The sequence below is a fragment of the Eschrichtius robustus genome, chromosome 14, assembly GCF_028021215.1.
Source record: "Eschrichtius robustus isolate mEscRob2 chromosome 14, mEscRob2.pri, whole genome shotgun sequence".
Classification (NCBI taxonomy): domain Eukaryota; kingdom Metazoa; phylum Chordata; class Mammalia; order Artiodactyla; family Eschrichtiidae; genus Eschrichtius; species Eschrichtius robustus.
The window spans coordinates 54,361,200-54,649,557 of NC_090837.1; positions in this window are offsets into that span (position 1 = coordinate 54,361,200).

Below are 288,358 nucleotides of genomic sequence, written 5' to 3' on the forward strand. Positions count from 1 at the left end.
AGTTTGAGAAGGATAGGTGTCAGCTCTTCTCTAAATGTTTGAAAGAATTTGCCTGTGGAGCCATCTGGTCCTGGACTTTTGTTTGTTGAAAGATTTTTAACCACAGTTTCAATTTCAGTGCTTGTGATTCATCTGTTCATATTTTCTGTTTCTTCCTAGTTTAGTCTCGGAAGGTTGTGCATTTCTATGAATTTGTCCATTTCTTCCAGGTTATCCATTTTATTGGCATAGAGTTACTTGTAGTCATCTCTCGTGGTCCTTTGTATTTCTTCAGTGTCAGTTGTTACTTATCTGTTTTCATTTCTAATTCTATTGATTTGAGCCTTCTCCCTTTTTTTCTTGTTGAGTCTGGTTAAAGGTTTATCAATGTTTTTTATCTTCTCAAAGAACCAGCTTTTACTTTTTTTTATCTTTGCTATCATTTCCTTCATTTCTTTTTCATTTATTTCTGATTTGATCTTTATGATTTCTTTCCTTCTGATAACTTTGGGGTTTTTTTGTTCTTCTTTCTCTAATTGCTTTAGGTGTGAGGTTAGGTTGTTTATTCGAGATGTTTCTTATTTCTTAAAGTAGGATTACTATAAACTTCCCTCTTTGAACTGCTTTTGTTGTATCCCATAGCTTTGGGGTCGTCGTGTTTTCATTGCCATTTGTTTCTAGGTATTTTTTGATTTCCTCTATGATTTCTTCAGTTATCTCTTGGTTATTAAGTGGTGTATTCTTTAGCCTCTATGTATTTGTATTTTTTACAGATATTTTCCTGTAATTGATATCTAGTCTTATAGCATTGTGGTCAGAAAAGATACTTGATACCATTTCAATTTTCATAAATTTATCAAGGCTTGATTTGTGACCCAAGATATGATCTATCCTGGAGTATGGCCCATGAGACTTGAGAAGAAAGTGTATTCTGTTGTTTTTGGATGGAATGTCCTATAAGTATCAATTAAGTCCATCTTGTTTAATGTATCATTTAAAGCTTGTGTTTCCTTACTTATTTTCATTTTGGATGATCTGTCCAATTTTGAAAGTGGAGTGTTAAAGTCCCCTACTATGATTTTCTTACTGTCGATTTCCGGTTTAATGGCTGTTAGTATCTTCCTTATGTTTTGAGGTGCTCCTATGTTGGGTGCATAAATATTTACAATTGTTATATCTTCTTCTTCGATCGATCCCTTGACCATTATGTAGTGTCCTTCTTTGTCTCCTGTAATAGTCTTTATTTTAAGGTCTATTTTGTCTGATATGAGAATTGTTACTCCAGCTTTCTTTTGATTTCCATTTGCATGGAATATCTTTTTCCATCCCTTCACTTTCAGTCTGTATGTGTCCTTAGGTCTGATGTGGGTCTCTTGTAGACAGCATATATATGGATCTTGTTTTTGTATCCATTCAGCCAGTCTATATCTTGTGGTTGGAGCATTTAATCCATTTATATTTAAGGTAATTATCAATAAGTATGTTCCTAATAGCATTTTCTTAATTGTTTTGAGTTTCTGATTGTAGGTCTTTTCCTTCTCTTGTGTTTCCTGCCTAGAGAAGTTCCTGTAGCCTTTGTTGTAAAGCTGGTTTTGTGGTGCTGAATTCTCTTAGCTTTTGCTTGTCTGTTAACGTTTTAAGTTCTCCATCAAATCTGAATGAGATCCTTGCTGGGTAGAGTAATCTTGGTTGTAGGTTTTTCTCCTTCATCTCTTTAAATATGTCCTGCCACTCTATTCTGGCTTGCAGAGTTTCTGCTGAAAAATCAGCTATTACCCTTATGGGGATTCCCTTGTGTGTTTTTTGTTGTTTTTCCCTTGCTGTTTTTAATATTTTTCTATGTTTTTAATTTTTGATAGTTTGATTAATATATGTCTTGGCATGTTTCTCCTTGGATTTATCCTCTATGGGACTCTCTGTGCTTCCTGGACTTGATTAAGTATTTCCTTTCCCATATTTGGGAATTTTTCAAATATAATTGCTTCAAATATTCTCAGTCCCTTTCTTTCTCTCTTCTTTTTCTGGGACCTCTATAATTTGAATGTTGGTGCATTTAATGTTGTCCCAGATGTCTCTGAGGCTGTCCTCAGTTCTTTTCATTCTTTTTTCTTTATTCTGCTCTGCAGTAGTTATTTCCACTATTCTACCTTTCAGGTCACTTATCCGTTCTTCTGCCTCAGTTATTCTCCTATTGATCCCATCTAGAGAATTTTTAATTTCATTTATTGTGTTCTTCATTGCTGTTTGTTTGTTCTTTAGTTCTTCTAGGTCCTTGTTAAATGGTTCTTTTATTTTCCCTATTATATTTCCAAAACTTTGGATCACCTTTACTATCATTATTCTGAATTCTTTTTCAGTTAGACTGCCTATTTCCTCTTCATTTGTTAGGTCTGGTGGGTTTTTGCCTTGCTCCTTCATCTGCAATGTGTTTTTCTGTCTTCTTATTTTGCTTATCTTACTGTGTTTGGGGTCTCCTTTTCGCAGGCTGCAAGTTCCTAGTTCCTATTGTTTTTGGTGTCTGTCCGCAGTGGCTAAGGTTGGTTCAGTTAGTTGTGTAGGCTTCTTGTTGGAGGGGGCTAGTGCCTGTGGTCTGGTTGATGAGGCTGGGTCTTGTTTTTCTGGTGGGCAGGTCCAGGTCTGGTGGTGTGTTTTGGGGTGTCTGTGGCCTTATGATTTTAGGCAGCCTCTCTGTTAATGGGTGGGTTAGTGTTCCTGTCTTGCTAGTTGTTTGCCATAGGGTGTCCAGCACTGTGGCTCGCTGGTCATTGAGTGAAGCTGGATCTTGGCGTTGAGATGGAGATCTCTGGGTGATTTTTGCCGTTTGATATTATGTGGAGCTGGGAGGTCTCTTGTGGACCAGTGTCCTGAAGTTAGCTCTCCCACCTCAGAGGCACAGCCCTGACGCCTCCCTGGAGTGCCAAGAGCCTTTCATCCACATGGGTCAGAATAAAAAGGAGAAAAAATAGAAAGAAAGAAGATAAAATAAAATAAAGTAAAATAAAGTTATTAAAATAAAAAAATAATTATTAAGAAAAACAATTTTTAATTAGAAAAAAAAACGGACAGACAGAACCCTAGGACAAATGGTAAAAGCAAAGCTGTACAGACAAAATCACACACAGAAGCATACACATACACACTCACAAAAAGAGAAAAAGTGAAAAATATATATATATCTTTGCTCCCAAAGTCCACCTCCTCAATTTGGGATGATTTGTTGTCTATTCAGGTATTCCACAGATGCAGGATACATTAAGTAGGCTGTGGAGATTTAATCCACTGCTCCTGAGGCCACTGGGAGTAATTTCCCTTTCTCTTTTTTTTCTCACAACTCCCAGGCTTCAGCTTTGGATTTGGACCTGCCTCTGCATTGTAGGTCGCCTGAAGGCGTCTGTTATTATCTCAGTCAGGACGGGGTTAAAGAAACAGCTGTTTCAGGGGCTCTGGCTCACTCAGGCCATGGGGAGAGAGGGGTACGGATGCAGGGCAAGTCTGTGGCGGCAGAGGCTGACATGACGTTGCACCAGCCTGAGGCGCATCATGTGTTCTCCCGGCGAAGTTGTCCCTGGATCATGGGACCCTGGCAGTGGCGGGATGCATAGGCTCCCCTGAGGGGAGGTGTTGATAGTGACCTGTGCTTGCACACAGGTTTCTTGGTGGCTGCAGCAGCAGCCTTAGAGTCCCACGCCCGTCTCTGTGGTCCACGCTGATAGACGTGGCTTGCGCCCGTCTCTGTAGCTCCTTAAGAGGTGCTCTTAATCCCCTCTTGTCGTGCACCAGGAAACAAAGAGGCAAGAAAAAGTCTCTTGCCTCTTTGGCAACTCCAGACCTTTTCCTGGACTCCCTCCTGGCTAGCTGTGGTGCACTAGCCCCCTTCAGGTTATGTTCATGCAGCCAACCCTAGTCCTCTCCCTGGGATCTGACCTCCGAAGCCTGAGCCTCAACTCCCAACCCCCACCTGTCCCGGCAGGTGAGCAGACAAGCCTCTCGGGCTGGTGAGTGCTGGTCAGCACTGATCCTCTGTGGGGGAATCTCTCCACTTTGCCCTCTGCACCCCTGTGGTTGTGCTCTCCTCCATGGCTCTGAAGCTCCTCCCCTTTGCCACCTGCAGTCTCCGCCTGCGAAGGGGCTTCCTAGTGTGTGGAAACCTTTCCTCCTTCACAGCTCCCTCCCACTGGTGCAGGTCTCTTCCTTATTCTTTTGTCTCTGTTTTTTTCTTTTTTTTTTTTTTGCCCTACCCAGGTACGTGGGGAGTTTCTTGCCTTTTGGGAGGTCTGAGGTCTTCTGTCAGCATTCAGTGGGTGTTCTATAAGAGCAGTTCCACGTGTAGATGTATTTCTGATGTATTTGTGGAGAGGAAGGTGATCTCTGCATCTTACTCTTCCGCCATCTTGAAGCTCCTCCCCAGATTTAAGTTTTTAAACCATTTTGTGTTTATTTTTGTATATGGTGTGAGACAGTAGTCTCCTTTGATTAATTTGCATGTAGCTGTCCAGTTTTCCCAACATAATTTATTGAAGCGGTGGTCTTTCTCCCATTGTAGAGTCTTGACTCTTTTGTTGTAGATTAATTGACCATATAAGTGTGAGTTTATTTCTGGGCTCTCTAATCTGTTCCATTCATCTATGTGTCTGTTTTTGTGACAGTTCCATACTGTTTTGATTACTGTAGCTTTGTGTTGTAATTTGTAATCAGAAAGCATGATATATCTGGCTCTGTTCTTCTTTCTCAAGGTTTCTTTGACAATTTGGGGTCTTTTTTGGTTCCATACATATTTTAGGATGATTTGTTCTAGTCCTGTGAGAAATGCCATTGGTAGTTTGATAGAGATTGCATTGAATGTGAATATTCCCTTGGGGAGCATGGTCATTTTAACAACATTAATCTTCCTACCAATAAATATGGTATATATTTCCGTTTGTTTCTGTTGTCTTCAGTGTCTTTCATCAGTGTCAGTTTTCTGAGTATAACTCTTCTTGTACTCCTTGGTTACATTTTTTTCTAGATATTGTATTCTTTTTGATGCAATGGTAAATGGAGTTGTTTCATTAATTTATCTTTCTGATAGTTTCTTATTATTATATGGAAATAAGACAGATTCCTGTATATGAATGTTATATCCTGCAACTTTACAAAAATTAATTTATTCTAAAAATTTTTGTTGGCATCTTTAAGATTTTCTATATATATAGTATCATGTCATCTGCAAACAGTGACACTTTTACATCTTTCTTTCCAGCTTACTCCTTATATAACTGTTTCTTGTCTGATTGCTGTGGCTAGGACTTTTAATACTATGTTGAATAAAAGTGTCAAGAATGGGCAACATTGTCTTGTTCCTGATCTTAGAGAAAAACTTTCAGGTTTTCACTGTTGAGTACAATGTTTGCTATAGGTTTCTCATACATGGTCTTTATTAAATTGAGGTATGTTCCCTCTATACCCACTTTGTTGACAGTTTTATCATAAATGAATGTAGAATTTTGTCAAAAGCTTCTCCTGCACCTATTGAGACATTTGTAAATTTTTATTTTTCAATTTGTTAATGTGGTGTATCACATTGGCTGATTTATAGATATTAAAACATCTCTGCAGCCCTAGGATAAATCCTATTTGATCATGGTGTATATTCCTTTTATTGTATTGTTGGATTCGGTTTGCTAGTATTTTGTTGAGGATTTTTGCAAATATGTTCATCAGTGATATTGGACATTTTCCTTTTTTGTGATATCTTTGTCTGGTTTTGGTATCAAGCTAATCCTAGCTTCATATAATGAGGTTGGAAATGTCCCTTCCTCTCAATTTTTTGGAATAGTTTGGAAAAACATGTGTGAAACCTTCTTTAAATGTTTGGCAGCAAAGGATTAATCTCCAAGATTTACAAGCAGCTCATGCAGCTCAATAACAGAAAAACAAACAACCCAATCCAAAAGTGGGCAGAAGACCTAAATAGACATTTCTCCAAAGAAGATATACAGATTGCCAACAGACACATGAAAGAATGCTCAACATCATTAATCATTAGAGAAATGCAAATCAAAACTACAATGAGATATAATCTCACACCGGTCAGAATGGCCATCATCAAAAAATCTAGAAACAATAAATGCTGGAGAGGGTGTGGAGAAAAGGGAACCCTCTTGCACTGTTGGTGGGAATGTAAATTGATATAGCCACTCTGGAAAACAGTATGGAGGTTCCTTAAAAAACTAAAAATAGAACTACCATACAACCCAGCAATCCCACTACTGGGCATATACCCTGAGAAAACCATAATTCAAAAAGAGTCATGTACCAAAATGTTCATTGCAGCTCTATTTACAATAGCCAGGACATGGAAGCAACATAAGTGTCCATCATCGGATGAATGGATAAAGAAGATGTGGCACATATATACAATGGAATATTACTCAGCCATAAAAATAAATGAAATGGAGGTATTTGTAGTGAGGTGGATGGAGTTAGAGTCTGTCATACAGAGTGAAGTAAGTCAGAAAGAGAAAAACAAATACAGTATGCTAACACATATATATGGAATCTAAGAGAAAATAAAGCTCATGAAGAACCTAGTGGCAAGACGGGAATAAAGACACAGACCTACTAGAGAATGGACTTGAGGATACGGGGAGGGGGAGGGGTAAGATGTGACAGGGTGAGAGAGTGGCATAGACATATATACACTATCAAATGTAAAATAGATAGCTAGTGGGAAGCAACCGCATAGCACAGGGAGATCAGCTCGGTGCTTTGTGACCACCTAGAAGGGTGAGATAGGGAGTGTGGGAGGGAGATGCAAGAGGGAAGATATATGGGAACATATATATATGTATAATTGATTCACTTTGTTATAAAGCAGAAACTAACACACCATTGTAAAGCAATTATACTCCAATAAAGATGTTTAAAAAAAAAAAATGTTTGGCAGAATTCACCTGTGAAACCATCTGATCCTGGACTTTGGAATGCTGGGAGTTTTTTTGTTTTATTTTTCCATTACTGGTAATTGGTCTGTTCTTATTTCCTATGTCTTCCTTGTTCAGCTTTGGGAGATTGCACATCTCTTGGAATTTGTCCATTTCTTCTAGATTGTCCATTTTATTAGCATATAGTTATTCATAGTAATCTCTTATGATCCTTTGTATTTCTGTGGTGTCAGTTATAACTTCTCCTTTTTCATTTCTGATATGGGCCCTCTCTCTTTTTTTCTTGATGAGTCTGGCTAAAGGCTTATCAATTTTGCTTATCATTTCAAAGAATCATCCTTTAGTTTCATTGATCTTTTCTTTCTTTTTTTTTTTTTTCTATTTCATGTATTTCTGCTCTGACTTTATTATTTATTTCCTTCTACTAACTTTGGGTTTTTTTTCTTCTTTCTCTAGTTCCTTTAGGTGTAAGATTAGATTATTTGAGATTTTTCTTGTGTTCTGAGATAGGTTTGTACAGCTATAAACTCTGTTCTTACAACTAACTACTTTTGGTAAGTCCCATAGATTGTGAGCCATTGTGTTTCCATTTTCATTTGTCTCCAGATATTATTTATTTCCCTTTGATTTCTTCAGTGGCCCATTGGTTGTTGAGTAGAATATTGTTTAGCCCCCACATGACTGTAAATTTTCCAGGGTTTTGTTCTTAATACTTGATTGCTACTCACATACCTTTGTGGTCAGAAAAGATGGTTGGTTATAACTTTACTTTTTTAAAAGTTTATTGAGACTTATTTTGTAGCCCAGCATGTGATCTATCCTGGAGAATGTTCTATGTGCTTTTGAAAAGAACGTGTATACTGCTGCTTTTTGTTGGAATGCTCTCTCTATAGATAGATAGATAAGTAGATAGATAGATAGATAGATAGATAGATAAATAGATAGATAGATAGATAGATGATAGACAGATAGATTCCATCTCATTTAATGCATCATTTAAGGCCAGTATTTCCTTACTGACTTTCTGTCTGGATGATTTGTCTATTTATCTAAGTGGATGTTAAAGTCCCTTACTATTATTGAGTAACAGTCAATTTTTCCCTTTATGCTTGCTTTATGCATTTAGGTGATCCTATATTGGGTACATATATATTTACAATGGTTGTATCTTCTTGCTGGATTGATCTCTTTATTACTGTATAGTGTCATTCTTTGTCCCTTGTTACAGTCTTTGTTTTAAAGTCAAATTTCTCTGATGTAAGTTTTGCTACCACAGCTTTTTTTCATTTCCATTTGCATGAAATACCCTTTTTCCCCCCAGTTCCTCACTTTTAGTCTATGGGTGTCTTTAGATGTGAACTGAGTCTTTTTATAGGTGGCACATATATGGGTTTTGTTTTGCTTTATCCATTCAGCCATCTATGTATGTCTTTTGATTGAAGTATTTAGCTCATTTACATTTAATTATTGATAGGTATGCACTTATTATCATTTTGTTAATTGTTTCCTGTTTGTTTTGTAGTTCTTTTTTGTTCTTGCTCTCTTCTTTTCTTATGTGATGACTGTCTTTAGTGTTATGTTTGGATTTCTTTCTATTTTGTGTGTGTGTGTATCCATTATAGGTTTTTGGTTTATGGTTAATATGATGTTCATACATATTTTATTTATGATTATTTTAAGCTGATGATATCTTAAATTTGAACACATTCTAACAACTCTGCATGTTTACTCTCCTCCTCCTACGTTTAATGTTTTTGACACCATATTTTACATCTTTTTTTGTTTTGCATATCCCTTAAATTCTTATTGCGGATATAGATGATTTACTCCTTTTGTTTTAATCTTCCTACTAGTTTTATATGTGGTTACTCTTCTACCTTTACTGTATATTTTTCTTTACCAATGAGATTTTCCTTTTGTCATTTTATTTATTTTTTTAATATTTCTAGTTGTGGTCTTTTCTTTTCCACCTAGAGAAGTCCTTTTAACATTTCTTATAATGTTAGTTTAGTGGTGCTGAACTCTTTTAGCTTTTGCTTGTCTATAAGACTATTTATCTCTACTTCAAATCTGAATGAAAGCCTTGCCAAGTAGATTATTCATAGTTAGGTTTTTTTCTTTCATCACTTTGAATATATTGTGTCACTCCCATCTGACCTGCAGTTTTTGATAAAAAGTCAGCTGATGGTCCAATGGCAGTTCCCTTGTATGTAGCTAGTTGTTTTTTTTCTCTTGCTGCTTTTAAGGTTATCTCTTTATCTTGAATTTTTTCCATTTTAATTATAATTTGTCTTGGTGTGGACCTCCTTGGGTTTATCTTGTTTGGGAATCTCTGTGTTCCCTGGACCTGGATGTCTGTTTCCTTCCCCAGGTTAGAGAAGTTCTTCACTACTATTTCTTCAAATACATTTTCTGTGTCTTTCTCTCTTCTCCCTTCTGGAAACCCTATAATATAAATATTAGTATGCTTGATGCTGCCCCAGTGATTTCTTAAACTATCCTCATTTTTAAAAAAAAAAATAGTCTTCCTTTTTTCTGTTCAATTTAGGTGATTTTCACTACTCTGCTTGTCCTCCAGTTTGCTGATCCATTCTTCTGTATCATCTAATCTACTGTTGATTCCTTCTAGTGTGTGTGTGTGTGTGTTTTAATTTCAGTTATTTTATTCTTCAGCTCTGTTTGGTTCTTCCTTCTATTTTCTAACCCTTTTTAAACTTCTCACTGCGCCCAGCCATTCTTCTCCTGAGTTTGTTAAGCATCTTTATAATCATTACCTTGAACTATTTTTTGAGTAGATTGCTTATCTCCACTTTGTTTAGTTCTTATAGTAGGGTTCTGTCTTACTCTTTCATTAGGAACATACTCCTCTGTTTCCTCATTTTGCCTAATTCTCTGTGTATTTCTATGTATTAGATAGGTCAATTACATTTCATGATCTTAGAGAAGTGGCCTTATACTGCAGATGTCCTGTGGTGCACAGAAGTTCATTCCCCTTTGGTCATCAGAGCTATATGCTCTGGGGGTACTCCAGTGGGCTGCATGGACCCTTATGTTGTGGTGGGTTTGACTACTTTGTGTGTGCAGGAAGGAAGGTCTGGCCACTGACCTCATTGGCTGCCAAGTCATGCCTCGTGTGTTGACTGCTGGCACACTGGTGGCTGGGCTGGGTCCATTGTGTCCGACAGCAGGGCTCAGGGGTTCCTGGGGCTGATGCTAGCCCACTGGTGGGCAGAGAAGCCCCCAATACTAATTAGCTAGAGAAAGCACTCCAAAATGGTTCTTGCCAGGAGGACACCAGTGCCCTCGTGGTAGAATGAGCTCCTAAATCGCTGCCACCAACATTTATGTCCCCAGGGGAGTCCCAGTGACCTTTTGCTTCTTCAGGAGGCTCTCCAAGATCAGCAAGTTGGTCTTACTCAGGCTCCTTTCAAATTATTGCCTTTGTGCTAGGACTTGGAGTGTTTGAGAGTTTGTGCACACCCTTTAAAATTAGTCTTTCTTTCCTACAACCCTCCAGCTTTCCCATATGCAAGCCCCACTGGCCTTCAAAGCCAAGTATTCTGGTAGCTTCTCTTCCCGTTGCAGGACCCCAGGGTGATGCTCAGACCTTTCACTCCTCAGGGAGAACCTCTACTATTATGATTATTCTCCCATTTTTAGGTCACCTACATAGGAGTGTGGATCTTGACTATACTGTGTCTCAACCTCCAACATATTTCGTTGTGGTTCCTTCTTTATATCTTTTGTTGTGGGTAATATTTTCTACCAGTCTTCAGGTCATCCTCATAAATAGTAATTCTGTGAATAGTTATAATTTTGCTGTGCCCATGGAAAGAGGTAAGCTCAGGGTTTTCCTACTCTGCTGTCTTGGCCACACCTCTCTATCACCGCCATTTTACTGTACTTTGTTTAATTTCCTCTACGTTGCTGAGAATATTGAGAGTTTGTTTATTTTAATGCAAACTTATAATTCTTGTGACTGAACACACAGCTTCAACTTTCATTATGTGCATTTGTTTCTCAGCTGTTTAAATCCATTGATTTCAGTTCAATCTTTTTATTCAACACCACTGAATGTTTAATATTGTGGTAAGCTGTGATAGTGATGCTGAAGTAAAATGGATGATTTCTATTCAGTGGATGCTTACAATCTAGTTGCCTTGAAAAAGTCTGTCTCTATTAGTGTTTGCTTGGAGAGCTGCCCTCAGACACACAAGTCAGGATAGCAGAGTCAGTAATCAACTTGTGATCTCCAGAAGGTATTTCACCTGTTTTGTGGAGGATCATGAAATTAATATTTCTTGTTAGTTCTATCATTAATAATAACAATGCTCCTTTAGTGCCTGTAGGGATTTATGGATAAGAAAACATTTTCACATATTTCACTTTGTTTGTGCCTACTTGGGTGGCCTTGTGGATAGAGGGTCACTGGACATTTCTAGGCCTTGTTCTTGTCCCTACCTGCATCTTGGGACACATGCATGTGTCTGTATGACTCATGGGTGTGGAAAAGGGTGTTTCAGTAGTTTACAGGGGGGCTTCCCTGGTAGAGCGGAGGTTGAGAGTCCGCCTGCCAATTCAGGGGACACAGGCTCTAGCCCTGGTCTGGGAGGATCCCACATGCCGTGGAGCAGCTAAGCCCATGTGCCACAACTGCTGAGCCTACACTCTAGGGCCCATGAGCCACAACTACTTAGCCTGTGAGCCACAATTACTGAGCCTGCATGCCACAACTACTGAAGTCCGTGTGCCTAGAGCCCATGCTCCACAACAAGAGAAGACACTGCAATGAGAGGCCTGCACACTGCAAAGAGGGGTGGCCCCCGTTCACCACAACTGGAGAGGGCCCACGCGCAGCAGCAAAGACCCAATGCAGCTAAAAATAAAATAAATAAATAAATAAATTTATTTTTAAAAATAGTTTACAGGAAAGAGTCTAGGGTTTCAGATCACAGTACATCCCCTTTTTAAATGATGCATTTAACTTATTCAGCATACTTCCACATCTTTTCTCCCATTTGATCCTCATAAATTTATTTTGTCATAAAATATATTTACATTTTATTCATATTTACAGTTCCTCTCTCATCAAAGGAAACCAACAAAACGTCCACAGGCATTGCATATCAATTTCTCATAACGCAATACTGTCAAAATCATTTCTTCCCCTCACTTACCTCACCTACAGTTCTGTAACAATAGTTCACCATTCCAGATCCTTCCTCTGACTCTTACTCATGTATATGCATCAGTGATTCTCAGATAATCTGTCCAAAGATGGTGCTTTTTCCTTTTCTGTTTTAGTGAGAAATGTAAAGCTTTTCATCCTACTTGTAACTAGAAAACTTTCTATTTTTTAAAAATAATTTTTGCTAGTTAATTGTAAGCTTAAAAAAAAGTGCTATGTGGAGACTAAGTATGGATTTATTTTCCAATGGACAGGCACAGTCTTTCCTGACATGGAACTTTCTTTAGCTAGATACAGTCTCTGCTGTGTTTAATTTCTTTTGCTTCTATCAACCTTAAAGAACTTTGTTTTACAATATCTTTTCTCCTGGTGAGAACATAACCATTCTATCAGGGATAGAGTGACTCCTAGGTATTATCCTTTTCCATCTTCAGTTAAAACACAAAATGTTAAATATTAAATAACCCTGAATCTTATGCTTTGTCCTTTTTTCCTGTAGGTGATCCATATGTTGTTTTCTAAATGTATCCCAGTGTTCCATGGAGCCATACATATTAGATGTACCTTTTATGAACTACACTAAAACTAATGGAGTCATGATATGCATTTTTAAAATGGCAAATTCCATTGACACCACATACAATATTATTACATAATATCTCTATATGGTTTTCTATTTATGCTTTATTCTTTAAGCTTAATTTCTCAATTTTTCTTTACAATTTTATATTTGAAAATATATCCAAGAAGTTCTGATTCACCATACATACACTATTTTGCCTTAAGTCCTATGCATATATTCTATTCTCTCCTTTCTTCTCTTCTTTCTTCTTCCTACTCTTTTTCCTTCTTCTTTTCATTTTCCCCTCTTTTCTGTTATTTTTTTCTATTATGAGATTCTGCCTTTATTCCCCCTGCTCTTTACTTTCTTTATCACTTTATCATTGTTACATGGTGTTTTCTTTTCCTCTACACCAGTGATTCTCAACTGGGAACAGTTTTGCCCTCAATGACATTTGATGATGTCTAGTGACACTTTTGGTTGTCACAACTAGAAGAGGGGTGCCACTGGAATCTAATGTATAAGACAAGGGAGTGCCCACAACAAAGAATTACCCAGTTCAAAATGGCAGTAATGCCAAAATTGAGAGATACATCTTTACTCTTATCACCGTTTTAGTGCCCTATCCATAAACTGCAGCTGTTTCTACCTATACCACACTGTTTCTTTTTAAACATTTTCACTGTAGTTTTCTCAAATGTAACATTTATTTGCTGAGTGTTTCTACAGACAGCACATAAAATAAAAGCTTCCATAAAACATTCAGGTTGGTATAGTGGTTTTATATTTAAATATCATATCTGTTGTCCTGAACCTATTCAGATACTGATTTCTAATGGTGATCAAGCTACTGATAGTTGGTTTGAGACATAAAAGAGGCCTGTCACACGATAAAATAAATGTACAAAAGTAAAATGAAGAGTTTAGAAAATTCATTCTTAGACTCTGATGCACTGCCTTTGCCCCTGAGTTATGGAAGCTCACATGCTGGTATTTTGGGGGGATAAACCTGTCTGTCTCCCTAACTGTAAGATGGATTTGAGCCCTAGATCTCATTTATCCTTTCATCCTCTGACTGAGTAAGACTTTACAGTAATAAATCTGAATAAATATGTTTTAAAATAACATACCATGATCATCTCTCATTCCTCTTGTGACTTAATCTCTTTCCCAGTAAACTACTGATTATGGTGTGGGACATTTTACATGAGCTCACCTGACACACCATATATTTACAAGGTTTTAATGGGAAAATTATATAGCCAAATAAAATCTTGTCTTTTTTCAAATAAATATCCACATTCCTTCCCTCTTTTACAGTCCCCCATGATTTATCTTGGGACCAATAGAAATTTTCCACTTCTTTTTGACTTTCCATTGGGTCTTCTCAGCATTTCCAGAATTTTTATTAGTGTTTGTGGTCTCCAATCTCTAACACTTTCTTCACTGTAAAATATAATTGTTAATCTATTTATTTTAATGTCCTGGTCATTTCATTTTTTCCCATGTACAGCTGCAAAGAAGAATTCAAAATTTTTCTCGATGTTCTTTCAAAAATTTTAAAAATGTCATCAAATCAGCAGCACTTTCCCTTGACCAACAACATAATATTTGATTTTCAGTGATGATTTTTAAAATTTCTCAGATAGATTTTCTAGTATGAATCCCTAATTTTATCATTTTCCATAAAGAATTTTCTTCCTTCTATAAATACACCCTTTCCACAATATCTTAACCTAAGAATATCTTATCTCAAAACCAACTATCCTCTGTTCTATTATGATTGCATTCTCTGAGCCTTTAGTGGTTTTGCTTTTTCTTTTCTTGCTTTTTCCTTCTTTTTTAATCTTGACCCTATCTACATAAATTTCCCTCATTCTTTCTTGTTTTTGCCCCTCATCTATGTTTTATTTGTACTTTCTGTGTAATAGTTCTATATTTTGGAATATTTACTTTGTTCAGTAAAACCTCTGTTTTAATCCCGCACCTTTGCACGTTTCTTCTACATTCAACACAAACTTATTTAAGTATCTTCTGAATTCCTAAAAAAAAAAAAAAAAAAAAGCTATTATAAAATACCATAGCTTTTGTTTTAAATTATAAAATATTATAGGCGTTGTTTCTTGTCAACTCAAAAATCATTCCCATCTTTTGCCCCCTTAATGACAGAATCTGTCTTCCAAAATAGTACAGAAAATGCCAAATGCTTGCTGTCCCAATCTTCAGATCTTCATTACAGCTACGGATGTTTCATAAGTCATTTCTAGCCAGAAATGGATATGAAGGAGTCAGCTTAGAAGATTCTGGAAAAGACCATCTTTTATAAAAACAAGAGAGAGATTTTGAGGAACCCCTTCTCACAGTCACTCTTGTCTTAATCTTGGGCATTGTCTTATGAAAAAATGATGCTTGGGACTAGTGCTTCCTTGGCCACAGGGAGATTTTGTACTCCAGACCAGCAGGATACAGTGGTGTGAAAAAAAACTTGGTTCTTAGTGACATTGTTATATCTCAGAACAAATACTTTATGATGATACTTATGATGTTGGTAATAATGGCTGATGATTTTTGGAGGGTTTACTAAATGCCAAGCATTTTATACTCTTTACACATATTATCTAATTCTATACATAACCCTAAGTGCTTTTAAGATCTATTTTCCAAATTTTACATCAGAGGAAAGTAAAGAACAAAGGGGTTAAGTAGCTTGCCCATGGTCACAGAGCTAGTCAGTGGCACAGCTGGAATTTGAGCACTGACAGGTTGGCTCCATCATTTATATGCGTACCATTAAATTATACTTTCTCATCAATCCAGGAGTCATCTGCTCCAGACTTTGTAGTATGTGAGATAATTGTGCCTGAGCTGTTTAAAATACTGTCGCCTAACATTCTTCTTCTAAGTGAAAGCTCCTTAACACAATGGTTCTTCAGTCTGTTGCAGACATCAGTTGTCCTAATCTACACCCCTTAACTAACTAATTTGTCTATTGGAAATTATATTCCCTAATGTAGCTTGTATAAGTGAGTCATCTTAAATTCTGTATTCCTACCTCTTTCTGTTATGTGCACTGTCTTCTACTCACCCATTCCTCTACTAATCCTCCTGTTACACAGTTCCATCTACTTCTGTACAATTGTTTTTATTTTCTTTGTCACTGCTATACGTTAATATCTATGAATATTTCCCTTACTTCCTTATTCTTAAAGTTCAGGCCAACTATCTCTTTGGGAGGAAAATTGGAGGGGTTTCTCTCTCCATTGCCAGCTCTTTCCAGATTCTTACATTTGTTTGTCTCTGACTACTCTGCCTTTTCTCCAATCTTTCACTTTACAACTTCATCCTCATTACCCCTGCTTCTATTTTCTGAAACTCTCATCAACTATTTTTAATAGCATGTTAGAGGAGGTGGGAAGATGGCGGAAGAGTAAGACGTGGAGATCACCTTGCTTCCCACAGATACAGTAGAAATACATCTACACTTGGAAATTCTCCTACAGAACACCCACTGAACGCTGGCAGAAAACGTCAGACCTCCCAAAAGGCAAGAAACTCCCCCCGTACTTGGGTAGGGCAAAAGAAAAAAGAAATAACAGAGACAAAAGAATAGGGACGGCACCGGCACCAGTGGGAGGGAGCTGTGAAGGAGGAAAGATTTCCACGCACTAGGAAGCCCCTTCGTGGGCGGAGACTGTGGGTGGCGAGGGGGAAGCTTCGGAGCCACGGAGGAGAGCGCAGCCACAGGGGTGCGGAGGGCAAAGCGGAGAGATTCCCGCATGGAGGATCAGTGCCGACTAGCACTCACCAGCCCGAGAGGCTTGTCTGCTCACCTGCCGGGGCGGGCGGGGCTGGGAGCTGAGGCTTGGGCTTTGGTCGGATCGCAGGGAGAGGACTGGGGTTGGCGGCTTGAACACAGCCTGAAGGGGTTAGTGCACCACAGCTAGCCGGTAGGGAGTCCAGGAAAAAGTCTGCAGCTGCCGAAGAGGCAAGAGACTTTTTCTTCCCTCTTTGTTTCCTGCTGCGCAAGGAGAGGGGATTCAGAGCGCCGCCTAAACGAACTTCAGAGATGGGCGCGAGCCGCGGCTATCAGCGCGGATCCCACAGCAACAGGGGCGCAGAGGAAAAAACCGAGAGATTCCACACGGAGGCTCGGTGCCGAGCAGCGCTCACCAGCCTGAGAGGTTTGTCTGCTCCCCCGCCGGGGCAGGCGGGGCTGGGAGCTGAGGCTCAGCTTTGGTAGGATCGCAGGGAGAGGACTGGGGTTGGTGGTGTGAACACAGCCTGAAGGGGTTAGTGCACCACAGCTAGCCAGTAGGGAGTCCGGGAAAAAGTCTGCAGCTGCCGAAGAGGCAAGAGACTTTTTCTTCCCTCTTTGTTTCCTGGTGCGCAAGGAGAGGGGATTCAGAGCGCCGCCTAAATGAACTCCAGAGAAGGGCGCGAGCCGCGGCTATCAGCGCGGACCGCAGAGACGGGCGTGAGACGCTGGGGCTGCTGCAGCCGCCTCCAAAAATCCTGTGTGCGAGCACAGGTCACTCTCCACACCGCCCCTCCCGGGAACCTGTGCAGCCCACCACTGCCAGGGTCCCGTGATCCAGGGACAACTTCCCCGGGAGAACGCACTGCGCGCCTAAGGCTGGTGCAACATCACGCCAGCCTCTGCTGCCGCAGGCTTGCCCTGCCTCCTCCGTACCCCTCCCTCCCCATGGCCTGGGTGAGCCAGAGCACCCGAAGCAGCTGCTTCTTTAACCCTGTACTGTCTGGGCGGGGAACAGACGCCCTCAGGCGACCTACACGCAGAGGCGGGTCCAAATCCAAAGCTGATCCTCAGGAGCTGTGCGAACAGAGAAGAGAAGGGGAAATCTCTCCCAGCAGCCTCAGAAGCAGAGGATTAAAACTCCACAAACAACTTGATGTGATGGATCTGTTGAATACCTGAATAGACAACGAATCATCCCATATTCAGGAGGTAGACTTTGGGAGCAGGATATATTAAATTTTCCCCTTTTCCTTTTTTTTGTGAGTGTATATGTATATGCTTCTGGGTGAGATTTTGTCTGTATAGCTTTGCTTTACAATAGCTTTATTTTACTTCACTATATTATAGCCTCTTTCTTTCTTTCTTTCTATTTTTTCTCCCTTTTACTCTGAGCAGTGTGGATGAAAGGCTCTTGGTGCTCCAGCCAGGCATCAGGGCCGTACCTCTGAGGTGGGAGAGCCAACTTCAGGACACTGGTCCACAAGAGACCTCCCAGCTCCACGTAATACCAAACGGCAAAAATCTCTCAGAGATCTCCATCTCAACATCAAGACCCAGCTTCACTCAATGTCCAGCAAGCTACAGTGCTGAACACCCTATGCCAAACAACTAGTAAGACAGGAACACAGCCCCATCCATTAGCAGAGAGGCTGCCTAAAATCATAATAAGGCCACAGACACCCCAAAATACACCACCAGACGTGGACGTGCCCACCAGAAAGACAAAATCCAGCCTCATCCACCAGAACTCAGGCACTAGTTCCCTCCACCAGGAAGCCTACACAACCCACTGAACCAACCTTAGCCACTGGGGACAGATACCAAAAACAACGGGAACTATGAACCTGCAGCCTGTGAAAAGGAGATCCCAAACACAGTAAGATAAGCAAAATGAGACGACAGAAAAACAAACAGCATATGAAGGAGCAGGGTCAAAACACACCAGACTTAAAAAAATGAAGAGGAAATAGGTAGTCTACCTGAAAAAGAATTCAGAATAATGATAATAAGGATGATCCAAAATCTTGGAAACAGAATAGACAAAATGCAAGAAACATTTAACAAGCACGTAGAAGAACTAAAGAGGAACCAAGCAATGATGAAAAACACAATAAATGAAATTAAAAATACTCTAGATGGGATCAATAGCAGAATAACTGAGGCAGAAGAAAGGATAAGTGACCTGGAAGATAAAATGGTGGAAATAACTACTGCAGAGCAGGATAAAGAAAAAAGAATGAAAAGAACTGAGGACAGTCTCAGAGACCTCTGGGACAACATTAAACACATCAACATTCGAATTATAGGGGTCCCAGAAGAAGAAGAGAAAAAGAAAGGGACTGAGAAAATATTTGAAGAGATTATAGTTGAAAACTTCCCTAATATGGGAAAGGAAATAGTTAATCAAGTCCTGGAAGCACAGAGAGTCCCATACAGGATAAACCCAAGGAGAAACACGCCAGGACACATATTAATCAAACTGTCAAAAATTAAATATAAGGAAAACATATTAAAGGCAGCAAGGGAAAAACAACAAATAACATACAAGGGAATCCCCATAAGGTTAACATCTGATCTTTCAGCAGAAACTCTGCAAGCCAGAAGGGAGTGGCAGGATATACTTAAAGTGATGAAGGAGAAAAACCTACAATCAAGATTACTCTACCCAGCAAGGATCTCATTCAGATGTGATGGAGAAATTAAAACCTTTACAGACAAGCAAAAGCTGAGAGAGTTCAGCACCACCAAACCAGCTTTACAACAAATGCTAAAGGAACTTCTCTAGGCAAGAAACACAAGAGAAGGAAAACACCTACAATAACAAACCCAAAACATTTAAGAAAATGGGAATAGGAACTTACATATCGATAATTACCTTGAATGTAAATGGATTAAATGCTCCCACCAAAAGACACAGGCCGGCTGAATAGATACAAAAACAAGACCCATATATATGCTGTCTACAAGAGACCCACTTCAGACCTAGAGACACATACAGACTGAAAGTGAGGGGATGGAAAAAGATATTCCATGCAAATGGAAATCAAAAGAAAGCTGGAGTAGCAATTCTCATATCAGACAAAATAGACTTTAAAATAAAGACTATTACAAGAGACAAAGAAGGACACTATATAATGATCAAGGGATCGATCCAAGAGGAAGGTATAACAATTGTAAATATTTATGCACCCAGCATAGGAGCACCTCAATACATAAGGCAAATACTAACAGCCATAAAAGGGGAAATCGACAGCAACACAATCATAGTAGGGGACTTTAACACCCCACTTTCACCAATGGACAGATCATACAAAATGAAAATAAATAAGGAAACACAAGCTTTAAATGATACATCAAACAAGATGGACTTAATTGATATTTATAGGACATTCCACCCAAAAACAACAGAATACACATTTTTCTCAAGTGCTCATGGAACATTCTCCAGGATAGATCATATCTTGGGTCACAAATCAAGCCTTGGTAAATTTAAGAAAATTGAAATCGTATCAAGTATCTTTTCCGACCACAACGCTATGAGACTAGATATCAATTACAGGAAAAGATCTGTAAAAAATACAAACACATGGAGGCTACACAATACACTACTTAATAACGAAGTGATCACTGAAGAAATCAAAGGGGAAATCAAAAAATACCTAGAAACAAATGACAATGGAGACATGACAACCCAAAACCAACGGGATGCAGCAAAAGCAATGCTAAGAGGGAAGTCTATAGCAATACAAGCCTACCTCAAGAAACAGGAAACATCTCGAATAAACAACCTAACCTTGCACCTAAAGCAATTAGAGAAAAAAGAACAAAAAAATCTCAAAGCCAGCAGAAGGAAAGAAATCATAAAGATTAGGTCAGAAATAAATGAAAAAGAAATGAAGGAAACAATAGCAAACATCAATGAAACTAAAAGCTGGTTCTTTGAGAAGATAAACAAAATTGATAAACCATTAGCCAGACTCATCAAGAGAAAAAGGGAGAAGGCTCAAATCAATAGAATTAGAAATGAAAAAGGAGAAGTAACCACTGGCACTGCAGAAATACAAAAGATCATGAGAGATTACTACAAGCAACTCTATGCCAATAAAATGGACAAACTGGAAGAAATGGACAGATTCTTAGAAATGCACAAACTGCCGAGACTGAACCAGGAAGAAATAGAAAATATGAACAGACCAATCACAAGCACTGAAATTGAAACTGTGATTAAAAACCTTCCAACAAACAGAAGCCCAGGACAAGATGGCTTCACAGGCGAATTCTATCAAACATTTAGAGAAGAGATAACACCTATCCTTCTCAAACTCTTCCAAAATATTGCAGAGGGAGGAACACTCTCAAACTCATTCTACGAGGCCACCATCACCCTGATACCAAAACCAGACAAAGATGTCAGAAAGAAAGAAAATTACAGGCCAATATCACTGATGAACATAGATGCAAAAATCCTCAACAAAATACTAGCAAACAGAATCCAACAGCACATTAAAAGGATCATACACCATGATCAAGTGGGGTTCATCCCAGGAATGCAAGGATTCTTCAACATATGCAAATCAATCATGTGATACACCATATTAACAAATTGAAGGAGAAAAACCAAATGATCATCTCAATAGATGCAGAGAAAGCTTTCGACAAAATTCAACACCCATTTATGATAAAAGCCCTGCAGAAAGTAGGCATAGAGGGAACTTTCCTCAACATAATAAAGGCCATATATGACAAACCCACAGCCAACATTGTTCTCAATGGTGAAAAACTGAAACCATTTCCACTAAGATCAGGAACAAGACAAGGTTGCCCACTCTCACCACTATTAATCAACATAGTTTTGGAAGAGTTAGCCACAACAATCAGAGAAGACAAAGAAATAAAAGGAATCCAAATCGGAAAAGAAGAAGTAAAGCTGTCACTATTTGCAGATGACATGATACTATACCTAGAGAATCCTAAAGATGCTACCAGAAAACTCCTAGAGCTAATCAATGAATTTGGTAAAGTAGCAGGATACAAAATTAATGCACAGAAATCTCTTGCATTTCTATACACTAATGACGAAAAATCTGAAAGTGAAATTAAGAAAACACTCCCGTTTACCATTGCAACAAAAAGAATTAAATATCTAGGAATAAACCTACCTAAGGGGACAAAAGACCTGTATGCAGAAAATTATAAGACACTGATGAAAGAAATTAAAGATGATACAAATAGATGGAGAGATATACCATGTTCCTGGATTGGAAGAATCAACATTGTGAAAATGACTCTACCACCCAAAGCAATCTACAGATTCAATGCAATCCCTATCAAACTACCACTGGCATTTTTCACAGAACTAGAACAAAAAATTTCACAATTTGTATGGAAACACCAAAGACCCCGAATAGCCAAAGCAATCTTGAGAACGAAAAATGGAGCTGGGGGAATCAGGCTCCCTGACTTCAGACTATATTACAAAGCTTCAGTAATCAAGACAGTTTGGTACTGGCACAAAAACAGAAATATAGATCAATGGAACAGGATAGAAAGCCCAGAGATAAACCCACGCACATATGGTCACCTTATCTTTGATAAAGGAGGCAAGCATATACAGTGGAGAAAAGACAGCCTCTTCAATAAGTGGTGCTGGGAAAATTGGACAGGTACATGTAAAAGTATGAAATTAGAAAACTCCCTGACACCATGCACAAAAATAAACTCAAAATGGATTAAAGACCTAAGTGTAAGGGCAGACACTATCAAACTCTTAGAGGAAAACATAGGCAGAACACTCTATGACATACATCACAGCAAGATTCTTTTTGACCCAGCTCCCAGAGAAATGGAAATAAGAACACCAATAAACAAATGGGACCTAATGAAACTTAAAAGCTTTTGCACAGCAAAGGAAACCATAAACAAGACCAAAAGACAACCATCAGAATGGGAGAAAATATTTGCAAATGAAGCAACTGACAAAGGATTAATCTCCAAGATTTACAAGCAGCTCATGCAGCTCAATAACAAAAAAACGAACAACCCAATCCAAAAATGGGCAGAAGACCTAAATAGACATTTCTCCAAAGAAGATATACAGATGGCCTACAGACACATGAAAGAATGCTCAACATCATTAATCATTAGAGAAATGCAAATCAAAACTACAATGAGATATCATCTCACACCGATCAGAATGGCCATCATCAAAACATCTAGAAACAATAAATGCTGGAGAGGGTGTGGGGGAAAGGGAACCCTCTTGCACTGTTGGTGGGAATGTAAATTGATACAGCCACTATGGAGAACAGTATGGAGGTTCCTTAAAAAACTACAAATAGAACTACCATACGACCCAGCAATCCCACTACTGGGCATATACACTGAGAAAACCATAGGTCAAAAAGAGTCATGTACCAAAATGTTCATTGCAGCTCTATTTACAATAGCCAGGACATGGAAGCAACTTAAATGTCCATCGACAGATGAATGGATAAAGAAGATGTGGCACATATATACAATGGAAAATTACTCAGCCATAAAAAGAAATGAAATGGAGGTATTTGTAATGAGGTGGATGGAGTTAGAGTCTGTCATACAGAATGAAGTAAGTCAGAAAGAGAAAAACAAATACAGTATGCTAACACATATATACGGAATCTAAGCAAAAAAAAAAAAAATGGCCATGAAGAACCTAGTGGCAAGATGGGAATAAAGACACAGACCTACTAGAGAATGGACTTGAGGATATGGGGAGGGGGTGGGGTGAGATGTGACAGGGTAAGAGAGTGTCATGGACATATATACACTACCAAATGTAAAATAGATAACTAGTGGGAAGCAGCCGCATAGTACAAGGAGATCAGCTCGGTGCTTTGTGACCACCTAGAGGGGTGGGATGGGGAGGGTGGGAGGGAGGGAGATGCAAGAGGGAAGAGAAATTGGCACATATTGTATATGTATAACTGATTCACTTTGTTATAAAGCAGAAGCTAACACACCATTGTAAGGCAATTATACTTCAATAAAGATGTTTAAAAAAAAATAGCATGTTGTTACTAAACGGTGAGGTCCTTAAATGCAGGGACTATCTTATGTACATACTTCTTTGTTATTTAGGGGAGAAAGTTTGCATCCTTAGAGAACCCAACACCTGCTAGGAGCTCAGTGGCACCCATTAAAAGGAAAAACAAATGAGTGACTGTGTTAACAAGACTTTGAGAAATTTTCTTTCATTAATTTCCACAGATACTACCAACACCAAGACTCTTTTTCTCCTATAAAGAGTCCTAGAGTCTATCTGTCATCCTTGGTTCTTTCTTATTATTTCACTTTCTTGTGCAGTTTGGATAGATATGTCATTTTTGTCCCCAGAAGCTATCCAGAGTTACCTTTAAAAATGGTACTTATTCTCTGGACCTAAAATATTTTACCTGATTGTACCTTTTACTTAAATGGTTTCCTGAGCTTCATCGATAGCTGAAATTTAGATGTGCTCTGTGCAGCTATAATTCATCTCAGTTCTTAAACGAAAAGTTCCCATAGGCACTGCTTCATCCTCAAGCGAGTGAACAGGGTCTTTAACCTTAGCCTATTAGTAGAATCATCACAAAGTTCTCTGAACAGTATTGGTCCTTTTTACTTCTGGTGCCATCTCTATAATAAATTCAAGTTATCTTCTCATCTAATGCTCATATCAAATTTCTTGTGTCCTAGATTTTGAATTACAGCAAGTATGTCCCTTGGTATATCCAATAGAATTAATAATCAAGGTCTCCACCATGTGATCTCTTGCCAGGCCTCTGCCCTCATCTCTGGTGTTACTGTTTTCCACAAATCTTCCCACAAAATGATTCCTCCCCCTGTCAGAGATATTTATAATGCATATGCTGATCTTCTCTTCTTCCTCTTCCTCTTTTAAAGAACACTTGTAAAGTCTGCTTTCTTTCTCTTTCTACACTGTCATCTTTTCATCTTTTTACTTCCTCTCTCATCCCAATTATTTGGCTTTTCTCTGTATTTTCTCTAGTATTATCAATATTTTTACTATGTAATAATGATGATTAATGTTGTTACTGCTATGCATGAAAAACCTATGATAAGCCAGGAACTCTTCCTGGTATGTATATATTTGTGTGTTTGTGTATTTTAAAACTCATAATAGTTAAATAACTTTTTGAAATGAGAAAACTGAGACAATTTTTAAGTAAGTGGCTCTGGATCACATCTGATGATAGATACGTGTGAATGTATGTATTTCATTTAACTCTCATATGTATGTACCTCATAACTCACCAATGAGATATGTTATTCTTATTAGTTTTTTAATGAGGTAACTGAGATTAGGTGAGATTGAGAATGCTGACCTGTAGACAGCATACTGAACACTGGATAAATGCAAACATATGGCCACATGGAGTACAGGAAATTTAGTTTGCAGCCAAAGCTTGAAGCTACAGACAATAGACATCCACTCTTGTCTCTGGTCTTCCTCTACCCAGTATGAATCTGAGAGTCATATATGTAAACTTTCTGTTTGCTCTTGCCTGCAATTCTGAAAAGTGAAGAAATCCTACTCAGCTGTCTAGGTGAACTTTGAACTGATAGGGTATGAGAGGCAACATAATTACACAACAGTGTCTGTTCTCTTAGAAGAAACTCCGAGCGTGTCTTGTCTCAAGGGTGTCACTTGCTCTGGGGTTTGTGGCAGGGGTTGTCAGATGGTATTTTAGGGGATTTAGGTGCTTCTGAAATTCCAAATAGTGACTTACCAAAGAGGCCATAGTACAATAATAAAATTGGACATGCTCAATAGTTAAAACAGTGCAGAAAACAAAGCTGATAGAAACAAAAGATTACAAAAAGGAAAATAGGTCTGAAAGTCAGCATGGAAGTTTCTGTATGGTTTACATTCTCATTAATAGGAGAGATGAGTGTCTGGGGTTGTGAACTTATTTATAATCTATATGGAATCTGACTTCCACTTAACACAAACTAGCACTCTATTAGCCCTTCATAACCATTTCTGAGATGATTTTAACCCTATATTATAAATAATTAAAAACTGTTGCTAACTGACATCATGTTAGTATATTTCTGAGACAGGAAAAATCTTGTTGTGGAATACATACTCCAAATAAAATTTTGAGTCTAGCATTTCATCTGAAACAACATCCACTGTGACTCCTTTCATGTGAACATTTGGCATACCATGGCCCCAGTGCCTTTTGTACCATAACTTGTTTCTACTTGATTTAGAAATATCTGGTTGCAATGCTGATCCTGGGGCAGAGTCTGGAACACATGGCCTGGTATCTCAAAATTAGGCCAGTAGTTAGTGGATGAACATCAGTATTACCCTTTCACATTGGCTGCTCTGAAGGTGTCCTCTCAACTTAAGTTTCTTCATGTGGTCTTTTCAATAGAAGAGTATCTACTAAGTGGGGTTGAGTGTGTGATATTTCTCTAAAGACTTTATCTTAATAATTAGGATTCACAAATTGCAAAGTATGGTGAAGCCTTTATGATTTTTAGCCCTTTTCCATTATAATATAGATAGGAAATTAAAAATTCAAGAAGGAGAATTTATGTATTAAAAGACACATAAAATGTTGGTGGAAGTCTGCTCAACAAGGTTGAAGGAGCTCTTTCAGTCTTCAGGTGGTAAAACTTAGCTTCATTTCTTGAACAGTTGGATAAGTTAAGTTTTTCTTCTTAAAGAAATTATTTTTGATTTCTCCAGAGTCTTCTGAATTGATTCCTGTCAGAGAGATCTGAGGAAAAGGTGAAAAAAATTAACAGAGTCAAAAATGATCATCACAGCCATCACAGTCATCTGTCAACTAGGAATTCCTGGTTATAACATGGAATGGCAATGGTGACAATATTCAGCTTGGACATAGAATATGATAGCTTCAAAGTTTATAGTAATAAGGTAGCTAGCCAAAACAACTAGAACTTTTGGGGTTGATCTACATATCTATCTATCTATCTATCTATCTATCTATCTATCTATCTATCTATCTATCCATCATCTACCTATCCATCTATGCATGTATCTATCGAACTACCTGTCTATATCCTTAATGCATTTATGAGTCAACAAGCAAGGGATTCTTAGGAATGATGAAAGATAACAATCCACAAATTCAAAAAACCAAAAGAACATCAAGCACAACGTATAAGAAATCCCCTCCTAGACACTGCCTCATTAAACTACAGAACACAAAGATGAAGAGAAGATCAGAGAGTGAGAGTGAGGGAGAGAGAGAATATGACTATTTTCAGAGAAGCAAGAGTGGTAGGTGACTTCCTATCACCGCCAAAGAAAAGCAAGAAAACAGGAGAATGAGGTACTGGGGGAATATAACTCTCAAACATCTGATAAATGCAATGATTTGAATAGAAGAAGTCTGAGTTCAAAGTCCTTGCTTAAAACCTCAGTGCTATTATGTCTTTATTTCAGCCAAAGGCAAACAAACATGGAACATACTGATGAAGGAAAGAAAGATGATGACTAACATCATTGGCTGTAAGACTTTAACACTGCATTTATCCTCTTTACTCCAGAATTAACACTTCTCCCACCTTCATCATCTTTCTCTGTGCCACTTTTCTTCTCCATTTCCCTTAGTTTGGATTTTGAGTAATCATTTATTTCTATTCTTCACCATCTTCTTCATTTGCTTCAATAACTTATTAGCAATGCTTTCTCATAATGTCAATCAGAGGTGACCTCTGTTCTTCAAGTCAACAATTACATACCAGTCTCTATGATCATCTTATTGCTAGAAAAATAAATCCCACGTAACATATTTTATATTTCTTATGGTCCCCACTACACATTCTTCTTCTAAAAACTGAACTTATTCTTTTAAACTGCAAAAATAAAATATAAATACATTAATTAATTAATTAATTAAACTTTTTTTTTTTTCTTTTTTTTTTCTTTTTTTCCTCCCCACAAAATGCTTTCAGGGGCAATACCTAACATGATCCTCATAATTATCTTGTGAACTAGATGTTGCCTTTATTCTCATTTTATAGGTGAAAACATTGGTTTTATAGAGTTACATGATTATCCAATTCACACAATCATTGAATTAAAGCTAAAACCTAAGCCATTTGAGTAAAAATTCCATGTACATTTTAATTTACCAGTGAAACTCCTCCAATCATACCTGATTTATGTTCAAGGAGTTGGTTTTCTAAGGGACAATCAATATAGAAAGCCTGAGAATTATCCCAGGGAAACACTGCAAGTTTCAGTAGCTTCTTCAGAAACTTAGAAATGGAACTAGTAAAGATATTACTACTATTGATCTCCCCATCCTGAATTATCAATGCAACAAGCTGATTATTATGATGATACTTCATTCTAACAAGAACTGAAATAAGACAATGAAATCATGATACTTAGCACTTATATAGCACTATTCATCTTCTGAGTTCTTTACAAAACAGTAATTAATTAAAGGAGGGCAACAGAGAGTTCGCTGATCAGGTGTTGCACACATAAAAACAACTCTTTCAGAATTAAGATGCGGAAGGAAAGTGCCTACTTGAGATCCAGACTGAAACTGCAGGAGGTGTGGTAGTGAGGGGTGAGAGAACATTTTAGGAAACCAAAACCTCTCCTCCTCCTGAGTTGTCAACATAATCAGCCTTTGAAACCAGTCTGCTGCCACATGAATTATAAGAGAATTTCAAATAGGGCAGGAAATGGAAGCTAGTGGAGTGAAAGGAAAGATGAGATAAGAAAATGAAACTCTATGTTAAATTCCACTGTAAGCAGATAGTCCTTAAGATGACAAAAATAATGATTTGATTATCAAAGAAGGAAAATGTGCAGCTCATCTGGCTTCGTGTTACCTAAAGTTTCTCCCTTGAATCTATTGTTCAGCAAAATGTGTCCTGGTGGCTGAATAGGGCTGCTGATTACTCTCATCTTAGGAAGACGTATAGGAAGATGTGGGGACAAAGAAATAGAAAAAAAAAAAAAAAATCAACCTCAGCCTCATAAGATTTTTCCCTTTCCTTTGATTCAGATTATTCCAAAAAGTAGTTGTGAGGTCAGGTTACTGGTCCTGTGTCTACAGAATTACTAAACGACACTCATTCCTCATCACACTCTTAACAAAATAGAAGGCTCCTGATATTTGGCATTTATAAAAAGATATACCTTCCTTTTTTTTTTTTTTTTTTCTCTTCTCAACCAATTGAATTTGGTTTTATGTATTTATCTTCTTGGTTCAATTGCAGAGGCATCATAAAAATACTAAAACACAATCAAAATTCTCACCTCTGTTCCACAACTTGCTGGTCATTAGTAGGAATTCTGGTAGTGAGTGACAGTCCCTTTGCTTCCACAACTGTTATGGAAAAATGGGATTTTGGTACTGCAACTTTTGGCTCTCTGTACAGGTCTGAGCAACTAAGACCCACAATCTAGTTCAAATCCTAACTCTGTAATTTACTAACTGTATGATGATAGTAGACAAATATCCTGATTTTCTGATATTCAATTTCTCCACTTGCAAACTGGAAGCAAGGTTTCATTTGATCATGACATTTATTTAAAGCTCTGCCTTAGATGTGACAGTACAAAAATGGAAGACACAATTTCTCCTTTTTAGGGGCTCACAATTTGGTGGAAATTACAAATAAATAAACACATCAAAATATGGTTCAGTAAACTGCTGGGTTCTACAGAATCTCAGAGGAGGGAACTCCGAACTCAAGTAGGATGTGAGGGAATGACATGACAATAGATATTTAACAATTAACCATGTGGGCAAGTAGTGCATACATTTATATACAAACATGCATTTATTATGAATCTCCCTGATACAAAATTATACAGCAAAACCGTAAGAAAATAAAGAAATATACAATATTTAACAACATTCCATAGAATCCATTGATTCTAAGGGGAGCAGAACTTGCCCCGCCCTCCCCAAAATATACCTCTTTGTCATAAGGATTACCTTGAGATGTCTATTAAGAAACTGCAGGTTTGGAACAAGAGGGTGGAGTACAAGAACGTGGAACTCTCCCCTCCATGAAGACATCAAAAGTACATATAAAGGTGGAATAATTCTTCACAGAAAACTAACTGGAAACTGGCAAAAGGAATCCTGTACAATCAAGATTCTAAGAAAGATACACAAGTAATCAGGTAGGAAGGGAAGAAAAGTAATAGGGTAAGGACATGTGCCTGTGGGAGGGAACCCAGAGAAGAAGGGAGATTACATGGGAAGACATCTGCTCTGGGGAGTAAACAGTGAGAGACATAAATAGGATGCTTCAGTCCTGGGGTCTTATGTGGGGGAGACAAGAACCCTCAGCTCATTAGAGGACTGTTTGGACAGTTTGAACGGCTGTGGGAAGCCTGAATTCCACTCATGAGGAACTCATGCACAGTCTTGGCCTTAAGGCAAGGTAGAAAGAGGTCTGCTCTAGCAGCTGCCAGGTGAACATAAACAGACCCACACTAAGACATATCATAATTAAAATGGCAAAAGTTGAAGATAAAGAGAGAATTCTAAAAGCAGAAAGATAAAAATAAAGTCATATACAAGTGGATCACTAGGAGGCTATCAACTGATTTCTCTGGGGAAACTTTGCAGGTCAGAAAAGAATGGCATGATATATGCAAAGTTCTGAAAGGGAAAACCCTGCAACCTAGGATACTCTACCCAGAACAATTATCCTTTAAAATAGAAGGAGGGACAAAGAATTTCTCAGACAAGCAAAAACTAAAAGACTTCATCAATAATAAACCTACCCTAAAATACATGTTAAAAGGTCTTCTCTAAGTGGAAAAGAAGTAAGAATCTATAAGAAAGGGAAACTCACATTAGGAAAGGTAAATGTATGGTGAGGACTGAAGATCAACCACTTAAATAAGCCATTACAAAGATTAAAAGACAAAACAATTGTAAAAGCAACTATAACTACAATGAATATTTAAAGGACAATTGAGAAGAAATGGACAAATTTCTAGAAACATACATGCCAAGACCTAAGAAGAAACAGACAATTTTACTACAAGTGAAGTTGAATTTGTAATAAAAGAAACTCACAGATACAAAAGTCTAGGACTGGATGGCTTTGCAGGGAATTCTACCAAACATTTAAAGAAAAACTAATAACTAGCCTTCTCAAACTGTTCCAAAATATTTAATTCAATGGAACATTCCCAAATTCATTCTATGAAGCCACCATTATCTTGATACCAAAACCAGAAAAATACACTCCCCCCAAAAAAAAAAAGAAAGAAAAGGAAAGAAAATTCCAAGCCAATATCTCTGATGAAAATAGATGCAAAAATCCTCAACAAAATATTAGCAAGTTATATCCAACAATATATAAGAAGGATCATACAAAATAAGTTGGATTTATTCCAAGGGACACAAAGATAGTTCAAAATTTACAAATCAATCAGTGTGGTACACCACATTAACAAAAGGAAGGATAAAAATCACATGATTATCTCAATAGATTCAGAAATAGCTTTTGAAAAATTCAACATCCATTTATGATAAAAACTCTCATCAAATTTGGTACAGAGAAAACGTACATCAACATAATGAAGGCCATTTATGACAAACCCACACCTAACATCATACTCAATGGTGAAAATCTGGAAGCCTTTCCTCTAAATTCAGGAACAACACAAGGATGCCCACTCTAAATACTTCTATTTAACATAGTATTGGAAGTTGTAGCCTTAGCAGTTGGGCAAGAAAAAGAAATAAAAAGAATACAAATTAGAAGGGAAGAATGAAAACTGTCATTATTTGCAGATGACCTGATACTTTATATAGAAAACCCTAAGGTTTCCACACCAAAAGTACTAGAACTAATAATGAATTCATCAAAGTTATAGGATACCAGATTAATATAGAGAAATTAGGTGCTTTTCTATACATTAATAATGAAATATCAGAAAGAGAAGTAAAAACAAAACAAAACAATCTTGTTTAGAATTGCATCAAAAAGGATAAAATACCTAGAAATAAACATAACCAAGGTAGCAAAAGGCCTATACTCTGAAAACTATAAACCATTGATGGAGGAAATTGATAAATAAATGGAAAACTATCCCATGTTCATGGATTGGAAGAATTAATATTTTTAAAGCATGCATACTACCCTAAGAATATACAGATTTAATGCAATATCTATCAAAATACCTGTGCCATTTTTCACAGAACTAGAACAAATAATCCTAAAATTCATATGGAACCACAAAATACCCCCAAATTGTCAAAGCAATCTAGAGAAAACATTGCAAAGCTGGAAGTATCACTCTCCCAGGCTTCAGAATATACTGCAAAGCTACAGTAATCAAAACAGCATGGTACTGGCACAAAAACAGGCAAATAGATCAATGAAACAAAAGAGAGAGCCCAGAAATAAACCCTCACATCTATGGCCAGTTAATATACAACACAGGAGGTAAGAATATACAATAGAGAGGAGATAGTCTGCTTAATAAGTGGTGTTAAGAATACTGGACAGCTACAGGTACAGCAATAGATGAGAATATTTTCTCACACAGTATACAAAATAAACTCAAAGTGGATTAAGGACTTAAATGTAGGACCTGAAACCCTAAAATTCCTAGAAGAGAACATAGGCAGAACACTCTGTGGCATAAATTATATCCATATATATATAAACTCAGATTGACACTGGAGAAATTTGGGATATCTTATGTATAGAAGTAGTTAAATGTGAATGTGTACGGGCAAAACGAATTGCTCAGTAAGCTGACCAATTTCAAAGACAGTTATGACCCTATAAATAAATATTTCAAAATTTTGACTCAGTGAAAAGTATAAGTCTCAGTACAGGTATTAGAGCACTGTCAAAGAATTTAGGTCTCAGTTCTGACTGAATTGGAGTAATAAACTAAAAATTAGATGTCTTTATTTTTCTTTTTTTTGTTCTAATCAGAACAGTCTGTCTTTGTAACCTTTCAAAAATAATGCTAATTTATAAATTTCTGCCTGTAACAAAATGGACATATGGATTAGGTTTTCTCTCTCCTGAGCTGCAGAAAGAAATGAGTGGGCTGCTGCACTGCTCATTCTAGGGTACTATCCTCTCAGAAAGGACAGAGCCACACATGATGTGCAGTGAGCACAGTGGACACAGTACCAGAGATGAGGGAGCATTCAAACACCTCAGATCAGCATCTATGCATGGCAAACATTTGTACTTTATCTTTACTGTGAATAAACTAGTAAACACAAAAAAGGGCAAAATAAAAAATAAATAGGATCTAATTAAATCTAGAAGGTTTTGCACAGAAAAGGCAACCATAGGCAAAATGAAAAGATGGCCTATGGAATGGGAGAAAATATTTGCAAATGATATGACTAACAAGGAGCTGAAATTTGAAATATATAAACCGATCACACAACTCAATATTAAAAAAAACCCAAAAACAAACAACCCAATCAAAAAATTGGCTAAAGACATGAATAGACATTTTTCCAAAGAAGATATACAGATGGCTAACAGGCACATGAAAAGATGCTCAGCATCACTAATCAACAGAGGAATGCAAATCAAAGCAACATTGAGATATCACCTCACACCTGTTGTAATAACTATCATCAAAAAGACCACAAATAACAATTGTTGGTGAGAAATTTGAGAAAAGGGAACACTTGTACACTGTTGGTGGGAAGGTAAATTGGTGCAGACACAATGGAAAACAGTATGGAGATTCCTCAAAAAATTAAAAATAGAACACCATATGATCCAGCAATTCCACTCTGGGTATATATCCAGAAAAAATGAAAATACTAATTCAAAAAGATACACGCACAAAAATGTTCATAATAGCACTGATTACAATAGCCAAAACATGGAAGCAACCCAAGTATCCATCAATAGATGAATGATTTAAAAAGATGTGGTATATATATACAAAGAAATATTATTCAGCCATAAAAAGAATAAAATTCTGCCATTTGCAGGAATGTGGCTGGACCTAGAGAATATTATGCTTAGTGAAATATCAGAGAAAGACAAATACTGTATGATATCACTTATATGTGGAATCTAAAAAATAATGCAAATGAATGTATACAGCAAAACAAAAACAGACTCACAGATATTGAAAACAAAGTAGTGTTTACCAGTGGGTAGAAGGGAGGGGCAAGAGGCACACTGGCGGTATGGCATTAAGAGATACAAACTGCTATGTATAAAATTATGTATAAACAACAAGGATATATTGTATAGCACAGAGAATTACAGCCATTATCTTATAAGGACTTTTAATGGATTATAAATTGTAACAATACTGAATCACTCTGCTGTATCCCTGAAACTAATATAATGTAAATCAACTATACTTTAATTAAAAAAAAAAAAAAAAAATCTCCAGACATGGGAGAAGCTCTGAAAACCACCAAGCAGCTCTTCCCTTTTGTAAGAGATATTTACATTTCTAAGGGAAATCTTCATTTGTAAGGATGTCTCCCTCTCTGTACTAAGAGAAGGATGTCTAAATCAAAAGAATCTCTCATCAATGGAGAAGTCAAGGACTTAAATCTGCATAACAACCTTACCCTTGTTTACTGTACTTTTCCTTGTTACCTTTTCCTTGCTACCTCCAATAACTGGCCTCCAACCACACCCCTCCCGTAACCGTAAGAACATAGATAGTAAAATAATGTAAAATATTTAGAAAGTTATGAGTCTATATATTTATTAAGGTGGCTTAAATATAGTTTTAATTTCAAGCTTTTTTTTGTTTTGTTTTGTTTTTAACAATAGCTGTGCTTAACAACGGTTTAATAGGCTCATAGATTTCTAAAGATGTAACAACTGGCTATAATGAACTAGTGTGGATTGACTTTATTACACCATTGGGGATGAGGAAAATCTTTGAATCCATGGAGGTAACCACTGAGTAGTCCATATGAAGGTGATGGCAAGGACTGTTTCTCCAATAGAGAAAATATGTGCAAAGAATGTGAGGTGAAAGATAGTATGAAACCTATGGGCAACAACAAAAAGATAGAACTTACTATGATATTTGCCTGTCCTGAGATGGTTCAGTGATATGAAGTATGTGAAAGTTACTCTTCCACAACAAGTACTTGGAGTTTAAGGATAATAATATTTTTAATTACACCTGTAATACACAAAAGACTTCATCACAAATAACATTATGATACAAGATTCAACATATTTACTTTCTGAGCAGAAAAAGAGCAAGCCCACTTCATCTACATGACTCATTTTAACATAATCTGAAATGGAGACTAACTTCTATTTATGTCTGCAAATGGTACAGGTTTGGGTGTGTTGATGTTGCTGTTTTCAACTCTAATGAGAGTGAAAGAAAGAGAGAGATTGAGAGATTGAGATTGAGAGTGAGAGAGAATCACACATGATGCAGTTACATGGCGGAATCACTGGCACCCTATGTCTGACTGAGAGTCAATAGTGCTCTTCAGGGAAGGACTCAAGGTGGAAATCAAAAAATAAAACAAAGAAAAAAATTCTCCCGAGATAAATGGTGATTCCAGAGAGCAGTAGAGACCATAGGGTGGGGAAAGGGAGGGAAGAAATGATGTTTCATTCCAGAAATTTGGTCCTTTGTGATCTCAATAAGTGTTGGAAATTTTTGGTAATTGAAATTTTTGCAATAATTGGGAACACACAAAACACACACACAACACATGTTTAAATATTTATGTTATTTATATGTCCACAGTGCAGTAAAATTTATATTAAGAAAATACTATTGATTAGCCACCTAAAACCTATTTCCAATATTGTTCTCCTTTGTTTTCCTCCCACTATAAACATTAGAATGTTTTTCCAGACTCTTCTGAAGATAGCAGTGACTCTGTGACCCAGTCTGTCCCATAAGGCATAGCAGATATCTGTTAGAGAGGGGGAGAGACATCTGGAAAGGGTTTGTTTTCCTGATAAAAAGGGAACAGCTGGAGCTTGTATGGATTTTCTTATTTACTCTCCATCTCCCTTAAATACAAACATGATGTCTGATATGGAGGGCAATCATGTTGCAACGATGAGGTAGTAGATATAAGAGAAATGCCAAAGCAAACCTACCTTGACCATGAGCTACCAAACCAGAACCAGTAGCCACCTCCCTCTCAACTTGCTATAATGTGAGATAAACAAATCTCGATAATTTAAAACACTCTAAATAGTGATGTATGTACCTTGAGGATAATCCAGAGATCAATAGAGCACTATGCCTTCAACTAACAATTAGGATTTAGTGTTAAACCATATTGCAGGGTGCAGATTAAACAGGTACTGAAGGTTCATGGCACATATCAATGTTAACTTCTTTGCCACCTCTACCCTCAATAGATTTCTTAGCCCAGATTATTGGTTATAAGTACAAAACCCAAAATACTTAAATTAGCTTTCTTGAGAAGAAGATTTTCTGAGTCTACCAGTGATCTGTAATTGGAACCCAGGATAAGGAAGTTTGACTTGAATTCAATAAGATATGGAACAAAGGAGCTTTTTTTCACATGCCACATGGCATGTTCTCCCATTTCTGCTTCTTCCTAAATACCTACTTCACTTCTCTCTCCTCTCTCTCTCTTCCCAAACTTTATTTTCATCTACTTCTTGATTCTTATCTTTTCAAACACGATAAACCAAACAGATGACAAGGGTTGCCCTTGGATAATTTATGTGTCACTTTAGTATCAAAGCGAAAGATTATCACTTTATCTTAGAAAATAGATACTCTAATGCCTTAGTTTGCTATGGCTGCCATAAAAAAAATACCACACACTATATGGCTTAACCAACAGAAATTAGTTATCTTACAGTTCTGAAGGTCCATGATCAAAGTGTTGGCAGAATTGGTTTCTTCTGAAGCCTCTCTCCTTAGCTTGTAAATGGCTGCTTTCTCGTTGTGTCCTCACATGGTCTTTCCTCTGTGCACACCTATCCCTGGTGTCTCTTTTTATGTCTAAATTTCCTCTTCTTATAAGAACATCAGTCAGTTTGTCTTAGGATCCACCCTAAAAGTCTCATTAATTTAGTCACCACTTTGAATACCTTATCTCCAAATACAGTCACATTCTGAGGCACTGTGATTAGGGTTTCAACATATGGATTCTGGGGAACACAATTCAACTTATAAAAACCAATATTAACTATGTCCCCTTTTGGTTAAAAGCCCCATCCTATGACTTAAGTTGAGAGGAATGTGGCATATAGGCAGCAAAGATGGTAAGGCAAAAAAGGCATTTGTGACACAAGGAATGAAAGAATCAGCAATTACTTCACTCATACTTCCTTCCGTGTAAAAATTGCTACCTTAGGCAGAGAGATAAATCAAATTATTAATTAGTTGATTATATGGATAAGATGGATGAATTCAACCTTAGGAATATCTTATAGAGAAAGATGTTAGGCTGAGGTTGACCTGGAAAGAATTATTATTAACTCAGCAAGTGGTTAGGAAGGAGAGGGTCCTTCAGTGGTCTGGAACAGCATCAGTGAAGGCAAGAGGCAGAAAGAAAGGATGACTTTTTCCAAGAAAAGTGAGTATATTAATTTGACACAAGAGAATTTGTGCAGAGAGGAATGAAAAGCAAGGTTGGAAAGATAGCTTGGGATAGGATTGTCAAGACTTTAGATATCACTGTAATGTGTGTTTGCTCACGCAGTCTTGCAAGAGTTAAATTGAACACTTTTCTGTTGGAATTTTCTGATGTCTCTGAGTTGTCCATCTAAGCTCTCCTCCTGAATTAATACAGGGTTTGGGGTGACTTGGAATGTCAACGCTTAAGATAATTAGTACCAAAGAGCTGCACTCTTGCCATGCTGCCATTTCAGCCTTCTCACAATCTAGCAATTTTTCATGATAAATTGAATCTAATAACATAGTTTTGCAGCCAAGATACATGGTGGATCATTGTCTTGTCACTTTGATAAAATGTTTGTGGTTTTTTTTTTCCTCTGGTCCAGACTTCATGATAGAGTAGGTGAAAAATCTACAGTTATGTCAAACCAAACACAAATTTAACGATTTCCTGAAATCACAGACTTAAAAAAAGTCATTAATTTTCTGAGAAAAATAATCCATGGATATTACCTGTGCTTCATGATTTAAAATTCATTTTGTTTGTGTATTTCAGTTTGTAAGGTTCTTTTAGAGATAAACAGCTATGGCCATGAAGATATGTAAATGAGAAACAACACTGACTATGGAGGGTACCAAAAACGTATTCAAGTGTGTTGAAAGTATGCTTCTGGTATTCTTAACCCGAATCGACACCCTATTTAAGTATAGGTCTTCTGTGATTCCAGAAAGAGATTTGGCTCTGTCAATGAACTCATGTGCAGGGTTCAGTCAGGTAGCCTCTCTACATCCAGTTTCTGTCTCTATATGTGTAAAATATTGCTGAGACTAGAAGTGAACATAATACATTAAAAAAAGAGCTTAGCACAGTACTTGGCACATAGCAAGTGCTCACAAATTTATATATTTATAAAATGTCTTTGTCTCTACATTCAAGATATTCAGTTTAAAATGGACAATAACTTTAGTTTTTTGTTTTTTTTTAATACACAGAATGAGATTTTTTTTCCCCTTTGAAGATAAATACTACTTTGAAATCATTAAAAAAAAAAATACTTAGTCACAGCCACTTCCAGTGTCAAATTTAGGTATGTAGAAGAGCTAGTAGGAGCTGGCAGCAGTTAGTTGAGATGTGCCTTGAGGCCTTGAGCATCTCTGCTGTCATTCTTGAGCCTGCTGTCCTTGCAGCTCGCACTCCAACTGGAGCGGTTGTAGTGTGTTGAGATGCCTTCTCCCATTAATAAGGCCACTGTGCTTGCTACTGTGCTGTTTTTGATTGGCACCTTTCTCATTAAGGCTCCCTCCTGTTGGTGGACTATGTTAGCAAAAGAGAGACAGACAGGGCTGGGCTGTTCCTGTCCTGACCTTTGACATCCTGGTGTTTCTGTGGGGATTTTCCCCCATATATGTTGTCTATTACGTGTCCAAAGGCTACTGGGGTTACTCTTACGGTGAAATTCCAGATTTGATGCTTAGCTCCCAGCTCAACCCTGAGGAGAAGAGTCACAGCTAGGACTGAGTCTGGCTTTAAGACATAGAGCAGATACTATATCTAAGGACTAAGGAATTCTGCAGTTTGCATATGTTTAACAGAACAATGGACAGCAATGTTAATTGTATGGGAAAGTGAGAGGTCATTCTCTAATGGAAAATGCTGCTGCTATCACCCTTTTTAGAGTTGAGTGTTTCTTTTATATAGTCATCCATGTAAATTTGTTCTCATGGCAAATAGAAAAACTCAGTATTGTTCCCAGTGAATTTAAGGTTCTTGCTTCCTCACGAAAGAATTCGGAGACAAAGTGATAGGTAAGAAGTGGATTTATTTAGAGAGAAACACACTCCACAGACAGAGTGTGGACCATCTCAAAAGGCAAGAGAGCCCTGAAATATGGTGTGGTTAATTTTTATGGACTGGGTAATTTCATAGGCTAACGAGTGGAAGGATTATTCCAAATACTTCAGGGAAGGAGTGGAGATTTCCAGGAATTGGGCCACTGCACGCATTTTGGCCTTTTATAGGTAGCCTCAGAACTGTCAAGGCCCTGGTGGGTGTATCATTTAGCATACTAATGTGTTACAATGAGCGTATAATGAGACTCAAGGTCTACTGGAAGGCGAATCTTCTGCCATCTTGGACCTAGTTAGTTCTAACCAGTTTTTGTCATGTCCTATGGCTCTGTCATTCTTTTAAAGGTTGTGCCCTGCCTCCTTCCCTTCTGCTTCAGTATGTCAAATTTCTCATTACTAAGTAATTTATTTTGAAAATAACTTATCTCTAACTTTGTATTCTTATGGAAGACCTTGGCAAAATGAAGTATCAGTTTGTGTACATCTGTACTATTTTTTGTTTCCTTTCTTATTAACAGATTAGAAAATCTAAATTACTTGTAATTCTAAACTATGAAATCAGCTTTTTAAATAAATATAGGACTATTTAGGTAATCTTGGATGATTATTGGTAGTTTGTGTCTCTTAAGAGATTCATCCATTTTATGTAAATTGTCAAATTTATGGGCAAGTTTTTTATAGTGTTTCCTATTATCTCTTAAATATATGTGAGTTATGTGATGACATTCTCTCGTTTATTTATGATATTGGTAAATGTCATGGGTAATATGATAGGGATCACCTTAAATCCCTATCAGATTGTTTGTTAAAATCGTCATTTATAAATATTAATTCTTCCAATCCAAGAGCATGTGATATCTTTCTATTTCTTTGAATTATCTTCAATTTCCTTTTTCAGTGTTTTATAGTTCTCAGTGTGTAAGTCTTTTACCTGCTTGGTTAGGTTTATTCCTAGGTTTTTTTGATGTGATTTTAAATTTTATTTTTATTTTCCATTTCTGATATTTCATTGTTAGTGTAAAGAAATACAACAGATTTCTGTTTATTAATCTTGCATCCTGCTACCTTGCTGAATTCATTTATTAGTTCTTGTGTGGCGTCCTTAGGGTTTTCCACACAGAGTATCATGTTATCTGAATATAATGACAATTTTACCACTTCCTTTCTGATTTGGATACCTTTTATTTCTTTTTACTCTCTGATTGCTGTGGCTAGGACTTCCAATACTATGATGAATAGAAGTGGTGAGACTGGGCGTTCTTGTCTTGTTCCAGAATTTAATGGGAAGGCTTTCAACTTTTCACCATTTAGTATTATGTTGGCTGTGGGTTTGTCATAAATAGCTTTTATTATGTTGAGATATGTTCCTTCTATACCTAATTTGGTGAGAATTTTTATCATGAGTGAATGTTGAATTTTATCAAATGTTTTTTTGCCTTTATTGAGATGATCATGTGGTTTTTGTCTTTTCTTTTGCTGATGTGGTATATCAATAACATTGATTGATTTATATATGTTGATCCATCCTTGTGACCCTGGAATTAATCCAACTTGATAGCAAATTTGAAATAACTATGATTAATATAGTAAGATCGCTAATGGATAAAGTAGACAAAATGCAAGAATAGATGAGTTATATAAGCAGAGATAGAAACTCTAAGATTAGAGAATGAAAAACAAATACAAGAAATCAAAAAAGAATGTAAACATAAATGAAGCATGACTTCATGGTCTCAAAAGTAAAATGAATATAGCTGAAGAAAGAATCAAGGAGCTTGAAATTACACCAATAGAAACTTGCCAAATTGAAACACAAAGGGCAAAAAAATAATGACAATGACAGAACAGAGCATTCAAGACTTGGTGAGGGCAGCAATTTCAAAAAGTGCAACATAAGAATAATTAAAATGCCAGAAAAATAAAAACAATAGAGCAGAAGAAATGTTTGAACAGTCAAAAATGTCCCTAAATTAATGACAAAAATTAAAGACAAAACATCAAGTTATGAATCCAGGAATTTCAGAGAACATCAGGGAGAATTAATATAAAAAATCTACACCTGAGCACGTCATATCAAACCGCAGAAAAACAAAGACAAAAATCTTGAAAAATTTGGGGAAATGGAGGCCATCTTTTCTATAGAGGAGGAAGGATAAAATTATAAAACATTTCTCATCAGAAACTATGCAAGCAAGAAGACAATAAAATGGAATATTGAAGTTTTATAAAACAAACAAATAAAAAATACCACGAGTGTAGACTATTTTATCCAGCAAAATTAACACTTAAGATAGAAGGAGAAATAAAGACCTTCTTGGGCAAACAAAAATTGAGGGAACACATTGACAGCAGACCTGCTCTGCAAGAAATGTCAAAAAAGTTTTATAAGGAGAGGAAAATTATATAGATCAGAAACCTGTATTTATATAAAAAAGGAGGAGCATCAGAGAAGTAATTTTAAAAGTTATAATCTTTTATTTTTCTTATTCTTAATTTACGGAAATGATAAACGTTTGCTTAAATTAACAATAGTAAAAATATGTTGAGTGATTGTAGCATATGGGTAAGTGAAATTGGTAACAGAAATGTCATTAGGGGTGGGGGAAAAAAAGGACTTGGGAATGTGAAATACTCTGTTCAAAAATATCTGCACTCCACATGAAGCAGTAGTTATTTGAAGCAAACGTGGATTAGTTAAAAATATATATTACAAACTCTAGGGAAAAGACAAAAGAATTTAAAAAAATAAATATATTGATATCTTAGAGAGGATATAATCTGGAATCATATTTAATACTCTGTTAAACCAGAGAAGGAAGAAAAAGGGAAGAAAGTAGAAAGAACAAGTCCAAGAAATTAAAAAAAAAAATCAGTTACAAATACGGTAGATATTAATCCAGCTATATCAATAATCATTTTCCATGTGAGTGGTCTAAATAACCACCCCCCGCCCAAAAAAAATAAAACAGAGATTATCAAAAAGGATAAAAAAAATAAAAAATAAAAACAGCTGACTATATGTTATCTACAGAAAAGATAAAACAGCTCTTTAAAGACTCAGATAAGTTAAAAGAAAGAATGCAGAAAGATACACCCTGCTAAAACTAATCAAAATAAAACTGGTATAGTTATATTAATTTCAGACAAAGCAAACTTCAGAACAAGGAAATTTATTAGAGATAAAGACATCCATTGCATAATGAAAAAGTCAGCTTACTGAGAAAATATAAACATTCTTAATGTGTATGCACCCAACAACAGTGTTGAAATAACATGAGACAAGAAATGATATCATTGTAAAGGAAAAAAATTTTAAAGTGCACCTATAAAGGTAAAAACTTCAACATCCCTCTTCCAGTTTTTGATTGATCAAACAGACAATGTCTATCCTTAGTTAGTCTATAACTAAGAGTATTGTTAACTCAAACTGCATCATCGATCAACTTGATGAGATTATCATTTATAGAATACAGTATTCCTATTTGAAACAGCAAAATAAAAATTCTTCTTAAGCTGATATGGAATATTCACTCATAAAATACACTTAACAAATTTGAAATAAGAGAAAGAATGCAAAGTATGTTGCCAGGCCACAACAGAATTAAACTATTACATTAATTTAATAGAAATTAATCTATTTCTATTAAAATAATAGAAAGATAGCTGGAAAATTCCCAAATATTTAGAGATTAAACATACATTTCTAAATAATACATGAGTCAAAGAAGAAGACAACAGAATTTTTAAAATAGTTGAACTAAATAAAAATACAACTTATCAAAGTTTGGGGGTATAGTGAAATAGCATTTAAAGGAAAATTTATGACATTAGAAGCACATATTAGAAGATAAGAAAGATCTAAAATCAGTAGTATAAGATTCCACCATAGGTAAATAGAGAAAGAAGAACAATTTAGGCATAAAGTAAGCAGAAGAAAAGAAATAAAAATTAGAGGAGAAATCAAGGACATTTAAAAGGGGGAAACCATAGATAAAAACAACAATGCTCAAAACTAGGTCATTGTAAACCTCTATCCTGGCTAAAAAGGGCAAAATATGAGAGAAGATATAAATTATCAGAATCAGAAATTAAAGAGGGAACATCACTCCTGATCTCTTGAATATTAAAAGAAAAATAAGGAATGTTATGAAAAACTATTTATGTTCACATATTTGATGACTTAGAGGAAATGGATCAATTACTTGAAAGCAAAAATTATCAAAACTTACACAAGGATGAAGAGATCATTTGTATAGATCTATATCTGTCAAAGAAACTGAATCAATTACTTAGTAAATGTCCAAAAGGAAAGCTCCAGGCCCAGATGGTTTTGTGGAAGAATTATATCAATGTTCAAGGAAGAAATGATACCAATTTTCAACTTCTTATTCACCAAAGAAATGTGCACAACCTAAAAGTTCAGAATTATGTTTATTTGGTGGGAATTTTAGGACTTCAAGCCTGGGAGACAGCATCTCAAGTAACACTGAGAGAACTGCTCCAAGGAGGCGAGGGGATAGCTAGGGTTTATAGGAGTTTTGAGACAAAGTGCAGGTAGTTGAGAACATCAAAATATTATTGTTAAAGAAAATCAGAAATCCCAAGTTAAGGAATTTAGTGTTTTTCTATGTATAGGAAGATGCAAGAGTCTGAGCTCACTGAAATCATTCCTTTGATATGAACATCAGCTATCTGGGGCCAGTATCCTGTGTTTTCACATCCTGAGTTTCCTCAGGGCTCACCATAGGGAGTGGCTGCACTCTGATGGCTGCTAGATGGCAGGTATTCTTTCCTTCCTGAATTTCCTCAGGGCTCACCAGCTCACTGTTGACAGTGGCTGCAATCGCTGACGACTGACATACTTTGTTTACTGATCTGTCAGGAAATATTCCATTTCTCATTTTAAAAAATAAAATCAGAGGAACACTTCCTAACTCATTCTATGAGGTCATTAATACTCTAGTACCTAAACTAGATAAATATAGTAGAAGAAAGGAAAACTACAGACCAATTTTTCTCATGAACATAGACACAAAAGTCCTCAACAAAATACTAGCAAATCACATGCAACAACGAGTAAAAAGAATTTATATTCCACGACCATGGTATATTTTCCCCAAGTATGCAAATGTGGTTCAACATTTAAAAATCAGTGTAGTTCACCACATCAACATACTACAGTAGAAAGCTCATATAATCATATCAACAGAGGTAGAAACAGCATTTGACAAAATTCAACACCCATTCATGATAAAAAACAGAATAAAACATTATTCATATGTAGAACCCCAAAGTTTAAGACTAAATCGGGTAGGAAGTGAGGGAATGGCACTGGATGATTTTCCTAGATGTCTCAGGAACTTGATAGCACATTCATCAATAGGTGAACAAATGATGGTGAAAGATAGGATTGTGAGGCATTTGGGGAATAAGCACCAAGTGAAATCTACCCCTTCCTTGGAATTCTTTAGATTAAGTGCCAAATCAGTCAAGGCTATTAAAAGTTAGGATACAAAACAAATGACAAAGATAACTGTAGAATTGATGATGGTTGAACAGAATCACCCATTTTACTAATATGGAAGAGTAAAGATAGGAGGATTAACTAAGAGCAAGTTTAATCAAGACTGCATTGGCCAAGGCTGAATTAAACTCTCCTAGACTTACTTCTCCAAGTGTCCACTTCCTTAGATCACTGCATCATGATTCTTTAGTCATCTCCTTGGTTGAATGCAACTTACAGGATAATTTAAATTATCAGGAGCAATACAACAAACATTAAGTATAAACCCAAACAAACTTTCGTATTTCTTATTTTCTTCATGTGTTACAAGAATGTTTCAAGAGATAGTGTGATGAAACCGTTGAGAGGCCCCAGAAGTGTGCTGTGCATCATGCTAATTATGGAGCTTATTATACTCTCCAATAGATGTGTGATTGTAACAATCATTTTTTATTAAAATACTCTTCTCTCTCTTTTTTCTGTTATAGCTAGAGATTTTGGAAAGAGTAAACAGTTAATCATAATTCTTTGTAGAGCAAAAACAAGAGACCCTGGATTCTTGGAATGCTTCAGTGTTTTTGAGCTGAGACTGAACATGACACAGGAAAAAATGGTCAATAGAATAGGGTTTCATTCTTGTCTCTGATTAATTTTGTCACTCGGATGAAGTCATTTCATTTGACCCTCAGTTTCATTTTCTGTCAAGTAGAGATGATAATCTATGCCAAAGTCTACCTTGTAGCATAAAATGATGAATATAATTAACTATTTGGACAAGTATCAAAGTTGCATGGAATTTACATGGAAATGATTAAGGATTAAGTTACAATAATTATTAACAATATCACAGCCAAAAAAGGAACTTCAGTTCCACTGCTTTATGTTTGTCTGGACTCTCAAGATCAGTGTCCTATAATTTATAGTATTATTTACTAGTTTGAACTTGTCTTTCATTCTTTATATGCTACCCATATTGAAAACACCTAGCATTCTCATATCTCAGTGATTTTACACAAGTCCCTCTGCCTGGTTTGAAATGCTCTCCATCTATCTGACCACTTGGAAATTTTCTATTTATTTTAAGTCTTAGTTCTGTGAATCCTCCCCAGACTCATCCAAGCCAAATGTGTGACTTTGTCCTCCTGCCATTAGCAATATTCCTCAACTGTATGATCCTTTAGCACAGGAAATATGTCTTTTCATCATTATATGCTTGCAAAGCTCATTGTAAAGTTCATGCCACATAGCAGGTGATCAATACATATATTTAACTGTTTTATTGAGGAATAATTGATACATGATGAATTGCACAGAAAGTGTACACTTCAATGAGTTCTGATGTATATGTATGCACCTGTGAAGCCATCACCACAATTATAATTGTGATCATATTTATTAACTAAACCAAATTCTGAAATAAATACGTTGAGTATGTACTCCATGCCAGTCACAGCAGAGATTGTGGGTGTGCAAAGATGAATAGGGAACTAATCTTGCTCTTAAGAGGCTTGTTTATGGTCCTGATTCTAGAATAGAAATGACATTTTATACTCACCAAGTATTGTCTATTGCATGTCAAATCCTGTCTGTGTATGTATTTCAGAAAGGATGGAAGGCTATCCTCAGAAGCAGCTCACAGAATGAGGGGCTGGAGATCCCAGAGACCAAGAAGTGTCAACTTGAAGACTTCCCTGAGGTGTGTACATAAAGGTATCCAGTCATCAGGTGACAGAAATGAGGCCAGGATTATCAAGGTTATATCTAGAATCAGGATGAAGTAGTAAGTGGAAATGGAGAAATTAGGTTATTATTCAGAATGAAAATAATAAAGAAAGTTTTAAAGAATGGAATTGATTGAAACACTCATGAAATTAATTCTACAAATACTGGTAAAGAGATAGCACTTATTTTTTAAATTTTTAAATTTTTTTTTTAATGTTTTTGAATTTTATTTTTTAAGCTTATTAAGTTTATTTCTGAAAAATAGAAATTAAAAAGCATCTTTTGACGTGATCAAACTTTTTAAGTGATTTTATGCTAATACATTGTTGATAAATTTTCTTTCTGAATTTTATTTTATTATTATTTTTTTATATACAGCAGATTCTTTTTTTTTTTTTAATTAATTTATTTATTTATGGCTGTGTTGGGTCTTCGTTTCTGTGCGAGGGCTTTCTCTAGTTGAGGCGAGCAGGGGCCACTCTTCATCGCAGTGTGCAGGCCTCTCACTATCGTGGCCTCTCTTGTTGTGGACCACAGGCTCCAGACACGCAGGCTCAGTAGTTGTGGCTCATGGGCCCAGTTGCTCCACGGCATGTGGGATCTTCCCAGACCAGGGCTTGAACCCGTGTCCCCTGCATTGGCAGGTGTATTCTCAACCACTGTACCACCAGGGAAGCCCACAGATTCTTATTAGTTATCTATTTTATACATATTGGTATATATATGTCAATCCCAATCTCCCAATTCATCCCACTACCCACCACCCATTTTCCCCCCTTGGTGTACATACATTTTTTCTCTATATCTGTGTCTCTATTTCTGCCTTACAAAGTGGTTCACCTGTACCATTTTTCTAGATTCCACATATATGTGTTAATATACAATATTTGTTTTTCTCTTTCTGACTTACTTCCCACTCTGTATGACAGTCTCTAGGTCCATCCATGTCTAAAAATGACCTAGTTTTGCTCCTCTTTATGGCTGAGTAATATTCCATTGTATACACGTATCACATCTTCTTTATCCATTTGTCTGTCAATGGGCATTTAAGTGGTTTCCATGACCTGACTATTGTAAATAGTGCTGCAATAAATATTGGGGTGCATGTTTATTTTTGAATTATGATTTTGTCTGGGTATATGCCCAGTAGTGGGATTGCTGGGTCATATGGTAATTCTATTTTTAATTTTAAGGAACCTCCATACTGTTCTCCAGAGTGGCTGTATCAATTTACATTCCCACCAACAGTGCAAGAGCATTCCCTTTTCTCCACACCCTCTCCAGGATTTGTTGTTTATAGATTTTCTGATGATGCCTATTCTAACCAGTGTGAAGTGATAACTCATTGTAATTTTGATTTGCATTTCTTTAATAATTAGTGATGTTGAGCAGCTTTCCATGTACCTCTTGGCCATCTGTATGTCTTCTTAGTGGGCACTTTTTATATATAGACTTCCATAAACTTCTGGATCAAGCCTTGGATAGAGAAGATTCCCTGGGGCTTCATAATAGTATCTGAATGATTTGGATGTGCAATATCTATGTCTAACTGATTTTGACTTCAACCTACAATTCTCCCTGTCCTGTTAGAATATATTCACACTCTCAACTTGAAATTCAGTGCAACTGAAAAACATATGTAACTTTTACTCTATGCCTCCATTCAACTGGTTATCTTCTTCCATTTTCTTTATCAAACCAAGCTCATGATATTTTAATTATATTCTCAAATTGCTCTCTTATAATGTTCTCCCCATCCTGATTACATTCATCACTGTTTGTTTCTTTTCAGTATCCTAGCCATTATTCAAAGCATACACTGGTCTGAACTCTCTGTTGATGCCTTCTACTAACTCTATAACCACCATGTCCCTCTGTTCTCTTTCTTTCCACACACAGCACTGAGTATTTGGACCACCCATTTTGTCTCTTTGTTATTGTCAGTTTATTCCAAAGGCTGTTCATTTCAAACCATCTTGCTTTGGTTTCAATTGGATGTAGGTATATTAGTTTTCCTCTACAACACGATTTATGAGCATTAAAGTACAAAAAAAAAATCTCAAGTGTCTTACAGAATGGTAAAGTTAGATGATTACAGTGTCCTTGTTGATTACAGATATTTACAATCTCATATCTTTTCTTGGATGTGTTGAAAATAATTTAGTGATGGACCTTAAGATTCCTCATGGCTTCCAAACAAGGAGTTGTCTCCCTCCTGAGAGAGGTGAATCATTGAAAGCAGTGAGCAAGGAATACAAGTTAAAGCAGTGTGGATGGACCTTGAGTGAAAACAGGACGATTTAGGATACCTGTAGAAAGACAAGTCAGCATTATATAGAGACAAATTAATACTTTGGGATTAAACTGTCTGTGAAGGATAGAAGCATGGCAGACTAAAAATAGGCATGGAGTAATTCAGAGGCTGATCAGGCTCTGTCACAGATAATAAGTAAAAAAATTTAACAAAACATTAGCCACTTGAGCAGCCCAGAAGACCTGGGGAGGTAGATGAGAGTATTACAGCTTCAGTATTAACATCACTGTTATTAGATTGGTGATGATTAACAGGATGTGGCCCCAAAAGGACAAGGTGAGCTTTCATAGGACAGCACTATGTCAGAAGATGATGGTCTCAAATTGGATAACAAAGGTGAACTGTCTTTCAGGAGAGACATCAATCCCAAGGACACAAAAATGAAACTGGACCAGCCTGAGCAGGAATTGGAGTTATACCAAGCAAAAATACATGTGATATAAAATTAAAGTGAGACATAAATTTGTGACAAACAGTCACACCTGTTAGTCTTTGCTTTCTATTCCATTCATATTTTGGGAATATTGGGCCAATGTTTCTTTTGGGTCCACTCCATTCAGACTTTATGATAATGAGTGAATTGAATCTATGAAGCAGAAAACCAAAGAACTTCATAATTGATTCACCTAGGTAACTAGAGGAATGTTTTATATCATCTATCATCAGGAGAAATTGATTAAAAACCCCTTGCACTTAGATTCTGGTGCTAGATGCCATGGGAAATGAAAAGGAAACCTCAAGCCTAACTTTTCACTGGAGCTTACAATGTAGTGGAAGAGGAAACACCAAAACTGATTAAAAACACTGATAAATAAATACATAACTGCTGACAGCTATATGTAATTGTGAAAGTACTGTCTTTTGAATATGAGTATATTCTGGTATTTTTAGAATATCCAAAGTGGGATTAATACATTGGTGTGGAAATTTTCCCCATAAATGAAGAATTTTAAGTATCAAGGGCAATGGATATGATTTGGTGGGAAGGAAATAATAAACTGTAAAAGGCTGGTAAAAGACTGAAGGTTCAGAGAAATTATGTTGGTTGATAAAATGTGTTTGCATTTAATCAAACATCCCTTTGTGCTCTGTAAAGTTGGAGATAAACTCTTAGAAACAAACTACTGTATTATTATATCAGGTTCTGTAACTTGTATTAAAAAATCTTTCTGATATAATATACAATTTATCAACCAGCATAATTTCTCCGAACCTCCAGAAAGATTTTTAAATACAAGTTATAGAAACCTATTTAAAATAGGCTTAAGGTGTGAGGAATAGTACATAATTATGTACCACATCTAGAAGTGGAGAATCTTCAGACCTCATACAGTCAGGACTCTAACTCTGTTTCTCTGTGAATTTGTCTCAGCAATGCCTCATTCTGTGTATTCACTTAGTCTTCAATCACTTTCAAGGTAGCCACCAAAAGCACATATTGTAAGAGAGAGAGAACCTTACTTCCCAGACATTTCTCCTAAGAGAAAGAAAATACAGTTGACTTCTGAGCATCATGGTTTTGAACTGCACAAGTCCACTTATATGTAAATTTTTCTTTTCAATATAAATACTACTGGAAGTAGTGGAGGAGTTGTGATATAGTCAAGTTCCATACACCCAAGTGGGGGACTCAAAAACAGGAGAATAATTATAATTGTAGAGGTTCTGCCAAAGAAGTGAAGAGTCTGAGACACACATCAGGCTCCACAGTCCAGGGTTCCTGCAACAGGAGGATGAGCCCCCAGAATGTTTGACTTTGAAAGCCAGTGGGGCTTACTTTCAGGAGTACCAGAGGGCTGGGGAAAACAGAGATTCCGATCTTAAAGGATACATACAAAATCTCACATGCTCCAGGAACCAGGGCAGAATCAGCAATTTGAAGGGAACTTGGGTTGGACCTACCTGCTCATCTGGAGAGGCAGGAGGCAACTGCAGCTCACCCTGGAGATATAGACACTGGCAGAAGTCACTTGGGAGCTCATTCTAACACGTGGACACTGCTGCTGACAAGTACCATTTTGAAATGCTCCCTATGACTTGTTAGCCACAGGACCCAGCTTTGCCCCTACCCAATAAACTTTAGGCACCAGTACTGGGACGTCTCAGGCCAAGCAACCAACTTGGAGAGGAAACAGCCCCACTCACAAGCAAACAGACTGCCTTAAGAACCCCTTGAGTTCACAGCTTCCCCTGGACATGACCCTGCCCACGAGAGGGCACAGAACTTGATCCCACCCACTAGTGCACAGACACTAGACTCAGGACCCCTATGTCCCTGTAGTCAGAGATCCCAGGACCCAGCTCCACCCACTAGTGGGAAGATACCAGCCCCAGAATCCCTGGCCCTGTTCAACAGTGGGCCTGCTCTAGCCTGGGGACCAGCCTGACCCACCAGCAAATGGACACCAATCACAGGACAACCACAGCCCCATAGCCTGTGGAACCAGCCCACCCATCAGCAGGTCAGCATCTGCCCTGGCACCTGCTGGACCCTGGCCCCGCTTACCAGACAGTCTGATCTAGCCTTAGGACCAGGCTCATCCAGCATCAGGTAGACACCAGCTGCAGTACAAACATAGTCCCACAGCCAGTGGACCCAACCCACCTACCAGCAGGCCAATAATTTCTCTGGGACTGGCTGGCACTGGCCCTACCCAATAGCAAGCCCACAAAATCTTCAGGACACCCTCGACACTTCAGCCAGCTGTGTCTGGAAGCAGCCCCATTCATCAGTGGTCTGACACAGCTCTGGGACCCCTGAATCCTGCAGCCAGACCCTAGGACCCAAAAGCTAAAAGGGTTCAGTACCAGCAAACAACATTATAAGAAATGCAAAAAGGACTTATCAAAGCAAAAAATAAAAGGCCACAGCTAAAAATATGAAAGTTATGAAAGGAAGAATCTCATTAGTAAAGAAAAATATATAGTAAACGTAGTAAATTATCCATGCTACAAAGCTAATAGAAAGGTTAAAAGACAAAAGCAGTAAAATTATCTTTATCAATAATAAGCAGTTAAGGGATACATAAAATATTTAGATATATAATATGATTGTGAAAAGAGTAGTCATGAGGGGAGGAGAGTACAAATGCAAGATTGTTAAAATTCATTTGAAATTAAGAGATCAGCAACTTAAAGCAATGATGTATATATATAGATATAGATATAAATATATCGATATAGATAATATAGATATATATAAACCTCATGGTAACCACAAACCAAAAATCTGTAATATTTACACACACAAAAAAGAGAAGGGGGTCTAGATATAACACTAAAGACAGTCATCAAATCACAAGGAAAGATAACAAAAGAAGAAGAAAGGAATAAAAAAGAAATACAAAAGGAACCAAAAACAATTTACAAAATGGCAACAAGAACTTAGATATCAACAATTCCTTTTCATGTAAATGGACTAATGAGCCAAAGAAAAGACAGAGAGTGGCTGAATGGATACAAAAACAAGACCTGTTTATATGCTGCCTATAATAGTGTTACTTCAGACCTAAAGACACACACAGGCTGAAAGGGAGGAGATGGAGAAAGGTATTCTATGCAGATGGAAATCAAAGGAAAACTGGCATAAAAATACTTATATCAGACAAAATAGACTTAAAAAAAAAAAAGACTGTTATAAGAGACAAAGAAGGACATTACATAATGATTAAGGGATCAATCCAAGAAGAAGATATAACAATTGTAAATATATATGTACCCAACATAGGAACACCTAAATACATAAAGCAAATATTAGCAGACATAAAGGGTGAAACTCACAGTAACACAATAATAGTAGGAGACTGCAACACCCCACTTACATCAATGGACATATCTTCCATACAGAAAATCAATAAGGAAACACTGGCCTTAAATGACACATTAAACAAGATGGAGAATATATATATATGGTCAATTGATGTGATATACCACATTAAAAAATTGAAGAATAGAAAACATATGATCATCTCAATAGATGCAGAAAAAACTTGTGACAAAATTCAACATATATTTATGACAAAAACACTCTAGAAAATTGATATAGAGGGAAGATTCCTCAAAATAATAAAGGTCATATATAATAAGTCCACAGCTAACATCATTCTCAATGGTGAAAAGTTGAAAACATTTCCTCTAAAATCAGGAACAAGACAAGGATTCCCATTCTTGCCATTTTTATTCAATACAGTGTTAGAAGTCCTAGCCACAGCAATCAGACAAGAAAAATGAAATAAAAGGAATCCAAGTTGGAAAGGAAAATGTTAAGTGGTCACTATTTGCAAACGACATGATACTCTACAGAGAAAATCTGAAAGATGCCATCAAAAAACTACTAGAGCTCATCAATGAACTTGGTAAAGTTGAAGGATACTAAATTACTCTACAGAAATATGTTGCATTTCTATACACTAAGAATAAATTATCAGAAAGAGAAATTAAGGAAAAAATTCCATTTAAAATTGCATCAAAAAGAATAAAATACCTAGAAATAACCTACTTAATGATGCAAAAGATCTGTAGTCAGAAAACTATGACACTGATGAAAGCAATTGAAGATGACACAAACTGATGGAAAAATATAACATTCCTGAATTGTAAGAATTAATATTGTTAAAATGACTATATAACCCAAGGCAATCTTCATATTCAGTGCAATACCTCCAAAACAACAATGACATCTTTCAAAGAACTAGAACAAATAATTTCAAAATTTATGGAAACACAAAAGACCCAAAATAGCCTAAATAATCTTGAGAAAGAACAGAGCTGGAGGTATCAGGGTCCCTGACTTCAGACTATACTACAAAGCTACAGTAATCAAATCAGTGCAGTGTGTAGTGCTGGCACAAATACAGACACATAGATCAATGGAACAAAATAGAGAGCCCAGAAATAAGCCCATGATCTTATGGTCAATTAATCAACAGCAAAGGAGGCAAGACTGTACAAAAGAGAAAAGGCAGTCTCTTCAGTAAGTGGTGCTGGGAAAGCTGGACAACTACATATGTAAAAAATGAAAATGAAATTAGAACACTTTCTAAAAAAATGTAATTAGAACATTTTCTCACACCATATAAAAAATAAACTCAAAATGTATTAAAAACCTAAATGTAAGACCAGATACCATAAAACTTGAATTGAAAAAAAATGAAATTAAAATGTAAAACTGTAAAAAAAGAAATTAGAACATTTTCTCACACCATATAAAAAATAAACTCAAAATGTATTAAAAACCTAAATGTAAGACCAGATACCATAAAACTTGAATTGAAAAAAATGAAATTAAAATGTAAAACTGTAAAAAAAGAAATTAGAACATTTTCTCACACCATATAAAAAATAAACTCAAAATGTATTAAAAACCTAAATGTAAGACCAGATACCATAAAACCTCTTGAAGAAAACATAGGCAGAACACTCTTTGATGTAAATTGTGGAAATATTTATTTTTGATCTCTCTCAAAGCAAAGAATATAAAAGCAAATATAAGCACATGGGACCTAATATAACTTCAATCTTTTGCACAGCAAAGGACACCATTGGCAAAATGAAAAGAAAAACTACTGAATGGGATAAAATATTTACAAATGATATGACTGATAAGGTTTTTAAAAATTTTTGATTGGGGTATAGTTGTTTTACAATGTTGTGTTTGTTTCTGCTTTACAATAAAGTGAATCAGCTATATGTATACATATATCCCATCCCTCTTGGACCTCCCTCCCACACCCCCATCCCACCCATCTAGGTCACCATATAGAACTGAGCTGAGTTCCTTGCGCTATACAGCAGGTTCTCACTAGCTATCTGTTTTACACATGGTAGTGTAAATATGTCAGTCCCAATCTCCCAATTCATCCGACCCCCTCTTGCCCACCCTGTGTCCACATGTTCATTCTCTATGTCTGCATCTCTATTCATGCCCTGCAGAAAGATTCATCTGTAACATTTTTCTTGATTCCACATATATGCGTTAATATACGATATTTGTTTTTCTCTTTCTGACTTCACTCTGTATGCCAGGCTGTAGGTCTATCTATGTATCTATAAATGACCAAATTTTGTTCCTTTTTATGGCTGAGTAATATTCCACTGTATATATGTACCACATCTTCTTTATCCATTCATCTGTTGATAGACACTTAGGTTGCTTCCTTGTCCTGGCTATTGTAAATAGTGCTGCAATGAACATTGGAGTGCATGTGTGTGTGTTTTTTTAAAATATTTATTTATTTGGCTGCATTGGGTCTTAGCTCTGGCACATGGGATCTTCATTGTGGCACGTGGGAATTTTAGTTGCTGCGACTGGACCACCAGGGTTTTCTCAGGGTATATGCCCAGGTGTGGGATTGCTGGGTCATACGGTAGTTCTATTTTTAGTTTTTTAAGGAAACTCCATACTGTTTTCCATAGTGACTGTATCAGTTTGCATTCCCACCAACAGTGCAAGAGGGTTCCCTTTTCTTCACACACTGTCCAACATTTATGTGCTTAATATCCAAAATATATAAACAGCTCACACAACTCAACATCAAAAAAACAAACAATATGATTTAAAAAATCAGCAGGAGACCTGAATAAACATTTTTTCAAAGAAGACATACAGATGGTCAACAGACACATGAAAAGATGCTCACCATTGCTAATCATCAGAGAAATGCAAATAAAAACCACAATGACATATCACCTCACACCAGTCAGAATAGCTATCATCAAAAACACCAAAAATAACAAATGTTGGCAAGAATGCAGAGAAAATTGAACCTTACTACACTCTTGGTGGGGATGTTAATTGGTGCAGCCACCACTGGAATCATTATGGAGGTTCCTCAAAAAACTAAAAATAGAACTACCATATGATCCAGCAGTTCCACTCCTGGTGATATACCCAAGGAAAACAAAAACATTAATTCAAAAAGATATATGTACCTCAATGTTCATAGCAACATTATTTACTATAGCCAAGATATGGAAACAATCTAAGTGTCCATCAATAGAAGAATAGGTAAAGAAGATGTGCTTTATATACACATAAAATGAAATACTACTCAGCCTTAAAAAAGAATGGAATTTTGCCATTTGCACCAGTGGTGGTTGGACTTGAAGGGTAGTATGCTTAGTGAAATAATTCAGACAGAGGAAGACAAGTACTATTTGATATCACTTATATGTGGATATGTGTTTATCACTTATATGTGTTTATCTAAAACATAAAAAAAATACTAGTGAATATGACAAGAAAGAAACAGACTCACAGATACAGAGAACAAAATAATGGTTACCAGTGTGGAGAGGAAAGGGGGCAAAATGCAAGATAAGGATAGGGGATTAAGCGGTACAAACTACTATGTATAAAATAAATAAACTAAACCCATATATTGTACAGCACAGGGAATATAGCCAATATTTTTTAATAATTTTAAATATAGTATAATTTATAAAAATATTGATTCATTTTGTTGTACACATGAAGTTAATATAATATTGTAAATAATTTATATCTGAATTAAAAATAAACAAAGATATATATGCAAAGATGCTCATTACAACAGCGTAAGAATGACTCTAGTCTCCATGCATAAGGATGGTCTACTGAATTATGATACAATCAGTCTATGGATTACTGTGCAGTTATTATATATGATATACTGATATTGAAATAGCTATAAGATATTGTCAGAGATAGTAACATGGTAAGTCCCCTACATACGAATGAGTTCCATTCCAAGACCATGTTCTTAAGTCCAATTTGTTCATAAGTCCAACAAAGTTAGCTTAGTTATCCAACTAACACAATCGGCTATATAGTACTGTACTGTAATAAGTTTATAATACTTTTCACACAAATAATACATAAAAACTAACACAGAAAATAAAGAAAACATTTTTAATCTTACAGTACAGTACCTTGAAAAGTACAGTAGTATGGTACAACAGCTGGTAAACAGGGGCTGGCATCGAGTGAACAGGCAAGAAGAGTTACTGACTGGAAAAGGGAGAGGAGGTGGGAGATGGTAGAGCAGAAGGATCCTCAGCAATAGGAGATGGAGGGCAAGCTGCATTTTCACTCACGCCTGACATTGATGTCACAGGTTCCAGTTCCTTGCTGGATTTTATTCTATCTACACTCTTGAAAAAATGATCCAGAGATGTCTGGGTAGTAGCTCTTCTTTTCTTGTCATAGATGACATGGTTGCACTGGATTGTATTTGGAACAGCTATTGCAACCTTCGCTATATGTTTGGGTCCTGTGCCTCAAAAACTAACAGTGCCTCCTCAAATAAAGAAAATCCCCTTGCCATTTCCTGCATTGTGAATCTCTTTGGTTATTCAGTTACTTCTTCTTCATCTTGTCTCTCTTTGTCCTTTCTCTGGGCCTCGAATTCCATCAGGTTTTCATTAGTTAACTCCTCGTGTTGCACAGCAAGGAGTTCAATGAAGTCATCCTCTTGCAGACCTAGCTGCAGCTTCTTGCTGAGGGTCACTAAGTTGCTTAAGACCTCTTTGGACTCCTCACCCACCTTCTCAAATCCACGGAAATCATGAACAAACTGTGGGCAAAGATCTTTCCAAATCCAATTCATGGTAATGGCCATAGCCTCACGTTAAGCAAAGTCAATGTATTTTATGGCCTTGTAGATGTTATAGTCCTTCCAAAATTTTTGCAAGGTTGTTCTTGATTCATCACTTGCCTTTACTGTCTGACAAAAAGTATGATGTGAATAATATTTCTTGAAAGTTGCTATAACTCCCTGGTCCATAGGTTGGATGAGCTACATAGTATTCGGTGGTAGATGCACTATTTTGAAGTGGGGATGAAAGTCATCCATGAATGGAGGGTGGCCTGGGGCACTGTTGAGCAGCAGAAGAATATTGAATGTGACGTCCTTCTCCAAGCAATATTTCTCTACCTCCAGGATAAAGTGGTGGAAAAACCAGTCCTGGAAAATGGCCTGTGTAACCAAGACTTTGGGGTTACTCTTCCATACAACAGGAAGAGAGCCCTTGGCTATGTTTTTAAGGACTCTTGGGTTCTCTGAATGATAAACTAAGAGGCTTCATATCGCTGGAAGCATTGTCACCAAACAATAGAGTTAGCCTATCCTTTGCTGCTTTATAGCCTGGCATCAACTTTTCCCTCTTACTGATGTAAGTTCAGTCTGGCATCCTCTTCCAGTACAGTTCTGTCTCATCCATATTAAAAACCTACTCTTGTAAATAAGTGCCTTCATCAATAATTTCTCAAAATGTTTCAGGAAATTCCTAGCCAGCTACCGTATCTGTACTTGCCACTTAATTTTACGTTGTGAAGTGTGGCTCTAGTCTTCAACTGATGAAACCAGCCATAGCTGGCACAAAAAGATGTGTCCTCTGATTCTTCGCCATGTTTCTTCAAGTCTTCATAAAGGCTTTTAGCTTTCTCTTGAATCAGCATTATGCTGAATGGGACCTAACGCTGATGCTGATTCTGCATCCACACACAGAGAAGTTTCTCCATCTCTTCCATCAGTTTTCCACACTTCTTCAATATTATTGTCGATACCATTGGGACAGCAGACTTCACATGTTCCATGATCTTGTTCTTTAGAATCATGCCAGTGGTTGAACGATTCACGTTTTACGAATGAGCAATGGCTACAATCTTTTTGCCTCGCTCCACTCTCTCAATTATTTTCACTTTTGTTTCCATTATCACTTGGCGCTTCTTAGCTGTATCAGCTACATAATGGCTGCTTTTATACTTGCTTCTGGAAATCGTGGGCTTGAAATAAAGATACTTTACTACTGTACTCTACACAGTACTGAACAGTAAAGTACACAAAAGCACAACCACTGGTAGAGGTTGCATACACGTGACAATGTATACCGGACATGTGAACTAACATAAATGGACATGTGAATGCACGTTCGCATCTTTGAAAGTTCACAACTTGAAGGTTCATATGTAGGGGACTTACTGTACTCCCCAAATATTACATTTACTCCTGTTTCTAATACCCTTTGCAGTTAGGTGAGTCCACATGATTTATTCTGGCCAGTGAGCTTAAAGGAAAAGTGACATGTCACTTCTGGGCTGAGACAGTATAAAGCCCATTTCTAGATCTCCAGTTGCATTTCTATGATAGTAACTAAGGGTGATGAAGTAAGAGGAAAAGTCCCTGAGTAACTCTGGAGCAGAGATGGCCCCCTCTACGAATCTCTGAAATATAAATGAAAAATAGATTTTTATTTGGTTAAGCCCCTTAATTTGTTACTGCAGTACAACTTAGTCAATTCTAATCAATATTTACTGTTAAGAGAAAAAAAGAAAAGACAAATCTCAAGACAAAACTGAAAGAGTATTTTTCTAAATATGTTTATTAAATTATAGATGTGTGTAATTATTTAAACATAAATTTAAATCTATCAAGGGTTAACAGTTTTTATCTCTGATGAGAATTTCAGGAAGAGAAGATAGAAGATAACAAGAGATTCTATGTCTCTACATTTCTTGAATTTTTCAAAAGCGTATATTCAGGTATTGCTTGTGTAAAAATTTTCTTGAAAAATAAAATCAAATTGTTCACAAAATATTAAAAAAAATTGCATTATATCTGTGCCTAATACTTCTCATCATTTAAACAAAAATAATTCCAAGTCATTGGTAGATATGAGGCTAAAAGTGGGTAAGTGTGAGGAACATGTTAAAGTTTATTCAGTCTGTGAGGCTCTATTCTCCCTATCTCTTTGTGCTCCTTCACTCCTGTGTGATTTCAGGATGCCTAGATGGCCTTCTAGATATTGGGGAGTTGAATGCAATTACCTGAATTTGTCCTTCACTTGTCATCTTTTTACATAAAATTTAGGTGCCCAAATCACTCCATCGTCATTGGGTGATTGTTTCAGGCCAAATCTATATTTTTTCTGGAAAACTGCAATATGTGTAACATACAACATTGCTATTGTATCTGTATAACACCTTGTACATATGACATTTGCAGCTGTTTACATGTGTTACTCTGTCAAAGCAACCAAAGTAGATATTGATGATGAAAGAAATAGACACCAAGAACTCTCATAATTTACTTGAATCTTGGGAAATTCACCATTAAAATTTTGCTACTAGAGGACCATCAATGTGCTTCTAAAGGGTCTGATTTTCTAAACCTTGATAGAAGAAAAACTAGTCAACTCAGCAACTTCAGACAAGAAAAATGACTTATTTAGATATTTAGAGGAGTGACAGAGGTATACCATGCTGAGTAGAGCAGGTACATGTCCTACAGGATGATGTTTGTATACTGGGTTTTAGATTTTCTGCTTAAAATTTGAGCGTAATTATGTAATTTAAAAATTTAGTTTAGCAGTCCCTCCCATCAGGAAACTTGCACAAGCCACTTAGATAGCCTCATCCACCAGAGGGCAGACAGCAGAAGCAAGAAGAACCTCAATCCTGCAGCCTGTGGAACAAAAACCACATTCACAGAAAGATAGACAAGATGAAAAGGCAGAGGGCTATGTACCAGATGAAGGAACAAGATAAAACCCCAGAAAAACAATGAAATGAAGTGGGTATAGGCAACCTTCCAGAAAAAAAAAAAAAAAAAAACATTCAGAATAATGATAGTGAAAATGATCCAGGACCTTGGAAAAAGAATGGAGGCAAAGATTGAGAAGACATAAAAAATGTTGAAAAAAGACCTAGAAGAATTAAAGACCAAACAAACAGAGATGACCAATACAATAACTGAAAGGAAAAATACACTAGAAGGAATCAAGAGCAGAACAACTGAGGCAGAAGAACGGATAAGTGACCTGGAAGACAGAATGTTGGAATTCACTGCTGCTGAACAGAATAAAGAAAAAAGAATGAAAAGAAATGAAGACAGCCTAAGAGACCTCTGGGACAACATTAAACACAACAACATTTGCATTATAGGGGTCCCAAAGGAAAAGAGAGAGAGAAAGGATCCAAGAAAATATTTGCAGAAATTATAGATGAAAACTGCCCTAACGAGGGAAAGGAAATAGTCACCCAAGTCCAGGAAGCGTAGAGAGTCCCATAAAGGATAAACCCATGGAGAAACATGCCAAGACACACAATAATCAAATTGGCAAAAATTAAAGACAAAGAAAAATTATTGAGAGCACTAAGGGAAAAATGACAAATAACATACCAGGGAACTCCCGTAGGTTAACAGCTGATTTCTCAGCAGAAACTCTACAAGCCAGAAGGGAGTGGCATGATATACTTAAAGTGATGAAAGGGAAGAACCTACAACCAAGATTACTCTACCCGGCAAAGATCTCATTCAGATTCGATGGAGAAATCAAAAGCTTTACAGACAAGCAAAAGCTAAGAGAATTCAGCATCGCCAAACCACCTCTACAACAAATGATAAAGGAACTTCTCGAAGTAGAAAACACAAGAGAAGAAAAGGACCTACAAAAACAAACCCAAAACAATTAAGAAAATGGTCATAGGAAGATACATATTGAAATTACCTTAAAGGTGAATGGATTAAATGCTCTAAACAAAAGACACAGGCTTGCTGAATGGATACAGAAACAAGACCCATATATATAGTGTTTACCAGAGACCCACTTCAGACCTATGGACACATACAACTGAAAGTGAGGGGATGGAAGAAGATATTCCATGCAAATGGAAATCAAAAGAAAGCTGGAGTAACAATACTCATATCAGATAAAATAGACTTTAAAATAAAGAATGCTACAAGAAACAAGGAAGGACACTACGTAATGATCAAGGGACCAATCCAAGAAGAAGATATAACAATTATAAATATATATGCACCCTACATAAGAGCACCTCAATACATAATGCAACTGCTAACAGATATAAAAGAGGAAATCAACAGTAACACAAAAATAGTGGGGGAGTTTAACACCTCACTTACACTAATGGACAGATCATCCAAAGAGAAAATTAATAAGGAAACACAAGCTTTAAATGATACAACAGAACAGATAGATTTAATTGATATTTATTGGGCATTCCATCGAAAAACAGCAGATTACACTTTCTTCTCAAGTGTGCATGGAGCATTCTCCAGGAGGATCACATCTTGGTTCACAAATCAAGCCTCAGTAAATTTAAGAAAATTGAAATCATATCCAGCATCTTTTCTGACCACAATGCTATGAGATTAGAAATCAATTACAGGGAAAAAAACGTGAAGAGCACAAACACATGGAGGCTAAACAATATGTTACTAAAGAACCAAGACATCACTGAAGAAATCAGAGAGGAAATTAAAAAAAATACCTAGAGACAAGGACAATGAAAACACGATGAACCAAAACCTATGGGATGCAGCAAAAGCAGTTCTAAGAGGGAAGTTTATAGCTATAAAAGCCTACCTCAAGAAACAAGAAAAATCTCAAATAAACAATCTAAACTTACACCTAAAGGAACTAGAGAAAGAAGAACAAACAAAACCCAAAGTTAGCAGAAGGAAAGAAATCATAAATATCACAGCAGAAATAAATGAAATAGAAACAAAGAAAACAATAGTAAAGATCAAAAAACTAAAAGGTGGTTCTTGAGAAGATAAACAAAATTGATAAACCATTAGCCAGACTCATCAAGAGAAAGAGGGAGAGGACTCAAATCAATAAAATTAGAAATGAAAAAAGAGAAGTTACAACAGACACTGAAGAAATACAGAGGAACCTAAGAGAGTACTACAAACAACTCTATGCCAAAAAAATGGACAACCTGGAAGAAATGGACAAATTCTTAGAAACGTATAACCTTCTAAGACTGAACCAGGTAGAAATAGAAAATATGAACAGACCAATCACAAGTAAAGAAGTCGAAACTGTGATTTAAAATCTTCCAATAAACAAAAGTCCAGGACCAGATGGCTTCACAGGTGAATTCTATCAAACATTTAGAGAAGAGCTAACACCTATCCTTCTCAAACTCTCCCAAAAAATTGCAAGGAAAGGGTGCTCCTAAACTCATTCTATGAGGCCACCATCACCCTGATACCAAAACCAAATATACTAGAGAAAAAGAAAATTACAGACCAATGTCACTGATGAATATAGATGCAAAAATCCTCAACAAAATACTAGCAAACAGAATCCAACAACACATTAAAAGGATCACACACCATGATCAAGTGAGATTTATACCAGGGATGCAAGGATTCTTCAATATATGCAAATCAATCAATGTGATAAGCCATATTAACAAATTGAAGAATAAAAACCATATGATCATCTCAATAGAGGCAGAAAAAGCTTTTGACAAAATTCAACACCTATTTATGATAAAAACTCTACAGAAAGTGGGCACAGAGGGAACCTACCTCAACATAATAAAGGCCATATACAACAAACCCACAGCAAACATCATTCTCAATGGTGAAAAACTGAAAGCATTTCCTCTAAGATCAGGAACAAGACAAGGATGTCCACTCTCACCACTATTACTCAACACAGTTTGGAAGTCCTAGCCATGGCAATCAGAGAAGAAAAAGAAATAAAATGAATCCATATTGGAAAAGAAGAAGTAAAACTGTCACTGTTTGCTGATGACATGATACTATACATAGAGAATCCTAAAGATGCCACCAGAAAACTACTAGAGCTAATCAATGAATTTAGTAAAGTTGCAGGATATGAAATTAATGCACAGAAATCTCTTGCATTCCTATATACTAATGATGAAATATCTGAAAGAGAAATTAAGGAAACACTCCCATTTACCATTGCAACAAAAAGAATAAAATACCTAGGTATAAACCTACCTAAGGAGACAAAAGACCTGTATGCAGAAATTTATAAGACAGTGATGAAAGAAATTAAAGATGATACCAAAAGATGGAGAGATATGCCATGTTCTTGGATTGGAAGAATCAATATTGTGAAAATGACTCTACTACCCAAAGCAATCTTCAGATTCAGTGCAATCCCTACCAAATTACCAATAGCATTTTTTACAGAACTAGAACAAAAAATGTTAAAATTTGTATGGAGACACAAAAGACCCCAAATAACCAAAGCAGTCTTGAGGGAAAAAAGTGGAGCTGGAAGAATCACACTCCCTGACTTCAGACTAGACTACAAAGCTACAGTAATCTAGACAATATGGTACTGGCTCAAAAACAGAAATATAGATCAATGGAACAAGATAGAAAGCCCAGAGATAAACCTACGAATCTATGGTCAACTAATCTATGACAAAGGAAGCAAGTATATACAATGGAGAAAAGACAGCCTCTTCAATAAGTAGTGCTGGGAAAACTGGGCAGCTACATGTAAAAGAATAAAATTAGAACACTTCTGAACACCATACACAAAAATAAACTCAAAATGGATTCAACACCTAAATATAAGACCGGACACTATAAAACTCTTAGAGGAAAACATAGGAAGAACACTCTTTGACATAAATCACAGCAAGATCTTTTTTGATACACCTCCTAGAGTAATGGCAATAAAAACAAAAATAAACAAATGGGATCTAATGAAACTTCAAAGCTTTTGCACAGTAAAGGAAACCATAAACAAGATGAAAAGACAACCCTCAGAATGGGAGAAAATATTTGCAAATGAATCAATGGACAAAGGATTAATCTCCAAAATATATAAACAGCTCATGCATCTCAATATAAAAGAAACAAACAACCCAATCCAAAAATGGACAGAAGACCTAAATAGACATTTCTCCAAAGAAGACATACAGGTGTCCATGAAGCACATGAAAAGCTGCTCAACATCACTAATTATTAGAGAAATGCAAATCAAAGCTACAATGAGTTATCACCTCACACCAGTTAGAATGGGCATCATCAGAAAATCTAGAAACAAAAAATGCTGGAGAGGGTGTGGAGAAAAGGGAACCCTCTTGCACTGTTGGTGGGAATATAAATTGATACAGCCACTCTGGAGAACAGTATGGAGGTTCCTTAAAAAACTAAAAATAGAATTACCATATGACCCAACAATCCCATTACTGGACATATACCCAGAGAAAACCATAATTCAAAAAGACCCATGCACCCCCATATTCATTGCAGCACTATTTACAATAGCCAGGTCATGGAAGCAACCTAAATGCCCAACGACAGATGAATGGATAAAGAAGATGTGGTACATATATACAATGGAATATTACTCAGCCATAAAAAGGAACGAAATTGTGTCATTTGTTGAGACGTGGATGGATCTAGAGACTGTCATACAGAGTGAAGTAAGTCAGAAAGAGAAAAACAAATATGGTATATTAACACATATATTTGGAACCTAGAAAAATGGTACAGATGAACCGGTTTGCAGGGCAGAAATTGAGACACAGATGTAGAGAACAAACTTATGGGCACCAAAGGGGGAAAGCAGCTGGGGGGTGAGGGTGGTGGTGTGATGTATTCGGTGATTGGGAATGACATGTATACACTGATGTGTATAAAATCTATGACTAATAAGAACCTGCTGTATAAAACAAAATTAGTTTAATGCTGTCTTTTGTGAGTATACCTATAGAAATATATTTAATCTCTATTAATAAAATCAAGCTCAGATACTCCAAAATATAAGTAAAGGATCAAATTTTCCACATGAAGGAGAAAGTAAATTGGGTTATGTGACCTTCCCTTGACAATTCTCCCTACTATTGGGTTTGATTGTTTTGAGTTTTCTTGTAGCTAGTTTAGAAAAATTTGGTGTTCCTAAGAGAGTATTTTGGAAGAATTTCACTTATTTTATTCTTATTTCAGTGTGTCAGACTCAATTTTCAAGAAAGATGATATTATCCTCTATAAAATATACCCACAGAGATAGGGTGCAAGACTGGACTTTGCACAGATTTTGGGATGATATCATGCAAAGGGGGAGTATATAATGAATTGCTGTAACTTCTGATCTTTGATGAAAGATCAGAACACAGATAGTTTGTGTCTTTTAGGGTAGGGGTAGGTTTTTTGCATCAGTGTATTTGTTGAATAATTGAGGTGATTGATGACAGGAAGCAATCATTAAATTTAGGCTTAGTTCTATTGTAGAAGAAAATTTTAAAATGGCACCCAAGTAATTGTTGTTTTAAACAGCACTGCTGGTGCCTAAAGAAAAAAAAAAAAAATAGTAAAATTAATAATTAAAAAAGCTACTTGGGACTAAATGAAAACTGACAAGGAGTAAATCAGGCTTTTTACTTCTCAGTTGATTTTGTTTTTATACCATGAACAGAGGAAGCTTTATGTATAAAGGAAACCTCTCTATTCAAGTAAGCAGATCAGTCTCTCTGGGAATTTAATATTTATTCCAAAGATTCTAGATCATCAAGAGATTTCTAGAGCTTGTGCATTTCTACTATAGCCAATTTATAAACTAGAAAGAAATCAATGCATATGTGGTTATCATTAAATTATAGCCACCCTTCCCGTATGTATTTTGTCCAGTATTTGAGATTTTTTAAATCTTTACCTGAAGTTTTATACCAGATTTAGAGTAGACTTAACTCCAAAAGAGTCTTCCATAAAATTACAAGTGTCCTAAATTTAAAGATTATCCTTAACCTCAATTTGGTTGAGGCTCAGAGAAAAATATTCATACAAAATTTCTACCCATACTGAATTCTAATATGATAAAAATCAGTAATGACATTAAACCAACTAGTTGTATGTCTATATCTGTTTTATTTTCTTAAGAATCATGGTTAATTTGGAATATTTGTTTAGTCCACGTTATTTGTGAAGCAAACCTTTTGGTCTAAAATCATATTCTGCTAAGAGGCAAGTTTGAAACTCTGTGTATTATTTCAGCTCTGACACAAAAAGAGTTTGGAAGTAACCCTTACCACAAAAAAAACAAAAAAAAAAACAGCTGAATTAACCAAAAACCAATGACTTTCTTGGATCCATCAGAGAATTGAGGTTCCAAGGCAAATTGCCACACCAAAACACAAAGAGACAGGTGAATACAGAGAAGTAGTTGAAATCAACTTACCTGAATGCAGAAACCACTGAAACAAACTAGTAGAAACACTTGAAAGGTAATATTGAGGAACTGTTGAAGGCTAAGTGTATACAAGTTTAAGAGTGAAAAAGTCCTGGGAACTGCAGATACAGAAGGGTCCCACACTTTTGTGGATTTTACTTCTAAGTGTCTCACAAGGTTACCATGGTGAAGAATTAAAAAAAAAACACCTATTTTTTAGGGGGAGGTAAGGGAAGAGAAAAAGTAATCATTTTGAAATAAACCCAATATATTCTCCATAACAAACACATACTTTTTAGTGAGAAATACTTTACCGGAAACTTATCTCACATAGGTGGAAAGTCCAATTACCCAACTAGAGCCCCATATAGCCTTCCTGTCTCACCTAAGAAAGGGAAAAAAAAAAAAAAATCAATTGTTGTGGAAATTGCATCCAAAGAATGCAGGTTCACTAGAGATTAACCATAAGATTATAGAATTCCTCCCTCCCGCATTCCTTATTACCATATTAACATGACTTCAGTAAGAGTGAATTACTGCTAATATGGCTGTAAGGCTCAGACTCAACAAAAATAGAGTTCTTATGAATATATAAAGACAAGGGAGACAAAATCAAGAATTCTAAAGGGATTTAAGATCCCTGACATATACAACTATAGTTAACATTAAACACAGCTTAATTTCTAGCCAGATTAACATAAAAGTTCACACTAAAGACCTATTTTACTTAGCTTCTGCTAACCAATATATCTTGTCTATCTTCCAACAAAAAATTAGAAGGCATGCTATAGGTAGTAAAGAAATACCATCTGAAGGGACAAAGATTAGAACAAATCTCAGATATGGTGGAGATGTTGGAATTATCAGACAGATAATTTTAAATGGCTCTGATTGATTGGTTAAGAGTTCTAATTGGAAAAGTAAATAACCTGGGGAAAATGGGTACTATAAGCAGAAAGGTGGAAATTCTAAAAAGGAATATTAAAAAATTCTAAAAATCAAAAACACTACCACAGAAATAAATAATACTGTTGATGGGCTTATCAATAGCCTTAGTATGGCTAAGTAAAGAATCAAAGAACTTGAAGATATGTCAATACAAACTTCCCAAATTGAAATAAATTTTTTTAAAAAGAATGAAAAAACATAATAGAACATATAAGAACTGTGAGACAATTTCAAAAAGCATAACATAACTTTAATTGGTATATTAAAAAGAGAATAAAGAAGGAATAAAGCAGGAAAGCTAATTGCTGAGAACTTTCTGAAGTTAAGAATAAAAACCTAAACATAGATTCAGGATATGCACAGAACATCAAGCAAAATAAATAGCAAAAAAAAAAAAAAAAAAAGACTCCTAGGCATATTATACTTATAAAAAACTGCAAACCGAAGACAAAAGGAAAATATTGAAGGAGGTCAGAGGGAAAAATCTCCTAACCTACAGAGGAAAATGGATAAATTTTACAGAGTGCTTTTCTCAGAAATCATGCAAACAAGAAGGGAGTCAAGTGAAATATTTAAAGTGTTAAAAATGCCAATCTAGAATTTTATATCCATAAAAGTATCCTTCAAAAATGAAGAAGAAATAAAGATTTTTTGCAGACAAACAAAAGCTGAGGGGATTAATTGCCAGCAGATATGCCCTGTAAGAAGTATTAAAAAGAAGATCTTCAGAGATACGGAAAATTCTGTAGATTAGACACTTGGATTTACATAAAAAAGAAAAGCATTGGAAAAGGAATAAATGAAGGCAAAATTAAAAAACAAAGTATTGCTTCTATTCTTAAATGATCTAATAGGAAAAAAATGTTGGGTTATTAATTAACACATCCATCACCTCACATATTTATATTTTTGTGTATGTGAGAAAATTTGAGTTCTACTCTCTACCAAAAAATCCTTGTTTAAAGTAATAATAGTATTAATGTATTCTATTACTATAGCATAAAGATAAGTGAAATGAATGACAACAACTTTATACGGGATAAGAATTCTCTATTCTAAAGTACCAGCACTACCCATGATCAGTGTAGTATTATTTGAGAGTACATTTAGATTGGTTACAAATGTATATTTCAAACTCCAGGGAATCCACTAAAAAAGTTGTATAAAATCAGCACAACAGATATGCTAGAGGGGAGAGAAAATGAAAAATATATATAAATTTCTCAGTTAAAACCAGAAAAGAGAAAAAAAGGAAAATGAAAATAAAAGAACAAGTGCAATGAAGAAAAACAGTTACAAATATGGTAGATTTAAATCCAACTATATCAATAACCACTTTCATTGTGAGTGGTCTAAATCCACCAATTAAAAAAATGGAAACTATCAGAGTGGACTAAAAAAACAAGACTCAACTACATATTGTCTATAAGAGACTCACTTTAAATATAAAGACACAGATTACTATCTAAGAAAAAGAAAGCTAGAATGGTACAGAAGAGAAGTCAGACAAAGCAAACTTCAGAACAAGGGGAACTATCAGGGATAAGGATGGGCATTGCAAATTGATAAAGGAGTCAGGTGCCTAGGAAGATATAACAATCCTTACTGTTTATGCATGTAACAAAATATCTTCAAAATACTTGAGGTAAAAATTTATATTGCTGAAAAGAAAAATAAATAAACCCACCACTTTAGCTGGATATATCTATACTTCTGTTTCAGTAATTGATAAATCAAGTAGGAAGAAAATCAGTAAGGATATAGTTTATCTAAAGAGCTTAATTGATGTATCTAATTGACACTTATAGAATACTCCATATGCCAACAGTGAAACATTCTTTTTAAACTCACATAGAACATTCACCAATGGAGAGCACCTCCTGTTCTGTAAAACACACTTTAATCTTAAAAAGAATAGATTATACAAAGTATGTTCTCATACCATGATGGAAATAGAAGTCAATAACAGAAAGATAGCTGGGAAATCTCCAAATATTTGAAGATTGACCAACACTCTTCTAAATAACACACATGGATAAAGGACTCTCTAGAAAAATTAGAAGATATTTTTAACTAAATGAAATGAAGATACAACTTACTAAAATTTATGGAATTCAGAGAGAGTAGTGCTTAGAGGGAAATTTACAATAAATGCACATATCAGAAAAGAAGAAAGACTTCAATTCACTAATCTTTTTTATTTTATTTATTTTTTAAAATAAAGTTATTTATTTATTATTATTTTTTGGCTGCACTGGGTCTTCATTGTGGTGCCCGGGCTTCTCATTGCAGTGGCTTCTCTTGCTGCAGAGCATGGGTTCTAGGTGTGCAGGCTTCCATAGTTGTGGCACATGGGCTCAGTAGTTGTGGCACACGGGCTTAGTTGCTCTGTGGCATGTGGGATCTTCCCAGACCAGAGTTCGAACCCTTGTCCCCTGCATTGGCAGGCAGATTCTTAACCACTGTGCCACCAGGGAAGTCCCTCTTTTTTTTTTTTTTTCTTTGGAAGTTAAAGCATTTATTGATGTGTTTAAACTCTGTACATTCTCCACAGATCAGATTAAGGAGTTTGTAGGTGAAGTTTATCTGTGCATAGTGGGAAGAGTCATGGATGGGGTAAAGGGGATGAAGAAGAACAAAAAAGTCACAGGGAAATAGAAAAAAAAAAATACATCACAGGTTACCAGAACCTTCAGAGTTTAAAAAAAAAAAAAAGGAAAATAAGCAGCTGTGAGCATCAATATCAACTATACAAGCATCACAAAGACTCATGTGAAGGAAACAAAATCTTCAAAGATTTCCACGTGGTCTACAGATCATTTTGTGTACAGCTTGGAGCATCCACCTTCCAGAGAAAAGCAAACCTCCCTCATCCTCCCCAGGATGTTGGCCACCTCCTCCTGCTTTCTTCTCTCAGTGAATGGCAGGGACGGTGGAGACCAGTGCCTTTGGAGGAGGTGGGAGATGCCCAAAGAGGAAAACAGCACATCTGGACATTACTCGGGAGAGAAGTGAGCGGTCAAAAGCTACGGTAAGTCAACGCCGGGCAGTGGAAGAACATCATGTACAAATTACAGGCTAGTTTCTGTGGAAGAACTGGATTCAGAAGGAACGCAGTAGTGTCCCTAATCTGTACACACAAGGCTCGCTGAAAGATGCTAGAACTCAAATGCTTGCTTTGAGCGTCTCCTTGGTGACAGGACTTGTGTAGAGACACCCAGGTACCCAGTCGTGGGAGCACCAGACTTCCAAGAAACTGGTCCTTCAAAGGAATCTTGAGAGGGGGATCATGATGTATTTTAAGGATCAACTGTGACTCCTATTTCAGTTAGTTTCTCAGCAACTTTCTGAAAGCTCATTTAAAGTGAATACTGCCTTTTCTTTTTTAAAAACAAAAATCAGGACAGTGAGCCGTAAAGAGCTGATTTACACAATGCAGCTGGAACAAACGGCCTGCGTGTAGCATATACAGTCTATCATTGAAAATCAACATTTTCCATTTCTACAGAGAGCATGTGTGAGACAATACAATAGAAGTGGGATTCCTGATTAATTTTAAAAAGAAAACTACATAAGTCAAATATCTGTAATAGACATTTTTTTCACTTCATTTAAGGTTTATATATCATATATTGTTATATTAACATTTTTTCACCCATTTAAAAAGAATGGAAATTGTGATTCTACAGTAGTACTTTTTAGTCTTAATGATCCAGGAGGTCTGAGTGTAGGATGAAATCCTCTGGAAGTAACTGTCTGTCAGTCGTCGATCCAAACCTCTGGACGTCTGCTGCCCGCCTCACCCCCCACTCCAGCCGGGTGTCGCGCTTCGCATGTTTAAATCTGCATCTGCTCCAGGTATTTGTAGATCAGGGTTTTGTAACCATGATTCTGCATCTTGTTCAGGTGACGGTCTCCTGAGGTGAGCATTGGGTTGACCTCCACGATCCAATGGCTGATGGTACCGTACTGCCTGTCCCTCAGCCTCACGAGGCTGATGACGATGACCGTGGCAATGGCTACCGCAATGGCCAGCAGACCCATGAGGGCACTGCTGTTCAGACTGAAGTCCTCCTGCAGGGGCCCCATGGATTCCAGCCCCTCCTAGAGGTCTCCGACTCTCTTGGCATTGAGAATCATTTTCTTCACGTCCAGGGTCTCGTCAATGACCATATTTTCATCCACTTTCTTCTTACTTAATAACTCTCTCCTCGGCCCCAGATTCCACCTTAGGAATCTGGAGAAAGAAGAATGATTTAAGAAGCATAAGAAAAGAAATAATACAAAGTAGAGCAGAAAGCAATGTAATTGAAATCAGGAAAACAATACTGGAAATTAATGAAACCAAACCTGATTCTTTGGAAAGATAAAATATTTAGTAAAGGGCTTCCCTGGTGGCGCAGTGGTTGAGAGTCTGCCTGACAATGCAGGGGACGCGGGTTCGAGCCCTGGTCTGGGAGGATCCCGCATGCCGCAGAGCAACTGGGCCCGTGAGCCACAACTGCTGAGCCTGCGCGTCTGGAGCCTGTGCTCTGCAATGGGAGAGGCCGCGATGGTGAGAGGCCCACGCACCGCGATGAAGAGTGGCCCCTGCTCCGCGATGAAGAGTGGCCCCCGCTCGCCACAACTGGAGACAGCCCTCACACAGAAGCGAAGACCCAACACAGCCAGGAATGAATAAATAAATAAATTAATTAAAAAATAAATATTTAGTAAATCTCTAGCCAAGCTAACAAAATTAGACAGAAAAATCACAGATTTGTAATGGAAGAAATGAAAGAGGTATTGTCACTACTGATGCCATGGGCAAAAAGGATAATAAAGTAATATTTGGAACAACTCTAGGCCCACAAATTTGATAATATATATGAAATGGACCAATTCTTTGTAAGGCATAGCTACCAAAACTCAAACAAGGAGAGATAATTTTAGTAGTCCCATGCTTATATTAAAGATATTGAATCAGTAATCAGTAACCATCCGAATAAGAAAGCACCATGCCCAGATTGTTTCACTAGTTAATTCTAACAAATATTTAGGGAAAAAATAATACCAATTATTAATAATATTTCCCAGAAACTAGGAGCAGAGGGAATGCTTCTTAAGTCATTTTATGAGGTCAGCATTACCTTAACACCAAAACCAGACAAAGATATTACAAGACAAAGAAATTATAGACCATTATCTCTCAAGAATCTAAATGAAAAAAAAAATCCTCAAAAATATTGCAAATTGAATTTAATAATTCATTTAAAATTATATAACACAACAAAGTTGGATTTATTCTAGGCATGGACACCATTTGAATATGAAATAGTATTATACACCATATCAACAGGCAAAAGCAGAAAAATCATATGATCATATAGATTAATACCAAAAACGCCTCTGGTAATGGATTAGACTTGGCGATATCAGTATGTATCTATATGTATCTATATGTAACCACCTGTATAAATACTCCTATCTATAAATACAGGTGGTTACATATAGATACATTTATAGAAATGTTTATAAACATAGGTATGTATACACATGTATATTTTCTTCCTCTGTCAGATGAAAGGTCCTCGATGCAACAGCACTCTGGTATCAATCAGCACACCTAGGGTCCAGATCTTGGTTTCTAATACCATTTTCCAATAAAAGGAACCAGGGCTCCTTAGAGAAATGGTTTATTCTAGGAATAGGGCAATAAATGTACTATAACATCTTGTAGTACTAGGAAGTAAGGAAGTGCTATTAAAAAAAAAAAAAAAGATAACATTATATCTAAGGGATACAGGGCCAAATTGAAAGAGCTCCCAATAGGCACAGCTGGAAAAATTTGAGAAACAAATAAAATGGTAGTATTTGATTATAACTCAAAGTAAAAAATAAAACCCACAATCCATAGTTATAACATAAATGACTGAATGAATAAAGTATTAATAGGAAAGAAGATATAAATCTCCCTTGCAGAAGAATTCCAAATAATTTATGTAGATACTATGCCCTTAATGAAGGGAACATAAATCCTCACTCCTTAAGTGTGGGCTCTGCATAGTGACTTCTTTCCAAATATAAAGGTATGGAAAGGTTAAAAAAAAAAAAAAGAGTTTACAGTGGAAAAATCTGATAAACACTACACCAGCTATGTGATTAAGATCAATATCGACAGTGATAACTAATGTTGATAGTATGTACTTTGCTATTATGTGATGAAAATGGCACTTGACATCTATGTCCTTTCTTTGAAAAAAACACATAATCTCAGTCTAGTTATGAGAAAAACAGAAAAATTTTAAATGAATGGCATCCTAAGAAATACCTGGCCAATATGTTTCAAAACTATCAAAATCTTGAAAATGTAGAAATTCTGAGAAATTGTCCACGGTCAAGAGGATCTTAAGAAGCCATGAAAGTAAATGGAATGTGGTATCCTGGATGGGATCCTGGGAAAGGAAAAGATATTAGGTAAAAACTAAGAAACTCTGAAAAGAAGTATGGACTTTAGATAATAATATTTCAATCTTGGCTGATTAATTGTAACAAATATATTTTACCAGTGTATTATATCTATAATTCTTCCTGCTGTTACAGTTGTTTCACCCCTTTGTTTCTGTAGGGATTTTCTGGCCCTAAGGAAGTTGTCATACTTGTTTGTTGTTTTATTAGCTATTATAAAGTGACATCTATTGTTCGTCAGGCCCTAGATAGGAGGACACACAAGATTATCCACCTATTACAGTTTATGATTATGTTCAGCATACGACATAAGGAGAGAGGCAATGTGCTATTATTCATTACTTCTTTCAAGCTTACCTACATTACAGTAAACGGCCCACATACAAGGACAAACTCAGCTTGGCACTTTTAAGATAACTTCATATATCTTTGCTCCTGCCTTTACGTGTCTGTAAACAGTCTGTTCCTGATTACTATATCTTACCTACAGATGTGTCTCAAGAGTCTCCCGACATAATGTGATCGAAGTTTTCTCATGTCACAGACTGCTATTGTCATCTTTCTAAATTAGTTCAAATCTCCCTAGAAATGGAACCATTCACCAGAAGCCATGCTAGCAATGAATTAATGAAATTGCCTGTCTCCTTCTCAGCTGGCCTTTCTCCAGTGCCCAGTCTCCCCAGCCACAAGCCTTTTTTCAGAATACCTTCCTGTGTATGCTCGATTTTGCACTCAATAGTTTCACTGCTGGAACTTGAGTCTGTGACCTTAATACACTCAGATATTCAAAACAGTGAAATTGTTGTAGCAACACCAGTCAGAGACATATTATAGTTAGTGCATAGTTCACAAATCTTGCATCACTGCTCCATCACCTTCCTACTGAAGGTTGAAAGTTCACCTTATAGTGTCACTTTGCGTGAAGAAGCAAAGATCCTCTGTCTTCTAAATATGGGCCTTTATGTTGTAGGAAGGTCAGAGATTTATCTCAAGCTTATGAGATTTGGAGGACTTTAGTGGAATAGGAAACTACCCAATTCCTCTTATTTATGAGTGTCTTTGAACCTAAGAAATGTCTCGTTTGTATACATCTAGATAATCTATCTATATATTTAAGGAGTTTCCAAAGTAAGGCAGGGGAATGTAACCTTGAAAATAATATAAAATAGCTGTATTGCAAAATGTTGTAAATATTAGTTGAACACAATGAGACATTTGCTAGGGGCCGAGGAACCAGAAAATTGCAAGCATTTAAGAGAAATATCTCTTACTTTAAATTCATTTGCAGTTCCTGGTGACTGAAAGCTGCTAAAGGAAAAGAGAAAAGAGTAACAGCAGCAACAAAATCCCTCATAAGTTTAATAGCCACCCACTGATTGTAAATGTGAAGAGGACCTCTCCAAACACAAAGCTGAAATGTAGACAAATCCACCTTTATTAAAACCCCTGACCTCCGGCCCATTAATGGATAGGCTCTGAATACCACATACAGCAACACTTTGCAATGTTGTTTTGTAGAACTTGATTTTCACTTCCTGGAATCAAATATTTGTCCTAGCCCCCAAAATGTTTTCATCGTATTATTCCTAATCTTGATTTCCTTCAGTCAGAATTATGTTATTATTCAAAAAAACAAAAAATAAATTGTAAATTTTTGACAAAAGATTGAGTATCCTGGCCAATCTGGCCCCAGAAATACTTGTTACCCATTTCCCTTCCTTCCTGGAGGAGCCTGATTTTTCAGGTGTTAAAAAAGAAAGTATTTTACAATGACATGAAGCAGAAGTCAGAGTTTGTTTTTGAGATTACATTACAACTGCAGTTGCATTCATAAAGGAACCTAGTAGAGTGTGCAGAAAAGATGGAGGAGCATGTCCTGCAATAAATTTGAAAGTTAAGTACTCTTGACACCTATTTCCAGAGACATACATTTGAAGTTAATGTTTACTCTTGTGCATATATAGGCTATGTTTTGCTAAGACATAGTATATATGTTGAGGAGGAAAACAGCAGAACTGAGCTGGTTTCTCAGGAGAAACGAAACCTGCTGACACCTTGATCTTGCACTTCTAGCCTCCAGAACTGTGGGAAGATAAATCTCTGCTGTGTAAGCCATCCAACCTGTGGTATTTTGTTATGGAATCATTAACAAACTAATACAATACCTAAATTAGAGTTACCAGAAAAAATACAGAATGCCCAATTAAATTTGCATATTACACAATGCTTTTTGTTTGTTTGTTTCTTTGTTTTAAGTATGAGACTGTCCCATGCAATATTTAGGACAATCTTATACAACAACAACAACAAAAAAAAAAAAAAAACAACAACAACAACAACAAAAACCTGTTTATATTAAATTAAAATTTAAATGGGTATCCTATATTTTATTTGTTAAATCTGGCAACCAAAATCTATGGAAAAGGCTTCACAGAGGAGGTATCATTTGAACTAGAAAACAAAAGATAAAAAAATTATTTTGGTGGGAGTAGAAGTGCATTGAGGCCAGAGAAATCAATGTGAGAAGACCCCAATGGAATTTTCAACAATTTTCCCCACTGTGTTTATACTGTAGCAAATGTTTCAGCCCATAATCATTTTAAGTATATAGAAATGACAATTTAATTAGATGTGGAAGATCTAACTGCCATCTATCACTCAATGGCTTCTAAACCTGGGAGCTTTAAAAAACACATCAGTTTGGGGGGACTTACCCAGAGTGATGGATCACTAATTTAATGTGACTAAAAACAGCTAATTAGCTCAATTTAAACACATTCCACACCCATAAACCAAACTGAACAGTCTGAGATCTGTTCCCTGAACAGTTTCTCTACAATTGAACCTGAAACCTTAATAAATCCTCTGCTGAAGAGAAGGCCATGTTATAATGGCCCTCTAAGAACCATCTCTACATCTCTATTTTTTATAAAACTGCACCAGAAATTCTTTAACATTTTCTTAACAGTCTGAATTTACATGTGTGTGTGTATAAATATAATCACATGTGTTTTCCCTTAAACAAATTTTAGAATGATCTCATAATGCCATATCCATTTTGTTAGAGAGGTAAAAATCAATAAACAAAGCATGAGTTTTTACTTACAAATTTAAAACTATTGTTCCTTGATAGTGGAGGAACCCTTTAATCTTGATAATTAAAACCACATGCTATGGACACAGGATACTATTCAAAATAAATGTTATGCAATTCTGGGTCTGTTTGACTACTGCTTGCAGAATTTACTGAGTCTGAAAGACTATTTTATAACTTATATATTAAAATTCAGGGGAGGTCAGTTGGTAGAATGGAAAATGTAACTAACTGGTCCTGTTGAAAGATAAAGAAATTGGCCAACAGTAATGAACATCTATGTCTATTTTTCAAAGACACTGGGCTGATAGAGGGGAACATTACAGTTCAAAATCATGGAAGATAGGTAACAGCAGGAGTGACAAGATGAGACCAGGAAGAAAGGAATTAGGAGATAATTCAAGTTGAGTATGAGTTAAAGGAATCTACATAATCAGACATGTACATAAAGACTGGACACATCAAGGCCATTCACAGTGGCCTGGTGCTATCACTTAGAAGTCTCCCTTTCTTCAGCGATTAACTAAATTTATTATCTTTGAAAGAGACCTCTTGACCCAAATGTGGCTGCTGGGGCTTCCATTCTCAGTGGCATTCTCCTTTGGCCATAAGAATGAGTTTGAGAAACAGGCAAGGCAATCAGAATAGCCCATCTTTGTGGCCACACAGTTTGGCTCAGGGAGGGCAAAGGATATATGCCAGGTCAGTTAAACATCTCCTGGGAATTTTTAATATGGTCCCTCCGAGAGAGAGAAGGTATTTTTACCTTGAATAGCAAGCTGTGAACTCAGAGCTGTCAGTGACTATGTTCCCAGCCATGTGCAGAGCCCCGAAAAACTGAGGTCAACATACAATCAGAATATAGGAAGACAAGGGCATATAGTCTATATCATGTATCTCCCTCTCCCTCTCTCTTTCTCTTCTTGCATGCATATGCACACACATACACACCACACACACATGCACACACACACAATTGGTGAATCTTATTTGGTTGTTCTTGTTGTGGGCTCTCCCATTCTGTGTGTGTGCGTGTGTGTTTGTGTGTGTGTGCATATGTGGTTTGGTTAAATGGGCCAACTAATTTTCCCTTTTGCTTGAATGGGTTTGTGTTTGATTCTCTCACTGACAACCAAGAAAAGTCTTGACTGATTCTGAGCACTAGCTTTACTTTTATATGGCCATGAATTATTTGAACTTTGCCACATGCCTATCTAGTTGATCTGCAGTTATTACAAGGAAGAAGTTTAACTTGATAGCTATCCTTCTGTATTTGGAATCATTTTCCCTTGTGCTTCTACCTTTAGCTCCAGTAAAACAGAACATCAGGTTGCAGGGTTCAAAAGAGGAATGGGTATTCAATGAACTGCAGATTGTTCTTTTTAAAACATTACCATGCACCACTGGGCCTATCTGTTTGTGGTCTCTTAAGGATGCTTGGAAGGTTACCATATTTGGACCATTGCTCAGGCTTCAGTTACTACCCTGAAATTTACCCTTTCTTCTTCTCCTTGTGACTGAATTCTTTCTAGCTTTCAATACTTTTCCTAAGGCTTCCCAGAACAAGGAATTCTTTTCACTCAAGCCATATCCAGCTGCTTACCTTTGAAGGATATTGTATAAGGACATATAAAGATGTGTAAGGATACATCTTATTCAGTTAAGTTAAATATGCACCATTTTTCATAAACCAGGGAAAGGATAAATTGTCTTTTAGAACTAGCCTATAGATTTGTTTTGTTTTGTTTTATTTTGGTTTTGTTTTTTTGTTTTTTTCCCATGGAGATTATTGTACATCTGAAATTTAAGTGAAGATTTCATGGAGGAGGAATATTCACATAGATCATAAAAGGTAGCAGTACAACAGGATTAGAAGCTCTAACATCCTAATTTTCTTTTGGAAAGACAGAAGCCACTGAAGTAGAAGGTGAGATGGAATAGAGAAAACTATACATTTATTTATAACCATTCCCTAGGTTCTACTTGGCTTAGAGAATCCCATACCTCTTTTGGTCTTCACTCTTTAGGAGCTTGACCCTTGACTGAAACATTGCCTTTTTATTTTTAATTTAATTTAATTTTTTAAAGGGTTTCTGCCTTTTGGGAATGCAATTAGACTTTCCAGGACATCTGTAAGTCAAGAAGGATAATAGCATTTCCAGTGCACATTCACTGAACAGGAATCTTAATCTAAGGCAGGACTTTAAGTGTTCCATGGAAACAACAGAAAGTCATGCTCGTCTCGGCCTGGTCATTTAAGAGAACTGGACATCCAGCTGTAGTTAGAAGCAGCTTCTCACATGGAAGTCAGCAATTATCCTCTCAGCCTGAGTGACAGATCATGGGCCTAGGCATTCTCCTAGGCCCAGGATCTTGGCTTCCACATCTGTGAAGATATTTCTCATCAGGCTTCCTTGTATATTCATGGTACGACAGGCTTCAATGATATCGAGAGGATCAGACCCCTTTTGCCTCTGTCAGGACTTGCTCCTCTCTTATTCTATGCATCTTTAATCTCTTTCCACCAAGCTCCAGTTAAGTCGAACAAGTAGAATAGAGTCAAACAAATAGAATACACATATTCTACTGTTTGAGATACACACACACACACACACACACACACACACACACACACACAGTTTTAGACTCTCACTTAACTCTGGGGGAATAATGTAGTGCAGAAAATACTGTAAACTTAAGAAAACCAAAAGAAACAAACATTGCTTATAATTAAGCAATCAAAACCCATTCTCACCTGACTGGCTTCTGGAGTAATATTTTCACATGGGCCTTTCTCATTAAACTCTAAGTTCCTTGAGGCCAGGGACTTTGTTTTATTTACATGGTCATTCTAAACAGCCTTGTAATATATGCTTGTTAACTGAATGAATAAATTAACCAATTATTGGATTAATTGGCTGAGAAAATATTACTGACATAGTCCAAAGCTACGGAGTCTCATGGTTGAAAGAAGAGGGAAGATTTTAATTGATGAGGACCCCCTGGATTCTTGAAGGCATAAATCAGCATTGAGGGAAATTTTGTGCTATTTCAATGGAAAGAATTCATTAGAGCCACAGCTGCCAAACCAGCCCAAAAGCTTCCCTGGATCTCGGGCTCTGTTGTGATCCAAGGCCTGAAGGATATTTTCCCACATGGTCTCCACAAGCACCTATCTCCATGTACCCCTTTGCAGACCCCTAATCCCAGAGCATTTTTCATCTTGGCAGTTCTTGTGCTAAGTCTTAACTTCAAGGCTTTTGCTGCTGCGTTGGAGCTTTGTTGACATTATCCAGACCGCCCCCATAGGAAGGAGACACTCTTATCTTGCTTGTATCACAAGCCTGACCATACACTGCTAAGACCTTAGCTTTAAGTTTGACCCCCACAATTTGTGACAATTATATAAAACATAACAGGAAGTCCTACAAACACACACACACACACACTATATTTCATCAACATTACGAATTTATATTTTTATGGGTTGCATGAAAGCTAAATAAATTTAAGTTTTAAATATTTTTTCCATACTTTTAAAGAAGCTCCAGTACAAATTTATCCATAAAATAGCATATGAGTTCCATGTGATAGTCTAAGTTTTAGTAGAAGCCTCTTGACATCCAAAGACTAAAGTGTCTTGGGAAGTTGATATTTATGGGCAACATCACAAGAACACACAGCTTCTTATAACCCACAAGATTCGTGTTTGACAGCTTTATGATGGACGTAATTTTGAGGCACATTGAACACTGGTGCTTTATTTCCATTTCTGTTTTTTGGTTAAACTTATAGTCTAGTCTTTTTTTTTTTTCCCCCCAATAACTGAAATCCTACCAATGGAAGTAAAAATAAATATATCTGAAACATTAACCAAAACCTCATGATATGTTTGGTGTCTAAGTGATACCCCTCCATGAAGTATTGATTAGGCATACCATCCCCTCTAGCCTAATGGAAACATGATACATTCCTAAGATTTGTCAGTTTCTACCCCCTGAATTGTTTTGCCTGCTGTATGAGAGATTATGTTCTGTTCTGTTACATACTAACATAATAAAATTTTGTTTAAAAGCTACATCCACTATGTGTCTTCTGAAGACAATAGAGATTTAAGCATTTAACTTGAAATAGCTACCTTTAAGTAGCAACCTTGCAATAGATGGGTGAATTAGATTAAGTAAAGCTAAATTGGTAAATTCCCAGGCAATGATAAATTTATCTGAACTTGTTCCCCATCCAGCAGCTGGCATGTGTGTTGTGATATGGATTGTAAGAAGCACACTGATTTTTTAAAAACAGTTACAATATAAAAAAAGCAGAAATGTGTGCCATAGAATCAAAGAAATGATAGATCAAAGAAATGTTCACGTTATTAATATTAACCTAAGTATCCCCAAATCCTCCTAGTCTGTAACTATCAATTGTAGAATTTTAGCATGTATAACTAGGGAATATCTATGGGATTAATTTGGTCAGCAAAAGCAAAGGCATAGGTGAGAAAGTGACCTCCATGCAGAGATTCATGAGCTGAGTAGGAGCCAAACAGGGTATATTCTAGGCAGAGGATCATCAGGGATAAATGCTGTGGGCTGGAAATGAGTGTGGTATTTTCCAGAAGTGAAAGAAAGACACTGTGGCTAAGATTTCCTGGAGCAAAGATGAGAGTAACAGTAATTTAGATTATAAAGAAGGAATTGTGGCCTTGAAGGCCATATTCTACATATTCTAATTTCCATAAGGAATCATTGGACATATTCAACTTGATCAGATTTATTAAAAGGAATAATTATCCTCCAAGAAAGTTGTTAAGGCCAATGTCAAGATTGTGTGTGTGTGTGTGTGTGTTTTCTCTTCTCTGCTTCAGTACTCAAGTCCCAGGAAGGTTACTTTTGTGAATGAGACCTGGAAGACATAAAAGGATGATCTAGAATAAGCTTACCTTGTGAACCCAGGTTAATCCATGTAATCTTTGACAAGAAGCTTCTTATGTGAATGCATACTCATGTTTCATTTGGTTTCAGACCTTTCCTTTGAAATCATGATTATGTTATTGCTAAGTCTGAGCAGGCTTTGAATATTCTAAAGGAAAGCAACATGGAGAAAAACAATACCTTATCTTGTGTGTCATCTGTACTTGAGGAGTAAGGAACTAGTATAAATACTGGATGAATTATTTCAGGAGGGCCTCAAATGATACAATCTAGAATAACATGACTTGTTTTGGGGGACACTGCACAGCTTAATCAATCAATCCCTGTGTCAAAATTCAGCTGAACTGCCAACTTTTGGGATTCACATTGCCAACTGCTGGGAGAATACATGAGGACTTACTGGCTTTGGTATGTCAAGGCTAATTGTGCACTTACTCTGGAAAAACATGTGCTATGGTGGCCTTTATGCCTCCAAGCATCTGATGGCCAAGATGAGGTGTCAACGCTGCAGTGCTCAGCCCCCAGGGATGTACCTGTGAACTCAGTGCCTTAGTTTTTCTGGTCCTATAAAATTTCAAGCCAAGGACCCCATCCATACCTTGAAACCTAAGTTTTTATTAAAATTTACTTCTTCCCTAACATTATGGCATAAATCTGACTACTTAGTAGTTATTAGCCTTTACTAACATTGTTTTTAAAGAAAGCTCATCTTGAGTGAAGAGGTAAGGAAATATAAATACCTAAATACAATTTAGTGTTTTCTCATTAAACTTAAATGGTTTTTTATACATTTTCAACTTAACCTTGATTTTCTTTCCAATGTTAAAGAGAAAAACACCTTCAACTACTTTTCATGAGGACAATCATTCAGGATCTCTTGGTATATGCTGCTGTAAGAAGAACATGAAGAGAGTTAAATAGGCACTCACACTGACCTTGAGTAGTTTATGATCTAAGTAGAACATTATGATGCAGAAATATATCTTCTGGGATTGCATTAGAGACCTTACACTACTTATGTGTTTAAATTATGTGCAAGTAAAAAGGTAAGGGAATTTAATTCAGTGATGAAGAAGAGAACTTCAGTTTGAGGGAAAGTATCAAAGATTAGCAATGAATCTGGGAAGACTATTTGAAGGATAATCTGTTTTAGATGTGTCTTTCTAGAAAGAAAATAGTTTCAGCGAATTGAGTCTAGAAATTTCAAGCATGAGGATTTATCTTAGGAGAAGTCTTGGTGGCAGACAGCAGATATGTGAATGATGTTGTCCATGAATATATTTGTCTAGAAAACATGTTACGTTGGATGATACAATATAAATGTTTTAGTTGTTAATAAAAATAAATAATGGGTTGGAACTGTATGTGTTTGTGTCATCTATGGACATGTTTGGAAGGCTAGACTTGGACTACATATTAAAGGATATACAGAAAATGGATCAATGTTGAAGGTAGGGAGGGGTCATTAAATAAGATAATAAAAGAGCAGATATATTTAGGGAGATTTAGTGAAATGTGTAAATTTGGACCAGGTGATGGAGATCCATAAATGCTACAGAGTAGATCTGCATAACTGTCCCATTTTAAAGTAAAAGATCTGGAAAGGGGTGTATAAGTATGCCATTAGAGACATTTCCTTTTTCTGGCTGAGGATCCAATTTGCCTGTAAGCTCTTTATATCTTCAACTTCCTTTCTGTCCCCAGAGTTCCCTCTTCCCCTCCTCCATATAGTGTGTCTTCTTCAAGATGGAAGTAACACTCCCATGTTCAGAATTACAGAATATGCTCTATTTTGTATCTTGTTTCCATTACACTGTCATACACAGACTCAACTATTGACAGTAATCAACTAATACCCTACAGATTCACCCAAATAAGGCTGGGTGAAAGGACTGAGGCCAAACCTCTGTTTTCACAATGATTGGTTTAGTTCTATCCAAAGAAAAATGTCTTATAATTTGTAGCTGGAATTCTTACAGCCTACTCAGATCATCTAAACCTAAAGAACAAACAGACATTCAAATGCAGTTTCCAAACCTTCACAATTATGAAATTATCTTTCTCTTTTAAAGCTCAACTCAACCCTTCCTCTTGTACAGAGCATCCACTGAATATTTTATCCTACAATTATAAATCCCTCCTCTAAAAACGCCTCCTCTGAATTCCTGAGTCTATTCTGCTCAAAATTTTGAATTATATTCTGCTCAATAAATGGTTCCCATGGGCCTTTAAGGAGGTACCTGAGCCTTAATCTTTTCTATCTCTTCTTTAACTGAAGTCTGCACATAGCAAAGCTATTTTTCATGTTAATAATCAGTTATACTCATTCAGATATATGAACTGTCTTTCCAGCTTTTAGGTATTGAAATCATCTTGACATGATCCCTGAGACACACAAGTCCATGCATAAATTGCAGTGAACATCTTCCTCCAACCCACTGCCATTGGGAAAATGGCACCAAGTTTTCTGCCTTATGAATAAGGATGACAATTTCTGCTCTTTTTCTCTTTCACTCATTTCAGGAAAAATACAGAAATAAAACTCTTTGAACTACCAGGAATCTTACTTAAATCCTCCAAATTATTAACCAAACATGAAAGGTTTAGTTTTGCTTTGAAACTTCAAATCTACCACATTGATGAGTAGTTTGAGCTTGACAAATCATATCCTCCTCCTTCTCTCATTCTCAGTAGCTCCTGATCCTGCTGAGGTTGTGGGGAGTATCACAGGAACAGGATTGAGGGAGGAGATGGGATGAGTGCTATGGCGGAGATTCAAATTCCTCAAATATTCTAGAACATCAGTTTTATCTTAGAAAATAAATGAACAGTTGAACAGGGAAAATGGTTGGTGTACTCCACCAAGAATAAAACTCTTAATAATATCTTATCAACTTGCCCTCAATTGGGGCTATTTTATACCTTTGTGGAACATCTTCAGAAAACGAGTCCCAAAGCATTTCCACCTCTAACTGTTGTATGTTAGGCTCCTTTCCCTAAACCTGGCATTCAATGTGTCTTTTCTAATGCAGGCTAATAGTACATTTATACTATTCAAACTTAATGAAAGAGTTAAATGAATGTGTAAGTAGAAATGAAAAAAAATTGGAGAAAATAAAAGTAGAGAAGGGGAGAGGCAGCACTTTGAAAGGAGGGTCTTGGAGTGTGGAGTTCCAGAGATTGGAAGTTCTGTCCTTTGAAAAGACAACTCCATATACTGAAAGAGGACTTTTGGGGCCACCAGGACACAAGCCTTCATCTGGTGTCAGGTTCACAGAAGAGTGAGGCATTATTGAATATTTAAAAGATCAGAGACCTTCAAGATAGTGGAGGAGAAAGATGTGGCGATCACCTTCCTCCCTACAGATGCATCAGAAATACATCTACAATTTGGAACAACTCCTACAGAACACCTACTGAACGCTGGTAGAAGACCTCAGACTTCCCAAAAGGCAGGAAACTCCCCACTTACCTGGGTAGGGCAAAAGAAAAAAGGAAAAACAGAGACAAAAAAATAGGGACAGAACCTGCACCTCTGGGAGGGAGTTGTGAAGGAGGAAAAGTTTCCACACACTAGGAAGCCCCTTCACTGGTGGAGACGGGGGGTGGCTGGGGGGAAGCTTCAGAGCGATGGAGGAGAGTGCAGCAACAGAGGTGCAGAGGGCAAAGAGGAGAGATTCCCACACAGAGGATAGGTGCTGACCACCACCCACAGGTCTGAGAGGCTTATCTGCTCACCCGCTGGGTTGGGTGGGGGCTGGGAGCTGAGGCTCCGGCTTCGGAGGTCAGATCCCATGGAGAGGATGGGGGTTATCTGTGTGAACACAGCCTGAAGGGGTCTAGTGTGTCACAGCTATATGGGAGGGAGTCCGGGAAAAAGTCTGGAACTGCCTAAGAGGCAAGAGACCATTGTTTTGGTGTGCATGAGGAGAGGGGACTTAGAGCACCACTTAAACGAGCTCCAGAGAGGGGCACTAGCCCCGGCCATCAGTGCAGACACCAGAGACAGGCATGAAATGCTAAGGCTGATGCTGCAGCCACCAAGAAGCTTGTGTGCAAGCACAGGTCACTATCCACACTTCCCCTCCCAAGAGCCTGTGCAGTTCACCACTGCCAGGGTCCTGTGATCCAGGGACAGCTTCCCCAGGAGAACACACAGAACACCTTAGGCTGTTGCAACCCCATGCTGGCCTCTGTTGCAGCAGGATCGCCCCACATCCCATATCCCCCCCTTACACCAGCCTGAGTGAGCCAGAGACCACTAATCAGCTGCTGCTTTAACCCCGTCCTGTCTGAGTGAAGAACAGATGCCCTCAGGTGACCTACATGCAGAGGCAAGGCCAAATCCAAAGCTGAAGCCCAGGAGCTGTGCGAACAAAGAAGAGAAAGGGAAATTACTTCCAGCAGCCTCAGGAGCAGCGGATTAAATATCCACAATCAACTTGATGTACCCTACATCACTGGAATACCTGAAAAGACAATGAATCATCCCAAAATTGAGGCAGTGGACTTCTTTGGGAGCAGCTGTAGACTTAGGGTTTGCTTTCTGCATCTAATTTGTTTCCGGTTTTATGTTTATTTAGTTTAGTATTTAGAGTTTATTATCATTGGTAGATTTGTTTATTGATTTGGTTGCTCTCTTACTTTTTTTATATATATATAGATATATATATATATGTTTCCTTTTTCTCTTTTTGTGAGTGTGGATGTGTATGCTTCTTTGGGTGATTTTACCTGTATACCTTTGCTTTTACCATTTGTCCTAGGGTCCTGTCTGTCCTTTTTTTTTTTTTTTTTTTAGTATAGTTTTAGCACTTGTTATCTTTGGTGGATTTGTTTTTTGGTTTGGTTGTTCTCTTCTTTCTTTCTTTCATTCCTTTTTTATTGTCTTTTTATTACTTTTTAATTTTTTATTTTAAATAATATTTTTAATTTTTTTTTTTAATAGCTTTATTTTATTTTATTTTATTTATTTTTTCTTTTCTTCTTTTTTTCCCCCCTATTCTTCTGAGCCATGTGGCTGACAGTGGCTTGGTGCACTAGCCGGCTGTCAAGCCTGTGCCTCTGAGGTGGGAGAGCTGAGTTCAGAACATTGGTCCACAAGAGACCTCCTGGCTCCACATAACATCAAATGGCAAAAGCTCTCCCAGAGATCTCAATCTCAACGCTAAGAACCAGCTCCACTCAATGACCAGCAAGATATAGTGATGGACACCCTACACCAAACAACTAGCAAGAGAGGAACACAAACCTACCCATTAGCAGAGATGCTGCATAAAATCATAATAAGGTCACAGGCACCCCCAAACACACTACTGGACATGGTCCTGCCCACCAGAAAGACAAGATCCAGCCTCATCCACCAGAACACAGGCACGAGTCCCCTCCACCAGGAAGCCTACAAAACCCACTGAACCAAGCTTAGCCCTGGGGGCAGACACCAAAAACAATGGGAACTATGAATCAGCAGCATGTGAACAGGAGACTCCAGACACAGTGAGTTAAGCAAAATGAGAAGACAAAGAAACACACAACAGATGAAGGAGCAAGGTAAAAACTCATCAGACCAAACGAATGAAGAAGAAATACGCAGTCTACCAGAAAAAAAAATTGAGAGTAATTATAGTAAAGATGATCCAAAATCTTAGAAATAGAATGGAGAAAATACAAGAAACGTTTAAAAAGGACCTAGAAGAACTAAAGAGCACACAAACAATGATGAACAACACAATGAATGAAATTAAAAATTCTCTAGAAGGAAACAATAGCAGAATAACTGAGGCAGAAGAACGGATAAGTGACCTGAGAGAGAAAATAGTGAAAATAACTAACACACAACAGAATAAAGAAAAAAGAATGAAAAGAATTGAGGACAGTCTCAGAGACCTCTGGGACAAAATTAAACACAGCAACATTCAAATTATAGGCATCCCAAAAGAAGAAGGGAAAAAGAAAGGGACTGAGTAAATATTTGAAGAGATTATAGTTGAAAACTTCCCTAATATGGGAAAGGAAATAGTCAATCAAGCCCAGGAAGTGCAGAGTCCCCTACAGGATAAATCCAGGAAGAAACAAACCAATACAAATATTAATCAAACCATCAAAAATTAAATACAAAGAAAAAAATATTAAAAGCAGCAAGGGAAAAGCAACAAATAACATACAAGGGAATCCCCATAAAGTTAACAGCTGACTTTCAGCAGAAACGCTGCAAGGCAGAAGGGAGAGGAAGGAAATATTTAAAGTGATGAAAGGGAAAAACCTACAACCAAGATTACTCTACCCACCAAGGATCCCATTCAGATTTGACGGAGAAATAAATCCTTTACAGACAAGAAAAAGCTAAGAGAATTCAGCACCACCAAACCAGTTTTACAACACTGCTAAAGGAACTTCTGTAGTCAGGAAAAACAAGAGAAGGAAAAGACCTACAATAACAAACCCATAACAATTAAGAAAATGGTAATAGGAACATACATATCGATAATTTCCTTAAATGTAAATGGATTAATTGCTCCCACCAAAAGACACAGACTGGCTGAATGGATACAAAAACAAGACCTGTACATATGCTGTCTGAAAGAGACTCACTTCAGACCTAGGGACATACACTGCCTGAAAGTTCAGGGATAGAAAAAGATACTCCATTCAAATGGAAATCAAAAGAAAGCTGGAGTAGCGATTCTCATATCAGACAAAATAGATTTAAAAATAAAGACTATTACAAGAGACAAAGAAGGACACTACATAATCATCAAGGGATCAATCGAGGAAGAAGATATAAGAACAGTAAATATTTATGCACCCAACATAAGACCACCTCAATACATAAGGCAAATGCTAGCCATTAAATGGAACATCGAGAGTAACACAATCATGGTAGGGAACTTTAACACCCCACTTTCTCCAATGGACAGATCATCCAAAATGAAAATAAATAAGGAAAAATTAGCTTTAAATGATACGTTTAACAAGATGGACTTAATTCAAATTTATAGGACATTCGATCCAAAAAAAGCAGAATACACTTTCTTCTCAAGTGCTGATGGAACATTCTCCAGGATAGATCATATCTTGGGTCACAAATCAAGCTTTCATAAATTTAAGAAAATTGAAATTGTACCAAGTATCTTTTCCAACCACAGTGCTATAAGACTAGATATAAATTATAAGAAAAAAATCTGTAAAAAATACAAACACATGGAGGCTAAGCAATAAGCTACTAAACAACAAAGAGATCACTGAAGAAATCAAAGAGGAAAGCAAAAAATACCTAGAAACAAATGACAATGAAAACACCATGACCCAAAACTTATGGGATGCAGCAAAAGCAGCTTTAAGAGGGAAGTTTATAGCAATTCAATCCCACCTCAAGGAAGAAGAAAAATCTCAAATAAACAACCTAACCTTACACCTAACACAATTAGAGAAAGAAGAACAAAAAATAACCCAAAGTTAGCAGAAGGAAATAAATCATAAAGATCAGATCAGAAATAAATGAAAAAGAAATGAAGAAAACAATAGCAAAGAGCAATAAAATTAAAAACTGGTTCTTTGAGAAGGTAAACAATATTGATAAAACATTTGCCATATTCATCAAGAAAAAAAGGGAGAAGACTCAAAACAATAGAATTAGAAATGAAAAAGAAGTAACAACTGACACTACAGGAATACAAATGATCATGAGACATTACTGCAAGCAACTATATGACAATAGAATGGACTACCTGGAAGAAATGGACAAATTCTTAGGAAAGCACAACCTTCTGAGCCTGAACCAGGAAGAAATAGAAAATATAAACAGACCAGTCACAAGCACTGAAACTGAGACTGTGATTTAAAATCTTCCAACAAAGAAAAGCCCAGGACCAGATGGCTTCACAAGTGAAATCTACCAAACATTAGAGAAGAGCTAACACCTATCTTTCTCAAATTCTTCCAAAACACAGCAGAGAGAGGAACCCTCCCAAACTCATTCTATGAGGCCACCATCACCCTGATACCAAAACCAGACAAAGATGTCACAAAGAAAGAAAACTACAGGCCAATATCACTGATGAACATTGATGTAAAAATCCTCAACAAAATACTAGCAAACAGAATTCAACACTACATTAAAAGGATCGTATACCATGATCAAGTGGGCTTTATCCCAGTAATGCGAGGATTCTTCAATATAAGCAAATCAATCAATGTGATAAGCCATATTAACAAATTGAAGGAGAAAAATCATATGATCATCTCAATAGATGCAGAAAAAGCTTTGGACAAAATTCAACACCAATTTATAATAAAAACCCTCCAGAAAGTAGGCATAGAGGGAACTTACTTGAACATAATAAAAGCCATATATGACAAACCCACAGCCAGCATCGTTTTCAATGGTGAAAAACTGAAACCATTTCCTCTATGATCCGGAACAAGACAAGGTTGTCCACTCATACCACTATTATTTAACATAGTTTTAGAAGGTTTAGTGACAACAATCAGAGAAGAAAAAGAAATAAAAGGAATACAAATCAGAAAAGAAGATGTAAATCTGTCACTGTTTGCAGATGACATTATATTATACATAGAGAATCCTAAAGATGCTACCAGAAAACAACTAGAGCTAATCAATGAATTTGGTAGAGTAGCAAGATACAAAATTAATGCACAGAAATCTCTTGCATTCCTATACACTACTGTTGAAAAATTTGAAAGAGAGATTAAAGAAACACTGCCATTTACCATTGCAACAAAAGAATAAAATACCTAGGAATAAACCTACCTAAGGAGACAAAAGACCTGTATGCAGAAAACTATAAAACAGTGATGAAAGAAATTAAAGATGATACAAACAGATGGAGAGATAGACCATGTTCTTGGATTGGAAGAATCAACAACAAAAAAATAAACAACCTAATACAAAAATGTGCAGAAGTCCTAAATAGACATTTCTCCAAAGAAGATATACAGATTGCCAACAAACACATGAAAGGATGCTCAATGTCACTAATCATTAGAGAAATGCAAATCAAAACTACAATGAGGTATCACCTCACACCAGTCAGGATGGCCATCATCAAAAAATCTACAAACAATAAATGCTGGAGAGAGTGTCGAGAAAAGGGAATCCTCTTGCACTGTTGGTGGGAATGTAAATTGATACAGCCACTATGGAGAACAGTATAGAGTTTCCTCAAAAAACTAAAAATAGAACTACCATATGATCCAGCAATCCCACTACTGGGCATATACCCTGAGAAAACCATAATTCAAAAAGTCATGTACCACAGTGTTCATTGCAGCTCTATTTACAAAAGCCAGGACATGGAAGCAACCTCAGTGTCCACTGACAGATGAATGATCAAAGATGATGTGGCACATAAACACGATGGAATACTACTCAGCCATAATAAGAAATGAACGTGAGTTTTTTTGTAGTAAGGTGGATGGACCTAGAGTCTGTCATACAGAGTGAAGTAAGTCAGAAAGAGAAAAACAAATGCATGCTAACCTATATATTTGGAATCTAAAAAAGGGAAAAAAAAAAGGTTCTGAAGAACCTATGGGCAGGACAGGAATAAAGACGCAGATATAAAGAATGGACTTGAGGACAGGGGGAGTGGGAAGTGTAAGCTGGGATGAAGTGAGAGAGTGGCATGGACATATATACACTTCCAAATGTAAAATAAATAGCTAGTGGCAACCAGCCACATAGCACAGGGATGTCAGCTAGGTGCTTTTTGACCACCTAGAGGGGTGTGATAGGGAAGGTGGGAGGGAGATTCAAGAGGGAGGATAAATGGTTATATATGTATATGTATAGCTGATTCACTTGTTATAAATCAGAAACTAACACACCATTGTAAAGCAATTATACTCCAATAAAGATGTTATAAAAAATTAAATAAAAAAACAAAAAAGAAAAAAAAAATCAATGTTTTCAAGGATGTTGTATGTATTATTTTCCAGGTTCAAAGTTCTTGTTAAGTCCTTTTGCTAAGCATCCATATCTTAAGCATTTGATGTATAAATTCTTTATTGCCCTGTAAACTAACCACTGTGATAGCAGCCAACAGGTTCACAAGGGCTTGGGATTTTATGTGTGATATGGACTACATGAAACTCGTTTAATGTAATGTCTTAAAATCTGTTCAAATAGTAAAACCTGATCCAGAATAGCCACTCAGAATTCATAATGAATCATTGGTAAAAATGTTCAATGTATAGAAAGCTCCTAACAGAAGCTAATTTGTACTGACTGAAAAAGAAATAGATGGCCAAAGTCATTAATTATTTTAATAAATAATTTTCAACATTTATGTGTTACACTGAAGCAGATATAAAGAAGCAAGACTTTGTAACAAAAAAGGAGCTTATGATCTAGTCATATATACCTACCTGCTAAACATTAAAAAAATATTCAGTAACCCTCAATTGATGCTTATCCTTTATTGACAAATGGCTGAATGGCTTGGGGAAAATTGTTCCAGCCAGTGACAAGGAGCCCTGGGGAGTCTCTCTACATTTTTTTTTTTAAATTGTGGTAAAATATGAGTAACTTAAAATTTACCAGTTTAACCATTTTAAGTTTGCAAAACTGTTGCTTTAAATACATTTACAGAGTTGTGCAACCATCTCCACTATCCATTTTTATAACTTTTTATCCTCCCAAACAGAAACTTTGTATTCATTAAACAACAACTTCCCATTCAAAAAAAAGAAAAAAAAAGTAAAGCAAACTTGTATTATTTTTTCTGTTAAATGATCTATGCTGCTGATCCCAACAATTAAACATAAATTCTACTATTTTAACGTGTTGGCTTGTGCTACAATATTAACTTCCTACCTTTACCATCTCCTTTCAGAGTTTTGAAGAAGAGTGAAGGTGCCATTTACAAAAATGACAGGGAGCATTATGTCCATCTTCCCCTTCAGCTTACACATGGAGAAATAGGCAGAATCACCCTGAAGATTTACTCATGACAGGGGAAGAGACATAAAAGTTTGATGACAAAGTAATTTTAAGAAATTAACGTTGGTTAATTTATCTGACCTTGCTTTAAGAGGTGCAACTGTGCTGAGTCCACAGAGAGCTGCAGCCAAGCAGTGCCTTGACTAAGTGGCTCTTCAGCAAATACAGTGGTTTGCTATGATTGTTCTTTCTTTCCTCTACGTAGGATGATACTTCCCCTTTTCTTACCTTTCCTTTCTCACAGTATAAGTCTGCTGTTTGCCTGGGAATACCAATGTTTATCTATCTCTCTTGCTAACGGGAAGACTGAGAGGATAAGAATCAATTCAACCACGGATTTCTCCACCCACTGATCTCATAACATTTTACCAATCCAGGTATCATGTATAGGTGTGAATACTTTAAGGAATAAATATTGAAATTTTAAAAGTGGAATGATCTTCTACTATATAACATTGTCCTCTGGTAAGAGTTGCTACATCATGCTGTTGAACAAGGCCTTTCCCTATTCTACAATGCTCTATGGAAATAATTTTTTAATCCAACTGTAGTCACTTTAGGAAGTTCCCAATCACCTGTATTTCCATTACTATTCCATATCCCTCCTGTTGATATTTTATATTACTAACATTTAATTGTTCATTCAACAGTCTTCACTGACTGCTGACTCTATGCTAAGCACTGGGAAAGACACTAGAGATATAGTGGTGGGCAAAAAAGGAATCATATCCCTACCCTCACAGTACTTACAGTTAAGTGTGCAAGAGAGAACAAATATCACATATTATATCTTTTTATATATTTTTTTAAAAATACATCTTTATTGGAGTATAATTGCTTCCCAACACTGTGTTAGTTTCTGTTGTACAGCAAAGTGAATCAGCCATATGCATACATATATCCCTATATCCCCTCCCTTTTGAGCCTCCCTCCCACCTTCCCTATCCCACACCTCTAGGTTGTCACAAAGCATCGAGCTGATCTCCCTGTGCTATGCTGCTGCTTCCCACTAGCTTTGCCTCAGTTTCCCCCTCTCCACCCCCCTGTCCTCAAGTCAATTCTCTATGTCTAGGTCTTTATTCCTGACCTGTCATTTTTTTTTTTTTTTTTTTGGATTCAATATATAGGCATTAGCATACGGTATTTGTTTTTCTCTTTCTGACTTACTTCACTCTGTATGATAGACTCTAGGTCTACCTTCCTCATTATAAATAACTCAATTACTTTTCTTTTTATGGCTGAGTAATATTGCACTGTACATATGTGCCACATCTTCTTTATCCATTTATCTGTCCATGGACACTTAGGTTGCTTCCATGTCCTGGCTATTGTAAATAGAGCTGCAATGAATATTGTGATACATGACTCCTTTTGAATTATGGTTTTCTCAGGGTATATGCCCAGTAGTGGGATTGCTGGGTCATATGGTAGTTCTATTTTTAGTTTTTATGGAACCTCCATACTGCTCTCCATAGTGGTGGTATCAATTTACATTCCCACCAACAGTACAGGAGTGTTCCCTTTTCACCACATCCACAGCATTTATTGTTTCTAGATATTTTGATAATGGCCATTCTGACCTGTGTCAGGTGATACCTCATTGTCATTTTGATTTGCATTTCTTTAATAATTAGTGACATTGAACATCTTTTCATGTGCCTCTTGGCCATTTGTAGGTCTTCTTTGGTGAAGTGTCTATTAAGGTGTTCTACCCATTTTTTAATTAGGTTGTTTGTTTTTTGATATTGAGCTGCATGAGCTGCTTGTAAATTTTGGATATTAATCCCTTGTCAGTTGCTTATTTGCAAATACTTTCTCCCATTCTGAGGGTTGTCTTTTCATCTTGTTTATGGTTTCCTTTGCTGTGCAAAAGCTTTGAAGTTTCATTAGGTCCCATTTGTTTATTTTTGTTTTTATTTCCATTACTCTAGGATGTGGTCAAAAAAGATCTTGCTGTGATTTATGTCAAAGAGTGTTTTTCCTTTGTTTTCACCTAAAATTTTTATAGTGTCTGGTCTTACATCTAGGTTTTTAATCCATTTTGAGTTTGTTTTTGTGTTAAGTGTTAAGTAGTGTTCTAATTTCATTCTTTTACATGTAGCTGTGCAGTTTTCACAGCACCACTTATTGAAGAGGCTGTCTTTTCTCCATTGTATGTTCTTGCCTGCTTTGTCAAAAATTAGGTGACTATGTGTGCATGGGTTTATCTCTGGTTTTTCTATCCTGTACCATTGAGCTATAGTTCAGTTTTTGTACCAGTACCATCCTGTCTTAATTACTGTAGCTTTGTAGTATAGTTTGAAGTCAGGCAGCCTGATTCCTCCAACTCCATTTTTCTTTCTCAAGATTGCTTTGGCTATTTGGGGTCTTTTGTGTTTCCATACAAATTGTAAATTTTTTTGTTCTAAATCTGTGAAGAATGCCATTGGTAGTTTGGTATGTATTGCACTGAATCTGTAGATTGCTTTGGGTAATATAATCATTTTCACAATATTGATTTTTCTAATACAAGAACTTGGTATATTTCTCCATCTTTTTATGTCCTCTTTGATTTCTTTCATCAGTGTTTTATAGTTTTCTGAGTACAAGTGTTTTGCCTCCTTAGGTAGGTTTATTCCTAGGTATTTTATTCTTTTTGTTGCGATAGTAAATGGGATTGTATGCGATGTGTAAATGTGATAGTAAATTTCTCTCTCTGATTTTTCGTTGTTATTATATAGGAATGCCAGAGATTTCTGTGCATTAATTTTGTAACCTGCAACCTTACCAAATTCATTGTTTAGTTCTAGTAATTTTCTGGTGTCATCTTTAGGATTTTCTATGTATATTATCATGTCATCTGCAAACAGTGACAGTTTTACTTCTTCTTTTCCAGTTTGTGTTCCTTTTATTTCTTTTTCTTCTCTGATGGCCATGGCTAGGACTTCCAAAACAATGTTGAATAATAGTGGTGAGAGTGGACAACATTGTTTTGTTCCTGATCTTAGTGGAAATGTTTTCAGTTTTTCACCATTGAGTATGATGTTTGATGTGGGTTTGTTCTGTATGACCTTTATTATGTTGATGTAGGTGCCCTCTATGCCCACTTTCTGGAGTGTTTTTATCATAAATGGGTATTGAAATTTGTCAAAAGCTTTTTCTGCCTCTGTTGAGATGATCATATGGTTTTTATTCTTCAATTCGTTAATATGGTGTATCACATTGTTTGATTTGCATATACTGAAGAATCATTGCATCCCTGGGATAAATCCCACTTGATCATGGTACATGATCCTTTTAATATGTTGTTGGGTTCTATTTGCTAGTATTTTGTTCAGGGTTTTTGCATCTATGTTAATCAGTGATATTGGTCCATAGTTTTCTTTTTTTGTGATGTCTTTTTCTGATTTTGGTTTCAGGGTGATGGTGGCTTCACAGAATGAATTTGGGAGTGTTCCTCCCTCTGAAATATTTTGGAAGAGTTTCAGAAGGATCAGTGTTAGATCTTCTCTACATGTTTGATAGAATTTGCCTGTGAAGCCATCTGGTCCTGGATTTTTGTTTGATGGAAGATTTTTAATTACAGTTTCAATTTCATTACTTGTGATAGGTCTGTTTATATTTTCTAATTCTTCCTGGTTCAGTCTTGGAAAATTGTACCTTTCCAAGAATGTGTTAATTTCTTCATGGTTGTCCATTCTATTGGCATATAGTTGTTTGTAGTAGTCTCTTAAAATCCTTTGAATTTCTGCAGTGTCAGTTGTGCTTTCTCTTTTTTCATTTCTAATATTATTGATTTGTGTCCTCTCATTTTTTTTTTTTTTTTTGATGAGTCTGGCTAAGAGTATATCAATTTTATTTATCTTTTTAAAGAACCACCTTTTAGTTTTACTGACCTTTGCTATTGCTTTTTCATTTCTATTTCATTTATTTCTGCTCTGATCTTTATGATTTCTTTCCTTCTACTGAGTTTGGGTTTTCTTTGTTCTTCTTTTTCTAGGTGCGTTAGGTGTAAGGTTAGATTGTTTATTTGAGACTTTTCTTGCCTCTTGAGGTGAGCTTGAATGGCTATAAACTTCCCTCATAGAACTGCTTTTGCTGCATCCCACAGGTTTTGGGTGGTTTTGTTTTCATTGTCATTTGTTTATATGTAATTTTAAATTTCTTCTTTGATTTCTTCCATGGTCTCTTGGTTATTTAGGAACACATTGTTTAGCCTCCATGTATTTGTGGGCTTTACAGTTTTTTTCCTGTAACTGATTTCCAATCTCATAGTGTTGCGGTCAGAAAAGATGCTTGATACGATTTCAATTTTCTTAAATTTTCCAAGCCTTGATTTGTGACCCAAGGTGTATCTATCCTGGAGAATGTTCTCTGTGCACTTGGGAAGAAAATGTATTCTGCCACTTTCAGGTAGAATGTTCTATAAATACCAATTAAATCTACCTAGTCTATTGTGTCATTTAAAGCTTGTGTTTCTTTATTTATTTTCTGTCTGGATGATCTGTCTATTGGTGTAAGTAGGGTGTTAAATTTCCCTACTATTATTGTGTGACTGTTGATTTCTCCTTTCATGGTTGTTAGCATTTGCCTTATGTATTGAGGTGCTCCTATGTTGGGTGCATAAACATTTATTATTGTTATATCTTCTTCTTGGATTGATCCCTTTATCATTATGTAGTGTCTTTCCCTATCCTTGTAACAGTATTTATAGTAAAGTCTATTTTATCTCATATGAGTAATGTTACTCCAGCTTTCTTTTGATTTCCATTTGCATGGAATATCTTTTTCCATCCCTTCACTTTCAGTCTGTATGTGTCCCTAGGTCTTAAGTGGGTCTCTTGTAGACAGCATATATATAGGTCTTGTTTTTGTATCCATTCAGCCAGTCTGTGTCTTTTGGTTGGAGCCTTTAATCCATTTATATTCAAAGTGATTATCAATATGTATGTTCTTATTACCATTTTCTTAACTGTTTTGGGTTTGTTTTTGTGGGTCTTTTTATTTTCTTGTTTTTCCTCCCAGAGAAATTTCTTTAACATTTGTTATAAAGCTGGTTTTGTGGTGCTGAATTCTCTTAGTTTTTGCTTGTCTTTAAATCTTTTAATTTCTCTGTTGAATCTGAATGAGATCCTTGCTAGGTAGAATAATGTTGGTTGTAGGTTTTTCTCTTTCATCACTTTAAGTATATCCTGCCTCTCTCTTCTGGCCTGCAGATTTTCTGCCAAAAAATCAGCTGATCACCTTATGGGGATTCCTTTGTATATTATTTTTTGTTTCTCCCTTGCTGCTTTTAATAATTTTTTTTGTATTTATTTTTTGTTAGTTTGATTAATATGTGTCTTGGTGTGTTTCTCCTAGCGTTTATCCTATAAGGACTCTCTGTGTTTCCTGGACTTGGGTGACTATTTCCTTTCCCCTGTTAGGGAAGTTTTCCACTATAATCTCTTCAAATATTTTCTCAGACTGTTTCGTTTTCTCTTTTTCTTCTTGGACCCCTATAATTTGAATGTTAGTACATTTAGTGTTGTCCCCAAGGTCTTTGAGATTGTCTTTAATTCTTTTAATCTTTTTTCTTTATTCTGCTCCTCTGCAGTTATTTCCACCTTTTTGTCTTCCAGCTCCCTTATTCGTTCTTCTACCTCAGTTATTCTGTTATTGATTACTTCTAGTGTATTTTTCATTTCAGTTATTGTGCTGTTCATCTCTGTTTGTTCTTTAGTTCTTCTAGATCTTTGTTACAAATTTCTTGTATTTTCTCAATCCATGCCTCCATTCTATTTCTGTGATTCTGAATCATCTTTACTATCTTTACCCTGAATTCTTTTTCAGGTAGATTACCAATTTCCTTTTCATTTATTTGGGTTTATAGGATTTTACCTTCTTCCTTCATCTGTGACATATTTTTTTGCCATCTCATTTTTTTTTTTTTTTTTTTTGATGGGTGGGATTGTGTTCCTGTCTTACTGGTTGTTTGGCTTGAGGCTCCCATAACTGGGGTTCATCAGCTATTGGATAGAGCTGGGTCCTGGTGCTGAGATGAGGACCTCCAGGAGACCTCACTCTGATTAATATTCTCTGGGGTCTGAAGTTCTCTGTTAGTCCAGTGGTTTGGACTCAGAACTCCCACTACAGGAGCTTCACCCAACCCCTGGCTTGTGAAAAAAGATCCCACAAGCCATGTGTGGTGGAAAAAAAAAAGGAGAACAGTAACAATGAGTAAAATATAAAATTAGACTAGGAAACTTCCAGATATGTTAAAAATAATATAAAAATAAAACTGTAGATGAAACAACTGGAAGGTAAAACAGAATCACAATAGTAAAAAAAGAGAAGAAAAAATAAAAGGTGGAAGTGGCCTTGGTTGTGGAGGGTGGGGCCTAGGCATGGGTGGGGCATATTCTTAGGACTCACAGGGCTGGAAAAAGCCCTGGGGTGTGTGCAAGGTGGGGCTTAGGCTCAACAGAACAGAAGGGACCCAGGCGTTCCTCGTGACTCTTGTGTCAGAGGACAGGGTCCCCCACCTGGGAGCCCAGCAGGTTTACTGGGCCCGAGTGGGTGAGGCAAACACCCTCTGCTCCTCTCCCACTCCTCCAGTCCTGGACGACTCCTCCCACCTGCCTCTCCTGTTCTCTGCCAGCCTCCCTCTTATGCCCCCAGGACCAACACAGCCCAGAGGGGGCCTCTGAGGGCATAGGACCCAGCCTGAGAGATGGGCAGACTTCCCTGGCAGATTGGGCATGGAAAACGCTGGGTGCACTCCCCTCTGATCCAAGCTCCTGAGGGTCTCTCCAGGTGTGGGAACCCCTCCCCCCACTCAGCCACCCATCAGGGTCACTAATCCTGTCCAGCCTCCACTTCTCCTCCCCCCTCAGTCACCCCACATCTTACCATTCGCTTGGGAGTTCCTCCCATCTCCTTGGGCATCGAGGTCCCCTACCAGTGCCTGGCAGGTGCCCTAGTTGTGGGGAGATGCAAACTCTGTGTCTTCTCACACCACCATCTTGACTCTGACTCTCACATATCGTATCTTTAGTGCTTCAAAAATGCATTGTACAAAGCATTACATTTCACCAATGTGCAGTATGCTTTACATGAGGAAGTAATTAAACTGAGAACTAATAAGAAGAGTAAATGATACTTATGAAATCCAGGTGAGGGTGATAGAGAAGAAGAAAATGTTTCAGGAAGAGTAGCGTAGCCAGATTTATCAAATAAAAATGCAGGATATACTTCTGCATCTGGAAAAATGGAAAAGACATACTTTTCCCTATTCTTTCTGCTAAATACAACTAAAAACCTTGGTTATTACATATAATATGAATATCAGAAGACTGAAAGGTAGAGAGAAGTCAGAATGGATAGGGACCACAGAACCCAAAGACTAACATGGTGCTGAGTTCCCTGAGTTTACTTTTTATCTCAGGCATCCTGTATTTGGAGCTGAAGAGCCCAGAAACCTGGAAATGTCAATGGCCCAAACAGAAGCCTGCTCTCTCTAACCAAAAGACCAAGAAAGGTGCTGACTAGGAAGAGATAAACCTTTAGAAAATAACTACTCTACTGCTCCCAAATACCACAGAAAAATGTGTGGCCCCATCCCCACTCATTCTAGTCAGAGAAGGCTCATCAAGGAGTCTAGATGTCTACTTCTTCTTTTTTAATTTTAGCATTCTTTTTTTTTTTTAAATGTTATGGAGTATAGTTGACTGACAATGTCGTGTTAGTTTCAGGTGTACAGCACTGTAAGTCACTTATACATATACAAATATCCACTCTTTTTTAGATTCTTTTCCCATATAGGCCATTACAGAGTATTTAGTAGAGTTCCCTGTGCTATATAGTAGGTCCTTATTAGTTATTTATTTTATATATAATAGTGTGTATATGTCAATCCCAATCTTCCAATTTATCCCTCCTCCCCCCTTACACCCTGGTAACCATAAGTTTATTTTCTACCTCTGTAACTGTGTTTCTGTCTTGTAGATAAGTTTATTTGTAACCTTTTTTAGATTCCACAAATAAGCAATATCATATGATATTTGTCTTTCTCTGTCTGACTGTCTGACTTACTTCACTCAGTATGACGATATCTAGATCTATCCATGTTGCTGCAAATGGCATTATTTCATTCTTTTTTATGGCTGAGTAATATTCCATTGTATAATATATATGGTACTGCATCTTTTTTATCCATTCCTCTGTTGATAGACATTTAGGTTGCTTTCATGTTCTGGCTATTGTAAATAGTGTTGCAATAAAGATTGGGATGAAGGTATCTTTTTGAATTATGGTTTTCTCCAGAAATATGCCCAGGAGTGGGATTGCTGGATCATATGGTAGCTCTATTTTTAGTTTTTTAAGGAACCTCCATACTGTTCTCCATAGTGGCTGTACCAATTTGCATTCCCACCAACAGTGTAGGAGGGTTCTGTTTTCTCCAGGGTCCCCCACAATTATTGTGTTATTGTCAATTTCCCCTTTTATGGCTGTTAGCATTTGCCTTTTATAATGAGGTGCTCCTATGTTGGGTGCATAAATATTTACAGTTGTTATATCTTCTTCTTGGATTGATACCTTGATCATTATGTAGTGTCCTCCCTTGTCTCTTGTAACATTATTTTAAAGTCTATTTTTTCTGATATGAATATTACTACGCCAGCTTTCTTTTGATTTCCATTTGCATGGAATATCTTTTTCCATCCCCTCACTTTCAGTCTGTATGTGTCCCTAGGTCTAAAGTGGGTCTCTTGTAGACAGCATATATATGGGTCTTGTGTTTGTACCCATTCAATCAGCCAGGTCTTTTGGTGGGAGCATTTAATCCATTTACATTTAAGGTAATTATTTATATGTGTGTTCCTATTGCCATTTTCTTAATTGTTTTGAGTTTGTTTTTGTAGGTCCTTTTTCTTCCTTTCCTCTTTTGTTCTCTTCTCTTGTGTTTCCTGCCTAGCAAGTTCCATTAGCATTTGTTGTAAAGCTGGTTTGGTGGTGCTGAATTCTCTTAGCTTTTTCTTGTCTGTAAAGTTTTTCATTTCTCTGTCGAATCTGAATGAGATTCTTGCTGGGTAGAGTAATCTTAGTTATAGGTTTTTCCCTTTCATCACTTTAAATATCCTGCCATGCCCTTCTGGCCTGCAGAGATTCTGCTGAAAAATCAGCTGATAAACTTATGGGGATTCCCTTGTATGTTATTTGTTGCTTTTCCCTTGTTTCTTTTAATATTTTTTCTTTGTATTTAATTTTTGTTAGGTTGATTAATATGTGTCTCCACGTATTCCTCCTTGGGTTTATCTTGTATGAGACTCTTTGCCCTTCCTGGACTTGGGTGATTATTTCCTTTCCCATGTTAGAAAAGTTTTCAACTATAATCTCTTCAAATATTTTCTCAGGCCCTTTCTCTTCTTCTATAGGGAAATTATAGGGAACCCTATAATTTGAATGTTGTTGTGTTTGATGTTGTTCCAGAAGTCTCTGAGACTGTCCTCATTTCTTTTCATTCTTTTTTCTGTATTCTGCTCCACAGCAGAGATTTCCACTATTCTGTCTCTCAGATCACTTATTCATTCTTCTGCCTCAGTTATTCTACTATTGATTCCTTCCAGTGTATATTTCATTTCAGTTATTGTATTGTTCATTTCTCTTTGTTTGTTCTTTAGTTCTTCTAGGTCTTAATTATACACTTCTTGTATCTTTTTATATCCATGCCTCCATTCTTTTTCTGAGATCTTGGATCATCTTTATTATCATTACTGTCAATTATTTTTCAAGTAGATTGCTTATCTCCTCTTCATTTAGTTTTTCTTGTAAGTTTTTATCTTGCTGTTTCATCTGCAAGATATTTCTTTGTCTTCTCATTTTGTCAAACTTACCGTGTTTGTGGTCTTCTTTCTGCAGGCTGCAGGATTGTAGCTCCTCTTGCTTCTGGTGTCTGCCCCCTGTTGGGTGAGGTTGGTCCAGAGGCTTGTACTGTTATCCCCTTGATAGGGGCTTTGATTGCTGTTGTTATGACCAGAGCCTGACTTGGATATTGAGCAGAGCCTCCCCTTTTCTGGGGTTGTCACTGCCCTGTCAGGGGCAGGGTCTGCTCCCTAGTTGTTGGAGTAGTGGCCCCCAGATCTAATTCTTACCTTTTTTTCTGATATGTAGTGTGAGGTAGGTGGGATTGGAACACTCCCACTGGGAAAGAAGCCACTGAGTATTCCTCCTCTGGAGCTGTTCATCTATGAATGTGCTCTGCTGTGTCCACTTTCACCACTTTTGTGTGGGCTCACAAAGTACACTCTTTTTGGCACTGTTCTTGGTCCCACCTTAACTGTGGGTGTGCTGGCAATTGGCCCTAGTGACCCTCAGACCTGTTGTTTTCACCAGGCAATGGGCACAGATCCACTGAAGTCAGATCCCAAGACTGCAATAGTCATGCACCTGGACCCACTATGTGAGCTATGGAGGCAGCTCAGACTCTGGCCTGGCCAAACCCCCACATGTACATGTCCACAAAGCCCACAGCTGCTAAAGCCAGATCCATCACAGCTGCAGGAGCACTTGTCTTTTCAGATGTTTCACAGGTGCTGAATTTAAGAAGCCATCAGCAGAGGTGTAACTCCATGGTTTGTGCAGCCATGAGGAGTGATTTCAGCTCTTCTTCCTTAGTCACATGGCCCCTGGGGCTCAAGTGTTGTTTCAGCCCCTCCTCTGCATGTGTTCCTCCCACTGGAGTCTGCTCCAAAGGTTGCCAAAGCACACAAGCCCATCAGGCAGGAAGGAGCAGAGGTTGCAATCAGGATGTGCAGGCTGCCCAGGCAGGAGTGTGCTGGGGGTAGAGATTGGAATTCACGAGCCCATCAGGCAGCAATAAGGACGAGCATGTAGCCCAAGCTTGGTGCAGGAGAAGGCAATGGCAGTGAGCCATTAGCTGGCTCCAGCAGGAGCCCTTAGTGCCCATGGAGGCAGGGCCTGGTACATGAGGAGAGAGGCTGCAGTGGTGGTCCCACCCTTTGTGCATCACTCAACAATGGCTCTTCAATTCTTGTTAGTCTGAGTTTACTCCACGAGCATTCCCAGTTGTGGAGCTCCTCACTCGCATCCCCTCAGGCTGTCTCCTCACAGCCACAGCAGTTCCTTCCCTGGGTCTGCTCTCTAAATCCCATGTTCCAGCACCCAGCCCCCATGTGCACTGGCAGACACCCTTTCAGGCTGGGGTGCACAAGGCTGTGGCACATACCATCAGTGTAGGTCTCACTCTGTCCTGCTGCCACAGACTGGTTGCTGGGCTCTCCTCTGAGCCCCACAAGACTCCTGTTCTCTCCCAGCTGATATCCCCACCAGTGAGGGGGCATCCCCAGATGCGGGAACCTCCTCTCACCTTCAGCTGCCTGCCAGGGGTGCAGGTCCTATCTTGCCTCCTCTCCTCTTCCTTTTCCCTTCTTCTTTCTTTTGTCCTACCTGGTTTTGTGGGGATCTTTCTTTTTAGGTGTCCAAGGTCCTCTGCTAGTGTTCAGCAGTTGCTCTGTGAGAATTGCAGATGTATTTGTAGATGTATTCTTAATGCATTTGTGGGGAGAGATGAATTCCATGTCCTCTTATTCCTCTGACATCTTGGTTGCACCTCCACTTGAGTTGTAATTGCATGAGGCTATAATGAGATACCTTCTCATTTCTGCCAAGGTAGTTACAGGGATGGTCAAATAGGGTTTCAGACTTCCATCCCTGATGTCTGGTAATGAGATGATGTGAGAAGCCTAGACATTCATCCTGACACACAGATAACAAAACACCACTCCACATCTCCACTGAGGTAGTGTCAGATGTGGTCTAGTGGAAAGTCAGGACTTTCACCATCACTCAGCAGTATCAAGGCCACTGTTTACTGTGGGGTCAGTAGAAATCATGTGGGGAACAATAATTGCCTTTCCCACTCAGCATTAATAAGGAGACACCTTTTCCTTCATCCATCCATCCTGAATGGCAATGAAGAGAGTGTGGGAAATTGTGACTTTTACCTGTATTGGCAGCAATTAGATCTCAACTCTCCTTCCTTTGTTAATGCAGTGTCACAGGAAGTCAGCTAAAACAAAAGGCTTAAATAAGATCTTGAGTCTCATTTAAAAAACAAAACAAAACAAAACAAATGTTCAAGATGCATTTGAAAATCACTTTTCATACTATGAACCAGAAAGATCTCAAAGTGAAAAAAAAAAAAAAAATCAATAGATGCAAACATCTAGAAGATAAAGTTATAGTTACCTAACAAAGATTTTAGAAATACTATGATAAAAATGTTTTAATGATTAATTATGAACACACACACGAGGCAAATGGAAAAATAGAACTCCTCAATAAAAAATTATTCATCAAAAACATTGAATATATAAGAATGAACCAAATGGAAATTTTAGAAATGAATACAATAACTGACCTATAATGCTCAATGGGTGGACTCAACAGCAGAATGGAGGAGACAGAGGGGAAAAAATAGTAAACTGGAATATAAAACAATAAAAATTACCCAATGTGAACAACAAAGAAACTCATGCCAAGACACATTAAAATTAAAATGAAAACTAAAGGAAAAAATATCTTGGAAGCACCCTGATAAAAATGCTACCTGACTTATTGGGTAAGAATAATTGGAACGACTCTATCTCTCATCAGAAAAGAAAGAACTGTCAACCAAGGATATTATACCCAGAAAAATATCCTTTGGAAGTTATGGGAAATTCAAGATGTTCTCAGTTGAAGGAAAACTAAGAGAAGTGATTGCCAGCAGACATAATCTAGGGAATGTATAAAGGAAGTTTTCTAAAGAGAAAAGAAACAGTACAGGAAGTATAACTTGAATATCTGGAAAAAAAGATTATGGTAAGGAAAAATATGGACAAATACAATAGGCTTTCTTTCTTCTCTTGAGTTTTCTAAACTATGTTTGATGATTGAAACAAAATATATAACATTGTGTGATGTTCTAAATATGTGTAGAGAAAATATTTAAGGCGATTTTAACATGAAAAGTGAAGGGAAAGGAGCAAAAATGGAGGTAAGATTTTTATACTTCATCAAACTGGGAAAATAACAACATCAAAAGACTATCATTCGTTGTATTTTTATAATTTAATAATTATAGAAAACACTAAAAGAGTGATGTAAATAGATACACTTAAAAACACTTCAGATAAAGTGGAATTCAAAAAGTGTTCACTTAACCCTCAAAAACGGCAGAAAAAAAGAAAGCAAAGAAACAAGAAACAGAAAGAACAAAGGAAACAACAGCAAAAATAGACTGTCAGACTTCAGTCTTATCACAGCAAAATTATATTAACTATAAATGGACTAAAAATACCTCAAATAAAAGGTAAAGATTGGCAGTCAATTAAAAAATATGAAAACAGCATTCTTATGGAATGCTAATTATATGGAATCATCTGTGTGAAATTTTTGAAAATTATAAAGTACTATAGAATTTAAAGAATCTTTCATTCAATAAAAAAATATGATCCAACTATATGTTGTCCACACAAACATTACTTGTAACATAATGATACAGGCAGATTGAATGTAAAAGGATGGACAAATATATGTCCTGAAAAGTTTAATCAAAAAAGTGGGAGTGGCTATTTTCATAACAGATAAAGTAAAATTCAGAGCTAAGAAAATTATCTAGAGGCAGAAGAACATCATATAATGATGAAAAGATCAATCTACCATAAAGTATAGCAATTCTAAATTTGTATACACCAAACAACAGTGATGCCAAATATGAAAAATAAAAACTAATTAAACTGAAAGAAGAAATAGACAAATCCATAATATACTTGGGGACTTCAACAAAACCTCACTGAACAATTGATAGAACAACTGGACCAAAAAATTAGCAAGGACGTAGAAAACTCAAAAATAACATCAATCACAGGGCATTTATTGAACACTCAACAACAGCAGAATATATATTCTTTTCAAGTGTCCACAGAGCATATATCAAGTTAGACTATATCTTGGTTCATAAAACAAACCTTGATATATGTAAAATAATAAAAAAGTGATTCTTTGACTACAATGGAATCAAAAGAGAAATCAATAAGTAAAGATAACTGTAAAAATCTCTGAACACTTGGAAAATGAATAGCTTGTGGATCAAAGAATCCTAAAAGGAAATGAAATAATATTGAAATAAATGAAAATGAAAACACTACATCAAAATTTGTAGAATACAGCTAAAACAGCCTTTCAAGGAAAATGTATAGCACTAAATGTATACATTAGGAAAGAGGAAAAATATCATACCAATAATTTAAGATCCTGCTTCAAGAACTTAGAAGATCAGAATAAACAAAATCAAGGAAAATAAGTAGATAAACAATAAATATAAGAGCAAAAATAAATGAAATCAATAAAGGAAAATAGTAGAGAAAATCAGTGAAACAAAGAGTCAGTTGTTTAAAAAAAGTAACAAATTTTTAGTCAAACTGATAAAAAAGAGAGGACAAAATTACCAATGCCATGAGTGAACTGGTATATCATTGCAGATAATGCAGACATCAAACAAATAATAAGGATAGCTACAAACAATTCTATACACATACATTTTGAAACTTAAACAAATAGAACTTTAATTTGAAAAACAGAAACTACGACAACTCACTCAATATGAAATAGATCATTTGAATAGTCCTACTAATGAAATTGACTTCATAACTTTGCAATTCCCCAAAGAGAACTCTCCTGACCTACATGGTTTCACTGGAGTATTCTACCAAATGTTTAAGGATGAAATGATATGAACATTCTACTATCTCTTACAGAAAATAGAAGTTGAAGGAATACTTCTAACTCAGTTTATAAGGCCAGCATTACTCTGACACAAAAAGCAGTTAATGTCATTAGAGGAAGGGAGAACTACAGATTAATATCTCCCATGAACACTGATGCAAAAATCATCAAAAATTTAGCAAATTAAACAATGTATCAAATCTTTAGTGTGATGAAGTAAAGTTTATTCCATAGATACAAGGCTGATTCAATGTTCAAAAATAAATAAATGTAATCCACCACAGTGGTAGGCTGAAGAAGAAATATTTATGATCATATCAATTGATTCATGAGAAGCATTTGACAAAATTCAACATCCATTTATGACAAAAACTCACAGAAAAGTAGGAATTAGGGGAAGTGTTCATAACTTGGTAAAGAACACCTACAAAATGGCTGTAGCTAACATTATACTTATAGTAAAAGACTGAATACTTTCTCCCTAAGATCATGAATGAGACAGGGATATTTGGTGTCACCACTCTTACTCAACATAATGCTGGAAGTTCTAGGGAGTGCAATGAGGCAAATATACAAATATATAAATAAAAGATAAGAAAGAAGACAAAAAACTGTCCATATTTCCAGAGAACACGATCATTTATGTAGAAAATGCCAAGAAAACAAAAAAAAAAAGAGAAAGAAAAATGAGAAAAAGAAAAGAAAAGAATTCTAGAAAATTAAGTGGGTGCAGCAAAGTCACAAGATGTATCAATAAGATAAATATATTGAAATTAATTAAATTTTTATATACTAGCAATAATCATGCAACCACAAAAATTAAATATTCAATGCTATTTACAATTGTTGAAAAGATGAAGTTTTAAAGTATCAGTCTAACAAAATGTGTACAGGACTTGTATGCTGAGAACCATACAATGTTAAAAAAATGAATCAAAGACCTAAACAAACAGGAAGACGTACTGTGTTTATGGATTGGAAGACTCAATGTAGTAAAGATTGCAATTCTTCTTTAATTGATATATAGGTTTAACAAAATTTTTACCAAATTACAGCAGATTTTTGTAGATATGCAAAAGATTATTCTAAAATTTCTATGGAAAGATAAACTAGAATAGCTAAAAAGTTTTGAAAAAGAAGAAAAAAGTAGGAAGAATCCATCTACCCAACTACAAGACTTACATAGCTACAGTAATCAATATTGTGTGGTATTGGTGGAGAGATAAACACATAGATCAATGGGACAGAATACAGAACCCGGAAATAGACACAAACATATATGTCCAACTGACATACATCAAAAATATGTAATATATGGTATATATCATATATATATACAATTAAATAAAGGAAAATAGTCATACCAGCAAATAATGCTGGAGAAATTAGGCAACCATAGGCAAAAAAACAAACAAACAAAAAAACAAAAAAACACCTTGATCTAGTCTCATACTTTATACAAAAACTAACTGAAAATAGATCACAGACTTAAACGCAAATCGTAGAAACTTAAAACTTTTAGAAACAAAATAGGAATAAAAATAATCTTCAGTATATAGAGCTGGATAAAGAGTTCTCAGATTTTAAACTAAAAGCATGATTTATCAAAGAAAACATTGATAAATTTGACTTCATCAAAATTAAAATCCTTAATTCTGTGAAATGTCCTGTTAAGAGGATAAAAAGACAATCTGTAGAGTGGGAGAAAGTAGGTGCAAACCAAATATCTGACAAAGGACTACTGTCTAGACTATATAAAGAACCCTCAAAATTCAAAGTAAATAAACAATCTCATCAGAAAATGGGTAAAGAAACAGATATTTTATCAAAGAGGTCATGAAAATGGCAAATAAACACATGAAAAGTTCAATCACATTGAAACCACAGTGAGATATCACTACACACCTATCAGAATGGCAAATAAATATATAAATAAATTAAGTGACAACACCAAATGCTGGAGAGTAGCGGAGACACTGGGCCATTTGTACATACCTGGTGGGAATGTAAAATGGTGCAGCTACTCTTTAAAACAATTTGGCAGTTTCTTAAAAAACTGACAAGCAACTACCATAAGACTCAGCAATTACAATTACATTCTTAGTCATTTATCTCAGAAATGAAGACCTATATGCACACAAAACTCCATACACGAATGTTTGTTTTATTCTTATTTGTAATGGCTTCACACTGGAAACAACCCAGATGTCCTGCAAAGCATGAATAATTAAAATGTGATATATCCATATTTTGGAACACTCTTCAGCAATAGAAAGGGATGAACTATTCATACACACATACAATGAACTGTTCATTCATGAACAGCCTGGATGAATCTCCAGAAGATTATACTGTGTGAAAAAAAATCTAGTTACAAAAAGCTACATGCTGTATGATTCAATATATATAACATTCATGAAATTACAAAATTATGGAAATAGAGAACAGATGATTGGCTGCTTGGAGTTAAGGAGGGGGTGGAGTAAGAAGAAAGTAATTGTGGCTATAAAAGAGCACCATAATGGATCCTTGTGGTGATGGAAATATTCTATACTTTGACTGTATTGTCAATATTCTGGTTGTGATATTATAATTTTGAAAGATAAGATCATTGGAGGAAACTGAGTAAAGAGTTCAAGGAACCTTGCTGTTTTATTTCTTACACTTTCCAATATAACTAAAATTATCTCAAAATAAAATGTTTAATTAAAAGCATAGGAGTTTGGGATTAACATATGTACACTATTATATATAAAATAGATAATCAACAATGACCTACTATATAGCACAGGGAACTCTCCTCAATATTCTGTGATAACCTATATAGGAAAAGAATTTGAAAAAGAATGGATATATGTATATGTATAACTGAATCACTTGGCTATACACCTGAAACTAACACAACATTGTAAATCAACTATACTCCAAAATAAAATAAAATTAAATTAAAAAATAAAATAAAAATATAGGATGTCCAATTTAATTCGAATATTTCATGGGACATACAATAAAAAAACATTTATTACTTGTCTGAAATTAAAATTTGACTAGGTCTTCTGTATTTTATCTGGCATTCCTGGGGCAGAAGACATCTCCTATGCAATGTTTCTGTGTCATGGAGACCGTGGTATATTGAGAAGTAAAAATATGTGCATGTTCAGGGCACAGCAAACAAAATAAGGTGTGTTTAGCCAAGTTGTTTAGTCTCCTAAACACAACCTCTGTTTTGAGGCTGGAGCATGTGAGTCCATGTACAAAATCAGTGTTGTTTCCATGATAGTTCTTCACAGAGAAGGGAGAGATACCTGTGTGTTTATGCGAAAGCAGCATTTCTTTCAATAAATTATTTGATGTACAGACTTCTTTGCCTTCCTTTTCTCTTTCTCTCTCTCCCTAATTTTTGCTCTTACTCTCTCTTTTACTAATTCTATAAAGTAATATTCTATGTGCTAGCAGAACTTAGAATTGAAGCAAAAGCTGGATTTTAAAAGTAATATTTTTTATTTTATTCCAGCTTATGCCTTATAAATTATTTATTCCTGCTATAATATTCCAAGAGTTCTCTCTTCCCCCAGTTGTTCATAAACACCATTTCAGAGCTTTAGCTTGACCCAAAGCATCCTGGAAGATGAGTCATTTAAACTCACTCTCTCTAGCTTCTTTGCACAGAGGTCTCCTGTTCACAACTCCATCCCTCCAGTCTGGGAATTCTAGAGCAGATATACTCGAGGCTTGCTAGTCCTTGAAAACCCTACAGAAAACAAAAGATTATTTAGTGTTTTTGCTCTTAGAAATGGAGCAGACTTTGCTTACCAGAGAACACTGTAAGGCACATGCCAGAATCTGCAGATGCATCTTCAGCTGCTGGTCACGTTGGAGGCGGCGGGACTGTTCCTGCCCTCCAAGCAGTACAACACACAGATGCCATGTAGACATCTTCAAGAATGAGACTTTGGCTTATCAGTCATCTCTGCCACTCTTGAGTCTGCTCTGGGTATAGTGTGCATCAGGTATCTCTCCTATCAATTCATCTGAGCTTTTCTTTTGTTAAGAGCAACTTTCTTTTCTCTGAGCTATTGCTTGCCTAGAATTTTCATAATAAACTTGAATCAACGTGAACAATTTGCAAAGAATATAGAACGACAATGCATTGTACCTTCTCATCTTCGAGTCACACAAATAATGAAGAGTGAGTGATAACATAGTCTGTGCAGTGCTATGGCACTGCATTGTTACAGAGTAATACAAAGGAGCCCCACAGAACTTGAGAAGCAGGGGGCCAGTGGGAGCTGTGAACAGTTCGTTCTGTTTGGTACTATAGCTATTCGGCAAAGTTTAGAGCAGGGTGACCCGAAGTCTATGCCTATAGCACATGACCACAAATAAACAGAGAAGGTAAATAGAAACATCTTCCTCCCTTCACCTTGCCAGCTGATGGCAAGGAGCAAATCTTCTATCCTCATTACTTCTTGGTATGGACCTTATGGAGTATATTTTTAACCAGAGTGGAAGGGGCTTTACCTGAGAATAGCAATTTTTATCAAACTAAAACCTCTGCATGAATTTTTGATCTAGGAGTCAGTAGGCATTGATCATAAGGAACTTGATGAAAGAAAGATGGGTACAATTTTGAAGCTTGGTCAAGAGAGCCATTGCATTGCCAAAAATAATGAGGGTGGTGCCTGATACTGGGATTGGCACATGGTATGGTCACTCAATAAACTTTTGTTAAGTGAATGAACCAGAAGGAAAAGAAGAAAGCTCTGAAGACAAGCTTCTCCCACTTTATGATTTTGCCAACACCAAGCATACATGAAATCATAAATGCTTTCAGCTGAAGATGATGTCTTACAGTATCTATAAGTTCTCCTTTATTGACATCTGTGTTCCCCTATTCCTTTCCAGTGCTCTAAGCTATGCACAACATTTCATTATTTCATATCTGGATGTCTTGATAATTTGTTAGAAATTTTCCCTACTCGATTTCTTCCTCATTTCAAACTATCCACTCAAGCTGATCTTCACAAAGCCCAACATTTTACTTCTCCTCTAATTTCCCATAAACATCAATGATTCCTTATTGCCTACAGAATATAGTCCAATCTCTTTAGGATAGTTTATGACTCAAACTACAATATTAACGATACAATTTGTCCACACAGTGCTTCTAATGCAATATTACTAGTCTTTTCTTTGTGCTCAAATGTGCCCTTTCCCATTCTTGTTAAAATCCTAAACTTTCTTTAAATTTCATTTTTAACTCATCGCTCTTCTCCATTAGATCTTCCCTACTTCCAATTTCCAGCACTTTGTGATCACTTTCCCTTAGAACTCCTTTAGGATTTATATTTGCACAGCTGATGTGGCACATTTCACACACTTTATCTTTCACTGCCATGTATCTTTAAAATTCTGAATTATGGTGCCCCAACTAGACTGTAAGCACCTGCCTTGGGAACTCTGCTTCACAACTTTTCTTTTTTTTTAACTTCAACTCTCAGCAAAATTTTGTTCATTTAACAGGGTCTCAAGAAAATATTTGCTTTTCACTCTCCAATCCCACACTCTTACATCTCATGATTCAGTGAGACATATTCCCAAAACATCATTGCAAATGTGTGGCCCACTGGTGGCAGGGAAATGATTGCATCTTTGGATGTGCTGACAGGTGGTCAGCTCTCAGGACCTGCCACGTCTGTTACCAACTGATAGTCAAGAATCTTATTTCTTGTGCTTGCCTATGCTTTAGGTACATGGAAGAAGAGGTACCAGCTCAGAGACGCCTAAGTCTCCATGTGCCAAATCATATCTTAAGTTTTGCAATAAGCAACAGGGGTCAGCAGGGGGATTTTGCTCCCAACGGAAAGCTTGGCAGAAAAGAAACCCATCATGCTTTTGCATGCGATGCAAACCAGTGAAGCGTCAGCTAAGGTATTTATTTTCCCCTTGGAAGTCACTGTGATTAGATTGAATAATGTAGGAGTGTCTTAGTGGTCTCCATACTGATAGGAAAATATGCTGTTGTTTGTATTCTGTAACAGAATATAAGAAAAGAGTGGAGAAAAGACATGGCTATAAACGTTGATTTTTTTTTTTTTCTTTTGTTTAGTATATTTTTAAACTTTTACATGAATTACCTAATTTTTTATTATGCTGTTGATATATTCAGTAGATCAACGTATGTCGCGGATACTATATATGTAGAGTTATATGCTAGACAGTAAGGATGGCAGAAGATTCAGAGGGAAAAAAAATGTTTCCTATGTTAAAAAAAAAAAAACCTGTCAATAGAAATACAGAAGTATGAGACAAATTTTACAGGTAACTGGGTTGGGAACTCAGATATCTATGCTCTAGGATCAAGAGTCTAAATCACGTTCTGATTTGAACTTACTGGGAGGCATTGGGAAAACCATTTACCTTCTCTGAGTCTCAGTTTCCTCAGTTTTAAAACAGACATGATATGAGCCTTTTTGACAAACACATAGGATTGATATATATTATTTGATAGATGAATACTTTATGAATTATTAATATAATATGAAAATAAGATGCCTTATTTGTGGCTATTATAATAAATACTGGGGGCCTAAGCTGAGGATTGCCCAATCTGAGAAGTGTTAGTAATAAAGGATTTTTAGAAACAACATTGTTTAGGAAGAATTACCGAAGATGCAAATGGTTACTGCTGCAATAAAGTGGAGGAAGAAAGATATTTTAAATTGTAATGTATATCACAAAATTGTCTCAAAATGATATATTTAACCAAGATGATGGTGATGAATCTTAAATATCAGAAAAAGTCACCAAATATCTTTATCTGATTCAGTTTAGTGTTATGTGCTAAGGATATGCTAATGATGAACCAAGCATCATTTGGCCTCCAGTTTTCAAAGACAGGGAAATAATTACATTAAATAAGACAGTTGATCTAAGATTGACCAGAGGGGTGAAAACTATAAGACGTGCACATTTTAACTTCTTTTTTCCCCCTGCCTCTAATCAGATATCTCTACTTTTCTTGTAATTTCACTTAGCATTTACTTAAATTCCAACTATATTTTTCTCAGTCTCCTTCCTTCTTTTTTTTTACCAGGAGTCTTTGCACTGACAATTATCCAGTCAATGTGAATTATTCTAATAATAAATGAACATTATAAGAACCCTTCTTTAAAACCTAAAATCTTTAATAAAGTTTTGAGTTTTATAAAATATGCTAACAAATATTACTGTCAGACTTTGGATCATGCCATAGAATGAACTCCAGCATTATGGGGTAGACAGGGAAAGATCAAGATCTGAACTAAATGTGCCCCAGAGGTTAAGGAGACTTTGCTAAAATAGGATGTTCTATAGTCAGCATCTGCAAGGTCAGTTAGAGGAGGTGAGCATGTCAAAATAGGTCAGCAGGGCACCATAGTGGACAATCTGGCAGATTTATCTCAATATTTAGAGTCAAATAGGATAGTAGGCTGGTACAGTGGGTATAGCACGTGCCTATCATTAGGAAGCTCCATCAGGCAAGGCAGAGCCTAAATGCTAGAAGGACCAAGGTGTCAGGCCGTTTGTCTTGACCCATGTCAAGGCACAAGGTGTAGTGAATTACTTGACACTTAGGTTCAAGTCTCATTCTGTGCCTTTTCTGATGCTATTTTCTCTGTCTACCACACTGTTACTCACCTCCCACTGCTACCCTGCCCAACTCATTTTTCAAGAAGCCTCTCAGAGCAACTGTCAGGCTGATTCAATGCTTCTATTCTGTGACCTCATAGCATCTTTTAAACATACGATTTTTATATTGCCTTTCTTACTAGCCTGTGTCTCCCTCCTCTGTATCTCAGGACTTGGCACAGTGCCTTGCACACAATATTACTCAATGTTTGAAGAATAAGATGCATGGATATATGGATGGAAGGAAGAATGGATCGATGGATGGATAGAGACAGTTCTAACTTAAGAGAACTGGAAAAAAACCTGGACATAAAGATGAAATTAGAATTGGAATTAAGGTTAATCCCAGGAATCATCAAGAATGGTGTTATGATGACTTTCAAAATTTTGTAGCAAGTGTCAGTAAATTTGTTGTCCCCAGATCAAGATCGGTTCAAAGTCACAGCTGAGAAGGTAAAGTGAGTTTTCAAAGTGCCAGAGCTAGTAGGTGACAGAGAAGAATTGAAATACAAGTCAATCTGACTGTACATATCCATTACTTTTATTTATCATGCCATGTAATTTCCCTAAGAAAGAAGTAGTATAGCACATTCATAATTAAGATCAAAAACCTCAAAGTGTACAAACTTGAAATTGATGATGCCAAGAAATCATAATTTTAAGAAATGCTCCTTTCTGAAAATATTAAACAGGGCATAATATTAAACATAAATTAAACAACCAAAATTTCCTTCAGTAGATGAATGAATAAATAAACTGTAGTACATCCAGAAAATGGAATATTGTGGGAATGGAAGTTGGTTTGGTCAAATAAATATAATGGAACAAATGGAAGCCAAGTTTCTTATTGTTGAAGTTATAATTATGGAAATGGAAAAAAAAAAACTTGTATGTACTCTAGTTATTAGACTTGGAGGTATCAGTGCAAATTAATGGAGGATGGATAGACCGATGATAGATAGATAGATAGATAGATAGAGAGAGAGAGACATAATGTGTGTGTGTGTGTAAATTCTCTAGCTCTGTCCACTGAAAATGTCTGGGAAAAGCAATAATGCAGTAGCGTTGAGAACACCTAGAGCCAATATCTTGGATTCTAACTACTACTCGCCTACTAGAAGAACCAGGAATGTTTATAGAAATGCCTGATTCTAGGATTGGGGTAAAGGCAGTATAGAAGGAGGCTTCTGTCACAATGCAAAGACATGCTCAAAGTAGGCTGGGAGCAGGTCATAAAGATACAGAAGTTAAATCCAGTGAGCCACCTATGGGCAATCTGGGACAATCTGAGTATCAAAGTAAGTGATAGTAAGAAATTAACTCTTAAAGAGGTAAACATGAGTCTATAGTAATATAAACAAATTAATTAATCAATAGAAAGTTTGCTGTGAGAAAGAATATTAACACCTTTTGAAATAACATCTCCTCAAAATCATTTTATTTACAAAGGGAAAATAATATACTTATAGAGGAGAAGCTTGGCAGACACTCTAATTAATGGGTCAATATGAATATCATCATTAATGGTGCAAATTGAAATGGTGTGCTATACCTGATATGATGAAGTGAAAGCACAGCATCACTGTGATATCCAGTCAATGATGGATAACCTGATCTGATCATAACAAACTTAAGATATACTCTGAAGAATATTCTGCAAAATATCTACCTTGTAGTCTTAAAAGTGTTGAGTTTATGAATGTCAAAGTCAGAGGAAGAAACTATTTTAGATACAAGTAGACTAAGTGGACATTAAAATTAATGCAATGTATGATTCTGAACTGGATATTTTTGCTATAAAAGACATTATTAATACAACTGATGAAAGTTGAATGAGGTCTGAGTATGAGAAGCATTATACCAATGTTAATTCTCTGATTTTATTATAATTACTGTATTTGGGTTATATAGGCAAATTTCCTTGTAGGAAATAAATAGTAATATATCCAGGGCCAAAGTAGCGTCTGTTTGGAAACTCATTTTGAAACAGTTCAAGAAAAAACTTCTCAATACTCCACTTGCAAATTTCTGTAAGTTTGAAATTATTATATATATATATTTTTGGAAAAACAAATTTCCTTCAGTCTCCAAACCCAGACACATTTAAAACCTTGACAGGTGTGAGAAGTTTATGATCCATCTAACTGGCTCTGGTCTACATTTGTAAAAGTTTATATTTTGATCTGGAACTTCTCTTTAGTACCTGATATTTTAAGATCTTGGAAGGAATTACATTTTATCATGCATTTTTATACTTTAATAATGAATCCAAAATTTAATAAATCCAGACATAAATTAAAATCATTAAGCATCTTAAAAGATCTTTTTAGACTCAATCAGTCACTTGCTGGGTTTCTGCCTGGCAACTATGTGTTCAGTTGTGAATCACTGGTACAAAGCAAAGAATGTGTGCACAGTACTTGGAATATAGCATTGAATGACTAGATCTAACCAACAAAATGATCTCAAAATTTTATGGTAGTTTTCAACTTTCTCTGCAAACAGAGCCCCTTAATTATATAGAATTTTTTAACTTGTAGTTATTCAATTTTTCTGTACTTTTTCACATAAATATGATAAAAAAACTGAAAATGAAACATTATTTCTAGGAAGAATGGAATTCCATTTACATAGAAATATGTATATTTCAGTGATTTGAATAGTAAGACCAAAGAAAAACTGTTCCACTTGCTTTCGGCTATTTTTATGTTACAGAATTTTAAATCTTGTTCATATAAAGAAACCATGTTTAGTACAACATATCTCCTTGATGTTTTTCTCCTAAGGATACATCAATTATTTTTTTGAACTAAGACTATAAATGTGATAAAGTTAAAAAAATTTTCCCACTGACTCTTGCTCTTTAGTGCTATAAGTTCCAGGTCTCAGTATAAAATTGTCAGTTCTCTCAATAAATGGCCATAGACTCTGCCTGCACAAAATAGAAAGAAAATAAAGGAATGAAATAGGTAAGAAAATACTAATAAAAAGTATTAAGGAATTACATATTCTGTAAGATGGCAATAATTTTATAAATATCACAAGTTCATAAATATCAAACAAGCTTGGATAACTGAATCTTAGCCATTTCATCAAATTTCCAAAAGTCAAAATTAAATTGATTGTCTATTAATAGCCAGAAAAATCTCTATATCCAGATGCAACTTTTCCCCTGAACTTCAGTCCTACATTCCATGTTAACTGCCACACACTTCTATTCAGATGATGCACAGAAAACTCAAGGTTGTCATAGCTAGGGGAATATAAATTAAAACCACAAAGAGATAACACTACACACCCATCACATAAAATTAAAACAACATCAAAAACTGACAGCAAAGCCTATATCAACTATTGTCATATTGACAACTATGTGGAGGTACTGGAACTTTCATACACTGCTGGCAGGAATGTTAAATAGTACAATAATTTTTTCCTAAGAGAAAACAAAGCATAAGTCCACACAAAGATTTCTACATATATGTCCATAGCAGCCATATTTCTTAATAGCCACAACTGGAGACAACTCATTGTCCATCAGCAGGTAAATGGATAGACAATTTATGCCATATGCATGCAATGGAATACTACTCAACAATGAAAATTAATCAACTATTGATACATACAATGACGTGGCTGAATCTCAAAATAATTATGCTGAGTGAAAGAAACTAGATAAATGTATATGTATTTTATGATTCCATTTATATAAAGTTCTAGAAGATGCAAAATATATCAGTGGCTGCCTGTGAAAGGGGGAGCAGGCTGAGAGTGGGGAGGGGTATGAGGAAAGGATTGCAAAGAGGGATGATAGATGTGTTTATTATCTTGATTGTGATGATAGTTTCATAGATGTAAACATACGTCAAAACTCAACAGATTGTGCATTCTAAATAAGTAAAATTAATTTTAGGTAAATCAAGTAAAATAACTACATAATACTGCAAAAACAAGATGAACAAAGCTAAAACTCAGCTTCTCCCCTCCATGTTTCATAAATTGGTATTCATCTCTTGTACTTGTATCTCATTTACTGTTACTATCTACCAGTCACCTAATGAAGAATTTGACATCATCTTGGACACGCTTTTAGTATAATCCCCATTCAAATGTTCACTGAATCTGCCAAGCCTACCTTCCAAAATCAGTCTAAACTCTCTTATCCTCTTTATCCCTATACATACTAATTTGGTGGAGATCTCCAAGAGGTGAGAAAATGTCACTTCCTGGGCCAAATCTGCCAGCCAACCATTCTTGTACAGCCCATGAGCTAAAACTAGTTTTAATATTTTAAATGGTAGAAAAAAACTAAAAGGATAATATTTCATGTCACATGAAAATGTCATAAAGTTCAAATTTCGGTGTTCATATAGTTTCGTTAAAACATAGTCATGATGATTCATTACATATTGCATATCACTATTTTTTGTGCTACCCCAAAAGCAGAGTTGAGTAAAGACAGTCAAAAATATTTATTATCTGGTTCTTTACATAAAAAAAGCTTGCTGACCCCTGTCTGAGACCATCTTTGCTGTTGGTTACTGTAATGATCTCATGTTAGCCTTGTATGCAATTTCTTCTCAACTTAATCCTCTCCGTGGTTTCTAGAGGAATAATTTTAAAATACAGACTTGTTAAATATCACTCTCATTCTGCTAAATATTAACATAATAAAGTTTAGGTTTCTCATCATAGTATACAGGACTTTCACAAACTTTTCCACTTCAAAAGCAGCTATCTTGTACCAACACTCTTTGTACTACCTTCACACTAAAATTTTCAGAATTCTCCATACACCCATTGCTCTAGTATAACTCTTTGCCTTTGTGGGTTCATCTCATATGTCATCTGACAAACAGCTATTCATGACTCATACTTAATATCACACATGTGGAGGCTAACATAACACTTAGCCCCATTCTAACTAGTAATATATTTTTCCTCATTTTTTGGCCTATACTGTTTTGCACATATTTTAATGTAGAAATTACTGCATTGAATTAAGTATTTATATGCTAGAGTCTTCTTAAAGTAGTAACTGTGTTTTAAATAGCTTTCTGTTACCTAAATAATGTCAATATGTGCTTACTAAATTCTCATAGAAATAAAGGAAAGATAAAAAGAAAGATGGTAGAAAAGACAGTAATGTGAGAAGGAAGAGAAATAGGATGGCTAACAGGAAAGAAAGTAAAGAAGTTAGGAATGAAAAAAGGACGAGAACAAAAAGAAAAAAGATATAAAGGAATAAAAAGGAAACAAAAGTACAGAAAGGAGGATGAAAAAAAGGGAAGGAAGAGTGGAAAAAAAATATTAGGTAGGAAGAAACAAAGAAAAAGAAGGAAGAAAGGGAGGTGAGAGGAACAGAAGAGAAAAGAAGGAAGAAAGGAAGAAAAAAGTGTTAAAAACAAGAGGAAAGAAAAAAGCAAACAAAAAGAGGAAGAAAATAAACGTGAGAAGAGAAGAGATATAGAAGGGATAAAGGGAGAAAAGAAGAAAAGACAAGAGGGATGAAAGAAGGAAGATAAAAGCAGGAAATAATCGAGGGAAATGTAGAAAGACATGACAAGAAAACGGTAGGAAGGAAGGAAGGAAGGAAGGAAGGAAGGAAGGAAGGAAGGAAGGAAGGAAGGAAGGAAGGAAGGAAAGAAGGAAGGAGACGATGAGAGTTAGGAAAGGAAAGGAATTCGTTCAAATTCAGGACACCAATAATGAAGTTCTACTTAACAGAAACCATGGGATGGGTTTAATAATATGTATACTTTTACAAGTTTAAATGTCCTGAAAGCCTTCTAAGAGGGATGCCCTAGTCTACTTATGGGGTTATATCAGAGAAGACTTCAATATCTTCTTTCACAAATACCTATAGATGGAAATTGGAAGTGGAATTCTAGGATATAGTAACCTTGACTTGACTCTTTGTCGCAGTCTCCCTGCTCCAATGAGGAACTTTATTAGCATATGTCATGAAGAACATCATTGATTCTTCCTTAGAGTCTTTAGTTAATATGTCTGACATTAAAGATCACATATAGAAATCTGTCACTTTTCAGAGTTCTCTACAGACACAGAAGCAGATGTAGGTCTCAGTCACCACAGTACAGAGAGAGGATCTTAAAAAAAAAAAAAAAAAAGGAGAATAACTTATTAAACTAAACTCAAATAGTAAGGATATACTGTATGGGGAAGACATTTAAGCAAGTTCTCACCATGCCAAGTTCTGCTCTCTCCCAGAAGAGAGGGAGTTTCTAATAAGATTAAGTGACAGGTACTTCTGACAGGGAGTCTTTCTGCCTTAACAGGTGGAGACTTAATTCTTTCTCTGCCTCTCTTTCTCTCTCTCTCTCTTCTTTGATATCAAATGGAAAATTGAGCTGCTGAATTTAGAACACTTCTTGGGGTCTGGCCACTTTTTTTTCTTTTCCTGATCACAGGGGTTTGGGTCAGTTTGTCAATTAGGATCAGGGTCACTAATTAAAGTGAGTAATAAAGATTCCAAATAAGAGTGAGTTTAAACAAGATATAAGTTTATTTTTTCTCTCACATAAAATTTAAAAAGTTTGCACTTCAAGGAAGGTACAGTATCTCTGTTCCACAACATCCTCAAGGGTCCAAGTTCTTCCAGTTTGCTGTTTGACCTCCCTACCATGTGGCCTCATGGTTCAAGATGGCAACTTGATCTCCTAGAATCATCCTCATTTCATTCAGCAGCATGAAGGCAGTAAACATAGAAGGAGCAATAGGCATGCACAACCGTTTCTTCATTTCAGTTGTCAGAAGTTTAACAAGGCAAATATGCTTATATCTCCTTAGTACATGATTATATATAGCTGCAAGGTTGCAAAACATAGTCTTTATTTAGGTGGCCATGACCTGACTACAAAAATAGGGACTGTATAACTATAGAAGAATTGAGGGGGAAAGTTTGGGGAATAATTAACAGTTAGTGGGCATAAACAACAGTATTATTCTTGGCTAGTATTCTTGAGTGTACTGATCTCAAATTAATTTTGCCTCAGTTTTGGGGGGTGTAAGAAATGTGAGGTGGAAAAGATCTACCTTAGTCCTTAAATCTAAATCTCGAGTTCCAGACCAGCCTTCTTCCATAGAGACCAGTGCTTGGGACAGTAATCTTATTCCCTTTCTTCTGAGCCTCAGATGTTCAGCTCCTACCTCAGGAAATCCTACTGGAGGAATGATGATTGAAAAATCAGGATATAGGCATTTCTGGGCCTCAAATAATAATATCATCAGAAAAACCATAAAACTTACACTTTAATTCCTAGTATGTGCTACACAGCTGGAGACCTAACTGATTAATAAATCAGAGTTCACTGCTTTGGCTTTCAAGTTTTCATTTAGGATCATAAGTCTTCTATACATTCAACATCAATCAGCTGATAAACTATAAAACAGTTACTTACTTACAACACATATTATTATAGATTTAAAATTTTTCTTTTGGACAAAAGGATGTCTGGTATCATTGAATAAAATGATGCTCCTTGTGCATGAAAATAATAGAATGTATGGGTTCGAAGAGGTACTTGCTGAAGGAGGAGACATCTTTAAATCATATAAACACATGTCATTATATGCTGAGATGTCTGGAAGGAAACAACCTGAAAGTCACTTTGCTCAGAAATTTGGTGTGGAGTTTGAACATGTGGAATTGACATTGAAGTCTCACAACTGCCTTCATGCTTGAAATGGTTCATGTTCTGATATCTTTCTGGTATAGTCCAGCACAGATGGGGAACTGTGGAAACCCAGAATACCATAACAGATACCACAATGCCAAACTAATATATTATGATATTTGCAGAAGAGTTTATGAATTATTTTGTTCCTTACTCCCACCTAGTTAAATTTAAGTATATGTCACACATTGTACTCCCCTTCTCCCAATTCTTATCAAGATTGCTTTGTCTGGGAAAACTATCAATATTTTAGACTCATGGTTTACCATCAGATGAAACCTTAGCAGCTATCAAGCCCCAATTATTTTTATTTCTAGCTGTTATTTGCCTTGCATTTTGTAAATGTAATTAGCTCACGTGTTTGTCCCCTCCTAATTCCAAGATAACAAGTTTATAAAGGAAGCAGCTAGAAGAGAGCTTGAAATTTTGCAGTGCTCCATAAATGTATCCCATAGAAAATTGAAAGAATGACCTAAATAAGTCTCAGCAATATGTCCAAGAAGGTTGCAGAAAGGATTCATGGTAAAATTCAGCTTATATTTGGTTTTAACTGCTTTGCTTCCACCTCTTCCCATCCTTGGGTTAATGCAGTTCCAAGTCCTTTCACAGTCTCTACCACTCAATTTTGAAGGGACTTTAATCCCTGTTTATCTTTCAAAATATTATGTCCAGGACTGAACATAGTATACTGGGCATAGCTGGACCTAAAAGGAAGTGATTGGCCCTGTGCTTGTCTCCGAAAAGAAAATATAAAGCCACTATTTTGTCCCCTGCCTCAGAATCATTATATTGCCTGAGTGATCTTGACTCATCTCGAATGAATAAACAACTCAGCACAGACTCACATCTGCCTGAAAAGGACATCTTATGTATGGTGTGACTCCTAAGGTCCATAGTGATGGTATTTGGAGGATTTAAAAGTGAATGTTTAACCTCAAAGAGCTTGGGGAATGCCATAGAGGTTGCATTTTTCAAGAATGCATGTTTCCTAGCTGATCTGTTTTGCCTGTTCCATGGATTTGTTTCAGCAGTGTAAGAGGGGCTTGTCAACTCTGATAAAAATTTTAACAATATAAGACAAAGCCTTCCAGAGTCATTCTCATGTTCAGTCTAGCCCAGAACTTGTTTATAAATGGATGCAATCGGCTTTTGCAACTTTGTCTTCCCAGATATCAGCATAAACTGATTAGGGCCAGAACCTCTGAAGGAGCATCTTCCATTATCAACGTAGAGTGGCCAACATGACTGAATTTGTGTAAATCTTTCTAGGAACTAAATGTATTTTTCTTTGCTTCCCCATCCCCAGGGTAGGAGTTTAGTGTATGCTGAGTTTTTAACATAGGTCTTCCCGTGATTTAACCAAAAAAAACTACCTCTTTCACATTTCAACAGGTTCCTCTAAGACCCAGTATGGGAGATATTTTGAGCAAGCCTGTACTTAATCTTCTGTCCCTTTCCAGATATTTTAGATTTTAATTTTAGATTCTATTCCTTTTCCACTTTTGATTCCCACCCTTTATCTTTTTTTTTTTTTTTTTTTTTGTCCCTCTCTGTCTCTATTTCATTCTATCCAAAGGGCACTGCACATAATATTACAGGAGCAAACATACAAGTTTTAATCCAGGTGCATACACCTGCCCATTTGCAGATTAAAGAAGTTCCCTGTATCTCAGTGGCATCAAACTTCGCAGGCTCCCCCAGGATGTGAGAAGTGAAACATTTGCTTTACGGCTCCCTGACTCAGGACCATGGAGAGCTCCCAACTGCTCTAAGCCTCCTGTCCTGGTTAAATGAAATTGGAGTTGGACTCACTTCAAGACTTGACAACTTCCTCACCTATGACCAAATATAATCTGTGATATTAAAAAGCATGCTCTATGGAACCCTGATAACGATAATTTGAAAAATAAAAATCTTTGACAGTTTTCTCTTTTGTCCTTGTGGTTATTTGCAACCTCTAAGACTTGTGAATGTATCAGATGGATCTATTTTCTTATTTTTTAATAAGTGTACTCTGAGTTCTTCCCCTCTCTCATACTTTTTTATCAGACTTTACTCCTCAAGGGTGTTTAATTCACTCTCCTAGGGAACATTGCCTGTCTTTCTCTGTATCATCACACCAAGGTAGAGGGCATGTTTCAGAGTTTCAGAGGGGATGCATTTTAAAAGATATTTTCCCCCAACCTCTAACACCAAAGCTTCTGATATTCCCATGAGTACACGCCCATGTTCATCTTGAAACTTCATTGGTTTTAGTTAAGAATTAATGCTACTTAAAAACCACAAAATACTAAGATATTAGGGAGTAATAGAGAACCTCTATTTTTTGATTCTTTTTCTTTCTATACATTGCTGTGATGAAATAAGAAGTGGCTTTAAATTTTGTAGTTTACAAACCCTTAATTATTTTTAAGATCCACTTATGAATTAGAGGCTCTGTTATAAGTGGACCCTTTCCATTAGTGTACAAGTTTAGAAAGACTTTCAAGAGTCCAAGAAAAAAAAAATCCTCATTTCTATTAAGCAGTGATAAACAAGGACTCAGGATTGATTTGATCATAATTTGGGAGGTGTTTCTGAGGAATGTATGTTTCTGTATTTATTTGTGTACTTTTGTTCTGGCCTCAGCTAAAAGGCAAATTTTCATATTTAATTCCTAGAAGGAAAGGATTGTCACACTAGAAGGAACCTTAGAGTTAATTTTACCAGTGATGAGGTTGAGACCCCAAAGATCTTCCCCAAGTCACATGATATTATAACCTGGTCTCCTTCCTCCAGACTCCTGGGCCTCCATTCTGCACCATCACCTTCCTGCCCTGGAGAAAGTGACCTGCAGAGGAAGAGGAGTGTCACTTTCATTGTGAATTCAGCTAATTCCCTGCTTTTAGGCTACCTTCATTTTGTTAAGAAGGTAGAGCAAGTAAGCAAAGAGTTATCTCAGTATTTCAGAAGCTTATACAAAATTTAGGGTCAAGTATAGTTATAAAAATGGATTAACATTTGAGAGCTTTCTTATGCAAACCTTTCCTGTTTTTGCAGCACTTGCTTGCTGACAGTGGCAGAAAAAATGAGTTTTGCTTTGTGGTGGTGTTGTTCCAGCCTAGCAAAAGGTCTTATGCCTCAAAAGTGCACAAACTAGATCTGTACTTGGCATTTTTCACTGCCAGCAAAACCAGCAAAACAGCAGATTGTGCTTGGGAGATGTCACTTGAAAGAGAAAAGGCACAATGGGTTTCATTTTTTTCCATCAAAATTTCCTTGGAAATGAAAGACGACTTTTCAGAGGCAGAGACTTTTTGTTTGTGTAGCTGTGAGACTGCTTAATGTAAAGTCACCAAAGTGTATGGCTTGGTACTTATTGGGCATTTGGTCATTTCTCCCTAAATCCCTTTGCTCTGTAATCATCTCTCCCCAACCCTAACCTAACACATTCCACTCTGAACAGGTTCACAGCAGATTGAGGGGCTGAAGAAGGAGGGCAGGCAGGCAGGATGGAGAATGTGGTTTCAGCGAATGGGGCAGAAAGAAGGAAGAATCTGAGTACTGAGGCAGGGACCAGGAGGTCCCACACGCCTCTGGTCAGAGCAGGCAAATAAGGTGTCAGCCAACAGCAGCACCCCAGTACCTTGTTGGAGATGAAGTTGATTGGGGGTTCTACTTATCTACTTTACACCAGAGAACAGACAGTGCTGCTTGACTGATGCAGGCAGGGGTGGGCCTGTGTGTGGTACAAAATTAAATGGTGCAGAGTTGATTCAAATGTTTACATCTATGTGAGTTTTCACCTAGAGTACAAGGTGCTTTCTTCATGAACTTGTTTTTATACATTTAAATGCCATTCAATACATAAGAAAACACCTTTGCTAAAGAAAAAGTTTCAAAGTATTTTCCTTAGTATATTACATGAAGTATGTTGTATTATGCAATGAGATGGACACATGGTTTTAATCTCTATGTAGGCACAATTGGATAGAAACAAACAAAAACTTGATTAACAAATACATGTCTAAGCAATTTTTATTTAAAAGAAAAACACTATTTATTTTGGATTATTTCACAATTAAAAATAATTAAAGGATCTTGTTATAAACTGAGAATAGAATAATAAGGGAGACACAGCCAAGGAAAATTGAAATAAATAGAAGTTTATAGAACTTATGGGTCATGGGCCAACAACACTGACATCATTTGGGAACTTGTTAGAATCTTTGGCCCCACCTCAGACTCACTGAATAGGAATCTGCATTTTAATAAGCTCCCAGATGATTCACACACATATTAAAACTTGAAACATACTTGTTTAAATGACCAAATGAATCAAAGAAAAGCTGAAATGATAAAGTCACCTTATCTTTTTAATAAGATGGTTTTATCATGACTCAGTTCTAACTGGATCATGTCCCTGACGTCAGAGAGCTGTGTACAGCTCCCCATTGGATACCATGTAAAGAACAGGCAATCTCACTGGGAATTGAGGTAGTGATCACTTTGGGGAGGAATTGTTTGAAAGGCTGTCTACAACAACATGATAAACAATCACAGTATCAAAAAAAAAAAAAAAAAAAAAAGGATTCTAGACAGGTGACCAGTAGTACTAAGCAAGCCGCAGGCTCAGATGGAGGGCCCAAAACTGAAGTAAGTGTAATTGTTGAAGAGGTAATAATTCAGGGGCATCATAGAATTGGCATGAAGTCAAGTCTAATTCATTATCCACAGCTTTGAAACCCAGACACATGATGAGATATTCACTGGGAAAGTAGTGGCCCTAGAACAAGACCAAGAAGAACCAAAATCACCAGACAGTTGCCTTAATCTCAACTATGAAAACTATGCTGTAGTTCATAGGATAATAAGCAATATTTGTGATTTGGGTCAACAAATAGTATTGTCCCGTTTTGAGAATAGGGTTGACTCTAAAGACTATGCTGCAAATTCTGTGGTAGAAAATTAGTATGGAGATCAAATTGTTTATTCCAGGATGAGAATTTTGAGGTAGAATTCATTACAATAAAAGTTTACATAGTAAACCATGGGTACATCTCAGAGTCTATACCAAAAACAGCAACAGGAACACAAACAAACAAAGCAGTATGTCAAGGTTGTGGGGAACAGAAGAGTAGAAAGGAGTTGAGAACTCTTTCTGGATGGGGAAGTAGAAGTTGATGAGGCCAAGAGTGAGCTGAGAGAGGAAAGTTTATAGGACTATAGGAAGGCAACTGGGCCATTCTAAGGAGAGAAAGAGGGAGAGAGAGAGAGATTTATTATAGGATTTGGCTCATGTGGTTATGGAGGTCTAGAAATTCCACAATCTGCAATCTGGAGTACCAGGAAATCCAATGGTATAATTCAGTCTGTGTCCAAAAGCCCAAGAACCAAGAGCTCCAAGGTCTCGGGGCAGGAAAAATTGTCATCCCAGCTCCAGAAAAGGGATAGAATTAACCCTTCATCTGCCTTTTTTTCCATTTGGGTTCTCGACAGATTGGATGATGCACCTCCACTTTGATGAAGGCAGATCTCTTTACTCAGTCTACTGAATCAAATGCTAATCTCTTCCTTCACAGACACACCCAGAAAATGTTTTGTCAGCTATCTGGGCATCCTTTAGTCCAATCAAGTTGACATATAAAATTAACCATCACAGACCCCTTGAACACAATGTACAACTTTGATTTTTCAGACTGTATTCATGGACATCTAGAATTCCATGGGATAATCATCATGACCAGATGGGTAAGCCAAGCAGGTGGGTTGCTGCTTAATCTTCCTTCCTCATGATCTTACAACAATTCCTGTTTCTAGTGCTAGAAAACCTCTAATCTTCTCTAATTGCCACCTTGTTTGAAGATAAGGGTCTGTGGCTCATGTCTGACAGCTCCTTAGTGTCAGAGGTAAGCCTGATAGTTGTGTTTCTTCCCTTTATCCAGTGTTCTCTACACTTCGCTCTACCATCTGCTGGAGTTGGCACCTATTGGGAATGCCTAGGACAGCACCACTGATGACACTTACTTTTGAGAGTCGTACATCCTCATGCAGACAACTCCAGTGTCGCAAACTGACTGTTTCTTATGCTGACCCAGTCCTCTGACCCATGCCACTCTAGGGGCATGGCTTCTGGGTCGGCCTCCTCAGGCCAGTATCTAAATACCAGCTCTCTCTGGGATATAGGCTGACTTGGAAATTAACTTATTCTGTACTTTTCAGGATCTCTACCCATCAAAAAACACCCAGTGACAAGTCAAAATAGAGTCTGGTGGCATTGAAGGGAATGTGTCCACAGAATTTAAAATTCTGTCATTGAGGCATCTATTTTGCTTCTTAAGACCTTAGGTCTCTATGGGGTCTTCAAAGACAATAGCTCTGTATTCCATGGTGACTAGAATGACTTAGAGGCTAAAACACAGTTGTAAAGGAAAGAAGGGGTATGTGCAGGGAATGAGTAAAAGAAAGAGCAAGATGAAATTGAAGTCATGGGAATTAATTTCACAGGAAGGTTGTTATTGCCCCCTTTAGCAGCTAAAATTCACATACAGGCACACCTTTAGTAATGTGTCGAGCTGTCCGGAAGATAATTTGAATCCTGTCAAGGCAAACAAGAATATGCTCACAAATTCAAGAGCAATATATGTGCAATTTGCACAACATCAATTTCTTTGGTTGTTTTTGGATGGAGCCATCACCATCAATTAAGTTAGTGACTCTTTGATTCAAATTACTTTTTGACATGTAGTCAACTAAATGGCTCACACAGCATTATTTTCTGCAGGGTTCCCTAGGCAGCCATATAGTAAATGTAAACAGGTGGGAAGGCAGAACAGCACTGCTGTAGAAGCAGCCTCCTCCCCACTGCAGCAGAGAGAGTAATAACATGAAGAAATATGGAGGCATTATTAGATGGCCTGGAATAAATATTCTGAAAAGAGAGATTTGTATATTTATTACAACTTGCTACTGATTCAATATTTCTCTACTTGAGGTTGTCTCTTAACCCCACATTGGGCTGTGATAACAGGTATCAGAGGTGAAGCAAATGTAAGGCTCTCTCTCAGATCATAGAAGGAGGGTATGCCATGGTATGAGCTTGACTTGGTAGGAGAGTTGATGGAGAGGAGTGATATTACTGACACTATCACTGAAACAATGCTTCAGGGAGTCAACATGTATTTAAAGTCCTGGAGATTAGAGAGGATTATTTCAGAGGATAAAGATAATGTTCAATAAAGAAATGCACTAAATGAGAGATTGGCCTCTATCATGACTTTCATTATCAGTATCAACATTGACATCACAATCAAGACCAATGCCATCCATATTCAGGATAGGTCTGGCCAAGGACTCCAAAATACTGAACAAATTCTCAGGTATTCGGAATTACTCGGTCCCATGCTTAGATGTCTCCACATTGAGACTAAGGGCAGGGACTCCATGTATTTTGTTCATAGCACATTCCCAGAGCCTATAACATATCTGACACATGGTAAGTAAAAAAGTATAAAACAAAACAAAACACTGTTGGATAATGTATGATAGAATCAAAGAATGAATCAACTTTATATCTGATGATCACCCAAAGGAAACCTAAATTTTGGTCATTGTGGTTTTACATTAACAAGCTGTATGACCTTCAGCATCACTTCATTTCTGTGAGGCTCTCTTGTACCTCTCTATAAAATGGCATTATAACACAAACATTGACCACCTTGGGCCACTGGGAAGATAACTTCACAAGAATCCATGTGAAAATAGCTTGACAATCTGGGAACACTGAACAAAGTAAATCGCTGTTTTTGTTTTATAATCACTTTCCACAGACATTTGTTCTTAAATAAGAACATTTCTAATGGGAGAAAGCAGCACAAACCCCTTAGCTGCCTACACCACAGTCCAATTTGATATTTCTTATGCAAAAGATAAAATGTTTCATGCTAAGATATACAATTCCAATACCTTTGTGTTTACTGGTTTATAAAACTCAGGAGCATAGAATCCCAAGTTTCCCTGGGTTTTTGCCAAGTACAGACTACAGATGGAAAGCTGAACATTAAGCCTGTTATGCCAAGCTTAAATCTGGCCATAAATTGCCAGATAGTTTCAGTTCAAAGAAACATAGCAGTATTATCTTTAAAGCAAATTACAGCTGAAAACCAGAAACCAGGGCAGGAAAAAACTGACAGGGAGGAAAGTGTTTTCACAGGAAACAAGTACAAGGCAGTGTCCATTTTCAGCTCAATCTGAATGCTCATTTATGTTTTCTCATCTTTCCTCTTATACTAAAATAACTTTTATTTACTCACTTATTAAATAAACATTTACACAATGCCCCATAGGTCCAAGGCCTGTGAAAGTCATAATTAAAAAGGCAGACTTATTGCTCTGTATCAGTTAGAGTTCTTTGGTCACAAGCAAACAGAGAGAATAAGAAAGAAAGCCATTTAGCTAACTTACACAGAAAGAGAACTTGCTGTTAGGCTATAGGAAAGCTCTGGAATTTTCTAAAAGGCTATAAGGAAGCTCAAGACTTTAGAGAAGATACAGCATGTACTCAGAACACATGGGATTCTGGAAGCCTGGCATTAGAAATTCTCTCCATTTGCACCCAGATCCAACTGTTGGATTGAACACATCACAACCATGGCCTCCATTTTTGTGACATGATATTTAAAAGGTAAGATAATGAGAAAGAGAGACTGACTGAAAACTTCAATGTCTTCACCCCTTATCTGAACTTGGGCAGTGAGCAGAGGAGTCTGGTGGAAGGGGTCAGTAAGAATCCAGACTTTACAGCAGAAAATCAGCTATTGGATGAACAGATGTGCTGAGCCCTCATGCAAAAGCAGGAGGGTAATTCCTAAGGAGATGAATGTGCTGTCAGGACCAGGGAGGTGTCCAAGCAGTGAATGCACTGCTCACTTTCACAGTTCCTGTGCCTAACTCAAACAGACGAGTCTCACCACACAAGCAGGGATAGGCATGAGCAAAGCAGTACCAGAAACTTAAAATTTAGAGAGAGAATGGAATGCCAGAGTTCAGAGAGAAGAGCAATTAAGGAAAGCTTTACTGTGAAGGGTGATAGTTAACATCAGAAAAATTTAGTCTCGGCATTGAAAATCATCCTTGTTTATTGTTCTCATTTTGCTGGTTTTGTGTTGTGACAATCTGTGAATATCATTTTACTCACAGTCAGGAGCAACTCATTCCTAACCAGTCAGATGTAAAACAGGACCATGTCCTAGACAGTTCTCCCCTTACTCATTCCCTTTGGTAGAGTCTAACATGCAACCAGGTGGTCTTAGAACAGAGGCACATGGGATGATGAGGAACATTCATTTCAGTTTAATTTTGCTTTATTTTTCCCTAAACTTTAGGTTGAATGTTACATACTTTCAGAGAATTTTAAAATTCAGAATGTTCATGTTGTACCAATAAAATTTGACATGTGAAGTAGAACTAGACTGGAAATTATGCCCTTTAAAGCCAGTGAAGTCAAATAATGCAGCTAAGGAGTCAAGAAGAGTCCCTAAAAAAATTTCTGATACCATCCAAGATAAATCCAAAGTTTCTGAATGTGAAGACCCATTTACTTAACAAATGTGTGGAGACAACCTGCTAAGTGCAAAGCCCCATGGGAGAAAAATGAAGAGAGGTACCATTGATACCATCTAGGGCCTCTCAACCTATGGGTAATGAATCATGTGCTAAAGGTATTAATGAAAGTAGTAGTGTCTTCTGAAGGTTACTGGCCATCAACACAGACCACTAGGAATGGGAGAAAACCTAAAGTAAGTTCTTGAGTTTTGAATTTTTTTTCAGTCTCACTTCAGAGTACATGATAAGCTGATTGAACCATCTCTGTTTGAGGAAATGAGGCAAAGAGCAGTGTCAATTATATAATGGTTCAGAGAAGTGGCATTATCAGTAGTCAGCCAGGTTTCACATGTAGCAAGGAGGTAGAAAGAGAATCTGCATGAAGAAATTGTAAACGAGTGGGTAAGGCATAGGTGTGGGAGATAGAAGAGGTGGGGAGAGGTAGAGAAAACAGTGCACCTGAGAAGAGGCAGCTGGGAGAGGGTGAGTGCTAGATACTGTACATCCATTGTATCATTTAGTTCTCACAACAAGCATATAAGGTAAAACATGTTATTTTTACATTTTACAAATGAGAAAACTGAGACTCATATGTTTATTAATAAGTCCAAGCACTCAGACTGAATAAATAGTAGTACTTCCTCATTTGGGGCTACCTGGCATCCTTTTTCATTCCACTATCACATTGCATTAAAGTTATTGATTCATTTTTCTCTCCTAATACATGTGATCTCCTGGAGGAAACTGTTTATGTTTTACTGTTATTCATTTATTTAGAATATAGTATAACATTTTGTTTTTTCCAAAAAACTTGTTTTAGTAGTGCTCTAGGAGACCTCTGAGTTTCCTTCCAAACTTGTCCTTATTGTAAAACTTCTGCCCTGCAATGTCTGTTTAACCATTTATAGTTGTCCTTACTCTCCTCAGTCTTACACACCACAACCAATCCATTATGGCCACTGGGACCTTCCAGTGCAAGTTACCACCATCCTTCTTCTGATTACTGGCCAAAGCTTCCAAACTGTTCTCCCTTTTTCTCTGAGTCAAGTCTCAAGTCAATACCAAGAATTATCCAAATGAAATATAGCAGATCATGGCACCCCTCTGCTCAAAACCCTTCAGTGGCTCCTCAAGGCACTCAAGGTGAAAGTCTGTACAATGGCTTAGAAGGCCTGACACCATTTGCCCCCTTCCCAGCCTCTCTTTCTACTCATCTTCTCACTTAGTCCACTCCAGGCACACCAGCTGTTCCTAAACACGCTAGGCACAGCCCTGCTTCATGGCATTGAACTGCTTCTTTCCTCTGCCTGGACTTCTCATCCCCAGGTATCCAGGTATCTAACTCCTTACTTCCTTTGGACTTTGTTCACACCTCACCTTCTCAATGAAGCCTATCCTGAAGACTCTATTTAAAATTGTATCACATGTCCTAGCCCTCCAAGAATCCTGTATCCTCTTTCCCTGGCTTTGAATCTTCTTTTTTTTTTTTTTTTTTTGCATTTGCCACTTTCTCAAATACTACATAATTTACTTATTCAACATGTTTATTGTCATTAGATATTTCCCTTATGCTAAAAGGTGAGTGCCACCTAGGCAGGGATTTTCTTTCTTCTTTCTTCTTTTTTTTTTCCTGATACAATCCAAGTGCTTAGATCATTTCTTGCTGCATATTAGGTAATCATAAATTTCAGATGAATGAATGAATAAGCTATTGGGTTCTTTCTCTGAAATAAATCTACAGCCTTGTAGATTCTGAAGAAGACTTCATAGACTCCTCATTCTCTACCTAAATCCTCCATCATAACCATTCTTCATATGATGTGGTTTTCAGGGCCTCTTATCTGAAGAGTCACTCTAGATTTCCATAACCTTCTCAGAATGTGTTTCTTCACCCTGAATACTCCATGTGTAACATAACCATTCCAGAACTCATCAGATCTTGGCTGACTGCCTTAAATCAATCACAGGCTACACTAAGAACACTAAGATTAGAAATTGAAATTGTTAATACATTTTTGAATCTACTGTGTATTAATTCCACAAAATTACTACTATTATTTTCAGAAGTAGTTTAATTGCCATTCAGATGCTGACTGGAGCCTATTTGCTATAAATATTTTACCTCCGACTTTATGGGGAGGAAGACCTTGCTATATAAATACCAATTCATGTATGGATACCAGTTCTCTCTGCTCCTCATTGTAATGTGCTATGCTCATGTCTAGCATGCTTCAACAAAGCAGTATCTATCTGAGGTTACAGGACAGCCTGGTGGGGTCAGTGTAGATATTTTAAGACTTATGAGGAGTGAAGGCCCTCAGGGAAATCCAGATACTGTCAAAGGAGCCTCTCATCATCCAGACCTTTGGAGGTTGATGACCAGTTTGCTTATGACAAGTGACTGACAGTCTGTGAAACTACAGGGAAGATATATACAGGACACATGGACACTGATTGATTAAATCAAATGGATGAGAAAGGGCATGATGTCTGAAAAAGCAAGGGTATGCAGTTCTACCCCCTCCACAAAGATGGCCTAGATTAAAATAAATGATAGATGTGGAAATGATAAGTGATCTCACATTACTGGCATGAGGCTATGTGTCCGAGATGTAGATGAGATGAAAAGGTTTTTAATTTTTTCCCCAGCTATGATGAACTAATCAAAGGAGAGACAATTAATTAAAAAAGAAATGTAAATTGTCTTTATAAGGACAGGGAACCAAATCTGGAGTCACTGAATCACAGTACACATGTGTTGTGAGAGAACAGTTTCCTTTACATCTTGCTCTTAGTAAGCAAGGAAGACATAAGTTATTCCAGACCTGTTGAGGATGGAGGTAAATCTTACCTATAAGAAAGAAACCAACAAACATCCAGAGTTGATTGATCATAATGTATTCAGATAAGAAATGTCCCTCAGGGTATATGTGGGGAAATAGCATCTCAAGAAGCTAACATGCTTCTTAAAAATCTGTGCAATAAAATGAGGCTCGTAAAATGTTTTCAGCAATAGTCATAAAAACCTACTACTATGAAAAACCAGAAACTATTGTATTTAATTTGAAGTTGTAAGGAATGATTGCTAACTATAGTCATCCTAATAGAATCCCGTGATTCAAAACCAGACAAAGACTGGAGGTGATGGACCGCAAATACTAAGGTGCACTCTCAAGTATTTGAAAAGTTCAAAAGACATGTTAACTGGGTAACTAGCAATAGAAGAAGGAGAACTAACACTTGCAGAAATAAACTGAAGGAAATTCCATCAAAAAATTCTTCCATCCATCACGCTTCTTGATGTCTTAACACAATTGAAAATCATGTGATGATGAAGAAGTTGACAATGAAGAGGATGGTTTCAATGGTAACACAGGGAGATTATGGTTATTAACTAAATATGTTTCCCTTTGATAGAAATTTGGTCACTTCTGGAGGAATCACAGCATGAAAGCATGGAATGACTAAATCTCTGTGGAAAAGAAAGAAAAGGACGTTAAAGCTCATGTTTAACTGGGAATCCATTATCTTGCTCTATGTATCTCTTTATCCAAATTATAATTCAAGATACACACTCAAAGCCCTACCTCTTCTGAAAAGCCTTTTCAATATTAACTATTATGGTGCATGTTCATAAGATAAGCTCACTTACACACATGCACACACACAACACATGCACACATATTAATGAGCATGCATATGCCTACTCCTTATATCTTTTCATCCACATCATTCTATTTCCATTCATTTTTCATGCCCCATGTTGTGTATTTTTATGAGAGTTTCTGTTGACACTATTAAAACATAATTCTTTCTGCAAAAACCCTCCAGTGGTTTCTCATTTCACTCAGAGGAAGGCTCTTCCAGTAACTCATAAGACTCAATTCAATCTCTGCATTTACCACTCTGCACCCCCCTTATCTTCCTGATCTCTTCCTGTCTTCTACTCTGTCCTTATTTTTATTCTCAAACACCCCATACATGTCTTGTCTCAGGGCCTCTGCCTGGAACACTCCTCTCCCAGATATTTACAAGTGTTCTTCTCTTCTTTAGGTATTTGCTGAAATGTCACCCTCTTGGTGAAAGTATCCCTGACAAACTAATTTAACATAATCTTACTCCCAACACTCCAGACCCTTCTTTCTTGCTTCATCTCTCTCTGCAGCACTTACCTAACATTCCATATGCTTTATTTATATATAATCATATTTTATTTTCTGTTTATTCTCTTTTCTTATATTTTCCTACCTGTTCCCTCTCCTTTGTGCTACTAGAATTCAGCTTCATATTGACAGACACTTATCTACTATGTTGACTGCTATATCCCGAATGCCTAGATCAATGCATATTTATTGAGTTGGTTAAGCCTAGCCCCACTCACACACATACACATACACAAACACAGACACTCAACATTATGAGAAGGTGGTATAGCCTGTTTTCTACGGATTAGGAAAGATGGCCTAGAAGATAAGTAACTGGCCTCAGCTCACAAAAGGAAAATTGAGATTGAATCCAGGGAAGTACAACTTAGAACTTGTACTTATAGGTTTGCCAGCATACATGTTCTAGAATGTTCATAGTGACAGTATTTGTAAGAACACTAAGCTGGTGACTCAAATATCTATCAACAGTAGAGTGGAAATATTCACACAATGGAATACTCTACAGTAATGAGCTTATTTTGAGGCAAAGAAGCCCGAAACCAAAAGTTCGTATTATGTAATTCAATTTATCATATATGTACATGTGTAAACTAACAAACAAAGACAAAGGTAAAGCTGATTCATTTTGTTAGGGACAGAATGGCACTTACTTTCCCTGGGGATGGTGGTAATGATAGAGAGAAAAAGGAACAGAGATGAGTTTCTGGGGCGCTGTTAATATTCTCTTTTTAGATCTGGGTAGAAGTACATATATATGCTTAGTCTGTAAACATTTATTAATTTGTGCCCTTATGATATATACAAAATACCATGTGTGTGTTTGTGACAAAAATAATTCTAAGATGTTCCCCAAGATTCCAGGCTCCCGTTACACGTGCTGTGTATAATTCTTTCCCTATAAATGCAGGTGGGACCTGTGAATAAGATGACACTCTTGTCAGCCCTCCCAATTATTCGATTGGGTTCAGTTACCTGACAAAGGTGATAGGGCAGTTACGCCTAAGATTATGTTTCTTTATATAAGACTGTGTTATAGCAGATTTGAGAGAGATTCTCCTGCTGACTTTGAAGAAGTAGCTGTCATCCTGTGAGAGAGCCGTATGCCTAGTTCTGAGGATGGTTTCTAGGAGCTGAGAGTGAGCCTTAGCCAAGAGCCAGTGTGAAAACAGAGACCTCAGTCCTACAGCTATTAGAAATTTAATCCTGCGACTACCTGAATGAGTGAAAATACTAGGAGCTCAAGCCTACAAACATCAGGTAACACTGGGAAAGAAACATCACTGGTCTTGTCTCTCCTGTATTGGAATTATTTGCATAAGATACTTGCAATTTGGATAGAATGAGTCACTTGAATATAAGAAGACAAATGAAGCTGGCTTGGGGGAGAAAAAGATAGGTATTTTTTTAATAAGCAAAATTAGTATTTGATTTTATAATTTAAGACTTACTAAAAATGTGACTTTCTTTTGTACTCCAAATTACTGAATGTTAAGACAGTAGTTATATATATGTGTGTATATATACATATATATGTGTGTGTGTATATATATATATATTTTTTTTCATGAATATAATACCTCCATGACTCAATAAAATACTTTGGGAATTCTATGTAGTTAATGAGAGTCAGAATTAAATTTTGTATTAAGACAGATGTTGTTGTCCATTACAAACTTTATGAACCTAGTGAAAAATAAACTAGACCATTAATGTGAGCAAGCTGGACTTTATCCCTTTGTTCAGAATCACAAAAACTTGGACTAGACCTGATAAGAGCCCTGAACAGAGCATGTGCCTGGTTAAAGAGAGAGATGATCCTGTACATTTCTCACCTCTCAAGCTTTAGTTTTGGGTCTTTCTATTGCCTGTTGCCCTATATTAATTCTCCGCCTATAAATTAACTTTGCCAGAAGATTATCTATGCATCTTCCCTTCTCTTCCCTGTCTTTTTCTTTGTTTCTTTTTCTCTCCCTTGCTCGTTCCTGCTCTCTTTTTCTCTTTCTTGTCATCCCTAGTAGAATGGGGGTGCTTCAGGGGAAGCTTCAAAACGTGGGGCCCTTTTCTGTGTCATCCTCTATGGAAAGAAAAGTACTGACAGGACCTGACAAATTACTATCTGTGGAATGGACAAAGGAAGGGATGAATAAACAAATGAGTGAATGACCTATATCCCCTGCTAACAAGACTTGGGTCTGTTTTGAGGGGCAGCAGCTCCATCTAATGTTGCCCATTTGTTCGGATTCTGGGTAGCCGATGGGTCTTCTCTCCTTGTTGCTTTACCTCAGCCCCCCGGTGACAGTGAAGGAGTTGACAAGATGTCAACCGACCCTTATTGATTATGCATGATCTCATTAGTAAAACCTCGGCCCAGTGTGACCTAATCCTTGCTGGGAAAGACTGTGATATATGAGGACCAGCACTTTGTCACTTGAGTTTAGGCAAATGGGAAGATCGCTTAGTACTTGTGGTGTCCAAACCACACAACCCCTCGTGCTATGGGAAGGCGGCTAGAAGTGCAAAGCACACAGAAGCTATGTGGGTCAGACAAGTCACTGAGAGCGCAACCTGGCTGCGAAGCTAGTTATTTATTTATGCTTTGTTTGCTAAAAATGCATCTGCTCTGGCAACCCTGGGACACTTGTCCCAGTAAATAGCTAAATCAGAAATGGGGTAGAGAGAAGCATGATTGGACCAAAGCTGCTGAGATCCTTGAGGTATGAGACTTTTATTCCCTTTGGTAGAAGGAACATGATCAAACATGCCCTTCACCCACCCCTGCTCTCTGCCCCTAAGAAAGTCAGGCTTGCCACAAAGGGCTGGAGAGATAAAACACTTCACACAGGAGAATGCTAAGTCCGAAGGAACAGGAGCAGAATAGAGCTCTGTGACTGACCAGATCAGGGCCACTGCCAGCACCAATGGCACCATTGTGTGAATTACAAAAAGAAAACCCTCTTCCTGCATGTGGAGGATCTGTCAAAAGTTACCACTTTTGTGCATTGCACAAACTGTGCAAACTTGTTCCTGAGTTCTGAGCACAGTGTGACTGACCCAGTCTTATCCTGGGGAACTTGAGTCATGGACAGGCCATCCAAATGAACAGGCTGGCTTCCTGAACCACCGGGGACCGTGACTATGGAAGCACAGTATCTTGAAACTGTGAGGCATTTCATCTGGAAGCAAACACTTGGTGCCATGCCTGCAGAGTGAGGGACAGAGTCTTCGAGAAAGCAAGTGCTATAATCACCCCATTTAAGTTACTGAAAGAGGAGTAGGGTGACCTGAACAAATTCACTCCCAAAATGTTTGGCTAGACAAAAGAAAAAACATAATTTGTGTCTAGAAACTGGTGGCTCTCCCACTTCAAGCACGATCACTAACTGGTAGTAGCAAAAAACATTCCCCCCCGTTTCAGTCATCCTCTTTATTAGTCCTCTCTCTTGACTGAGCCAGTCAGGGAAGAATCATCAGTAAATATTGCTTATTAAATGCTTGGGTCAGGTTATCTGCCTGTCAAGCAGAGGGAGTGGGTGTGCACTGGGGCCACGGCTGCTGAGCGAGTGTTCTTGGCCTCCCTGCACACACCTCAGCAGCACCCAGCCTTTAATAAGCATTGTGTGCATTGCCCTTTTTAAAATGATTGAATTATGGCTTTTTATGGCTCTATAAAAGCCTTTATTAATTTTGGGAAGCTGCTGCAACTTCTGATTCTGTCCAGTCTCTGCTGGGAGGTTAAATTATTCATACAACTTCCAATTGACTATGTTGATTGTGTTCTGAAAAGAACAACAAGAGGACTCTTTGTTTTCCAAGCAGTCTGTCAGGTGAGTTTGTAGGGGGAGGCAAGAAGGGTATGGGTATCCTGAAGGGCATCACCCTGAGGGCCTCATAGGTAGACAAGGGAGGAGACCTCACAGTGGTCAGTGGAATTGTTGGAACAACGTAGCTCAAGGGAAAGGCACAATGGACTTTAACAGTGTCCTCTGGAGACGTGTCCACGTGTGTGTTCATGAACACGTGTGTGTTCATGAACACGTGTGTGTCTTAGTTCTTCCACTGTGGTTTTCTGCTAATGATTCTGAATATAAGAATAAAATATTGCTTTTATAGAACTCTTTCTAGCTTATGGTGTTCTTTCAAACGTACTATCTCATTTTTACTTTGAACCCCCTATAATTGTACCGGCTGCTGAAACAGCTATTTTAACACGTTCATTTCATGGTCGTGAGGTTGTGTGTCTGGAAGGCAGTGTTACCAAGTACTGTGCCTCTCCCACATGGCCTCTCTGAAAAGCAACTGGATCATTTGGTCCCAAGGCTGTCACTGTTCCCGTGATAGGTCTGCTCTCCTATTTGTTGCCATATGAAGAGTTTGTGGAAGGAATGCTGTTCTGAGACCCTTCCCACTGCCATCACTCACCAAATTCTCCCCCATCTTGCACACATGAGCACACACACACACTCAGGCACACAAAAACTTATAAGTTAAATTTATCCACGCTCCTCTCTTACCACTTACCCAAGAATCCCAAATTCCCAAACGCTGTCCCTTCCCCACACCTGTTGTTCTCAGACCAGGCAGCCTGCTGGTAATTCCCTTTCCTTAGTCTATGCAGTCCTTCACCCAGGCTGATCTACTGATTCCTTCAAGGCCTGGATGGAAAGTCACCTCTTCCAGACTCCTTCCCTAGACAACCCCATCTCATGCTGCAACCCTTCCTGAATCAGAAGGGCTAGAGTAGAGGAGAATGTGGGTGGCACCTAGGGTCAGAAAACCCACCTGCTAAAGCTGATCAAATCACTTCCCCCCCAGGAAGCTCTAATCTATGAATGGGAACACCAGCCCTGCCCAGCCAGTTTCACAAGGCTGTTATTAGCGACAAATGAGACCATACATCAAGAAAAGACTATACGACCAGCACACCGTTATGTACATTTTATACAATTGTGACCCTTGCTGTGAGAAATAGAAAGTAAATAACAGAGAGATCAAGTACAGTTGATTTTGTCAGAGAAGGCTCTAATACTCCTGTTGGCTTTGGACTGGTGAAGGGCTGTGGGAGGGATTCCAGGAGGGAGGAGGCCATGAGTGAGGGACCAGAGGCAGAAGGGAGCATGGCTTTTTATCTAAAGACTGGCTGTAACAGGAGGCAGCTGATGAGAGTCAAGGATGTTGGGAAGCTGCAGCTGACACTTAGGAGAAACTTCTGAGGGCAAGATTTGAGTGATAAACTATGAAACAGGGGACTAGGACTAGGTAGGATAAACCCAGAGAGCTCTTAGACTGGGGACTAGGAGAGATCTCATTACTAAGATTGTCAGCATAAAGAAGGCAAGGCTGACTTTATGCTGAATATTTAGATGCTTTATATTAGAATTTTTAGGGCTCCCTGAATATTGTGCCAACCCAGGAGGTGGCTTGGTTATAGATGGGAGCAAACCTGTAGAGATGGGGCAAATTTATAGTGCATGGGCTGAAGAGCTGAAGAATGACCATAGGGGCAGAACCAAGCCCTCCATCACTGCCGTTCTATAATGATCAGGCACAAGAGAGACACTTTACTTGAGTGTGTTCTCCCTAACCTTCCTGAGACACACACACACACACACACACACACACACACACTCATCAGGGTCAGCTCCACAGAGTCAAAGAAAACTTGGAGATATGAGGGCTTTGGAGAACGGAGTCAGTTTAAAAATACAAGATATTTTCAATGCTCACTAAAGTGATAATTTTAGACATTTTCAACCTTCTTAAATTCCCTTGAAACTGCACATGTTGTCATCTGGCTCTTCTATAGAGCAACCACTCAGAGGGACTAGTTTCTACCAACACTGCCAAGTCCTGTATTTTCTCCTTTTGTTTCCATTTGATTCCTCTCTTTCTTCCCCACCTTAGTTCATGGTTATACTTTCTCTGTTATTTCCCCTGTATAGCATTTCAATTTGGCAACCAGCTTTTTAACCCCTACCCTTTCAGTGACTTGACTACTGCACTCTGCCACTTGTGTGTGACCTATAATACTTTCCCAATGTCCCACTACATCCTGTGGCAGCAGCCCAGGTCTCACCTGCAGACATGAAAGGAATGGAACCAACCTCTTCACATTAAAGTATTTGATACAAAGAAGTGTTATTCAGGGATAATTATCATATTACAAAACTTAATTTTTCCCGCCAATATTTATTGAAGCCTAAATTATGACAGGCACCAGAGACACAGAAATGGCACCAAGCTCACATTGTCATGGTGTTTAGATTCTAGTGAGGGAAGACAGACACTAAAATGACACATCCATCAAATCTTAAGTGATGGTATTTCTGATGTCAGGGTGGAAATCAAGCATTTTTAGCTTGGATAGAAGTTTTTTTTTTTTTTTTTTTTTTTTTTTTTTGGTGGTGGCATTCTTCATATTGTCAAAGTTGAGTGAGGAAGTGAAAGGATTATTGATTATTGGGCCAGAAATTTTTCTAAGATCGAGAACTTAAGCTACCCCATCATCTTCCTGTTCATCAGACAGTTCTGCTGGTTCCTCGTTCATAGATGTATTTTATGTCAAATTGAGCCCTGAGGAGAAGGCAAAAGCTTCAGCTTAAAATGTATATGTAGAACACAGTAATAATGTTTGAAGATAGTGAATTCCAGAATGACTGTATGTAGAACAGGTAAATGGTAAAGCTGATCTATCCATGACCACTTAGAGATTTCTCTTTATGTCCTTCTCATGTTTCTGAAATTTGGAGGATAACAGGATGCTTGGCATATCAAACATTTTGAGTCTGTTTACCAAAATCTTGTTCTAGGTCCTTTTGTGAAGCAGTCATGCAGGGAAACGTGTAGCTATAAAGGTCAGGTTAGGACCTGAGGGACAAGGGGTCTGGACTGGCTTTACATGAACACCAAACAGCTACTAACTGAAAGAAAAAAAAATTCTTTCTAAAATGATTTTAGTCCTTGGGGAAAATGGGATTCATTTAGGAGTCATTTCATTCAAAAACTCAATTTTAAAATTAATAGACACTATAAGATAAGACTCCTCAGATAGTTACTCTCTCTGTCCTCCAGAAAGTCTCCCTATAAACACAAAAAAGCCCATGAGAGCTAGTCTGTGAAGGAAGAGTCCAGAGACAGACAAGGTCTGTTGGTAACACAGTTCAGAGGAGACACCGTAAGAAAAAGCACATTGAGAAAAGGCAAGGACACAATGCCTTCCTCTTTACGCATGGCAAATCAATTCAGTGTCTTTCATTACCACCTGAAAACCGAATGCACGTGTGAACAATAAACTTTAATCTGGTTGACAACAGTTTTTTTTTAAAATGCACTGAAAGCAAGTTTCAGCAGCCTGACACACTTTATGACACTTATTAAAAAGACACACTTGTAAGTCAATTAACCTGGCCATTGGTAGCTTTTAACTTGTTTTCTAAGAGGAAAGGCAGCAGTGAAGGGGCAAAGTTTCCATCTAGAATGTTCTAAGTTGATTTCTTTTACCCTAGAATAAAGGCCGCTGACCTGAGTTCCAACTAATATATATAAGCCTGCAGTTCACCTGCTTCCAACACCTGAAAAGTTAAAAAAAAGAGCTTGTGGGTGTCCTTTCTTGGTTTTCACATTTTATTCAAAGAAGAATTGAGGCCATGCCTATAAAGAAATCAATGTACAGCAAAATTGGTACAATATGGGAGTTAAAACAGAAGCACAATGCACAATATTTAGTTAGCAAACATTTTGTGAGTTTATCCTAGAAATGTTTGTATTGAGGGAAAAAAATCTATGTACTTAAAAAAAGAATTGTTTCTAAGGACATGATACCCCAATTCCAGCCAGAGAACTCCAAAACACCAATAAATAAGTACACTAGTAATTCAATAAATAAGATATTTTTTGATTTCTTGTATTTTTTGTTTTGCTTTTCATTTCCTAAAATTTTGTAATGCATAAAATATTACAAATTTACTACCTAGTTTTACCTTCTGAAAATTGGATTATAAGTGTAACTATCTTGGAGATCAATTCATTATAATTATTTAAATTCCATAGATATAGCACAACAAAAATAGTAGTTGCCCAAAAAGGCTTGCTGAGAGTATTTTAGTCGCATACAATTCTTTAACACAAAATCAGGTATATTTTGGCCTTCAGGGAGAACTATAATTTTTTTCTTTTTTTTGTACAAAAATGAGAACAAGCGTTTCAGTACTTTCCTTGCTAGTGAGCTTCCTGTTCTTGACTTTTGATATACTCTTCTCCTTCTAACTAAGCTTTAAGGACTTGGAATTGGAAAGGCTCTGGCAAGGAAAACAGCTTATTCCAAGAGAGATTAAAAACAAGTTGGAGGGAAGGTACTTCAAGATAGTGGAGGAGTAAGACATGGAGATCACCTTCCTCCCCACAAGTACATAAAAAATACATCTACATGTGGAACAACTCCTACAGAACACCTACTGAACACAGGCCGAAGACCGCAGACTTCCCAAAAGGCAAGAAACTCCCCAAATACCTGGGAGAGAAAAGAAAAAAGGAAAAACAGAGACAAAAGAATAGGGATGGGACCTGCACCTTTGGGAGAGAGCTGTGAAGGAGGAAAACTTTCCACATACTAGGAAACCTCTTAACTGGTGGATACGGGGTATGGGTGGGGGGAAACCTTGGAGCCATGGAGGAGAGCTCAGAAACAGGGGTGCAGAGGGCAAAGCAGAGAGATTCCTGCACAGAGGATCAGTGCTGAACAGCACTCACCAGTCTGAGAAGCTTGTCTGCTCACACACCGGGACAGGTGAGGGCTGGGAGCTGAGGCTCAGACTTCAGAGGTCAGATCCCAGAAAGAGGACTGGGGTTGGCTGTGTGAACACAGCCTGAAGGGGGTTAGCGCACCACAGCTAGCCAGGAGAGAGTCTGGGAAAATGTCTGGACCTGCCTAAGAGGCAAGAGACCATTGTTTCAGGGTGCGTGAGGAGAGAGGATTCAGAGCACGGCCTAAACGAGCTTCAGAGACGGGCACAAGCCACAGATATCAGTGCAGACACCAGAGACTGGCATGAAATGCTAACTCTGCTGCTGCAGCCACCAAGAATCCTGTGTGCAAGCACAGGTCACTATCCACAGCTCTTCCACACCGGGAGCCTGTGCAGCACGCCACTGACAGGGTCCTGTGATCCAGGGACAACTTCCCAGGGAGAACACATGGCACACCTCAGGCTGTTGCAACATCATGCTGGACTCTGCCACTGCAGGCTCACCCTGCATTCCATACCCCTCCCTCCCAGCCCACTAATAGGCCACGACTTTAACCCCCTCATGTCTGGGTGGGTAATAGACACCCTCAGGTGACCTACATGCAGAGGCAAGGCCAAAACCAAAGCTGAACCACAGGAGCTGGGGTCACAAAGAAGAGAAAGGGAAAATTCTCTTTGTAGCCTCAGAAGCAGTGTACTAAATCCCCACAGTCAGCTTGATGCACCCTGCAGCTGTGGAATACCTGAATAGACAACAAATCATCCCAAAATTGGGGCAGTGGACTCTGGGACCAAGTGTAGACTTGGGGTTTGCTGTATGCAACTGCCTTATTTCTGATTTTTATGTTTATATTAGTATAGTTTTAGCATTTGATATCATTGGTGGATTTGTTTATTGGTTTGGTGGCACTCTTATTTTTTATAACACCTTTAAAATTTTTTTTATTTTAATAATTTTTTTGTTTTAATTATTTCATTTTATTTTATATTTTTATTTATTGATTCATTTAGATTTCTTTATGTTTTGCTCCTTCTTCTTTTGAGCTGTGTGGCTGACAGGGTCTTGGTGCTCCAGCCTGGTGTCAGGCCTGAGCCTCTGAGATGGGAGAGTCAAGTTCAGGACACTGGACCACCAGAGATCTCCCAGCCACACATGATGTCAACTGGTGAGAGCTCTTCCTGAGATCTCCGTCTCAATGCTAAGACCCAGCTCCACTAAACGGCCAGCAAGCTCCAGTGCTGGATACCCCATGCCAAACAACTAGCAAGACAGGGACAAAACCCCACCCATTAGCAGAGAGACTGCTAAAATCATACGAAGTTCACAAACACCTCAAAACACACCACGAGATGCAGCCCTGCCCATCAGAAAGACAAGATATAGCCCAACACACCAGAACACAGGCACCAGTACCCTCTACCAGGAAACATACACAAGCCCCTGGACCAACCGTCCCCACTGGGGGAGACACCAAAAACAATGGGAACTACGATCTTGTAGGCTGTGAAAAGGAGACCACAAACACAGTAAGTTAAACAAAATTAGAAGACAGAGATATATAGAGCAGATAAAGTACCAAGATAAAAACCCACTAGACCAAACAAATGAAGAGGAAATAAGCAGTCCACTTGAAAAATAATTCAGAGTAATGATAGTAAAGATGATCCAATCTTGGAAACAGAATGGAGAAAATAAAAGAAAAGTTTAACAAGGACCTAGAAGAACGGAAGAGCAAACAAAAAATGATGAACAAAACAATAAATGAAATTAAAAATTCTCTAGAAGGAATCAATAGCAGAATAACAGAAGCAGAAGAATGGATAATTGATATGGAAGATAAAATAGTGGAAATAACTACCACAGAGCAGAATAAAGGAAAAAGAATGAAAAGAACTGAGGACAGTCTCAGAGAATTCTGGGACAACATTAAATGTACCAACATTTGAATTACAGGGGTCCCAGAAGAAGAAAAAAAGAAAGGGACTGAGAAAATACTTGAAGAGGCTATAGTTGAAAACTTCCCTAACATGGGGAAGGAAATAGTCAAAAAGGTCGAGGAAGTGCAGAGTCCCATACAGCATAAATCCAAGGAGAAACATGCCAAGACACATATCAAAATACCAAAAATTAAATTTAAAAAAATTAAAAGCAGCAAGGGAAAAGCAACAAAAAATATACAAGGGAATCCACATAAAGTTAACAGCCAATCTCTCAGCAGACACTATACAAGCCAGAAGGGAGTGGCAAGACATATTTAAAGTGATGAAAGGGAAAAATCTACAAAGAAGATTACTCTATTCAGCAAGGATCTCATTCAGATTCGACAGAGAAATTAAAAATTTTACAGACCAGTGAAAGCTAAGAGAAATCAGCACCACCTAACCAGCTTTACAACAAATACTAAAGGAACTTCTCTAGGCAAGAAACATGAGGGAAGGAAAAGACCTACAAAAACAAACACAAAACAATTAAGAAAATGGTAATAGGAACATACATATCGATATTTACCTTAAATGTAAATGGATTAAATGCTCCAGGCAAAAGACATAGACTAGCTGAATGGATACAAAAACAAGACCCATATATATGCTGTCTACAAGAGACCTGCTTCAGACCTAGAGACACATACAGACTGAAAGTGAGGGGATGGAAAAAGATATTCCATGCAAATGGAACTCAAAAGAAAGCTGGAGTAACAATACTCATATGAGATAAAATAGACTTTAAAATAAAGATTATTATAAGAGACAAAGAAGGACACTACATATTGATCAAGGGATCAATCCAAGAAGAAGACACAACAATTATAAATATTTATGCACCCAACATAGGAGTACCTCAATACATAAGGCAAATGCTAACAGCCACAAAACGGAAATAGACAGTAACATAGTAATAGTAGGGGACCTTAACACCCCACTTTCACCAATGGACAGATCATCCAAAATGAAAATAAATAAGGTAAAACAAGCCTTAAATGACACATTGAACATGATGGACTTAATTGACATTTATATGACATTCCATCCAAAAACAACAGAATACACTTTCTTCTCAAGTGCTCATGGAACATTCTCCAGGAAAAATCATTTGTTGGGTCACAAATCAAGCCTTGGTAAACTTAAGAAAATTGAAATCGTATCAAGTATCTGTTCCGACCACAATGCTATGAGACTAGATATCAATTACAGGAAAAAAACTGTAAAAAATACAAACACATGAAGCCTAAACTATATGCTACTAAATAACCAAGAGATCACTGAAGAAATCAAAGAGGAAATCAAAAAATAGAAACAAATGACAATGAAAACACGATGACTCAATACCTACGGGATACAGCAAAAGCAGTTCTAAGAGGGAAGTTTATAGCAATTCAATCTCACCTCAAGGAACAAAAAAAATCTCAAATACACAAGCTAAGCTTACACCTAAAGCAATTAGAAAAAGAAGAACGAAATAACCCCAAAGTTAGTGGAAGGAAAGAAATCATAAAAATCAGATCAGAAATAAATGAAAAAGAAATGAAGGAAACAATAGCAAAGATCAAAAACATTAAAAACTGTTTCTTTAAGAAGATAAAATAAATTGATAAACCATTAGCCAGACTCATCAAAAAGAAAGGGAGAAGTCTCAAATCAACAGGATTAGAAATAAAAAAGAAGTAACTACTGACACTGCAGAATTACAAAGAATCAGGAGAGATTACTACAAGCAACTATATGCCAATAACATGGACAACCTGGAAGAAATGGACAAATTCTTAGAAAAGCACAACCTTCTGAGACTGAACCAGGAAGAAATAGAAAAAATCAACAGACGAATCACAAGCATCGAAATTGAAACTGTGATTAAAAAACTTCCAATAAACAAAACCTCAGGACCAGATGGCTTCACAGGCGAATTCTATCAAACATTTAGAGAAGAGAAAACACCTATCCTTCTCAAACTTTTGCAAAATATAGCAAAGGGAGAAACATTTCCAAACTCATTCTATGAGTCCACCATCACCCTGATACCAAATCGAGACAAAGATGTCACAAAAAAAGAAAACTACAGGCCAATATCTCTGAGGAACATAGATGCAAATATCCTCAACAAAATACTAGCAAGCAGAATCCAACAGCACATTAAAGGGATGATACACCATGATCAAGTGGGGTTTAACCCACGAATGCAAGGATTCTTGATATATGCAAATCAATCAATGTGATACACCATATTAACAAATTGAAGGCGAAAAACCATATGATCATGTCAATAGATGCAGAAAAATCTTTCGACAAAATTCAACACCCATTTATGATAAAAACTCTCCAGAAACTAAGCATAGAGGGAAGTTAACTCAACATAATAAAGGCAATATATGACAAACCAACAGCAAACATCATTCTCAATGGGGAAAAACTGAAACCGTTTCCTTTACAATCAGAAGCAAGACAAGGTTATCCACTCTCACCACTATAATTCAACATAGTTTTGGAAGTTTTAGCCACAGCCATCAGAGAAGAAAAATAAATAAAAGGAATCCAAATTGGAAAAGAAGAAGTAAAACTGTCATGGTTTGCAGGTGACATGATACTATACATAGAGAATCCTAAAGATGATACCAGAAAACTACTAGATCTAATCAATGAATTTGGTAAAGTAGCAGTATATAAAATTAATGCACAGAAATCTATTGCATTCCTATACACTAATGATGAAAAATTGAAAGTGATATTAAGGAAACCCTCCCATTACCATTGCAACAAAAAGAATAAAATACCTAAGAATAAACCTACCTAAGGAGACAAAAGACCTTATGCAGAAAACTATAAGACACTGATGAAAGAAACTAAAGATCATACAAACATTTGGAGAGATATACCATGTTATTGGATTGGAAGAATCAACATTGTGAAAACGACTATACTATCCAAAACAATCTACAGATTCAATGCAATCCCCATCAAACTACCAAGGACATTTTTCTCAGAATTAGAACAAACAATTTCACAATTTGTATGGAAACACAAAAGACCCCGAATAGCCCAAGCAATCTTGAGAAAGAAAAACGGAGCTGGAGGAATCAGGCTCCCAGACTTCAGACTCTACTGCATAGCTACAGTAATCAAGACAGTATGGTACTGGCACAAAAACAGAAATATAGATCAATGGAACAGGATAGAAAGCCCAGAGATAAACCCATGCACATATGGTCACCTTTTCTTTGCTAAAGGAGGCAAGAATATGCAATGGAGAAAAGACAGCCTCTTCAATAAGTGCTGCTGGGAAAACTGCACAGCTACCTGTAAAAGAATGAAATTAGAACACCTCCTAACACCATACACAAAAATAAACTCAAAATGGATTAACGACCTAAATATAAGACCGGACACTATAAAATTCTTGGAGGAAAACATAGGGAGAACACTCTATGACATAAATCACAGCAAGATCCTTTTCGACCCACCTCCTTGAGAAATGGAAATGAAAGCAAAAATAAACTAATGGGACCTGGGTTTCCCTGGTGGTGCAGGGGTTGAGAATCTGTCTGCCAAGGCAGGGGACACGGGTTCGAGCCCTGGTCCGGGAAGATCCCACATGCCGCGGAGCAGCTTGGCCCATGAACCACAATTACTGAACCTGCGCATCTGGAGCCTGTGCTCCGCAACAAGAGAGGCTGTGATAGTGAGAGGCCCATGCACTGCGATGAAAGGGGCCCCCGCTTGCCACAACTAGAGAAATCCCTCGCAGAGAAATGAAGACCCAACACAGCCATAAATAAATAAATTAATTAAATTAAAAAAATAAATAAAATAAACTAATGGGACCTAATGAAACGTAAAAGCTTTTGCACAGCAAAGGAAACCATAAACAAGACAAAAAGACGCCCCTCAGAATGGGAGAAAATATTTGCAAACGAAGCAACTGACAAAGGATTAATCTCCAAAATATACAAGCAGCTCATGCAGGTCAATAACCAAAAAACAAACAACCCAATCCAAAAATGGGCAGAAGACCTAAAAAGACATTTTTCCCATAAGATATACAGATTGCCATCAAACACATGAAAGAATGCTCAACAACACTAAACATTAGATAATGCAAATCAAAACTACCATGAGGTATCACCTCACGCCAGTCAGAATGGCCATCATCAAAAATCTACAGACAATAAGTGCTGGAGAGGGTGTGGAGAAAATGGAACACTCTTGCACTGTTGGTGGGAACATAATTTGATACAGCCACCATGGAGGACAGTATGGAGGTTCCTTATAAAACTAAAAATATAACTACCATATGATCCAGCAATCCCACTACTGGGCATATTCCCTGAGAAAACCATAACTCAAAAAGAGAACTGTACTACAATGTTTATTTCAGCACTCTTTACAGTAGCCAGGACATGGAAGCAACCTAAGTGTGCTTCGACAGATGAATGGATAAAGAAGATGTGTCATATATATACAACGGAATATTACTCAGCCATAAAAAGAAACAAAATTAAGTTTTTTTGTAGTGAGGTGGATGGATTTAGAGTCTGTCACACAGAGTGAAGTAAGTTAGAAAAAGAAAAACAAATATCATATGCTAACACATATATATGGAATCTAAAAAAAAAAAGAAATGGTTCTGATGAACATAGGGCAAGACAGGAATAAAGACACAGACATAGAGAATGGACTTGAGGACACTGAGAGGGGTAAGTGCAAGATTGGACGAAGTGAGAGAGTTACATTGACATATATACACTACCAAATGTAAAATAGATAGCTATTGGGAATAAGCCGCATAGCACAGGGAGATCATGTATGTGCTTTCTGACCACCTAGAGGTGTGGGATATGGAGAGTGGGAGGGAGACACAAGAGGGAAGGTATATGGGGATACATGTATATGTATAGCTGAGTTACTTTGTTATACAGCAGAAACTATCACAACATTGTAAAGCAATTATACTCCAATAAAGATGTTAAGAAAAAAAAAAAAAAAAGACCACCCATAGAACCGGGAAAGAACAAAAAAGAAATAAAACAAGAAGGAGTATTGACCTACTTACCTAATAATTGAGGCCTAAAAATGAATAAGCAGAAGTCTCAACAATTCAGAATTTGAAGAGCAATTGGGTCCCACCTCCTCATGGCCCTGTGACTTTGAGATTCACAAATAAATGTCAAAATGCACACTTCTTGGTTTTAAGGTCATTGGGCCCCTTGCTACATTTACATTTATCTGAATTGAGGATATAAAACAATTTAGCTGCATTCACGTTTTTTTCATATAAACTTTGTGAACTATAATTGAATTCCTACTCATGTAAGATTTTGTGACAAAATCAGTTGCCTGCCTGGATGCAGTGTTGCGCACAGTTAACCCTGAGGGGAGGACATCACTATACGCCTTTATCCTGTTGCCTAATATTTATATTCAAGTCAGTCACTAAATGATATTTCTCTCCCCCTGCCCCACCTCCTGTCAGCAAAATAGAGAACTTGTTGCTGGGTCAAGCAAGGTTTCAGTTACAAACTTTTTTCAATTTTTAGTGAATAAAAATACGTTCTTATAGACTTCAAGTTATTGTGAAAGAAAAAAAAAAAGCAGTTTTCATAATTCTGTATGTTAAAATATATATTTTAATCTATTACTAAGATTACTTCAAAGTTCAAGGACAAATTTCGAGGAAATGCAAACAATAGTTTTAATAGGCAAACAATAATTATCCATAATAAGCAAAGAGCTTACACAAATAACTTACAGAGAGAAAAGCTCAAGGAATAACAACAAATAATATAAAGCAGGTATTTCAAAGAAAAAATAAATACAAATGTGCATTAAATATATGTCTAAGATACAAAACAAACATTATAACACTTTAAATCTATAGGCTGCCAAAAATTAAAAGAACAACAATATTGAAATTTATCAAATACACATCTTCTACATTATTGGCAGGACAGTAAATTAGCAAGTCTTTTTTTGAAAATGATTGGTAGTGTCTATAGAAATCTTAAATTTATAGGTGAAAATTGGTCATATAATGCTACTTTTAGATATCTACCTTATATAAATATCTACACAAATGGGCAGGAGTGTTCAATTCTGCACTCTTTGAAAAAGCACAATTGGAGACAACCTATGTGGCCATGGATATTGGAAAGGAAAGCTGCATTATAGCACATCACCACTGGGGATGGTCTGGAGCCATTTACCAAAAGGAGAGTTCTGTGTGTGGTAGTGAAAGATTTTCATTACATTCTGACAATTCTGAAAATTGAAAAGACAATTTTCTCAACAGTATGAATAATATGAACTATTCATTTTAGAAAAACATGAGTGAATAAACATACCTGAAAAACCATAGAAGGTACTCCTAGTACCTGTCCCTTCAAATAAAGTGTCAATGGAGATTTCTATGTTTCTCTATTCTTTGACTGCTTTATTGAGCCCATCTTGTATTTATAATTTAAAAAAAAAAAACTACATGTACATTAAAGTTTTCTTTTTTCAGGGATGCACAAACTACTGTGAAAAACATCCAAGTAACTAACTCTACTGTTCTTAGATCCAAATGCCTCCTCCTAGACCTGCTTTTGTAAGTGTAGGAGTCCAAATATCCATCTCATTAAACTCTTCAATTCTCACATATTATCCAGTCTGCTGTTGGAGGATCGCTCATTATTTTTGCATGTGGAAAATATGACACCTGAAGATGAAAAGGAAAAAAACTCATCTAGCTCTTGCAGCATTATAGGTTTGGGAATGCCATTATCAATAACTGAAATATAAACTAAACAGATGTTTCTACAACTCTGCAAACGTTCTTATCATTTTCCAGCAGGCATTCTGTAGGTCATGCTCTTTTAGATACAAAATATGAATCAATAAAGGAATCTTGGGAAAGAAACTCAGTGAAGTGCTATGTCCTACAGTCTTTAAAGATGGATGGACAAATGTGCAGAAAAAATAAATAAAAACTGGGATAAACACCCCACAAAATTGTAACAGAAAAATTGGCTCAGGAGAGGATGAACATTCCATATTTTTTTAAATTAATTTTTATTTGCATATACTTGTTTTACCATGTGTTAGTTTCTGCTGTACAGCAAAATAAATCATTTATACATAATGTTTTAATAAAATTTCATTCAAATATCTGATGTATTTTTGCAAAAATATCAGGTGTTTTATTGACTAGTGATGGTGATAAAGCATTTGTTTTTTTGACTAACTCAGTGAAAGAAGCATGAGAGAAATCTTCTAGACAGTATTAGATAAATATCTTTGTGTTATTCCAAAAAAAATGTTTACATATACTTCCTCATGATATCATTAGATGCCTTTTCAAAGAATTGCAGAAAAGTTAAAAAGCAAAGTACCCAGACTGAAGCTGCTGCTTTAAAGAAGAAGACAGAAGATAAAAACATAGTACAGGATAGTGAAGTTGAAACTACAGAAATATTGTATAAGATGGAGTGATGTCTTTTGAACATTTTTTTTTTTTTAATATACAGAATTGATTGTTAACAGAAGTATGAAGAAATGAAGTGTCCAGAGTGGTAGATAACATTGTACGTACCCTCCAGAAATCCCTGAATAATAAAAAGCCAAGTTCTGAATCAGACAACGTATAAAATCTTTTTACCACTCAGAATGTTTACTTATAACTACAGAAGAAAATAAATTGGAAATCTTTACTTTCAAATGGAAAGAATTTTGTTGTCAGTCAGTTCATGCTGCTGCACATATCCAGATCAGGAGGCAAAAAATGTCTACAAGCTGGGAACACTATTACAGTATTTGACTAAACTGAAAAATAAAGTGCTCAATTAGAATTTGATGTAAGGACAGATTTCAGAAATGCTACAGCATACAGACCGTTATTAGTACTTGGTCCAGGCTGTCACTATTTTAAGGCTCCCTGTGCAGCTCCAATAAGAATGAATATTTACTGACACACTTTCTGTTTCTTATTACAGAGTTTTGGTTCTTCTAAATTCCATGGCCTATAAAATAAATTTTGGGCTATTTTGAAATATATACAAATCATACACACACACACACACACACACACACACACATACACATCCTTATAAATAGAAATATATATATATATATATATATGTATATATATATATATATATATATATATATATGCCTATATATACCCTTTTTATTTTTCTTAAATAGGACTTTCTACATCTCCTTGGCAGTATGATATATCAGAAGTCCCTAAAATGTGGATGATATGTTTTTTATTATGTTGATGAGAGTTGAATCAGAAGCACTTTCCTGATTCTGAGGATTTTGTTGTCCCACCATGCCTGGATGCTGTCACTGACCACTCTCTGATGCTGACGGGTCATGTCTTCCTGCCGAAGACGCTGAAACAGCATGTTTTGTGAGATCATCTAATGAGCCAGAGCCATCTGTGGGCTCTGAATCACTTTGAAAGGGGAAAGGTTAGGGGTGATTCTCTGGGACAGTCTCTCCATGAGTAGCCTTGGAAAATGCATAAAGAAATGTATTTGAACACATATTTAAATACTTTTCTGCAATTCTTAACACTAGCAAGTTGCCAGATACTCAATAAGCCTGCAGTGATCTAAACCTCTGAACCTTGGGAACAGGTAAACTGGAGTCAAGTAAATTTATTGCTGGAAAAAATAAGTGATGATGTTATTCAGAACCAAACAGAACCCCTGAAGAAGAATGGTTGGATCAGGCCTGGAGCAGGTGTGAAGAAAAATGACAGGCCTGATTTCTAACTTCTCTTAAGCTTAGAGAGCCTTTCTTCCCTTTGAAAGAAGAAACAGCTCACCAGGTGGATTTGCTAAGCCCTAGTTTAAGAGGGAAATAACCAAAAACAAATAACACCAAACATTTCTGACAAATGGATGGCTCCGGCACCTGAGGTGTATAAAAAAGGAAAGGGAGAATAAAAATGGACAGAAAAGTAGAAAGGACCCAAAATGAATAATGAAGAATGAAAGCAATCTGAAAAGAACACCTGCTAGACTGACAACAGAAGAAGGACAGGAGAGCAAAGTAAGATAAATGCTCATCTTGGAGATATGCAAGATCGAAGGAAGGGAAGAAAAGGCAGGTATGAGCCAGTGATATAAATGAATTACACAGGAGCGGTCTTGTTTCAACACACGCTTGAATCAATGCTATGCAAAGATCTATGATAGCAGCCACACCATTTTGTCGATGCTCAAAATAAGCACGAGTAATCAGGAGTGATGGTAAGACCTAGGAGTTGAGTCCATCTGTCTTTTCCTTTGCCTGTGCTGTGGTTATTATTATTACAGTAAAGTTGTCACTATTCAGAGTCCAAAGATGTAAGTCATTCTGTATAGCTGAGTTCCCCGATTAATGAAGGTTTGCCAATCTAAGGACTGAGACTTTATATTAGATCTTTAAACTAATCTTTTAATAGACTGTAAGACTACTTCATTGGTATTTATGTTAATCACTTTTCTTTGGGCCCTGGACAAATTAGACCCCAATGGCTGATATGTAGCTTTGTTTTAGGCATTTACTAAATCACTGCAAGTTTTGTCCCTTTCTATTTTAGCTTTCATTCAAGGCTGACTCAAGACTCATCTGTCCTAATTTTTATTTTTCTAATAACTCCACTTATCTTAGATTTCTTTGTAGGTTATTTTATGAGCTGTTATCAGCCCTTAATTATATGATATACTGTTATTGTTTTTTTGCTAAGCCTTACCTCTCTCAGTACATCATTACATCTTTGAGGACAGAGATCATTAATTCATGGGATTTTACAAAATAATAAAGGGAATTCAGCAATCATATAATAGAAACAGAGTGTTTTACAAATGAGGAACACAGGATCACTGAAGTGTTTTCTTTGCTGAATGCCACAGAGCTAGTTAGGGGCAGATAGAAAACTAATACACAGGTACCCCAAAACCTTCCCTAGTGGGTACTTTCTACTGCAAAATATTCACTCGTATCCTGAACCTTTTCTGTTTAACTTTAGAAGGAAGGCAGTATGAAGTATATGAATGATCTTAAGGTATGGAGCTATGTTCAGAGCCTTCATTATCCCTGTCTGTGAGAAGCAGACTATAGTACATGGTTCATAAGATTTGTAATGTATATACCACAAGCTTAGTTTGAGATAATCTATGTTCATCCTTAGATTTTTGTAGAGGATTAGAGAGGGACATAGCTGCTTAAAAAGGAGTCAGAATTTATTTCCATTTGACACCTGATATCATCCTAGTAAAGACTCACTTTAAGAAAACAAACATGGGGGCTTCAAGAGAGGTACAAGGATCACCAAGAGGAGAAACAATATGTAAATTAATTATTTTACATCTGCCACTCTGATGTTCTCTATTCCAGGTCCCATTGGCTTATGTCTGAGTTATACAGAGATAGGCAAACTGGGGGATAAAACTTAAAAGTTCTGTTTAACTAAAGTCTTCTGAAGAGGGTCTTGTGTGTACCAGACAACATGAGCAGATTCCCAGCTCAGCATCCACTGCAATTGTTAGGGGCACCAGCTGCTCTGCATGTGTTTCACATTCAGCCCTAGGCATCTGTGACCCCAGTGCTGACATCGGTGACATCATCATCCTCCAGGGAGCATCACTGACATTGGTAGAGGTATTGGCAGCCTGAGCAGCAGATGCCATCACTTTCCATTGCTCACTTATTCTTCTGATATCAACTAAGCATCCTTCCTAGTCCAGGTATTTGAAAGATATTGTTGATAACCCCTGCCTCATTATTTTATGGTATTGGGGTAGTGGAGGCAAGAGCCAAATAAACAGTTGAGAATAGTGCCATGTAGATAATAGTAATGGATGTACAAGAATATATAGGAAGCACATCTAAAGCAGGTTTGGGGGTGAGCAGTGAGGGTGGGACACTTTCCTGAGTAACTTAGTTTAAGCTGAAACCTAAGGATGGTAGGAGACTATCTACAGGGAAGGGTATTCTAGAAGGAGAAAGAAAATGTACACTGGTACAAAATGAAGAGAGAACATAGTATCTGTAGGCAACATAAGAAAGTTTAGTATGGTTAATGAGTGATCTGTGTGATGAGGGCGTGATGAGAGATAAGGCTGGAAGGAAAGAAAGGGGCAAAACATTTGAACTCTGTCCTCAGTAAAACAAGGCATCACCAAAAGGCTTGAAGAGAAAGCATGGCATAATCATATTTGCATTTAAAAAAATAGCATCAATGCTATGTAGGTAAAATAGATTGCGAAACTATCCATTGGGGACTGTTTCAGTCATCAAATTGAGAGATGTCCATTTAGGAGGCTATTGTAGTGGTTGGAAACAGAAAATGGTAACTTAGGTTAGAATCGTGGTGAAGATGCTTTGGGGGAATAATTGTAATGTGGATGTATTTAAAGTCACCGTTGGTAAGATTGGCTGATTAGTTGGATGTAGGGTATGAGGGAAAGCTAGAAGTCAAAGAAGAGGCTGAAAATTGGAATCAACCTCTTAGATAAGGATATTGAGAAAATAAGAGGTGGGATGATGGAATAACCAGATCAGGAGGGAAAGTAATGATAAAAGGGAGATTGTAGGCCTGGTGGAGATAAAGGACTTAAAATAATCAGAAGTCTTGTTGTGAAGAGGTTGTCAGAAGAAGAGGAGGAAATTGAGAAGACAGAAGCTGTGACCTTCTCCAGCAGAGCCTGAGGATGCAAAGTGGGATGATGGGCGAAGGTCAAAATTTTCGCCCAGAAGACAGGGCAGGCCAGCACATGTTGGTCACTCATCAGGAATTCACAAAAACAACTGGTGTGGATTTAAGGGAGGAGATTTGAAGTTCTTCTAATTGTGAATTGAGGCAGAGCCATAGAAAATTGATTCTTGCTGTCATGGCCTTATCTTAACCCTCTTCTAGAATGACCCATGGAGCACAGTGATCCATAAGTCACTTTTCTGGCACAGATAATCAATAATGGTTAGCTTCTTTCCTCCCACTCTTCACCTCACAAAGCAAAGTTCCAGCTTAATAATCTAATACTCAGTCAATAGAACATTTTGACATATGATTGATTGGTTGATTTAGAGACAGAAATGAATCTGTATTTCTATGGACTGAAAAAATGATAATTTTTCTCAACCTGCTATTTTCATTGGTTATTTAGTATCAAAGCAGTTTGATGATTTCTTTTAGTACTTTTAGTAAACTGCACTTTTAGGATGGGTAAAAAAATTATAGTCTTGGTAAATAAGGAAGGCTGAATAGATCTTGATTTTCATTTGGAGATTTCCACAACAAACATGTCTCTGTCTGCAGATTGAATGACAAGGCCACTGAAACAGAAGCCAACTCAGACTTCCTCCCATTGCATATTGAGTAGCACAGAATGATTCAAAAACAATTCAAAACAAATAAAACAAAAAGGGAGAAAACACTCTAAACATTTTTTTAAGATTTTAGGAAGGAAAAGGAATGTTAAATACACACAAATACATACACACGTATATACACATACATATCCTTTCTAAAACTCATACAAAAAACTTTAAAATGCACTCCAATATCAAATGCTTTGGGGAAGTTCAACAAAAGGGAAGATCCATTTTCATCTCCAGTCTTTACGTCAGATTCACTAAGAGTGGGAACTGACCCCAGGCATACGTTCTGAGGTGTAGTTCAGCACTGTTTTGTAAATGCTGTTTTGTTTTCTGTCTGGCAGTTTCACTCCTGGGCTCTTCATCAAATGCTGCCTTGCCACTTCAGGACATTTCTTTTATATAAAACACTAAGTGAGGAATAGATGATGACTGACTATTAAATTCATCCATTGCAGAAATTACGTGAATGTCTCCAAAGTCCAGGGAATAATGATGATGGTTATTATTTTGATCACTTACTTGTCAGGCACAGTTCTAGCTGCCTGACATAGATTTTCTCATTTAATCCTCACAACGATATAAACAACTGGTAGGTATTATTATCGCCTTCATTATACAGATGAAAACCTAAGACATGGAGCATGTAAATCCCTTTCCAAAGTCTCATAACAAAGATAGGTTAGAACCTGGGTCAGGACTCAGGTTGTCAGTTTCTAGAGCCAGAAAACTCTAATTCATTCTTCTAAAAGAACATCTTTAATTTGAGAAGCCACTAACCAAACTCAGATATGTTTGAAGTGTGGTTTCTTAAAGTCCCAATTATTTCTGGGTGGACTAATGATAGAGTTACTCAGTATAAGACTCAACTGTCAGATTCAAACTCAGTCACTCTGATGCTTACCAGGACACAAGAGGTATTGCCTCTACCATCACAGAATTCATATCTAGCTCTGGAACTCCAGAGCTCGGTAGTTAAGAGCACGGACTTTGACATAACACATGCATGCTTTGAGCTCATGGATCTATTACCAGCAAGCTATGTTGACACCATTTCTTTTCGTATTAAGTCAAAATTCCTTACTTAAACAGGATTTAGCAATACTAACCCCAAATTGTTGACACAAAAATTAAATGAGATGATACATATAGAACCCTTTTTGCATAACATTTGGCTTTTGAAAACTGTAGCTATTATTATTGACATTGCTGTATTATCTATACTTCTAAAAATATAAGCAGTAATACAAGACATTCTATGATAAATTTCAAGCTAGTGGTATGTACAGTACTTGTTCCAGTAAGCTGGGCACTAATCCTCTCTCTTCCACAAAGTTCTCCTCGAGGGAGTATGTGGTACAATTTTAAGAGACACTTGTAAAGGGCGGATGAATTGAACACTCTCCATCGGAAATGATTTTTCCCACTTCTGAACTTGTATGAATTTAATGCCCATAGTGTCTTGCTCTTTAAGCCTTAGAGTCAAATGGTGCTTTATAATATTTCTTTTATAAGTATTTTAATCTCTTAGTACTCTTAACTGTTCACCTATTTAGGTCTTGTCTCCTAAATGATTTAGTCTTTCCCAAGGGAAGGGACTGTGCTATATTCATATTTTACAGTGCATAATGCTGCACATTGTAGGCACTAAAATATGTATTTGTTACTTTTGATTCTATTTAATTAATTTACCTAGACTTGATTTTATAATAGGTCTTGGAGGATTTTCATCGGCAGGTAATGCCTTCCATTCTTCTGTGAGTAAAATTACACAATTCCATCATATTTTTCCCACTGGAGATTTATAGGGAGAGAATTGTTGTAGAATCAAACTAGTTGACTTTTAGAAGAGGAATGCATTATTTAATATAGATAAATTATTACTAAAAGAAAAAAAATACCCTCAGAAAAATCTAACGTTTAAGTATCTTTAATTTTTTTTAACCTAAAATAGTCTAAGATAATGTTAAGAACAGTAATTTTGAAACCTTTTAGAAACTTATAAAAAGTTGTTGGTAGAAAGAAGCACATCGCTGTGTTCATGTATTGAATGGTTAAGTCTTGAGGCTTTGTCTATATAAAGAAGAAAAACAGAGAAAGAAATTATCCAGCAAAATAACAGGGTAGACTGCTTATTTCTATCAGTTAAGCTCAAATAAGCTTACTTTTATTTCATTATTTTTATTACTGGTATTGTTTGGCATTAGTAATCATTTAACAAATATTTCCCTTTGTCGATATCTATAATAATCCTATTATAGACAGTGAGGTGAAGCAGGGCAGAGAGTGGATGTAAGAGGCATGGAACCTGGAGCTGACCTCCGAGTTTACAGACAAACTGAGGATGGGACTTTGGAGACAGAGCCACGTATGCTTTTGATTGACGAGGAGACAGTGCTGGTGAGGATTATGCGGGAGGTGATTTGTTGGGAATATCTACTTGAAACAGCTAGGGCATGAACTGAGTTTCATTTAAATAATTCATCAATTTGTTTGACTAATTATCTTATTGATTTGTCAAAAGACACTAAAATCAAACATACCAGACCAAAAAGTTTGCTACATCTCCTATATGGTCTATGAACACAGCTTTTACCATTTCTTTGTCATTAAAACCATCTACAACAACTTGGTTAGAAGGGGAATTTTAACTCTTTACCCAATTTATCTAAGCTACATAGACACTAAGCTTTTCAGAGTAATAGTTTCTTAGTCTATTTCATCAATTCCAAAGGTTACTGAACTTTTTCAGGATGAACCTGGGGAGAAGTTGTGCTGCTTATGGGGATTTTCTGTTGTTCTTGTAAACAAGGTGCACAAGAAGGGCCAAACCGCACTGGTGATAGGTGACATTACAGATATCCACACGTCCATGCAATCCAAGGTGCTTAGTGGCAAGGGCTCTAGTGTCTTTGTTACATGTAGTCATACTAAGAAGGTTTTAGATATTCCTTTAGTATGGAAAGTTTTCCAAGAATTAGAGTTTTGAAATAAAACAAAGTAATCAGTGTAGGACACACACACACACATATAAAAAAAAGATACTTTATTTGAAATGACTCTACATGCTTTTAAAGGAGTTGGCAAAAGAGATCTAAGTTTTAATGAGCACTTACCCTGTCTTGATCCCAAAATACTAACTTGTTTTAGAGACTGAGTCAGGGAAGGTAGCAACTTGCATGAGGCTCCTTTCCTAGTTAGTATTGGAGCTGAAGTTTGGACCCACCTGACCCATACCCTTCCTATGTTTCTCAGCTTCCTTACAATTAATGTAAGGAGGTTAAAAAGCAACCAAAATACAAATAACACTAGCTCATGGAACTGCTTATAGTCTTTTAAAGAGCAAGAGGAAGGTATGTGATTTGATGCTGAAGAGCTTGAGAAAGTGTGAGTTGAAGGCTTAGATTTTGAAACCCAGATCTTATAACAGATCAGAATGCCAGAAAATATAATTATTTCACTCCTTTTTCTCACTTTTTTGGGGGCACTATTAGCAAATCACTACAAGTGATTTGCCATCAAGTGGTTTACTCATGGGAAAGATGAATGTGAGTATAAATTAGAATGAGAGAAGTTGATGGGAATTTGGACACTGGACTCAGTATTTTAACCTTTCTCCACTGCAGTCACATAAAAATGAGTAAGCACATCCTGCTTTCCCCTTTCTCTGCATCCTGTCTTAGCAACGTATATACCAATTGGTTGCTATGGTGATCTCAAGCTTGTAACTAAAACTGAGGTTTCTAGGTAACAGTGTCTGAAGGTGAGAATAATAAATGCTTCAACTCTGGAGTTTTGTAGGGAGATGGTGCTGACGTATAAAAACTGGCAAATGTAGCCTCAGCTCCAAAAGATTGGTAAATTTGTTAGTTTTACCCTCATCCTTTCTGACTACATCAATTCATCTACCTACACAGGCTGGATTGCCTTCATATGAGTTGGTCTTTGAAGTTGACAACTTCCATAAACTTGCAGTCAATGAGAAATACCAGTTCTGGGCAGAATTTAGCACTTAATACACTTTTTATTTTATTGCTGAAAAGGGTTCAGTGGCACTAAGATGATTTACGCCATCAATGAGATGCAGTGAAAACAGCCTAGTAAAATAATAGTCAGTCTGAGCCTTCTCTCACAGGTTTATTAAGAAATCTTATTCTTTAGGGCCCAAAGGATGAACAACATCCCTTCAAGTCAAGACCCTTGTGCTTTAATTGGTGGCAGCCACTAATCAGCTGCATAATGTGTCATGCAACCTTTCCAGGTCTCTGTTTCCTCATTTATGAAGGGAATGATAACTGGGCCTTCCTCCCAGGGCTGTTATGGGAATTAAGGATTGAATTATTCTAAAGTACTTTGCAAATACAAGTGTTATATAAATGTTAAATACTAACCTATGCTTTTGATTTTCTTCACTCTTCACATTTGAAAAGTATAAGGAGAGCTCAACAGTTATAAGGGTTCAAAAGAGAACTCTCCTCTGTAAAAAATAAATGTATATATATACACATAGGTATAAGTGTACTTATATATGTCTATTGCTATATAGAATGTTATGTCTGCTTGTTTATTTAGTTAGTTATCATCAGCATGTTGAGTGGGACTTTCTTTCATTGTCCTAGTGGCTTTAAAAGGACTGACAGAATTATCATGTAACAATTAGGAAATTGGAAACTTCCCTAGGTCTTATTTAGATATGAAACCAGGTCAACTAACCCCATCACACTTCCTCCAGCCTATGAGCAAAGGAAGACATGTGGATTGTCTACCATGTGAGTAAGGAAGAGAGTACAGTGAACTTTCTGTCTCTATCTTAGGTCAAGAGAAAGGGGACAGCATGCATCTACTCCACTGAAACTAATATGGTGCTCAAAGGGTCAAAGGAAATTGCTTATAACAGCACATAAACAAGATGAGGATACTTTTTTTTTCTTTTTACATTGTTAGACATAAGTGTGAGCTGCGTCTTCTTTCACTATTTATACAGGGAAAAATAAAATTGGAGAGGACAGAATGGAGAGAATGGGCCTCAGTGAACAGCTGCTAGTCTTACTGTTTGGCTTGGCAAAAATGTATGAGTCTCCCTTGGCTAAAGTGGATGTATAGAAGGTAATCATTTTTAAGCCATCTTGCCAGTACATGACCCAAAACAGCAGACCATTGGCCAAGGGGATTCCAACAGCAAAATGCTGTCAGCAGACCCACAGGGCCTGGGGAAAAGGAAGTCTTGTGGGGTTACATCACACTGGTTCATCTGTATCAGGGATCTACACAGTGAGGAGTTCCAGTAGGATACCCCAAAAGTATAAGGAGAAAACTCCAAATAAAAGTTTAGTCCCATTTTTCAAATCAAAACACACATTACAAAACACAAGAAACAAAATGCATATGTACTCTAAAAACTAACTGGGGTATATTAGGCAGCTGGGCTTATTAGTTAAAGTAAGAGATGGTCAAAGTGATGTCACTATACAGTTAGAGTGAAATATGAAATGGAAACTTAAAAGACTGACTGAACTGAGTCCAGCAAGAAAACAAATGCTACAAATCAGTACATCAGATATTTAATCTTTTTATTCCTACTACAATGAAATGAGTATTTTGAACATGGTTCTGACCAATTATTTAGACTGACACTTTCATCTCTTAGTATTTAACTAGTTTTATAATCTTCATCCTATCACTGATATATAAAATGACCAGTGATCTGTATATAAATATTTTAATGTGACAGATACTGCATTATGTCCTTGTCATAGATTATATTATCTAATACTCACAAAAATTATATGGGATGGGAATTATTATTCCCATATCATAGACGAGGAAACTGAGGTCCTGAAACTTTTAGTGACTCATCAAGATCACAGCCATAGTATGTATAATAGGTTTACTCATTTTGTTGTCTAATTGAATAGACCTTTTTGAATTCCATTGTTTAAGAGCAGATCATTAGATGGAAATGTTATTTTGCTTTTTCCTAAGGTTATGTCTTTGGACCTTGCTCACGATGGATGCCTCGTTTCTCTTCCTTAATCCTGAGGCAGCTGATGCTGTTGAGTAAAATCATCACACATCAAAGCAGTTTGAGAACACTACAAATGTGTGGTTACAGAACTTCATCTAGGCCATCAAGGCTGCCAAGAGACCTATTAAGACATTTTAAAATTATTTAAATCCTTTTTAAAGGTAACACTTTTTAAAATAGACACATGATTTTTAAAGTTCTTCAAAAAGTTTTCCCCCAGAACTTGAGAAGCTCCAACCAGTTTTTTCCTGAAGGAGCAATCAGTTTGAAAATGTGCTGGTTTCTCTTTATATTAGTGTTAGGGTTTTTGAGCAGGGTTATTCAGGAGGATAAATGGAAAGAGCAGAAAAAAAATATGAAGCACCCTCCTTCTAGGATGAGGTCATTCTGCCCTCTTTGTTCCTGTATAATGTGTGTGGGTGTGGACAACCCTAAATCTACAGCTTTAATTTGTTATATAGATAAAGATATAAAATATTCATTTATTTTTTAATGATTTAAAACAATGAATGCTAACTGTGGAGCACAGAGCAAAAACATGTAAAAGAAAATAAACTTCCTCCATAAACCAGATGTGCGGAGATAATCTGTATTAGGAGTTATAGGCAGCAAGGATGGATAAGGTGACTGCTTTCAAAAAGAGACACCTGGGTCTGATACAAGAGCTACATGAATAAACACCTATGAGTAGAATAGACACTTTGACTTTATGGTTGATACAAACATTGTGTTTCAAGTGATTGTAAAGAAAGGTAAGTGAGTTTCTTTTTTGTCTTTGTGTGTGCGTCCATGCACGCGTGCGTGTGTGCACGTGCACGCAAAGACAATTTCAAACTTTGAAAACCTGTCCCCCAGGTATACCCTTTTCTAGGAACAAGGCTGTACCAAGCACTGTTCTAGTGTCAATAGAAGGAAGAAGTCATATGAGTAGTGAAGGCAATATCTAAAGCACTTGGAAAAGTCCTAATTTTGTAGCACCAGCAACCAGATGACTGGTGATATCCTAAACATACCAGTTTTGACTGTAATTTCTCTCATTGGAGAAAAAAAATATATATATATATGTATATATTTCCAACTGATTATAACACATTTCTTTAAAATAATAATATATCACAATTGGAAAAATAGTCTCAAGGGTATTTACCAGCATGCTTCCCTGAAGTGCAACCAATAAACAGCAGGAAAAAAATCACTTGGTGATATCAAGTTTAGACAAACTAAACAGGCTTCTTACTGCAGCCCTTCTCAGGGCATTTAAAAGGCTAATGTGATTTCATGTTTGTTAGATGGGATACAACTCTTCCCAATGTGCTTCTTGTTCATTTATTATTCATTCAGCAAATATTGTTGTGTGCCTATTACATGTTAGGTGCCACTCCATGCTTTGGAGTACAGCAGGAAACAGGACAGACAGACGGCCTCACAAACCCCACTCTAGTGGTAAGAAAGATGCTCGGCCAACAGGGAAGGGAACGGGACAGCTGCTTATCTTTCTGTATTGTTTCAAGCCAAGGAAAATGTTAACTAGAGAAACATTTGTGAGATGAAGAGCAGGATTATCGTCAGGAAGCCAGGCATCTGCCTACCTTTCTCTTTTCTGATAATTAACCATCATCTCCGTACTTTCTCATCTTCTTTGTATTGATCTTTCATCGTATAATGACCACAAATAACAAAAGGAAGGCTTAATAACAAATATTAAAATGAATAAATAATTATTTTATTATTATTTAGGGACATGTAGGGACATATTTAGGCATATGTAGGGACAGAGGCAATGCTTTTATACAGATAGAGGAGTAATTTAAACCCAAAATACACATCGACTTGGAATTTCAGATACAATTTTTACTTTACATTCCAATGTTTTAATCTATTTTATAATGAGTGTGATATTTCCTCCTTAACAAGTCTGATCTTATCACAAAATACACCATTTATGTCTTCATTTGATGCTATTTTATAATCTATCTTTAGTCACCATATGAATATTTTTGATAGTCATTGCCTATATATACAATTCATTTTTAGTCTATTTTTTTGTATTGTGAGAATACATTTTTTATTATGTTCTTGCAGTATACTTTAAAAAATAATTTCTAATGACTGGCATTCAAGAATTGTTTGTGTGTTCCCTGAAGTAGGGCCTGGGTGGACAGAAACACAGCCCTTCAGCTACCACACTCAGCTTGATCCTGGCCATCAGGATCAGGAAGAAATCTTGTTAATCCAGAGAACGCCTTTAGAAATACTTAGTAAAGCAAAATAGTAATCACAGTTTTGAAAGAGCTGTCTTAGGATCCAGTATACATAAAATACACTGAGAAAAAGGAATAAACTGACATTTCCTATGTTTTTAAAGGGTTTTTTTTTTTAATTATGTGTAACACAGACAAAATTATTTAAGTCAATATATTTTTAAGGAATTTCACATGTTCTGATTCTTTCCACTGCCAATCACCTTAGTTCCTCCACACTCATAATCTCCAAGATAAAATAGCCCTTTCAAAAAGAAGTTATCATGTGAGTCAGCCCACAATTCTTTTAGTTAGGCTTCTTTGATCTCCAATGAAATATGGACGCACTTCAAAGTTCCCCACCTGTAATCTTTGAGATCCAATTTCCTCAAGTGATTTACTTTAGGACCATGTTTAGGGTCAGGAGATGGATCTGCCTGGTTCTGAATTTGACATCCTCTAAAAATGTATTAGGTTCAAATTATATTCACTCCTGCAGATAAAATATCAAATAAAAGATGGATACCGTACTCATGTGATTAAAAATTAAAACCTCAATACATAACTTAAAATATTTAGAAATATTTAGTAAAGCAAAGTAGGAATCACAGTTTTGAAAGAGCTGTCTTAGGATCCAGTATAAATAAAATGCACTGTGAAAAAGGAATAAACAACTGTCATTTACTCTTAAAAATCAAAATATTTATTGAGTACCTACTATGTGCCAGGCAATTTCTCTATCTCTTATGTTTCTTTCCCTGTGCACTAGCTCTGCCATTTCTCTTTCTTTATCTTCTGACCTGTCATCATTAATTTTTTGAAGCCTGCAATTTCACATAGCTCTAGTATGAACAGGAGCAGTCTATCTTGGATCTCCTAGTCCCAGATTTACATAACGTTTCAGCTGCATCTCAGAAATAAGCATGCTGATTTTCCCAATTCTAAATTCCTGCCAGGGCATTTGATTGGAAAAGTGCATTTTTTTTTTTTTTTATTCTGTTCATGGGCCCCAAGTATGGTGATATACATATATAAATATAGATATTGACACTGATATATATATATATATATATATATATATATATATATATATATATATATATATGAACATATATGAACATATATATAGACCACAGATCATGATGGCAGGAGAACTCTGGACAGGAATTCTCCCTGAAAAGAGTGGAAGAATTAACACCAATAAATTAAGGTGCTTGGACTGAAAGTTACAGAAAGACTAGTGGCAGATTACCTGTGCCTTCAGGCAAGTAGCAAAATGACTTAATCTATTCCAAGCTTTACATCTAAAACCAACAACCAGAAAGTGAGAGATCATCTCATTTGTGTAACATTTTTAGGGACAAGGACAGCTTTGCCAAAAACAGCCCACCAGATTTCTTCTCATGTCTCATTGACCAGAGGTGGGTCCGAAGCACGTTTTTAACACAACTACGGATATGAAAATACCAGTTACTATGCCATATACCATGACTGGGGGACAAGTCAGAATATGTTCCTGGAAGGAGAATGAGGTTTCATTCCCCTTCATCATTTGAGGAAATGGTGGGTAAAAATAGCATTAGAATTCTTTTAGAACAGGCAGCTTAAAATCTAATACTCCTTACCATGTTATTCTGCCATTAACTTTTCTCTTGCTTGGACTTAACACCAAAGTAATACTTGGTGAATTCCTTAGGTGGACTGAGAGTCATGGAAAGCTAGCCAGGTATGTGATCAGCCCAAGATTCATAATGTTATACTGGGTGTCTGGGTTTCATTGTAAACACTTACTGTGAGTGTGTGTAAATTTGCATATGCATAAATGTATGTGCAAATATAGGGCATTTCCAAGCCCCTTTCTCATGAACACTCTAAAATCCCTCATGCAGCTACAAAATGTCCACAGGAAAAACTATTTTCATATAAATAAATAAAAATATGTAAAATGATGGTTTGAATAAAATCTCCTCCATGGCTTGAGATTTGGTCTTATTTTGAAATGAGGTCAGCCTGGTTGGGTTTTGCATTTCAATAGAGATATTTTGCATGGATCTCTGAGTTTCACAAAGATATTGTAAATGTTGGGAAGAAGAAGGCCCCTCACAGATGGCAGCAGGAATCACATTGGCAGAGTTGAAGGAAGTCAAGAAACAAATGCAAAATGAGGAGAACAAATACATATTTTCTTTCAGGGTGTTCAGAGAGCAAGAGAATAAAAGAAACACAGGGAGATGGTCACAGAAGGCAGCTAACACTGCACCTCCAGAGCCAGCGGAACTCCTGGTGAAACCTGAGAGAAAGGCCCTGGGTATAGGAAGGGTGCTCTGGTGCTCATAGGCACAGTGTGGAGCAGTGACAAGGATGCTGTGCTGAGAATTTGATTTTCTGGGGTTTCATCCTGTCTTTGCTACTATTGAATCTTTTGCCTTTGGCTATGTCATGGCCTATCTAGGAGCCAAGTTTTCTCAATTGTGAAATGAGGGTTGAGTGTGAGGATAGGATGCTTCTCAGAGCAAACACACTTCATGACAGAGATTGGGTGAGGGATCATGTATGCCTCCCTCTCCACACATACCATCGTTGCCACATTAAGAGAGGGCCACTGAGGCTGCGGTATACATATAATGGGGTCATGCACGCCAAGTTGTTGTTTTGAAACGGGTGCCCACAAAATTGTTGGAGACCAAGGCCTTTGATAAATAAATAGAATATCATATACCTTAACATAAATGTGATGGGTCTTTTATATGTTCAAACTCTAAGGCAGCTGGAGAGAAATATGTCCTTTTATAACTACCCTATTGGAGAGGGGATCTTCAAAAGCCTCCAGAAAGATATTTGAAATTGCTTACACATGACCTTCCTGAAGGTTGTGATTCAGTAAGGTCTAAATTAGAGCCTGAAATCTGTTTATAAAGATCTCCCTATGCAATTCTTTTGAGCTCCCCAGATGAGAATCCAAACCCTAAAGAAAAGATGATTTTTTAACGAAAAAAATCTGTTGTATTTCTTTTTTTTTTTTTTTTAACACATATATACACTATTTTTTTATATTCTTTTCCATTATGGTTTATCACAAGATATTGAATATAGTTCCCTGTGTTATACATTAGGACCTTGTTGTTTATCCATTCTAAAAGTAGTAGTTTGCATCTACAAACCCCAAACTCCCAGTTCATCCCCTTCCTTCTGCTCCTCCCCCTTGGCAACCACAAGTCTGTTCTCTATGTCTAGGAGTCTGTTTCTGTTTTGTAGATAGGTTCATTTGGGTCATATTTTAGATTCCACATATAAGTGATTTTATATGGTATTTGTCTTCTCTTTCTGACTTACTTCACTTAGTATGATAATTTCTAGTTGCACCCATGTTGCTGTAAATGACATTATTTCATTCTTTTTTATGGCTGAGTAGTATTCCATTGTATATATGTACCACATCTTCTTTATCCATTCATCTGTCAATGGACATTTAGGTTGTTTCCATGTTTTGGCTATTGTGAACCGTGCTGCTTTGAACATAGGGGTGCATGTACCTTTTTGAATTACAGTTTTGTCTGGATATATGCCCAGGAGTTGGATTGCTGGATAATATGGTAATTCTATTTTTAGTTTTCTGAGGAACCTCCATACTATTTTCAATAGTGGCTGTACCAACTTACCTTCCCACCAACAGTGTAGGAGTATTCCCTTTACTACACACCCTCTCCAGCATTTGTTATTTGTAGACTTTTTAATGATGGCCATTCTGACCAGTGTGAGGTGTTACCTCAATGTAGTTAAGATTTACATTTCTCTAATAATTAGTGACGTTGAGCATCTTTTCATGTGTCTACTGGCCATTCATATGTCTTCTTTGGTGAAATGTCTATTAAGGTCTTCTACCCATTTTTCAATTGGGTTGTTTGTTTTTTTGTTGTTGAGTTGTATGAGCTGTTTGTATATTTTGGAGATTAAGCCCTTGTCTGTTGCTTCATTTGCAAATATTTTCTCCCATTGCATAGGCTGTCTTTTTGGTTTTTGTTTTTGTTTTTGGTTTCCTTTGTTGTGCAAAAGCTTGTAAGTTTGATTAGGTCTCATTTGTTTATTTTTATTTTTATTTCTATTGCCTTGGGAGACTGACCTAAGAAAACATTGGTACAATTTTTGTCAGAGAATGTTTTGCCTATGATCTCTTCTAGGAGTTTTATGGTGTCATGTCTTATGCTTAAGTCTTTAAGCTATTTTGAATTTACTTTTGTGCATGATGTGAGGGTGTGTTCTAACTTCATTGATTTACATACAGCTGTCTAACTTTCCCAGCATCATTTGCTGAAGAGACTGTCTTTTTCCCATTTTATATTCTTGCCTCCTTTGTCAAAGATTAATTGACTATAGGTGTGTGGGTTTCTTTCTGGGCTCTCTATTCTGTTCCATTGATCTGTATACCTGTTTTTGTACCAATACCACACTGTTTGATTACTGTAGCTTTGTAATATTATCTGAAGTCTGGGGGAGTTAAGCCTCCTGTTTTTGTTTTTGTTTTTTCCCCTCAGAATTTCTCTAGCAATTCTGGGTCTTTTATTGTTCCATAAAGAAAAGATGATTAACATGACTCAATTCTTCAAAAATTTGCTGCCATTGACATTATCTGTCACTTCACTCCATAAAGCCACAGTGAAAATTCTTTAAAATTCAAGTCTAGGTTACAAAACATTATGTATAGCTTTAGCTATTATACTGTCTACTATACATAGTTAAGTAATATATACTTGAAAAACATATACTGATATATTTAAATGTGTTTCATTGGGTTAAGATGATGAGCAAATTAAAAAAAAAAATTATATTTACCTTAGTTCTAAGATATCTCAAAGTCAAATTTGACCTTGGTGATGTCCATTATATAGATAAGTTTCGTTTCATATCTTGTCTTTTCTCTTTCCCGGAGGCTGATTTTTTTTTTTTATTAGTAATATAGTGTATTACTATTTCAAGTGTACATTTTACAATATATTTCTTTATTGTCTTAGTGGAAAACATAGGAGAGAAAAGGAAAAAGAGAATGGTGTAAGGGCAATGAATGAAGGGGAGAAAAGGTGTATTAAAATGGGGAGAAAGGAGGAGAGAGAAAAGGAAGATAGGAAATCTAGAAGGCAAGAAGTCAAGAAGAAATAGATAGGCAGACTCATTCGAAGAGGAACTCTTCTGATCCTGGTGCTACAATGCATTTGGAAACACATCTGTTTGGGAAAGGAAAGGAACAAGTCATTTTTGGCAAAAGTGAGGGGAGCTTCATGGATGAGAATCAGAATATGGAGTCAGAACACTCTTCATGTTCTAAGTTGTGAAGTTGTCAACACAGTTTTTCATAATTTTTATTGAATAAGCATGCTAAGATGTCTCCATAAGAACCACTCCAATCAAGAAATACAATATCTTCTAATTCTAGACAAGGTAAAGTTTAAGAAACACCAAAGATTTTGTGACTGGAACGATTGTTTCCTAGAAACATACCTTCCATTTACTGAAATGATTTTGAATTAGGCCTGGTAGCTGCTTATCAACTAAATTTCCTGAAGCTTAACAGCAATATAGTTTTATTATAAAAAGAAATATTGGAGAGAGAAAAGTTGAAAATCAGATTCTCTAATATCATGTAAGTAATGACCCCAAAATGGCTTGATTTAAAGGAGACCAGACTGTAGAAACTTTCATAACACCTCCTGGTCATGTAGTTTCCCCAAATTAGTTTTACATAAATATAAAAGTGTGCAATCTGCCAGTTAATATTAATGTGCTCCTTTGCGGATGAGTTTGAAATTACATGGCACATCTGGGACTGGCCTCATGACCTCTTTGGTTGTGGTGATTCATTAAGTGGTCACTCCTTAAGATAGCAATATCTGCTTGAAGAGCTATTAATATTTTGAGACCTTACCTAGGTGTTTATTGCTTTTGAGTAGAAATCTGCATCATGGTTAGGTAAAGACAGGTTGTTCCTGTGTGTCTGTCTGTGTCTGTGTCTTTGTCTGAGTGTAAAGTAGACATGGGGTGACTTGAGCTAAATTAAATAAATCTGGAATAATCCATCTGATGTAATAATGTAGGAGAGTTTGAATTGAGAGTAAGATGGGTTTTCAAATGAATCGTTAATAGGGCTCTTGTGCAGAACTTGAAGTCCACTCCGTATTCATCCATTCAACACATTTTGGGGGACATTCAGCACATTCTGGTTATTATTTTAGGCATCGGCACAATCATGCATAGGACAAAAGAGAAAAAAAAAAAATCCCCGATGTCTTAGAGGCAGAAAAAAAACAGTTGAGCAAATAAATGCAGAAAGTGGTTGGTGGTTAGAACGTGTTGGGACAAGGGAGAGAGGGTGAGGCAAAGGTGACTCAGGTACTTTAGACAGGGTTGTCAGGATAATCATCTCAGATAGGGGAAAATTTGACCAGAGACCTAAGAAAGTGAGGGGACATGTGATACAGATATTGGGGGAACAAAATCCAGGAGGGAAAGCAGTAAATGAGAAGGACCTAGGGGAAGAGCGGGTTAGGCTCTTCAAGGAAGAGCAAAAAGGCCCAGCCTGTGGTAAAGAAAGACGGGGGGCTGAAAGGCTGTGGGAGGGATCACCCAGGCCCTTGTAGGCCTCTGGAAGGACCTTGGCATTGTCCCTATAGACAGTTTTAAGAGGAGAATGGACACTGTTCTGAGTTTTATTTTTGAAGGGTCACTTTGCCTATTGTGTAAAGATTGGACTGTAGGAGCAAAAGGAAAAACATACAGAGAGCAATTACAGAAAGGATTAAAATAAAATATTGGTATTGGGGGAGGGTGGAGGTAGGGAGAATGGTTGAATCCTCAATATATTTTAAAGGTAATGCCAAAGGATTTTCTGATAGATTGGATGTGGGATGTGAGATAAAGAATGAAGACAAGGGTAATTGGATAAATCCAAATTTTTGCCTTTTTTTTTTTTTTTTTTTGATGACCCAATTGCTAAATAATAAAGAATTTGCACCAAAGCTTTGTCCTTTTAGGCAGTTGTATTAGAACGGACATGAAGATAACTGTTCATGTTCCATGCGAGCATTAGTTTCCTTGTGAAATATTTTGATAATCTTTTGGATATATTTCTACCCAACACCAGAATTCTCACTCACAAACTCTTGAGAGATGTTCATCCAAGCATATGCTTGACTGAATTAACCAGATTTTAAAACTGAACAGAAAAATCCTAGGTCTTATCTACCTTTTATCATGTAACCTAACTCACTTCTTCTCCCCTTTGATTTTCACAAATATGAAGAATTCTTCACTTTTATGAAGACCTACTTTTATAATCATTTGAGTGTTTGGTCTGTGTCAGGTAGTTATCTCATGTACATGTCCTAGAAGCCTTTAGTGGTAGACCTTATTATCACCCTATTATATAGAAAGAATTCAAGGCTTATAGAGCCGTCCACCATATAGAGCTTTTTAAAAAATATTTGCTTTAAACGTTGTGTGTGTATGTGTGAATTATAATGCATGCAGAAAGTCATTACAAAACGTGGATAATTTTATCACAACTTGATAGATGTATCACAGTGTAAACACCTATGTAATCACTACAAAGATCAAGTCAAGAAATAGAACAGTACTCATACCCTAAAAGCCCTCATATCCCTTTCAGTTACTGCACTTTTCCTCTTCCAAGGTTGTCATTAGCCAAATGTTACAAAGTTACTTTATTTTTCTTTATCATTTTATCATGTAAGCATAGATCAGTAAACACTACAGTTAAGAGCTATATGCTTTGACATTTACATGGATCATATCTTGCAACATGAACTATTTTGTGTCTGGCATCTTTGCCTTAACATTATGTTTGTGAGGTTCATCCATGTTCTTAGACATAACTGTAGTTCATTTATTTTCTGTGCTTCCTGTTACTCCATTGTGTGACTTTATCACAAGGTATTATTCCATTCTACAATTAAAGGATGTTTGGATTTTTTCCTGTTTTCAACTATGGTGAAAATGCTGCTCCAAACATTTTCGGTACATGTGTTTTGATGCAAATATGCAGTGATTTCTGCTGGATGTATGCTTAGCAGTGGAGTTGGCAAGATAAAGGGAATATGTATTTCCAATTTTACTAGATGATGCCAAACAGTTTGACAAAAGATTTGCACTAATTTACACTCCCGCTAGCACTGTAGGAGAGTTCCTAATGCAACAGATCCTTGTTAATATTTTCATTGTTATTATTTTCAATTTTAGGTATTACATAAGAGCATAGCAATACCTTATTTTGATTTTAACTCTCAACCTTCCCTGACAGTAGTGAGGTTGAACACTTTTTTTTCCTACGTTATCTTTTCTGAAATACCAATTTAAATCCTTAGCTAACCTTTCTTTTTGATGGTTAGTATTGTTCTTATTGATTTGTAGAATATACTCTGGATTTTTAAATATATTCTAAAATCAAGATCTTCTTCAAGTGTCATCTTCCGTGCAGTGACTTGCTTTTTTAAATCTTCTAATAATGTTATTTGATCAAATTTATCAATTTTGTCCTCTAGGGTAGTGTTTTTTGACTCCCATTAAGAATTCAGACATTATTTCTTCGTTAAGTGTTTGTTAGAATTAAGTCATGAAACCATCTGGGTTTTGAGGTTTCTTAAAATACTTCTTGTGCCCATTTGGATGAGTTGTGTTTTTCAATGATTTTTTCCATTTTATCTAAATTTTAAAATGTATTGGCGTAAATGTACTTGGAATATTTTCATATGATTATTTTAATGTTTCTGGAATTTGTATTGATGTTCTCTTATCCCTGATATTGATTATTGGTGTCTTCTGTCTTTTTGTTTTGATCAGATTCTCAAGGTATTTATTGATTGCTCTGTTAGCTTTGTCTCTAACACACACACACACACACACACACACACACACACACACTGCTTTTTGCTGTCCTGAGGGGCTGTCAAATTTTAGCTCCACCTCCAAACATTTTAGTTATTCCTTCGGGACCTGGTAAATGCCTTTAATGGAAGAGGGACTCTAAATGCCAGATTCAGGCCTCCCCTAGATTCTGACTGGTAATTCTGCAATTTCTTATTAGCACCCCTGTACTTTTGAGTGCACTAAAAAAATGTTGTTAAGGCAATCTAGTGTTCTCAATGGAAGAATAGTTTTTAAGAACTAATATTTAATTCTAAGTCAGTTCATTCCAAAACTTGTTCACTTTCTACCCTATAACAACACAAAGATAAAATCAATACCAAAATCAAATGTCTATCATATTCTGGTTGGTATTTTTTCTCATTATTTTATATCTATTTATCTTATCTTCCAATATATTCCTTGTGCTTCTATGGGTGATGTAAGCCTTATTCTCTTGGACCACACCCAAACTCCTCCCCACAGTCCCAAAGACACAAACAGAGCACCAAGCTGTGCATGGACTATCAATAATCCTCATTGAATAAAAATGGGTCAAACTTAATAAAGAGGGGAATATTTTTTAAGGTTATTTCTGGTTATTCAAGCCAATCAACTGCTTCACAACTTAATTCTCCAATAGTCAACTGATTTTTGTATTGTGTGAACACTGCTTGAAAATCCAGAGTCTGAGGAAACCGTCCAACTGGTGATTTGAAAATTTCTTCCAACCTAAATCCGTAGGCATCCCTCAAAACTATCAGTCTGAACAAACCCAAATGAATGGAGAATGTGGGTTGAGCCAGAGAGTGCTATTCTTCTCTGTGATGTTCTTTGCAGAACTTGTGTGAATATTATCAGTAAAGAGCAGTCCTAAATGTCCTCCTTTTAATAGCCAGCTCCTTCTTTTTTCAGTATTACATCCTTTCTGACTGGGTTTCTAAGCTACAGCCTTGGATTCTGATGATTATTCATATCATCATTATTCCAGACTAAAAGCCTTTAAGTAAATAACCAAGACTTGAAACATTGTGGAGGATAATTCTTACATAACACAAACTTCATTATATGGATCTGTCATCCTCCCCTCCCTTCTCCAATCCCTTTCACTCTAATTTTTTTGTCTACTTAGTAACATTATTTCTTGTGTACTTTTACACCATGTTCAGTAAAAATGGTATAATTATCAGTGGAAAATATTTTGTTGTCTTCCTGTATTTATTTATGTTCAAAGGATCATGTAAAGTTCTGCTACATTAAAATTTAATTCAAAAGAAAACGAGTTTTGTTCAGTTCTCAATGTAATGCCCATTTCTGTTCAGCTTGTATGAATGATAAAATATTATCAGCCCATGTTTTTTCTATTTGGTTTCTAAGCATTTGTGTAAACTAGTTAGGAAAAGCAAGTGTCGCTTTGTTAGGCATGTGTTCAAAGAAGAATTGTAGAGGCACATTTTATTCTGGGCACCCTAGCACCGTGTCAACAGGGCCCAATCCATTATTTAGCAGTTAATTTGTTAATCAATTGACCAATTGGTTCAGGGATTTTTTTTTTACTCTTAGATTACCAAAAAGAAAACAAAGGAAAGAGAGAAAACAACGACATCAAAAAAAAAAAAAAAAATACCTCCTCTTTAGGGTAAATTTAAGGAAATTGCATCAGAATCGAAAATGTCCTGGTGTTTACAGACCTAGATTAAATCTGACATAGATTGGCAAACAATGAAAAAGGTTATCTCGCTTGGAGCATAAACATTTTGAACCTCACCAGACGTTGTTAAATCTCAGAAAGTAAGTAAACTGAATTGCCCTTCTGGGGTGGATGCGGGGTAACAAGGAGGGAGGAGGGAGTAACCCTAAGTTTGCTATAAATCCAGATTTTCTCTCCAAGTTCAGGGAAAGAGCAGGATAGTTTCTATTCTTCCAGGACCTCTTACAGATCCCACTGTCCCCTTCTTTCTTTCAATCTTTAGGTGGAAGTGGATAAGAGTGGAGAAATGCACTGTGAGTACATACACGCTGATACCATGGGTGCCCCCAGTATCTTAAAAAGGGGAGGATTGTGAAATTCACAATTAAAATTAATTTATATGGGTGATCAGATGATTGTGTATGCAAAGCAATAAATCAATTGATTGCAATTGCTATTAATGAATATTTTAATAGAGAAATACAAGTTGAGTCAATTACTTTTATGTAGGAAGTTCATTTTTCTCTCTAGGTTAACTTGCATGTATTTATTTATTTATTTTTAAAATTTATTTATTTTATTTATTTATTTTTGGCTACACTGGGCCTTCATTGTTATGTGTGGGCTTTCTCTAGTTGCAGGGAGTGGGGGCTTCTCTTGTTAAAGAGCACGGGCTCTAGGTGCAGGGACTTCAGTAGTTGTGGCACGTGGGCTCAGTAGTTGTGGCTCGCAGGCTCTAGAGCACAGACTCGGTAGTTGTGGTGCACGGACTTAGTTGCTCCATGGCATGTGGGATCTTCCTGGACCAGGGCTCGAACTAGTATCTCCTGCACTGGCAGGCGGATTCTTAACCACTGTGCCACCAGGGAAGTCCTGAATTTATTTTTAACTATATACTTTCAAGTATGTATAAGGTGTGTTTGTGTGAGAGAGAGAGAAAAAGAGAGCAATGTTCTCTCTTTTCTCCATTCATTTTTTCCCCATCAATTATTTTTGATACTATGTATCATTTTCATGTCATTTCTTCTTTGTCTGCTTTGGTAGTTTGAGGGAATCTAATTTGTGAAATATTCTGTTACCTTTCCTCAAGGTTGTGATTTGTTATTATGCCAAAGGTAAAATTGGAAAGCTAGCTACCTGAAGGAAAACACACACATACACACACACACACACACACACACACACATTCTATTAGCCCATGGTGACGGTTCAGATTTTTAACCCTATGTGTATCTGTTCTTCACTCATCTCTCTCTGTAAAGACAAGGTTAAGGTTGCCTTGAGTTCACCTCCACTTTCAGACTCCATCCACAATACTGCCTTTAGGGGATCCCTATAGAAAGTGTTTCCAAAAATATGGAAAATAGAGTTAAGCCCTTGCTTAGTGTCTCTTAAATCAAGATTAATCCAAAGGAACAGAAGTTACTGAGCTGATGCTAAGTAGAAGCACTCATTCACTCTGCAGCTTCATTGAGTTCTAAAGACCCTAAAGACCCTCAGGGCCAAGAACAGCCCCTACACCTACAGCTGTACAACTAATCTCTGATAAGGGTAGTTTTGAGTATTAGGAAGTATAACCAGGATAAGAGTGTGGACAGCAGGGCATCCTGTTGAAAACTAAAAAGTGTATTTAGCAGAATATTCTAAGAAAGATGGGCAAGGCCTTTGTCATTTGAGCCCATGAATGTTAGCAACTTCCTCTCTAGAAACATTACCCTAGCTCTCATATGCCATTTAAAAATTGTATTCTTCTACTCACCCTGTTCCTGCTTCCTGAAATGAAGCCCTCCCCCTGAATCAGTTTGACCTCTACTCACTGTTCTCTGCTGCACAGATGCCAACATGTCTGGGAAGCCTCTTTGAACTGTTCCACACAGTCCTGTATACACATTTCTATTATTGATGGCATTATGCTGTAATTTAATAATTATTCTATATGTTTGTTACCTCCTTTCTTCAGTATTTTGTCTCACAACACCAAGCTAAGAGCTATTTGAGGCTAGGGCTCAACATTTCATCTCTGTAGCTTCAGCCACTCTGAGCTCCTGGTGTGCAGTAGAGCCAAAATTTTCAGAAAGAAATGATGAAGTTCAGTATTATTTGAAAAAATTTCTTACATCAGTAAAGAGTTATACATTTGCAAATGTACTGTGATGAAAGTTACCTTCTTTCAACAATTTCAGGACGTCCACTTAATCCTGTTATTTTCTTGATAATATTAAAATTTCTTTAGTTGACTTGCATTTCAGGACCAAACAGCAGTCTAGATTCTAGAGTCTAGGATAGGGGTGAACAAAGTTTGGCACACATTAGAATCTCCTGAGGTCTTGTTAAAGTACAGGTTGCTGGGCCAAGACCCAGAAGTTCTCATTCAGTAACTTGAGGTTAGGGTCTGAGAATTTACGTTGTAGATGATGCAAGATGCTGCTGCCTGTCCTGGAACTCAAGTTCAGAATCACTGTTCTAGAATGCAGTTAGCTGCAGCTTCTAGTTATAGGTAGGTGTAAGAGTTAACCTCATTCCTAGGCAGAGTCTGGAGGTTCCAATTCACTCCTCACACTCTGGCTTCACGACGTTCCTAATTATTGTCTTATTTTGCTAGAACACAGAAGGGATGAGGTAGGTAAACAGATAATACAGTAGGGAAGGGTCTGTATTTTGTTAGCCTTGTGTAAGTTAAGTTCACAAGAGAATATTTGTTTTCACAGGCTTTCTTTTCTTGGGACTTCATTTATCAACCCCAATCCACATAGTTACAGCAGAAGGACTCTTTGTTGCTCTTTTTATAACATATGACATGATTCCCATGGATATGATTGATTGGTTCAGGAATGAACATCTGGCTACAGCTAATGTAATCACTCTCTTCTAAAAGAATTTGAAATTGGCCTGTGAGACTCATCTTCATGTGACTCTATTTTGAACAGAGAAGATAAAACTGTAGAGCTTTTACCAGCCTTTTTCTATTTGGTGAACTGAGATACAATCCAGACCTACTAGAGGGAGAAAGGTGAGGAAGGCTAATTAGAGCAGAGTGGATATGAGAGGGAGCCAGAGGGTCATGATGAAATCTCAGAACCAAATCTATGCCTGCTCTTGTGCGCCGTGGCACATTCTGTTCAATTATGATGAACTCTGCTTTTTGCTTAATCGACCTTAATTTAGTTTTCAATGAACAAACTAAATAATATACCATCCCAGGATGTCCTTAACACATAAACCAGAATATACAAGAAAAGCTTTTGTTAATTTTCATATTTAGTAATATATGGACAAAGTACCCATTGATTTTATTTTTTTATATTCGGTTATTTTGTGACAGGAGAGCTCTGTGATATTTGTGAACTTTCTTCAGAATTCCTTAGGTCATTCTCATGATTCTATTCTGTTAGAAATTTTACTGCATAACAATAGATGACATGGATATGTCCAACTAAACAAATAATGTCTTATTCTTTACATTTTACTCTAAGAAGTATTTTGACATAAAGTCTAGATCTAACTACAGGAACAAAAAAACATGAATGGATCACACACAATGTAATTCATTTAGAGTAAGAAGGAGAAAGAGCATAAAAGGTTGAGGAGACTGAAGAAGTTATCCGATGGCATTTGAGGAAAGTGGGAGCATAGGCTTACTGGAGAAGTGTGTGGATACCAACCTGAGTCAGCAGCTCAATGATGAGTAGGTGATATAGTCCATCTCTCAAAATTGCACTGGAATGGATTTCATAACTAAGAGACACTGTAGGCCTGTCTTCTGCCCAGGCCCATTCATTCCATTTGATCTCCAAGACCAAGCTCCCATCTCACATCCTCTGAGAAGTACTCCCTCATTTCCCCAGTTCAGTCTGATTACTATCCCAGATATCCACAGTAGTTATTGCACATAATTACCGTTATGCTGGGAGTTCTAGGCATCTCATAACATTTCCACCCTTGTTGTCTGCTGGCATTTTGTGTTTTGTTTTAGATTCTCTTGTTTTTGTCTGCTCAATAAGTTAGCAAATAGGTAAAAGTCAAAGTCTCAGTATTTTACTATAATACTTCTATCATTGCAAACTTCACAGATATCCCTGACACAGAGGTGTAAATACTTGAATTATGGAAGATATTTTCTTGAAAATATTTTCTTGAAATATTTTCAAGAAAATGATGGAATCTTAGAAATTAGTGTTGAAAGGTAGAGGTTATCTACTATAACATCTCATCTCCAAATTCTTTATTGAATATTTATGTAATCTTTACTATATCTAGTTTGGCTGAATTGATTAAGGGACTTAGTTCCAAAATGTGTTGGGATAGTTTTACTGTTGAAAATATGCTAACATTCTTAAAATACCCAGACTAGTAACCAGTAGTTCTCTTGGGCATTATGAATTTAACTCATGTTGAGTGTGTGTGTATATATATATATATATATATATATATATATATATATATATATATATATATATATATATATATGTATATATATATGTATATATATACTTATAATATATATATAAAAGGACATAGTCCTGTCCATATAGATATGAACACAAACACACCCCTTCTGTGAAGGAATATATAAGAAGGGGGCAAATATATAACATGACAAATTTAGAGCATTATTTTCACATTAAATATATATATAGATGTTTGTACATATGAGTATACATATGCATATATATACATATATTCATACACATATTTATGGAGAGAGAGAAAGATGTATCACTTGAAGGAATTTAAGACAGATATGCACACAATATCATACATACACCCACACAGATGCTTCTTTCACTCATTATTTTCAAGATCTTGTATCACGTAGTTTCACCTTTCCTCTGTATATAGATAATGCACATAACAAAAACAATTATAATTATCTACAATGAATACAATCAATTCCAAATGATGACTAGAATCTATGGAAAATGGTTATTTAAGAAACTCCCACAAATCACAATTACAGAGACATAAAATCCTCCAGGAAAGAAACATTTGTCTCAGCAACCTGTTTATTACCATAGAGGAAACCTGAAGTGAGTTTCATGAACTTCGAAGTTGAGTCTCTTTTCTAAAGTGTATGGAAAACAGTAGTTAATCCTTATCTATCCTCAGCTCCTGGTAAGTCAGAAATTACAATATCCATTTTCAGCAGGGCAAACTGAGTGCACCCATGACCCGAATGTCATGTTAAGCCAAGAATTGACCTCTTTCTTGACCTGGGCCTTTGCGTTTTCCTTCATGGCAAAAGGAGAATCTGCCAGACATCATTAAATATGATTTCTTCCTCCAACAGTTTTTCAATCTAAGCTATATTTTACTTAGAATCCACATGCAGGGGAAAGCAGAAGCTCAGTGTCTCACTAGAAATGAGCAATAATATTCAAATGAAAATTGGAAGCTGAAGATCTAATGATTAACAACAGATGGTTCAACTTGAATCCGATAAACAAGTTTTGTTGTTTGCTTTCCTTTCCCTCCTTATCCACTTGAACTTCATGTGAGCGTGCTTGCATGTAAGTGCTGGGCCCTACGTCAGCAGCATGGATGGCTCACCTGATTGAAAGAAAGCTTTTATGACCCAGCTGGAATCTTTTCAACTTGAAACACACTTGATAGGCTGATGTAGAAAGCAAGTCCAAGTCCTGTAGCATGCCTGCTCTATTTGTTTTCTTTATGAGAGTTTAGTGACTATAATGTCCCTTAATGCTCTCTGACAAAGCCTCTTTATCTGCTCATATTGTTGCTCTTTTTTGATCTCCAGCCAGAGCATTTGCCTTCCTAAAAATCACAAACCCAAAGGGCATTTGTCATGCCTGCCTTGAATCTGCCCTTTTCTTCTTTGTATTCTATTTTAAAGAAGAACTTGAGGATGGTATATGAAGAATACCACACTAGAGAATATGATGAGCATTGGAATTCTATATCACAAAACACCATAGGCATAATAGACAGGTACATGTGGTCCCCAAAGTGTAGCTCCTGGGAAGCAGATAATTTTTAGACTTTTTGTCACTATGTATGGTGAGAACTTTTATACTTGCATAATGACTTATCTCTCAAAGCATGTATATAAAATATTTCTGATGTTATTTTATGTGTCATCCATTACTATATCCTTAATCTCCAAATGAGTGGGAGCAAGGAGGTTGCAGAAAGTGCAGTTAATCTAAAAAAAAAAAAAAGTCTTATTATTAGTTAATCAGTTACACAAAAGTCCAGAAGACCATGAAGAACAATTCTTTACCAAACTTTATTATTACACTCCATAACTCCCTTAGGTGAGAAATCTGCAGAGGGACCTTTTGCTTTAGTTAGATGAACCCATGTCTTAGTCTATTTAGTTTAAAAAGGGTGACATGAACCTCATTCCAAACCTTCGAATTGCCCACTGGTCATACATGTAGAGCCCCTCAGGGTCATTATGGAGGCTTCCTCAATTCATTACTTATCCACAGGACAAGGGGGATTTTCAAACTCCTCTTTTGGCTCTTTCTTTTTGCTTCCATGGATTTCAGCCCTGACTGTCAGGCATTTATTCACAAAAGGATTTTCTCCTTATAAACCATGAAGGTGCGTGAGTCCAAAGAAAGATGAGAACTGAAGCTTGCTCTGTCTAGACTCATATCATAACAAGTATGAAATAATAAATATTTTTCATTGTCAGATTTAGTTAATCTTTTTTAAATGTTTATGCTGTATTATTCAGAAAGATGTATTGTCTCATTTTATTTAGCTTAAGCCATATTGTAAAAGTTAAATTCTGCAAGCCACAGACTAATAGGAAATCCTCAAAATACATACACCCAATAAAAGACCTATATTCATAATATATGTAGAAATCTTCAAATTAGTACGAAAAAGTAAACCCAATTTTAAAAAGGCGCAAGAGGAAGGGGATATGGGGATATATGTATATATACCGCTGATTTACTTTGTTATAAGACAGAAGCTAACACAACATTGTAAAGCTCTTATACTCCAGTAAAGATGTTTTTAAAAAGTGAAAAAGAAAATAAAGAAGACAAAAGACATGAACAATCATTTGACCAAAATAAATAAATAAATAAACAAAAAAAAAATAAATAAAAGTAAATGCATACATACATACATAATCCAACAAGTATGTGACAAAGGTCATCAGGGAAATCCATTTTAAATTTCAAATTCATCAAAGGTTAAAATGAAAAGACTGACAACACCAAGGATCGGCAAGAATGTGAAGCAAGTGGAAATCATTCACATTGCTAGTATGAGTGTCAAACATGTCAAAAGACTGGTGATTATCTACCATAGTTAAATGCATGCCTCCTTTATCACTGAGCAATTCCACTTCTAGGTGTATTTTGAGAAATTATAATTTATGATACCTTCCTTCCAGTCCTCTCACTTATTGAACTGTTTTCATGAAAGTTGAGTTTCAGTGACTGCACAGTCCTGGATTGAGATATTCTTGGAGCTCTGGTTGTAAAGAAGGAGTAATGTATGGTCATTGAGGTAAAAGGGGAAAAGGAAGAAGATAATTGATTTGGACAGAGGTCCCTTCCAACCCAAATAATTAATTAGGGCTTAGGGTTTGATTGGGGGAGGTAGAAAATAGGAGTCATTCTGGTCTTGTGTCAAAAGTCAAGGGCACCAGTGCTTGGAGAAAGTGGGAAGCATGGCCCTAGAATTTCTGGGCAGTTATCAGTATCAAAAATAACTTCTTAGTCCTGTTTCAGGGAAGTATACCAAAGTCAACATCCAGCCCCAAAGAGAAGAAAGTAAAAGAAATAACACTGGTTATTTCAAGATCCAGGACATGCTATCTTGGCTTCATGGTCAGGCTCTGACTTTAGTGGATTGCTAGCTAATATGCGTACGAGAGTCACATGTAGAAGATCCTGAGAAGGCAGAATGTACAGTCAAATGAAAACTTGGGCATCCATTGGAGTTTACCCCAGACTCTCCAGAACCTAGGAATGGAAATACCAGACTATCATTTCTTGTCACTAATGGGTAAGAGTTTATGACATATAGTTAGGCCGAGTTCTTCTAATTAAGTTTGAGATTGGTTAAAGCTGGGGCAGCAAATGATAGGTTTTCAGAAGGCAGACTTGGCAGGGAAAGCAGGGACAGTCAGGTGCTGTCCTGATAGAGAAAAGTATTTTCTCTATCTACATGAAGAGAGTTAATACAATAGATTAAAAGTATAGCCCAAGAGCTAGTCTGCTTTTTTTGTTTACTGGGTGCATGCAACTCCAGTTGATTGATCTGAATGCACTGAGCCTTGTAGGATTAAGTTATCAACCAGTAGGGCTGAACCATCTCATAAGTCTCAGATGATGTCTATGTATGTCACCGATACCACTGATTAAATTTAACTCAATTTCAGAAGACAAATTAGAATACCTTCTGTGGCAGACGGACTCAATGAATGGAATTGTTTACATTCTATATATATTTCTGTTGATTATTAAGCTCAGGGTAAACTTCGTTCCTAAGGATACCTAAGGTTAACTACCATATATTAAAAAACATATATTTTTGAAAAAGCTCTACCTTGCTGAGGTTTAGATACTTGTCAATCACTTGTTGAGCTACTAGGCATCAATGATTAAAAAAGAGGGGTACTTGACTGGGAGAGAGCCCAGAGGGTTTTTTGTTGTTGTTGTTGTTGTTGTTGTTGTTTTCCACTTTATTTCTACATAATAGCAATCAAGGTCTCAAACTTCAATTTTCAATAATGATACACTTTTGAGCAATAATCAACAATTGCAGGTCTACCATATTGCTGGCTAATGTCCAATGGCTCATTAAAATCAATATATTTTTTTTTCCTGTAGATGCTTGGATAATCATAATGCTAATGTTGAGCCCCTTGAGGAAAGGAGGCAAGTGTTTTTTATTTTTTAATTTTTTGGTTGATCGACTTTATTTTAACATCTTTATTGGAGTATAGTTGCTTTACAACGTTGTGCTAGCTTCTGCTGTATAACATAGTGAATCAGCTATATGTATACATATATCCCCATATCTCCTCTGTCCTGTGTCTCCCTCTCACCCTCCCTATCCCACCCCTCTAAGTGGTCACAAAGCACCGAGCTGAGCTGATCTCCCTGGGCTATGCAGCTGTTTCCCACTACCTACCTATTTTACATTTGGTAGTGTACATATGTCAATGCTACGCTCTCACTCCCTCCAAGCTTACCCTTACCTCTCCACGTGTCCTCAAGTCCATTCTCTATGTCTGCGTCTTTTTTCTTGTCCTGCCCCGAGGTTCTTCAGAACTTTTTTTTTTTTTTTTTTATTCCATATATATGTGTTAGCATATGGTATTTGATTTGTTTTTCACTTTCTGACTTACATCATTCTGTATGACAGACTCTAGGTCCATCCACCTCACTACAAATAACTCAGTTTCATTTCTTTTAATGGCCGAGTAGTATTCCATTGTATATATGTGCCACATCTTCTTTATCCATTCATCTGTCAATGGACACCTAGGTTGCTTCCATGTCCTGGCTATTGTAAATAGTGCTGCAATGAACATGGTGGTACATGAGTCTTCTTGAATTATGGATTTCTCAGCCTATATTTTTGGCCCATTTTTGGATTGGGTTGTTTGTTTTTTTGATATTGAGCTACATGAGCAGTTTGTATATTTTGGAAATTAATCCTTTGTCAGTTTCTTCATATGCAAATATTTTCTCCCATTCTGCGGGTTGTCTTTTCATCTTGTTTATGGTTTCCTTTGCTGTGCAAAAGCTTTTAAGTTTCATTAGGTTCCATTTGTTTACTTTTGTTTTAATTTCCATTTCTCTAGGAGGTGGGTCAAAAAGGATCTTGCTGTGATTTATGTAATGGAGTTTTCTGCCTATGTTTTCCTCTAAGAGTTATATAGTGTCTGGCCTTACATTTAGGTCTTTAATCCATTCTGAGTTTATTTTTTGTGTATGCTGTTAGGAAGTGTTCTAATTTCATTCTTCTACATGTAGCTGTCCAGTTTTCCCAGCACCATTTATTGAAGAGGTTGCCTTTTCTCCATTGTATATTCTTGCCTCCTTCATCAGAGATAAGGTGACCATATGTGCATGGGTTTATCTCTGGGTTTTCCATCCTGAACCACTGATCTTTGTTTCTTTTTTTGTGCCAGTACCATATTGTCTTGATTACTGCAGCTTTGTAGTATAGTCTGAAGTCGGGGAGTCTGATTCCTCTGGCTCCATTTTTTTCTTTTTCAAGATTACTTTGGCTATTCGGGGTCTTCTGTGTTTCCATACAAATTGTGCAATTTTTTGTTCTAGTTCTGTGAAAAATGCCATTGGTAATTTGATAGGGATTGCATTGAATCTGTAGATTGCTTTGGGTAGTATAGTCATTTTCACAATATTGATTCTTCCAATCCAAGAACATGGTATATTTCTCCATTTGATTGTATCATCTTTAATTTCTTTCATCAGTGTCTTATAGTTTTCTACATACAGGTCTTTTGTCTCCTTAGATAGATCTGTTCCTAGGTATTTTATTCTTTTTGTTGCAGTGGTAAATGGGAGTGTTTCCTTAATTTCTCTTTCAGATTTTTCATCATTAGTGTATAGGAATGCAAAAGATTTTTGTGCACTAATTTTGTATCCTGCATTTAATGTTGTCCCAGACGTCTCTGAGACTGTCCTCAATTATTTTTATTCCTTTTTTCTTTATTCTGCTCTGTGGCAGCTATTTCCACTATTTTATCCTCCAGGTCACTTATCCATTATTCTGCTATTGATTCCTTATGGACAAATTTTAATTTCATTTATTGTGTTGTTCACAATCATTTGTTTGCTCTTTAGTTCTTCTAGGTCCTCTTTAAACTTTTCTTGTATTGTCTCCATTCTATTTCCAAGATTTTGGATAATCTTTACTATCATTACTCTGAATTCTTTTTCAGGTAGACTGCTTATTTCCTCTTCATTTGTTTGGTCTGGTGGGCTTTTACCTTGCTCCTTCATCTGCTGCATACGTATCTGTCTTCTCATTTTGTTTAACTTACTGTGTTTAGGATCTCCTTTTTGCAGGCTGCAGGTTCATAGTTCCCATTGTTTTTGGTGTCTGGCCCCAGCAGGTGAGGTTGGTTCCATGGGTTGTGTAGGCTTCCTGGGGGAGGGGACTGGTACTTGTGTTCTGGTGGGTGGGGCTGGATCTTGTCATTCTGGTGGGCAGAGACACGTCTGGTGTTGTGTTTTAGGGTGTCTGTGACCTTATTATGATTTTAGGTAGCCTCTCTGCTAATGGGTGAGGTTGTGTTTCTGTCTTGCTAGTTGTTTGGCATCCAGCGTCCAGCACTGGAGTTTGCTGGCCGTTGGGTGGAACTGGGTCTTAGCGTTCAGATGGAGATCTCTGGGAGAGTTCTCGCTGATTGATATTACATGGGGCTGGGAAGTCTCTGATGGTCCAATGTCCTGAACTCAGATCTCCCTCCTCTGAGTCTCAGGCCTGACACCAGGGCAGAACAAGAAGACCCAGTCAGCCACACAGCTCAGAATAAAATGGAGAAAAAAAAAGAAAGAAAATAAATAAATAAATAAATAAATATTAAAAATAATAATAATAATAAAGAAGAGAGCAGCCAATCCAATAAACAAATCCACCATTGATAACAAACATTATAAACTAAACTAAGATAAACATAAAAATCAGAAAGAAGTCAGTCACAGAGAGCAAACTGCAAGTCTACAGTTGTTCCCAAAGTCTACCGCCTCAATTTTGTGACAATTCATTGTATATTCAGGTGTTCCACAGATGCAGGGTACATCAAGTTGATTGTAGGGATTTAATCTGCCGCTTCTGAGGCTGCACAGAGAAATTTCCCTTTCTCTTCTCTTTTCACACAGCTCCTGGGTTTCAGCTTTGATTTTGGCCCCACGTCTGCATGTAGGTCACCCTGAGGCATCTGTTTCCCTCTCAGACTGGAGGGGGTTAAAGCCGTGGCTGATTAGTGGGCTCTTGCTCCTTCAGGCCAGGGAGAGGGAGGGGTACCATTGTTATAACTTGAATGCGGGGCAAGCCTGCAACGGCAGAGCCTGGCATGACTTTACAACAGCTTGAGGTGTGCTGAAGTGTTCTCCTGGGAAATTGTCCCTGGATCACGGGATCCTGGCAGTGGTGGGCTGCACAGCCTCCTGGGGTGGGGGGTGTGGATAGCGACCTGTGTTTGCACACAGGAATCTTGGCGGCTGCAGCAGCAGTGTTAGTGTTTCATGCCCGTCTCTGAGGTCCGAGCTGGTAGCCGTTGCTCACGTCCATTTATGGAGCTCATTTAGGTGGTGCTCTGTCTTCTGTGAGCAGAAAGGGAAAGAATCCCCTCTCCTCACACACCCTAAAACAATGGTCTCTTACCTCTTAGGCAGGTACGGACTTTTCCCGGACTCCCTCCCAGCTAGCTGTGGTGCACTAGCCCCCTTCAGGCTGTGTTCATGCAGCCAATCCCAGTCCTCTCCCTGGGGTCTGACCTCCGAAGGCCAAGCCTCAGCTCCCAGCCCCCATCCGCCCTGGCAGGTGAGCAGACAAGCCCCTCAGGCTGGTGAGTGCTGTTTGGCACCAATCCTCTGTGCAGGAATCTCTCTGCTTTGCCCCCTGCACCCCTGTTGCTGCACTCTCCTCCATGGCTTTGAAGCTTCCCCCCCACCCCAGTCTCCATCAGTGAAGGGGCTTCCTAGTGTGTGGAAACTTTTCCTCCTTCACGGCTCCTTCCCAGAGGTGCAGGACCCATTTCTATTCTTTTGTCTCTGTTTTTTCTTTTTTCTTTTTCCCTACCCAGGTACGTGGGGATTTTCTTACCTTTTGGGAAGTCTGAGATCTTCTGCCAGCATTCAGCAGGTGTTCTGTAGGAGTTGTTCAACATGTAGATATAATTTTTGCTGTATTTGTGGGGAGGAAGGTGATCTCCACGTCTTACTCCTCCGCCATCTTGAAGGTCCCTGGGAGGCAAGTCTTTCACAGAGATTTATTCCCAACTCCAACATCATAGGCTCTCAATTATAGTGAAAACAATAAATGACTACTTAAAGCTGACTGTGTTATTGTTTCTGACTCTTCCTGTTTCCTTAAAGCAAGAAGATTATGCATTCCTGCTTTCAGTACTTTGACTGAACTTGTAATGCTGGTATTGGACATAAATCTAGATTTGACCCACAAAATGTAGACAGACATTATGTATATTTCTACCGAGCAGATCTCTGCAAGACACTGTGGGGTTCACCAACTCTCTTGATCCTGGAAAGGAAGCACTCAAAGCTCAACATGATCTCAAGCAACCTGTAGCAAGATATCTGCTGCTGGTATGTAACTTGAGCAGCAACTAGACCTTCACTTTTAAAGCCACTAGGATTCTATAGAGCTTATGTATGTACTCCAATCATCAACTGAATAGGCAGGGAAAGCGTGCCACCCGTAGAATGCCTAGCTTAACCCAAAGCTGTGTTTATCTGTGGTAGATTTTATGAAACTCTCTAAGCTCTTCAGTAGCCTTCTCCCACTTATAGCAAATTCAGGACAGTGAGACAAAAAATATAACCCAACATCAAGACTCAGATCAATTGCCAAGGCTTAAAATATCAGTAGAATAGATTCTCACACAGAAGGTAAGCAAAAGCATCAGACCTAACTCAATTGTGCCAACCAGGAAGTCTGCTTAGGGTTTAGTTATTATAGGGTAAGGAGACTATGTAATATGCTATGAAAATTTGTCAGTTTGTACTTCTTATTTCCTAGTTGATTTCCTTTGGACTTAATTTGTGGTTTTTCATAGCTTCTTAACAAAGTTGCTCTAGGAAAACATTGCCCACTCTTCTGTAATTTTGATTAAACTAGAAGCTTTTCATTTTGACCTAATTTGCTGCTGACAGTGGTAGTTCCAATAAAATTGCTGAAGAAATTTGGGGCTTTGTAGATGTCATGGTTTAGTCTGCAAATAACAAAAAGCTCAACTCAATACAGCATAATGTGGTATATAAGCTTATGTGACTGAAAAACTAAACAACTAGGGTCCATATTCCTTTTTTCTTTGATGCCTTGAGTTCTGCTACATTTTATGTGTATTTTTGGGCTGAAACTTTCATCATATTTATTTTAAAAAATAGTGGCACAAAACAAGGACTAGAACAATATCCTTTGTATTAAATTGAAAAGAAAAAAAAAAAATTCTACCCTTAAATTTTGGAATAGAATCTCTCCCTTAGTCTGATTGGTATAACTTTGGTCAACTATCTCCTCTTAGGGTCACCATGCATGGAAACACCATGCACTAATTGGCTCAATCCTGGATGCCTGAGTCTATTGCTGACAAGAGGGAGAGGACTGTGGTCAGCTTTCTCTGAACTGCTGAACTGTGTGGGCGATCAAGTTTTACTGGGAGTTTATTGGTCTAGGAGAAGGGACCATGTATGCTGAGGAGGTAACCAATAAGGTCCATTTTACTGGAATGGAGCTTAAATGCTGAGGAATAGAAAATCAAATGGGTATGGTAATAACGTTTACTATCTTCTTCCGAAGTTCTTCTACTTGTTTTCAGAATAAATTACACATTCACTAAACACTCAACTCATCTCTTTACTGTCTCTAGAGTATGTCTACTTCTTCATACCTACATGCTTTTCCCTCTGCCAGAGATGATTTTCTATAACAGATCTGCTTATTAAGGTTCTACATATCCTTCAAGACCTGGTTAAATTATCTCCTCCTTGGAATCTGTCCTGATCATTTCAGCCCACAGTGATCTCATCTTCCTATGATCATACAGTATTTGTTGTCAGAGCTACTAATTTATTAATTAATTATATACTGTCTTATGACATAATCAGTACCTGACATTGTTATGGCTTACCATTTCATTAACTTTTGTGTGTGTTGTAGCCTTGCATTCTATATTTCATTACAAAATTTGACTTCCAAGGGAAGAGACTATATCTTTTGATTTAAGATCATTTTGTGATACTTCACTAAACACAGGCTGAATATTACTATGGTAGGAATATATATAATTTGTTTTTTCAGTAAATATTGAGTTATAGAATTATTAACTTTTTTAAGAGGTAACAAATATTCAAAATTCTATTAATACTATATCCTATACAAGTGCAAATTATATATATATATATATGCAAACCTTTTATATGCCAGCCTCGACAAATAAAATTTGAAAATGAAATGATTATCCTTCATCCTCTAAGATGATTTGAACCAGCAATGCCCATTTATAGAAAGGCTCTATCCTTGTACCAAAGGGTTCATTTTAAGACTCACTCAGGTCTGTTTATTTCTACAACTCAAGTTCATTTGAATCAAGCATAATAGACTAGGTTTTGGGGACTTTTAAAGAACATTAGGGGTCCCTTTATTGAGATTTTTCCTCTGGGCCTGATCCGTTGGATCACAACTGAGTCATAGAAATGCTTACTATAGTAGAGTGACTAAAACAAAGAAAGAGATTGCATTTGTTTTCCATACATGAAGCAGAAATAAACAACTTGAACTTCATTAATTCATTCATCAAATATTTATTGAGCACCTACCATTTTCTGATTTGAAAATTAGGTAAGCAATATTCTAAATCTAAGTTTATAATTATCTCTAAATTAACTTATTTCCCAAGATTATACAAAGAAACAATATCAAGAACAAAGCCTGAATTTTACGTTTTATAGTCAATGTCTTTATGCACACTGCCTCCATGGAGCACCTTTTGTCCCTCACACGTTTTCCCATATTTCCTGATGACCTGGATTTGAATGTTCTTGATGGCTGGTGGGGAAATTTGTCTGTGCTCATGAACTTCAGCAAGGGTAGCTGCTCCACCTGCCTTTTCTACCTACTGTATACATTCATGGATGGAAATGCTTACCTGACTTCATTAACTGAGGTGCCCCAGTCAAAGCTCATCCCAATGACTGATATAACTTCCCTGACCTGCCTGTTAGTATAACCCTCCCCCCATCCAAAATTTATTCTAGGTGCTGTTTGAATCCAGTGACACAGTCTGGGAGGGCTCTGTAGTTTGTTTCCAGTCTGTTTCCAGTATTAATTTAATATAGTTGATCTTAGAAAATGTAATTAGGCACTATAAATTATTCTTTTTCAATTAAATATTTAACCACAACAGAAACAATGAATATCCTAAGTGCATTAATTTAAAATCTTTCGCTAAGAAATGCAAGATTATTTTTCCTAGAGGTGAAAAATTATCTGTAAAGAATGCAATAAAAATGAGAAATATTTTAACTTAATTTGTGAACAAAATAAAAGATATGGCTGTATTAGTGTGTTAAAAATCAATTATAATAATAATGAAACTTTATACATGTTTACTTTTATTTAATTAGTTGCATCAATATGTGCTGTAATTGTTAATGCATCAAACTATAAATGATGAAATAATGTTAAACGGCAGTTCCCAAAGCATGCATATTTTACAATGTGGGGAAAAAAATCACAGCAAAATATCATGAATAATGAAAAAGATAATCTAAAATGTTAGGTTTGTTAGATGAGGAGGGTGAAAAAAAAAATAATTTCCAGAAAGAGTTTCTCCCCTTCCTCCCAGTTAACAGACATTTATATCATAGATGATTAGAACTGAACGTTCCCATGCAATAACTAATTTACCTCCCTTCCATTATTTTCAATAAGAAAATAAGGATTCTGATACCTTCAAGGAGTGAAGAGATTTGTTCAAGGACAACCTAGTACCTAGTCTATTAGAGAACTAGAATTAGAACCCAGATTTTATGAACTCTCAGACAAGGCAGGGCTCTTCAACGTCATAATGCTTTCTTTCATTCTCCAGTAATGATTATGAAACATACACTTCTCTTTGATTCTCAGAAATTTCCCCCTATGGCTAACACAATTTACTTGAAATATGAGAACATAGCACAAAATAAAAGTTGCATTGAGTCACAGGGAAATAAAAATCTTACCCTATTTTCTGCTACTAAGTACAGCTGATACTTTGGATGCTGAAGGGTGATAATTTAAACAAAATTGACACTGTGCTGGTTTTATGGATTTCTAATGCATTTCATCTTGGGTACATTGGACATATTGCTACCTTGGCTTCTGCTGCATCTAATACTGAGGTATGGAAATTTATACAAATCAAAACTGCAGCCTTCCTTCTTCAAAAGGCAGGCAGCACAAATACAGTTTTTTTCCTCCCATATTCAGTTTCCTTGTTTACTAAAAACTACATATTTAAGGAAACAAAGAGCAATGTTTGATTAAAATTGATTTAATAACTGTTTAGTCTTTATTTTATAGATCGTTTACTGGGTGATATCTTTTCTTAATTTTTTGACGTTTTGATTAAATTGTTATCTCTATGTTTGTAAACCTTATGAAATAGGCCTGTCTTCTAGTGTAACATAAGACCAAGTTCTACGGAAAATCACATCTGGAAAACACACACACACACAAAATCAAAGAACAACAAAACAACAGCTGTAATGGCTAAAACAAAACAAAAAGAATAAAAACTCCACAAGCACAATATAAATAAAATTGAAGGGTAATATAGGGATTTATTCAAGATTTCTTGGATCACTTGAATATCTTGCCCACTGGATATTGCCCTCATATTGTCTTTTAAGTAGAAAACAAGAAAATGACCCTATTTTTCCCTTGGCAGGTTGGTGTAGAGAAGAAGGTAAGTGTATGTGTATCTTTCCATTTCTGTCCCCATCTCTGTTTTATCTCTCTTGCTGTTATAGTTTTTGTCTTCTAGAAAACTTTATATTTTCTCCAGAATACGCAGTGTAAAAATGTGTCTAGCTTTGGGATTTTATGAACAAAGAAATTGACAATGTTTTTAAGATCTCAAAACAGAATGTGTGATCTGGTTATGGATTTTTTTTTTTCATAATTTGTGAATATATTTACCTTTAAATTCCCCCAAACATATAAACATTGAGACTTAGACTTGTAGTGACTCTCATATATTGGGAGAAATTAAAAATGCACTCCTGTGTAGGTAAGTATTTCAGCAGTTGTTCTCTGGATGGAGCAGCAGCCATGTTTAGGCTCTGCCTCTCTCATGGCAGGAGAATCCCAAAATGCACATAAAGGGACTTCGGATCCAGCATCAGGGAGAAAGGCTTCTGCTTGCAATGAATGTACACAGTACATTCTAGCAAGTCTCATTTTTATGAAAAAGTCAGACCTTGGTTTTGGCCTATAATTCCATATCGTTTTTTGACTTTTGATATATAGAAACTAATGTAAATTTTAATACTTACTGTCATGATTCATTTAATTATTTATAAAATAGTGGCTTGCCATAAATATTTTGATACCTTGTAAGGAAAAGTGGGGCAGAATATTTTAAACTGAGATTGGCTCAGGAAAATCTGAGTCATTAATTTTATATATCCCAAAAAGGATATTCACCTGGTTACACCAAGTATCTGAGGCAGCTAATGAAAATTGAGAGGTATAAATAAATAAAAATAAATAAGACAGTTGGAATGAAGGGGAAATACATATGCACATGACTTTCTAATATTCGTGGAGAAGATTGTCAGATCTGCTTGTAAGCCTCCCTGCAGTTCAAGCGGAGAGACTATAGGCACAGTGTATATGATGCACACTCAAGTGTTTGTTGACCTGATGGGATGGCTGGTTCATGAGTTATTAGCAACATTGTAACAGAAGTTAATAGATCAAATATTTTGTATGGTGTTTGAGCATTTCAAATATGGTGCATTCCATGATCTGTCCTCATTAAGTGCTGAATACAATATTGAATGTAAGACACCAGTACTTCCTTTACAAAAGGCATTTTTTTGCATTAAAATATGAGACCTGTAGCTTAAAATTAAAGGCTTCTCAGAAACCAAGGAGTTATCTAAGTTCCTAAAAATCCATCTTATTAAAATAAATATGATAATTTTAAAGTAAAAATAAAATATATAAAACTAAACTTAAAATATAAGGCAACTATAATTTGCAAATATATTTTATTTTGCTGATTGTCTCCTCATTATCAAATGGATTAACTATTTTGATTGAATGACCTGTCAGGATATTCTAAAGACCTGATATTACTCTGTGGTTAAGCAAACCTTACTTGAATGTGATCACCTAATTTTTTTGATGTATTGACATACAGTCTTCCTTTCCTGAAATACTGTAATTTTTTTTTTTTTTTTCCGGGGGTGACCTATAAATTATCAGATAAAGTTGGAAGAGAAGGACACAAGAGAACATGAGGAAGAAAAAAGTTAGCTGTCAGGGAAGACATCTCAAAGGTATTCTCCATTCTCTGATCTCATTTGCCCTTAAAAATAAGTGACTGGAGCAACACGATGTGCCTGAGAACTCAGAGACTGATTAGCTCTCATAAACTTATGTTTTGGTTTCAACCTGTTCATTAACCAGCCTGACACATGTAGATAATCACTGATTATCAGTCTTTCTCTTTGAGAAATACTCTCACAATCTCAGAATTTTTATTTCCATATTTGTAAATGTGGGATTTAGAGAAGAAGTTAAATTTACTTCCAAGTATAATATCCAAGTCATTCGAAAGAAGAAATGCAGCTGTAGAGGTGGAATCACCAATGCATGTGATCACAGCCTGTTTGGAGAAATCTGTATTCTAGAAACCGGGAACCCCTTTTTTAGAATTTGTGATATTTAAGAACACCTCAGATGAGAATTTGTTTGCTTTTTCCTAATGTTTAGTGCGATTAAGACTCCAAAAACATTGAATAGTGATACATTTTAAGGGGCATCTCAGAATTACTGCCGTATCAAAAATTGGTAAACTAATTATATACACATCCTTTTTAACTTTTCTATTCAATTAGTACCTGTTGAGGAAGAACCATGAGCAGAGCACTCTGCTTAGTGCTAGAAACAGGGGAGTGAAGAAAATGAAGTCTGTGTCCTCAATGAGTTTACAAAATAGTAGGGCACATGGCCTTTTAACAAATAATTACTTTAATTATTTTATTATAGTTGGTAAAATAAAGAGAAAAATGCAGGGTTTTATGAAAATGAATAATAGAGTAGTATGATAAAGTCTAGGGGTCAGGGAGAGCCTCTTAAGAAATAATATTAAAGCAGAGTAGTAGAACTCAAATCTTTGTCAAGGAAAGTCCTTCCAAGAGTGATTGTGTTGTTTCCTTCTAGCATTGGGAGAGGCACTTTGCTACTTTGTTGTAGCTAGGGGGGCGGGGGCAGTGGGGCAAGAATCAATACCAACCTACTTTCCCAGGTTTCCTTCAAGATTCTTTCATTCCAGCCCAGCAAGAAGAGAGAGAAAAACATATTTCTCTATATTTCATAAATCTCCAGACTTTCAGCTCCATGACAATAGAACTGTATTCTGCACATCATGTACTCCCCAAAGTGTTTCTTTCAGATCCTTGCCCATAAAAGGTGCTCATTCAGTGATTATTGAATGAATGAGTCTTCCTACAAATTTTGAATAAGCCTGTCTACTAAATCATATAAGACAGGGCTATCAGACTCCAAAGAAATACAAGTTAGGAGATTTTGTTGTTGTTGTTGTTGTTTAAACATTGGTATTGAAGAATGGGGAATGTGATAAATCCTCTTTGGAGGATGATTATGATCTCATCCATCTAGGTTGCTAATTTATATATTCTATCTATAACTTGTTTGGTATGTACACCTATTGGTTCATGTGCATTTGGTCTCTCCAACTAGACTAACTAAATGTAAATTCGGGCATCATGCCTACCGTTATTGCATTTAATGCAGGACCAACTATCTTGTGATGTGTAGGCATGGAAGCCTGGGAAGGTGACTTGAATGGTCCTTGACAATTGAGTCTTCTTGTTCCTTAGTTTTTGTATTTTATTTTTCTTGATCACATGAGATCAGAAATTAATTATCAGTAGGTTGCTATGCCTTTGTAACAATCCTGAAAATGATGGAACTGTGTGTGTCTTAGATGTTCACTTGCTAGTTTAAAATCATGAAGCTCTCAGTTGCAAATGTCATGAATATGTATAAGTGGCCCAACCGTTGCTCCTACCTCCTGCCTCCTTTCCTTCCTGGTGGGTGACTCCTTCTGAAAATGCTACATCTGCCTTCCAAAGCCTTCTGTGGAGTAGATGGGGGGAGAGGAAAGATGTGTGCTGTTATTTTGCATTGTCAGATAGCAGCATGTTTTTTCTAGTGACTCTTAGGAAAATACCAGTCTCTCTCTCTTTCTGTCTGTCTATCTGTCTGCCTCTCTCTCTCAGTTCTTTCACCTCTTTTCCCCACCACCATATAAGTACATACTGCCTCTTCTCTTTTTTAAACAGCAAAAATATGAGAATGGGAGGCAGGAATTTGCAGTGGCAGATTTTTGGAAGAATACGTTTCCCTGCTTTCTTTCTTTCTACACTCCAAAGACAGCCCACACACACAGATGTGACAACTTTTTTGTAAAGCTAATTTGAGCGAATGCCTGTCTGGCAACTTACTCTGGGAATAGTTACACTTGTCCAAACTGAAGTTCTGCCTTTGTAAAGGTGACACTGACAGCCTGTTATTACTGCATACCCAGAAAAGAGACACTAGAAGAAGGAAAAATAAAAATAAAAGACATGAAAATGAAGTACAAGTGGTCTGGTTTTTGAGGATCTTTGTTAATGGGACTAGAATAGAGGTGTTTGCCCAAATGTGACTCTGCTTTTGTAAAAATAGCTATCTAGAAGGCATCTGGCATTGACTGGATTAATCATTGAAATTTTTTGTTTTCCTTAATAAAGATCTTCCACAAATATAGCAAAAAAGAAACAGATATAGGGGTCTCTACTAAAGACATGAGTGTTGAGGGAAAGAATGGAGGTGCTTCCCATTACCAGATTCATTTGTAATGTTTTTTCTTTTCCATTTCGTGTATAATTATTTATATCTAATTTGTCTCACTGTTCTTTCAAAATAGAGGTTGTGTGACCAAACTCATAGTATATTGGGTGATAGATAAGGCTATTGCCAAACTATCTGATGAAGACAGGTGAAGGCATTTGTGGAAGGAGAAGAAAGAACATTTCCTCTGTCTGGAGTGTACATTTTAATTTGATGTCATTCACTGGACAACTGTACTCCCTTCTTCCTTTCCATCCCTTCTCTGCATTTTCCCTTCCTTTCTTTCCTTTATCTCCTTGTGCTCATTCTTTAATCAATGCAGCTTATATTTATATTTCTACTTATTTAATGCATTAGGGGATATGGGGAATGCATAATGCATTTGCAGGGAACATAAAGAATATTATATGCTGCTCTTGCCCTCAGGAGTTTGCTGCTATTTGGGAAGACATGATATATATGCATGAAGTGTTGAATAAAGATTCAAGATTTGAATGGCAATATAAGAATATAAATCAGATGAGAAGTAAGTACTATCAGCTTTTAGTTGAGAGATCAGTGCAGACTGGATGGTCAGAATAAGCTTTGTTAAGTTCTTTCACTTTTCTGGAACACTCACTGCTAGCATATGCACTTTGAGGTTTTATTAGGTTAACTTATAATGCTTTGCCTGTTTATCTTCCCAAATGTTTCCCAAATGTTACTCAGCCTTCAAAGTTTGATTAAACTTTATCTTCTCTGTGAAGAATCCTGTAGTCTTTGCAGCTCCCAGGCATATCTTCCTTCCCTGAATTCCTCTACATCAGAACTTATCTACCACATACTAAACAATGGACAGAACATTATCTACTATGTACTTTGTTTCATACTATATATTTAGTCCCAACTTTTCCCTCAAAATCTCTATTGTTTTGAGAGTAAGGCTCCATTTTGTACTTCTTATATGGCTCATAGCACAAAACATATCATCTGCTCTATCCTTTTTTCCAACATATATTTGCTGGGTTGATTTGTAGCCTAGAAAAGTTGAACAAACTCCCCTCTTTGAGGGTATCCTGTATCTCTTCCAGATCTAATATCCAATGTGGTTTTATTCCTATTCCTTGAAGCCAAATCATTATTACAAATATTTAAGGAACACTTCCTATTTGTAATGATCACATGAGGCATAAAAGCAGTTTGGGGAGACAAATTAAGTTCTCATGGAGTTTAATGCCCAACAAAAGTGGCCACCACAGACAGCCGCAGGATTGCCACACAGGATACATTTTTAGGAGGGTTAACTACTTTTACAACTTGTAGGACCACCTCAGCTCTCTGAGTCAGATGGAGCCTTTAATATTTATTTTTCACCATTTTAAAGCCACTTCAAAAGCCATTCAACAGAGGGCATGACAAAATGATCTCAATGTTCCACCAGGCTCTGGCATTCTAAAATTCCAAATATCAACACACGCATATATATGTACATCACATATTACACACATATACACAAACACATTAGATTCACTGGAAGGAGGCTAAGTTCAACATTTCCTTACAGCACCCTATCTTTTAAATCAGCACCCCAATTTTATCTTTCTCTGTGCCTCATAGGCTCAAGTTCTGCTTGGCAAAGAAACCAGAGCAGTTGTGATTCCTGGGAGAATATCTAAAACGACAGTTGCTGAAAGGTTACAGCAAAATCTATTAGAAAAGAAAAGTTGAGGGAAATCAGGTGAGCTTATAGAAGAAAATAAGGAAAGATTGGGTCCCTTTGGGGATTAGGTCTAATTAAGGTGAGCAAGCAGCTGGGTCTGTTTGGAATAACAATTGTGCTAGCATGTCACTTTCTTCTGCTTAGTTGAAATTTATATAGTTTAGGAATGGTGGATATGAGAAAATTAGAGCTCATTTAGAATCTGTTGAAAGGACAGTGTGCCTTCATTATTAGTTTTGCATCTGAATTTTCCTGGGGCAGTCCTCTCTCTGTTACAGGTAATGGATTTTTCCCCAGATGTAATTGGATGAGTTTAATTTTTTCTTTCATTACCTGTGGAGGAGGCCTATGCCCCTACTTCCCTTTGTGTTTTATTTGGACTGCAACCCCTATTTAAATAAAGGCTTTGATTGTGCTTATATATGTTCAATCAGCACTTTCTTATTGAATAGTTCTGGTCACAAAATGCTCTCACCTAGCATTTTTTACTAATTACATTTTCGCCCTAGCTGGATATGGGAAAACCTCTGATGGTGTTCGTTTGCTGCTTTTGATTATGCCAGTGATTTGGTCTATCCACAGTACCAAAGGGCTGAGAAAATAGATCTTCAGACTATAATCCTACTGGTCTTGAAGGGTGACTTGATTTAATCTTTTCTTTTATTGAAGGGATAGAAAGCCAAGTCATGTGCTGATAAATGCTTAACAAGTAGTTCTTTAAAAAACAAACAAATAAACAAATCTCTAACTTGTAGCTTTCACTGATTTCCATGGTGTAAATACTCCCACCATGACTGATTTCAATATGACATAATTGAATATGGAGTTGGGAAGAGAAGCACACAATCTGATATCCAAGGCTGGTGTGTGCAGCTTCAGCACATGACGAAAAGTCTCAGTTACACACCTGCCATTGAGGCCATGTACCTCATCATCTTCACATTACAATTAAGACAGATACTGGTTGTTAAGCTGATTTAATTAGAGTGTGATTTCAATGATTTATATGTTTTGTCGCTAAAAGCATTTTAAGGTGACTCTTCTGCCTGTGTTGAAAGGTCAGAAATATAATGGCTAAACCGTATCATCTTAAATTAAATATATATGTTTCCTGAGAAATTTTTATATATTTCATTTTTTTTTTTCTAATATATTAACAAGCATCTTAGTAGATGTACTGTACCAGGAGTCAGAAGAGCTTAAGTTTTGTCCAAGCCATTATTAACATCCTCTGTATTCTTGGGTAAGTCATTTAATATCAGGGCATCACTAATTTACTCATCACTAAAGGAAAGAGAGTAATAGTTTAAATATAACCTCTCATAGAAACCTGCTCATTTTCACCTGGATAGTATTACAGATTCTTTTCAATCGACTCATGATATTTTATCTTTATCTGTCCTAAAGCAAATTTTTAACTAGAAACCTAAGTGATAATATGTTTACATGTATTATATCTATAATATAACTTTGGTTGATAGATTTTACTGGAAGGCAGAAATCATGCTTTGTTCATCTTTATATATCCCTCAAAATGTAGTCCAGGAAACTGAACAGAATGAGTACTCAATTAACATGAGTGGAATGACTTAGTGAATGATTGCCTTCCAGTTAGACAAAGATTGGTATGGTAACGTGAAATAATTCAAACTAAATCTTAAAAAATTAAAAGCATTTTACCAATGGTAAACATTTATTTGATTCTTATAGTACATATTTTCTAATATGAGTTTATGACTAGAATGGAAACACTATTAGGTTTTAATAGGTTTAAAAAAATTAAACTTTATGTTATTTCTTTATTCCCTACAAATACATTTGTTTTGACAACCTCCCAAATAACTGAAGATAAAATAGTCACTTCAATTAAGTTCAATAAATATTAATCTTTAACTAAGTACATTGTAAATGCAAAAAGACACTTCTTCTAAGTGGGAGGGGTATCCCACTGGACTGAAATGCTGTTTTCTGCTTCCAGGCCAGCCTCCCATTGCATCATGGGCTCCAGGCTTTGTGGGGCAGACAGACTTGTGGTTCAATCTTAAACGCAATGGAGTATAGTATGCTAGCTATGCTCTCTAGTGATGATGTTTGTGGTTAAGAAACTGGAAACTGGGTCTTTTCTTATGAATCTTGTCACTACACCTCTTTGTTTCCTTACTTTCTTTCTTAAATTGAACAGATAATAACTACTTCACAAGTATAAATAGAGTATGTATAAGAAAAAGAGCCTTAAAATATAAAAGTGCTATAAGAAAAAATAGCCTCAGGCTTTTAATTGCTCATTGTTAACCCAATGACTAATCTTCAGGCAATAAGTCTAACTATAGATGGTCAGTATAATTTAAAAGCCTGTGGATGATTTCAAAATGGAACTGGGTCTGGAGTTGTCGGTTTCTAGCAAATGGTGGACTAAAATAGCACTGACATCCTCCCACTACATGCATGTCAGATGAAATGAAATAAAATATGACCAAAAGATACTCAACACATGGCTGAGTTTGTAAGAAAGAGAAATAATCACTTCCCCAAAGCAAAAAGAGTCAAGATAAGAGGGCCAGTAACAGCTCAGGTCCTGGATTTTAATCTACCTACAGAAAGATGAGACAATGTCATGGGCCTAAGATAAATGAGGAATAAAAAACTGTGATTTTTTTAAAGTGAAACTAGAGCCTGTCTGCCACAACCCAAGGAAGAATATTCTTTGTGCTATTTATATAAGTGAAATGTAAAACCTAAGTAATCAAGAAAAAGTTTTAAATTAAAATAATCCAAAAGATATAAATTGGTAAATACTAGACAAAATAAATCTAGTGTAACTTTCTTAATATCAACCAAAACACTTTGTAGTAAAAGAAAAAACAAACAAACAAAATCGTTGTTAGCTTAAAGAAGGTCATTAACTAATTCTAAGACATTTAAGTCATAAGAAATATATTACAATCCTGAACCACACAGCTTCAAAATACATTGATCAAAAACTGACAGAAATATAAGGAAAAATGGACAAATCCAAAATTAAAGTTGGAGATTTTAAACATAATTCTCTGAGGAATTTGTAAGTCGTCAGACTGAAAACAAGTAAAAATGATATTTATCAGTAAGTTTTTGAGTTAATGGAAATAACTGAAGTATGCAGTATCTCTATTCATTTGAATGGAAGACTTGGCCAGTACAACAAGAGAGTTATAAGCAAAATAAAAGTTATAAGTAATTCAAGGACAAAACAACGTATTTGTTATTTATAGATGTTACCATTGTAGGCATAAAATATTCAAGGAATGAGAATATACAAGTAATTTGCTATAACTAATAGGAGATTTCAGCATAATTATGGAAACCAAATGACACTAATATACAAAAAACTGGTGGTGTTTCCATATACCAGTGATTAGATACTTTATTTTCTAAAAAAGATAATAATCTGTAATTGATTCTATAAAGTACCTAGAAGAAAATTGAATAAGATATGTATAAGAAATTTACAAAAACAATTTTTTGAAAAGTTGATAAAGAAAATAAAATACTATGAAATCACCAGAGAGATATACCAGGTTCATTAATGGAAAAATTTAATATGACAAAGATGGAGATTCTCCCATAAATTAATGCATAAGTAGCACACAAATTTCCATCAAAACTCTGAATATTCTTTCAGTGAAATCAGACAAGCTGATCATAGAATGTATTTGTAAAGGGAAAGGACAAACAACAATTGAAAAAGTTAAAAATAATAATGGGGGCTTAACCCACTAAGACTTATTCTGAAGCAATAGTTATTGAAAGAGTTTGATAGACAATTAGTAGAAAAGAATAGAGAGTGCCAAAGCATAATCACATATAGGTTGGAAACTTGTTATGCCACAAAGGAAGCATTAAGAGTCAGTGGGGGATTGTCAATCAGTAGGGAAATAATGGATAATTTAACAATTGGGTTGTAAAAACTGACTTTCCTAATTGATAACTTTAATCCCATTCTCTGATTAAATTGAACAGATAATAACTACTTGGGTTAAAACACAAAATTTTAAAAATAAAATTAAAACAAATTAAGAGAAAACCTAGGAGAACATCTTCTTTATGATATCAATGTGTGATAATATTTAAAATAAAAATTAAAAAATTGTACATTGCAAAGGAACAGACTGATATTTTGTCCACGTTAAAATAATAACAAATATCCCCACATGACTATCCAATGAATTGATGTGATGTGATTCTATACCCAGGACACATAAAAATATTCAAAAACTCTTAATAAAAGTGATCTATAAATGAGTAAAAGATTCAAACAGACAATTAAAAAAAAAATATCTGCAAACAACAGAAAAAAAAAAAATAATCAACTTCACTACTTATAAGGGGTATTCAAATCAAAAACGAAATTAAACTTTCTGACCTACCGAATGAGCAAAATTAGATAAATATGCTACATATGTGTTGGTGGAAATATTAGGAATATAAATTACTACAAATTGCAACTCCAGTCATGTAAATTTTACATCCAGTCATGGCTGTGCAGTGTAATTTGATATCACCATTTTGAGGATTTTTTGGATAAAATGCAAAAAAGTCAAAACTGCCTATATTTTATGATATATACATTCCACTTCCTAGTGCCTTACCTTAGAAAAAAATTTGTCTGAGCTTGTGCTCAAGGAGATTTATGGAAATATGTTTACTGCAACACTATGCAAGACTGAAAAAAAAAGGGAGTTGCTTTGCTTACCAATCTGATAAGAGAAAAATATCAAACATTATTCTTATAATGCTGTAGTATATGAATAATCTAGATCAACTTGTATCAATATGAATAAACATGAAAAACATAACATTGAGTAAAATCAGTTGAAAGTTTACATCCATTTTTAAACCAAATGAAACAACTCTATATTGTTTATGGAAATACACATGTGAAGGGAAAATATTAAAGCATGCATGATGATATATAGGTAGCGATAGAGTTAGAGAGATTAACTTCAAACTAGTGATTACTTTCAGAGAATGAAGAAGCAGAAATTGATGGGGTGGGTAGCTGGGCTTGTATTTTTTTCATTAAAACTGAAATGGGAAATTTTATTTTGGACCTTAAAATTTATATTCTTTTACATGTACTGCAATGAAGAGTTCAGCAATGACTAAGTTTGCTTTTGTTTTCCCTGTCATGAAGAATGGCCTTCAGAATGACCAGTGAGCATGGACACCACTGGTGTCCTTCAGAGACTTACATTCCAAAGTGCTGAACTGTGGGCTTCCTTACCAGAAGTAAGGATCATTCTATAGCTTCTTTGTAAAGAGATCATATCCAGGAAACATCTGAATACCTCAAGTAACAGGGGACTCACCATTCACATAACACCCACTCAGTCTTGAATAGTCTGCTAAAAATATATTCTGCTGACAGAATATCTTACTTGTATTCTCTGTTTTGAGATTCTTAATATACTTTCTGGAGAAACAAGGTTAAATATTATATGTGGCAGCTCTTCTGATATTTGAAGCTCTGCCCCTTAGTGTTTCCTCCTACCTGATTTTCAGCAGGCTCATACCTCAACTTGCAGATCTCTCATTACCTTCTGCTCTCTACTGATTCTACTTGTTATGAGCACTTTCTAGAAGAAGGAGTAAGTCCTGTGCAGAGCGGTGTATGGAGCTAGACTTTGTCAGTCCCTTCCTATACTTTGCTATCTAAAGCAATGTACTGGGAGAGCAAGTCGGTATTTTGGCTGTTACTTTTTCACCCATCATGTTATTACAAAATGACTCAGCAGTAGGTGTTTATGGCAGATCTCTAGGAGAAAAGTTCTAGCCATTGCTGTCTTATTGTGCATACAAACAGCCTACATCCCTCCATACATATTTATATAGGCAGGAGACTTGGGTAATTTTTTTCATATCATGAATAATTTTAACAGTACAGACATTTGACTTTGAATCAACAACCAGTTTCAGATGAACGCAATTGCAGCCAAAGAAAGTTTCTAACTAAAATTAGTCACTTTTCATATTTAACAAACTACTGCCTACTGCATTTCCTGTGATCTCGGCTTTCCTCTTCCTCTCATACGGTCACATGTAACATTGACTCCTTCACTTCCGTGTCTATTTTCTTCTTGGCTTCTCTAAGTGTAAAACTTGCAGTTCCTTCTGCCAAATGACTTTCCAAGGCTGTGCCTAGAAGATGACAACCCAGCTCATGCTCAAACTCTTTCCCATATTATCTTCAAATTTCTGGCCGTTAAGTCCCTTTGCCTTTACATGTATCCAAGAAAGTGTGATGTGAGCCTCACATAAAAACAAACAAACAAATAAAAACACTTTGAGAGCAGGAATTTAAACAAGATCTCTGGACTCAGCTTCAGGCAAACAATGAGTTGGGTGTTTTTTAAGAATTTCATCTCATTTAATCTTTATAAAATATTCTGTGGTAGCTATAATTATTCATATATTACAGATAAGGAACTTAAACATGACTTTCTCATGACATCAATAAACCCTCAACTACGATGATCTTGTTTGACTCCTTGGAAATTAGGCCAGTCTCTTAGTCAGCTTGGCTGCTATTAAAAAATACCATACACTGGATGGCTTAACCAACATACATTTAATTTTCATAATTCTGGAGGCTGAGAAGTCATAGATCAAGGTGACAGCAGATTTGGCTTTTGATGAGGACCTTCTTCCTCTCTTGATGGTCAACATCTTGCTGTATCCTCACATAGTGGAGAGAGGAAGCTCTGGTATCTCTTCCTTTTCTTATGACTGTTACCCTCACCATGGGGTCTCCAACCTCAGAGCCTCATCTAAACCTAATTACAGCCCAAAGGACCCACATCCTAATACCATCACACTGGGAGTTAGGGCTTCAACATAGGAATTTGAAGGGGACGCAAACATTTATTTCATAACAACCATACCCTGCTTACTTTAAGTCCAATCATGGCTGTGCTTCTCTGACTAGCCCTGTTCTGGTGCAGCCTACTTACTCTTAACAGGAGCTGTCCTAGTTTGCATGAATCACCTATCAGACTGAAAATACAAAAAAATAAGCACTGGACTAATTTAATTGATGGCATCCTGCTCTACAGATAAGCTTTTCCATGACTGTGGTTGGTGAGTGAGAGAGATATGTCGGGAATTTTATTAAGGAGACTTTTATTTCAGACTCCAGTCCTCTATCCTCTATCTTATTATCCAGCCTCAGAACACTTATGTTCTCAGCATCAGATGGCCATTGGTGATCAATTTTTCTTCAAGTGTTTAACCAATTTTGGAGGCTGTGTGGTACTTGGGTGTAAAATAAGACCTCTGGCCTCTAAGAGTCTGGCTTCAAATTCCATTTCTACCACATATTAGATCCATGATTTTACATATTACCTCATCTCAGGCCATTGTTTCCTCATCTGTTAACTGAGGATACTAATAGAATTTACTTCACACAGTTGTGGGAAGGATAAAATGTAAAAAAAAAAAAAAACTCATAATTTAGTTTGAAATAATAATTTACTCTGAATAGAGGCTACAGTTTAAGCTTGCCTGTTAACTAGCATAGTTTCTCATGGTTCTCACAAGACCATACATTTTTGGCATTTGATAAATCTCATTTTATTTGAATATTAAGAAATAGACATACACTTGTGTGCTATTGAAATGTTTCTTTCATCTCCAGAAGGTGATGCTAATTATGATAAATTTATAGACTACATGGAAATAATAGAAATACTGAAATACTCATCTGGCCTGGAATTGTTTTGCCTTGTTACCTCCTCCAGTGTGCAAAACTTTAGTCTATAAAACTTGGGAGTGGGTAAATAAACAAACTGACAAATATCCTGATACTTTCTAGACCCCAATCTTCTCATTTGTTTTTGAGAGAGTTGAACTAGAACCTTAGTAGAAGATAACTAAGTTTCTTCCTGCTTTAGATACTTATGTATCTATGATGATGATTATGTTCCCCATTTTGTTCATATTTTAAAAAAATACATCTTTATTTTGATGTTATCATTTTTTAAAAAAGAAATTCTAAAATGTATATATAATTAGTTGGGCTTGATTTTAAAAAGTGCTTTCAAAGACAAAAGTTGAGAAATGTATCACTTTAGACTTGAGTCATTTTAAATTATAAATCATGGTCTCTGGCGAATTTAATTTTGGTGCCAAGACCTTGGATAAGTTTCATAGGAGCATGTAAGAAGGCCGATGTGTGGGAGTGAAGAAAATTTTTGCCCATGGAAGAAACTGATTCCTGGGTGTGCTTGGAGATTTTACAATGTGACTATTGTGCCAGGGCTAGTGGGACTTGCTGGGGAAGAGTACAAGAGTTCCTACCATTCCTGGGACCATGAGGGTTTATGCACTACTGCAGACATGGGGTCTTATCTCATTAAATTCTCTCTTTTGAATCTATATGCTTGGCTCTTCAATTTTGCCACTTTTCTTAATTTATGCACCTGCCTAATTCTAACCCATGATAAAAAAATTAAAAATAATTTATCCTACTGTGCTACCTTTACAAGCTACTGTACTCTCTCTTTCTACTCTCACTATCAAATCTCTTGCATCCCTGTAGCACTGGAATTCACTGCTGAAGAGGCAACATATTCTCCCTATCTTTCATTGTTATAACAACTCACACACTAGGAACTTTCTTCCCATTATAAGTATTGAGAAGACAAATTCTGCTTCAATCCTTTCACTCATTTTTCCTTAACAGAGTAAAAGTTAGAACCCCATATATCTATTGGGTGGAATTCATTTATTAATTGATTGATGCTCACCTTAGTCCTTCACCTTGGATGGGCAGGAGTAGAGTAGAAGTGTGGGGGTGGGGTCAATATTTGATCCACAGATTAACTGTCCTCACTAAATGGATTCCAGAATCAAGACTGGAAACTGAGCAGGGACTGGGCTAGGAGTACTTGGTCTGACATTTCAGAATCTCCATGAAATGATCCTGAACTACATTAAAATCTAGCACACTGTTTTGTGTGTTGAGTAAATGAAATTTTATGCCCCAAAGATGGCCAGTGCTTTCCTTGTACTTTACTTTGGCATGCAAAGCTCATCACAGGTAGAATTCCTGGTAAAACCCCAATACATTAAATTATCCATAAAACAAATCTCAAGAAAATCTAAAGGGCTGAAATCATACACAATATGTTCTCTGTCATAATAAAATTAAGCTAGGAACCAACATCAAAGAGATAATTAGATGTGTTTAAAAATTAAGACCTATTCATTGAAGTAACCAGAAAAACAATGAATAACTCAAAATGACTGCCAGAAAACACTTTGAACTGAATGATAATAAAAAATATTACATGTCGTAACATACAGGATGCAGCTCAATCAGTGATTAAGGGAAATTTTATAGAGTCAATTGCATGCATTTTTTAATATTTTCATTTTCCCCCAGCTTTATTGAGATATAATTGACATATAATATTGTTAAGTTTAAGGTTATACAATGTGTTTATTTGATATACTTATATATTGTGAAATGATTGCCACCATAATGTTAGCTATCACCTCCATCATATCATATTATTACCATTTTTTTGTGGTGAGAATATTTAAGATTTGCTCTCTTAGCAAATTTCAAGTATATAATACAGTATTGTTAACTATAACCACCATGCTGTATATTAGATCCTCAAAGTGTATTCATCTTATAACTGAAAGTTTGTACACTTTAACCAACATATCCCATTTCCCTCATCTCTCAGTCTCTGATAATCACCATTCTACTGTCTGTTTGTATGAGTTTGGCTTTTTCAGACTCTACGTATAAGTGATATCATACAGTATTTGTCTTTCTCTGCCTGACTTATTAAGGTCCATCCATATAGTCAAAAATGGCAATGTGTGTGTGTGTGTGTATATTTTACATCTTCCTTATCCATTCATCTGTTTATGGACACTTAGGTAGTTTCCACATCCTGGCTATGGTTATTGTGAATAATGCTGCAATGAACATAGGGATGCAGATATCTCTTTCACATCCTGATTTCATTTCATTTGGATGTATACTCACAAGTAGGACTGTTGGGTTACAAAGTAGTTCTATTTTCAACTTTTTGAGGAGCCTCCATACTGGAGGTGATATTTCATTGTGGTTTTGATTTGCATTTCTCTGATGATTATTGATGTTGAGCAACATAATTGTATAAGTTTTTTAAAAATCAGAGAAAGCTATAGTTCATCTATTAGAATTAAGACATGAGTTTAGAAAGGTTGCTGGATACAAGGATAATATACAAAACATAATTGTATTTCTATAATTGTAACACAGATATATAATCAAATCAACACTAAGCATACAAGTTTTAATAGTATTAAGAAATAGTAAATGCTGGAAATAAATCTAACAAAAGATATGCAAGGTTTCTACCCAGGAAGTAAAACATTACTGAGAAAAATTAGAGACCTTAACTAAATGCAGTAATCAACCTTCTTCATGGACCATAAATTCTAAGTATTGTAGAAATGTTAAATTTTTCCCCAATTAGTCTTAACACTCAAGGTAATCTCAATGAAAATTTCTTAGATTTTGAAAAGAACTTGAGAATATTTTTTTAAAATATATATGGAAATTCAAAAGACCAAGAAGTTTCAGGATAGTCATGAAAATAAAGGACAACTTGGGAAGGCTTAAATTTAGCTAACTATAAATCTAAAGTAATTAATACAGCATGATCTGGTGCAAGAATACACAAATAGTCTAATGGAACAAAATAGAGAGCTTAGAAATTGTACCATGCATTTCTGAACATCCATTTAGTGACAAAGGTGGCAGTACAGAGCAGTGCAAAATGAAAAGCCATTTCAATAAATAAAACATAGAGTCAGTTGAATATTTATATAGAAACAAAATGTAAACATGACTACAACCTCATCCCATACACAATAAAGTACAGGTTGGTAAGATATCAAAATGTTGAAGGAAGACATCAAATTTTTAGGAGATGGTAAAGAATACCTTTGCAACCTTAGGATAACAAAAGAAAGTAAAATGATTTAAAGAGTACAAATATAAAAGGAAAGATTCACTTTTTTATTACAGTAACTTTAAGAATGTCTATAAATGAAAGACATCATTAAATGGGAGGGATTCAAGTTATACTGTGGGAAAAGATATTGGATGAACATAAAACTGACAAATATTATATAGCCAAAGTGTGTCTGTATACATATATATATCTTCAAAAACTATTAAGAAAATGATGGAGAGATAAAAGAAAAATGGCAACATACTTGAATAGCTACTTTTCAAAAAATGTCAAATAGTAAGCAAACACATGAAATTATGCTCAATTCATTAGTAATAAGGGGAATGCAATGAAAACCATAATATGATATGATTAAACACCCACTACAACGTCTAAAACTAAAAATAGAAAATATAATGGTGCTTTTTCATTTTTATTCTGTTCAAATTTATGTATAAACATAAAAATTTTCAGGGGATTTGTTTGGTTTTGATTTTGATTTATTGATATTTCCCTAGACATGGGAACAATTTTTGGAGATCTAACCCACATCAGAATCTTTTGTTCTGTTTAGCCACGATTTTAAGGGTAATAGCAAAATATTTGTCCCATTTTCTGCTAGGACAGAAAAATGTTCTATGCTTTTAAAATTCATTTTCACTTTAAAAAATGGTTAGATTTTAAAGAAGAGAGATTCTATAGTCCAGATTCAACTTGACATTAACATATTACTATTGATAATTGTCTTAGTAAAATAATATGTTAAGAGTTGATATGGTAGAATTTTCCATGACCTCTAATCAGTTCTAGGTTGTCTGAATTGATAAACCAAGGCAATAATGGATACAATAATCAATCCATTCAGTCCAATTAACCACTTAATCCTTTTTTTTTCCAATTAACAATGATTTTTTTTTTCCCTATCACTAACTTTGTCTTTTTTCTATTTCTAACGAAATGTGAAGATCTGTTGCCATCATATTACTTATATCTATGCAGATGATGTAGGAATGAGAAGGAAGCATTTGTTACTGTAGCCTAACCCGGGAGGTCTAAAATTCTTTGATATGGAGTTAGAGAAGACTGCTACCTTGTATCAACAATAAATATCACTATCAACCAGGAGGCTTAATTTGTTATCAGACCACTCACATCTTTGGGCTTAGACCTCACTTTCTTTCCCTATTATGCATCGCTCATTAAGGCATATCTGTAACATCCAAATATACCTCTTATGTACCAATCATCTCACTCCCAGCCCTCCATAGAGTACATTTCTATGAATCTATTTTTTTAATTACAAGTGTTTAAGTAAAATGAACTAATTTAGACATGGAGATGATTGTTACCAGCTACCCTAAGCTGTGAAATTTTGTATAGACCTGGATTGGCAAGATTTTACAGAATTTATTGGCTGTTAGATATTATGTAAAGAGAGCTCTTAACTCACTATATATTTACAGTTGGTAATGCTAATGTGTATTTTAATTTACTAGATCTTTAAAGGTAAAGATCTATGGTCAAGTTTGCATAATTCCAGAAGACTGAGGCAAATAGTGGAATTTTGGCCACAGTCTGGATATCTGTTTTCAGCCTTGATATCTTGACATTTTCCATTATAATCTCTGAAACATATTGTTAGTAACAGAATTAAAACAGTAAAACTTGTCAAAATTTAGAGCAAAATAAAACATTCATATATTCTGATTTATGATGCCATGGTCACTAAATTACCCCTGAATCTTTTTTGGAACGGGTATTGTGGAACAGGTATAAGCCTAGAATTGCATATTTTTAGGAGGGAATACAAAAAGACTTAAAATGGAAGGATAACACAATGGAAATATTTGAATGAATAACAGATAGCTGACTCTTTGGTGTTGTATAGAGATAATCAGAGCCCATATCTTCCCACTTTTCTTTATCTTTTCCTCCCAGAGTTTAGGTAAGTGTATATTGATAACTGACCTGTTGTCTAGCTTTCATTTTATGTAATTTATGAAATTCAGTCAATAGAGGCACACAATGGGGATAAGAATAATGCAAACAGCAATTGTTCACCATATTCACCAACATGTCTTAACTTGGAACATCAAAATAATCTGAACTTTTATTTCGTCTGTGACTCAAAAAGCAAATGATTAATTCCTAAAATCTAGACAAGGGCTGTCTTGGAACATGGTGACTGCAGTTCCAGAGAATTATGGCAAGGTAATATTAATTTTTTCAATCAAGATCCTCATCTCTTGTTAGTAGTATCTCACCACATTAACATATTAGCAGTATCCCATTGCATTGTATTAATATTCATATCATATCAGAATTTACTGTTGCTTATACAGTGTTAAAATCATATCACATTAGTGAGTTTCATATCAGATTAGTGAAAGTGGATCCTAATAGACTTTCATATTCAATTACTAAGGTAACAGTTTTGTCTTTCCATGTCACTTCTAACTCAAGCCCAGAGTACAAATTGATGAATGTGGTAATAAAGCAATCTTTCTGGCTAAAGATGGATGGTCCCTGGGACCAGTGGAGCTATGAAAATAAGGACTCGAATCAAGGGGTCACAATTCTGATAGGAGAAAAGTTCAACCCTTTCCCTACATGGCAGCACTTCTGAACCAAAGACTGTATGAACATAAGAAGCTAGAAATACAACCCTTTTCCTAGGTAATTTACTTTCCACCCCTGCTATCTTGCTTCCAGTCCAATAATTTGAGCCACAAAAAAAGGAGCATAAATAAAAACTGCTTATGGAAGTGGTAAGTGGCTTCTATTCCTTAGTATGTTGCCCCATAAATTATTCAAATTTACAGGACTTTTACCTAACATTTGGATGGGTAGGTGAGATATTTTGGGACATATAAATGATTCCAGGGACTCCTCAAATAATGCTATGTAATTATTCAAATTATTAGATTAAACTTAATCTTAACACCTATTGCAGGATATGCAAGAAATAGAAACTGTGAATACATCCATATATTGATTTGATTTTGCTGATGGCATGAACTATACTTTTCTCACCTTTTAATTCTAACACCTCTTCTCAGCATCTGCTACATGACATGCATTCCACACACACTATTTGGGTGTGTGTAGAAACAGGTAAATTAGTAGGGTTTATTTGGGTGCTGAGAGCTAGGACCAGAGCACAAATCAGTCATAAGTGTCATTTGGTGGGAAAGGCCAGAATTTCTCCATCAGCTAGGAAATTTTTCATACATAATTTACATGTGTGTGTATGTGTGTGTATCAATTGTTTTGTGTCGCTTCCTGCAGTACTTTGAATCCAATGTATTAGATAAAATTTCTTCTGCATTACTTCTCATTTTAAATCACAGTAATCTTCTTTTCTCGAGTCTTAATCCCTTCTTTTCTCAGTTTCTTTTCTTATTATATTACCATATTCAAATTCTTTCTGGTTTAAGGGGGAAAAAACCCTCTTCTCCCTTGACTCAGTGCTTCCCTCACATTATCATCCTCCTACTTTTTGTGCAGCCATGTATTTTTAAATAGCTAGACATTTATGGTCTCAATGTCATTGCTCATCAGTCTACCATAGTCCGGCTTATATTCACACTCCACTGAGTATTTCCTCTTGTGATCAACAGCAGCTCCCAGTGTTCTAAAGCAAAGGGACATCTTTTCCGTCTATAAATTCTGACCTCTCAATCCATTTGACACTTTTCAAATTCAGCCTCCTTGTTTGATTTTTGGTCTTTGAGGTCTTACGGCATCACTTTACTCTCACTTCCTGCCTCTTTACTTTTTTTTTTTTTTTTTTTTTTCTCATTCTGCTCTGGGGCCACATCTTCAAGTTCTCTTCACTTAACAGACAACTTAATTGATTGGGTCCCATTCCTTTAGTTTGATGGTTTCAAACCTTAATGTGCATGAAAATCACCTGGAGAGCTTGATAAATCCTAGAACACTGGACCCCACCTTAGCAATTTGAACTGGAAATTCAGGGGGAATTTTTGTTGACCACCCTCTCTAACAGTGTACCTTCCTTTCTCTCCACTAAATTCAATCCCTCAAGAAGTCCTAATGCTTTTAACTTATGACTGAGGAAATCTCCTCTCTTCTAGTTGCTTGGACCAGTATTTAGCTGGATTAAGCAATGACTCCTATAATTTTTCTTTTACGTCTAGGAAAATAGTGATTAACATTCTAGTATTTGTTTTTAATTTATAAATATTTTGACAATCATTTTTAAAAATGTATCTCAATCTTTTTAAAAGAAAATGATAGTGAATAGGCAAATCAATATCTCACAAAGAAGAGGGTACATGATTTTCCAGGACCACAGAATAATTTAGCTCAATTATCTGTTTCTATGAATTATCCTGGATTTCATAGGGAGATAATATAAATAATAAAGTGATTATTATTATTAAAAATGCACTGCAACTACAACTAGTCCCATATTACATATTAGGAACTGAGATTCAGAAAATTCAATAACTTCAAGGATTTCACAAGAATAGGTAAGATTGAGATTAAAATGAAGGTATGTCTAACTCCAGAATCTGTGTTCTTAATCCCTTTACTTCCTTATACATACACTGTAAGACAGAGCCATCCAGTTCTCCTCCTGAATACTCCTTGATAATGACAGTCCCCTTCTTAAAAGCTGGCAGTTCTCAGTTATAGCATTGAATTCTGAGTTCTCACTTAGAGCCTTAAAATATTCTTCACACTAGCAATAGGTGTCAATTCTAGCTCTTGCTCCTAACTGACATACTATAAACCTCTCTCTGGCTGGGCCAATCCTTTGCTCAGAACAAAGTTATCCTACACTTGGGCTCCATCATCCATGGGGTTATTCCTCTGCTCTTTTATGCAGGATCAAGCCACTCTCCAATGTCCTTTATTAAACCCTCCTTCACACCTTCTTGGCTCATAATGATTGCCTTCTCATTCTCCCCTAAGGCATGTTGTTCTGGTCACTCATTTGTTTTGTAAGGTGTTAGTAGCTACACTTTTACCATTTGGTAGCTTCACCTATAGCTGTATGATAAACAATGTGAGGGTAATAGCTGCTTCTTCTTTCTGTTCTTGGTGCTGTCATGCAGTGCCTGGGTCAGGAGGAATCACAACTAGGTGCTCAGAAAGGCCATGCTGGTTAGATAGGTTTGCCTCTTGGTGTAAGAATCATTATACACTTGCATTTTCCTTATAAGATTGTCAATTAAATAGCATAGCCAAAGCCTCCAAGTCACTAAAGAACCCAGAGCAGTGGTTTATTTTAATGTTTAAAAAATAAGTAAATTTATTTGCCTGTTCATCTGTGAAATTCTTGAATCCATTTGATTGAGCAGCTTCCTTACAACTCATGCATCTCTTCTTCCTAGCTGGTATTGTGAGGAATTCTGGAGTCTGTTTCCCACCTCCTGGGTACTTTTCTTTGGTAGAAAAAGCAAAAGAAAAAATTGAGTCTGGGATGAAGGGTTAATTGTTTCACCTATATGACAGCAGAAATCTCTTAAAGATTTGCGTTACGCCCTACCTTAATAAGTTGTCTCTCTCTCCTCACACAGACATGGACCTGTTGCTTTCTGTGAGGCAGTAGATCTGGTGATCTGGTTATATGGAATCAAAATCCCCTCTAGTGCAGAACACAATGAAAATTTAGAGACTTTGTCTTTAGGGCCCAACAAAGACACTGGAATCTTGTTTGATAATATTATCTTCCTTTTTAATTTCTTTGCAGAATATTTCTGAAAATTGAAATCCGTTATCTTAGAGCCAGAGATCTTAGCTTTCACCCAGTTGCCCTTTAAATATGAATAAAAGCTGGTGTCGGATACTACCTTCCTTATATTTGCCTGGTCTACTTGATTGCATAGTATTTTGTGGTGCTGTTCTTAAAAGACAGCTTTCTTCTCTTATCCTCAGTGAATAATTTTCTTTGTAGCCTATGGGGGTTTAGAGACATATTTTCCATTTAATTTTCATCTTCCTGGTCAGGTTGAAGTTATAAAGGTTATCATAATTACAATTTGAATTCATTTCATGTCTTTTGGTTAGAATAGTATTATTTGAATTATCAACTGTTGTTTCAAAAAATAGGACTTTACATTATAGTTTCATTCCCCTGTAGTATTTAATCAAGGACTTCTCTTGTCAATCAATCAGTTTATTTGCATTTATATTACATTGTTCAGGAAGGGGTGTGTGATTGTGTAACATACACATACACACACACACATTCTCCCCTCCTGTCACTCCCTATCCTATCAAAGGGCGTAAAATGGTAAAAGTGCCAGAGCAGAGCTGGAAATGAACAAACAGCTATGTGCCTAACTTTTAAAATTGAAAATATCAAACAATGAAAGAATTTCATTGCATGTTAGATAGCATTAGCAACAATGACATCCATTATGAACATTTTGGTCGGACATTGTGATATTTTGAAGCTACTTTTTATCCTGAATTGTATAGCTATACAACCAGTTCAGCAGTGTTGATTGGTTGAGCTTACTGTTTAGGAGAGTTCAAAGAAGTCTTGCCCACAAAATTTGCCAGGCAAGCAGTCATGAAACAATAACCATCCACTTGGACTGAATTGCATTCCCCTTCGAAATTCATATGTTAAAGCCTTAACCCCCGCCCTGTGACTATTGAAGGTCTTTAAAGAGGTGATTAAAGTTGGATGAAGTCATAAAAGTAGAGCCTTTATCTGATAGACCTGGTGCCTTTATAAGAAAAGTAAGAGACATTAGTATACAGCAATTAGGCAGCCATCTGCAAACAAAGAATAGAGCTCTCACCAGAACTTGACCATGCTGGTACTCTGATCTCAGACTTCCAGTTTCCAGAACTATGAGAAAATTAATTTCTGTTGTTTAATCCACCCAGCCTATGATATTTAGTTTTGACAATATGAGATAACGAATATATTCTCAACATATAGAAAAAAGTTGTAATACTTTCCAAATACCAAGAAGACATAATCAACAAAGTAGAACTGAATGTGGCTTGAGTAGCTGGAGTCTCAAAGATAATTTGAATGTTATCTTGGAGTTAAAAACAGATAGAATTTGGATAGGTGGACACAAAATCCTTACCAAAAGATAAGATGATGGAAAGGTATAAAATTTATTTGATAACAATTGTGAAACTGATTCATTCAGATAAAAATATTTATTTGTCACAAGCATATAAATAGTAATAAAATACATTGAGTGTATGACCAGAGGCCAAGTGTCCCCATTTGACATCTGATGACAGAAAAGAAACAGTGGAGAATAAAAAGTAAACAGTGAATGCTTGGGCTACACCCTGAGGTAGGCAGGTTATACCTAGTCAACTACATTAACTGTTATTACCTCCCTGAAGTCATGGTAGTAAAGGACTGTGAGATTGCACCCAAGTAAAGATTGCACCTGAGATTTGCAGGAAAACTTCCAAGCAAAACTTCCTACAGAGATGCTAGAGAGAGGATTAGCACAGATGTCAATGTGGGAATAAATCTGTGTTGTTTCCAGACATTGTAATAGGAATTAGAGACATCTGGCTTGATATTTGTTCTCTTCTTTTGCCCTGTGTTTTTTGTCCTGAGACTTGTCTTGGAGTGGAGAGAAGAATAGATATGAAGAATGGCATGCATGTTCCTTTGTTCTCACACAGGAAAACTGTTTTGATCTCACTAGAAGATGTAGGTGAAAAGTGTAGTGATGGGAAGAACATTGGGTTTGAAGCCAGAAAAAACAATGTGCAAGTGCTGGATAAGGTATATAGCAACTCTCAGTTCTTGAGTTAGTTTTTTAACCTCTGAGCTCAGGTATCCTCATCTGAAAAGATATATTGTCAGGTTATCTTGATAATTACATAAGCTTAGATATAAATTGACAAAATGTAATAATAATCACATGATAGATACTTCATAAATTTGATGATTTTTAAAAATTCCTCTCCCTTTCACCTTCACTTTGATTTATGTGGTGGTGATGGACCCCCATTTTATGGAGTAACCTGGATGTATTTTAGAGTATATTTCCAACAAAAATATAACTCATCCACAGCATCCCCCCAAATGGTTAAGTATACTTTGTTATAAACATGAAATGATTTTCAGGCATTAAAATTAAAATATAAATTACTAATAATGAAAAGTATAATATGTATGTATTATTTTGATAAATATAAATTCCCCAAAAAAGTCAAGTATCATGATCTAATTATTTTTAACAACATGGTTTCTTCTGAGAATATGAATGTGTTAAAATCAACAGTATCACACATAGATGAAATGTTGCTATTAATATCCATCTTTAGAAGTGTCAATGATCCCTTATAGTCCCACTGCCTTTTTATGAAAAGCATCTCCATAAGATACAAAGTTCCCAGGCCTAGCCTTCCAGCTTTGTTACTATTCCCGCATGTACCACTTTGTAAATGTCCATTTGCTTGTAATGACAATTTATGTCACTGTGCATTATACGGATGGCCTAATTCAAGGCCAGTCATCCAGTGGAGATGTCTTCACTTCAAGGGAAGTTGGTTAATGGTTGGAACAAGGGTGTTTTATTGTACCATATCATTGAACTGTATTTTCTACAATGTCTTTTTACTGACTGTGCCTAAAAACATTTTATTATGTTTAATCATATACACTCATTCTCATTAGAACTTTATCATTTCCCTTGTAGTTCTACCTGCCCAGTGCCAGCAATGGTTTGGGTTTCTTAACACTGCACTAAGAGAAGTATTGGTTTTAAAATGCAAATCCTTATTACTCATTAGGTGCCCAGTGATTTAAATAGATGAAATGTACCATCCATCATTGAAAGAGATAGAGCCCCTGGTCAGGGCCTAACACATGTGGAAGCAGAGAGGAAGAAGCTATAGGATTTTAGGAGCTCCAACAGCCTCTGCTGTGTTCCTCCCACACCAGTCTCTCCAATTCCAACTGCAACTTCTTCCTGCATGAAAGTTGATTCCTGGCATTCCTTCGAAAGACCTCACTGACTTTCATTTCATTTGTTCACTCATTTATTCATTCATTCTATTATTTTTATAAAAAGCCTTGGGACAACAATCATATCTTTTGGTTTCTACTTGGTTCTTCAAATTCAAAGATGAATTATTCACTGTTATTAACACTAAAGAGAATGATGTATAGTGGAGACACAATATACAAACAATTACAAAACATGATTTTTAGGAGCTCTAATAGCTATATGAACAAAATGTTTCTAGAGTACAAGGAAATTTCAGAGGTTTCACTGAGGAAGTCACAGGCACATAGGTTAACAAAGGTGGCCGACTTGACTGAAGAGAGTCATAAGAATAGCATGTGGAAAGGATGTGTGAGAGATCCTGTCATGTTCAAATAAGAGTGAATAGGTTTAGGTAGATTTAGCAGCTTTGTGAAATAAAAAATTAAAGGCTATATGGTGGGTCAGTGCTAGGTGGGATCAAAGATGAGTTGAGACTTACGGATGGAGAGTGAGTCAGAGTCAGGTACAGGTTTATATTGCGACTACTGTTAGGAAATGATAGGAATAATGCTTGAAGTATTTTGGAGCAATGGTATTGTTATAAATATCAAAGTTCTTTGCACCAAAATAGTATCATTAAATGGACTATCTTGATGTGTAATGTAGTAACTACTGCATGCATCCTAGCATCTATCCCCCACATCCTTGTCAAGCTATAAAAAGCATTGAGTTAATCATTCCCATCAAAACTGGTAATATGGTGTTACTGTCATCAATTCAGAATCAGCTGGAAGAATGAATACTTATACTATTGAATTCCTCTCCTGAAAGAACAGCTGAGACTAAAAACTGAAAGAAAAGAAAATCAATTTTTCTGTCAAATCCCCTCCAAAATTTATTTTGTATCTAAAAGCCCCATAGCGTAGAATAATTTATTGATTTAATTACTGAAGGGTAAAGTTTGTATGAAATTTACTACCAAGGATTCACCAAGAAGTTATTTATTAAAAAATACAGATTTTATGGGTTTGAGATTTTTCTAAGGTCAAAGTGATTTACTTTGAAAAATTTCAATTCTGTAATTCTGATCACTTACTATTGCTTTCAATTTTAAGGTCTATATCACACTTAAAAAAATGTTTTGGAGCCAGCACAGTAATATCTTGTGAGTAAATTACAGTCTTTCCACTAGGTTATTACTAAGTTCTCAAGAGGTGTACTAACCATCTTATTTCATTTGTGAATTTTATCTCCAGTGGAATATTCATTCCTCTTTGCCTTTTCTGCTTTTCTACTACTAGCTCAGAGATACATTTATCACTCATTCTCAGAAGTTTTGCAAATTCTCATTGTACACATATCTCAGAAAACCAATTTTACACATTGTGTTTTTTTTTAACATTTTTATTGGAGTATAATTGCTTTACAATGGTATGTTAGTTTCTGCTTTACAACAAAGTGAATCAGTCATACATATGTATATCTATATATCCCCGTATCTCTTCCCTCTTGCGTCTGCATTCCTCCCACCCTCCCTATCCCACCCTTCTAGCTGATCACAAAGCACCCAGCTGATCTCCCTGTGCTATGTGACTGCTCCCCATTAGCTATTTATTTTATATTTGGTAGTGTATATATGTCCATATATAAACTACCACTCTCTCACTTTGTCCCAGCTTATGCCTCCCCCTCCCTGTGTTCTCAAATACATTCTCTAGTAGGTCTGCATCTTTATTCCTGTCTTGCCCCTAGGTTCTTCATGATCTTTTTTTTTTTTTTTTTTTTTTTTTAGATTCCATATCTATGTGTTAGCATACGGTATTTGTTTTTCTCTTTCTACTTTACTTCACTCTGTATGACAGACTCTAGGTCCATCCATCTCACTGCAAATAACTCAATTTTGTTTCTTTTTATGGCTGAGTAATATTCCATTGTATATATGTGCCACCTCTTCTTTATCCATTCATCTGATGATGGACACTAAGGTTGCTTCCATGTGCTGGCTATTGTAATAGAGCTGCAATGAACATTGTGGTACATGACTCTTTATGAATTATGGTTTTCTCAGGGTATATGCCCAGTAGTGGGATTTCTGGGTCATATTGTAGTTCTATACTTAGTTTTTTAAGGATCCGCCATACTGTTCTCCATAGTGGCTGTATCAATTTACATTCCCACCAAGAGTGTATGAGGGTCCCTTTTTCTCCACACCCTCTACAGTATTTATTGTTTGTAGATTTTTTGATGATGGCCATTCTGACCGGTGTGAGATGATATCGCATTGTGGTTTTGACTTGCATCTGTCTAATGATTAATGATCTTGAGAATACTTTCATTTGTTTGTTGGCAATCTGTATATCTTCTTTGGAGCAGCTTGTAAATTTTGGAGATTAATCCTTTGTCAGTTGCTTCATTTGCAAATATTTTCTCCCATTCTGAGGAATGTCTTTTTGTCTTGTTTATGGTTTCCTATGCTGTGCAAAAGCTTTCAAGGTTCATTAGGTCCAATTTGTTTATTTTTGTTTTTATTTCCATTTCTCTAGGAGGTGGGTCAAAAAGGATCATGCTGTGATTTCTGTCATACAGTGTTCTGCCTATGTTTTCCTCTAAGAGTTTGATAGTGCCTGGCTTTACATTTAGGTGTTTAATCCATTTTGAGTTTATTTTTGTGTATGGTGTTAGAAAATGTTCTAATTTCATTCTTTTACAATGTAGGTGTCCAGTTTTCCCAGCACCACTTATTGAAAAGGCTGTCTTTTCTCCATTGTATATTCTTACCTCCTTTATCAAAGATAGTATGACCAACTGTGCGTGGGTTTATCTCTGGGCTTTCTATCCTGTTTCATTGATGTTTATTTCTGTTTCTGTGCCATTACCATACTGCCTTGATTACTGTAGCTTTGTAGTATAGTCTGAACTACGGGAGCCTGATTCCTCCAGCTCCGTTTTTCTTTCTCAAGATTGCTTTGGCTATTCAGGGTCTTTGTGTTTCCATAAAAATTGTGAAATTTTTGTTCTAGTTCTGTGAAAAATGCCAGTAGCAGTTTGATAGGGATTGCATTGAATCTGTAGATTGCTTTGGGTAGTGTAGTCGTTTTCACAATGTTGATCCTTCGAATTCAAGAACATGGTATATCTCTCCATCTATTTGTATTATCTTTAATTACTTTCATCAGTGTCTTATAATTTTCTGCACACAGGTCTTTTGCCTCCTTAGGTAGGTTTATTCCTAGGTATTTTATTCTTTATGTTGCAATGGTAAATGCTATTGTTTTCTTAATTTCACTTTCAGATTTTCCTTCATTAGTGTATAGGAATGCAAGAAGTTTCTGTGCATTAATTTTGTATCCTGCAACTTTACCAGATTCATTGATTACCTCTAGTAGTTTCCTGGTAGCATCTTTAGGATTCTCTATGTATACTATCATGTCATCTGTAAACACTGACAGCTTTACTTCTTCTTTTCCGATTTGGATTCCATTTATTTCTTTTTCTTCTTTGATTGCTGTGGCTAACACTTCCAAAACTATGTTGAATAATAGTGGTGAGAGTGGGCAACCTTGTCTTGTTCCTGATCTTGTGGAGATGTTTTCAGTTTTTCACCATTGAGGATGATGTTGGCTGTGGGTTTGTCATATATGGCCTTTATTATGTTGAGGTAAGTTCCCTCTATGTCTACTTTCTGGAGGGTTTTTATCATAAATGGGTGTTGAATTTTGTCGAAAGCTTTCTCTGCATCTATTAAGATGATCATATGGTTTTTCTACTTCAATTTGTTAATATGGTGTATCACATGGATTGATTTGCATATAGTGGAGAATCCTTGCATTCCTGAGATAAGCCCCACTTGATCATGTTGCATGATCCTTTTAATGTACTGTTGGAGTCTGTTTGCTAGTATTTTGTTGAGGATTTTTGCATCTGTGTTCATCAGTGATATTGGTCTTTAGTTTTCTTTTTTTGTTACATCTTTGTCTGCTTTTGGTATCAGGGTGATGGTGGCCTCGTAGAACGCATTTGAGAGTGCTCCTCCCTCTGCTATATTTTGGAAGAGTTTGAGAAGGATGGGTGTTAGCTCTTCTCTAAATGTTTGGTAGAATTCGCCTGTGAAGCCATCTGGTCCTGGGCTTTTGTTTGTTGGAAGATTTTTATCACACTTTCAATTTCAGTGCTTGTGATTGGTCTGTTTATATTTTCTATTTCTTCCTGGTTCAGTCTCAGCACGTTGTGCATTTCTAAGAATTTGTCTATTTCTTACAGGTTGTCCATTTTATTGGCATATAGATGCTTGTAGTAATCTCACATGATCCTTTGTATTTCTGCAGTGTCAGTTGTTACTTCTCCTTTTTCATTTCTAATTCTATTGATTTGAGTCTTCTCCCTTTTTTTCTTGATGCGTCTGGATAATGGTTCATCAATTTTGTTTATCTTCTCAGAGAACCAGCTTTTAGTTTTATTTACCTTTGCTATCTTTTCTTTCATTTCTTTTTCATTTATTTCTGATATGATCTTTATGATTTCTCTCCTTCTGCTAACTTTGGGGTTTCTTGGTTCTTCTTTCTCTAATTCTTTAGGTGTAAAGTTAGGTTGCTTATTTGAGATGTTTCTTGTTTCTTAGGGTAGGATTGTATTGTTATAAACTTCCCTCTTAGAACTGCTTTTTCTGAATGCCATATGTTTTGCATTTTCGTGTTTTCATAGTCTTTTGCTTCTAGGTCTTTTTTGATTTTCTCTTTGATTTCTTCACTGATATCTTAGTTATTAAGTAGTGTATTGTTTAGCCTCTATGTGTTTGTATTTTTTACAGATTTTTTCTTGTAATTGATATCTAGTCTCATAGCGTTGTGGTCAGAAAAGATACTTGATATGATTTCAATTATTTTAAATTTACCAAGGCTTGGTTTGTGACCCAAGATATGATCTACCCTGGACAATGTTCCAAGAGCACTTGAGAAGAAAGTGTATTCTGTTGTTTTTGGATGTAATATCCTATAAACATCAGTTATGTCCATCTTTTTAAATGTGTCATTTAAAGCTTGCTTTTCCTTATTTATTTTCATTTTGGATGATCTGTCCACTGGTGAAAGTAGGGTGTTAAAATCCCCTACTATGATTGTGTTATTGTCGATTTCCCATTTTATGGCTGTTAGTATTTGCCTTATGTATTGGGGTGCCCCTATGTTGGGTGCATAAATATTGACAATTGTTATACCTTCCTCTTGGATTGATCCCTTGATCATTATGTAGTGTCCTTCTTTGTCTCCTGTAATAGTTTTTGTTTTAAAGTCTATTTTGTCTGATATGAGAACTGCTATTCCAGCTTTCTTTTATTTTCCATTTGCTTGGAATATCTTTTCCATCCTCTCACTTTCTATGTGTCCATAGTTCTGAAATGGGTCTGTTGTAGACAGCATATATACGGGTCTTGTTTTTGTGTCCATTCAGCCAGTCTATGTCTTTTGGTTGGAGCATTTAATCCATTTACATTTAAGGTAATTATCGATATGTATGTTCCTATTACCATTTTCTTAATTGTTCTGGGTTTGTTTTTGTAGGTCTTTTCCTTCTCTTGTGTTTCCTGCCTAGAGAAGTTCCTTTAGCATTTGTGGTAAAGCTGGTTTGGTGGTCCTGAATTCTCTTAGCTTTTTCTTGTCTGTAAAGCTTTAAATTTCTCCATCAAATCTGAATGAGATCCTTGCTGGGTAGAGTAATCTTGGTTGTAGGTTTTTGCCTTTCATCACTTTTAATATATCCTGCCACTCCTTTCTGGCTTGCAGAATGTCTGCTGAAAAATCAGCTGTTAACCTTATGGGGATTCCCTTGTATGTTATTTGTTGCTTTTCCCTTCCTTGCTGCTTTTAATTTTTTTTCTTTATATTTAACATTTGATAGTTTGATTAATATGCGTCTTGCCGTGTTTCTCCTTGGATTTATCCTGTATGGACCTCTCTGTGCTTCCTGGACTTGATTAACTATTTCCTTTCCCATATTAGGGAAGTTTTCAACTATAATCTCTTCAAATATTTTCTCTGTCCCTTTCTTTTTCTCTTCTTCTTCTGGGACCCCTATAATTCGAATGTTGGTGTGTTTAATATTGTACCAGAGGTCTCTGAGACTGTCCTCAGTTCTTTTCATTCTTTATTCTGCTCTGCAGTAGTTATTTCCACTATTTTATCTTCCAGGTCACTTATCCGTTCTTCTGCCTCCGTTATTCTGCTATTGATCCCTTCTAGAGAATTTTTAATTTCATTTATTGTGTTGTTCATGACTGCTTGTTTGCTCTTTAGTTCTTCTAGGTCCTTGTTAAACATTTCTTTTATTTTCTACTTTCTAATTCCAAGATTTTGTATCATCTTTACTATCATTATTCTGAATTCTTTTTCAGTAGACTGCCTATTTCCTCTTCATTTTTTAGGTCTGGTGGGTCTTTACCTTGCTCATTTTCTGCTGTGTGTTTCTTTTTCCTCTCATTTTGCTTAACTTACTGCTTTGGGGGTCTCCTTTCCACAGGCTTCAGGTTCGTAGTTCCTGTAGTTTTTGGTGTCTCTCCCCAGTGACTAAGGTTGTTTCTGTGGGTTGTGTAGGCTTCCTGGTGGGGGGGACTAGTGCCTGTGTTCTGGTGGATGAGGCTGGATCTTGTCTTTCTGGTGATCAGGTCCACGTCTGGTGGTGTGTTTTGGACTGTCTGTGACCTTAATATGATTTTAGGCAGCCTCTCTGCTAATGGGTGGTTTCGTGTTCCTGTCTTGCTAGTTGTTTGGCATAGGGTGTCCAGCACTGTAGCTTTCGGTCCTTGAGTGGAGCTGGGTCTTGGAGTTGAGATGGAAATCTCTGGGAGTTTTTTGCTGTTTGATATTACATGGAGCTAGGAGGTCTCTGGTGGACCAATGTCCTGAACTTGGCTCTCCCACCTTAGAGGCACAGCCCTGACGCCTGGCTGGAGCACAAACAGCTTGTCATCCACATGGCTCAGAATGAAAGGGAGAAAAAAAGAAAGAAAGATAGAAAAAGAGAAAATAAAATAAAATTAAATTAAATTATATTAAAAAGTTATTAAAATAAAAAACAAAAAGTAATTATTAAAAAAAGTTTTTAAAAGTAATTAAAAAGAAAGAAAGAAAGAAAGAAGGGAACAACCAAACCAAAAACAAATCCACCAATTATAACAAGCACTGAAAACTAAACTAAAAACAAAACAAAAACAAAAACAAAAAACAAAAAAAATAACCAGACAGACAGTACTTAGTACAAATGGTATAACAAAGCTATACAGACAAAATCACACACAGAAGCATATGCATACACACTCACAAAATGAGAAAAAGGGAAAAAAAATTATATATATCATTGCTTCCAAAGTCCACCTCCTCAATTTGGGATGATTTGTTGTCTATTCAAGTATTCCACAGTTGCAGGGTACATCAAGTTGACTGTGGAGATTTAATCTGCTGCTCCTTTGGCTGCTGGGAGAGTTTTCCCTTTTTCCTTTTCGTTTGTACGGCTCCTGGGATTCAGCTTTGGATTTGGCCCTACCTCTGCGTGTTGGTCACCTGAGGGCGTCTTTTCTTCTCTTATACAGGACGGTGTTAAAGGAGCAGCTGATTCGGGGTCTCTGGCTCACTCAGGCTGGGGGGAGGGAGTGGTAGGGAATGTGGAGTGATCCTGTGGTGGCAGAGGCCAGTATGACGTTGCACCAGCCTGAGGCATGCCGTGTGTTCTCCTGGGGAAGTTGTCCCTGGATCACAGGATGCTGGCAGTGGTAGGCTGCACAGGCTCCCAGGAGGGGAGGTGTGGATAGTGACCTGTGCTTGCACACAGGCTTCTTGGTGGCTGCAGTTTCAGCCTTAGTGTCTCATGCCTGTCTCTGGGTTCCGCTCTGTTAGCCATGGCTCGCACCCATCTCTGGAGGTGTTTTAAGCGGCACTCTTAATCCCCTCTCCTCATGCACCAGGAAACAAAGAGGCAAGAAAACGTCTCTTGCCTCTTCTGCAGTTCCAGACCTTTTCCTGGAGTCCATCCTGGCTAGCCGTGGCTCACTACCCCCCTTCAGGCTGTATTCACACAGCCAACCCCAGTCCGTTCCCTGGAATCCGACTGAAGCCAGAGCCTCAGGTCCCAGCACCCATCCACCCTGGCGGGTGAGCAGACAAGCCTCTCGGGCTGGTGATTGCTGGTTGGCACTGATCTTCTATGCGGGAATCTCTCTGCTTTCCCCGCTGCACCCCTGTTGCTGTGCTCTCCTCTGTGGCTCCGAATCTTCCCCCTCTGTCACCTGCAGTCTCTACCCATGAAGGCGCTTCCTAGTGTGTGGAAACCTTTTGTCCTTCACAGCTCCCTCCCACTGGTGCAGGTCCTGTCCCTCTTCTTTTGTCTCTGTTTTTTTTTTTTTTTTTCCTGTTGCCCTACCTAGGTACGTGGGGAGTTTCTTGCCTTTTGGGAGGTCCGAGGTCTTCTGCCAGCATGCAGTAGATGTTCTGTAGGAGTTGTTTCACATGTAGATGTATTTCTGATGTATTTGTGGCAGGAAGGTTATGTCCACGTCTTACTCTTCCGCCATCTTGAAGCTCTCCCCACATTGTGTTTTTTTTTTTTTTTTCTTTTCCATTTGTTATTTTTCACCTCGATTTATTTCAATGTTTATTTTTGCTTTATTGTCTCTCAACCTAATACTTATTTCATCATATATTCTATAGGCAGCTTAAAATATATCTTATAATTAAATGGGATAAAAACAAACAAACACAAAGAATGCTATTCTTCACATAACACTAGGCATAAGAAAATATGGCACTGTGCCTTTCCATTTTATAGATGAGACATCGAGGTTGAGTGAGATAACATGACTGGGAATGCAGCCTAACCAGACTGGAAGTTGAATGCTAAAGGGTAATAGATGGGCATGTGCATATTGGCTGCTAATTTGGCCACAAAGCCTTGTGTTCTATGTATGAACAGTGTTGCATAATTTAATAAATAACAGCAATAATCATGACAGACAGGAGAAGAAAATTATAACCAATCATGGAAAGAAAAAAATGACACCTGTATTCTGCAAAATCAAGGCAGAGAATCTGGCTTGCCATCCACCAGAGAATGCTGGGAATTTAACAATTAAAAGCTGTTTCTCTAGAGACTGGAGGCTGTGTCTCCTTTCACATTGCTAATGAAGTATAATTCATTTTACCTCACCCCCACCTTTAGAAATCAAAGTTCAAGCATCTGTATCAGACACATTTGAAAGGCGAGGTCTTCTCTCTCCTTGCAGTACTGTGTCTCCTCTTCAGGGAGCATTCTTCTGTTCTATTAATTATTGTGCTTGGATGACATTATTATTCATGGACTAGCATCTCAAAATACTTGACTTAGCGCTGGGTCTGGAACTAATACTAATAAGTACAAAGCTGAGTAGTGTGTGAAGTTTTATTTTTTTTCCTCTCTCTTATACACACAAAGAAAGGGGGTACTTGTATTCATAATTCAGCTGCTGTGCTGAATTATGAATTCAGAATTTAGCCTGTTGAGTCATTAGAGACCGTGTCATAGAAAAATGCACCTCCAGGACATTCATAAGAAATGGAAAAACCCAATTCCAAATTTCCACAGACCATCCAAAAAGGAGATATAAAAATAAAGACTTTTAATTTGTTATGATTTTAATGTAACTTTCAATAATATGTATTTTGGGGGCAGAAAGTCTTCATTCACTGGCATGGAGTTGGTGATTTCAAATATGGTGCTGTATTGGTGAAAGGATTATTGGTACTTGAGGTAAGATTATAATGTAATGAGATTGATTTTTTAAGCAAACATAGTAGACTATATCCATTCAAAGAAGACAAGTGTTCTTCAAAGCAGCCAACATGAAAAGCTATTCTATCATTAGGAGTATATTCCTGATTATCAGCTTTTAATAACCAAAGAAAACCCAACTACCAATATTATCAATAAATAGGTTTATTTTTCCTTTGCAACAGAAAATCGGCTGGCATTGGTTCACCCGTTCTGTGGTAATAAAAACAAAGTTATGTGCTATTGTTTTGCTTCACTATCCAGATCACATTGGCTTTTGACTACTGTTTGTTGCCCCATGGTCACAGGATAGCTGACTCACCTGAAGGTATAACTTTATACTCAAGGCAGAGAAAGGGGAAAAGAGGTGGGGCCAGCATGCTTCCTTTGCTTCTTTTCTTCTTACTGGAAATTTAAAAGACCCTAAGATATTTATCCTTTTATCTTCTTATCAGGAACTGGGTTTCATGCCTCTCTCAATTGTGGTTAGAAGACCAGACATATGACTTTATATTCCCTATTGTGGGAGCTGAACAAGGGAGAAGGAACTGAGATTGGAAGTGGCGCTATAACTAAGCGGGACCCTATGGTGGCTTCCCAGGACAGACCTCACCCACCATGTCCTCCATCTGCCTCTTGTTTGTAGAAAAATTTAGCCTCCTAAGCCTTCCCCAAGTTTCAAAGAACACATTTAATAAGAGAAATATGGAAATGCAGAAAGAAAGGAAAACAGTCAAGAGGGACAAAATAATAATAATTTAGTAATTAAAGTCAAGGGTCTTTAGTTTTTCCTCAAGGACTATAGATAATATTCTGAGCCATATCTATCCCTTGAGCTGTTTTGCAGATACTGAAACCCCCACCAAGGGAAGAAGTTAACTGTATGCTTACCACAAGCACATAGACCCCAGACCTGTTTAAACCAGAAGATTGATGATATTGATTCCCAATTACTTTACCACCAACAAATCAGAAGAACATCTACTAACTGACCACTGAGCATGCACCCTGCAACCCTCTCCCTCACCCTGTCTTTAAAACCCTTTCCCTGAAAGCCGCTGGGGGCATTCAAGACTTTTGAGCACTAGCTACCAGCACTCCTTGTTTGGCACCTGCAATAAATGCCTCACTTTCCATCACCACAACATGGTGTCCGTAAATTAGCAATACTGTACGCAGATGAGCAGACCCAAGTTTGGTTCAATAATGGTTGAACAGCTGTTCAATAACAGCTGACCAAAGAAAATGGTCATGAGCATGGAGTTATTCCAACAATGTTTCATTATTTAAAATTCTTCATTGCTTACTGATTGCATTTTTAAACAAAATTTCCTTGGTGCAGGGATCAGGTCTGCCTTCATTTAGCATCATTTAACAATAGCATAATGCCTCTCCATAAATATATTGAATAAATGAATTCATGAATGAAAAAAATGAACAAACACAATTTTTCCACTCAGTACCTATAGGTGTGACTCTCAGACAAAGGGGAGTATATGGTGGGCAAATGAAAAACTGGCAGCTAAAAATGTGAAGCAGAGGGAACATTTTTTTTTTCTTTCTAGTGGATGAGGTGGTACAAACTATTGTGGAAGGAGGAACAGAAGCAGACTGAACAAACCATGTAAACTCGCCCAGCCCAGGTCCTCCCTCTGCTCCCACAGTCCAGAGACTGGGTTGCTTCTCACAATTACTATGTCTTGGAACTGGTCCTAGGGGCCAAATCCTTTCCCCTACTGATCTTTCCCCTGGTCACACCTGCAATTTCTTTTTGACAGTCTAGTCCCTTCATACTGTTTGTCTCCAGGTCTGATTACTGGCAGTTCCAGCTGAGGGGAAAGTTTTCTATAAAACTTTAATTAGTTTTTCATTAATTTCTTTTTTTTTAATAAAGATTTTTTTGTTCCTTTAACCTAATACTTATAAACTACATGTCAATCTCCAAAACAATACCTCCATCACTGAAATTGCCTGAGCCGTCTGTGAGTTTATTGAAACTCCTGAATTTCAGGAGTTTTCAGTGATTTGATTTTTGAAAAGCTGAGCACTGAGGTTGCCTTATGTACTTTATGTCTAGGAAGTGATCTGATTGGTGTTCCTTATACCTATTTCTTAACTGAACATCTGTGGAATGACAGGGAAAGATATTGGGTGTGAATAAAGTAAGGAGCATGACTAAAATTCTCCAGAAACAGTAATTCCACCGCCAACAGTTGAAAAAAAAAAAATAGATGCATTAATTTACCTCTGTCTCTGGATTTGTAGTTATTTTCTGTCCTTTAACTTGCACTTTCTCTAATTTCGTTATCACCCACATCACTCCACCTATTTTCTCAGGTTCACCAGTATTTTTCCTCCCCACTGTCCAAACAAATTATTTAAATTAGTGTTGCATGTTATACATTTAGAGCTCTCATAATCATTATTGAGGTTAATCAGTTGGGTGATACTATGAATAGGATGAATATGATTACTTCTCTTTTATGGAGTTAGAGTAAACTAAGATACTATGATGTTAAGTGGGATCAAACCAACAGTGGTACCAAAACTAAGACTCAGGTTTTCTCAGTCATAAGGAATGCTTTTTTTTTTTCTTTTATATACACAAAATATTTTATATACGTAAAATTCACATGAAGTCAAAGGCACCTAATATAGTTAGCATTTGAAATTTGTATGCCCCCTCCTAAAAAAAATGCTTTAAATGCCACCTCAGTCTCAATTTGAGTTAAGCTATATTTGTCCTTTGCAGGGATTAGACTTTTCTAGGCATGTCTGGTAAACTGACATAATAGATTCAAGAAAACATTTTGGGGGCTTCCTAAAGCCTAAGGAGTCTCCTAGGAAATATTTCTTCTTAGGGAAGTTTTTTTTTTTTTTTTTTTTTTTTTTAAATGAAGTCTAAAAACACCTTTTTTAAAAGACTACTAGTATGAAACTATAAAATTGTCAAAATAGGTACTGAAAAAACTCATTTAGTAAATTCAGCATATATTTATGATTAAAACCTTTAGAAGAGAATGATTAATAGAAATTTTCTTAAGTTTTTTAAAGGGTATCTATGATCCAAATCAAACATTATCATAAATGGGAGAAACTTATAAGCATTTACTTCAAAATAAGGAACAAAGTAAACATACCATCTGTCACTACTTTAATTCAACATTATACTGGGGACACTAGCCAGCACATAAGACAAGAAACAACCAAATAGACATTGGAAAGATGGAAATATTACCCTATTATTTTATATCATACAACTGTCTAAACAAAAAGTACAAAAGTTTCTATGGCAAAATTAAAAACTTGGAGTTTGATAAGGTGGCAGATTGTGAGCTCAATACACAAGAGTCAACTACATTTCTACAGAGCAGCCTAAAACATTTATAAAGGTAAATGTTACTTAAAGTACTAGTTAAAATTTTAGCTTTCTCTTCTCTAGCCAGATTCACTAAAGCAGAATTTCTTTGAGTGGAGCCCTGGAATCTGCATTTTAATTAGTTTTGTAGGTAATTATCTTTTTAACCCACTAGTGTTTTTAAGTTACCATCTTAAAGGAAGTGACTGTCAGACTCTACAGGGCTCTATATTTCAGGGGGGGGTTATTTCTTTGTTTGCAGACCCAATCTAAACTTACTTCCTAAAGATAAACTTCTATGACATTTCTAAAGAACATCCAACTTGGATATCAGGAAGTTTTCCTTTCATATGTTGTGGATTGTAGATGTTAATATTTTATTAATAATTTTGCACCAAGATTTAAGATTAAAATTGTCCTATATTACCTTTCCTCATTTTGTCTTTATCAACTTTTCATATCAAGGTCTTATTAGCATTATAAAATGAGTTGAGGGTATTCTTTTTATTCTATATGTTTTTTATTCCTTTTTCTTTTTTATTCTCTTTTTCTTTTTTTATTCTCTACAGTTTTTGTAAGATATGAATTTACTTGTTCACTTCTTAGGTGAGATTACAAAGGCTAAAGCAGAACTGCAGTGGAGGTACATTCCCTTGAGGAGATTTTAGTGTTGCCCTCTGGCAAAGTCCTTCATCCTGGAAGTGAAGTCTTTGTTAGGGAGAAGAGTCTGTCATGGAGATTGTTTCACAATATTTTCTCTTCCTCTTCCCCTGCCAGGATCACACTTTCTTGGATCCTCCCTATGAAAGCTCGGTGGGTTGCCAGGAGAAAAACTTGTAAAAGTGTGGGTTCCAGTAATACTGCAGCCCCCAGAAGTTTCTCTCATGAAAGTTCACACTCAGTCTCCAGCAATTCTTCAAAGTTGCTAGTTAACTGTTCGCCCAGTTTATGGCATCTTAGTCACATTTCCTTTAGGTAAGCAAACCTCACGTCCTGCGTTTCTCTGAAGGCAACTTGCCCTGTGTCCTCAGTTTTCTAAGGGGACCTAGAAGAGTTGTTCGTATTGAGTTGTCCAGCTTTTTCTTGTCATAAGTATGGGAATGATGAATCCCAAGAAGACAAGTACATAATTTCAGTTTCTGATTCAAATTTAAATGTTGAATCAGAAACTGAAAGTATGTATGTGTATTTCTCAATATTAAAACACACACAATTTTTCTTTTTATAGTATGCAGTTTTAACTTAGCTTCATTGTGCTTACAGCATTTTAGGATTTGCCATTGTTAGAGTATATGATGATTTACTGTAAAATTTCCATATATGCAGGTAATATTGTTTACTTCCCAGTCATTAGATACAATTACACACACAAAACACACCGATATGTGTGGTGTGTGTACATAAATGTTACATATATGACATTTCAACTAAAAACTGGAAAACTGTACATCCACATATATATATATTTATACATACACGTATATGTGTGTGTGTGTGTATGTGTGTACATATACATATATAAAATCTCCTTTAGGCCAAGCCTGTTAAAATCTTCTGTATACTTAAAGATTTTATTTATTAATCAATCAATTATTGAAAATCATATGCTCAAATTTCTCACTGTAATATTATATTTGTTCTTCCTGAAAATATGTCAATATTTCCTTTTATATTTTGATATTATGTTATTAGGCATAAACCCTCTAAATTTTGTAATGCTTTCCAGTATAACATATTTTGTCTGATAGTAATATATCTATACTGGCTTCATTATATTTTTTTTCCTTTTTTCCTTTAACATCTTTATTGGAGTATAATTGCTTTACAATGTTGTGTTAGTTTCTGCTGTATAACAAAGTGAGGCAGCTATATGCATTTGTATATCCCCATATACCCTCCCTCTTGCCTCTCCCTCCCAGCCTCCTTATCCCACCCCTCTAGGTGGTCGCAAAGCACCCAGCTGATCTCTCTGTGCTGTGCAGCTGTTTCCCACTAGCTATCTATTTTACATTTGGTAGTGTATATATGTTAATGTTACTCTCTCACTTTATCCCAGCTTACCCTTTCCCCTCCCTGTGTCCTCAGGTCCATTATCTATGTCTACATCTTGATTCCTGTCCCACCCCTAGGTTCATCAAAACCATTATCTTTATCTTTTTTTTTTTTTTTTTTTTTTAGATTCCATATATATGTGTTAGCACACCATATTCGTTTTTATCTTTCTGACTTACTTCACTCTGTATAGCCAACTCTAGGTCCATCCACCTCACTACAAATAACTCAATTTCATTTATTTTTATGGCTGAGTAATATTCCATTGTATATGTGTGTCACATCTTTAACCATACATCTGTCAATGGACACATAAGTTGTTTCCATGTCCTGGCTATTGTAAACAGTGCTGCAATGAATATCGTGGTACATGACTCTTTTTGAATTATGGTTTTCTCAGGGTATATGTGCAGTACTGGGATTGCTGGGTCATATGGTAGTTCTATTTTTAGATTTTTAAGAAACGTCCATACTATTCTCCATAGTGGCTGTATCAATTTACATTCCCACCAACAGTGAAAGACGGTTCCCTTTTTTCCACACCCTCTCCAGCATTTGTTTTTGTAGACATTTTGATGATGGCCATTCTGACTGGTGTGAGGTGATACCTCATTGTAGTTTTGATTTGCATTACTCTAATAATTAGTGATGTTGAGCAGCTTTTCATGTGCTTCTTGGCCATTTGTATATCTTCTTTGGGGAAATGTCTATTTAGGTCTTCTGCCCATTTTTGGATTGGATTGTTTGGGTTTTTTTTAATATTGAGCTGCATGAGCTGTTTATATATTTTGGAGATTAATCCTTTGTTCATTGATTCATTTGCAAATATTTTCTCCCATTCTGAGGATTGTCTTTTCCTCTTGTTTATGGTTTCCTTTGCTGTGCAAAAGCTTTGAAGTTTCATTAGGTCCCATTTGTTTATTTTTGTTTTTATTTCCATTACTCTAGGAGGTGGATCAAAGAAGATCTTGCTGTGACTTATGTCAAAGAGTGTTCTTCCTATGTTTTCCTCTAAGAGTTTTAGAGTGTCTGGTGTTACATTTAGGTCTCTAATCCATTTTGAGCTTAGTTTTGTGTATGGTGTTTGTTAGGGAGTGTTCTAATTTCATTCTTTTACGTGTAGCTGTCTAGGTTTCCCAGCACCACTTATTGAAGAGACTGTCTTTTCTCCATTGTATATCCTTGCCTCCTTTGCCAGACATTAGTTGACCATAGCTATGTGGGTTTATCTCTGGGATTTCTATCTTGTTCCATTGATCTATGTTTCTGTTTTTGTGCCAGTACCATATTGTCTTGATTACTGTAGCTTTGTAGTATAGTCTGAAGTCAGGGAGTCTAATTCCTCCAGCTCCGTTTTTTTCTCTCAGGACTGCTTTTGCTATTTGGGGTGTTTTTTGTCTCCATACAAATTTTAAGATTGTTTTGTTCTAGTTCCATAAAAATGCCATTGGTAATTTGATAGGGATTGCATTGAATCTGTAGATTGCTTTGGGTAGTATAGTCATTTTCACAATATTGATTCTTCCAATCCAAGAATATGGTATATCTCTCCATCTGTTGGTATCATCTTTAATTTCTTTCATCAGTGTCATAGTTTTCTGCATACAGGTGTTCTATTTCCTTAGGTAGGTTTATTCCTAGGTATTTTTTATTCCTTTTGTTACAATGGTAAATTGGAGGGTTTCCTTAATTTCTCTTTCAGAATTTTCATCATTAGTGTATAGGAATACATGATATTTCTGTGCACTAATTTTGTGTCCTGCTACTTTACCAAATTCATTGATTTGCTATAGTAGTGTTCTGGTAGCATCTTTAGGATTCTCTATGTTTAGTATCATGTCACCTGCAAACAGTGACAGCTTTACTTCTTCTTTTCCAATTTGGATTCCTTTTATTTCTTTTTCTTCTCTGATTGCTGTGGCTAAAACTTCTAAAACTATGTTGAAAAATAGTGGTTAGAGTGAGCCATCTTGTCTTTTTTAATCTTACAGGAAATGGTTTTAATTTTTCACCATTGAGGATGATATTGGCTGTGGGTTTGTCATATATGGCCTTTATTATGTTGAGGTAAGTTCCCTCTATGCCTACTTTCTGGAGGGTTCTTGTCATAAATCGGTGTTGAATATTGTCAAAAGCTTTTTCTGCATCTGTTGAGATTATTTTACTGTTTTTATCATTCAAACTGTTAACATGATGTATCACATTGATTTGCATATGTTGAAGAATCCTTGCATTCCTGGCCTAAACCCCACTTGATTATGGTGTATGATCCTTTTATTGTGCTGTTGGATTCTCTTTGGTAGTATTTTTTTTGAGGATTTTTACATTTATGTTCCTCAGAGATATTGGCCTGTAGTTTTCTTTTTTTGTGACATCTTTGTCTGGTTTTGGTATCAGGGTGATGGTGGCCTCGTAGAATGAATTTGGGAGTGTTCCTCCCTCTGCTATATTTTGGAAGAATTTGAGAAGGATAGGAGTTATTTCTTCTCTAATTGTTTGATAGAATTCGCCTGTCAAGCCATTTGGTCCTGGACTTTTGTTTATTGGAAGATTTTTAATCACAGTTTCAACTTAAGTGCTTGTGATTGGTCTGTTTATATTTTCTATTTCTTCCTGGTTCAGTATCAGAAGGTTGTGCTTCTCTAAGAATTTGTCCATTTCTTCCAGGTTGTCCATTTTATTGGGATATAGTTGCTTGTAGTAATCTCTCATGTTCTTTTGTATTTCAGCAGTGTCAGTTGTTACTTCTTTTTCATTTTCTAATTCTGTTGATTTGAGTCTTCTCCCTTCTTTTCTTGATGAGTCTGGCTAATGGTTTATCAATTTTGTTTATCTTCTCAATGAACCAGCTTTTAGTTTTATTGATCTTTGCTATTGTTTTCTTCATTTGTTGTTCATTTTTTTTGATCTGATCTTTATGATTTCCTTCCTTCTGCTAACTTTGGGTTTTCTTTCTTTGTTCTTCTTTCTCTAATTGCTTTAGGTGTAAGTTGCGTTGTGTATTTGAGATTTTTTAATGTTTCTTGAGATAAGATTGTATTGATATAAACTTCCCTCTTAGAACTGCTTTGCTGCATCCCATAAGTTTTGGCTCATCGTGTTTTTATCGTCATTTGTTTCTAGGTATGTTTTGCTTTCCTCTTTGATTTCTTCAGTGATCTCTGTGTTCTTAAGTAGTGTATTGTTTAGTGTCCATATGTTTGTATTTTTTACAGATTTTTTTTTCCTGTAACTGATATCTATTCTCATAACATTGTGGTCAGATAAGATACTTGATATGATTTCAATTTTCTTAAATTTACCAAGGCTTGATTTGTTACCCAAGATATGATCTATCCTGGAGAATGTTCCATGAGCACTTGAGAAGAAAGTGTATTCTGTTGTTTTTGGATGGAATGTCCTATAAATATCAATTAAGTCCATCTTGTTTAATGTGTCAATTAAAGTTTGTGTTTCCTTATTTATTTTCATTTTGGATGATCTGTCTGTTGGTGAAAGTGGTGTGTTAACGTCCCCTACTATGATTGTGTTACTGTCGATTTTCCCTTTTATGGCTGTTAGCATTTGCCTTATGTATTGAGGTGCTCCTATATTGGGTGCATACATATTTACAATTGTTATATCTTCTTCTTGGATTGATCCCTTGATCATTATGTATTGTCCTTCTTTGTCTCTTGTAATAGCCTTTGTTTTAAAGTCTGTTTTGTCTGATATGAGAATTGCTACTCCAGCTTTCTTTTGATTTCCATTTGCATGGAATATCTTTTTCCATCCCCTCACTTTCAGTCTGTATGTGTCACTAGGTCTGAACTGGGTCTCTTTTAGTCAGCATATATACGGGTCTCATTTTTGTATCCATTCAGCTAGTCTATGTCTTTTGGTGTGAGCTTTTAATCCATTTACATTTAAGGAAATTATCAATATTTATGTTCCTATTACCATTTCCTTAATTGTTTTGGGTTTGTAATTGTAGATCTTTTCCTTTCTTGTGTTTCCTGCCTAGAGAAGTTCCTTTAACATTTGTTGTAAAGCTGGTTTGTTGGTGCTTAATTCTCTTTGCTTTTGCTTGTCTGTAAAGGTTTTTAATTTCTCCATCGAATCTGAATGAGATCTTTGCTGGGTACAGTAATGTTGATTGTAGTTTTTTTTTCCCCTTTCGTCACTTTAACTGTGTACTGACACTCCCTTCTGGCTTGCAGAGTTTCTGCTGAAAAATCAGCTCTTAGCCTTATGGGGATTCCCTTGTATGTTATTTGTTGTTTTGCCCTTGCTGCTTTTAATATTTTTTCTTTGTATTTAATTATTGATAGTTTCATTAATTTATGTCTTGGTGTGTTTCTCTTTAGGTTTGTCCTGTATGGTACTCTCTGTGCTTCCCGGACTTGATGGAGTATTTCCTCCCCCATGTTATGGAAGTGTTCAAGTATAATTTCTTCAAATATTTTCTCAACCCCTTTCTTTTTCTCTTTTTCTTCTGGGACCCTCTATAATTTGAATGTTGGTACATTTAATGTTGTCTAAGAAGTCTCTGAGACTGTCGTCAATTCTTTTCATTCTGGCACTGGCAGTTATTTCCACGTTTTTATCTTCCAGCTCACTTATCTATTCTTCTGCTTCAGTTTTTCTGCTATTGTTTCCTTCTGGAGAAGTTTTACTTTCAGTAATTGTGTTGTTAATCACTGTTTGTTTGTTCTTTTGTTCTTCTAGATACTTGTTAAATGTTTCTTGTATTTTTTCCATTCTGTTTCCGAGATTTTGGATCATCTTTCCTATCATTACTCTGAATTCTTTTTCAGGTAGGTTGCCAATTTCATCTTCATTTATTTGGTGCTGTAGGTTTTTACCTTGCTCCTTCATCTGTAACATATTTTTTTTTTTCTCATTTTTGATAGGTAGTGCTGTATTCCTGTCTTACTGGTTGTTTGGCCCAAGATGTCCAGCACTGGAATTTGCTGGCAGTTTGATAGAGCCAGGTCTTTGTGCTTAGATGAAGACCTCTGGGAGGCCTCACTCTGATTAATATTTCCTGTGGTCTGAGGTTCTCTGTTAGTCCAGCTCTTTGGACTCAGAACTCCCACCACAGGAGCTCGGCCCCAACCTCCAGCCTGGAACCAAGATCCCAAAAGATCTAATCTCCACATCAAAATCAAATCTGTTGCATCTCGTAGATGATAAAGGGTAAAGCCAGAGTTGTAAAATCTTGAAATGCAGAGTTAAGATCTGCAAATTTAGCGGTAGGCACTGTGTCAAAAAAGGACGTTTTCTTCCTTTGAGGAAGTGGTCAAACCTTGTTGTTTTCCCCTAGTGTCATCAAGAAAAAACTTGATTGTTTTTCATTGCAATAGGAGGACACAATGAAGAAAAGTCAGGTTCAGCCTCCTGGCAGCCCCAGTGTCTTCTTCCCCTGGCTGTACATATACTGTACCCACAAGCGAGCAAGCAAGCAAGTTTGACCAGGGCTCAAACCCATGTCCCCCACATTGGCAGGCAGACCCTCAACCACTGCACCACCAGGGAGGCCCCTGGTGTATGATTCTTTTAATGTGTTGTTGGATTCTGTTTGGTAATATTTTGTTGAGGATTTTTGCATCTATATTCATCAGTGATACTGGTCTGTAATATTCTTTTTTTTTTAGTATCTTTGTCTGGATTTGGTTATTTTTCATTCTTTATTTTCCAGCTTTATACATATATACATATATATATATATATATATGATTTGAAAGTGTATATGTAAATAACATATACTCTTTGGATTTTAAAAATGTAATTTGATATTTTTACTTGGATCTTATGTCTCTTTAATAGTCTATGGCTGTTAATGAAACTTGGATTTTTGTCTACCACTTAATCACCCCATTCTGTTACCATTTTGTCTTTTCCATTTTTCTTATCATATTTTTTCTTTTAGATTAATTATGTTTGTATTATTTTATTTTACCTTTCCTAACTGGATATTATAAATTCTGTCTCTATTTTTTTAGAGTTTGTTTTAGAACATTTAATTTATTAAAGCCGAAACAATCAACTTTTTCAAGTAATATGAGATTTTATTACACTTTCTTCATTGCATTCATATTTAAATACTTTGGCTTTGTGCAATTACATTCTGTCATTTTTAATCACACAACATTATTATTATTGTTTTTTTTAGATAGTCAATGATGTTTAGTTTTAACAGAATATTCACCATGTCCTTTGTTCTTCATTCTTTCTAGTTTTACATAATTTACATTTAAAATCAATTTCCTTATGTATTTCATTGAGGATACATAATTGGGAAACTCTGTCCACATTGTGCAATTGACAGAAAACAAAACAAAACAAAAAAACAACTATTACCTTTCTTTACCCATGTTTTCCCCTAGGCATAGCATTCTAGGTTTAGTTTGTTTCCTCTAAGTACTTTGGAATACTCATTCCTCCTTCTTATGTTTTTCATGATTACCTTTGCGAAATCAGCATGCCTCATAGGTAGTTGTGTTTATTGTTTGCTGTTTTTAAGATTATCTTTCTTAAAAGATAAGCTTGAAAATATTTGCATCAAAGAGAAAAAAAAACTTTAAGGAATGACAAAGCAAACTTAATATATATATATATATATATATATATATATATATATATATATAATTTCTAAAGATATTAGATATAATAACTAAAGTTATATATCTAATGGACCAATTTAACAGTATATTAAACACAGCTGAAGAGAGAATTAGTGTAACATTATGAAAAGCAGTAGAGGTCTGTAAAAAGTTTTCAGAATATAGCAAAGAGACAAGAAAGTGGAATATGAAAGAAAACCTGAATGATATGGTGGATAAATGTGTAAAACGTTATACTGGTTACAGAGAAAAGAATGAGGAAATATTAATATTCAAAGGCATTATGTCATGAAATGCCCCAGGCACCATGAGCTTGACAGACAACTGAGCTGGGATCTGGCACAGTCTGCCAGTAGTCTGGCACTGTGTGCCAGTAGTCTGGCACCATCCATGGGATCCCAGGGCCTCAAAATCAGAAGTGCAAGAAACTGGCCCTGCTCATCACTGGGCTACCATCCTTGAGACTACTTGGGTCACCCAGCCAGCTGCACCAGGATCCAGCCTCACCCAACAGCAGCCAGCAGCCTCCACACAAAGCAGAGACTGGCAGCCAACTGGTCAGGGTACTAGCCCCACCTACTGGCACACCCATTGTATCAGAACCACCACAAGAGAAAGGACCACACATCTCACATAAGAGACAACTCTAGATCATATGGCTTTGATAACCAAAGAAGAGTGTACTTCTGGGCCCCATAAGACATATCCCACATAAGGCTAATATTGAGATATGCAACCAACCTAGCTAATACATACAGATAAACTAAAAAAATTGGCAAATTGAGGCAACAACAGAATATGTTCCAAATAAAAAGATAAAAATCTAGAAGAAGAAATAAGTGAAATGGAGATAAGCAATCTACCTGACAAAGAGTTCAATGTAGTGATTATGAAGATGCTTAATGAACTCAGGAGAAGAATGGAAGAACACAGTGAAAAACTTAACAAAGAGTTAGAAAATATAAAGAAAAAATACACTAGAAGTAAACAACAGTAGACTAAATGATGTGGAAGAACAACAGATCAGTGAAGTGAAAGACAGAGTAGTGGAAATCACTGAAATTGAAGGGGAAAAAATTAAAAAAACAAATGAGGACAGATTAAGAAATTTTGAGGACAACATCAAGCACACTAATATTTGGATTATAGGAGTCTGAAAGGGAGAAGAGATAGAGAAAGAGACAGAAGATATATTTGAAAACATAATAGGTGAAAATTTCCCTAACCTGGGAAAATAAACAGATATTGAGGTCTAGGAAGCACAGTGAGTCCCATAGAATATCAATCTAAAGAGGGTCACATCAAAACATATTTTATTTAAAATGGCAAAAATTAAAGATAAAGAGAGTATTTAAAATCAACAAGGGAAAAACAACTAGTAAAGCATTGCAGCCCAGAAGGAAGTGACATGATAAATTTAAAGTGATGAAAGGAGAAAGTCTACAACCAAGAATACTGTATCCAGCAACAATAACATTCAGATTTGAAGGCAAGATAAAGAATTTTACAGACAAGCAAAAGCTAAGTGTTCATTCAGCACCACTAAACTAGCTTTACCAGAAATGTTAAAGGAATTCTCTAAGTAGAAAATTAAAAAAAAAAAAAGACCACAAATAAAAATATGAAAGCTACAAAAGGAAAATCTCATTGACAAAGCAAAATTTATAGTAAAGGTAGTAGATCAATCACTTATAAAGCTAATAGGAAGGTTAAAAATGCAAAAAGAGTAAAATCACCTATATTCAAACTAAGTAGTTAAGGGTTACACAAAACAAAAGATATAAAATATGATGCCAGGGCTTCCCTGGTGGCGCAGTGGCTAAGAATCCAGCTGCCAATGCAGGGGACACAGGTTCGAGCCCTGGTCTGGGAAGATCCCACATGCTGTGGAGCAACTAAGCCCATAAGCCACAACTACTGAGCCCGTGTGGCACAACCACTGAAGCCCACATGCCTAGAGCCCATGCTCTGCAGCAAGAGAAGCCACTGCAATGGCTCCCCCGCCCCTCACTGCAACTAGAGAAAGCCCACACTCAAGACCCAATGCAGGCATAAATAAATAAATAAATAAATAAATAAATAAATAAATAAATAAATAAATAAATAAAATCTATCTTTAAAAAAAAAAATGATGCCAAAACCAATACACATGTGTGGGTGTTTGTAAAAATGCAGGGTTGTTAGAGTGTGTTCAAACTTGAGACCATCAGTTTAAAATTCAAAAATAAAATAATCAATTTAAAGTTTTATATATTAAGAAATGTAAACCTCAAGGTACCAAAAACCAACAATCTATAATAGACACACACACACGTACACACACAGACACACACACACACACAAAAGAGAAAGGAAAACCAACAGAACAGTAAAGATACTCATCAAATCACAAGGGAAGAGAGGAAAAGAGAAAGAAAAGACCAAAAAGGACTACAGAAATAATCAGAAAACAATTAACAAAATGGCAACAGGTACATATCTATCAGTAATTATTTTAAATGTAAGATGACTAAATGCTCCAATCAAAAGACATAGAACAACTGAATGGATACAAAAACAAGACCCATGTATATGTTGCTTAAAAGAGACTCACTTCACATCTAAAGACACACAGACTGCGGTTGGGGGGGGGGCAATATTCCATGCATATGGAAGCAAAATGAAAGCTGGTGTAGCAATACTTATATCAGATAAAATAGACTTTAAAACAGACTGTAACAAGAGACAAAGAAGTGATGAACATTACATATTACAAGTGATAAAGGGATTGATCCAACAGGAAAGTGTAACAATTGTAAATATATATGCACCTAACATAGGTGTACCTAAGTACATAACACAAATACTAACAAATGTAAAGGGGAAAACTAATAGTAACACAATAATAGTAGGGAACTTTAACACCTTCTTACATCAATGGACATGTCATCCAGAGAGAAAATCAGTAAGAAAACACTAGCTTCAAATGACACATTTGAAAAAAATGAACTTAGTAGATATATGTAGAACATTCCATTCAAAGCAACAGCATATACATTCAGGTGCACATGGAACATACTTCAAGCCATATCACATGCTAGGACACAAAACAAGTCTCAATGAATTTAAGAACATTGAATCATATGAAGGATCTTTTCCAACCATAACACTGTGAGACTGGAAATAAACTATTAAAAAAAAACCCACAAACACATGGAGACCAAACACTGTGCTACTAAGAAAATAATAGGTCACTGAATAATCCAAAGAGAAAATAAAAAATACCCAGAAACACATGAAAATGGAAATACAGCAATCCAAAATCTGTAGGATGCAGCAAAAGCAGTTCTCAGAAGGAAGTTTATAGCAATATAACCCTACCTAAGGAAAATAGAAAAATCTTAGTCAACCTAAATTTACAACTAAAGGAACTATGAAAAGAAGAAAAAGCAAATCTCAAAGTTAGTAACAGCAAAAAATAATAAAGATCAGAGCACAAATAAATGAAATAGAGACTTAAACATAAATAGAAAATATCAATGAAACTAAGAGCTGGTTCTTTGACAAGAAATATAAAATTGATAAACTTTTAGCCAGACTCATCAAGAAAAAAAATGACCAAAATAAATATAAAAATAAAGATGAAATTGACCCTTGGATTTATGAAATAAATGTTCACTCTTATTTATAGTTAGAGAAACACATTTAAAATAACACTGTGATATGAGTTATTACATTTTAGTCTAAAAAAATTAAAAGGAAGAGAACACATTCTATTGTCAAAGATGGGAAAGAAACAGTCATGCTTAATATATGGCTGTTTGGTAGACAAATTGATACAACCTTTTGGTAGGCAAATTGGCAATACCTAACAACTTACTCTATTTACCTTTTGTCCCAGAAATCCTACTTCTAGGTATCTCCTTTGAATATATAACTCTACAAATATGAATATATATATATGTTATTTCTTACAGCATTATTTGCAATTACAGTATTGTAACAAACCTTAAATGTCCATCATTAAAGAGTGGTTGAATATAATATAGTCACACACTGGAGTACAATGATGCTGTATAAAAAGCATAAAGAATATCTCCATGAACCAGATATTAAGTGCATTCCAAGCATTTGTGTAAGTGGGGGAAAAAAATAAAATAAATAGCATTCTTCTTGCAAAATATATAAAAAATACACAGGAATCCGATTATTCATAAAACAGCAATACAGGAAGGATATTCCAAAAGCTAAAGAGACTTGTTGCCTTCAGGGGGATGGGAGCAAAAGAGGTGGAAGAAAGGGTGAGGGATTAGCACAGCAGATGAAGAGCACTTGAGACTTATCTGATTACATCTTTTTGTATAGCTGTTATTCCTAGAAGGAAAATTAATGTTTCATACCTATTTCATATGTCTCCAAATAAACAATGAAATCTAACCAGAAGGTAGTAGTAATAGTAGGGTGGGGAGGAAAGGAGCAGGCAAAAGGCAATATAAACTCCAGACTGGTTACAGGGAGGATAAAGACAAATTGAACAGTACATAAATGCAGCTATGTAGTCATGTATTTCTCATGGAAATATAGGTTAGCAATCATGAAACTAATTAATTTGTAGATTAAAATTCAAAAAGTAAGTATATCAAACATAATAAGGTCAGGTTTCTCTCTGTTGGAGAAAGAAGTTACAAAGAAGGAAAGAAGGGGCTAAAAATAACCCGGTGATGTTGGATTAGAATCCAAGGTGTCAGTATGAACACATAATAACAGATACAGATATAAATATAGACATATACATAGATGTATATGTATGCATTTCTATCAACATATGTATGTTTATGGAGATAAATACACATATAGATATAGATATATCTATATATGTACAGCTAAACAGATAGATATATTTATGTGTTTTTGTACATGTGTGTATGTGTATGTGTGTGTAGAGAGAGAAAGAAAGAAATGTGTGCATATGCATAGGTTTAGTATATAGGAATATATTTTTTCATTTGTCTTCTGACGAGACTTAGAGGCAATGACACCATAGTAGCAATAAGCATATCTAGCATAGAGATCTTTTGCTAAATACCAATCTTTAATAAAAAGGAACAAGGTCTCTTTGGAGAAGTGCTTGATTACAGTTCTTGGGCAGGGAAAATTACAAGATGACCCTGGAGCATCCTGCAGTACCAGAAAGTATGAAAGGTCTGAAAAAGAAGAGCCACTTGTTTAAACAATATAGAAGCCACCCTGAAGAAGCTGCTAATGGCCAAAGCTGGAACATTTTGAGCAATGAAATTGAAGAGTAAGAACAGAATTTTAATCCATAGAAAAAAATAAATATTATGAGTCCATTCTAATATAAAAAAATAACTAAATGAATAAGTAAATAGGACAGAAAATGTAATTCCTTCTTACAGCAGATTTCTTATCAACTTATGTAGAAAGAAAACATTAAGGAGAGAGGGCAGAGAGCAGAAGTAAGAAGAACTACAATCCTGCAGACTGTGGAACAAAAATCATATTAAAAGAAAGATAGACAAGATGAAAAAGCAGAGGGCTATGTACCAGATGAAGGAACAAGATAAAACCCAAGAAAAACAACTAAATGAAGCAGAGATAGGCAACCTTCAAGAAAAAGAATTCAGAATAATGATAGTGAAGATGATCCAGGACCTTGGAATAAGAATGGAGGGAAAGATCGAGAAAATGCAAGAAATGTTTAACAAAGACCTAGAAGAATTAAAGAAAAAACAGAGTTGAACAATACAATAACTGAAATGAAAAATACACTAGAAGGAATCAATAGCAGAATAACTGAGGCAGATGAATGGATAAGTGACCTGGAAGACAGAATGGTGTAATTCACTGCTGCAGAAGAGAATAGAGAAAAAACAATGGAAAGAAATGAAGACAGCCTAAGAGATCTCTGGGACAACATTAAACACAACAACATTCGCATTATCGGGGTCCCAGAAGGAGAAGAGAGAGAGAAAGGTCCCAAGAAAATATTTGAAGAGATTATAGTTGAAAATTTACCTAACATGAGAAAGGAAATATCCACCCAAGTCCAGGAAGTGCAGCAAGTCCCATACAGGATAAACCCAAGGAGAAACATGCTGAGACACATAGTAAGTAACCAAATAGGGAAAAATTAAAGACAAAGAAAAATTATTGAAAGTAGCAAGGGATAAATGACAAATAACATACAAGGGAACTCCCATAAGGTAAACAGTTGATTTCTCAGCAGAAACACTACAAGCCAGAAGGAAGTAACATGACATATTTAAATTGATGAAAGGGAAGAACCTAAAACCAAGATTACTCAACCTGGCAAGGATCTCATTCAGATTCAATGGAGAAATCAAAAGCTTTAAGGACAAGCAAAAGCTAAGAGAATTCATCACCACCAAACCAGCTCTACAACAAATGCTAAGGGAACTTCTCTAAGTGGGAAACACAGAGAAGAAAAGGACCTACAAAAACGAACCCATTACAAATAAGAAAATGGTGATAGGAACATACATATCAATAATTACCTTAAAGGTGAATTGATTAAATGCTCCAACCAAAAGACACAGGCTCACAAAATGGAAACAAAAACAAGACACATATATATACTGTCTACAAGAGACCCACTTCAGACCTAGGGACACATACAGACTGAAAGTGAGGGGGTGGAAAAAGGTATTCTATGCAAATTGAAATCAAAAGAAAGCTAGAGTAGCAATACTCATATCAGAAAAAATAGACTTTAAAATAAAGACTATTACAAGAGACAAGGAAGGGCACTACCTAATGATCAAGGGATCAATCTAAGAAGAAGATATAACAATTATAAATATATATGCACCCAACATAGGAGCACCTCAATACATAAGGCAACTGCTAACAGCTATAAAAGAGGAAACCAACAGTAACACAATAATAGTGGGGGACTTTAACACCTCATTTACACCAATGGACAGATCATCAAAAATGAAAATAAATAAGGAAAGAGAAGTTTTAAATGACACAATAGACCAGATAGATTTAATTGATATTTATAGGATATTCCATCCAAAACCAACATATTACACTTTCCTCTTAAGTTCACATGGAATATTCTCAAGGATAGATTATATCTTGGGTCAAAAATCAAGCATCAGTATATTTAAGAAAATTGAAATAATATCAAGAATCTTTTGTGAACACAGTGCTATAAGATTAGAAATCAATTACACGGGAAAAAAGTAAAAAGCACAAACACATGAAAGCTGAACAGTATGTTACTAAATAACCAAGAGATCACTGAAGAAATCAAAGAGGAAATCAAAAAATACCTAGAGAAAAATGACGACGAAAAACCGATGATCCAGAACCTATGGGATGCAGCAAAAGCAGTTCTAAGAGGGAAATTGATACAAGCAATTCAATCCTACCTCGAGAAAAAAGAAATATCTCAAATAAGCAATCTAACCTTAAACCTAAAGGAACTTGAGAAAGAAGAACAAACAAAACCCAAAGTTAGCAGAGGAAAGAAATCATAAAGCTCAGATCAGAAATAAATGAAAAATAAATGAAGGAAACAATAGCAAAGATCAAAAAATCTAAAAGCTGTTTCTTTGAGAAGATAAACAAAATTGATAAACCATTAGCCAGACTCATCAAGAAAAAGAGGGAGAGGATTCAAATCAATAAAATTAGAAATGAAAAAGTAGAAGTTACAACAGACACCAAAGAAATACAAAGGATCCTAAGAGACTACTACAAGCAATTCTATGCCAATAAAATGGACAACCTGGAAGAAATGGACAAATTCTTACGAAGCTATAACCATCAAACACTGAACCAGGAAGAAATAGAAAATATGAACAGACCAATCACAAGTAATGAAATTGAAACTGTGATTAAAAATCTTACAACAAATAAAAGTACAGGACCAGATGGCTACACAGGTGAATTCTATCAAACATTTAGAGAAGAGCTAACACCTATCCTTCTCAAACTCTTCCAAAAAATTGCAGAGGAAGGAACACTCCCAAACACATTCTTTGAAGCCACCATCACCCTGACAGCAAAACCAGACAAAGATACTAAAAAAAAAAAGAAAATTACAGCTCAATATTATTGATCAATATAGATGCAAAAATCCTCAACAAAATACTAGCAAACAGAGTCCAACAACACATTAAAGGAATCATACACCACGATAAAGTGGGATTTCATGATCAAGTGGGATTTATCCCAGGGATACAAGGATTCTTCAATATACGTAAATCAAGCAATGTGATACACCATATTAACAAACTGAAGAATAAAAACCATATGATCATCTCAATATATTTAGAAAAAGCTTTTGACAAAATTCAACACCGATTTATAATAAAAACTCTCCAGAAAATGGGTATAGAGGGAACCTACATCAACATAATAAAGGCCATATATGACAAACACACAGCCAACATCATCCTCAATGGTGAAAAACTGAAAGCATTTCCTCTAAGATCAGGAACAAGACAAGGATGTCCACTCTCACCACTATTATTCAACAGAGTTCTGGAAGTCCTATCCATGGCAATCAGAGAAGAAAAAGAAATAAAAGGAATACAAATTGGAAAAGAAGAAGTAAAACTGTCACTGTTTTCAGATGACATGATACTATACATAGAGAATCTTAAAGATGCCACCAGAAAACTACTAGAGCTAATCAATGAATTTGGTAAAGTTGCAGGACACAAAATTAATGCACAGAAATTTATTGCATCTCTATACACAAATAATGAAAAATCTGAAGGAGAAATTAAGGAAACACTCCCATTTACCATTGCAACAAAAAGAATAAAATACGTAGGGATAAACCTACTTAGGGAGACAAAGGCCTGTATGCAGAAAACTATAAGACACTGATGAAAGAAATTAAAGACAATACAATAGGATGGAGTGGTATACCATGTTCTTGGATTGGAAGAAACAATACTGTGTAAATGACTATACTACCCAAAGCAGTCTACAGATTGAATGCAATCCCTATCAAATTACCAATGGCATTTTTTACAGAACTAGAAAAAAAAATCTTAAAATTTTTATGGAGACACAAAAGACCCCGAATAGCCAAAGCAGTCTTGAGGGAAAAAACAGAGCTGGAGGAATCAGACTCCCTGACTTCAGACTATACTACAAAGCTACAGTAATCAAGACAATATGGTGCTGGCTCAGAAACAGGAATACAGATCAACGGAACAGGATAGAAAGCCCAGAGACAAACCCACGCACCTATGGTCAACTAATCTCTGACAAAGGAGGCAAGGATGTACAATGGAGTAAAGACAGTCTCTTAAACAAGTGGTGTTGGGAAAACTGGACAGCTACATGTAAAATAATGAAATTAGAACACTCCCTAACACCATACACAAAAATAAACTCAAAATGGATTAGAGACCTTAATGTAAGACCGGACACTCTAAAACTCTTAGGGGAAAACATAGGAAGAACACTCTTTGACATAAGTCACAGCAACATCTTCTTTGATCCACCTCCTAAAGTAATGGAAATAAAAACAAAAATAAACAAATGGGACCTAATGAAACTTAAAAGCTTTTGCAAAGCAAAGGAAACTACAAACAAGACAAAAAGACAACCCTCAGAATGGGAGAAAATATTTGCAAATGAGTCAATGGACAAAGGATTAATCTCTAAAATATATAAACAGCTCATGCAGCTCAATATTAAAAAGACAAACAAACCAATCCAAAAATGGGCAGAAGACCTAAATAGACATTTATCCAAAGAAGACATACAGATGGCCAAGAAATACATGGAAAGCTGCTCAACATCACAACTTATTAGAGAAATGCAAATAAAAACTACAATGAGGTATCACCTCACACCAGTTAGAATGGACATCGTCAGAAAATCTACAAACAACAAATGCTGGAGTGGGTGTGGAGAAAAGGGAACACTCCTGCACTGTTGGTGGGAATGTAAATTGATCCATCCACTATGGAGAACAGTATAGAGGTTCCTTAAAAAACTAAAAATAGAATTACCATGTGAACCAGCAATCCCACTACTGGGCATATACCCAGAGAAAGCCATAATGCAAAAAGACACATGCACCCCAATGTTCGTTGCAGCACTATTTACAATAGCCACGTCATGGAAGCAACCTAAATGCCCATCAACAGATTAATGTGTAAAGAAGATGTGGCACATATATACAATGGAATATTACTCAGCCATAAAAAGGAAAGAAATTGGGTCATTGGTAGAGACATGGATGGATCTAGAGACTGTCATACAGAGTGAAGTAACTCAGAGAGAGAAAAACAAATATCATATATTAACGCATATATGTGTAACCTAGAAAAATGTACAGATGAACTGATTTGCAGGGCAGAATTTGAGTCACAGATGTAGAGCACAAACGTATGGACACCAAGGGGGGAAAGTGGTGGGGGGTGGTGGTGGTGGTTTGATGAATTGGGAGATTGGGATTGACATATATACACTAGTATGTATAAAATGTATAACTAATAAGAACCTGCTGTATAAAAAAATAAATTAAATAAAATTCAAAAATTCAGAAAAAAAAAGAAAACATTAAGTAAATAGCAGAGTTATAGGTTTAGATAAGGTCCCTTAATGGATGCTAAAATTAGTGGGTAAAAGTTTGAGGAGAAACAAGTCTTATATATTCTCAAGTTATCTGCTCCCCAGTATTTTTAACTAGAAAGGGAAAATGTGTATTTTATAGTGCAGAAACTCAGACAGGCAGAAGAAATCAAATGATAAAAGTTAATATCACCGAAAGTAAGACAATGATTTCATGAATCCCTTGGTAGATGCACTGAGACCACAATATCATTTCTGTGGTAATTTTGCCAAATATGCATAACTTCAATCTAATTTTAAGAATATGTCACACAAACATTAATTGAGGGACATTCTACAACAATAAATGACCAATATTCTTCAAGTGTCAGCAACATGAAAGAAAAGGAATTACTGAGGGAATGTTATATGTTAGACGTGACAAATAAGAAATAACTTCTAAATGTGATGTGATATCCTCAAACAGAAAAAGAACATTAGTGAAACAATGGTGAAATTTGAACAGGAGATAATACTATGTTAATAGTGTTGTACCAATGTTATTTCCTGGCTTGGATACTTTCATATTTATGTAGGGTGTTAATATAAGAAGTAGCTGTGTGAGGCATAATAAGCACTGTTTTAAGTATTTATACAACTTTTCTGTAAGTCTAAAATTAGTTTAAAATGAAAAGTGAAAAAAACCTATTATTTTCATATATGGGTCACATTTTTTGATTTATCAACTTGCCAGTTTTTGTTTTACCTCCTCACTCAGAACATTTTCCCTCTACCTTGTCATTTACAGTGCTTTGATTTAATTACAAAAGTTAAATGTCTATAAAAATCTGAAACACAAAATATATGAATTAAAATGAGAAAGTCTTCTACAACTTCTCAGAGCTTCTATCTAGAAGGAAAATTGTCTTTGAAGTATTTCTTTATTCTGCTTATGAACCATTCATTCTAGAACATATAAAATATGTCTCCATGGTGTTTTATTATTAACTAAAAACCTATGATTAGCTTGCTTTGCTAGTACGAACTGTTAATGAATGGTTAAGGTAGAAAGACAACCTTGACATGTTTAAAATACCTAGAACTGTTCCACTTAAATATATAATTATTAAGATTTAATTTAGTCCCACCTGATTCCTTTTGGACATTTATCCTAAAATAGAAAGCACAAGAATAGGTTCTAGTTTTGCAATTTATTTGCTGTTTTATCTTGAATAAGTTGTTCAAGTGCTGTATTTCTCAATTTACCTGCCAAGAGAGTAGGTAAATTCTCACCTTTTACCTCTAAAATGTTATAATTCCACCATGAATGCTTAAAAATATAATTTCAAATAATGGGAAAGATGGTGGAGGACATAATCTTCTGGAGGATCATTTGCCAGTCTCCGAGATCATGTTTCTGGCTAATCCTATGCTTACTTTTTACATTTAAATTTCTCAGTATGTTTTCCTAGTTTCCAAGCATAGCAGACTTGTTAAGGTAATGGACTCCAGAGCCAGAATGTCTGTTTTCAAGTGAGACTCTGAGATTTCCTACCTTCGTGAACTTGAGCAAGTTACCTAAGCCCTCTGTACCTCAGTTTCCTCACATGAGGATAACAATTATACGTTCCCCATAGTGGCTTTATAAGGATCAAATGAGTCATAGTGGGTAAAGACTTAGAACACAGAGTGCCTGGTATCTCATAAGTATTATACAGGGCTTCTTAACTAAAATGCATTAATTCATTCTGGATTTGGTGTAGTTACAGCGGTTCATATACTAATGTAAGGATGTCATGTTATTTTTACTCTCAGAAAAGAAAAAAAAAAAAAAAAAACAGAGAAACCAGAGTGTCTTGAATAAGGATTTTATTAAGGGTAAGTTTTGTTTGTTATCTATGTCTGTGTCTCTATTTCTGCTTTGCAAATGGGTTCATCTGTACCTTTTTTCTGGATTACACATATATGTCTTAATGTACAATATTTGTTTTTTTTTCTTTCTGACTTACTTCACTCTGTATGACAGTCTCTAGGTCCACCCACATCTCTACAAATGACCCAATTTCATTTTCCTTTTTATGGCTGAGTAATATTCCATTGTATATATGTACTACATATTTTTTATCCATTCATCTGTCAGTAGACATTTAGGTTGTTTCCATGTCCTGGTTATTGTAAATAGTGTTACAATGAACATTGGGGTGCGTGTGTCTTTTTGAATTATGGTTTTCTCAGGGTACATGCCCAGTAATGGTATTGCTGGGCCATATGGTAGTTCTATTTTTAGTTTTTTAAGTAATCTCCATACTGTTCTCCATAGTGGCTCTATCAATTTACATTCTCACCAACTGTGCAAGAGGATTCCCTTTTCTCCACACCCTCTCCATCATGTATTGTTTGTAGATTTTTTGATGATGGACATTCTGACTGCTGTGAGGTGATACCTCATTGTAGTTTTTATTTGCATTTATGTATAAAATAGATAACTAATGAGAATGTGATCTATAACACAGGGAACTCTACTCAATGCTCTCTAGTGACCTAAATGGGAAGGAAATCCAAAAAAGCGGGGATATATGTATAGCTGATTCACTTCACTATACAGCAGAAACTAACACAACATTGTAAAGAAACTATACCCCAAATAAAACAAAAAAAGAGTAAGTTATAATACTTTTAGGAAATTAGTCGTGTTTCTAGAAAATTATAGTAAAGGTATAAAATTTATCATGGATTCCCCAAAGAACAAATTCCATCCCAAGATGAAGAAGTGGCATACTTCAGGGAAGATTATGTTTGTATGTGTGTTTGTCTGTGTGTATGCATATGTGTATATATCTTTTTTTTTTTTTTTGATGCACTGATGATCGGTCACAGACTGTCAGTGGTCATTTGAGAACTGGCAGCTCTTTCCTCCTCTTCATTCTCCATTGTCATTGTTATTGACATTGTTATAATTTATATTCATCTGATTATCAGAGTGTGGAGACTGGCATGTCCAGGAGAACGGGGTTGAGCACAAGAGCTGCTTCTGAAGTGAGATAAACAAACAACAAACAAAAAGACTTTTTGATTCAGCAGTTCCCCAAAGTGTATGATTCATATATGAGTCATTCTCATGAAGTGGATATAATTCCCATTTACAAAGTCAGAAATTAAAATAAAGTTGTTTATAATTTAGCAGACAGAAGAATGGGATGAAATATCGAGCTCAAGAGGATCCTTCTGAAAATGGATTTCTAGCAGACAATTTTCACCCTTCTAAGCATAGAGATGCAAATTTTGCCTTCTGTAAGCTAATCAAGACTTCTTTTTTGGCAAGAAAACAAAGGAAAACCAGCCTAATCCTGAGTAAACCTGCCTTTTTCTTACTTATTGGGTCTCATAGGAAAAGCAGATTGCAATGTTTAACTCTCTAATATAGGCAATAAAAGATTTCAGCGATACTGTCAAGCTGACTACTTAGCCATTCAACTCCTTTAATATTATACATATCGCTACGCACTGTCGCTTGAGATTACTTTGTGCAAGAAAGCTTTGTTAGGACAGAGTAACTTGATGAATGTCAAAGCCAAATGTATATAGAGAGATATAGATATAAGGGATGGGGCCAATCTGATTTCTATTTGACTCCCACACAAATCATATTTCCAACACATTTCAATGAATCACCATTAGATGCCAGGCTGGCAGACAAGACATATTCTGGACATGGCTAGGAAGATAGATTTGGGGTATTTCAAACATGGCCCCTTGAAGGGCATGTTTTGGGAAAAAAAAACCAGTGAGTACCATACTGTATTATTTCTGCAGTATATTTTACTCAAAATATTTAAATGAAAATTGCATTGTATCTAGTGTTTCCACGAAAACATTGCTGTCTTTGTGGACAGGAGCCATCCTTCATGATAAATCTTTTCATATTTCCAGGATAGATTTTAGGTAAGTTCATAGAGAGAAGGTTTCTGCTTCATGAGAGTATTTATTTGGGACTGGGTTGGGGAGCAACCATAGGAGAGCTAACCTTTAGCTGTGCCATGTGGGAAAGGGCTCTTCAAGTATATACTTTGTGCCTGTGTAGCCTGCTTTGCATGCAAAGGAGAAAAGGACTTGTAAGTAGCATGACACTCTTGGACTCTTTGGGTTGGCTGAGTTATTGGCCTAGGTCTCAATCTTTAGTTTATACCTCTTTGGATGCAAGGTGTCCCATCTCCAATATTGCGGTTATTCTTCTGGAACAGCTGTGGGCAGATGAGGCAGGGTCACTAAGATACTGAGAGAGCTTAAAGAGTCCTCAACTTAAGATTATTTATTGCTACCAATTACCTTTTATGTATGATGCCTAAGTTTTGAAAAAAGAAATATTTTTACATAAAATAATTTACATATACCTCTTTGAATAAGTGTTTTTGATATACCTAAACTGAATTTTATCCAAAGAATGAAATATGTTTAACTTTATGATCTAACCTCATCACTCTTCTTTACCGATTCTACTTTCTTTTTTTTTATTAGCTTTCTTTCTTTTTTAAAATTTTTATTTATTTATTTATTTATTTATTATTTATTTTTGGCTGTGTTGGGTCTTCGTTTCTGTGCGAGGGCTTTCTCTAGTTGTGGCGAGCGGGGGTCACTCTTCATCACTGTGCTCAGGCCTCTCACTGTCCCGGCCTCTCTTGTTGAGGAGCACAAGCTCCAGACGAGCAGGCTCAGTAGTTGTGGCTCACGGGCCTAGTTGCTCTGCGGCATGTGGGATCTTCCCAGACCAGGGCTTGAACCCGTGTCCCCTGCATTGGCAGGCAGATTCTCAACCACTGTGCCACCAGGGAAGCCCTATTAGCTTTCTTAACTGAGGATATCGTCAACTATCAAAGTATGGAAATTGTATCTAGAAATCTGAGTATGAAAGGTGCATTGTAGTATTACAATTTGGAATGGACTGTTTGGAAGGACTTTGGCAACCCCAATGTGAAATCCTTTATTTTACAAGTGAGGAAACTGATACAAGAGTGATTTCTACCTCAGTCACAAAGTTATTGAAGGAATTGACTAGACAAGTTTCCACATACTTCTGCTGAATTCACATAGCACATGATTGTTCTGAGGGAGAATTTTATAGGTATATCACCATGAATGTAGAATTACACTCTTCCAACCCATACACCTTGTCTCTCTCCAACTCTCAAACCTGGATATTCAGGAAACTCTAAGCTCTTTTGGAACCCCCAGGAGGATGTCTATATTATTCACTATAAAAGGGAAGAGGTAAAATTAGTCATCTTAGTTGATCAGTTTATGCATGTAGACAGTGTAGAATTTTAAAGCCTGGATTCCAGACTAGATTGCCTGGTTCAAATCACAGTTCCAGCAAGTTGTATAACATGCTCTTCCTGAGTTTTCTCATCTGTAAAACTGAAGTTATAATAGCACCTAATTTAGTAGGGTTATTGTGAAGTTTAATTGAATTAATGTAGACATGAACATCTATATAAAGCATGTAAAACAGTACCTGGTCTATAATTAGTTCTATAAAGTGTTAGCTGTCATTATTACTATCCAGTTGCTTGGAGCTGTAGGAGAAAACACAGTGAAGCCTTTTATCATGTAGGTGATTAGATAGAACCAAATTTCTTTTGACTTCTCTCCCGACATGATTTTCTCTCCACATGTGGCATGTTCTTTTCTTTATTGTTCTTTTTTCCTAGAACAGCTGTTTCTTCTCCTTTTGCCTCTTTACCTCATTAACTCTTCCTCATTCTTCATGACACAGTTTGAGTGCACTTCCTCTAGGAGCCTCTACCTAATTTGTACAGCTCTCTTAAACTCTTATGCTCATCTTAATCATATTTCTGGATAATTTCATGTACCAAACTATATCAAAATAAGCTGTTTACTTGTCAACCTTCCTCTAACAACCTGCAAGTGCCTATGTTCAGTGTTATAATTATTTTTATATCCCCATCTACCACAGTGCTCAGCACATATTAGATGCTCAAAAATATCTTTTAAACCGAGCTGAACAAGCATGAAGCACATTTCTATTTATCTTAGCTTGATGGAGGTTAATGAAGGAAAGGAATATGTTGAAATACAGAAGGAATGACATCTGAGGAGGAATTAAACTGAAGAACCAAGAGAATAAGTGTGTGATTGACTTTGGTCCAGAAGGTCTGACCCAACTCTCAGCTTAAATATGTATTGGAAATACAGACCTTGCACATCATAGGTTAATATATGCAAAATAGCAATATAACACTAAAGGGATCTTGCATTTAGGTTTTTAATCCAGTTTGAGTTTATTTTTGTGTATGATGTTAAAGTGTATTCTAATTTTATTTTTTTACATGTAGTTATCCAGTTTTCCATCACCATTTATTGAAGAGACTGTCTTTCCTCCATTGTATAGTCTTGCCTCCTTTGTTGCAGATTAATTGACCATAGGTGTGGGTTTATTTCTGGGCTTTCTATCCTATTTCATTGATCTATATTTCTGTTTTTGTGCCAGTATCATACTGTTTTGATGACTGTAGCTTTGTAGTATAGTCTGAAGTCTGGCAGCCTAATTTATCCAGTTCTGTTTTTCTTTCTCAAGATTGCTTTGGCTATTCAGGGTCTTTTGTGGCTCCAAGACCTAAATGTAAGACTAGGTACTATAAAACTCTTAGAGGAAAACATAGGCAGAACAATCTCTGGCATAAATTGCAACAATATATTTTTCAATCCATCTCCTAGAGTACAAGAAATAAAAACAAAAATAAACAAATGAAACCTAATCAACTCAAAAGCCTTTGCACGACAAAGAAAACCATAAACAAAATGAAAAGACAAGCCACAAAATGGGAGAAAATATTTGCAAACTGTGTGACTGACAAAAGATTAGTCTTCAAAATTTATAAACAGTTCATGTGGCTCAATATCATAAAAACAAACAACTCAATCAAGAAATGGGCAGAAGACCTAAATAGACATTTCTCTAAAGAAGACACACAGATAGCCAGGAGGTACATGAAAAGATGCTCAACATTGCTAATTATTAGAGAAATGCAAATCAAAACTACAGTGAGATATCACCTCACACCTGTCAGAATGGCCACCATCAAAAATCTACAAACAATAAATGCTGGAGAGGGTGTGGAGGAAAGGGAACCCTTCTGCAGTGTTGGTGGGAATGTAAATGGATACAGCCACTATGGAGAAGAGTATGGAGGTTTCTTAAAAAAATTAAAAATAGAGCTACCAACAATCCCACTCCTGGGCATGTATCCAGAGAAAAACATGATTCAAAGGGATTCATGCACCCCAGTGTTCATTGCAGCACTGTTTACAGTAGCCAAGACATGGAAACAACCTAAATGTCTATCATCAGAGGAATGAATAAAGAAGATGTGGTACATATATACAATGGAATATTACTCAGCCATTAAAAAAGGAAGAAATAATGCCATTTGCAGCAACATGGATGGACCTGGAGATTATCATACTAAATGAAGTCAGACAGAGAAAGACAAATGTATTATATTGCTTATATGCGGAATCTAAGAAAAAAAAAAATACAAATAAACTTATTTACAAAACAGAACAGACTCACAGACTTAGAGAACAAAGATATGATTATCAGGGTGAGAAGAGTTGGGGGGAGGGATAGACTGTGAGTTTAGGATTGACATGTACACACTGCTATATTTAAAATAGATAACCAATAAGGATGTACTGTATAACACAGGAAACTCTGCTTAATATTCCGTAATAACCTAAATGGGAAAAGAATTTGAAAAAGAATAGATACATGTATATATGTAACTGAATCACTTTGCTGTACACCTTAAACTAATGCAACATTGTTAATCAACTATACTCCAAAAAAAAAAAAAAAAAAAGAAACAAAAAAGCTAAAGGAATCAAACAATCAATACATGAACATATGAACACAATGTCACCAAGGATGTGTCCATTTGAGAGAGGTGAAGGGGACCGAATCAATATCCAGAAGTATCTGGTGGCACTTGATGTAAAAAGATTTAAGAATATATTTATGGTTGATGTAATGGAATAATTTGATGTTTGGTAACTTATAATTACCAAAGGGGAAAGTGGGGGCAGGGGTAAATTAAGAGGCTGGTATTAACATATACACACTACTGTGTATAAAATAGATAACCAACAAGGACTTACTGCACAGCACAGGGAACTACACTCAATATTTTGTAGTACCTTATAAAGGATAATAATCTGAAAAAGAACATATATACGTGTATAACTGAATCACTGTGCTGTACACCTAAAACTAACATGATATACTGTAAATGAACTATGCTTCAATAAAAAATAATAATAATAAAAACAAAAGATAATATACTTAACCATTGATGTAATGGATTATAAAAAATATATAATTTCTTCAGGTTTCATGATCGTTATTCATCCACTCCATAAACTTTTATTTGTTTTGCACTAGATGCCAATTGCTGTACTCTGTACTACATATACTCATATCAACATTTGAAAAAGGTCTTTGTCGAAAACTACTGTCAAGCAAATCAAGGCCAGAAACACATGGGAAAGAATCTTTTATAACTTGGCAGGATAACCTGATCCCAAGCCTTTTCTTTCTCTGATCTTCCTGGCTGTCTCTTTTAGATATTCTTTTTATAAATGCATAAACGAACATCTGTTTGTGCAATTCCATGGGAAAATAAAAGCATTAATAATTCAGATTTCTATCACAGCGCTGCTAATAGCCAGAAATGCTATAGGTAGAAGTTTATATCCACTAGTTGTTGGTCAGCTTTCAGAAAAATACGCAAGTATATATACAAATATAACTAATGCACCTTGAATTCAGGGTTCCTGCTTTCCACAAGGCATGAATCAGTACAGCAGTGGTAGAATCGATGAGTTAGGTTACTTAGAATCTTGAGCTTATCTATCATTCATGACCTGCCCTTGAGTCCACATTATCTTTTTTAGACTCTTCTTACTTCATGGGTTTATGCCTTTATTAATCCAATGACTCTGTAATACCTTGAAAATGAAATTATTTCTTTGGCTTTTCTTGGCTGACCTAGAATGGGTTTTGGCATAGAGTACATATATTTTTTTATGGGTTGAATAGCCATTAAAACTTCTTCTGTGGTAAGAAATGTAGAGAGATGGAGGGAAAGTTTATAAAATCCAGAGAAACAGGACTAAGCACCAAGCAATATGGATGAGGAACATTACTCAAGTGCTCTGGGACTAAAGGAGGTGAGGGGGGGTGGTGCGTGTAACTTTATCTACAGATCACCTGCTTTACTTCAGTGATTACCAGGGATCACATTCTCATGGTTTGTTATGGCATCCTCTTCAAGGGCATCCAGGACTGTGCTCTTTGGTCTCTCTTTGAAAGTGCCGTCTGTGCCCCAAGACCCTAGTTGGTGCCAATCCATTTTCTTTTTCCATAAGGACAAGTCCAGACTTGCAAATTTTCTGGCAGACTCCTATTAGCACAGGACAAAGGAAACATAACCCCGAACACCTGCAGAAAGCTGGGTAGAAGAAGAAAGGGAAATCCCTAAAATAATGCCTGGGTTTGAATAAGCTGGGGTAGCAGTTCAATATATCTCCTTTGCACAAGCATCTGGTGACCATAAAGGCATAAAGTGATAACATGGAAATAACATAACTAGATGGAAATATTTGAGCTCTATCACTATTATTGAACTTTTCTGGGCTTCTCTTTCAGGAGGAGGAAACTGCAACAGTAATTTTTAAAAATTAGGATGATTTTGAAAATATAATCAAATAAAATTTCTAAAGAGCCTGTATAGTACTTGACACTCAGTAGATGCTCTGAAGTACTTAGTCCTTTCTCTCCTGCATTCCCCATACCATCAGTCTTAAAGCACAATCATCATCAGGAAGGAGTATGTCAAGATAAATAACTCAGTACTACCTGGCATGCTGGCTTGATCCTACTACCCTATGTAATATTTGAGCCAGCTACCAAGACAGCTGGGGGCTTCAAGCAGAGTCTGGGATGAGAATGAGAATGAGAATGAGAAGCATTCAAGGAACAACGACTATGTACTTCAGAGGCATCAGAGATGGAGGGGCAAAATAAAATCCTGGGGTAGCCAGTGGATTAGTGTAAGTCATAATCAATCTATAAAATGTAGCTTTATTCTTGTTTTAATTGTAACCTATAGGTTAAAATCTCATTATTTTGTCTTTCTCTCATCACTTTGTCTTTCTCTCATCTTTATAACTAGGAGAAAGTGGTGGTTGATTGCTATGTCCTGCAAATGACAGCTCCCTGGCCCCTCCTTTTTATATAACTTCCCTGGGTTGTCATTTAATTTCTTCCTCAGTCAGGAATATTAGACGTTAATGTAGTTGAAGGTTTGAATCTGGCAAGCTGAGTAAACCCTGGACCAACAGGAAAGACTAGGAAATGTGTCTCAGTGTCTTCCAAAGTGTCACTGCTCCCTGAGTCCCAAGGACACAGGCTCCCTTGTGTGTCCCTCTAAGACAGTGCTCCTATTTCCTTGCACACACATGTGAACATAGTGAAAGATGAAAAGGTCTCCTGCAGTACTGCTGTGGTTGCAACATATACTACGCAATTAGGAGCAATTTAGACAATGGCCGGAATTACAGAAATTAATTCCTGAGGCAGGTAGATTTTTTTGTTTTTTTGGGTTTTTTTTTAACATCTTTATTGGAGTATAATTGCTTTACAATGGTGTGTTAGTTTCTGCTTTATAACAAAGTGAATCAGTTATACATATACGTATGTTCCCATATCTCTTCCCTCTTGCATCTCCCTCCTTCCCACCCTCCCTATCCCACCCCTCTACATGGTCACAAAACACTGAGCTGATCTCCCTGTGCTATGAGGCTGCTTCCCACTAGCTATCTATTTTAAGTTGGGTAGTGTATATATGTCCATGCAACTCTCTCACTTTGTCACAGCTTACCCTTCCCCCTCCCCATATCCTCAAGTCCATTCTCTAGTAGGTCTGTGCCTTTATTCCCGTCTTGCCCCTAGGTTATTCATGACATTTATTTTTTCTTAGATTTCATATATATGTGTAAGCATACAGCATTTGTTTTTCTCTTTCTGATTTACTTCACTCTGTATGACAGACTCTAGGTCCATCCACCTCACTACAAAGAACTCAGTTTCGTTTCCTTTTATGGCTGAGTGCTATTCCATTGTATATATGCACCACATCTTCTTTATCCATTCATCTGTCGATCGACACTTAGGTTGCTTCCATGTCCTGGCTATTGTAAATAGAGCTGCAGTGAACATTTTGGTACATGACTCTTTTTGAATTATGATTTTCTCAGTGTATATGCCCAGTAGTGGGATTGCTGGGTTATATGGTAGCTCTATTTTTAGTTTTTTAAGGAACCTCCATACTGTTCTCCATAGTGGCTGTATCAATTTACATTCCCACCAACAGTGCAAGAGGGTTCCCTTTTCTCCACACCCTCTCCAGCATTTATTGTTTCTAGATTTTTTGATGATGGCAATTCTGACAAGTGTGATATGGTATCTCATTGTAGTTTTGATTTACATTTCTCTAATGATTAATGATGTTGAGCATTCTTTCATGTGTTTGTTGGCAATCTGTATATCTTCTTTGGAGAAATGTCTTTTTAGGTCTTCTGCCCATTTTTGAATTGGGTCCTTTGTTTTTTTGATATTGAGCTCCATGAGCTGCTTGTAAATTTTAGAGATTAATCCTTTGTCAGTTGCTTCATTTGCAAATATTTTCTCCCATTCTGAGGGTTGTCTATTGGTCTTGTTTATGGTTTCCTTTGCTGTGCAAAAGCTTTTAAGTTTCATTAGGTCTCATTTGTATATTTTTGTTTTTATTTCCATTTCTCTAGGAGGTGGGTCAAAAAGGATCTTGCTGTGATTTATGTCATAGAGTGTTCAGCCTATGTTTTCCTCTAAGATTTTGATAGTGTCTGGCCTAACGTTTAGGTATTTTATCCATTTTGAGTTTATTTTTGTGTATGGTGTTAGTGAGTATTCTAATTTCATACTTTTGCATGTACCTGTCCAGTTTTCCCAGCACCACTTATTGAAGAGCCTGTCTTTTCTCCACTGTATATTCTTGCCTCCTTTATCAAAAATAAGGTGACCATATGTGCCTGGGTTTATCTCTGGGCTTTCTATCGTGTTCCATATATTTCTGTTTTTGTGCCAGTACCATACTGTCTTGACTACTGTAGCTTTGTTGTATAGTCTGAAGTCAGGGAGCTTGATTCCTCCAGCTCCGTTTTTCATTCTCAAGATTGCTTTGGTTCTTCAGGGTCTTTTGTGTTTCCATACAAATTGTGAAATTTTTTGTTCTACTTCTGTGAAAAATGCCAGAGGTAGTTTGATAGGGATTGCATTGAATCTGTAGCTTGCTTTTGGGTAGTAGAGTCATTTTTACAATGTTGATTCTTCCAATCCAAGAACACGGTATATCTCTCCATCTATTTGTATCATCTTTAATTTATTTCATCAGTGTCATAATTTTCTGCATACAGGTCTTTTGTCTCCTTAGGTAGGTTTATTCCTAGATATTTTATTCTTTTTGTTACAATGGTGAATAGGAGTGTTTTCTTAATTTCACTTTCAGATTTTTCATCATTAGTATATAGGAATGCCAGAGCTTTCTGTACATTAATTTTGTAACCTGCTCCTTTACCAAATTTATTGATTAGCTCTAATAGTTTTCTGGTAGCATTCTTAGGATTCTCTATGTATAATTTCATGTCATTTGCAAATATTGACAGCTTTACTTCTTCTTTTCCGATTGGGATTCCCTTTATTTCTTTTCCTTCTCTGATTGCTGTGGCTAAAACTTCCAAAACAATGTTGAATAATAGTGGTAAGAGTGGGCAACCTTTTCTTGTTCCTGATCTTAGTGGAAATGGTTTCAATTTTTCCCCATTGAGGATGATGTTGGCTGTGGGTTTGTCATATATGGCCTTTATTATGTTGAGGAAAGTTCCCTCTATGCCTACTTTCTACAGGGTTTTTATCATAAATGGGTGCTGAATTTTGTCAAAAGCTTTCTCTGCATCGATTGAGAGGATCACATGGTTTTTCTCCCTCAATTTGTTAATATGGTGTATCACATTGATTGATTTGCGTATATTGAAGAATCCTTGCATTCCTGGGATAAACCCCACTTGATCATGGTGTATGATCCTTTTCATGCGCTGTTGGATTCTGTTTGCTAGTATTTTGTTGAGGATTTTTGCATCTATGTTCATCAGTGATATTGATCTGTAGTTTTCTTTCTTTGTGACATCTTTGTCTGGTTTTGGTATCAGGGTGATGGTGGCCTCATAGAATGAGTTTGGAAGTGTTCCTCCCTCTGCTATATTTTGGAAGAGTTTGAGAAGGATGGGTGTTAGCTCGTCTCTATAGTTTGATAGAATTCACCTGTGAAGCCATCTTGTCCTGGGCTTTTGTTTGTTGGAAGATTTTAATCACAGTTTCAATTTCAGTAATTGTGATTGGTCTGTTCATATTTTCTATTTCTTCCTGGTTCAGTCTCGGCAGGTTGTGCATTTCTAAGAATCTGTCCTTTTCTTCCAGGTTGTCCATTTTATTGGCATAGAGTTGCTTGTAGTAATTTCTCATGATCCTTTGTATTTCTGCAACGCCAGTTGTTACTTCTCCTTTTTCATTTCTGATTTTATTGATTTGAGTCTTCTCCCTTTTTTTCTTGAGGAGTCTGGCTAATGGTTTATCAATTTTGTTTATCTTCTCAAAGAACCAGCTTTTAGTTTTATTGATCTTTGCTATCATTTCCTTCATTTTGTTTTCATTTATTTCTGATCTGATCTTTATGATTTATTTCCTTCTGCTAGCTTTGGGTTTTTTTTGCTCTTCTTTCTCTAATTGCTTCAGGTATAAGGTTAGATTGTTCATTTGAGATGTTTCTTGTTTCTTAAGGTAGGAATGTATTGCTATAAACTTCCCTCTTAGAACAGTTTTTGCTGCATCCCGTAGGTTTTGGGTCATCGTGTTTTCATTGTCATTTGTTTCTAGGTATTTTTTGATTTCCTCCTTGATTTCTTCAGTGATCTCTCTGTTATTAAGTAGTGTATTGTTTAGCCTCCATGTGTTTGTATTTTTTCCAGATTTTTACCCCTAATTGATATCTAACCTCATAGCATTGTGGTCGGAAAAGATACTTGATACAATTTCAATTTTTTAAAATTTACCAAGGCTTGGTTTGTGACCCAAGGTATGATCTACCCTGGAGAATGTTCCATAAGCACTTGAGAAGAATGTGTATTCTGTTGTTTTTGGATGGAATGTCCTATAAATATCAATTAAGTCCATCTTGTTTAATGTATCATTTAAAACTTGTGTTTCCTTATTTATTTTCATTTTGGATAATCTGTCCATTGGTGAAAGTGGGGTGATAAACTCCCTTACTATGATTGTCTTACTGTTGATTTCCCCTTTTATGGCTGTTAGTATTTGCCTTATGTATTGAGGTGCTCCTATGTTGTGTGGATAAATATTGAAAATCGTTATATCTTCTTCTTGGATTGATCCGTTGATCATTATGTAGTGTCCTTCTTTGTCTCTTGTAATAGTCTTTATTTTAAAGTCTATTTTGTCTGATATGAGAATTGCTACTCCAGCTTTCTTTTGATTTCCATTTGCATGGAACATCTTTTTCCATCCCATCACTTTCAGTCTGTATGTGTCCCTAGGTCTGAAGTGGGTCTCTTGTAGACAGCATATATATGGGTCTTGTTTTTGTATCCATTCAGCCAGTCTATGTTTTTTGGTGGGAGCATTTAATCCATTTACATTTAAGGTAATCATCAATATGTATGTTCCTATTCCCATTTTCATAATTGTTTTGGGTTTGTTATTATAGGTGTTTTCCTTCTCTTGTGTTTCCTGCCTGGAGAAGTTCCTGTAGCATTTGTTTTAAAGCTGGTTTTGTGGTGCTGAATTCTCTTAGCTTTTGCTTGTCTCTAAAGCTTTTAATTTCTCCATCAAGTCTGAATGAGATCCTTGCTGGGTAGAGTAATCTTGGTTGTAGGTTTTTCTCCTTCATCACTTTAAATGTATCCTGCCACTCCGTTCTGGTTTGCAGAGTTTCTGCTGAAAGATCAGCTGTTAACCTTATGGGGATTCCCTTGTGTGTTATTTGTTGTTTTTCCCTTGCTGCTTTTAGTATGTTTCCTTTGTATTTAATTTTTGATAGTTTGAGTAATATGTGTCTTGGCCTGTTTCTTCTTGGATTTATCCTGTATGGGACTCTCTGTTCTTCCTGGACCTGACTATTTCCTTTCCCATATTAAGGAAGTTTTCAACTATAATCTCTTCAAATATTTTCTCAGTCCCTTTCTTTTTCTCTTCTTCTTCTGGGACCCCTATAATTTGAAAGCTGGTGTGTTTAATGTTGTCCCAGAGGTCTCTGAGACTGTCTTCAGTTCTTTTCATTCTTTTTTTCTTTATTCTGCTCTGCAGTAGTTATTTCCATTATTTTATCTTCCAGGTCACTTATTCGTTCTTCTGCCTCAGTTATTCTGCTATTGATCCCTTCTAGAGAATTTTTAATTTCATTTATTGTGTTGTGCATCATTGTTTGTTTGATCTTTAGTTTTTCTAGGTTCTTGTTAAACGTTTCTTCTATTTTCTCTGTTCTATTTCCAAGGTTTTGGATCTTCTTTACTATCATTATTCTGAATTCTTTTTCAGGTAGACTGCTTATTTCCTCTTCGTTTCTTAGGTCTGGTGGGTTTTTACCTTGCTCCTTCATCTGGTGTGTTTTTCTATCTTCTCATCTTGCTTAACTTTCTGTGTTTGTCATCTCCTTTTTGCAGGCTGCAGTTTCGTACTTCCCATTGTTTTTGTTGTCTGTCACCAGTGGCTAAGGTTGGTTCAGTGGGTTGTGTAGGCTTCCTGGGGTAGGGGACTAGTGCCTGTGTTCTGGTGGATGAGGCTGGATCTTGTCTTTCTGGTGGGCAGGTCCACGTCTGGTGGTGTGTTTTGGGGTGTCTGTGACCTTATTATGATTTTAGGCAGCCTCTCTGCTAATGGGTGGTGTTGTGTTCCTGTCTTGCTAGTTGTTTGTCATGGGGTGTCCCGCACTGTAGCTTGCTGGTTGTTGAGTGAAAGTGAGTCTTGGCGTTGAGATGGAGATCTCTGGGAAATTTTTGCCATTTGATATTACATGGAGCTGGGAGGTCTCTTTTTGACCAGTGTCCTGAAGTTGGCTCTCCCACCTTAGAGAAACAACACTGACTCCTGGTTGGATCACCAAGAGCCTTTCATCCACACCACTGAGAATAAAAGGGAGAAACAACAGAAAGAAAGAAAGAAAGAGGATAAAATAAAATAAAGTAAAATATAATAAGATAAAATTATTAAAATAAAAAATAATTATTAAGAAAAAACTTTTTTTAAGTAAAAAGGAAAACAACAGCAACAAAAAACGGACAGACAGAACCCTAGGACAAATGACAAAAGCAGAGCTATACAGGCAAAATCACACACAGGAGCATACACATACACACTTAATAAAAAGAGAAAAAGGGGAAAAATATATATGTATATCTTTGCTCTCAAAGTCCACCTCCTTAATATGGGATGATTCGTTGTCTATTCAGGTATTCCACAGATGCAGGGTACATCAAGTTGATTGTAGAGCTTTAATCTGCTGCTCCTGAGGCTGCTGGGAGAAATTTCCCTTTCTCTTCTTTGTTCTCACAGCTCCCTGGGTTCAGCTTTGGATTTGGACCCGCTTCTGCATGTAGGTCTCCTGAGGGCGTCTGTTCTTTACTCAGACAGGACTGGGTTAAAGGAGCAGCTGATTTGTGGGCTCTGGCTCACTCAGGTTGGGGGGAGGGAGGGGTACGGATGTGGGGTGAGCCTGCGGCGGCAAAGGCCGGCATGATGTTGCAACAGCCTGAGGGGCGCCGTGTGTTCTCCCAGGGAAGTTGTCCCTGGATCTCGGGACCCTGCCAGTGGTGGGCTGCACAGGCTCCTGGGAGGGGCGGTGTGGACACTGACCTGTGCTTGCTCACAGGGTTCTTGGTGGAGGCAGCAGCAGCCTTAGCGTCTCATGCCCATCTCTGGGGTCCGCGCTGATAGCCTTGGCTTGTGCCCATCTCTGGAGCTCCTTTAAGTGGTGCTCTTAATCCCCTCTCCTTGCACACCAGGAAACAAAGAGGGAAGAAAAAGTCTCTTGCCTCTTCGTAAGCTCCAGACCTTTTCCCGGACTCCTTCCAGGCTAGCCGTTGTGCACTAGCCCCCTTCAGGCTGTGATCACGCAGCCAACCCCAGTCCTCTCCCTGGGATCAGACCTCCGAAGCTGGAGCCTAAGCTTCCAGTCCCCGCCCATCCCGGCGGGTGAGCAGACAAGCCTCTCGGGCTGGTGAGTGCTGGTCGGCACCGTTCCTCTGTGCGGGAATCTCTCCACTTTGCCCTCCACACCACTGTGGCTGTGCTCTCCTCCGTGGCTCCGAAGCTCCCTTCCTCCACCATCTGCAGTCTACACCTGCGAAGGGGCTTCCTAGTGTGTGGAAACCTTTCCTGCCTCACAGCTCCCTCCCACTGGTGCAGGTCCCGTCCCTATCCTTTTGTCTCTGTTTTTTCTTTTTTCTTTTGCCCTACCCAGGTACATGAGGAGTTTCTTGCCTTTTGGAAGGTCTGAGGTCTTCTGTCAGCATTCAGTAGGTGTTCTATAGGAGCGGTTCCACATGTAGATGTATTTGTGATGTATTTGTGGGGAGGAATGTGATCTCCGCGTCTTACTCTTCCGCCATCTTTAAGCTCTCCACAGATAGTTATAATAATGGTGTTTTTCCAGCTCCCTGTACATCCATCCCCTAGCTACCTTCATGGGAAATGGGACTGAACACGTTTTATGACAGAAAGCCCCAAGAATCTAAATATTTTTAGTCATTCTGCCATTTCTATCTTCCTTACCTCTTGTAGCCAAATACTCCTCGTACTGCTCTACCTCACACTTTTCTTTATTAGGAGACTGTAAGGTAGTCAAGGATGCCAAGGAATCCCTCATTCAACCCTTCGCTTTATAAATGAGTATACAGACCAGAAGGAACTTATTGAACATCAAACACAAGTTTGACAAAGCAAGATCTGATTTTACTTTGTAGCAATATTTTTTTATTTTTCCTTGGGTCTTAGTCTTATTAGCCTAACATGGAAAGTTCCTGTGATCAGTGGCCATATCTTCTTCTTTTGGAGAAGAACCTTAGTATGAAACTGGCTCTGTGGTGTTACGTAAGATCATTCAAGGATTCCTTTCTCTCCACCACTATCAGACTAGGACAAGCTTGTATTTTCACAAATACAAGTCAGCAGTTGCCATATATTGGCTAGAGAGGCCTCCACAACTGTTTTGCCTCGACCTTCTGAGGTTATCCACATGGCTCGGGATGTCCCAGCTTTGGGAAGAACCCTGCTGCTGGCTGTGTCCTTCAAACACTGGAGATCCAATCTAAAGAAAGTAGGCTTTGCTGCCACAATGCAACGAAGGACCTCTCCAGCAGCATAGCTCAAACCACATAGATAAGCCCCATTCCAGTTCACACAGCCTTGTGAACCACCAGCACATAGAGCTGCTTCAGGTCCCTACTAAGTTTCCCTTGTCTTCATGCATGCCTCCCATGTCACATAAGACTGCAGTAGTTCTCCGCCTGAACTCACCATTATTTTATCTTCAACTCACCTATCAATCAAAAAGATGTTGTTCATTTATCTTCTGCTTTTACTTTTTTTATTTAATCCATAATATGCCCTGACTCCCTGCCTAGACTAAGAGCTTACTGGTGATAGAAAAGATGTTATTTATTTTTGTTTTCTTCATCTTACCTCATATGGTATCTTGTACAATAGTGTCAATACACACCCATTAGCTAACAATCAGTGAAACTGTTTTGCATCTAATTGGAACAGGTGGTGCCTCCTTTAATATATCTTGAGCTACATGATATTTTCTTTGTACAAAAAGAGGGAAGAATTGTTTCTCTCCTAAATACACTTTTCATTTCTGCCTACTGTGTCATGAAAGATGAAACAAATAAATTAAATTAAATTAATATCTAGTACTTATTAAGCACTTATAATATGTCAGATACTATAATTAGAATTGTATATGCATTACTAACATCAACTTCAAAATGAACAGATTATTAACACCAGCCTTCACATGTTGATTGTGAGGGTTGAATGAGAGAATATCCTGTGAACAATAAAACTTGAGATATGGACTGTGATGACGATGAGGCAATTTATCATAATGGTTGGACTTCACTTTGGAATGTTGAAAGACCTATGGGATAAAATACTTAAAGAGTAAGTTTCAGTGAGGGAAAATCTACCATAGGAAAAAATCTGGGGTGCCGGGAATAAAGCACAGATTTTGGTCAGACAGGGAAGAATAGAACAAGTGAAGGGTCCCAAAAATATATTTGAAATTGCTGGGAAGTGCTAACCACTTTCTATTTCTGCCTAGAGCCACTCCTGTTCTTTCTCTAAAATTGTGAACAATATGCCTTTTATCTTGCATATTTTTCTTGATCCAATCATTGTTTTCTTTTCAATTTAGTTCCACTTAGCCTGAGGGCTGCTGATTTAACAATAGGTCTGAATACTCAAGTTTAAATGGTATATATTTTAACTTGTTTTAAAGGAAAGCTTTGTAATTCCTATAAGAAATGAATCATTAATTCTGCGATGACATTATGTGTAAAATCTACCCAGGAGCTCCCAAATGCTCTCCAATTCAGAGGAGTCTAAAGTTCAGCAAACCAAGCTGATGTAGTATTATATTTGCCCTTTAAAAAAGGTCAGAATATTGTTCAATTGATGCCAACATCCATGAACTAAATGAAAGGGGGCTTGAGAAGATTGGATGTGGTTAAGAGTTTTACAGAATTCATGAGGCTCCTTAGTCACTGTAAAATAAAACTCCCTAACAAACCTTATTGAGAGTAAATCCTGGGAGTATTTTGACATTGGATATGGACAATCAACAGAACAATTTTTATTGAGTTTGGATGGGCAAAGCCATTTTTAGTTTTCAAAATTCATAGTGCAGTATCACTCCCTCAAATGTTTATTTGTAATAAAAATGTATTATTTTTATTTTTTATGAGGAGCCAAGAAAGAAATGAGACTTGGGTCAGATTTAAGCCTATGGCAGAGCCAGGGGTAATAAAACTCAGGATATGGAGATGTGATTTGGTATTAAGACCATTGTATGAATATTTAAATGCTCTAGCTTCCTACTTTTGGCAAGGCTGGAATGTGTCTTACATCCCATAAGTAGTGTTTGGTGCACCTACCCTGAGTTCACTGGTAACTTCATTCATTTAGTTTTTTTTATGCTGTAATGTTTTTCTGCATCTTACGTTGCCTTTCTTTAAAATAATATTTTTCAACATTTAATGCATTTATATAATTTTTAAATGTCAAATCATAGTATCATAGTATTTATAGTATTCATAGTGAGAAATGGTAAGGTGATTTTGTTTCTAATTTCTGATCATGACTGAGCCATGAATACGTTGTGAGCACATTTTCTTTCTTTTTGATATTTTGTCATTTCTAGAGGTAGTTATCAGTTCACTGGTAACTTTATCCATAATAGGAAAGATATATCAGCATTTAGCCTGGAATTGATGCACATCTCTTTCGCCCTTATTCCATAAGCCAGAATTCAAGAACACAGACATATCTAACTGAAAGGCTGGAAAGTAGAAGCTAAGAGAGGTCTATAGGAAATAGAGTAAAAAGGATTTGATGAAAACTTTGTCGTATCCTTTTTCCATTTCTCTTTGTTCCTTGGTTTAGTTGCTTAGCTGGGTTTGGAAGAGAGAAGAGATACACTGAGATGCTTAATTAACTATGTTCAACTGGGAGTTTCATATTGTATTTCCTTCCTTCCTTCCATCCTTCCTTCCTTCCTCCCACCCTCTTTCCTTCCTTCCTTCCTCCTATCCTTCATTTCTTCTTTTCCTTTTAACTTTCAAATAACTTCCAGGAAAAGGTTTTATTTTATCCTCTCAATAACATGTTCTGTTAGTAGGAAGATGTTGATTACATTACTGTGCTTATTAACCATGTACTGTACTGTGATTCAAAAAGGTTGAGTAATTTTTCCCATTTCACACAGAAAGGAAGTTGAAGTTCATGCAAAAAAAACTTTGACGCTTGCCTACCTGATTTTCACCTCTGTCCTGCTCTTTTCCAACAGAGCATGGTTCACTACACATTTTTTTTTTTTTTCTAAATGAAAGCCAGAGAAAAATCAAGAGAGACTGATGTCAAAAATGCAATTTTTTGAGCATAAATGCCCCTTTTATTTTCAGGAAATATTTTGACTAGGCACCATACCTCCTAAATCCTATTCGATTGCTCCCACCACCACCTGGTAGGTGAGTTTCCATGTCAGATTCAGAGGAAAAACTGGCTTCTGTCTTACAACTCTTGCTTAAGAAAGCTCTCATCCTCAATAAAGTTGGAAAAAGTAAAGTTAAAAAAAAAAAAGAAAGCTCTCAAGATGGCCCATCAAACACCCATCAACACAGCAGAAACTGAGACCTTCTCTGCTAAGGGAACATATAAGCAAGTACAGATAGAAGTCCCATGTGTTATTGTAAATAAATGAGAGCCAACAACTAATAAAGCCTGGTAACAAATATGCTAGAAAAATGATTTGAAAATATAATCTACTTCTATCTCTCTTATTATATAAACACATTAATTGTATGTCTGCATAATAGACTGTCTAATAATCTCATCACACCATTAACTACAGCATTTAAAGAAGTATATAAGATAACAGAAGAAAAGTACATTTGTTGAGCCAGGAACTACGCACTGAGCTTAACTCATTCAACATTCATAACTCTCTGTGTGGGTTTTATATATTCTTATTTAAGAAATTTAAAAACAAGGATGGGAAAAGTTAAAGAAACCTGGCATCACCATTCTGAGATAGGCATGGAACAAGGCCCAGTGAAGAGGGAGATCAGGAATAAGTGACAGAGAAAAGAAAAGCCCTGTGCAAAAGACAGCAAGGGGAATAGATCCTTGAGACTTATGTGTTTAAGGGAGAAATGAAATGTGCTTAGTGAGGAAGAGCTGAGCTAATTGTAGCTCTTGGTAAAAACTATGGGTGACTAAACTGAAGAGGTGTCTGAAACAAACAGAGTTTGCAATGGAGAAAGATCTTCTTTAATCAGCGTTCAGGTAAGACCTTCTGTTAAAGTCTTGACCTGAGGCTTGGTTTTCACAGTGCTCATATCTCCTGGTAAAGAAGGAATAAAGTCAGTTGTATGGATGCTTTTCTAAGCTTCAGCACACAGACATTTCTCAGTACCTGGATGCTGGGGTTGCATTAAGAAGAGACCATGGTTCTGATGCTGACGAACAAGACTTTCTGCATTTCTTCATCCTCCTCTCGTTGAATTTTAATGGAAAAAAAATATGTATATCAAAAATTCACATTTTTTTCTGTTTCCAATTGTGCCTATATTCATAACAAAATTTTCCAAAACTACTCCTTTTATCTGAACTTTCTCGCTCAAATCTTCCCTCCTCAAAACTGAAAGTTCTGTTTTTATTGAGTGCCTCCTTTAAAAGATGCCTTTTTCTTAACGAAACCCACCCAAATAATCTTTATTGCCCTACTTCTTCCCATTTACTTTCCTCTCTGGCACATATTCTACTTGGTGTCCATAACGGCCATTTTCCCTTGCTGTCATTTAACCCACAGTTCATTATTTGCTTTTTTAAATGCATCCATGTTAATTCCCTTAGAATGTCCTCACTGCCAGCTGGCCTCTTCCCTGAAGATTTCCTGTGGCCAAATGTCACACCTAAGTGCCTGCATCTTTGGTGATTTCTCCCAGCATTTGTTTAGACCCTATCAATCATTATCTCACAATGAACAACAGCTTGGCAAATGGTGAGCAGGCTTCGCCCAGTGATTGATGCTTCTGTATGCCTGTCTTTTCTCTTTGTGAGAATCACAAGGGCCCCCTCCCTTTATTTTGAGGGCTCTGGCTGTACCTGCCATGGCTTGTGGGAAAACAAGGCTAAACTGCCAATCAGGGCCTCTCTTATTTTTCTCTTACTGCATTTCCTTATCGGTTGTGACAATATGCCACAATTAATGATAGCAGAAATACTCATGTTTGATACTGCATGCATCACACTTAGGCGTGATGGATTAGCAATCAAGGAAATTAATTCTGCCATTACAAAGTAACGTCTGAACTTTGAAGTTAGGCAATTGCATTGTATAAGGTTCAGTTATGAATTCAGCCATAAATATAACATTAGGCAAGCTTATTTAGGAAGAGAATAGTTTCAATATTGTTAGCCTTTCTGTTTCCCAAGCACTGGTTTACAATTATTTTCCACCAAAAGACATTCAATTATTTTGTGTATTTTTGACTGAGTAAATAGTATTCCTAATAGGCTGTTCATGGTCACACATTCTTCAAAAACCAGTCCTTTCTGGAATGAGTAATTTCGTTTTGACAGAAGACGTCAGGCTTATTATAACATACTTCTCTTGGCTTGAGAAGCCCTGGAATAAGAAAAGGCAACCTTGTTACCTACATTCCCCCCAGTATTTCACCTTTGACTAAGTATTTCACCTGTTTTATACACTTTGACTCCAAAAAGGCAGCTTTGGAGCTCACTTCCACTTGCCTCACAGACTGGGTTCTCGTGTCTAGTCTAGCGCTCATGTTCATTTGGAACCAATCTACACCAGCTGCGAGGTTGCTGGGCTGCCAGGTCACACCAAGTAAAATACAAACAATGCTTAAATACTGTAAAATATGGTAAAGAATCAAGACATAAAAGTCTTCTACTAAGTGCAATAATGCATTTCATAGGGAGCTAAATTTATGTTAAACCTCAGTTTACACTGACAAAATTATGCTTCTGTAGCCATTGTGGGCATGGACTCAACCAACAGGGAAGAATCTATCAGCCTCACTGTTTATCTCAGCTAAAGCCATTCTTCATGGGGCCAATGAGGTAAACAGCCATTTTACAGCTGTCAACTGATCTGGTTTATAGATGTGAGTCTCCAGAGAGCATAGGAAAAGAAGAGGAGATCAGAGAGAGTGTTGACTTTTACTCTTTCCCACATTATCCACAAAAGGGACTTGATCCACTGATTTTCTTTAACATTTTCTCATTACTATAAGGCACAACAATTCTAATGAAAATACCAAATGAGCAGAATTCTATGAAATCTGATAAATATCTCCCGCACCAATTCCTCCCTTATTTTGGAATTAATGTAGTAATATTCTGAACGAAGGGTGGGAAAGCTAAACTACATCATTAAAAATGTACTTGATCAGTATATTCAGTATCTAAGTTCTCAGAATAATGTCTGAAAAATTTCAGAGAATCATTTCCAAATGTTTTGAGACACATCAATGATTTCATTTCATCATGTTGGTTTGATTTATTAATTGTGAGATATTATTTATTCTTAAGATGGTTTCCTTGAAATCTATACATGGTGATAAATGTTAAATCCATTACTAAATGTGTCAGAAATACTGCATTTCTTTAAAAGCATTCTGATAATCATACTTAACAATTTAAACTGTCATTTTACCCAAGTAGTTTAAGTAAATGAGTTGCCATCTTGTTTACATTTTTGTTCTTTACACAGTTTCATTCCACTCAGTTAAATACATATTTATTGGCAATTTCTATATGCCAGTAGCTCTGCTGGTTTCTAGGAACTAAGGACAATAACAATTAGAAATTGTTATTTTTATCATGGCTCGTGTATCACAAAATGAATCCATGGATGTCATTGTCATGTTCACAATGGCTATCATCATCAGAGATTATGCTTATCATCAATATTTGATTCATAAGAAGTCAACTATAGTCAGGTGCCGAGTACATTTGTAGCAAATCCAAGCCTAGAACCCAGGATCCTCTACATTCTGCCCAGTGTAGAACCCAGGATCCTCTACATTCTGCCCAGTGTACTTTCCAATTAAGCTGCCATATTTCCACATTTGACATTTGTTTTAAGAACCTCAAATTGAATGGATGCCCTACATACATGAGCCATTTAAAATATATCAGCAATAGGGAATTCCCTGGCTGTCCAGTGGTTAGGACTTGGTGCTTTCACTGTCAAGGGCCCAGGTTCAATCCCTGGTCAGGGAACTAAGATCCTGCAAGCTGTGTGGTGCAGCAAATGAACATATCTATATCTATATCTATATATCTATATCTATATATCTATATCTATATCTATATCTATATCTATATAAATGACAAAGGAAGACCTACAGCATATGTCAAAATTTGAAGAGAACTTTTCCATAAACAAAATGTAAGCCTCAATAGGATCTTTTTTAACAACTGTTCCCCTGACCCTTTTCCTGTGAACTTGATATTTTAAAAAATACTTAAAATTATGTTTCAAATGAAAGTAACCAAGTGTTCCATTTCTTTAAGATACAGCTATCCCAGAAATTAGACATACACATTGTACTAAGGTGGGTGCCTTATTTTTGTGTTCACTCATTCTTGACTACTTGAAGTCCCACTGTAAATGGAAAGCCTATCGTGAAATAAATAAGATTTGAAGACAAAAGTAAGGTAAAGAATTGAAAAATATATGTAAGTCTTGTTTCCTGTTCGCTCAGTCATGTGACCATGATTATACTGTCATGTTCTTCACAGTTATTTGATCAAGATGGGGATGAAAAGGGAAGGAGCAGGTTTCACTGCATTTACAAAATGCAATTTTTATTCCCCAGAGTGATGACAGCATGATTTATGTCCAGGGAGTCAGGTGAACTTCTAGAAGTTAGTTTCACATAGTGATATACTTTCTTAAAAGTACATGTGGAATCCCTCTACACTAAAGAAGTGTATTGTCCAGACCATATAAGAAAATAATCTCAGTATGCTATTACCAACATTGCCACATTATTTATATTTCTAGAAACATATTCTTATAAATTATTTTATTCTGAGTTATAATAAATATAAGTAGGGTTAGTGTGTATATGTGTGTATATATTTTATACATACACATAAGAGAAGATGTTTAAATTCTTCATTATACCTAGCCTCGTTCCTCAAAAACCAAATTTAAGTTTAATGTAAATATATAGTTAAATTTTTAAAAACCACAAAAAAAAATTGTTTATATTAAGAGTTATTACTGGCAGGTAGAATTAGATGTCCGTGAAGCAGCAAGTTTGTTGATTATTCATTGTGCCATGACAGGTGGGGAAGAGAAAAAATTTAAAAAGTCAACTTAGGGGCTTCCCTGGTGGTGCAGTGGTTGAGAATCTGCCTGCCAATGCAGGGGACACGGGTTCGAACCCAGGTCTGGGAAGATCCCACATGCCGTGGAGTAACTGGGCCCGTGAGCCACAATTACTGAGCCTGCGCGTCTGGAGCCTGTACTCTGCAACAAGAGAGGCCACGATAGTGAGGGGCCCGCTCACTGCAATGAAGAGTGGCCCCCGCTTGCCGCAACTAGAGAAAGCCCTCACACATAAATGAAGACCCAACACAGCCATAAAAATAAATAAATTTAAAAAAAAGTCAACTTAGGATGAATCAAGATCATAATAAGACAAAAATGACTAACGGGGAACTTTTAATTCCCTGCAAATCTCTCCCTCTCCCTGTGCACAAACAATCTGCTCAATTCACCTCCCTGTCCAAGGGATGCTCCATAGTGTCCCTGTCTCCCCTTCATAAACTGTCTTCAGACTGTAAACCTGCTATTTATTTTTCTTTCTTTCTTCATGCCTTCTTCTTTCAACTTGTCTTTCTTCTGCTCCTCAAAACAAGTTATCCAATAGCAGCCCTGGAATCGTTTTAGATGGTTGGTGTTCAATCCCCTTTGACTAGAGTCTTAGATCTTCAAAGAGATGGTTGACCAGCATGAAAAAAACTTTCAGCAGGTCACAAGAGATGGTGAAAGTCATATGATAGAGCAGAACTTCCTTTCCTCACCAGGTAACATAACATTAAACATTAAAAAAAAAAAAAATTACTCACCCTACTCCTAATTATATTATTGTTGGGTGGTTAAGAGTATAAGTTCCAGAATCAGACTCTTTGTGTTCATATCTTGACTTCTCCAGTTAGTAAGCACATGGCAGCAAACAAGTTATTTAACTTCTGTCTTGATTCTTCTGGATGTGAAATGCAGGTGCCAGTAGTACCAACTATATAGAGTCATTATAGAATTCAATTTCTCAATATATAAACAAAGTACTTAGAACAATGCCTGACATAGAGGATAAAGTGTACTGATATTAATGTACAAAATAAGATTTTGTATCCTCAAACCGTACTAATAATGGGTATTAAATTTCTTGCATGTGATCAAAAGCTAGGAAGTGTTTGAGACAGCATTTGGACTGAGACTGATTCCAGAAACTGCCATTTTTTCATGATGATTTTAACCATTTAAAGGCAATGCTTCACTCTATGTGGAGATGGCCTAAAGTTATACCTAATAAAGTGAGGTTATTTTGAAACTAGTTTCATGACCAAAAGATATACAAGGTATTCAGGGGCAGGTACAATCATTCCAGTGTCCCTCCAGTCACATTCTGCAGAGAACCGTCTTTGTTAACGTGTACCCTATGTTTTTTCTAAAGTATAGCTATATGACATTTGTACCACCAGCTTCCTAACTGTGATACCCATAACTGATGGATTTTAAATACAGATGTGCAGAGATTACTGTTGCAGTAATCCTATCTCATGAGAATATAAAACCATTTCTGGAAATAAAGAAGAAAAAATCCTCTGACAACACAAATTAATCATCTTAAAATCTCCACTATAGAGACCTTCAAGATGTCAGAGAAGTAAAACGTGGAGATCACCTTCCTCCCAACAAATACATCAGAAATACAACTAGATGTTGAACAACTCATATAGAACACCTACTGAATGCTGGCAGAACCTCTGACTTCCCAAAAGCCATGTGACTGACAGGGTTTCAGTGGTCCAGCCAGGTGTCAGGCCTGTGCCTCTGAGGTGAGACAGCCGAGTTCAGGACATTGGTCAACCAGAGACCTCCTGGTGTAATATCAAACAGTGAAATATCTCCCAGAGATCTCTATCTCAATGCTAAGACCCAGCTCCACTCAACAACCAGCAAGCTACAGTGCTGGACATCCTATGCCAAACAACTAGCAAGACAGGAACAAAAACCAACCCATTAGAAGGCTGCCTAAAATCATAATAAGGTCACAGACACCAAAAACAACACCACCAGACACAGTCCTGCCTACCAGAAGGACAAGATCCAGCCTCATCCACCAGAACACAGGAAAGAGTACCCTCCACGAGGAAGGCTACACAACCCACTGAACCAACCTTAGTCACTGGGGGCAGACAACAAAAACAAGGGAACAACAAACCTGCAGCCTGTGAAAAGGAGACCACAAACACAGTAAGTTAAGCAAAATAAGAAGACAGAGAAATGCACAGCAGATAAAGGAGCAAGGTAAAAACTGACCAGACTAAAAAAATGAAAGGAAATAGGCAGTCAACCTGAAAAAGAATGCAGAGTAATGATAGTAAAGATCATACAAAATCTTGGAAATAGAATGGAGAAAATGCAAGAAACGTTTAACAAAGACTTAGAAGAACTAAAGAACAAACAAAAAATGATGAGCAACACAATAAATTAAATTAAAATTATCTAGAAGGAATCAATGGCAGAATAACTGAGACAGAAGAACGGATAAGTGACCTGGAAGATAAAATAGTGGGAATAACTACTGCAGAGCAGAATAAAGAAAAAAGAATGAAAAGAATTGAGGACAGTCTCAGAGACCTCTGGGACAATATTAAATGCAACAACATTCGAATTATAGGGGTCCCAGAAGAAGAAGAGAAAAAGAAAGGGACTGAGAAAATATTTGAAGAGATTATAGTTGAAAACTTACCTAATATGGGAAAGGAAATAGTCAATCAAGTCCAGGAAGAACAGAAAGTCCCATACAGCATAAATCCAAGGAGAAATATGCCAAGACACATATTAATCAAATTATCAAAAATTAAACACAGAGAAAATATATCAAAAGCAGCAAGGGAGAAACAACAAATAACATACAAGGAAATTCCCATAAGGTTAACAGCTGATCTTTCAGTAGAAACTCTGCAGGCCAGAAGGGAGTGTCAGGACATATTTAAAGTGATGAAGAGAAAAACCTGCAACAAAGCTTACTCTACCCAGCAGGATAACATTCAAATTTGGTAGAGAAATTAAAAGCTTACAGACAAGCAAAAACTAAGAGAATTCAGCATCACCAAACCAGCTTTACAACAAATGCTAAAGGAAATTCTCTAGGCAGGAAACACAAGAGAAGGAAAAGACCTACAATAACAAACCCAAAAACAATTAAGAAAATAGTAATAGGAGCATACATATTGATTATTACCTTAAATGTAAATGGATTAAATGCTCCAACAAAAAGACATAGACTGGCTGAATAGATACAAAAACAAGACCCGTACATATGCTGTCCAGAAGAGACCCTGTTCAGACCTATGGACACATACAGCATGGAAAAAGGTATTCCATGCAAATGGAAATCAAAAGAAAGCTGGAGTAGCAATTCTCATATCAGACAAAATAGACTTTAAAATAAAGACTAGTACAAGAGACAAAGGAAGATGCTACATAATGATCAAGGGATCAATCCAAGAAGAAGATATAACAATTGTAAATATTTATGCACCCAACATAGGAACACCTTAATACATAAGGCAAATATTAACAGCCATAAAAGGGGAAATAGACAGTACGAAAAATCATACTAGGGGACTTTAACACCCCACTTTCACCAATGGACAGATCATCCAAAATGAAAATAAATAAGGAAGCACAAGTTTAAATGATACATTAAACAAGATGGACTTATTAGATATTTATAGGACATTCCATCCAAAACCAAAAGAATACAATTTCTCTCAAGTGCTCATGGAACATTCTCCAGGATAGATCATATCTTGGGTCACAAATCAGGACTTGGTAAATTTAAGAAAATTGAAATTGTATCAAGTATCATTTCTAACCACAAGGCTCTGAGACTAGACATCAATTATGGGAAAAATCTGTAAAAAATACAAACACATGGAGCTAAACAACACACTACTTAATAACAAAGAGATCACTGAAGAAATCAAAGAGGAAATCAAAAAATACGTAGAAACAAATGACAATGAAAACATGACGACCCAAAACCTATGAAATGCTGAAAAAGCAGTTCTGAGAGGAAAGTTTAAGGCAATACAATCCTACTTCAAGAAACAAGAAACATCTCAAATAAACAAACTAAACTTACAACTAAAGCAATTAAAGAAAGAAGAACAAAAAACTGCCAACTTAGAGAAGGAAAGACATCATGAAGACCAGATCAGTAATAAATGAAAAAGAAATGAGGGAAACAATAGCAAAGATCAATAAAACTAAAACCTGGTTGTTTAAGAAGATAAATAAAATTGATAAACCATTAGCCAGAGTCATCAAGAAAAAAAGTGAGGAGACTCAAATCAATAGAATTAGAAATGAAAAAGGAGAAGTAACAACTGGCACTGCAGAAATACAAAGGATCATGAGAGATTACTATAAACAATGATATGACCATAAAATAGACAACCTGGAAGAAATGGATAAATTCTTAGAAAAGCACAACCTTCTGAGACTCAACCAGGAAGAAATAGAAAATAAAAACAGACGAATCACAAGCACTGAAATTGAGACTGTGATTAAAAATCCACCAACAAACAAAAACCCAGGACCCAGATAGCTTCACAGGTCAATTCTATCAAACATTTAGAGAAGAGATAACACCTATCCTTTGCAAACTCTTCCAAAATATAGCAGAGGGAGAAACACTCCCAAACACATTCTAGGAGGCCACCATCACCCTGATACTAAAATCAGACAAAGATGTCACAAAGAAAGGAAATTACAGGCCAATATCACTGATGAACATAAATGCAAAAATTCACAACAAAATACTAGCAAGCAGAATCCAACAGCACATAAAAAGGATCATACACCATGATCAAGTGGGGTTTTATCCCAAGAATGCAAGGATTCTTCAATATATGCAAATCAATCAATGTGCTAAACCATATTAACAAAATGTAGGAGAAAAAACATATGATCATCTCAACAGATGCAGAAACAGCTTTTGACAACATTCAACAATCATTTATGATAAAAACCCTCCAGAAAGTAGGCATAGAGGGAACTTACCTCAACATAATAAAGGCCATATATGAAAAACCACAGCCAACATCGTTTTCAATGGTTAAAAACTGAAACTATTTCCACTAAGATAAAGAAGAAGACAAGGTGGTCCACTCTTTCCACTATTATTCAACATAGTTTTTGAAGTTTTAGCCACAACAATCAGAGAAGAAAAAGAAATAAAAGGAATCCAAATCAGAAAAGAAGAAGTAAAGCTGTCACTGTTTGCATATGCCATGATGCTATACATAGAGAATCCTAAAGATGCAAGCAGAAAATTACTAGAGCTAATCAATTCATTTGATAAAGTAGCAGGATAAAATATTAATGCACAGAAATCTCTTGCATTCCTATACACTAATGATGAAAAATCTGAAAGAGAATTTAAGGAAACACTTCCATTTACCATTGCAACAAAAACAAAAAATACCTAGGAATAGGTCTATCTAAGGAGACAAAAGACCTGTATGCAGAAAACTATAAGACACTGATGAAATAAATTAAAGATAATACAAACAGATGGAGAGATATTAGCATGTTTTGGATTGGAAGAATCAACATTGTGAAAAAGACTACACTACACAGAGCAATCTACTGATTTAATGCAATCCCCATCAAACTACCAATGGTATTTTTCACAGAATTAGAACAAAACATTTCACAATTTGTATGGAAACACAAAAGACACTAAATAGTGAAAGCAATCTTGGGAAAGGAAAACGGAGCTGGAGGAATCAAGCTCCTGGATTTCAGAATATACTGCATAGCTACAGAAATCAAGACAGTATGGTACTGGTACAAAAACAGAAATATAGATTAATGGAAGAGAATAGAAAGTCCAGAGATAAACTCATGCACATATGGTCACCTTATCTTTGCTAAAGGTCACAAGAATATACAATTGAGAAAAGACACCTACTTAAATGATTGGTGCTGGGAAAATTGGGCAGCTACATGCAGAAGAATGAAATTAGAACACTCCCATACAAAAAAATAAACTCAAAATGGATTAAACACCTAAATATAAGGCTACACAATAAAAACTCTTATAGGAAAACATAGGCAGAACACTCTATGACATAAATCAAAGCAAGATCCTTCTTACCCACCTCATAGAGAAATGGAAATAAAAACAAAAATAAACAAATGGGACCTAATGAAACTTAAAAGTTTTTGTACAGCAAAGGATACCATAAACAAGATGAAAAGACAACCCTCAGAATAGGAGGAAATATTTGCAAATGAAGCAACTGAAAAAAGATTAACTTCCAAGATTTACAAGCAGCTCGTGCTACTCAATATTCAAAAAACAAACAACCCAATACAAAAATGGGCAGAAGACATAAATAGCCATTTCTCTAAAGAAGATATACAGTTTGCCAACAACCACATGAAAGAATTCTCATCATTAATCAATAGAGAAGTGCAAATCAAACTACAATGAGATATCACCTCACACAGGTCAGAATGACCATCATCAAAAAATCTACAAATAATAAATGCTGGGGAGGGTGTGGGGAAAAGGGAACCCTCTTACACTTTTGGTGGGAATGTAAATTGATACAGCCACTATGGAAAACAGTATGGAGGTTCCTTAAAAACTAAAAATAGAACTACCTTATAACCCAGCAATCGCACCCCTGGGCATATACCCTGAGAAAACCATAATTCAAAAAGAGCCATTCACCACAATGTTCTTTGTAGCTCTATTTACAATAGCCAGGACATGGAAGCAACCTAGAGTGTCCATCGACAGATGAATGGATAAAGAAAATGTGGCACATATATACAATGGAATATTACTCAGCTATAAAAGGAAATGAAATTGAGTTATTTTTCAGGAGGTGAATGGACCTAGATTCTGTCATAAGGAGTGAAGTTAAGTCAGAAAGAGAACAACAAATACCATATGCTAACACATATATATATATGGAATCCAAAAACAAACAAAAAAAAGGTCATGAAAAACCTAGGGGCAGGACTGGAATAAAGACACGGATGGAGGAAACTTGCACAAGCCACTTAGATAGCCTCATCCACCAGAGGGCAGACAGAAGAAGCAAGAAGAACTACAATCCCTCAGCCTGTGGAACAAAAACCACATTCACAGAACAATAGACAAGATGGAAAGGCATAGGGCTATGTACCAGATGAAGGAACAAGATAAAACCCAAGGAAAACAACTAAAAGAAGTGGAGATAGGCAAACTTCCAGAAAAATAATTCAGAATAATGATAGTGAGGATGATACAGGACCTCAGAAAAATAATGGAGGCAAAGATCGAGAAGATGCAAGAAATGTTTAACAAAGACCTAGAGGAATTAAAGAACAAACAAACAGAGATGAACAATACAATAACTGAAATGACAACTACACTAGAAGGAATCAATAGCAGAATAAATGAGTCAGAAGAAGGGAGAAGTGACCTGGAAGACAGAATGGTGGAATTCACTGCTGTGGAACAGAATAAAGAAAAAATAATGAAAAGCAATGAAGACAGCCTAAGAGACCTCTGGGACAACAAAAACACAACAACATTTGCATTATAGGGGTCCCAGAAGGAGAAGAGAGAGAGAAAGAACCCGAGAAAATATTTGAAGAGATTATAGTCAAAAACTTCCCTAACATGGGACAGGAAATACCCACCCAAATCCAGGAAGCACAGAGAGTCCCATACAGGATAAACCCAA